Source organism: Chelonia mydas, chromosome 6 (genome assembly GCF_015237465.2).
Source record: "Chelonia mydas isolate rCheMyd1 chromosome 6, rCheMyd1.pri.v2, whole genome shotgun sequence".
In the NCBI taxonomy this organism is placed as follows: domain Eukaryota; kingdom Metazoa; phylum Chordata; order Testudines; family Cheloniidae; genus Chelonia; species Chelonia mydas.
In genome coordinates, this window is record NC_051246.2 from 123,136,713 (window position 1) to 123,425,070 (window position 288,358).

The following is a 288,358-nucleotide window of genomic DNA, read 5'->3' on the forward strand; positions in this document are numbered from 1 at the left end:
GGAAGGGGTCCTCTGGGAAAAATAGTATGTGATTATGTAAAGACAGTATCACAATACATTTGTATAAGGGAGTGAATTAAGGTTGCACTGGCAACCTTAATTCTGGCACTTCCTAAGTTTTGAGGGTTTGACTTTTCAATCTTAACAGGTTATTGTGTGATTTCCTATTTTAAAACAAACAACATGAAAAAAACAGAATGTCAATTTCAGAGAGTTAAGGCCAAAAGGGACCATCAGATCATCTAATATGACCTCCTGTATACAAGTCATTAGGCCATACCCAGATACCCCTATATTAAGCCCAGATACTTAAATAGCCCAAATTTCTATCTTCCGGTGGCTACTGAAACCAGTCTGAGAGATTTTAATAGGCTCTAAAAGTCCGGTCAGCAGAGCAGCAGGGCTAAGGCAGGCTCCCTACCTGCCTTGGATCTGTGCAGCTCCCGGAAACAACCAGCATAACCAGCTCCTAGGCACAGCAGCAGCCAGGGGGTCTCTGCATGCTGCCCCACCCTGAGCGCTGACTCCACAGCTCCCATTGGCCAGAAACCATGGCCAATGGAAGCTGCAGGGGTGGTGTATGCAGGCAGACGCAGCGCACAGAGCCACCTGGCCGCCCCTGAGCCTAGGAGCTGGACATGTCGGTTGCTTCCAGGAGCTGCCCACGGTAAGCACTGCCCGGCCGGAGCCCACACCCCTCACTCGCTCCTGCACCCCAACCCCCTGCCCCAGTCCTGAGTCCCCTCTCGCACCCAAACACCCTACACCCCCCTCCTACACTCCAACCCCCTGCCCCAGGATCAGCCCGGAGCCCCCTCCCACACTCTGAACCCCTCGACCCCACCCCCCAGCCCAGAGCCTGCACCCCCTCCTGCATCCCAACCCCCTGCCCCAGCCCGGTGAAAGTGAGGGAGGGTGGGGGAGAGCGAGCGACGGAGGGAGGGGAGATGGAGTGAGGAGGGGGGCAGGGCCTCAGAGAAGGGACGGGGTAGGGGCATGGCCTCAGGGAAGTGGCTGGGCAGGGGGTGGGAAGGGTGTTTGGATTTGTGCGATTAGACAGTTGGGAACCCTAATTCCCTTGCAGAAGCCACAGTGCATGTATAGTTGTGAGTGAGACATTAGATAGAAGAAACACAACATGGGTGTCATGATCTAGAATGATAGACCCCCTACTAGACATCCCCATCACAGGGGTAGCTATGGTGCAAGTGGTGTAATCATGCTGAGGCCCATGGGGTTCTAGGGGCCCAACCAGCAGTGGGTCCCTCCAAACCTCTGCTAATGCTACGCCCCTCCAAACCTCTGCTAATGCTCCCTGCTGCAGCCATGGGGCCAGGCTGTGGTGGGGGTCAGAGCTCCTCCGGGTGGCCCAGGCTCAGGGCTCCTTTGGGCTCCAGCTGGGGCTCGGGGCTGCTCCGGGTGCTGGCAGGCCGGCCAGTGAGAGCGGGGGCGGGGGGGGGGGGCAGAAGGGGTGGAGCAGGGGGCTAGCCTCCCTGAATGGGGAGTGCACGTGCGGCCCATGGATGTCCATGTAAAATCTACAGGAGCCTTTTATGAACCCATCTACACAGTTATCTAATAGGTTCTCATTAGCTGACAACAATATCAGAAAAACTGTGAAAGAAACCTTTTAAAATGTATTTAACATTAGTGCACAAATAGCTTGGAAACATTAGCCCTTCAGTTCTGGGGGATAGGGGATTGCTATTATCCCCATTTTGCAGATGGGGAACAGAGAGCCAAAGTGACTTGCACAGGGTCACGAAGGAAGTCTGTGGCAAAGGAAAGAATTGAACCTAGATTCCCCTAGCTCCCAAATCACAGGATCATCTTTCCTCACTGATCTCAAAGCACTTTATAAAGATGACAAATATAATGATCCCATTTCACAGATGAGGAAACAGAGAGGTGCAGAGACTTTCCCAAGGCTACTCAGCACACCAGTGGCAGAGTTGAATACAACCCAGGTCTCCGGAGACCAAGACCAGTGCTCACTCCACTAGGCTGCACTGACTCCAGGCAAGCATCTATTGACTCTAATTTGCCCCATGGGAGTGAAGAGCACAGCCTTATGCAGATCAGGCTCACAGTTACCTGTTCTCCAGTTAAAACTGGACAAACATCAACAGGCCTATAGCGCCAGAGGGAATGGGGAACATTAATTCTCCTAGAACATAATTTTTAAAAAAATGAGAAACAACTGGAGCAAAAACTTTACTATTTCCCAATAGGAGACCTTTTAAATTTAGAGCAGAGAATTCCAGATTAATTCCTCAGTTACCAGATCGATTTCTTATGAGCTGAAGCAGAGCACCGGGACAGCAGTACAGCCTTATGGCTATCAGAGATTCTTCTGTTGGTCATCTGATCACAGAAAAAAACAGTGCCAGAAAGTCCATGGGGCCTGATTCTCCTCTGAGACCACTGCACCGCAGCAGTGATGCCACTGAAGTTACACAGGTGTAAAAGCTTGCAGAGGCGAGAGGAGCATCAGACCCCCATGTCTCTAGCTGCAAGCCGCCTCTTTAATCCTTTGCCTCTATAATCAGTTTTCAAATGGCCATCAAATCTTTCCTTTGCCTCTAATTGAAAAAGTGATGTCAGCAATAATCTGCTGCCCCTGTTTATCTCCATATATTTGGACAGTTTCTGCTAATGCCGTGTTTCATAAACATATGTTCTAACACACATACAAAAAGAGAAAGTCCCCAACCCCCTGTACCAGTTATGGAGCCTAAATGCTTTAAATATTACTTTTAATACTAATGTCAGATTATTAAAAACATAATCCAGTCTACTGATTGGACCTCATGTAAGCAGGAGGATAAGAGGGTTTCTAGCCATGCATTAACACATTTCATGTAGAGCAAAGCCACTTTCTTCCCACTAAAACATAAGGTCATGAACTAATAGGAGCTGTACCTCAAGTGAGGCTTTTTTACTATTATTATTATTATATATAAATAGTTTAGCGAAAGTTAATCTGTCAAATGGACGAATATTTGTTGTGCTGTAGCAGAGCAAACAAGAAATAACTGTAATTTATGTAAAATTTTGCTCTTTTGCTCTTAAAGACTCACCCGGGCTCTTAAAAACATGTATGTTTAAATAGAACAGAGACCAACACTAAGAAGCACTCAGCCCAAAGCAGCTTTATTTAAATATGTTGTAAGAGACTAAAATAAAGTAAGCTACCTAAATCTCTCAAAGATGGACTGATAAAGGGAGAAGGGCTCTGACCCCAGATGCTTTTCTCCCTCCTGAAAGGGAGTTGTTGCCCTTTTTCTTTTTAATTCTCTTCCACCTCTTTCGTTTTCCCTGACTTTCTCTCTCTCCCTAGGGACTAGCCCATACATCTGTTTCTGCCCAAGCAAATGCCCGCTCTCCTGGACTGTTTGGCAGAGAAGGCTGGGGGGGGGGGGGGGTGGCAGCGTTATTGGCATCCTTGTCCTAGTGACTGAGCTTGTCACCTCTCCATTCTGCTCGGCGTCTGCCAGCCTAGCGCCTGGCAACCTGAGCATGCCCTCGGACCTGGTTGTTTTCCTAATTCCCAGGGCAGTGGGCTGCGGTGGTTTCAAAGACTAGCTCACTGCTCCCATGTCCTTCAAATTGAAACGGGAGAGTGATTTGGAGAACTGGAGCAGCTGGTAATACTGTATGTACCCAGAAAGGGTCTATTTTGTATGGGAAACTCCATTTTAAAACAGACAAACTGCACAACTTTCTGAAGTTCGCTAAGGCCAGCTGATTGGCCCAATTGCAGCTCATTTAGTTGCTTAACGAGGGCTTCAGAGACTGGCAGAGGTTTCTGAAGCTGAGGCCTTGGCTCATGGAAGCAAAGCTGTCTCGCTCTCTCTCTGCTTAAAGGACTTGCTTCTAACTGGTCTACTGAATGGCTCCAGCACCCAGGTCCATTCGGCTCTCCTGAGTCAGTTGCTGGGGGAGAAGGGGGGCACTGGGTGGAAGGAACACCTGGGGTCAAGGTGAGCAAAGAGGGATTTAGCTGCTCATGTCGGTGCCCTGCAGGAGCTGGCCCTGCAGTTTCCAGCCACTGCCAGTGCTTTAAGCTTCATAAACAGGCACCTGCAACCAAAACGAGATTTACAGCAAATAAATTTTGTACATTCAGAAAGGGGGGGAAGAAGTCTCCATAGATGCACAGAAGCAGCATAATGCACATATGCTCATTACAGTTTGAGTTCAGATTGAAAGATAGGTTACTTGCATGCAGGATAGGAGGGGAAAAACTAGACCACCCCCATTCCCTCCCCTGTAACGTCCCTCATTACAAAGGCCCTTTTTAGCTTAGATGCATCAGAGATCATTTTTATTATCAGCTTTTCCCTATGGACCTTTTCTATGTTAAGGCTCATACTAACAGTAAGGCAGGATGGCCCAGTGGTTAGGCACTAGCGTAGTACTTGGGAGACCTGCATTCAAGTCCCTGCTCTGCCACAGCCTCTCTGTGTGACCCTGGGCAAGTCACTTAGCCTCACCGTGCCTCAGTTTCCCATCTGCACTATGGAGATTAATCTCCCAATATCTATGTGAAGTTAAGATTTTGAGGCACTCAGATACGATGGTAACATGGACAGTATAAGTAGACTTAGATAGAGACTTAAGGAGGGCTCATTTTCAGTCTAAGGTAAAATGCTGCTTTGTAAAGAAAGGCAGGACTTTATAAATAATAAGATGCTCCTGTGTTTAAGCACCGGACTAGGACTCAGGAGAGCTGGGTTCTATTCCTGGCTCCTCTACAGGTTCCCCCTGAAACCTTGGCACAGTCACTTTTGTTCTCTGTGCCCCATTTGCACCCTGGCTACGTCTACATTGCAGCTGGGAGCGAGCCTCCCAGCCCGGGAAGACAGCCTCGTGCTAGCTTCCCATGAGCTAGAGTGCGAAAAAGAGCAGGGTGGACCCCGCGGCCCGGAGGGCAGCTCAGGCTAGCCACCCGAGCGTGGACCCAGGGGATCGGCCAGGGTTGGACTTGGGCGGCGAGGCCCCAAGCGCCTCCCATGCTGCAACATCCACACTACTATTTTTAGCACGCTAGCTCAAGGGGAGCTAGTGTGAGTCCGTCCTCCCAGGCTCCTAGGCACTGTAGATCTACCCTGACTGTACACACGGTGCTAATACCAACTGTATCGGTCTGTACAGAGTGCGTTCAGACCCTTGCACGGAACATGCCACGAACAGCATTCTTACAGGTTTTGATTTAGTAGCATTTCATTTGCCAGTCGTGACATGTCCTGGAATGGACAAACAGCAACTCCCCGCCTCCACCAATCACAGAGTTCTCTCATCTCAAGGCGGCAGCAGGAAAGGGATAAAAGTTGGGCAAAATGCAGCCACTGCACGTTTCCATCTTCGTTGCTCAACGGGACGAAGGCATTTCACTCAAGGTTGCCAGGTCTCCTGGCCTTGTTGTCACTGGTTGGTGTTCGATGGCCTACTGCCAGCTCACACAAGGAAGAGCACAGAGTCTGGGCAAAGCAAAACTTGTCTCTTGTCACCACTATGGACAGGCAGAGACAGACGCAGGAGTGGCGAAAAGCTTCCTAAAACTGGCGGGGGGGAGCCACTGGCGCCCGAACTGTGGCCCTGCCCCCTGCTCTGCCCCTGCTTCCCAAGCCTCTGCCCTCGCACCACCCCTACCCCTGAGTCCCCGCACCATCCCCTTCTCCCCAAGGCCCCGTCTCCACACCACCTCTTCCCCCCAAGAGCCCTCCTCCTGCTCGCTCCTCTCCGCCCCCCGTTGCTTGCCCTTACAGCCCCCCATTCTGGTGCCCTTGGGCAGACTCACTCAACAAGAAACATAATTTGAATTTTCAGCAGATGCCCAGCTCCAGAGAGCCATGCTACCGATAACTTTACAGAAGAGCCATTCAGAATACAGAAAAAAAGCTTAAAGCGATTCATTCCCTACAACAGGGCCAGATGCTGCCACTTGCACGCATACTGACACCAAAGGCACTACTCACAGATTATGTACTACTCACTGGGAGTAAAGGCTGCTTGCCATACAGTTCAATTTACAGGCCATAGAGTACAGTAGATTTTTTGTTGTTGAGATAAGAATCAGAAACAGCAATATAGATAAGTGCCTTGAAATATCTTCTTAGAGGCCCAAATCCTGAATTCTTTACTTTGTTTTTACTTAGTCCTTATTTTATTTTTAAAATTAATCACGTTTATTGGAATCCTGCCTATAGACAGCCCAAGAATGGGGCCCCATTGTTCTAGGCACTGCACAGACAGAGAGACAGTCCGGGCTCCTTACAATCTAAATAGGCAAGACAGACACAGGTTAGGAGAGAGGGGTATAACATACAATTTAACTCAGGCAAAACTCCTATTGACCAGTTAAGGATTCAATCCAGAGATTTTAGCACATTTTCCCTGAAGAGTAGTTTATAATGCACGTACCCATGCACAGTGCTAAAGTTTTGAGTATTTTTTTCTCTTTTTTCGGAGGGAGAAGGGGACTTTGGGATAGGTACAGAATTCATGAAGTTCCAGCAAACAATTACTTTTTTTTAATCATTGTACATTTTTCCAAGCAACTTTTAAAATGTAGCTCAATAAGTTTAGCTGCGGGTATCCCTAGCTGAGTGAATGGCTGAACTTACCATTTATATACCATCCTTTAGGAGCTATGAATTGTACTTTGGCCTTGGTCCAAGCCAATTCCTTTTGAACGCAGTGGAAGGATTCATTGTTTTCAATGAGGGTTGGGTCAGGCCCTAAGGTCCAGTTCCTCAAAGGCATTTAAGACACCTAATTACCATTGGACTCAATTGAGTTAGGAGTTAGGCACCAAAACCCCTTTGAGGAACTAGGCCTAAGTTAATACCACAAACTGGCCGCCATGTATGCTACACTCAGGATCTGACTGATTCTTGGGAGAGCCAACTCCACACTCCAGCCTCTTTTTGTAGTGCTAGGTATCCATCCGTCCATTGTACCAATGGATCCACCTCCACAAATGTTCATTGAGGGTTACCTTCTATAGAAAGTTCCCAGGGCAAGGAAAGAGAGCTAAGGACAAATGCACAAGCCAAACACAACTGCCACCCAAGCGCTGAGGTAGCAACAAGTTGGGATACGAAGTGGGAGATGGTGGATTCCAATCACCAGGCCATGGAAGGTTGAGCATCTAGTGCAAAATATGCTATGATGATCCGAGGGCAGCGATTCATACACTTGTGAGCTCCAGGCTGGGCTACTGAAATGCACTGGCCCAGATTCAGTGCTACTTCTCCTGAGAGATGGGGCCCGGATCGTGCAGCCTGGGAGATAGTGGGGAGAAAGAGGTCTTTATGCCGTGTTTGCACTGGGTGGATCGAAGCTGCTGCAGAGGCCCAGATGGTTCCTAGAATAAGTTACAGCAGTCCCTGGGGTTATTTTATAGACACCTGTCCCTGTCTGGCCATGGGCTGCTTTGCAGCCCGGAATCTCCATATCACCAAGCACTCCCTTCTGTGCACGGCCCCACCGTCTGTTTGACGGGAGAGCAGAGTAGAGTGTCAACCCCGTGCTGCACCGGCACGGGTGGAATTCTCCCTGACCCCTTGCAATGAAATTAGAGCCCCTATCTGGCTGGAAGAGTGTGTGGGACCCAAGTCATCTCTTTTGCATATGAGAATGATAATGCTTGTTCTCAAAAAGCTCCAGCTAGTGGGAAGTGCAGCAGCCCACCTGCTAAACAACACGTGTGCACATCTCGCTTCTCACCAGTGCTCCAGTCACGGCGCTCGCTACCTACTGAACACCAGAGCTGGTGCGAAGTTCTGGCCCCTTCCTTCAGAGTCCCCGGTGGGATGGGGCTAGGCCACCTACCCAGCCATCTCTTTCCATGACCTCCCACAGCTCCTACATTCTGCAGGAACGAGGGAGTTATCGGCTGTACCGCTGGGGCAGGACACAGAGCTCTCTCCATGGCTCGCCTTCCACAGGCATCAGAACTCCCAGTGCTTTCAGCACTTACCTCTGTGGCTTAGCTTTCCCACTGGAATAATCCTACCCAATTGCCCCTCACAGGTAAGGCAAGAGGAGAGACCCAAATACAGAATGATTGGGAGTATAGTATATGTTGGCTAAGGTATTTTTAAGGTAAGGCACTCGGATGGAATGGTGATAAGCACAGTATGGATGGACACATGGCATGGGTCCAGGCACTGCAACTGCACGGCAAATTGATACCCATTCATTTCCATAGTGCACAGTGGTAGAGCCAATCCCAAACTCATTCAGCCCAAAGAGAAGTGTCACCAGGAATGGAAGGACAGAAAACACCAGGGGAAAAGGAACAATAACAATCACATGAAAACACAAGCTGTTAAGTTTAAAACATTAACAAATTTGGAAATGTATCCTATTCAGCAGATCAGTGAATATTGAAATGAAATGGGGCCAGAAGCTAATTATATGGAAATATGTCTATTTGCACATTGCACTGGAAGGCAAAGCAGAGAGCGCATCAAATATAGCTTCACAACTGACAAGAATATTAAGTTTCCTGTCATTTTCCCAGCTCAGCTACCTTTCTCAGCATGCATTCTGGACTAGTTCCTATTAAGGTGAGAACAGAATCAAACTCATTAATTGTCTGCATTTTAGATATGATAAGAATTTAGTAGCTGGTGTTAATTAAACTACAAAACAACTCTTCTTGCTGTGGTGTGCATTCCAAGTTGGAGCAATTAATTCACTCACTTACACTGATCAAGATTTAATTACCATCACTTTGTGCAATTACTCCATAATTAAAGTAATTTGGTTCATTCCACTTGCTGACAGTGTCATTGAACAGCCATTCATACTACCAAAAGAAGTGATAATTAACTTATAGAACAGCTCAAGGCAGTTTTACGCAGTGCAGTTCACTTTTTGTTATCCCTAAATGTACCTGTGCCGGAGAAAGAAACACCACAGAATACAGACGGGAGACCTATTAAAGGATCTGGTGGTTTTATTTAAAATAAGACTCATGTACTCTAACAGATCCATAGCCACATAGGGCTTCCTGATTGTCGCTATACAGCAAGTTGTATAATTTAGAATTCCACTGTGACAGTGGGAATAGAACCGACCTTTCTGCTCCATAAATACAGACTTGTCCCGCTGGAGCTAAAGGAGACTCTTTGTTAGGTATGGGATACATGTACAGATGTCACCTTGGCTACAACCTCTAAGAAAAACCAGGCTTTGCGCACAAAGAGCTGTCCAACCATCCAAGGAAGACAGACAATCCTTGCTGGAGATTCAATACTTAGAAGACTTGAAAGAGCATTTTACAAGGGACAGGTAGACAACAGGATGCTGTTCTGCCTTCCTGGAACCAAGACATGAGACATCACTCTAAGATTGTACAGGCTTCTGAAGTTGACTGCCAAGGATCCACTGGTGATGGTTCACATTGGCACTAACGACACTGCATCATGGGATATCTCACAGATAGTAGATGACTTCAGGGAACTTGGAAGAATGCTGAAGAAGTCCAAGCTATCTTCTCAGAGATCCTTCCTGTCTCCTGAGCAAAGGAAGGCAGAAGAGACTGGAAGTGAATGACTGGTTAGGTAAAGGATGGAAGGGGGAGGGTTTGGGTTTTGTAGAACATTGATTCACCTTCTATGATGAGAGGGGGCTGCGTAGTTTGGACGGCCTCCATCTCAGGAGAAGGGGGCCAATCCCCTGGGGACAGGCTGGTTAGAGTACTCAGGAGGGTGTTAAACTAATATCAAGAAGGGAGGGTAAAAAGAGGGAAAATATGAGCCCTCAGCATGAAATTCAGATGTTGAGAACAAAATTAATCAAGGAATCAAAAGACATGAAGAGAAGAAATTCTGGAAAACGTGTTTCAGCTAACATGGGAGAATTCTTTATTAGACCTTGTCTGAATAGGAAAAAAAAGAGCTGATCACAGAACTAAAAATTAAGGGTAGTTTAGGGAAAGTGATCATGATTTGATTACATTTACAGTGTGCAAACAGAATAAAGTCCAGACCAGTAATCGTGTGCGTGCACACACACACAGAGCTTTAATAGGGCCAGTTTCACAAAGTCAAAAACAATTATGAGCCAAACTAGCTGGCAGGAAAGATTTAATCAGAAAAATGTGAATGATAATTAGGAAACTTAAGAATACCTTACTAGATGCCCCACAAGCCATAATCCAGCAATCAAGAAAGAAGGCTGTAATGGTTAAAAAGAAACCAAATGTGTGCAATTTACAGCCGTTATAACCCTATTACGTCTACACAAGTGTGAGTGCTTCACAAGTTGCCAATAGGTCTAATTGTTATTAAAATATCACTGACTGTCTCAAGGTTTAAAGAGTTTACTCAGACCATTTATACTAGGAAATACAATGATAGGTAGTAAAGATATCACATATGTGCTGTGCTTAAAATAGATGACGATAACATAGACAATGAGATATGGCACACAAGTATTTCCACATGTACCAATGAGTATTTTAAATAAAGAACAAATTCTAGTTTGTTAGTGTTACTGGGAAATTTCTTTCAGATCCAATTTTGTGCTTGAAAATTCTGGACAATGTGTTTGCTTGCAGGAATATTCCCTGAGACACAGAATTTTGAGTAACTTCTGTAGAATACTTTCAGAAAAATTAAGCTCATGCTCACATAAATTGGTTAGTCTCTAAGGTGCCACAAGTCCTCCTTTTCTTTTTGCTTATTCAATCGAGGAACAGAAAAATACCATGTGACGTGTGCATCCAGCCAAAACTGCTCCAATTTTAAATATCAAATATTCACTACAAACAGCTCTTGAACAAGCTACAGACCAGAAATTATGCAGAGATAATAAGAACATAAGAATGGCCGTATTGGGTCACATCAAAGTCCATCTAGCCCAGGATCCTGTCTTCCGACAGTGGCCAATGCCAGGTGCCCCAGAGGGAATGAGCAGAACAGGGAATCATCAAGTGATCCGTCCCCTGTCGCCCATTCCCAGCTTCTGGCAAACAGGCTAGGGACACCATCCCTGCCCATCCTGGCTAATAGCCATTGATGGACCTATCCTCCATGAACTTATCTAATTCTTATTTGAACTGTGTTATAGTCTTGATTTTGTACAACAAATAAGTTCAAGAAAATGGCAAACTATTCATGGAGAATTCACAAGTGTCAAGTAAATTATTCATTACAATTTATTTTCCTAGCTCCAGTATACTGTGCATATCATTGTACCCAAGCAGGATCCTGGAGGATCAGAGCTCATGTTATGCACCAACAAAACTTGCAGATATCAAGAAATCTGTGACACAATGGTCCATGTGAGCCTATTTCAGATTCGAAATAGCCAGACAACCTAGCTTCGGTCTCACTAAGTGTCTGTCTACACTATCGCACTTAATGGTATTTAGAGCTATTTTCAAACATCCAAATAGATTTCTAACTAGAGCTCTGTATAAGCTTAAACTCTTGTCTCTCACCAACAGAATTTGGTCCAATAAAAGATATTATCTCATCCATCTTCTCTCTCTGGTATCCATATCTAACACAACTACAAACCACATTCAGAAACTGTGCCATACCATAGATTACTGGGTGCCTGTAGCTTTATGAACTGTGACAATTTCTTCAGTGCTTTGCACATATTAGTTTTGGAGCTTGCTTTCTCAGTGGCAGAATTCAAAATGGGGCAGTTGGAAGTGACCTCTGACCCTTGGCATGGTCTGCATGGCGGCTAGAACACACACAAAAAGAAAAGGAGGACTTGTGGCACCTTAGAGACTAAGCAATTTATTTGAGCATAAGCTTTCGTGAGCTACAGCTCACTTCATCGGATGCTCAAATAAATTGGTTAGTCTCTAAGGTGCCACAAGTACTCCTTTTCTTTTTGCGAATACAGACTAAGACGGCTGTTACTCCAGAACACACACAGCCTCCCAGTCTGCCCATTTTGAGTCATGTGTTGATGTTATTGTCTTGTGACCTCATTTTTCTGTTATATAGTTAGCCATTTTGTTTTCTGGTCAGGCGTGATGGCTTCGTAGGTGTGTGGTGACCATGTGGAGTAGCTGCTAGTGTTGGGCTAAGGTGCTGGGTGTGGCTGAAGAGTTCAAAGGGTCACTCCTCACGTAGCAATGCAGGGTGCTGAATGCTGACCAGAACCCAGAGCTGCGTGCAGCAGCCGGGAGCAGGTTTCTGGTTTGCATGCTGTGAAGGGTTTGCTTAGCACAAGTTCTTCTTGCCTGAATGTGAAGATCATCACAGAAACACAACTACTCACAGAAGGGCAAACAGTCTGACTTCACTGAGACCGGCTGCTCAGTAAAACACCTGTTCACAATGGGCAGGGAAACCAAGCTATAATTATAACAAGTGCATTGGCAGAGAAGTGCAGAAACATGTTTAGAACATGCTTGTTGCTAGCATAACACGGCTCAAGCTGTCATGTGGTCAGGGCATAAATAACAGCCAAAAGGACAATCTCCTTTTATTTCAACAGGCAATGCAAAATTTTCTGAGAGAGCCTAGTTATAGAGAAAATTATTCTCAGACTTTTACCATTTATACAGTATGAGGGGAAAAAGCTGGTATTTTAGCAGGGCTCACAAAACAATTATTTGTTAGCCTTCTGTTGGCTGAGCACTAGCCATGTTAGTATTATCTCTACACAGAGGCAAAAAAAATGAGTTTCCCTTCAATGAAAAAAGACATTTATTTTTAAGCTTCTAAAAGGGTATTACAAAAGAATGAAAAGCAAAAAAACCAACCCCAAAATAAAAACTGATTAGCAGCATCGTTTAAAAATAGTCAGCAACATAATGCAACATGTAGCCATTAATTCATGCTAACCTTGCACACCTGAATACCATTAATTCATCAAAACTAATAACATTAATTCTTTCAAAAATGAGATTAAAGACAGGCACCCCTTGCAGTCATAATCTGTGACTGATGGCACTAAAATGAAACCTACAGTATACAGGGCTACCAACAGAGCTTTCAGAATCTAATAAATCGCAGCTAGCAACCAATACATGAATCCTCCAGACAATGTACATTATCTTTAAGGAAGCGTGTACTTGCATACCAAAGAAAGCAAAACAAAACAAAAGACTCTTATGATTTATCCAACTAATTATTTGTTTTCATAAGAAAATTCCTCCATTCAGACTTAACTAAATCAGTAAGAACAGTACAATGTTTAGGACACACTGAAATCACTAATCTGACCTCTCAGTCCTCATCCTCAAAGGACATCTGCACAACCCCTTCAAAAGAGGCAAACTTAAATTCATACCTACTCTAGACACCAAAAGTCAAGGACTTAAAGACCCTGGATTTTTGGCTCATTACAACACCCACTAACTCTCCTTTGTCCTGCAACTGTAAAGATATTAACTGTCCAATTCACCATGAATGATCTCTGGCAACATGTGTTTAAACTCCTTATCTGTTCTACCTTGTATTTAGCGGTGACGTTCAAGAACCTTTCCCAGACCTGAAGGAGACCTCTATGTGTGAGCTCAAAAGCTTGTCTCTCTCACCATCAGATGTTGGTCCAATAGAAGATATTACCTCACCAGCTGGGTTGGAGCTTAATGGAAGTCTTTAAGCCATGGAAAAGGTGCAGAACAGGTAGTGATAGTATAAACTATGCAGTGCAGTTTTCATCTCTAGGGAGTGAGAATGTAGTTTAGTATCCCAGCCCATTCATTTATTTGAACTTTATTTTTATATAAAATATAAACACATACACAAGATGGAAACAGCATATAAATAACAAAATTCAACATTCATTATTTGCAAAACTGGGGGGGGGGGGAACTGAACCCGTAGAGGTCATGCAGGACATCAATTATTAAAGTGACTAAATAGATAAATAAGTGAGAACATAACCTTTGAGTATTGGACACTGATACTGTATATACTAACTGCAAAAGCGTGAATAGTTTCATGTGTGACCAGACAGCCTCATTTTTTCCCAAGTGTTTCTATTCAACAGTCATTCTTACCATTAAGGTGGTAGGAGAAAGCTCATTAAGCCAGTCTGTGTATGAGGGAGGAACTGCAACTTTCCATTTTTCTCAAAACAGTTCTTTTGGCCACTAATCCATTTCTTAATGTTAACTGGTAATAACAAAAATACACAAGGTTGGAGGAGGAGAAATAGCAACACAAAGTTTTTGAGAGAGCTCCAGAAGACATGCATTTTTTGCCAGGCATAGAGGATGTGTGAAAGGTTGGCATGTGGCTGTTTGCATCTCCAGTATTTGCTGCGTGTTGCCAATCTAGCTGTAAACAAATGTTCTGGAGTCCAGTAGTACCTATTTAATATCTTGTTCTGGAAGAATCTTTCACATTAAGCCAGATATCCTCCTAGATTTCTATTGTGATAATAAAGCTAAGTTCTTTTCCCCATTTTTCTTTAAGGTAGAGACTGAGAGGGAAATGCAAAGCATTAAGCCATCTATAAGTAATGCCTACAAAGTGATTTTTGTTTCCATATTTCTTAACATATTCTTCTAGAGACGAGAGAGTTGAAACAGATCAATTATCCCCTACCTTGAATGAATCCTTGAGCATAGCCACTGAAAGAAGGAAGTGAGAGACAGTGGTAGCTGATATTTGTTACACGTGTAATCAAAGGATGCCAGTCTATCATCTTGTATTATATCTTTAATTTTTGATAATCCTTTTTTCCATCCAAATTGTCTTAAGCGTGCAATTGGCCTTGTTCCTGAGGCATGGGTTATGCCATAGTGGCATGAGCAAAGAGTTAGTAAGACTGGATGCTGTAATCATGTTAATGGGTTACAGGATGCCCCATGTAGATGCAAAGACTGGATATTTCCTTAAAGGTGTAGGTAGCCACTTAGGGTATATAAAAGAAGAGAGGAACCAAACGGCATAGTTAAGCTTTTTCTGGTCTCAAACCAGGCCGGTGTGTATACAGAGAGCTACTGGAGGGGAACCACCTTACAACAGGACACATTTGGAATGCTAGATAATATAGATACAAATTGAGCAACCCCCTACCTCCAGTTGCCCAAGATTTTTTTAAGGCTCTTGTGTGACAAGGGAGGCTGTTTTTTATCCCATATAAATTGCATGATAAGCCTATTTGAGCGAAAAACGAGAGAGCAACGTTGAAAGGCAATAGGCTAATGATATAGAATCAGTCTTGGGCAGATATTTATTTTGGCTATTTCTATTCTCCCCAGGAAGGATAGAGGGACGAGACACTACCTCTCTACGTCCTTGGAAATGTCTTTTAATATATAGTCCCTATTCATAGAAACAATTTTGGGAAGATTAGGACAAATCTGAACACCTAATAAGTTATTTCCGTGCATATTTGACATGGAAAATACTGAAACTGAGAAGGATCTGATCTTTTGGATATATCCTTTGCTTGTGATTAATTCCAGTTAATGCAAAAACCAGAGATCTTTCCAAAAGTATCAGATACATTTAATAATGATTGGATTGATGAGGATGGATTAGTCAATAGTACAAAAATGTCATCAGCATATAAACTGATTTTGTACTGTTTATAGTCACACTTTCAATGGCTGAGTGCTGACATATATACATTGCCATCAGTTCAAGAAAGAGATTAAAAAGGAGGGTCGAGAAGGGACAGCCCTATTATATCCATCTTTCTAGTTGAAAAGTGGGAGAAATAATTCCATTAGTTGATAGTGAAGGGAGGAGAGAGTTGTATAATACACTAGCCCAATTCACGAATATTGGCCCAAATCCTTTTTTTTTGTTTTTAGGTAAGGCCATTCAACCCTATCAAAGGCTTTCTCTGCATCTAGAGATAAGACTATGGAGGGAACATCTGACATCTGAGCTTGCTGGATCCAGTGAGTGATTTTTTTAGTATTATCAACAGCCAATCTGCCTGTAACGAAACTAGTCCTATCTGCACGTATAACTGATGGGATGATGGTGTTCAGTCATGTTACTAAAATTTTTGCAATTATTTTGCAATCTGTGTTCAACAGAGATATGGGGTGGAAGCTGTCACAGTTCTGACAATCTTTGTTCTTCTTTAATATGAAAGTAATTCAAATAGTTCTCATGTCACGAGACATTGTTCTTTTTTAGGATGTTTCAGTGAAGACCTTTGAAAGAATAGAAGATAGGGCCTTGTCAGAATTCTTCCTCCCCACCCCCTCACCCCCCTTGCCTGTTTGATCTTGTTTTGAAAGTGTTGTGCATAAACAACACTTGTTCTGAAGTTAAAGGTAGGCCTTCAATGAAATGATCAGACGTATTAGAGTCAAAGTGGTTGTCTGATCTAATAAAGCTTGACGGAATGGCTTAAATTATTTGTATCTATTTGTTCAAGAATGGCACTCCTGTCTTCTTGTAATATTGAAGAAATGTTATTGTTGTCTAGTTCCATCTTAAGTCTCCTGGAAAGAAGTTTACCTGCTTTATCTACCCATTCATAATATCTTTGATCCTGTTGAGTGTAAATTTGACTTGGCTGGATAAGCATTCATTATATATATATTTGACACTGATTAGAGAACATAGCTTTTTCATTATTTGGGTCATTATCTTGTGTGTTCTTTGTAACTCATCTATTTCTTTGGCCAGAGAGTCTAGTAACTTGAGTCTCTCCTTTTGGGAGGCACGCTTTACGCATTCACCCTCTACAGTAGCTTTCAGTGCTTCCCAAAAGATGGTATCTGAGGTATCTGAGTGCTTATTTTCTTGTATGAAGTTAGAAATGTCTGAATCAACTGTGGAACAAAAGTTTGCATCTTTTAGTAGCAGAGTGTTCAGCTTCCACCTAGAAGATTTTAATGATGTGTAACTAGTGTCTATGGTAAGTATAATTGGAGCATGATCTGAAATCATCAATAGTTGCTCCGAGGCATGCTGGAATCAGGTCTGAACAAACAAGAAAAAAGTCAATACTGTAGTAAGATGTATAAATATAGTAAGATGTAAAAATATGTATAGTCGCACTCCTTGTGATGTCAGTCTCCACATATCTTTTAAATCAAGTTCATTCATTAATAATGAGGGATAGGCTATTGTGTTTTGAGATCTGGGTCTCATGTGATTGGATTTCTCCAAATATCTGTCTAGCGCTGTATTCCAATCATCTACCAGTATTACATGAATGTCTTTCTTATTAGAAAGAATGTCTGTAATGTCTTTGAAAAACTCAGAATTACCTCCACTTGGGTGGTAAATGCTTCCCAGCCCATTTAGTCCTTTGCCTCTGCTGAAACTGTCAAGATTAAGATGCCAAATAGCGCCTAACTGGGGCTGTGGATGTGAATACATGTCTGTTGGGAACTGGTTGAAGCTCCCAAACTCATTTGACATAGATCACCACACTGCCATCAGGTGGCAACAACTTTCAGTCATTACCAACCTGGGCTGGATCTTTAACTGGCAAAATAGAAAGGAAGGTCTCCAGTGGTGCAATCCAAAACCCAAGTCAATTGAAAGATTCCCACTGACTTCAATGGGCTTTGGGTCAGGCCCTGTGTCCCTTTACCAGGTTCTCCACATTCATAGACTCGCTAGATTTGAAGCCCAGAAAGGCCCACTGTGATGATCTGTTCTGACCTTCTGCACAGTACAGGCCACGGAATGTCCAATTCAAAGTGTATTTTCCTTTTAATGCTAAAGTCTAAATTCCAGTAGGCAGTTGGCAGTTACTACGGCATGAAGAAAACATGCCATACATAATTTTATACACATTTGTATCAGATATTTTCAGATATAGCTCTATGCTGAACTACCCAAACTTACCCTGTACACTTCAGCTCTCCCTCTTTGCCCCTTAGCTGCTATCTCCTCTAATGTCCTGCCTTGTGAGTCAGAGGTGATGTGTGGTGGTGGGACATGTGGCATTACGTGACCTCCCACAGTTGCTGTTTGGTTTGTACTGAGCATGCTCACACGGACTGAGCTTGCTAAGTAACATCTGCTGCCCTCACTCTGCCTTCCCCCCTGCCCCTCATTATTGGCAGGTATGCCATCTCTGCTTGCGATTAGTTAAGGCCTTGATCCTGCAAACATTTAACACAAGTGCGTTACTTTATTCACATGAATAATCCCATTGCAGTCAAGGAGCGTGTTTGTGCGCTTGAGTACAGGACGTCCCCTCAGCCTGTTTTGCAAACTGGAGTGACTGCAAGGGCGTAGCTTGGACTTCCCATCTACTGTATCTGAGCGCCTCATCTGCTCCATCATAGAGCAGAGCAGGCTCTCTCCAATTCTCATTACTTGTACTTCAGGCCCCAGGTCTACATGAGTGATGACAGGATGCTATTTTGCTAGATATTTATAGTAATTGCTGTAGTAGATTAGTGGCTCACAATATTTAATGTATTTATCCTCAGCATTCCTGTGTGGTAGGTACGTGTAGATACGAACCTAAGAACGGCCATTCTGGGTCAGACCAGTGGTCCATCTAGCCCAGTGTCCTGTCTCTGACAGTGGCCAATGCCAGGTGCTTCAGAGGGAATGAACAGAACAGTGCAATTTCAAGTGATCCATCCCCTGTCGTCCAGTCTCAGCTTCTGACAGTTGGAGGTTTAGGGTCACCCAGGGTATGGGGTTGCCTCCCGAAGCGACACCTGACTGCGGATAGTGTGTGTGTGGGGGTGCAATTGAAAGGCTCTGTGGGGGCACATGTCCGCCTCACTCGTGGCCTCTGCTTCTCCCCCTGAAACTTGATACGTATGTTGACAACATACACTAGCAACAACCTGTTCCTCCTCCTGCTCTCTGTCCTGTGGCTGCCCAGCCCCTTGCTGTGCTTGCAGGCATCCCTCCCAGCCTGGACTAGCCCCAATCAATTTAGCAAGTGTTCAAAACAAGACCAACACAAGGGGCAACACAGTTGGGCTGCACCGTCCCCCATTCGCCCTCAGGGTGGGTGGTGCCAGGGTGGGATGGAGCTTGGCGCTGGATCATCTCCGTTAATGAGAAGTTGGAGAATTATCAGTCACTTTTTTTTGGAGGGAGGAATATGACACCCCAATTTGCCATCTCCTTAATAGGCACATTGGGGGCTGCTGTTGGGGGTGCATTTGAGCAACAGCAGCAGGGTCCGCCCACCCTTTCTCACTTCCTCCCCCCTCCACCTGCTCCCATCAGTCACCCCCAGGGCTCTCGGGCTGGATGGGGCTCCACCTGGGTGGCCTGGCACTGAGCACCACATCACAGTTCCTCTTCCCGATCCCTAAGATGCCCCCCGACTCCCCACAGTGAGTGGTCTGCAAAGCAGGCCACGGGAAGCGCTGGGGCTTCCGCAGCAGGGAAGGAGAAGCTGCCCCATGTAGCAGGGCAGGCAGGGGGAGCTCAGCCCACAGCCAATCACCCTGCTGCTTCCCCCCTCCCCACTCTGAAGGTCAAACAGTGCGTGACGCTGCCAGGGGGAGCCGCTACCTCCTCGCTGCTGAGTGTCCTGGCAAGAGGCATCCTGAGAAATCAGGGAGGGGGCATGACCCTGCATGCTCCTGCATGCATCGCCTCCTGTTGCCTCCCTGACCATCTCAGCTAATAGCCATTGATGGACCTATCATCCATGAATTTATCTAATTATTTTTTTAACCCAGTTATATTTTTGGCCTTCACAACATCCCCTGGCAAGGAGTTCCACAGGTTGACTGTCCATTGTGTGACGAAGTGCAAGCAGTTCACGGCCCTCAGGGTCTGTCAACACTGCATTAAAACCCCTGCAGCTGGCCCATGTCAGCTGATTCAGGCCTGCGGGGTCCCAGAGTCCAGCCTGAGCATCTACACTGCAATTTTACAGCCCTGCAGCCTGAGCCCAAGCCTGCTGCAGGTGTTTTATTGCAGTGTAGACATACCCACAGAGACACAGTACAGCCTCTTGAGGTCAGAGAGGCTGAAGGGGCGGAGCGAAGGGAGCTAGAGAAGACTTTCAGGGGGGTACAATAGAGCAGTCCCACCCAGAGTCTGACAGTCTGTGTACAGTTAAGGAGGAGGAAAGTCTCAGGGAAGGAAAGCATCAAGATGGAGCAGAGGGAAACAATCCCTTAGTTAGGACCCTCCTTCCAGCTGATGTGATGGTGTCCCCTCGCACTAAGGATGCCCCTGCTGGGGAGGAAACGCCAGTTACTAGGAAGACCCAGGTAACAGCAGAAGCTGGTGGTTGAGGTACACGTAGATACCAATGACATAGGGAAAGGTAGGGGAGAGGTCCTGGATGCCAAATTTAGCCTGCTAGGTAAGAGATTAAAGGCCAGATAGGAAACTGAGGCACAGCCACTTGCCCTAGTGCACACATGAAGCCTTTGGGCAGCACGGAATTGAACCCAACTCTCACAAGAACAAGGCTAGTGTCCCAGCTATTGGACTATCCTTCCTCTCTGTACCAGTCTCCTGTACGAACTGGTCTTTAGTACAGGACCTTTTCCTTTCTACTCCCCTCCACTGAAAAATAAATAGCTGGTTCTTACCGAGCTTTTAGCTCCTTTCTGGAGGACGTAGCATCAGACAAACATCCTCGCCCAAGGTTCTGTTTTATTGTGACAAGAACTTGGCTAAACTTGCCTGCGATAGTCTGCTGATTGTCCCAAGACAGTGTAGTGTGGCACTCAGAACAATGAAGCAACAGCTATTCAAGAAGTAAACGAGGCACAAGTAGAAACTGTGAGAAGAGCAGGAGTACAGGGGGGCTGAAGTTAGACCCCAGAACGGCTCTTCCTTTTCAGGTAAGTTAGTATTTAAATATGACTTTTTCATCCAGCGCATGTTGTTGCAGGAGACGGATTTCCTTAACAATGGTGGCTTTTATTAAATGAAGTAAGTGTGAGCGCATTGCAAATATTCAATACGTAGCTACTTTCATCAATGCAGGTGTCGTTTTCAGGCCCTAAAATAACTCAGGCCATGATCCTGGATATGGATTTGTGTGCACAGATCTAGTCTCCCAGGCTGAGTCTCGTTGACTTCAATGGGACGCTGCTCAGCAGTAAGAATGCTCACATGGAGATCTGTTCACACAATCAGGGGCCATGGCCCAGCTCCTCAGAGGTAATTAGGTACCTAACTCCCATTAAAATCAATTATTTCAAAGGCAGTTAGGTACCTCATTACCTTTGAGGATCTGGGCCTATATGATCATCTCCACAAAATGAGGTCTATTTATATGCATAATTCACTAACAGTACTTAACATCATACAATATCAGGACTAGAAGGGACCGCAGGAGGTCATCTAGTCCAACCCGCTGCTCAAAGCAAGACCAATCCCCAATTTTTGCCCCAATCCCTAAATGGTCCCCTCAAGGATTGAACTCACAACCTTGGGTTTAGCAGGCCAATGCTCAAAGCACGGAGCTCTCCCTCATCAATGTGCCTTATATCAATCCTCTCCATGCTATGGGTGGTGGTTTGGGAAAATGTATTTGCAGTGAATCTGTGACAGTAAAACCTCAGATTAAGCCTACTGATTAGGTCCTGGGCTAGTTTCCAGTCAAGCCAGGAAGATCTTCTTTATGGAGGGCGAACCAGAGGATGGACCTTATTAGAATAATGTAGTTGATTCAGAGATTCTGAGGGCAGATGGGATCATTGTGATCGTCTGGTCTAACCTCCTATACAACACAGGCCAGAGAACTCCCCCAAGAATAATTCCTGTTTGACCTAGAGCCGATCTTTTAGAAAAACATCCCAGCTTGGCTTTAAAAGTTGCCTGTGATGGAGAATCTACCATGACCGCTGGGAAATTGTTCCAATGAGTTAACTCCCCTCACAGTTAAAAAATTGCAGCTTATTTCCAGTCTGAATTTGTCTAGCTTCAACTTCCAGCCACTGCCTCTTTTCATACCTTTTTCTGCTAGATTGAAGAATGCATTACCAAATATTTGTTCACCATGTAAGTACTTAAAAACTGAAATCATGTGACATCCCCCCCCCCCGAAACCCCCCCAATCTTCCTTTTGTTAAACTCAAGGAGCTCAGTCTATTTAGTTTATCAGTATAAGGCATGTTTTCCAATCATTCTCATGGCTTTTCTCTGAACCTTTTATCAACATCCTTCTTGAATTGTGGACACCAGAACTGGTTACACAGTTGAGAGATCACATGCAAGGGAGGGGAAAAGCAAGTGACACACTTACGGCACATCCAGGCAAATTGCCGTTATCCATTCTCATACATAAACAGTTTTAAAATATTCAGCTACTAAATATGACTTATTATCAAGATACAGTAAGTTCAGTATACAGGCTCAAGTTGCTTTTTGGATCCAGGATCATTTCTTTGTTTGGGTAAATTTCTTCTGTTATTACCTCCTGTGTAACCCAACATGGATTAGGGTGAAAAATTGCTCATAATAACTGAACAGTAGAACTGAGGCAAAGTTGTCTAAAAACCAGCACTTAACAGATTGTGGTCTATTACATGGGTTCCCAGTAAAATGCCACATATTGCCAACAGAAGTACCCAGAAGGCTTATAAATATAGCCAAAGGAGAGTATGGATTATTAGCTCCTCCACTCAAATTATTTCAGAAGCTTAACAAACTGTCAGGATATGCATTAGTGCTAGTATGACATTTCGCCAAGACTCCTACACTAATGGACATGGTTCAGAAAGGAGACAAGAACATAGTCACCCAGCAGATGTTTTTTAAAATCCTGTGTTATTAATGGAGAAGTGATAGAATGATTTTTAAGCCATTTTAATCAACTGCATTTTCACTTGTAAGCCTGTCGAACGGTCTACGAATAGCTATCAGGGGAGTCTCCGTCCACTCAACACATGGAAAATTCAATCCGTTACACTGAACCTTTACATAAGAGAGTCAAAACAGAACTTTTCTGCACCTGCTTCCATCCTCTTGCAGTACCTACTATCTCTGGGCCAAATGAATTCTGCCCTCAGGTGTGTATGCACAGGTTCTGCCAAAGTCAATCGGAGTTGCAAGAATATGTGAGCTTTAAGTCATTGCTTTGTTTTAATCCGTGAAAAAAATGGAAGTGCAATTGTGTGTGTGCACATGCATGTATACATAAATGTATCCAAGCATTTTACATAAATGTATCCATGCATTCACTGTTAGAAATATATATCCCACACACGCAGCAGTATGTAAATATTTAAGTCAGTAGAGTTTTTTCTGCCCTATAAGAAAACTCTTGTTCTCATTGCCTTTTAAAGACCGACTGATTTTAGTGAAATTTAGAAAAAGTCTTTGGATCCCATTAGAATGGATGGTAAACCAATAGAGGAAAGAACAATGTCAGTTACAATAATTCAGGGGATTTATAGTTTCATGTGTAGAATTCTGTCCAGGATTAGATAGAGCATTGAAATTGGCACAGAATTCAATGTCTTCTACGTATTTTTTCCTTCTAATGTATTAGCAGTTCAATGCCTCCTCTACTGCTATCCTTGGTTTTCTGTTTGATAGATTTTGGAGTAGCTCTCATTGTAACTTCACCAACCCACTCTTCATGCATAACCCTATGGTGGGCTGTGATATTACTTGACTGCGTGGCATGTTTTCACTTCCTATTGACTGGTTGTGTACTTCCCTTGCGTTAATCCCTTGTTAATGGACACTTTCTTTGAGCCAGCTGAGATCTGAGTTACGTTGGCTTTGTGGTTCTGGCAGATTTTATTACTTTGATATCTTTGTTTTCATTATTTTGAGATGTGGGGATTTTGTTTGTTTCATTTAGATTGATTCTCCCAGTCAGAGACAGGCTAGCCTCCCACTGTTTGTGTTTGTATTTGATCTAGGAATAGTAGGAGGGAATCCTCTGGCTGCAAATATTTTAGTTCTACACGTAATCTGGGAAAGCCAGAATGAGAGACATCATCCACTGCTTTTGCCACTGAAAATAGATGGAAGTTGCTTTAAATATTAGCCAACAGGCCAGCTCCTTGTCATTTAAGCAGAGTCTTAATGTTAGCTTGCATGGCCACAAGACAAAGCGACTCTCCAAGGAGCTAACCCTATTGTGATCTATGTTAGAGCCACTAAAATTTCCCCTCACGAGTACTTGCAGGTGAAACTATTTTAAACAAACAAAAAATAAGTTTTGTCCAATCTTTTAAAAAGCGTGAATTCAATGAAAATGGGGATATTCTCTTTTTTGTGAATTAGGCCAAATTAGAAATTCTCCCCTTTCTCAGTAAAGTGATTGTTTTTCCCTTTGCAAACTCCACCTCTCGTTTTCACTGAATAATGTCCAGCTCTTGCCAAAAACAAATGATTATCCCCCCATAGGTTGCAATTTCTATGTTTGGGGTAGGAAGGGTGCTCATGGTTGATGATTCATAGCTCATACGACAATTTATAAAATGGCTGGAGATCTACTGAAGTAATTGATGTGGCAACACAGTGATTTGGGAGCACAGAAAGGTACCAGTAGTGACTGATATCCTCCCTGGACCAATATTTTCCACTCTGTCAGGTGGAAGTTTATATTTACCTGGCCCAGAATCAAATTACATCTGCTGGTACCATCTAGTGGCGAAAGTTAGGTATTATACCAGCTGGCTACATAAAAGTGTTCAGGTGAAATAATGGGTCAGATATTCTGGGAGTATAAACTGGCATAGCGCAAAGGAGTTACTGATCTGCACCCACTGAAGAGCTGGCCCATTGTATTGAAGTATATCTTTACGAGTACTCTCCCTCTCCTCCAAGTGAAAGAAGAATGAATTTGGGAATAAGACACTTGATGGTGCAAGGAGCCCTTGATTCTAGTCTCCTTGTGTGGTCTTGGTCAAGCTACTTAAACATTTGATACCTCAGGTTATTTAGTTGTAAGATAGTGTTAATTCTGCTTCCCTGTCTCACAGGGCTGCTGAGTCGCTGGAGTAATTGATCATGCCAAGGCTAGCTGAGATTCTGAGATGGAAGGTATTTATTATTATAGCTATCTGGTCAGATTCTCCACTGCACTCAGTTTCTGCTGAACACAGCAGAGTGAGGGGACATTGGGATAAGTGTTAGGCCTTCTTGATTCTCTGCTCCAACTGGGGCACTGGTGCAGATTAAAATTGAATCCTTCCAAGCCTGCCTAATCAATGTCACTTTTACCATACACAAACAAGTGCATTAAAAAATATTTCCATCAATATTCAACTTTTACAGATGATAGGCACCACAAGAAAAATGCTGACTGAGAATTTAGGGTTTGATTTAAGGGTATTTACTTTGTATATTTTGACATCCGAGGTTGACAATTTACAGGTTATAAAGCTTTAACTTTTTGAATTTCAATGTTGGTCATTAAATAATTAAGGTGATGCCAGTGCGGGGTCTGGAATGCAGCACACAGGGCCAGGCAGTGACTCCTCCTGAATATTAAGAAAAAGCATGCATGAAAGAAGAATTTGCTTGTTAATTCTCGTGTATCTCCTGGGGATGCTGGCAAGTGGATTTTGCCTTCAGGCTGCTACAGTTCAACTGGAGACCAATTTCTGTGAGAGGGTGTTACTTATGGAGTGTGGTTTTGTTTGTTTGTTTGTTGCGACCATTGATTTCTGCATTTAAAGCCAATTAACAAAAAAAGTCCAAAATTTGTGCCCCCAGTTTTGTACCTGCAAAACCCCCACATTGACATATGCAAATCAGGTGAGAGGTTTCATGACCTGAAGTGTCTTCTATCTGGGCAACAATGTGAACCCAAATCTTGATGCCAAGTCATGTGCCCATGGAACTTTGGCCCACTATTGCTGTTTGTTATGGTTAGTTTTGATTGTCCCTGGGTTTAAGTTTTCATATGGAACAGTAACTGATTTTTCTCTTAAAGGGGATATAGGAAAATTTTTCTGACTTATTAAATATATCTGCACTTCACGGTCTCACCTTCCCCTCCTGTTAAGTCTGTTGTTGTGAGCTGATGACACCTTATTTTTCCCATCCACCCTTCAATGTTACATGCCCCATTCCCATCAATACTTGTCAATTGCAGATTTGCTGGGGCTCAGGCATGTTATGAGGCTTCAGAAACACAAAACTCCAGTTTAGCAAAGGCATTAGCAGCCCAGGAGGGGGGAAAGATGTTCGTTGGGAACACACCAATGTGGCTAGTGATTTGCACAATTCCTGGTATTTACATACATTTTGAATTCGACACTACAGGCTGGCTTTATGCCTTCAACTCCACTGAAGCCAGCATCTGAGCTATTTGTTCTGCACAGCTATGTTTGTTAAAGTCTAGAGGAAGGATCCCCTTTAAAGCCTCAGTTTTCCTGGTCGGGTGGAAGACTGTGTGTCAGAGAGAGACTAGAATGAGAGCATTTGTTACACTAAGTGAAATATGCTGCATTCAAACTTTGTAGCATAATCTGGTGATGCACAGCCATAGCAGGTGATCAGTGGCCCAAACCCAGATGGTACTGAGTGGAACGGCCACTGGCGCTTTCGCCAATCAACAGGAAGCAGAGAGCGAACGTGTTCCTAGTGCATTGTGAAGCTGCTGTCATGAAGGATGAGCATGCCAAAGCAAGCCAGCAGATTCAAAGAGTTTGTTACACTCCTGATGTGCCCCAGGGAGCAGCGTCCAACAGAGAGAACCCCTAGTGGAAAGAAGATCCCACAAGAGAGTTCAGCAAGGAGGGAGGTCTCCCACAGGGTCCATAGCCCAGGGGTGGTAGAGAAAGGCAGCAGTATGAGGAGGCAGAACTGTTGCCTGATCTATGGATTGTGTATTAATTACTTAAGAATTCCCAGTTACCACTGAGGTTTGATAGGTTCTTGTCCCAGGATCAGGCCCAGTATTATTGTTCAGGTGGGAACTCCTGTGTGCATGGCTGCAAACACCCACGCTTAGGAAAACCCTTCTGAAGTTGTAATAGTTTTATTAATACAGGTAGCAAAGTCACAAACACTCTAACCTAGCAAGGTAGGTAGAGAGAATACAGAATACCTGAACATCCATACACTCACACCATCCCTTGACTAATATTTCAGGTTGTTCTGCATCACCTTCCTCATCACCACCCCCAGTGGTTGTTATTCTGGCACCTCCCAACGGCTACATCTCTCCCTCTCCAACCACACAGGCTGGGATGCAACTTTTATAATGTTTACACTGATGCCACTGTGCCTAATGCATATTTAGTAAGGGTTTCGCCCCTCTTACTTGCATTTTCTAACCCTACTAATGTTGGGATGTCTTTCACCTATAGGTTAGTATATTAATGATCTCAGTTTATTATTATATGTCCATTTGTTGCCAAGGCAAGTTTGTGGTTATGCATCTGTGGATGTTCTTCCTATCCTAAAAATATCCAAAAGCTGGTATCTTCCCATTGTGGAGAAGCTTCACTGCAGAGGATGTGAGGGAGATTCCCACACTAATGCATACGATAAAGTGAGCTGTAGCTCACGAAAGCTTATGCTCAAATAAATTGGTTAGTCTCTAAGGTGCCACAAGTCCTCCTTTTCTTTTTGCGAATACAGGCTAACACGGCTGCTACTCTGAAACCTCTTTTTAGGTGACAAATCTGAGGAACTGTCTCAGATTGAAGTGTCAACGGAGGAAGTTTTGAAACAAATTGATAAATTCAACAGTAATAAGTCACCAGGACAGATGGTATTCACCCTAGAGTTCTAAAGGAACCCAAATATGAAAATTGCAGAACTTCTAACTATGGTATGTAACCTATCACTTAAATCAGGTTCTGTACCAGATGACTGGAAGATAGCTAATGTGATTAAGATTTTTAAAAAAAGGTTTCAGAGGGGATCCTGGCACTTACAGGCCAGTGAGCCTGACTTCAGTATTAGGCAAAATTGGTTGAAAGCTAAGTAAAAAAAGACAGAATCGTCAGACACAGATGAACATGATTTATTGGGGAAGAGGCAACCAGGCTTTTGTAAAGGGAAATCATACCTCACAAGTCCAACAGAATTCTCTGAGGGAGTCAACAAACATGTGGAAAAGGATATAGTATACTTGGACTTTCAGAAAGCCTTTGACAAGGTCCCTCACCGAAGGCTCTTATGCAAAATAAGCAGTCATGGGATAAAAGAAAAGGTCCTGTCATGGATCAGTAACTGGTTAAAAAGACAGGAAACAAAGGGTAGGAATAAATGGTCAGTTTTCAGAATGGAGAGAGGTAAATAGTGGTGTCCCCCAGGGATCTGTACTGGGACCAGTGCTGTTCAGATTAATAAATGATCTGGAAAAAAAGGAAAACAGTAAGGTTGCAGATGATACAAAATTACTCAAGATAGTTAAATCCAAAGCATACTGCAAAGAGTTACAAAGGGATCCTACAAAACTGAGTGACTGGGCAATGAAATGGAGGATGAAATTCAATGTTGTGTGATACAGCATGGCCAGAAGGCAGCAGGAGAGTGATATAGTAGAGATATGTAAGTCTCAGGATGAGGAGAAGCCTTATTCCCTGTAGAGGGAAGAAAGGTTTCTATAGATTAATTAAAAGCACCTGAAGCCAATTAGCGCACCTGAAGCTAGTCACCTGATAAAAAACCCCTGCTTCAATCAGCCAGGGGAATGAGTTGGAGCAGAGAGGTTTGGAGTTGGAGCAGAGAGCAGTTTGGAGGAGTTGAAGTAGAGGAGAGTTTGGAGAAGTGCCATGGCTGGATAGAAGATCAAGACCCTAGGTAAAGAGCCACCCGGCTTGTGCAGAGAAAGAGGGCAGGGAGCCCCACAAGCTGAAGGGCAGGAGAGGGAAGTAGCTCAGGGGAAGGAAACACTAGTTCAAGTGGTTTACCACTATCCCTGGGCTGGGACCTGGAGTAGAGGGCGGGCCTGGGTCTCTCCCTCTCCACTACCCTTCTCTGGGTTACTATTGGGACAGTAGATACCCTAGTTCAGGGGCAGGAAACCGCACCCTGAACCCACCCCCCAAGAAGAGGAAGCGTGGGACCCATCACAATCGTAACAACAATTTGCCACAGTTGATAAATGCAAAGTAATGCACATTAGAAAACATAACCCCAACTGTACATACCAAATGATGGGGTCTAAATTAGCTGTGACCACTCAAGAGAGATTTTGGAGTCAATGTGGCTAGTTTTCTGAAAACACCCACTCAATGTGCAGCAGCAGTCAAAAAAACTAACCGAATGCTAGGAACAATTGGGATAGATAATAAGACTGAAAATATCATAATGCCACTATATAAATCCATGGTAAACCCACCCCTTCAATACTGCATGCAGTTCTGGCTGCCCAGTCTCAAAAGAGATATTAGAAATGGAAAAGTTACAGACAAGGGTAACAAAAATCATTAAGGGCATGGCACAGCTTCCATACAAGGAGAGCTTAATAAGACTGGGACTGTTCAGATTAGAGAAGAGCTGACTAAAGGGGATATGATAGAGGCCTGTAAAGTCATTAATGGAGTGGAGAAAGCCAATAAGAAAGTGCTACCCCTTTGTATAACACAAGTACCAGGGGTCACCCAATGAAATTAATAGGCAGTTGGTTTAAAAAAATACAAACAAACAAAAGGAAGTACTTTTTCACACAACGCAGTCAACCAGTGGAACTCACTGCTAGGGGGTGTTGTGAATGCCAAAAGTATAACTAGGTTCAAAAAAGACTTAGTTACCTTCAGGGAGGATAGCTCCATCAATGGCTGTTAGCCAAGATGATCAGGGATGCAACCCCATGCCCTGGGGTCCCTAAGCCTCTGACTCCCAGATGCTTGGACTGGATGAATCACTTGATAATTGCCCTGTTCTGTTCATTCCATTTGAAGCACCTGGCATTGGCTGCTGTTGGAAGACAGGAAATTGGGCTAAATGGACCAATTTCTGACCCAGTACGGCCGTTCTTATGTTAATATTCTATGGTTACCTGGCATTATTTTCTCCAAAAATCCCCTAAAACTAATATTCCCAGTTCCCCAGTAACTCAGCCACTGTTGGGTAACTCACTCATACATACGAAGGCCTCAGTCTAACTGCTCAAGCTAATGTCTTACAGGATGTAGGCCTGTAGGTTTCTTGCATTACTGCTACATAAGATACCATTTAGCTAGCTCCATGGGCTACAGACTAGGGCTGTTGATTAATTGCAGTTAACTCACATGCTTAACCCAAAAAAATTAATAGTGATTAATCGCAATATTAATCACACTATTGAACAATAGAATACCAATTGAAATTTATTAAATATTTTGGATGTTTTTCTACATTTTCATATAGTATTGTGTTATAATTGAAATCAAAGTGTATATTTTTTATTACAAATATTTGCACTGTAAAAATGATAAACAAAAGAAATAGTATTTTTCAGTTCACCTCATACAAGTACTGTAGTGCAATCTCTTTGTCGTCAAAGTGCAATTTACAAATGTAGATTTTTTTTGTTACATAGCTACACTCAGAAACAAAACAGTGTAAAACTTCAGAGCCTACAAGTCCACTCAGTCCTACTTCTTCTTCAGCCAATCGCTAAAACAAACAAGTTTGTTTACATTTACAGGAGATAATGCTGCCCTCTTCTTGTTTACAATGTCAACAGAAAGTGAGAACAGGCATTTGCATGGCAGTTTTGTAGCTGGCATTGCAAGGTATTTATGTGCCAAATATGCTAAACATTCGGACGTCCCTTCATGCTTCAGACACCTTTGCAGAGGACATGCTTCCATGCTGATGATGCTCGTTTAAAAAAAATGTGTTAATTAAATTTGTGACTGAACTCCTTGGGAGAGAATTGTACGTCCCCTTGCTCTGTTTTACCTGCATTCTGCCATATAGTTCACGTTCTAGCAGTCTCGGATGATAACTCAGCAGCACATGTTCATTTTAAGAACACTTTCACTGCAGATCTCACAAAACGCAAAGAAGGTACCATTGTGAGATTTCTAAAGATAGCTACAGCTCTTGACCCAAGATTTAAGAATCTGAAGTGCCTTCGAAAATCTGAGAGGGACGAGGTATGGAGCATGCTTTCAGAAGTCTTAAAAAAGTAACACTCTGATGTGGAAACTACAGAACCCGAACCACCAAAAAAGAAAATCAGCCTTCTGCTGGTGGCATCTGACTCAGATAATGAAAGTGAACCTGCGTTGCTCTGCACTGCTTTGGATCGTTATTGAGCAGAACCCATGCTCAGCGGGGACGCATGTCCTCTGGAATGGTGGCTGAAGATGAAGGGATATATGAATCTTTAGCGCATCTGGCACGTAAATATCTTGTGACACCGGCTACAACAGTGCCATGCAAACCTTGTTCTCACTTTCAGGTGACATTGTAAACAAGAAGCGGCAGCGTTATCTCCTGCAAATGTCAACAAACTTGTTTGCCTGAGTGATTGGCTGAACAAGAAGTAGGACTGAGTAGACTTGCAGGCTCTAAAATTTTACATTGTTTTATTTTTGAACGCAGTTTTTCATACATAATTCTACATTTTTAAGTTCAACCTCATGATTGCACCACAGTACTTATATTAGATGAACCGAAAAATACTATTTCTTTTGTTTTTTACAGCGCAAATACTTGTAATAAAAAATCAATATGAAGTGAGCACTGTACACGTTGTATTCTGTGTTGTAATTGAAATCAGTATATTTGAAAATGTAGAAAACATCAAAAATATTTAAATAAATGCTATTCTATTATTAACAGTGCAATTAATGGCGATTAATTTTTTTAATTGCTTGACAGCCCTACTACAGACCCAGCAGTAGTAAGGAAAGCTATCAGATATGTAGGAACTCCAGGTGATAGCTCTTAAGGGTTCGGTGCACAGCAAGGGTGTACCCACCAAGCTGGTAGCCTTCAGACAGAAAATGTGATCTCAAAGGTGGGTTGTGAAGGTCAAGCAAAGGCCTCAGAGGGAAGAGAAAGGTCTGGATAAGGGGTCAGATCTTCCAGACCAGACCTTCTCCTGGCAGATCTCAGAGGAGTGGGGGGGAAGAGAGCAGGCTGTATACCTTTGATCTAGCTCTGTGATCCTCAGGCCACTGGGCACTAGTCCAGTCTCAAGGGACCACCTAGAGCAGTTGCAGGTCTGCTTTAAATTACGCCAGCTGCAGCAGTCTCCAGAGGGTAACTACAGCAATCAAGGAATTGCCAGAGTTCAGTGGCATTCTGGCTATGTTCCTTATGCCCAGGATCAGGGGGGAGAGATGGTGTAGAGTCCCCTGAAGATTCCACTGATAGGTGGAGAGGAGAGGAGAAATGTAGGTGTGATCAGAGTGGCGCAGGATTTTGACAGCAAGGAGGAAGAACACTAATCTGATGTGGCACTGGAGAGGAATCCAGTGAAGGAATTCTGCGAGAAGAGCAGAATCGACTAGCGACGAGAGCGAAGATTTAGGATGTCATTTGGGGCAAAGGGAGGCTGCGGAATTCAGTTGCTGTTGCTCTCGCCAGGAGAATTACAAAGGAGATGAGATTGTCTAGTCAGCAGTGGCGTGTGAAGCTCTGCTCTACCTGTTGCGTGAAGCCGTGTATTAGGTCCCACAAGGATTTGCTTTCACTTACTGAAGGTCTTCTGTACTGATTGAGCATAACATGAACCCTGACTAATAAAATGTTCTATTCCATGCACATTGCTATCTTAGCATACAGGGCCTGATATGCCACCCTTTCTCACCTTGAGGAGCAGTATTTTACTTCTACACGGAGTCCCATGGAAATCCAATGGACTCCTTCAAGTCAATACTACTGAGAGCGCTGGCGGTAGACACTGGTCCACAGTTAAGAATATTTGGAAAGAAGATCTTCTAAGAATTCAGACCTGATGATCAGAGATGATGGACCGATTCGTTCGCTGGTGCAACCTGACATAACTGTATCAACTTCAATGGAGCGACACTGATTTACGCCAGCTGAGAATCTGGCCCTCTTTCTGTCAGAATGTAATGCAAGACAGCATATGAGATAACCACCCCCAAGTGCAATATGTTGCTTTAGTACTGAGCACTTTACCTTTGCTCCATCTTGCTCTCTGCACCCACGCCTCAAACTATAGAGAAAAAACATCTGATATTTTGATGCTTAATGATAAAAGTTACATCTGTCACAGTGACCTTTCGGTTAAACAGCAATAGCCAATTTTAATAAAAACAGCCATGAAATAATAGGATTAATCTAATGCAGCTGCCATTTCATCTTCCTCTAAGTGAATTGAAGTTCTCAGCTGGGGCACCCCACACTCTTACATGTGTGAAACACTGATACCCACAGCATCAATCACCGCTCCCTTTCTCCTCCTGAGACTGTGAGTGACAGGAAAAGGCAGCTCACTGTCAGGAAGATAATCCCACTCCAAGTCATGGATACAGGTGATGGAGTTCAGGAGGGTTTGGGTCTTTGCATTTCTTTAAAAAAAATAAGCTTTCTACACTTCCTGCAAGCCTGTGGTTGAGAGAAGGAAGTTTGGCCTCTGTGAATGCAGAAATCCACTGTAATTGTCAAGGCTGACATTTTTATCTTTAAAATTTAACAGGGTGCTATTCTCGGACTAGCATCCCACAATAGACGGAGGCTAGGTGCAAACCATCTCAGCCTTGATCGAGCAAAGCACACAGATCTCCATCCTTAGAGGTTTTTAAGGCCCGGCTTGACAAAGCCCTGGCTGGGATGATTTAGTCTGGGGTTGATCCTGCTTTGAGCAGGGGGTTGGACTAGGTGACCTTCCACCCCTAATCTTCTATGATTCTATGAGCACATGCTTAACTTTAAGCAAAAGGGGTTATCCCACTGAAACCAATGGGATTACTTAAGTGCTTTGCTGACCAAGGCCTTAGGCATAATTGGGAAGTATAATATCTCACTCTTCTCTTGCTACCTCTGTTGGTTAGAAGTACAACTAAGGCCATGTCTACATTTAAGCTTGCAATGGCACAGCTGTAAGATCACTCGTGTAGCCACACTGTGCTGATGGGAAAGAGCTTTCCCATCAATATAATAAAACCAGCTCAACGAGCAGCGGTCTAGCATTTATGTCAGCAAAACTTTGGTCACTCAAAGGTGTGAAAAAAACCCACCCTCCCAAGTGACATAAGTTTTGCCGGTATTAGTGCTAGCGTAGACGTGGCCTAAGTTATAGTGGGTGGTTAGAAACTCCAAGGGCGACTTGTCTGTTCCTTCTGGCCAAAGGTTGTAGCTGCCACATGACGCATGTTTGACAGAGGGAGAAGTGAGAGGACTCAAAGAAGTAAACCAATGGCATTCCTTTCCACCCCCGAACTCGTTAATTACTCAGAAAAAGGAGGAAAATGAACTGTCTTAAGCTAACTTTGGAGTTTCTTGATGTTTTGAAACTTCATAAAACCCAGCTGTCATACCTATATGGCAGAGCGCCTTTGGAAACCCTTTCCAAGTTACAGCCAGGCACTGCTATTGTCCAGCTTGTGCAGTTCTACAGAGGAGTGACCCAGTTTAGAAGATTGGTTTCCTTCCACAGCTCCCACTGCTTTCGCCAGAGCCCCTTTTTAAAAGAGTCAAATACATGCGTCTCCCCTTTCACTCTAGACACCTGATCTCTAAGGCTGGGTATCTCTCTTCAACACAGAAGAGTCTAAGGTACCACTAAAAGAAAAGGAGGACTTGTGGCACCTTAGAAACTAACAAATTTATTTGAGCATAAGCTTTCGTGAGCTACAAGCTACAGCTCTGTAGCTCACGAAAGCTTATGCTCAAATAAATTTGTTAGTCTCTAAGGTGCCACAAGTCCTCCTTTTCTTTTTGTGGATACAGACTAACACGGCTGCTACTCTGAAACCTAAGGTACCATTGTCCAGTTCTACTGCTGTCCTCCAGGACTGTGTCTACTTCTTCAACTCATTTGTCCTTTACAAGGTGCTGTGATTTAAGAACGGGTGTTAAATCTTCTGCAACAATCAATTCAAATGTACAAGTTTGGCTATTCAAATTACTTTCCCAAAAGTACTTTAAAATGCATTAAGTTATTAATTGCCTGCTGGCACTTTAATCAAATGGGGAAATTGACATAGCCAGAGGCATGTATTTTTGTGGAAAGGAAATTTATTTAAGAAGAAACAGCAGCTCTTACTGCTTAATTTAAACTGAGAAAACTGTGGAAAATCAACTGCTATGGAAAATTAATAAAACATTTCCAGCTGCAAACAGTGACTAATTGTACAAGATGAAGACTGCCTGGAATTAATAACTTGCAATCTTCTGTATGAAGAACCCCCCACTAGTTCAATTTACTGGGAGATTAAATTACTTCTAAGTTTGCCATATTAAAACAGAACATGAATAAAATGTTAGTGAAAGTGCATCTATTATTTACTGTCTGTGATATGGATATAATTATTTCCAAACAACCACAATGTGACGTGACCAGCAATATTTAAATTACTCTCTAGCAAATGTAGTCATACGACCTCGGTTCCTATAAAAACAGCCCAAACGGGCTTCTACAGATGGCACTTCCCTGCCACAGTGGATTATTTGCTGCCTTCTGAAGTGTGATGCTCAGCGTCCACGTCTCACTTGTTCTTTTAGCACCAAGTCTGATCTTACAGCACTTTCCCAAAGCCTTTACCTTATGTGAACTTACAAGCTCATTTGCTTGGACTGATTTTAAAACAGTAGCTAGTGGATTCCATGGAACAGAGGGGAAAAAATAATGCAAATATAAGCATTAAAGGCTTCAGATACTGTATGGAATAATCAGAAAAATGTTTTTCCTACCTGAATGGGTTCATTGCTGAAAGAGCCCCAGAAAGCTCACCCACAGAGACAGCAAGCTCGCACTGTCTCTTGAAAAGCTTGCCAAGTTCAAGGGGTGCATAAGCCTATTTTGTAGGAGCAGAACATCATGAGGGAAAGGGCAAATAAAGCAAGGCACGAGGATTTAAAAAAATATATAGGATTTTAAAATAGTCTAGGAAATCCAGGAGACATAAGGGCCATTTCATTCAAGAGATCTCAGGTGCTACATGTAAACCACAAAGTACCCTAGGATATAGAGGGGTAGGGAGAGTGACTCCCCGAATTGTTCATCCTTTCAAAGGTAAGTGTTGAACTCATATTTAGTCACTTGCTCTTGGATATTGAATGCAAAGGAACTTGTCTAATACATAGTCCAAGTGTAGGAGTTTTAAGTGCATAGTTTGGGGATTGCCATAAAGTTACAAACAGTTAATCTGGGTTTTCTATTAGCTTCGAGCAGTGCCAACTCTGTAGCGCTAGGCCAGGGGTGGGCAAACTTTTTGGCCCGCAGGCCACATCGGGGTTGCAAAACTGTGTGGAGGGCCGGGTAGGGAAGGCTGTGCCTCCCCAAATAGCCTGGCCCCCGCAACTCCCCCTCCCCATTCCACTTCCTGCCCCCTGACTGCCCCCCTCAGAACCTCTGCCCCACCCAACCCCACTGCTCCTTGTCCCCTAACTGCCCCCCTGGAACCCCACCCCCATCCAAACCCCACTTCTCCCTGCCCCCTGACTGCCCTGACCCCTATCCACGTCCCCGTCCCCCAACTGGCCCCCTGACAGGCCCCCCGGGACTCCCACCCCTATCCAACTCCCCGTTTCCCATCCACTGATCGCCCCCCTCCGAACCTCCACCCCATCCAATCGCCGCCTGCTCCCTGTCCCCTGACTGCCCCCCGGACCCCCTGCCCTTTATCCAACACCCCGCTCCTTACCCCCTTACCAGGCCACTCAGAGCAGCAGGAGCTTGCAGCCCCGCCCCCGGCCGGAGCTGGCGGCGCGGCAAGCTGGGGTTGCGGGGGAGGGGGGACAGCTGGGGAGGGGCCAGGAGCTCAAGGGCCGGGCAGAATGGTCGCACGGGCCATAGTTTGCCCACCTTTGTGCTAGGTGCTGCATAGACTCTCATTAAGAGTCAATTCCTGCCCCAAAGAGCTTCCATTCTAAGAGCACAAAGGGAGGGAGACAGTGAGTATTACTTCCCCCTTTGTATACATGGAAAACTGAGGCTCAAAAAGAAAAGGAGGACTTGTGGCACCTTAGAGACTAACAAATTTATTAGACCATAAGCTTTCATGAGCTACAGCTCACTTCAGCAGATGCATGCAGTGGAAAATACCATACACACTGTAACGAGAGTGATCAGGTAAGGTGAGCTATTACCAGCAGGAGAGAGAGAGAGAGACAAAAAACCTTTTGTAGTGATAATCAAGGTGGGCCATTTCCAGCAGTTGACAAGAAAGTGTGAGGAACAGTGGTGGGGGCGGGGGGGGGGAAATAATAGTTTTACTTTGTGAAATGACACATCCACTCCCAGTCTTTATTCAAGCCTAATATAATGGTGTCCAGTTTGCAAATTAATTCCAATTCAGCAGTCTCTCGTTGGAGTCTGTTTTTGAAGTTTTTTTGTTGAAGAATTGCCACTTTCATGTCTGTAATCGAGTGACCAGAGAGATTGAAGTGTTTTCCAACTGGTTTTTGAATGTTATAATTCTTGATGTCTGATTTGTGTCCATTTATTCTTTTACATAGAGACTGTCCGGTTTGGCCAATGTACAGGGCAGAGGGGCATTGCTGGCACATGATGGCATACATCACATTGGTAGATGTGCAAGTGAATGAGCCTCTGATAGTGTGGCTGATGTGATTAGGTCCTATGATGGTGTCCCCTGAATAGATATGTGGACACAGTTGGCAACGGGCTTTGTTGCAAGGATAGGTTCCTGGGTTAGTGGTTCTGTTGTGTGGTGTGTGGTTGCTGGTGAGTATTTGCTTCAGGTTGGGGGGCTGTGTGTAAGCAAGGATTGGCCTGTCTCCCAAGATCTGTGAGAGTGATGGGTCGTCCTTCAGGATAGGTTGTAGATCCTTGATGATGCACTGGAGAGGTTTTAGTTGGGGGCTGAAGGTGATGGCTAGTGGCGTTCTGTTATTTTCTTTGTTGGGCCTGTCCTGTAGTAGCTGACTTCTGGGTACTCCTCTGGTTCTGTCAATCTGTTTCTTCACTTCAGCAGGTGGGTATTGTAGTTGTAAGAATGCTTGATAGAGATCTTGTACGTGTTTGTCTCTGTCTGAGGGCATTGCAGCCTGGCTCACCATTACTTGAACACAACAGCTGTAAGTGTTACGTTTGCAGCAGATGCACAATGTGTTAGAAACGAAACACATAGACTCTTCCTGCAAGGTTGCAATGTAGCACTACTTTATTTCTTAGAATCCAGAAATCTAACAACCCAATACAGAGGGAGATGAAGCAGGCTGCTCCCTAAGACAAAGAGCCACAACTCCCCTACTTTGCTCCAGACTGGCTGTTCGATAGCTGAAGATCTGGACTGCACATTTCCCTAGCAGCCTGCAAGCAGGACCAGGAAATCCCTTACAAGCTTAAACTCATAGCTTATAATTTTAAGCATTATTTATAATACGCCACAGAAAGCTGGTGAATAAGTCACCATGTAGACTTTACTGATTCTCCTGGTTTTGTTTTTTGGCCAGCAGAAGTGGAAGGACAGTGAGTGTCCACATTGCCAAGGAGCTGGGGACCCCTCTGGATTATTTAATGATTAAAAAGCACCCATTGCATGGCCTGCCATTTATTATGAAAAAATAAACAATTGCGGACTGTCACTTAAGACCAATGGGCCAGACCCTCCACTGGTGTAAATAGACATTTCTATTGAAGTTAATGGAGCTACGGCAGTTTACATCAGTGAGGGGACTGGCCCATGCGCTCAGGGGAGGGGGCAGAAGTGGGGCAGAGTGGAGCAGGGGCGGGGCCTTGGAAGGGGTGGAGCTAGGGATTGAGCACCCCCAGGGCAAGGAGGAATCAGCACCTGTGCCGGCTAGCCCTCAAGTGCCTTTGGCCACAGTGCAGCACCCTATCCCACCCAACCCTAACCCCTCTGGCCCTAGCCAGGAACTGATCTGCTTTGGCCCTGCAGCTCTTTTTATCTGAGCCTGCTGGGCTCCGATTGGTGCTTCCATGAGACCTCTCTAGGCAGACCTGGAGGATCCACCTTTGCCGCTCCTTTCCTGGGGTGAGGTGTAGTAGGACCATGGGGCCTCTTGTAGGGAGCCACCAAGGCCAGATACACCCCATCACAGGCCCCAGTTCCAGAGAACACTTAAGCTCATGCCTATCCCTATTTATCAATGCATGTAAGCACTGTGCTTAAGCCCCATTGACCTTAGTGGGACATAAAGACCTATGTAAGTGCTCTGCTGAATAAGCATGCTTTCCTGAATTGGGGCCTACCAGAAGGAATGGGAAGGAGGGAGATACTACAGTGATATGCAGTATACAATAGCTAAGGTAGTTAGAGAGAATTCAAAGTCACTTATATAGCGCTTTGTCTTCAAAGCACTGTGCAAACATCAATCAATCTTAATCAACTAGTAGTGTGGGGTTACATTAGTGCAATTAACCAAAGCTGTCTGGGCAACAGCTTTGACTCTCTGCAACCAAATGGGAACTATTTCTTCTCTTGTTTAAAAGTTTCTGAGTAGCACCTGCACAAGAATATCCAGGGGTCACTGATCTCATTTCTGAAGAGGATATATATTCTATCTATATCTACACATCCTCGTTATATAGGGCTAATCCTTTTAAAATCCTGCCAAAGCTTTTGAGGTCCAGTGTCTCTTGTGGCGGTGAGTTCCCCAGGTGAAGTTTGCATTGCATTAATAAGTTATTTCTTGTTAGTTTTAAGTCTGTTGCCTTTTGATTTCATTGCATGTCCCTTTGCCCTTTACTAGAAAGGGTCAGAAGGGTTTACCTGGCCATGTCCCCACTTATTCATCTCGTCAAACGCAAGTCCCAACCTTTGCAGTCGTCTCCTTCTAAGGAACGTGGTCCATGCAGCTCATCATTTTCAACCACCAATCTCTGGACCTTTAAGCTGGAGCTGTGAGCTTCCCGCTTTATGGAATGTTTACAGCTTTACAAAAGGGTGAAACTCTTTGCCATGTTTGGTAGCTGGTTTTCATTTTGTGAAGCATCGTGATGAACAATGCTATGAGCACATTAGAACTCCTGATTTACTGAGCATGCAAAAGTCGTTTCACACAGAGGTGTAATAGCAACTGCCCATTTTCGGTTTGGAACTACTCAGGATCTCAGGTGTATGAATAAGTAGAAGATTTGCTCAAATACCCAGAGCCGCATATAAGTTTCATGATCTGCCAAAAAGCATCCACTGTGTATGCTTAGCAATAATATATTAACACCTTGGGGCCCTGAAAACAATCAGGGCCTCATAGTATGAGACAGCCCAGCCCCAAAGATCTTATGGTCTCAATAGACAAGATAGAGAGGGCAGGAGAAGATATAGAGGCGGGAAGTGATTTGCTCCAGGTCATAGAGCAGTTCAGTAACAGAGCTGGGAAAAGAACCCAGGTCCCAAACCAGTGCCCTAGCCCCTGCTGCCTCACAAATGATCAAGGTTATTGCTGCCACAGAATATCAAGAATTATTGACAGGTTTCAGAGTAGCAGCCATGTTCGTCTGTATCCGCAAAAAGAACAGGAGGACATGTGGCACCGTAGAGACTAACAAATTTATTTGAGCATAAGCATCCGATGAAGTGGGCTGTAGCTCACGAAAGCTGATGCTCAAATAACTTTGTTAGTCTCTATGGTGCCATTTTTGGTGACACAGCAATACAAAATCTTCAAGAATTATGTAGAAAATGGCCAAATAAGTGGTTTATACAGGGGTCTCCTGGGTCCCCATGTGGACCAAGGGCACCAGCCACTGCATTTCTAATATGCAATTAAAAATACATCTTATTTTAGTGATGAAAGATCTAATTATTTCCTGACTCCTAATCTTGTGTCCATATAAAATGGAAATCAATCATGGTGAGAACCAGGCTTTTGCAGTGTGGTACCAAGCCTTGTGTACTATAACCAGAGTAATTATCATCATTGGTCATTATATAATAATCCATTCTACTCTGCCCACAAATAAATTAGTCATAGCTAAGATCAGTGAGGTTAATATACAGTACGTGCATGGATGGGAAAGTTTCCCAAAGACATTTTCACATTTCAGTAATTGAGTGTGTCACATTTAATTGCAACAGCCCTTTCACTATGCAGAACTGGAAACCTTTCCTCTTGATGTCAGATTAGAGCTGATTGCATAATTACATTACCTGGATAATTAAATAGAAATTTAGTAGCCTCAGAATCGTACAATATTGTGGTTTCATTTTCTAATAGAATTAGTCTGCCTTTGGTGTCGAATGCTCTCAAAGAAACAGATCTAATTACTTAGTGACACCACGTTAAATTCTCAGGCCCTTTCTCACAAAGCAATGGCATAGGTAGGTCCACGTTTTTAAAAAATAGCATTCAAAACACCTCCTTTGCCTCATTCTGGCAGTTTGGGTTACAGAACGGAGAGTTGGCCACGATTCCTGGGTTATCTCCATCTCCCTGCCGGTGCAGGGTTGTTCCCTGTGGTAGATTCTCAGGAGTTTGGTCTGGTCGCCTTTTAAATGGCTCAGGCCCCAATTCAGCAAGCTACTTAAGTATGTGCTTAACTGAAAGCACCTGAGTTCCTCCTTAGACGCATCCTGCTGAATCAGGGCCTCAGATGGTAGGGGTTCCACGACAGACGGTAGAGGTTACTCATAACAACACTACTCACTACCCGGTTCAAAACAGCCGACCAATAGCATCTGCAGATATTGCCAGGTTCCTGGGTTGCAGCCACATCAAAACGCAACGCTGCCTGGCGTCACATTGTCCTATTTCACGCAGGGATGGTCATTAACTCACGCAAGTGGCGAGTTCAGAAAGCAATGAAATACCAGCACCAATCCCAACAACAGGGTTTAATTCGAGTGAGTCCAGGGCACTACCATGTGCAACTGAGTTCTAAGGCTATGTCCGCGCTTCGATCTGGGGTGTGATTCCCAGCTGATCGGAAGCCTGCTAGCTTGTTGTGAGCTCGCGGGAGTATGTCTCTCGGGCTGGGAGTCACACCTTCAGCTCGAAGCACAGAGAGGGTCTTGCTCGATTCCCCTATGGTCACCGGCCAGGGTTTTTTTTTTTCTTTTTAATACACTTTTGATTTTTGACATGAAGTTCAATTTAATTGACCAAAACAGCCCCTGGAGATTGGGATTATCCTAACCTAGACTGCTTGCCAGCTGACAGATGCTTCACCCCTGTGGACAGGTGGCGAGTGCTCTGTCCAACCCAAGACCCATAGCACAGGGGTTTGCATTTCCATTTACTTTCTGATGAGCTGCCATATATTGCAGGGTGTGGCACGAGCAGCCAGGAGAAGGGAAGCTTTGGGTCTGAGCAGGTTCCCACCACTTTTTGGCCTCGGTTGGCTTAAAAAGAGCAGCAGCTTTTTAAGAAAAGGAGGAGGGCTGCAAGCGACTGGCTTCCTACGGGTGATATCCGTGACTGATCCTGATCCAGCCTCCTCACACCCCACACTCTGCTGTTCACAGGTGGCTCAGGCAGCTGGCTCATTTGGCTTCCATGAGCATCTCTCAGCTCCATCAAGTACCCCCATTCCTCCTTTCCTCTCAGTACAGAACTCACACCCTCCCTATCTCACCTCTACCCAGCCCAGTACCCACACTTCCCCTCCCCCCAACCCCAGCAGGCCCAGCCCTCTGCATCACCCTCAGCCAGCCAGCACCTACCCCCTTTCTCCCCATCCCTCCCCCAAGCCCACACTGGCTCCCCAGCGCTCAGCCTCAGCCAGCGCACACGCACCACCAATAAGAAACATTCTGCTGGCTAAATGCATCCTCAGTTGCATCCAAGCAGCAGCTTTGCACGGGTGTAATGGATTGACACTTGGTTAACAGCTCTTTTGGGGTTGCAGGAGAAGGACCAGGCTCCGGCCTACTCTTCCAAAGCTGGTGTGACGGCCCCACCTTGGCTGACAGACCGGGGGTTGAACCAGAGACCTCAAAGTATGAATGGCTACAGAAGGAGCTGCTATAGCTTGAGCTAAACCTTCAGAGCTAGTGCTGTAACAGACTCCTGTCCTCTATAGACCAGGCACAGGGGGGCCTCAATCACACTGACCTGTGGGTTACTCTGGCTCTGCACATTGACAGCTGAATCTGGCTCACTAAAGACAGCAAAGCTGACTCACGGGAGCAGAACAGTGGAGCAAGCAAGTGCCCTTTGGTCTTTCCGCTCAGGAAAGCTCAGCTCCGAACATTCACCCTTGAACCCGAAAGCAAAGCAGAACCGCACCGCCCTCCCCCACAGCACTTCCTGTCGCCATACGTGGGTGACGAAAGGCTGGAAGGCGGCAGAGCGTCGTGGGACGAGATGCCATGTGCATCTTCCTGGGGAAAAAAAAAAAAGAGAGACTGGGAAAAAGCAGTGGACCCCCTAAACCGCAAGCTCTTGCCCTGCGGAGGACTGTTGGAGCCCAGAACCCCTCCACGGCACACTCGTCCTGCCTCTTCGTACCAAGTCAAGCAAATTGAAAGCCACAGAGGGGTGTATCCCAAGGCATGTTGTAAATCCACTTCCTTTGTCAGAACAAGAACAAATCCCAGCTTTGAAGTTTTCCCATCTTGTTACAAAGGGAATGTCTTTTGTTTAATCCATTTTAGCCTTTAATGCCTGACCTGGACCAATCCTGTTGGGTAGATTACACAGTGCTCACACCGACGTTCCAGTAGCCTCCAGGGAATCTTTTCCCGGCCTCACTGGTGTGAGAATCTCAGCAATAATCAGCGTCTCGACTTTAGCCCACGATTTACTTTGAACTAACAAACCGTCCTGTTATGGGAGGGGGCGGGGCGACAGCAAACAGGTTTAATCACCTCGGCGCTCTTTTCACCTGGCATTTATAACAGACCATTGTCCAGTGTTCAAAGAATTAAAAAATGTAACTCTGTTTGTGCTGGCCTGGTTATGCCACGTCTCTCGTCAGCCGCGTGAGGCTCCATGGAGGGATAGATCCTGCCGGCCTTGCTCACTCTACGGTGTAACTCGAGCCATTGAAATCGATGCAAGGGGCAGGAGCTGGGGGGGGGGGGCACGGGGAGAACGAGGGTGGGCATGTGGGTGTGAAGTCGATGGGGCTGCTCACAGAGCAACACACTACGCAGTGTGAATGGGTCGGGGAGTCAGGCACAGCGTGGTGAGTGCAGCAGAAAAACCCTGGGGCACATAAAGGGACATTAAAGTGGTCACCTGCTCACCCTTCACTGAGCTTTTCAGGCCTCTAGGCACTCTCTGATACACAGGTTGCTGACCATCTAGGCAGCCGTGGCCACATTACTCCGTTTCCTAGGGTATATCTGCACTACGAGAACTAGACTGGCATTGCTGCGTCACCAGAGCTATGCCACCATAACCCTGTAGCGTAGACACAGCCTACACCGACAGGTTTCAGGACAGGAACGCCACCTCCCACAGCCACGGTAGCGAGGCTGACGGACGTATTCTTCCGCCAGCAAAGCTGCGTCTACACTGGGAGTTAGGCTGGCATACCGACGTCACTCAGGGATGTGTGGATTGTTCCCACCCCTGGCCAATGTAGCTGTACGAGTTGTAAGAGGAGAGCAGGCAACAGTCAAAGGGAGAAGGAGATAAATAGCACCTCTTTTTGTCCTTCAGCAAGATGACTCAGCATTTCTCACTGATCCGGGCTCCCACCCTCACCTTTTCTCCCCAACGCTAGTGACAAGCAAAGAGCTACGTGTCCATCTGGCCATAGGCACAGCCTGTCCTTCCATTTCAGGGGCACGGACTCTCCAAGCTGCTCCCTAGATCAGGGCAGTTTGCGTCATTCTCACACGGCATAACTGATCAATAAGATGTGGCTGAAGAGATCGTTGTCAGGGAGAGGTGGGTAAGAAAGGCTGCAGTTAATAGAAGGACTTTCGCTCCCACCGATCTCCTTGTTTAATCCTTGTTGCCGGCATTCATTCCCATCAAAGAGCCAAGAATTTATGAACAGCTGGAAGCTGGCAAAGACATGGGCAGCGACACTCGGAATGTGATCGCCACGTAGACACGTGCCGTAGCGTGACAAAGGGAAAAGCTGCACATGGTTAGCTCCCCCCCACTCCTTTAACTATGACCCACTCCACTTTAAAGTTGAGTTCTAAGTGGCTACAGAAAAGGTGTGCCCTCAGGTCCACTCAGATGGAGGCGAAAACCCCATTCAGAAAGCAGCGCTGTATATCTGAAATTTATTTTTCTCTCTAATAATTAGTTAAAGGGATTTACGCCACAGTATTTAAGGATCTATTGTATACTGGGCATTGCTGGCAGATTAAACTATCCATGCTGACTTATATTTATGTTTAAAGGCTGTTACTTTGCCTCATTCTCTAAAAGCAACAATGCAGGGAAGCAGTGAAATGAGGCAACAGGCCACTGGGCACATGGAAAAGGACTTGACCCCTGAAAAGGAAGAGAGGGTTTCAAGAGAAAATCCTGAGTTTCTGATGAAGATTGAAGTAAGAATTAAAGACATCAAAACTAGAATCTCTAATGCCCTTGGAAATTAAGTGATAATTTCCATACCTACAGTTTCAAGAATAGAGCCTGTTAGGAAATTGTACTTTTTTCCCAGAAAAAAATTGGGGGTTCCCCACACCATCTCCATGGGGGATTTGCCTCTGCCAGGGATCCCCAACCTTAGCTTAACCCAGCAGAAGTGTCAGAACCCCTGAATCTAGATGGGTCAGCTGACAGCAGCTTCCTTCTCCGTTCAGACACGCCATTTGGAAATCCCCCGCAGGAGGGCATTATGGCAGTAAGGGGCGAGTGTTTAAACAAACAACGGCTAGAACATTTTGGCATTACTAACACGACTTTCACGTGTCCAGATGGACCTCATTTAGCCTCATTACTGGTACCTTCCATCAAAGAGGCAAAGATTTATTGACTATGGGAAGCTGGCACAGCTATGTAGCCTCCCTCAGCATCAAGGCCCAATGGGTGGCATTTGCAGCCCCGCAGGCTTCTGTAGCACTAAGAATCTGTTCACAGCCCAGATGGGAAGAATTCCTCCCTGTGCTGGAGCAGGTGTCCAGGAGAGGCAGCTTGCCCCTTCCCTGCCCTGAGGTTTCTGGGGTTAATCCAACCCTCCGGGCACCCCTCACTTGTGTCCAGGTTCCAGGTTTTGCAGTAGCTGGAACACAACCAGGGAGCAGGAACATCCCAGCCACTGAGCTAGAGTGTCTTGCAGGGATGTCAGTGCAGAGCTTACTGAAAGGAATGCAGGGGGTAAATTGACATAGTGCCACGTTCAGCAGCGCGTCAGCTACAGCCCAGTCGAACTACTCAAGTAGCCCACCCCGTGCCAGCTGAGAGTTGGGGAGGTAGGAGGACCCCTCTCAATGCAGGTGAAGGTCATGGCATTCACATTTATCCCCGAAAGTGTCACAAGGTGCTTCAATGGCCACAAGCGCTCAGGACCTTGGGTTCACATCTCATCGGGACGACAGCACCTCTAGCGGCATGGAAACCCTTAACAGCGTGTTCAGAGGAGAACTCACAAGCACCTTGGACTGGAAACACCTGGCTTCTTCCATGATTGCTTTCCAGGCCACACAAGGACTCCGCCAGGTCCGACTGAGTATGGGCTCTGACGGCTCACAGCAGATGGCGGTATGGATGAAGGCTATTATTATTACTGAGACCAAGAGTAGAACGGAGTAGTGGGACAAGCAGTGATGCCACAACCCTAAGGTTCTACGGTGCTCATATGGCCCCCTGATCACTGCAGCGTCTGAGCACCTTAATGTATCTATCCGCACAACACCCTTTGAGGCAGGGCAGTGCTATTATCCCCATTGTACAGATCGGGAACTGAGGCATAGAGAGGGTAAGAGGCTTACCCAGGATCACACAGGAAGACTGTGGTAGAGCAAGGACTTGAATCCAGGTGCTAGGCTAGTACCCTAACCACTGGACCTTCCATCCCAGCCTTGAGAGGAATGATTGGCTGGACGTCATCAATGATGAATCCTGGTCATGTGCCACCTGAAGTACATTGCACACACACTAAGAAGATTAAGGTTTTTACCAGTGTTGTTTAATTTGGCCCCGTAGTACATTCCAGACGGCTAGTGGACTTCACGTGCCAGCTATCCTGCATGGCTGGCCCACTAATACCATCGCTGATCAAGCAGGAATTGACTCTTAGTAAAATTAAACAACTAAGCGTTTGAGTGCGACTTGGACCATGGCCATTGAAATGCATTGCCTGAGAGCTGCCTGGCCACCCAACGCGATCTACTGAGCACCAGGCACACCGCAGCACGCTGTACCTGCTCCAGTCACACCTCACGATTTCAAGTGATAGCGTAGGACAAAACGCCGCAGCAGGATTTATGACCACGCTTTGCTTAGTGTAGCACTTTCTGCAAGGGGCTGCATTTGATCATTTCCATGCTAGAGCACCAAATAAATAATGAAATATCAGGTTTCAAAATTCTGTGTGTTGAAGTATTTATGTTGGGTGAGAAGTCTAGTGTGAAAAATATTTTTATGGTGAAAATAATTAGTTCTACAGTAGATTAGCAGGTGGCCATATTTGGCATATTACCTGTCCTCTCTGCTGTATGGGATAGTCCCCAACAGATCCACCAGCTTCTATTTACTTATTTTTTTAAAAAAGGACGTATCTTCAGTGTCAATGCAACAAAGCTGATCTTTACCAGCTGAAGCGCGAGATCGGTATTTCTGAAGATACAATTTGACATCAATGCCCCTTTCCTAAACCACTGTATTAGCCATAAGGTGACAATTCTAGACATCCTCTGGGACAGTGTAAAGAAGAAAATGTCTTCTGTTGCCTTGTATGAGATTGATATGGTTTGAAATGAGTAAACCTCCATTCGCCCTAGAAATAACTCTACAAATCGTTAGGGTCAATGCTTCTGCATTTATCAAAATGAGCTTTTATCTGAATTTGCATCTCAAAAAGACAGAAGTCAGTTTATCAATTTTAATTCTGGCATTGCTCTAGATACTGGAATAAATGTAGTAGCCAATCAAAGGCCTGCATTCAAAATACATCCATTGTAACCTGCTGGCTTGTTTAAAAATGCTCTCCCCCCACCTAGTTCCTACCTAAATGCCTATTAGATTAATGTTTAAAATCCATTTCAATTCATCATGGGTGGTTTTGTGAAAGGACACTGGTTTCATCATTGTAATTAGATGATTTATTGCCCCCTAGTGGTGACACATGCAGGATAGAGATGTTGTATGAAGCTGTGATTTAAATTGGATGATCCTTTCAAGAGTGTGTGAATGTGAAATAAAAGGTGGAATTATTAATACTATTAGAGAACAGTGCTATATACAAGCTACATATAGACTGTGCTAGGGATGGGATTAACTAAGTCTTCCTGTCAGCAGGTGTGATTGCAGATTTCTGTGGTGTCTGTCCCTATATACCTCTGTGGAAAAACAACATAGCCAAAGAGACATCAGCAGAGGTGGGGAGTTGGCCCAGCATGCACTAAAATGGGACTACATGCCTGTCTGGGTAGGCAGAGCCCTTTCTCAAGGTGCTGGGAGACCTTCCTGTGAATCTTTGAATAGGATCCTGTGATAAAAGAGACAACAGAAACAAAGCACCTTTCGTACTTGGAATGCATTTGAGGGAGCGAGCTCAGATAGGTGGAGCTTGGCCGAGCTAAGAGGTGCTTACCTAGCACAGCGATAAGCACTTCATAAAACCCTAATATTAGATTATCGGATTGTCTATGTTACAGTGGACATCGATGCAGGAAATTACTACAAGTGTTTGATCAGTTGAATTCCAGCCACGCAACTGCTCATGCTCACCACTGCAAAGAAGTGTGGTATTGCTAAGTAATTTCCATTTTCCAGGAAATGTGGTGAAATATTTCTGAAAAAGTTAGATTTTTTTTTTTTTTTTTTTACAACTGGAGGCAATAAAATGAATGATTTCTAGATTTTCCACACACACTTTTCTCCTTTTCCATTCCGTAGCTTTTCAAAACATCTCCAGCTTTGGAAATGTTACAGAGCAGTAAAAGGAAAGTGAAGCGGTGAGGAAAACCTCCACTCCAGACAGCATGTGTTCCAGTGTAGTCCATGACATTAAAAGGAAAAGGAGGAGAAAAGAGGATGGAAGTTCCATTTCACCAAAGATGTCAAGATTTCCAAATGTGGCTTCTAAATTCTCAGTGAAGGAATTTTTTTGTTGTTGTTGTTTCGGGTCAAAAGGTTTCATTCAGACTTTTTATAATTTTGCACTACATTAATAAATAATATAATACAATGTTTAAAAAATGAAACAAAAATTCATTTCACAATGAAAAAAACATTTCATTCTAAAAATGTCCATGTCAGAATTTCCCTCCCGGGTTTTCTTCCAGAATGAATATCCAGCAACATAAAGCTGATTTTGCAAAGCATTTCAGTTTCGACAGACTCACTTATTATGACAGGATATTATTCCATAGAAATTGCTCTGAAAATATCCCCCAAAAATGAAAATTCTAATTTTAAAAAATTTGGAGTTTGATGAAAAACTAGAAAATTTTTAAATAGCTTTTTCATTTGGAAAAAAAGTCATTTTCCCACAAAAAAAGTTTTGAATGGAAAATTGTGACCATCTCTACTTTCCTGCCTAAACCACTATAGCAAAGGCAGGGGCAATCCTGTAAACAGGAGCTCAGTTCCAACTTGCCTTCTCCCTTGCCTTGCTTAGGTTCACAGGGGAACATTTTGTCACAGTTCAGGACAACTGGACCTGTATTTTCCCTGGGTGGTCTAACAAGGACATCCATTTCTAGGCTCCTGGCTCCTTAGGCCTCCCCTCTTTTGGGTAGAGACCCACATCTCTCTCCCTCCTGACTGGCATTTTCAAGGCTGTACAGCTCCCTGCCTACATTGTGAATTCCCCAGCAAGTCAGACTGCCTAAGCAGGCCTGCTTTGCTTTCTCCTCAGAGGCTATAAACAGAATAATTGCCCACAGCTATAAATTATCCCACAGCTTTCTAAGCAAGCACATTTATTTTTAAGGCAAAAGTGTTACAGAGAAAACATATTAAAAACAATAAAAGAACCAACCCACAGGCTAATAAGCTTACAAGAGATCATTCCAGGTTCAACCAGGGCTCTGGCAGGTGTCAGTCCTTCAAACCCTTCCGCAAGTATTCCCCCTTGGACAGAAGGTCCTGTCCATTTGCTGGATCAGAAAGCCAGCTGAGAGTCCATTTAAACTTTATCCAAAATACTTTTCTTTGGCTCTTCAAAACCCAATTTGAACCAGCCCATGCAAGGCTCTCCAGATGAGGGTACCTTCCTGGAGGTGTTACAACCTGAGACAATTTGCCTAATCACCCCCTCTGGTCATTTCTCAGAAGACTGTGGTCAACCTCTCCCTGTGGAATCACAGACAAGCTCTCTATAATACATAAACATTTGCATTTTTAATACAAGGAACTCCTAAGAGTCTTAAACCTAATTCAGTAGGGTTTAACTTAATTCAATAAGGTTTGTCCAGGATATTGCAAGAAATTGTGGTATCTGTCAAACACATAAGTACCTATGACCCTCTGGTGAGTGTATGTTACAGGTCCACTTTGTGCCTGATCCACAGAGAATACGAGTCTATTACAGCCCCAGCTAGAGTATCTTGGCTTGTCAGTTCAAGTTGGAGCAATTTATGCTTTTAGCCCTGGAGGTTGCCAGTTCAGTCCTTAGGGTGTCGGCCAAGATGGCAGCTGTCTCACACAGACAAACTTGCACCAGCTTAATTGAAGGGCTCGTATATAAACAGTTTTTGTAACACTTCAACTACACCAACTAGAAACCAGTACAGTTATATCTGTACAACTCTTTGCAATGGGCACAGTTATACCTATCTAAAAAGGTGCTTATGCTCACATATTTCAGAGTAACAGCCGTGTTAGTCTGTATTCGCAAAAAGAAAAGGAGTACTTGTGGCACCTTAGAGACTAACCAATTTATTTGAGCATAAGCTTTCATGAGCTACAGCTCACTTCATCGGATGCAGCTCACGAAAGCTTATGCTCAAATAAATTGGTTAGTCTCTAAGGTGCCACAAGTCCTCCTTTTCTTTATGCTCACATAGTATCTAACTACTGTATCTTGTATCTAGCTATTATATAGATCTAACTATTTTGGTGATCATCCTGCTAACTGAAGGATGGGGGAAGGGCCCTGGGGTGGCACCAAGCATCCTTTCAGTCAGGTGCTTGGCTGGTTGGTTGTGGCTCACATGCTCCAGTTCTAACGGCGCACCTTATGTGGGGTCAGGAAGGAATTTCCCCCCAGGTCAGATCGGCAGTGACCTGGGGGTTTTTTGCCTTCCTCTGCAGCATGTGGGTGCAGGTCACTTGCCAGGATTATCTGGGTGTCTCACACTTAATCATTTCCCAGCCATTGCAGAGGCGTCAGGTGCACTTCGGTCCCTCCTAGTCTCTGCCTGGGGCTCATAATAGTCTAGTCTCCTGTGGGCTGTTAGTCTCATTTTGGTTGCTGGGCTGAGCGTGCAGGTGCTGGGTGGCCTGGATACGCAGGAGGTCAGACCAGAAGAGCTCGCACTCTCCCAGTCTTGTTTCCACTAGGGCCCACGTGCCCTCTCTTGAGCCTAACCGGGGGTCAGCTGACCCATCACAGGTTTACTGGCCTCTTCGGGTTTGTCGACACTGCAATTAAAAACCCGCGGCTGGCCCATGCCAGCTGATTTGGACTTGGGCTGCAGGGCTGTTTAACTGTGATGTACACATTTAGGCTGGGCTGGAGCCCGGGCTCTAGGATTCTGCGAGGTGGAAGGGTCCCAGAGCTCAGGCTGCTGCCAGAGCCCAGACGTCTACATCGCTATTAAACAGCCCCACAGCCCGAGCCCTGTGAGCCTGAGTCAGCTGGCACAGGCCAGCTCCAGGTGTCTAGTCTCAGATAGACCCTTCAAGGACGAGTGTTGCCCCATGGCAGTGTTTCTGCATTTGGGGGGTGTGTGAGAATCGATCCTATGAACATTTTGGAAATCTTGAAAAAAATTCCTAGTCTGCGAAGGGACGCAACCTGGAACCTTTTGACATTTTGTGCAAAATAATAGAGAGACGGACGCCCCCCCCACCCCCACTCTGGAATAGCCAGGGCACTCCTCTGGCATGTGGGTTCAATCCCTGCTCCAAATCAGGGACTTGAAAAAGTCCCATTAGGCCTGAGGGTGAAAGTAAAAGCTAAACTTGACTAGGTGGTAAAATTAGACCTTCTTAAGCAACTGCACTCACCAGCTAAAGGGTCCAGGATGTCATTGTAATAAAACCACAAGAAGGTATAGGCACCCAACAGCTGAGGGGTCAGGTAAGCTTCAAAATGTCAGAGTTTCAGCTATGCCCAGAAGCCCCGAGGATTTTGCCTGGTCTGACTAATGTACAAAGTGCAAAACTCTGCTCCTTGAGCTCCCCGTTTGATAGATGAAAATGTAAGTGACTTCCCTTCAGGGCAGCCTTACCCCCAGAGGTGCAACAAAGCATCATGCCCCAGACCTCTGAGGCTGTTGATGGGGTGGAATTGTCAGTGGCCAGTTGTTCTACAGTGTGCCAGAGGAAAGAACCTTGAATCACCCCAGAACAAGTGCCCGATCAGGCTGAGTGAGCCTAGTTATGCAGGACACTTACTTGGGGTCAAAGGTGTTCAATCTGACCCAATAAAAGTGGAACCAATTGCACGAATGGAAAGATCCCCAAAGCAAGGAGAACTTATGTCATAAATATAAAGGGAAGGGTAAACCCCTTTAAAATCCCTCCTGGCCAGAGGAAAACTCCTCTCACCTGTAAAGGGTTAAGAAGCTAAAGGTAACCTCGCTGGTACCTAACCAAAATGACCAATGAGGAGACAAGATACTTTCAAAAGCTGGGAGGAGGGAGAGAAACAAAGGATCTCTGTCTGTCTATATGCTGCTTTTGCATAGACCAGGAATGGAGTCTTAGAACTTTTAGTAAGTAATCTAGCTAGGTATGTGTTAGATTATGATTTCTTTAAATGGCTGAGAAAAGAATTGGGCTGAATAGAATAACTATTTCTGTCTGTGTATCTTTTTTGTAACTTAAGGTTTTGCCTAGAGGGATTCTCTATGTTTTGAATCTAATTACGCTGTAAGGTATCTACCATCCTGATTTTACAGAGGGGATTTCTTTACTTCTATTTACTCCAATTTCTATTAAAAGTCTTCTTGTAAGAAAACTGAATGCTTTTTCATTGTTCTCAGATCCAAGGGTTTGGGTCTGTGGTCACCTATGCAAATTGGTGAGGCTTTTTATCCAACATTTCCCAGGAAAGGGGGGGTGCAAGTGTTGGGAGGATTGTTCATTGTTCTTAAGATCCAAGGGTCTGGGTCTGTAGTCACCTAGCAAATTGGTGAGGCTTTTTACCAAACCTTGTCCAGGAAGTGGGGTGCAAGGTTTTGGGAAGTATTTTGGGGGGAAAGACGTTTCCAAACAGCTCTTCCCCAGTAACCAGTATTTGTTTGGTGGTGGTAGCGGCCAATCCAAGGACAAAGTGTGGAATATTTTGTACCTTGTGGAAGTTTTTGACCTAAGCTGGTAAAGATAAGCTTAGGAGGTTTTCATGCAGGTCCCCACATCTGTACCCTAGCGTTCAGAGTGGGGAAGGAACCTTGACAACTTACATAAATTCATGGCCGTGTCACAGATGCAAAGATTTTAAGGCCAGAAGGGGACCACAATGATCATAGAATCATAGATTAGGGTTGGAAGAGCCCTTAGGAGATCATCTAGCCCAAACCCCTGCTCAAATGATCATCAGGTCTAAGCTCCTACATAACGCAGGCCAGAGTATTTCCCCAAGAAGTTCCTGCATCCGGCCCATAGATTCTGGCTGAGCTAGAGCATAGCTTTTAAAAAGACAGCCCATCTTGATTTAAAGACTTCAAGTGATGCAGAACCAATCACGTCCCTATATAAATTGTTCCAGTGGTTAAACGGCCCTCACAGTAAAAAAAAAAAAAAAAAAAAAGTTTCTTATTTCTAGCCTAAATTTGTCTAGCTTCAGCTTCCAGCCACTGGAGCTTATTATGCCTTTGTCTGAAACTTAAAGAACCTTCTACTATCAGAAATCTTCTCCCCATGTATATACTTATACAGGGTGATCCAGACACCTCTTACGTTTTTCTTTGATAAGCTAAGTAACTCAGCCTCTCACTGTAAGGCAGGTTTTCTAGACCTCAGATCATTCCTGTAGCTCTTTGCTGAACCCTTTCTGATTTGTCAACAGCCTCACTAAAGTGTGGACATCAGAATGGACACAGTGTTCCAGAAGTGGGCTCATTAAGGCCGTATACAGTGGTAATACCTCCTCCCTGCCGCCACTCGCTATTCCCCTACTTAGACATCCAAGGATTGCATTTGCTTTCTTAGCCACCGCATCGCACCGCATGCTCATGTTCAGCTGGTTTTCACCATGACCCTGTAGTTATTTTCTGAGTCACGGTCTTTCTAAACAGTCCCCACCTTAAACAAGCCCCACCTATTTGGGTCCTAGTTGTACAATCTTGCACTTAGCTGTATTATTCAAGTGGGCCCAGTTTACCACACACTCCAGATCATTCTGTAGCTCTGACTTGTCATAGAAATACAGGGCTGGAAAGGAGTTTGAGAGGTCATCTCGTCCAGCCCCCTACACTGAGGCAGGACCAAACAAACCTAGACCATCCCTGACAGGTTTTTGTCCAACCTGTTCTTAAAAACTTCTGCAGCCTCCCTTGGAAGCCTATTCCAGATCTTAACCACCCTGATAGTTAAATCTCCCTTTCTGCAGATTAAGCCCATTATCTCTTGTCCTATCTCCAGTGGACAGGGAGAACAACTGATCACTGTCCTCTTTCGAACAGCCCTTAGCATATTTGGAGACTGTTATCAGGTCCCCCCTCAGTCTTCTTCTCTCAAGACTAAACATGCCCAGTTTTTTTAACCTTTCCTCATAGACTTTCTAAACTTATCATTTTTGTTACTCGCCTCTGGACTCTCTCCAATTTGTCCACATCTTTCTTAAAGCGCGGCACCTAGAATCAGACACGGTACTCCAGCTGAGGCCTCACGAGTGCCAAGTAGAGAGGGACAGTTACCGCTCATATCTTACATACAATACTCCTATTAATACAGCCAAGAATGATATTAGCCTTTTTCACAACTGCTTCATGTTGCCTCATATTCAATTTGTGATCCACTACAAACCCCAGATTCTTTTCACTATTTACTGCTCCCTCAATTTGTGTCATTGTCAAACTTTATCGACAAGCTGGAAAAAACAAACTCATTGCTGGTAAAGATATTGCATCACATTGAGCCAAGAACAGATCCTGTCAGGGCCCCACTATAAATGCCCCAGTTGAATGATGAGTCCCCATTACAACATACGTTTTGAGATCCATAAGTTAGCCAGTTTTTAATCTCATTCAGAATGCTGTTGAGGACAGTACTGAATAGCTTTGGGATGATTAGAGGAAGAAAAGCTTCTGAGAATTAAAGTTGTCACAGAAGCACTAGCAATGAAATACTTTAAGATCTCAGTCAATGTAAACTCACGTGGGACCGTCCTTTTGCAATGCCCTAATCAAAACACAGTGGAGCTAAGCCCTGACTGAAGAAAGAAATACAGTGTTGACAACTGTATCTGGTTGGAAGCTGTTCCAGTAAGATGTTTATGGGAGGAGATTGGTCAAAGTAAAAACAAGCTCTGTTGTAAGCCTTAAACATTACAGAAACCATTGTGCAACCATCACCCAGACTTCAGATAATGGTTGTGAAACGGTAAGGGCCCTTTTTAAATGCGGGATACAGGCCCGGAAAGAGTCTCCTTATCACGGATATGCTTTCAAGAGCACTAATAAATAATGAAAGCTTAAACCCTGTGGCCTGGAGCGCCAGAGGGGAAAGAGCTCTCTACTCCCTCTATTGGTGAAAAGGGAAACATGCAGCCATAGAAAGCTCATTTGCATAAGCTGTCTACCCACAATTCTTCTAGTGATACTTGGGCAGTCTTGTAACTATGCATAATCTTGGATGTTTGGGGGGGTGATGGAGTAGATTCATGGGCTCCCAGAGAGGGAAGAGAGTTCTTACTTTGTGGCAAAGAGCTAACTTGCAAGCATTCAGGACTTTGCCAAAGGTCCACTCCTAAGTACTCTTTTCTCTCCTCCTGTGAGGAACTGCACAGTGAGAGACAATGCAGACTGAGGACAGCAGCAGAGGTGACTGGATGCTGGGGAGGCCCCGACTACTCAGTGTCCGAATAAAACTGGGTTTAAACCCTAAACTGGGTTAGGTGGCGACCTCTACAGGCAGGGCCAGTAAGCAGCTCCCTTGGGACTGGAAACAGAGACAGTGGGCCACGCCTATTCTCCAGTACCAATTGTGAGTGGGGTTAAGCGGTGACAGGGTGCGGCCAAAGGGCTATTATCTGTGGGGTATTGTCACCCTCAGGTGAGAAGAGAGTTTAGATGTACTACTGCCATGTTACTGTGTGTGTGTGTGCAGGGGGGGTATTTTACTCTTTATTTGCATATACAGTAACTCCTCACTTAATATTGTAGTTATGTTCCTGAAAAATGCAACTTTAAGCGAAACGATGTTAAGCAAATCCAATTTCCCCATAAGAATGAATGTAAATGGGGGGTTAGGTTCCAGGGAAATTTTTTTTTTGCCATATAGTACAGCACTATAGTTGGGAGGTGCCCCCGCCTTACCCCACACAGGCACAGCCCACTGGCCCTGGAGACACTGAGGCAGGCAGAAGGTGCTGTAGGCTAGGAGAAACACGTTGCACAGCAGCAGCGGCAGCTTCCCCTACTCTGCAAGTACCAGGGGGCTCAACCCTCCGCCCGCCCACTCCCACCCTTAACCCACCTCTTCTTCCCCACCCCCCTCCCCCTTTACTCCACGCACCGAGTCCTCGCTCCTTCCCCCTCCCTCCTGAACACCGCAAGCCAGCTGATTGCCATGGGCAGAAGGCGGGGGGAGGAGGTGGAAGGCGCTGATCCGCGGTGTCTGCCGGCGGGTGGGAGGTGCTGGGGGGGGCATAGGGGAGCTGATAGGGGGGCTGCCAGCTGTGGACAAAGCAGGCAGCCAAAAGAAGTTATAGCGAAGCATTGCACAACTTTAAATGGAGCATGTTCTGTAATTGAGGAGGGACGTAAGATCGATACAACGTTAAGCAAGAGGAGTTAAGTGGGGAGTTACTGTATATTCTAGTCCTGAGTTTTCCCAAGTCTGCCAGTGTTCCTTTCGCCTAATAAAGCTTCCCCTGTCTGTGCACACTCCTGGAGTGCTTGCAACTGGGGAAGAGCTGCTACCTAGGGCTCCCAGGGAGGGGGTGTTTAATTTTCCCAGGTGTCTGGGCGAAGGCCAGAGCAAGTTTAGCCATTAGTGGAGAGGGACTGTAGATATATTGAGCCTGGCCCTTTTCACTGCTGTTACCCATCTGGCAGAAGGGTTACAAAAGCCAGGGGCATTCATGGGCATGCACCTGTTCGGATGCAGTTTCCCCACTGCACAGTTTCCCCATTATTGTTGGTTTTCAGCACTAAAGCCGGGTGTCACTAATTAGGTTTAAATATGGTGCGGTTTAAACAGAGAATGAGTAGACTGCAAATGTGACTGCTAACCTGGTGGCCAATGCTGGGGACCTGCAGCCCATGAGTCCCTATACCTGGAGGTACAGAGACAGCTCCATAGCTGGGGCAGTAACAGATCCATATCCTGCATGGGTCAAGAACAGCAGGGGCTGCCCAGCATACACTATCAACAGGTTACAGAAAAGCTCATTGCATGAATCTCAGGCTGACGGCAGGTCACATGCTAGACAAGCCCCAGGGCTTCCTAAGCTGAAAGCATGAGTGTCCAGAGCTTGATCTAAAAAGCAAGCTTCTGTTTCTAGGGGCTGTAATAGACTCTTGTGGATCAAGCACAGAGGGGGACACCAAACATACATTGACCAGTGGGTTACACAAACAGTGCTCCAGGCTCTAGCTGGTGAGTTGTCTCTGGTCAGCCTCTTCAATTTGCTTTTGTAGGCTGTGCCTATAGGTGAGGTGCAATCTACAGGATGCCAGGACATTTACTACAGTGCTTTGGGAAATTATCCTTATTTACCTGGGGGAAAAAATCCCCTTTTCCCTGCTTTTAGCATAAAATCATATTCTGTTGCAGTCTTTAGCTTGGTCATTAGATGGTAGCAGTGCCTAGATATTTCTTTGCCAGTTATTGGCTTCAAAGTAACACTGGAAAGAGCAGGGTCTTCCATCAACCTAATTTAATTACAGGGATAAGCACACATATCTGCAGTTGTAACTCTAAGTATATGGTAGCGCTGATTTTCCTAAATATCTGTCTATTACAGAGACACCAAAGGTCACAGATTTCATGAGTCAGACCCGTGACATCTGCTGTGTTATGGGAGTGCATGAGGGTTAAAGGCTACAGCAGGCCCCCAAACGTCAAACAGTACTTACTACATTAGTTCTGATCTGGTATTTAGACTGTCACATGGGAAGCCTTTCCTATCTAACAGTGCCACACTGTGGAAGGGCCTCAGAGTTCACTCAGATGGTCTCATTGAGATTGCTCAAGCAGCAATTTTACTTCTTTGTTGGTTGAGGGCCTGAATACAATTGCACACAGACCATCAGGGTCCAGGAAACGGTAGACGCCCACAGACAGCACCGACAGGAGGGGGAGGAGAAGAACCGGTCAGGAATTTTGACGGAGCGTGTTTTGCATCGGAAACGCAGACTTGTCAACACCGCAACTTTTTGTAGAAATGTGTCGGGTTCGACGGCACTATGGTTGGGAAGGTTTCTAAGGTCCAGGATGGAACTTCTGGTAAAAATACAGGGAGGGAGAGAGAGAGAAGGGCTAGCACATGCATGTCTATGCGTGCTGGGAATCACACCTCCAGGTGCTGTATGGACAACTGTAACCTCGTCCTTTGGTATTTTTCAAGGTCTCAGTTTTGTCTCAATGTGGCATTAAACCAAATGCTGAAACCTTGAAATTTTCCATGAAACAGAATTCTCATTTTCTGGCCAGCACTAGTGATGGGACACGTCACCTTAATCCTTCATCCCTCCTCCCCAGCCCGCCGAAATGATGACGCACCAAAAAGAAAGACACTGCGTTGAACAGCATAGTTCAGAGCTAAAATTCACCTCTCATCAAAATAGGGTTGCCAACCCTCCACGGTTGGCCTGGAGTCTCCCGGAATCAGCATCAATCTCTCGATGACTGTTGAAAACAATCCAGGAGATTTTAATAGGATATTTTAAGAAAACGCCATTACGTCATGTTGGAAAAAGAAATCTCCCAGAATAGCTTCAGTCAGAGTTGGCCACCCCATGGGCTCATATCAAACCCCATATCAAAGCCAGGTGATGTTCCCGTTTGCGGGGATTCCACCAGCTAGGAAGAGATGAATGGAGGCGGTAGTGGTTTAGGCTAAGACTCAGGCTGGGTTTGAGGCTGAACCAGGGCCAGGATTTTGGATTTAGATTCAATGGTACAGGAGTCTCACGAACGGTTCACGTGAGATTCCAGTCCCAAAAGACGGAAATTTCAGAAGATTAACAGTCATGAGCTTTCCGGTATCTGCTGGGCATATTACCGGGAGAACCTTAGAACAGCAGAGCCAATGGAGTGAACATGCTTTGCCTTTGAAGCAGATGCAGCAAATAGCCCTCTTCCAGTTTGAGCTCAGCCCCGGAACCACGGAACAAAAACCAGGTGAGGCAGGTCTGGATCTGGAGAACTAAAAAGTCAGGAACTTGGGGTAGGCAGAACAGGGTTTGCAGTTCTGGAGCGTCTTCAAATATTATTGAAAAAGGGGGATGAACTGGAGACAGACATTTGTGGGTGCCCCTAACTCCTCTCCCTGATGAAAGGCAGCATTTCATGGGTCCCAGATTAGCACATGTTGGGGCGGCCTATTCATTCAATAAAATTGTGTAACTGATCACTTAAGTTCTGCAGTGCTTTACAAAGGAATGGGCATTCAGGGCGCCTGCACAGATGTCGTGGAACCCATGAATTGCTCCCAGAAGGGCTGTTTCTGTGCCATCTGAAAGCCAAAAAATAGACTGAAAATGCTCATTAAGAAAGCGAATGGCCAGATGCGCCGGAGTTCAAAAGTCACAACATGTTGCATGACCTTAAAGCAGCTAGATAGGAACTTGACCACAATTTGATGAAAGATTAAGAGGTAAGAGCTTAATCAGTAGCAAACAAGAGGTCCTAATAAGGCTCATAAAGGGAGGTTGGTGGGAACTGGGGAAGATGCCCTACTCAGAAGAGATTTTAGATCATGTGGCTTAGTAACATAAATTGGTGCAATACCAAGTAATTCCAAGAGAGGGCACTGCAAGACATTCTTATGTGAGTAAGATATTTTTAAGCCTATGGGGGACATTGTAAGCACGGGGATAAAACGCTCGACTTTTCTGTATGATTCCCAGAGACTGCCAGGGCAAGATGCTGGAAGAGAAAACACTGGAAACCAGAAAGGTCACAAATTCCATTAACAACACACTGGTTGTACAGTAGAAAGGACTGAATTCCGGCTTGCGGGTCCAGCTTGCTTCGGTGACGGAGGTGACAAACTGTTTCATCTGCCAACCTGGCCCAGAAAGCGTAATGGACACACGCTGGCGGAGACGGTGGAAGGCCCTGGCTTTAAGAGGAGTCAAAATAATATGGAGGGCACATAATAATCCACACTTACGTTTCCAGAAAGCTTCACAAATACCCTGTGTCTACTTCCCCACTGGTGACGACTGGCAGTCTCTTTAATTGAACAATCAACAAGTGATACCCTTAGCCCTTTGGAGCACGGGCACTTAGGGCTTGATTTCTGAGCTCACTGACAGCGGTGGCTGTCAGACGTCACTAAAATCAATGGTGTCACACCAGGGTAAAAACATGTAATTCTGCCTAGGAGGAACCGCTCCGAGGTGAATGCTACACTGCTGTGTATTTCTGCAGTCACAAGGGAACGATATGCTCAGTGCTGACCTGGCAATCAAAGAAAGAGTCAAGCTGAACTGTAGCTAAGTTGTTTATTCCCCCCTCAAAGTTGGCAAAACTTGGCAGGGGCCAGCCTAGAAAAACTAAAGAGGGGTACTGTGCCAAGCCCCGCCCATAAGCCAAGCTCCGCCTACTCGTGCAGAAATTAGATGCCACTCGCTGTAGGTTGTGCCGGTCTTAAGATAGTTGCCTCCCTTTCTGGTGCTCTTTGATCTGCAGGGAACAAGTCAGCAGTGTTGATATTTAAACTTGTCATTGGGCGTCAGAGTTTGCACCCATTAACGCATGTCAGTCACTTCAGGCTGTCGAGTCACACATCGCTGTATTGGATCACACTGGGAAGGTTTTCTTTACTCAGCAGTTTTTTTACAATTATAACTGATGTGACAAGCCCAGAGGTGCCGGGGCTGTGAACTGCCGGGCCCAGAGGTGCCGGGGCTGTGAACTGCTGGGCCCAGAGGTGCCGGGGCTGTGAACTGCCAGGTCCAGAGGTGCTGGAGCTCAGCCCTGGCACAAATTAAGCACTGATGCTAGGCTCTTAATGAAAGCTTAGCTCCTGGAGCACCAGATGGCAGCCACGAGGGCAAAATGCTGGCTCATCTGCCCACCAATACCCCTCCCAGCCTGCCCACAGCCCTTTGGTACTTCACTGAGAGCGAGCACGCATCTTGATACAGCTGGAGGGTCACTTTGACTTCAATAGTCTTGTGTCAGTTTACACCAGGGCTGTGTTTGGCCCAGCCCGAATAGGCCGTGCTGAAGCTAGGCCATGAAGCCAGATGGAAACTCAACCTCCTCAAGGAGGAAGCTGGTTACAAACCACGTCGTTTTTAAGGAGGTGAGGCGAACCCACTAGTGAGTGTGGCGGGGAGCAAACACCCCCCCAAAACGGCACCTTCAGAGGCTTTGTTTCTCTAAAAGCATTGGAGAGGAGGGACTCGCCCCTGCAGAACAATGGCTCTGCGTGCTCCCTTGCTGTGGTTTTGAAAGGTTTTAGGAAAAGAAGCAAAGGGGAGTACGAAGTCAGCCGTCACATTTACTACACAAACCCTGCATATTGCACCAGAGGGGAAAAAAACCACCTCCATCGCCAACAGCATCTTCTGGTGACGTGAGCACCCAGCACCTGCTAGAGCAACAGCTGGAGACGTGGGAACCATCTCCTAACGCCCAGTGGGTCAGCATCACCAGAAAGCCGTGTGGTCTAGAGCAGTGGTTCTCAACCAGGGGCACACAGAGGGCTTCTGGGGGGGGTGAGTGGGGGTATGCCAATTCATCTAGATTAGTGTTTCTGAACCTGGGGGTCATGAGCTCCAGGGGGGTCGTGGGATGGCTTTAGGGGGGGTCACAAGCACAGCGCTGGCATTAGGGGGTGGCAAGTAGGGTAATTGCTTGGGGTGCTACACCACAGGGGGCCCCATGAAGTTAAGTTACATGCTTCAGCCCCGGGCGGCAGGGTTCAGGCCTCAGCCCCGGGAGGCAGGGCTCGTGAAAGGGGTACAGTAATCTGGAGAGGTTGAGACCCACTGGTCTAGAGGATCGGGCACTTATCTTGGACTCAGGAGAGCGGTGCCCTAATCCAGAGTCGGCCACCAACCTGCTGCATGACCTTGGCCAATTGTTTTGCCTTTGTGTAAGCTCTCCAGGGCTCATTATGTGTGTATAGGGCCTAGCCCAATGGGCCCCTGGAGTTTAGTTTGGGTATCCAGGTGCTTCCATACTATAACTAATTAATAATCACTGTGCCTTCAGAGACATGGCAAGGGGAGTTATTCCATCAGCTTTTCAGAGCAAACACTAAAGGAGGAGGGGAGAGAGAGATAACCTAGGAGTTGGGAGAGGGCTGCTAGTGAACAGGAAAGCTATTTTGGGTGGGAGATTCTCTTTCCTTGTATTGTCCCTTTCTCCCCTCCCACATCCCTCTTGTTGTATCTCTCTTCCAGCACCTAGTTAGTTTCCTTCCTCTCCTGCACTTGCTGCATGCTAGCCCGAGCAGAGTCAGTGCAATTACTGTCCTGGTCTCTGAAAGGCTCCAAGAGTCCCTGCTTCAGGGATGGGGCTGCCAGTTTTACTGCTGTGTCGTAAGCTGGACAAACCGGTTCTGATCAAATAAATTCTGACCCAAATCTCTGCCCCACACTCAACCCAACCCTTGGGTGCTCCGCCAGGCAGTCTGATCCTTCCTCCCCCGTCTGGGGCTGGAAGCAGAAGGGCTGAGAGAGGTGATCTTGCTGGTATTTCCAGCCTTGCCTGAAAGGGGGGGGGGGGGGGCGTGTGCATGAGCTTCCCAGCCCCATTCTCCAGCAGCAGCAGACAGGGGCAAGCTCCTGAACTTTAGGGGGCACCGAGGAAAAACTTTTCAAGTGTTGCCGTGGTGCCGCTGGGAATCTCTCCTCTGGCTCCCACGGAGAGATCCAGGGGATCAGGGGCTCGGTGCCCAGGGCGGGGCACACTGGGAGTAGAGAGGTGGATAGCAGAGAGGCTTAGCTTCCCCGTTGCCATGGCACAGCAGGGCCTCGCTAAGTGCCTAGCGCTGTGTCTCCTTGATTCCTAGCTTTCCCGTCCTCGAAACGGTGGAGCAGTTCCCATTTGTCCAGCGGTTTTCTCAGCGGATTCAGCTCCCAAGCCTGCCATGTGGGGCAATGGGACAAGACAAACAGAGCCACAAATTGTTCCCTTTGAATGGGTCAACTCATGGAGTAAGGCCCCATGCAACGTGAGGAAATCAGCTGGATTTTTGCCCTGAGACAGAATATTGGGAACCCTTTCTGCTAGGGAGACATGGGGGACTATGTTCTGCACTGGGGTGGGATGCTCTCGTCAGCAGTACAGATGTTTTTCACCTCTACGTTGACAAAAGGCCTTTGGGCCGGAGAAGTAGGTAGCTCTGTGCATCTAGGATGGCTTTAATAAGCACAGACAATAAAAGCAGCTGGAGCCAAAACAATACATTGTCTACTGTGCAAATATGTGTTTAGGGCATTTCCAATGTGAATGATCCTAGTTGCCCCGGGGAAGCAGGTGGGTGCCTCACGCTATACATGTAATTCAATATTTTTAAAGGTGCATTATTCACATAAAAGACCAGGACAGTGAGCCCTGTCTTTCGTTTCAATGAATGTTCGTGCACCCTCAGAAAGTGTGCAAATGTGGCTCGACAGAACGCAACAGGACCTTTGAAGTCATTGGTCCAAGAGATATTTCTCAGTGATTGTTTCATTTGTATCGTCGGGTCTTCCTGTTCTCAAAGAGAATAGACATACAGGGGCAGATTCTGATCTCAGTGACACTGCTGTAAATCCGGAGTGATTTCTATCTGGGTTCTTTGGGGACGTTCTGTAAAATCAGCATCTGTCTCCTTATGTCTCTCAGAGTGCTAGACAGACAAACTAAGCCAACTCATTGAAAAATGAAAGACACAGGACAATTAAATCACAAAAGTCTCCAGGCATAGCATGCCAATTTCAAACCCGGATTAATGGTGAATTATTTATAAGGTACTTACATTTAAAAAACAACAACAACAACAGAGGTCTAATCAAATCTTGTAACATATGCAGAGTATACAGAAAAACCCTAATCCTACAAAAACTTACGCTCACATGACTAAAGTTATGCATAGGCATAAATATGCAGAATAAAAAAATCTTCATGAAGTTTTCTTTGACAGGCGGCTATTTCACATTTTCCAGAGCCAAGGCCAATAAGCCACACTATGGCCCAACATTTCACTTACAGTCAAAATATTTTCTGTTCTAAAAGATGAGAAAAAAAAAACATTTTCTGCTTTCTCAGTTATGCAGATTTTATACGGGCCCAGTCTTTGTACCACACTCAAACTTTGGCAAAGATCTCACCTGGACAGCTCAGACAGTGTTTTAAGTTATATTCGTCATGGACGTGTTCCGAAACTTATTTGTGCCTGAGAGCTGAGACTAGAAATGGCTCCTTTCACTTAGGAGCAAGTTGTAACAGCTGAGTTCTGAATGCCTGACAATAGGCCTTTCACTCTAGCAGCTCCACCGGCATGAAACGCTGTAATATGTAACACGTGGACGTTACAGTGCACCGTATGTTTGATGTATAGCCAGGGGGGTTTCTGCTCAGCTCCCCAGATGCCTGTAATTTACCTCATTCTAAATTTTTAACAAAACCAGATATTTGTCACAAAAATTCCATTTTGTAAAACAACCCTGCCACCACCATTTTCTGTCAAAAAAGATGAAAAGTCTTTGACCAGCTTCAGTGCTGACCCTTCCTGCTACCCCCGAGCCCCATGCAGGAGGGTGGCCATGTGGGAAAGGGATGAAGCTACAATTCACCTCAGTTGGGTCAGGATGAGTGGGAATGATGCATGAGCAGGAAACAAGCCAGCTTGACTTTCAGATCCTGGGGTGTAGATACGACTGTGAACTAGAAAAGTCATCTTTGTACGTGTAAACTGAGCTAGTTCAGCCTGAAAGCCATTGGCACTTACCAGAGCAGGGGCTCGGGTACCTTACGCCTGTGAAGCAAAGAACACTTCTGGGATGGGATGGCTCAGGATGTGATACAGAGCTGTTAACTACTGTGAATAGGATTTAGGTCAACACTGACCAAATATTGTTACCATTCAACAGCTGGTCAGTGGGCTACATGAAATGAGTTGTCCATCTTGACCTACCCAGACGGCTGCATCCAAAAATCACACCAGGTCGGGCACTAATTTGTTTGCAGCCTGAGCAGAAGGGGAAAGGATTAAACACTTATAGAGACTGACCAGTCCTCGCCCCCTAGAAAACAGATGTTCCCTCATGATGGAGGCCCATGGCAGACTGATGCTGTAGAAGTTTTCATGCCCATTGTCCATGCTAAGCAGAGCATTTCAGGACTGTCATCTGGTTACCTTAAACAAACAAAAATGGTGCATTTCTTGGCCCAGATCTTCAGTGGAGTACATCACTGTAGCTCTTTTGAAGAACACAGAATTATGCCAGTTTACACCATCTGAGGATCTATCCCCTATATAAATATTTTGCAGACAATACCAGTCTCTCCCTTTAAGTTTCTGCTGGAAATTCAGGCTGGCATCCAAATTTAGACAAAATTAGCTCCTCTTCATAATCCGAGCCACTTTATCAATTTTGTGACTTTGCAGTCAGATGGTGCGTTTGCTTGGAAATGCTTAGGAGAGGCATTTTAAAAGAAAAACAAGCTACAGTAAGAAGCAAAATTGCTGGCATATTTCTGACACAATGATCTTCTGTTTGAACAGCTCCTTCTACCCCTGAAGTACCACTGAAAGAAAAAGAAGAGCGTAGGCCACTTGTTCGCATGGGTTTAAGTCAAACAAACAAATATGAAAAACATCTACCAAATATTCTGCGAGTAGGAGAGGTGACATAGTTGAGGGTGTAGGGCATTATTGGGGGTGGCAAAAGGTAAATATTTCCCATGACAAATTTTTGTTGTTTTCTAAATGTTTTGGGACTTTTGTTTTTCAAAACCTATCAATATTTTGGGGGTTTCAAAGCCAAAAAATGGCCAGATTTTCCAATTGCAGAACCCGAATGTTTCATTTCTGGAAAAAAAGACCATTTTTTTAACAATGGAAAATGTTGACCAGCTCTACAAAGTACGATGCCAAGTGGGCAGGTCATTCAGGAGAGAAACTGATGCCTGCTGAGTATAGGACAACACTGAGGTGGTGATGTATGGATTCTTAAGCCGGGCAGCGTGGGACAAAGTTGTCCTTTAGTAGCATTGTTTCTTTACTCCTTTTCCCCACTTCTCCCCAACCCATCCCATCCTCCCCTCACAGTTTGGCCTTCAGAAAAACATTGGCAGGTGTGTCTGAGCTGGGCTGGGTGTGTCTTTCGCCCAGAGGAGCGATGCTACAGCTGTGTTGGCAGGGATGGGTGGGAGTCAGGGAAGCCAGGATAGATGCAGGGCCTTGGAGGCATGGACCTCACACAGTTGCAGGACTCTTAGTGTGTGGTAGGCAACTGCCATAGGGAACAGCCAGTGCTGGTATGGAGACAGACAACCTGCAGCTGACAGCCAGATGAAACTGGGATGGGAAGATAAAAGGAATAAAAATATAGCCAATAAAACACTTTAAAAATGCAGTTGAGTCAGAACAAATTCTTTTCATAGAGAGATTCAGGAATGAACCACTAATAAGGAAAAAACCCAGAGGTATTAAAAGCAAGCAGGCAACCAGCTTGTTCTCACAATAGATACAATAACAATACTTCGCATTCAGATATTACATAATCCCCACAGCATCCCTATAAAGAAAGAAAACATTATCCTCATTGTACAGGTTGGGAAACTGAGGCAGATGGGTGACATGACATGCTCAAGGCCACCCAATGAGTCAGTGTTACACCCAGGTTTACATCATCACATCCCGGTGCTCTGCTCAAACCACTAAACCTTAGCTCCATCTAGTATGTCACAATGCAATTTATTTTCCCCCAACTAAAAGGCTGTAAGGAGTTTCATTTTCTTTCCTATTCCTCCATTAGTCTAACCAATCTCCCTTCTTACTTCTATCTATTCTACAGTCCAATGAAGCGGTGTTCACCAATGTTAAAGACAACCCAATAAATGCATTCTGCAGCTTGATTCTCAGCCAAACAGTAGGAAGGAGTCGAGTTTTTCATGTAAAGAGCAGAACCTAACCTTAGATTTTTTCCGAGGAGGACCAACAAAAACAAGACAGGCTATAAAGACAAGAAGGGCCCAGCAGAGCCATCAAAGTTATCCTAACATCAGTCCCCCTGCTTCACAAAATGCTGATAGAGAGCCAGGGAGCAGGATCAAAGATGTGAGCAGCCCAGCCCCATTCAGTTTAGAGAAGAGAGAGGAAGGCAAACAAGCCGAAATCAACACCTGATAGAACAAACACATAGAAGAATCCATGTCCCCCAATGAGACAGGATAGATCTCAAGCCAGAGATGTTCCTAATCCCAGCCTGACAATATGGAGTTAAATTCCTATTGGCATATGCATTTACAACGTTTGCACATAGATCATTCCCACTGATACCTTTGCTCTGTGCTCATGGAGAGCGGCTAAAGCCAAAAACCTCACAGTGCAAACATCCCAGCACTTCGGGGTGCTGAAATCCTCACAGAGCCACATTTTGCAGACAGCCTTTACCTTGCCAGTGCTAATCCCTATGAAATCCCAGGGAACAACAGGCCCAAACTGGGGGACCTAGTTTGGTTGCTCAAGTCCTAATCTAGTTCTAAATGAAACACAAAGCCATGGGCAGCGTGTATAATAGGCTGGGGAAGGTTGAGCCTCCCCAAATAGCCCTGCATGGCCACGCCCAGGCTTCGCCCCGAGGCCCCCTCCTGCTGCTGTTAGTTGGCCCCGGACCAGGCAGACTGCTCCTCTTCCGGGAGGCCTGCTGGGTCTGGGGCTAGGGTGGCTGGGACATGAGGTGGCTTCCCCACCCTCCCCCCCCGGTGCTGGGGCCGTGCCAGGCGCTAGCCTCCCCGAGCCCGTGGCTCACCCACCATGCACAAAACCGTTCAACGATTCTAATATTTCTCTACATCAGTGCTGTGGGCAAAATTGCAACTTTCCCTGAGGATTATCAGAACAGATCCCTTACTTGTAGGCACATGTGTGCCCTCGGTGAGAAAATCAGAACCCCTTAGAAAACTAACAGTTGGGGCCACATACACGTTCCCTCATAGGGCCATGGTTTGATGTAACCTGTTATGAAGAGCTACAGCCCTGAGACAATCTTCAGGTCTTTCCCACTCCGAAATCAAGGAGACAAAACTCATAGAATCATAGAATATCAGGGTTGGAAGAGACCTCAGGAGGTCATCTAGTCCAACCCCCTGCTCAAAGCAGGACCAATCCCCAATTTTTGCCCCAGTTCCCTAAACGGCCCCCTCAAGGATTGAACTCACAACCCTTGGTTTAGAAGGCCAGTGCTCAAACCACTGAGCTATCCGTGTCCCCCCCGGCCATCTAGTCTTAATATTAAGGATAAATCACTCACACGAATAGTTTTCTAGTTCTTGAATGAGTTCTCACAGTTAGGCCTGCCCTGGTTTGTCAGTGGCAAGTTGTGTGGGTGCCCAGGACTTCAGACGCAGCAGAATCCAGCCAGGAAGTCAGCTTCATCGAGCGCCTGTCTTTCACTGGCAAGCTATCCGTCACCAGCCCACACCCCCAGTACCTGGGAGAAAGTCATTTGCAAGGGAGGTGCTTGGTTGGTTCCAGCTTCATGAGGACCATGGATCACCTCTCTGGTCCTGCTGCTGGGGAAGAGTCAGGCTATGTAGCTAAGTCAGCACTTCCTTACCCCAAGTCAAAGTCCAGATGCATGAAGATCTTGGATCTGGAGGGACTACGAACGCCAAAAGGGCAAATAACCAAGTTCTCACAGGTCCATTTATTTTCCCCTGGGCGCGAGGAAACGGGGGGAGGGATGGGGATGGGTAATAGTCACCACCATTCCCCCCTCCCTCAATTCCTACCTGGGCGCACGACAGACTCTCAGAGGCTCGGGTCCAAGAGGGAGGCTGCTCTGACAGGACTCTTGGAAGTGGGAGAGGCAGGTGCAAATGAACTGTCAGGGCTGAACCCTTTGTGACGAATTAGCTAGCTCTTTGGTAAGATTTGCATCTTTGGACAGAGGGGCCAGGACAAATCTCACATCGATCACTGAGTACCACCCTGAAGATCGCACATGACCCCAACGTCACAGTTTCTAGAAAGTTCTGATTTAGTTGCCAAAGGCACATGTATCTTTCAGCATTCGTCCAGGGGGGTCCTGGGTCCTGGAGATCTGTACAGCAGATAAGGGGTCCACACAGGGGATCTTAGAGCAGAATTTCATTCTACAGTTTCTCCCCTTCCCCCCCGACGAGGGTTGCCAACTTTCTGATTGCAGAAAACTGAATGCCCTTGCCCTGCCCCCAGCCCCCGCCCCATCCCTTCTCCAAGGCCCCGCCCCCACTCACTCCATTTCCCCCCCCCCCCGTCGCTCGCTCTCCCTCACCCTCACTCACTCGCTCATTTTCACTGAGCTGGAGCAGGGGGTTGGGGTGCAAGGGGGGTGTGAGGGCTCCGACTGGGGGTGCGGGCTTCGGGGTGGGGCCAGGGATGAGAGGTTTGGGATGCAGGAAGGGGCTCCGGGCTGAGTCTGAGGGGTTCGGCGTGTGGGAGGGGGCTCTGGGCTGGGGCAGAGGTATGGGGAGGTGAGGGCAACAGCTTGGATTGCAGGCTCTGGGGCAGGGCTGGGGATGAGGGAGTTGGGGTGCAGAAGGGGGCTCTGGGATGGGGCCGAGGGGTTTGGAGTGCAGGAGGGGGTGCAGACTCCAGGTGTCGCTTACCTCCCGGAAGTGGCCAGCATGTCCCTTGGGCTCCTAGGAGCAGGGGTGGCCAGGGAGCTCTGAACACTGCCCCCTTCCACAGGTGCCACCCCTGCAGCTCCCATGGGCCGTGGTTCCTGGCCAACGGGAGCTGCGGAGCTGGTGCTCGAGGCAGGGCCTGAGCCATGGGCAGGGGCAGTGTGCAGAGCCCCCCAGCCACGCCTGTGCCTTGGAGCTGGAGGGACATGCCAGCTGCTTCCGGGAGCTTCATGGAGCCAGCTGCTGCAGCCAACCAGACTTTTAGTGGCCCGGTCAGCTGTGCCGACCGGAGCCACCAGGGTCCCTTTTTGACTGGGCATTCTGGTCGAAAACTGGATGCCTGGCAACCTTACCCCACACCATAGTTCATAAGAACATAAGAATGGGCCATACTGGGTCAGACCAATGGTCCATCTAGCCCAGTATCTTTTCTTCTGACAGTGGCCCATGCCAGATGCTTCAGAGGGAACAAACAGAACAGGTGATCAATCCCTGGGTGGTCGCCTATTCCCAGCTTCTGGCAAACAAAAGCTAGGGACACTTCAGAGCATGGTTTTGCAACCCTGCCCATCCTGGCAAATAGCCATTGATGGACCTGTCCTCCATGAACCTTTCTAGTTCTTTTTTGGACCCTGTTATAGCCTTGGCCTTCACAACATCCTGTGGCAAAGAGTTCCACAGGTTGACTGTGCGTTGTTTGAAGAAATACTGCCTTTTGTTTGTTTTAAACCTGTTGCCTATTAATTTCATTTGGTGACCCCTAGTTCTTGTGTTATAGATCCCTAATTCATGTGTTATTTCACATTTGCAAACCTCAAGCCAAAACTACAGGGCATTTTCCACTGAACAGGAGGAGTCTGCTCCTTGAACAATACTAGATGTAAAAACATCGTGGTTGTTTACATGGGCCTCTTGTCTTGTTTTGCATGAGCAGGGCTACATATGGTATAAAACATCTAAATATATAAGCTGCATGTCTCAAATGGATTATTCCCAGGCTATGCTGATTTATAGCAGCTAGGAATCTGGCCCCAAGTCAGTGTTGTTAATGAACATTGGAAAAAAACAGCCCTCTATATATAGGAGACAAATTGTCCATAAATTGTACGAGTCACAGAGGTTGTTACAGTTACTAAATGATTAAAGCATCTAATCTCCAGAGCGGCACGGAAGAACATGGTAAAAGGGATTTTTGATGGGGGGGGGGGGGGGAAGGGCATGTCTCTGGGGACCGTGCCATAGAAAGCCCTATAAACGAGGCACAGATAAGTAAGACATCATTAATAAACCAGTGACAGGAAAATGAAAATGGAAGCAGACGAATCAGCCAGCTGATCGGGTCACAGATGAAAAATAGCACATCTACTCTTGCTTTCAGGGCATTAAGAAATAGGCCGCTGGATCGGATGCGCTAATGCTTGGAATAACGAAGCTTCGAGACCCATTAAAGCACAAAATAATTTTTAAAATGCATCTGGTCCCACCCAAAACACAAGGAGACGTATTTGCTTTATTCCGCATCCTCGCCAGCAGCTGCAGTGAGTAAAACCGTCCCTTTTTTTTTTTTTTGGCTCTAAAGAAAAGTACACACACACACACACAGCTAATTTAGGGTTTAGCCCAGTGCTTTGATTCCTACCAGCTTAGTGCACTGAACTGTGCTTAATCGATATGTTAAACCCAAGCCAGTGAACGTCTGCCGGAGCCGTACCAACCAGCTCCCCAGCTGGAGAGAATCCAAGTCTTTCCCCATTTCCCTCTACCATGCAAGCTGCTGTTGCTGGTTTGTTTTGATTGAAGAGCGCCACAGAGTTCACAGCTGCAAAAATGCTCCGTTTCCCCAGAGTCCTGTTTGTTTGCTTGGCTACAAAAGATTAGCTATTGGCTAGTGTTAGAGGTTCAGCTGCCTGTCAGGCAAACAGAAGAGTAGCCTCCAAAAAGCTTGCTCCCGGTGGGTCTCCCAAGCACTCTGCAATAGGAGACAGAAGCCCAGATAACCTCTGGCCCTGGAAAGAGGGCATCTGCTCATGTTCTGTAGCTACAGATGCTGTTCTCCACTCCCATCCAAGAACCAAAATGAAGCACGGGTTTATTATAGCAAGCCCCATATAAGTTCCTTGTCTGGCAGGCTTTTCTGCATGAGCCTATCTTCTTAGGGACTTATGCTATTATTATTTGAATGACAGGAACATTTAGAGGCCCCAAATGAGAACAGCCCGATTTCACTGGGTGCTGTACATATATATAGTGAGAGACAGCCCTGGGCCTGGAGATCTTACAGGGAAAACAGTCAAGACAGAAAAAGGGTGTGAGAGAAAACAGAGGCACCGAAAGGGGAAGCAACTTGCCTGAGGGCACGCAGACAGAACCCAGGTTTCTTGCCTCCCTGGCTGAAATCCCGGCGCTGACCAAGTCAGCCAGTGAGAGTTCTGCCCTTGGTTTCAATGAGGCTGAAATCCTCGTCCCAGTCCAGTAAGACAGGCTGCCTCCCAGGGCTTTGCAAGAAGCTTGCGGAGTAGAGTCTGTGCTGATTTGTTGCCTCAAGTGATAAGAATATTAACCAAAGAAACCCCAATGCCAAAACACAACTGTGCTTCACTGCTAGCTATCTGGGCCTTTGCGCTCCGATGACTCGGACATGGCAGCGTGTTCCACGCTGGTGTTTTACAGCTACAACACAGACTACATCGCTCTTTTGAAAAAAAATGATTCTCACGATTAGTCTCTCATCTCCCCGCTAGGGCCCAGCATGACACAGGAGCGTGCATGGCCCCCCACTACTCCATCCATTCTTTTGTCAGTGGCTCAATCACCTCCAGGCAGGGTTTGAACTCCCTAAAACCCTCTGTGGAGCTGTCAAGGTTCCTTCCCCACTCTGAACTCTAGGGTACAGATGTGGGGACCTGCATGAAAACCTCCTAAGCTTACTTTTATACCAGCTTAGGTTAAAACTTCCCCAAGGTACAAACTATTTTACCCTTTGCCCTTGGACTTCCACTGCCACCACCAAACATTTATCTGGGTTTATTTTTATTAGGAAACATCGTTTGGAAACGTCTTTCCCCCTAAAATCCTCCCAGCCCTTGCACCTCACTTCCTGGGGAAGGTATGGTAAAAATCCTCACCAATTTGCATAGGTGACCACAGACCCAAACCCTTGGATCTTAAGAACAATGAAAAAGCATTCAGTTTCTGAAAAGAAGGGTTTTAATAGAAGTAAAAAGTAAAAAAGAATCACCTCTGTAAAATCAGGATGGTAAATACCTTACAAGGTAATTAGATTCAAAACATAGAGAATCCCTCTAGGCAAAACCTTAAGTTACAAAAAAAACACACAGACATGAATATTCGTTCTATTCAGCACAGCTATTTTCTCAGCCATTTAAAGAAATCATAATCTAACGCATATCTAGCTAGATTACTTACTAAATTCTAAGACTCCATTCCTGTTCTGTCCCTGGCAAAAGCATCACACAGACAGACCCAGACCCTTTGTTTTTCTCCCTCCTCCCAGCTTTTGAAAGTATCTTGTCTCCTCTTTGGTCATTTTGGTCAGGTGCCAGCGAGGTTATCCTAGCTTCTTAACCCTTTACAGGAGAAAGGATTTTTCCTCTGGCCAGGAGGGATTTTAAAGGTGATTACCCTTCCCTTTATATTTATGACAGGAGCCCCTACCGTTTGCCTTGAAACGGCTCTTTAAACCCTACTTCTGCCAGGCTGCCTATACACAATCCCTTCCGTTGTTTGTTGCCTTTCCCCAACTTCTGTCTCGCCGTGCCAAGGATGAGGGATTATCCCACCGTGTACGTCTGGAAAGCACTTAACACATCAGAGGCGTTGCTACAGACGTGGCATGAACGACAGCTGCCTCCTCAAAACCCATCGAAGTAAAGACTTATGGGACAGAGCACTAGCAGGACTGCAAACAGTACTGGTTAAGTGCGGCTACATTTGGTCGCAGTGGGGTAATCTAGGGACAGATTCTGAGTCTTACCTCTGAATTTCTTTCATGCTGAGGGTTAAAAATCAGACCCGTTGATGTATGTTTTAGTGGCAAACTACTGCCAGGTGCTTTGGCAGCGGGTGCTGCTGTGAACGAACGGCTGAGCGGGGACATCACAGCGCCCCAAATTCAGAACCTGAACCGCAACATCTGCCGCTTTACGTCAAACGTAGAGAGCATCATCTCCCGGCCCCCTCACTGCCTGGCTAACGTCAGCACCTGCTACAGCCAAACAGAGGCGAGGCTCCTCCCGCAACACTGCTAGGAAGAGGGAAGTGCTTCTAAAGACTTGCCTTCTTCTCAACATTCCCTTACTGAGGGCACGTGCCATCTGAGGGCTAGGCTGGTCTGCAGCCATCAGAGACTGGGGGATAGGCGGTCACGCCCAATGATTGGAGCAGGAGTCAGGCCTAGTGGTGGGAGCAAGAGTCGGACCCGAGGGTCAGAACCAGAGTCAGCGGCCAGATGCCAGAGCAAAGGTCAGAGGTAAAGTCAGGAATCAGAGCCAAGGTTCAGAGCTGGATTGCCTGGAGTGAAGCAAGGCAGAACCAGGGCAGGAGCATGTCTGGGAACAAGCAGGCACAGGAGCTGTCACAGCCAGGGGTAAATGCTTTGAGCAGCCCCCTGGCCTGCTGACCCTTCCCACCAGCCAGGCAGCTGCTCCAGGCCAGCTATGCTCGTTAGGTTGCTAGAGCATTGTCTCTGCTGCAGACCCTGCTTCCTGACAGCCATCTCGGGGCACCTTAGAGTCCTGAATGCTATTGGATGCCCAAATACCCATTGATGAACTCCAGGCTGATTGGACAGACAGTGGCCTCCTCTCCCCAGGCCATGGTGAGCCACACACATCGATGAGCTTGGCTCGATGAGCAACACTCACAATATATCGCAATGGAGCCGCACGCCCTGATAAAACACCGATCGGTACAAAGCACAGCTGCCCCTCTGCTTAGCTCCCCAGGCCACTGTGAACACATCCCCCTGGCGATTCTGTGCTCTGCACTGGCTTCCCATTGGGCAAAGCGTCCAATTCAAGGTCTCTGCCCTGATACGCAAAACCCTCCATTGAACTGGTCCGAGAGATCACCTGTCCTTTCCTGAGCAGGACAGCTACCTTCCACGGGGAAAAGGAAGCCGTCAGCCAGAAGGGGATGCTTGTGAGCATGGAAAGAACTTTCACATGAACTGGATCTATGGAATCCCCTGCCACAAGAAAGAAGGATGGCCACAGGTCTCTTTTGCTTCAGCTTGGCTTTCCCTCAGTAACTTCTTCATAGATGCAACACAGCCTCCCTCCCCTCCACACACAACACAGCCACTCACACACAAACAAGATCCATAAACTAATCAAACTATTTCCCTTCCAGGCTAGGGAGAGAGAGAGACACACACACACACTATTATTATTTCTATTTTTAAATACTTGGGAATCACTCAGACAGCATGGTGATGGGGCCCTATATGTACCTCGCTCGATAAAACACCATGAACTGACAAGATAATTTCTGTGGTGAGTAAAAAATGTGCAATATATGTATAAAAATTCAGCCTACTAAAGATATTCATATGAAGAGACTGATTTTGGTAAATGCATGTGCATGATTAAGTCATCAAATATGTAGGCACAAGGGTGCACCTGATTTGTGTATGCAATCACCATGATTGCACATGTAAATTGGGTATTTGTATAGAGATAATTATACGTCTGCTTGCCCTTGTAAATATCTGATTTGCACACACACTTGTGGCAAGCGCACAGGCAAGTTAGGTACTCAACTGCTCTGCACTGGTGTTTTCCACTTTGAAAAACAGGTCCTACTTGTCCCCATGTTTAGAAATACCCAAGAGTCAGAGTTCTGTCAACCTCTGGAACTCCTTGCCAGAAGGTGTTCTGAAGGCCAATACTATAACGGGGTTCAAAAGGGAGCTAGATAGATTCATGGAAGATAGGTCCATCAATGGCTATTAGCCAGGATGGGCAGGAATGGTGTCCCTTGCCTCTGTTTGCCAGAAGCTGGGATTGGGTGACAGGGCATGGATCACTTGATGATAACCTGTCTGTTCATTCCCTTTGGGGCACCTGCCATTGGCCACTGTCAGAGGACAGGGCTTGATGGACCTTTGGTCTGACCCAGTATGGCCGTTCTTATGTTCTCGTAGGGCAAAGAAATGATACTTCATCAAATGAGATTCTTTTCCTCTGATCTCATTGTAACTAACTCCACAGGAACAGAAACAAATTGGATCACCCAGTCTGTGATGGACCAGTCCCCCTCCCCACATCCCTCAGCCCACGCCGCTTCCCGCAGCCCCCATTGTACAGTACAGTACAGTACAGTACAATACTGATCAGAAAATTGAGTTTTCAAATGATACCTTACCAGGCATACTTCGTACAAAGATTATTACCATAGCATGTAGGTGTGAATACAGGGGTGTATTCTGTCACAATCACCCTGATGGCTGCTTGAATGTTATATCTGTTTTCTCCAGACGGTTGGTCTACCTTGTCTATTTCGATTGTAAGACCTTTGGAGCAGGGATGGTTTTGTGTGGATGTTCAGCAGCTGGTATAAGGGCTCCAATCTTGACTGGGTTCTTTAGGCATTACTAGACATTACAAATAGCTCAGTAATAATATTGAAGTTTAATGAAGTGGACAGAATTGTATCTCATTCACACACTGATATAAAAAACTTCCTAACTGTCAGGGTGGTTAAGCACTGGACTAAATTGCCCAGGGAGGCTGTGAACTCTCCATCATTGGAGATTTTTAAGAACAGGTCAAACACCTGTCAGGGATGGTCTAGATAATATGGGCTCTGCCGTGAGTGCAGGGAACTAGACTAGATGATCTCTCGAGGTCCCTTCCAGTCCTACGATTCTGTGAGTCTAGAACACAGTCCAACCCACCTAACTCTCTCCTCCAGTGGTCTCACAGCTGTAGATCAAGAAGGATGACCAGATAGACCTCTGCAGGAGACAGATGTTGGAGAAGACCAGCGATCAGCCAAACTGCTTCTTCGGGATCCTTCTGAGAGGAAGGACCAGACCCACGTCAATGCAATCTACACTATCCCTACTCGGGTCTGCAGTAAATCAACAAGGCCTTGTGCTGGCAGCGTTAGTGGCATTTGCATTAAAAGCCAATTTAGAAAAGAAAAAGCTTATTTCATTATATGCAGCCCAGGTAGCACCGCGTATAGGTTACAGTTGCCCAGCACTTTGCATTATAAGACCTTGTTTTCAGTTGCTGATTACTTTGCCAAACTTTAATAGTTGGGGGCGAAGTTTTCCATGCCTGGTGTCTGCCAAAGGCTCGGTTTTGGGGGGAATGGGAAGGGTGGCCTTCCAAGAATTCATTTCCAAGAATGAGATAAGGGGAAATACAAACTGTGGGGAAAATAATATGTGCTCATGTAATTAAATACAGCACCACCATGTATATGCACAAGGGACTGAATTAAGGTTGCATGGGCAGCCTTAATTCTGGCATTGCCCAGGTTTTGAGCACTTGATTTTGCAACAGCAACATTCTTTTAACATATTTCCTTTTGGGTAACAGCATATAAAATACGACTGCGTGACACATGGCTCAGAATTGTCTGGTCATTGCCTTCTGTTTCCCTCCTGCACTGTGTGCTGCATCCCCCTGATTGTTCAATCTTGTCCTCAAATGGTAACTGCTCCAGGGCAGGTACTGTCTTTGTGTATGTATGTACAGCACCATGCACAGTGATGCCCCTCTAAACACTACCCCAATACAAATGAATAATCACCCATTCTAAGGAAGCAAGGACATCATTTTCTCTTAAAAGTGATTCATGCGAGATGATGGCAAGGTTCTGTCTGGAATACAGGAACAGCAGCAGATCTCAAGCATGCCAAGGATTATTGTATGGCAAGATTACAGACCCATTAAGATTTCATATTCGAATGCGATCCAATTACTTAACTACAAACGTCTCTCTCGCTTGCCCTGGTGGATAGAAAGCCAATAAAATTCCTTAAGCTTATTGCCGAGTGCTGAAAGCAAATTGGACGGATCCGCTGGTGAAGAAAGCAAGAAGGGCCGGTGTTGCCCCTGCGTGTCAGAGGCAATGGGCAATGGTTGGGCTGTATCTTTGTAAACATACTGGAATTACCAGGAGGAGGTTTAAGATCATGTGACATCCAACAGCTCCCAGCAGTAAAACAGCGTTTCAACTTCCCAAACTGAGAGGCGTTCTTTCCACGGAAGGGGCCTCATTTATCCCAGAGGCAGCGGTGTACACTTATACTAATATTAAAAGGGAACGAGCAGCCTGCCACATTCATTCCCTAGACGTGCTGCAAAGAAGCCTGTTCCGGCAGAGATTACCTGTTTGTGAGTTATAGTAATCACTGAACCAAAAACTAATTATGTGGTTGACTTGCTGTGTCTCTCCCAGAGACAATTACACCCTGAAATCCAAGGACCCAATGTACGCAGAGAGAGAGGCTTGTTCCACTGCAGCGATAGTGTTAAATGCTTCTGAAGGGCCTGCTGTTTTTTATAGCCAGCAGAGTAAAGGAGAACCTGAAGCCGCAAAAGCAGTGGCCCGACATTGCTGCTGAAAATCCATTGTATTTGATGCAATCATGGAAGAGAGAAACTTGTGTGATAAATAATGGCAAGCCCTTAGTCCAATAAAGAAACATCGCTATGCACAGTACGGGGGCGTAGGAGAATTGGAACAAGTTTTCATAAGCAGATGGAGAAAATTAGGCTCCTACATCCATATTCAGACATTGAGAGGAAGGGTGATCCAGTGGTTAGGGCGGTTGCCGATAACTTGAGAAAGCTGGGGTCAAGTCCCTGCTCGACCACAGGCTTCCTGGGGTACTTTGGGCAAGTCATTTTGCCTCCTCTGATAATAGAGCTGGAGGGGCGTTGTGAGGATAAATACATTGAAGCTTGTAAGGAGTTCAGGTACCACGGGAATGGGAACCAGAGAAGTATTGTAGAGAGATAAACAAGTGGCCTGATTTTCAAAAGCTTTTTGCACCCTCTGGGGTGCTCACCGCTTGTGTAAACGAACCAACCAGCCTGATTTAGGATGAAATCCCAGAGTGAAAACGACAGTGGAAGTTACAAAGAGAGAGGTTTGTATGTGGTGCCTTCTGTGATCCCAGGGATGGAAGGCAAGCCACGTGAGCAAAGGCTGAAGGAACTGGGTATGCTTAGTTTGGAAAAGAGGAGATTAAGGGGCGATATGATAGCGGTCTTCAAATACTTGAAAGGCTGCCATAAAAAGATGGAGAAAAGTTGTTCTCTTTTGCCACAGAGTGCAGGACAAAAGGCAATGGGTTCAAACTACACCATAGCAGATTTAGATTAAATCTCAGGAAAAACTTCCTAGCTGTAAGAACAATAGGACAATGGCACAGATGCCTCGGGAAGTTGTGGAATCTCCTTCACTCCTTCACTTGTCAAAAGGAGGCTGGAGCCATCTGTCTTGGATGGTTTAGACACAACAAATTCTGCATTGTGGCAGGGGGTTAGACTAGATAACCTTTGTGGTCCCTTCTAGCCCTGCGGTTCTGTGATTCTAGAGAAGAATGTGGTGCAAATATGCCAGGCCCTCAGAACGAGAAATTAGCTGATCTGAACCAGCAGATTATTTGTCAAAGAAAATCAGAGGAAGAACATGACATCTGAGCACGGTATCTCTGATATTATTACCGAGGGCAGAAAATACCGGCCAGGCTAGAGGCAGTGTGAACCAGGGGCTAGGACAGTGGACTGAGATCCAGGAGACTTGGGCTCTGTTCCTGGCTCTGCCAATGACCTGTCTGACCTTGGAGTTCTGTTCTCTGCATCAGTTCACCCTCCCATCCTTAGTCTGTCTTGTGTATTTGGACTGCAACCAGGAGCTTTGTTTGGAACAGGGCAAGGGAGAGTTTTTTCATACGTCTAGATGCTCCATTATGTCTTCCACTGTTGGCCCCCTCCAGGTTATGCAGGATATTATACAATCACGTAAAACGGGTCTATCTGCCGACACAACTTTGCTCTCCCCTGCCCCCAACTTTTCTGAATTGATGACCTTGATCATAAGCTCTTCAGTGCAAGAAGAAACTCTCACTTGCTGCCCAGGACAATGGGGTTCTAATGTCAGCTGGGTCCTCAGGGAGATCATAGGAAAAAATGAAAAGAAAAAAAAGGTGGTTTCATAAAGAAAAAGTGGGGGAAAGGGACAGATGGAAGAGAAAAAAATAATCACTGCCAGCCGTCGGCTTGGCTCAAAGGGATGCAACTGTACTGAGCTGGCAGAGCCAATCAAAACGAAAGCATCATTAGAGCAGCCAATAGCTACAAAAACGTCCGCGAGGGGAAATTCCCCTGAGGCCGAAGAGCCTGGGAGGCCTGCCAGCGAGCTGGAGACGGTGCTGCCAGTTTGGGAGCTGGAGTTAAAAACCTCCGAGAGAGTTAAAGGCCCTGGGAGTCAGTAGGATGAGACTCAGCAAAGAGTCTCCACCAACCACTGGGGAAACTCACTTTTGGAGCAACGACCCCCGTGGCAGTCAGTCAGTCCGGGCCATTGATTCTCATCATCATCCCGTGTGGAAGATAAACACGGCTGACATTTGCAAGGGTTGTTAAAGAGGAATCAGTGCTCAAATGGGCGAGAAACATGGAGGAGAGTCCCGATGCTGCAATGCAGGGCTGTTTTGGGAAACGAAGCGCTCAGGGCAGTGGCGCAAAGTAGGTGCACATATTGTAGATTAGGGCTGCCCAGAACCATGAACTCCTCTTTGCTTCCTGCTCCTTGTTCACAAGCTCCTCCTCACTCAAGTTTCATTTTGTTTTTTAAAATCAAGGTTTCAGTTTCCTGCTCTGGCATTTACATTGCCAGAATAAATGCTGCTGATGCTGTACGGTTATCGAAGTCGACAGATCAAAAGGCTGAGGGACATTTTTCTACCCCAGTTTCACCCAGTAGGGGTCACATTAAACCAAGCCTGGTGATCACTTCTGGGATTCCCAACCCAATAAAAGGGGAACAAGAGGTAAAGTCTATCAATCATAACTTGTGTTTGGCGTTGACCTTTGAACACCCTCCATCTGAACTAGTGCGTCTGCCCCGACCCTCTGTTCTGAAAGGCAATTGCTTTTTTGAAATATGAACTGCCACTAATGAATGAATTCAGGTGATAAGATAAAATGAAATGAAAGGACCAGGATGAAAATAAAAGCAAGGAGACTGGCTGCTGATTTCTGGGCTGGTCAGCGAGGATAGCGTGTGCTGCTTTCAGCAAAGTTTGCTAGAATGTAAATGCTGGCATACGTCCACTGGATAAACAGACTTCCAATTCTCCTGTGCTCTGTGCTCACTTATTAGGCATTTTGCAGATCTAGCTATCCTGGTATGATAGTTTTTCGGTTTTAAACCTGCCTAGCTGTACCATTAACTATTGAACTGCTCATTTACTGTGGTGCACAACAAGACTTCGATGGACGCTTGCCCAGAAAGTCAATAATTTATCAGATACTGTGATCGACAAGACTAAAGTCTCATCATTTGCAAGTTCACATCCATTGCCTTTCAGATTCATGCCTGACTATACGCTCTGTGCACCTTTTATTAAGGGCAGTCAATCTCCCCTTCCAAATTATTTAGTTCGTTATTTTCTCTTAGTACTGTTGACTACTTAGTTTTCAGTGGTTATCCAGATATGCCAATAAAATGAAGAGGTGAATCACTGCCCAGTTGCCTGTTTCTGGGGTTAATTCAGAGGCTGCTTGCTTTGTTCAAACCCAGCATCAATACCTCCTTCCTACTACCAGCTGTTAAATTGCACAGTGCTTTGTTAAGGGAAAGCATGGAAACGTTCAAGCAAGCTGGAAAAGTCACAAGGTTTAAAACCCCTGACTCATCTGGACAGAGCCATAGAACAGAAGATAAAGTTTCCTCCGAGCTATTTTTGTAGTGCTGTTGTTAAAAGGAGCAAAGTTTGGGGGGTGGTGGGGGGAACTATCCCCTTCCCCACCCCACCGCGTCCCACATGATCAAGACATTTGAAGACACTCCCACAAAGATATTATCTTCTTAAGCTTGATTCCTAGGGGAAATGGCTGATATTCCTCCCTCTCAAAATGCATCCGATGAAGGGACTTGTAGCTCACGAAAGTTTATGCTCAAATAAATTTGTTAGTCTCTAAGGTGCCACAAGTCCTCCTTTTCTTTTTGCGAATACAGACTAACACGGCTGCTACTCTGAAACCTGTCAAAAGATACAGTATTATTCATCTGTATTACAGGGGCACAGTACGAGTGCAATGGGGTGCAAGGATTGCATTGATAGAACTGCAACTCTTGGACCTATATTCGTTTGATGTAGCTGTTTTGGCCAATCTACTTTAGTTTTCCATGTCAGAGTAAAATTAGAGATAGTTGAATAGATTTGGCAAAGTTCAAATAGCCAAAATCATGGCATCACTTGCCTGGCTAAATGCTGGCATCTAGCCCGAGGGTTACTAAATACACATCAGCTAAGGTATTGATCCTACAAGTCTTACTTACATGCTTACCTCCCATTGGCTTCAATGGGGCTACTCACATAATCAAAGTTAAACACATGCTTAAGTCTTTGCAGGATCAGGGCCTAAATCTATTTAAAGATTGCCAAAAGCGGCATTCTAGAGGACCATTTTGCAGAGAGGCAATCATGCTTCTAAATACTTTTCACTTCCCCAGCTGAATTTCTTTTTACTTCCCCCTGGTAAAGAGTTCATTATGGATATTTTGAATGTAAAAAGGGGCAGCGGTCAGACCTCTCAACTGCACGGTGTTCTCCAGGATGTCACTCATTCTAGTCCCAAAGTTACCTACAGCCCACACACCTCTCTCCCCTCTCCCACTTTCCGTGGTAAAAACTATTTACTGCAGCAACCAACATTTATAAAGGTACAGACAGGTGTTGGGGCTGCAGGAATGAAGCCCACTGCTTTGGAGTTTCCTTTTTTGGGTCTTTGTCACAGACATCATCATCCTCCTCCTCCTTAGCTCTTATAGAACGCTTTTCATCTGCGGATCTCAAAGCGCTGCACACATTTTAATGTATGTATCTGCCTGAGAGGCACCGGGAAAGAGACCACAAAATCAAACAGCAGGAGAAACGGGTTTGGGAAATTTCATTTCTGAAATTTGAGTGAAAAGCCGTTTTTAACCTAAACATTTTCCTTGCACAGCTGGAAACGAGCCACGGCACGGCACTAGGGCACGCTGAACTGGCACGGGAGTGAATGTGATCGAACTAGTCACGGTCTGAGCTGAGCGAAATGCAAGAAGCAAAAGGAGAGCATCAGCCATGAAGTGAATTGTGCTGGTTACAGTCACATTTGGAGGCCCCCGTCAAAGATCAGAATCCTATTCCACTAGGCAGTGGACCAACCCTGTAGTCCAGAAGCAGGCCCTCCCCTACAGAATGTACACTCTAGGTTGAATTCAGTTGTTCAATATTCAGTACTCTAAGGTGCTATTAGTGACATATTTAAGGTTTTCTTTTTGCTCCAGTCCATTACTTTGACATTGACGGCGATGTTTAAAAATAAGAAAGATATCCAGCGTTGCTGGGTTCTCAAACTCAGAACAACAATCTGTCCTGTTAATATAGGAAATACGTTTCAAGAGGCGCTGTTCAGCATTGTGCCACACGGCTGTGCTTTTACGGCTGCTCAGGACAAAACCCCAGAGTTTTCTTCATGCCTCAACTGCTTATTTGGAGTGTGGATTGATTTTTTTTCCCCCAGATGCCAATAAGGAAATCCTGCTGAAGGTTTAATTGATATAACATAGGGCCAACTTTACTTTGTTTCTTTTAAAAGTTATGCGGATACATTACAAAGCAATTGGCAGTGAGCTGTATTGTCCCATCCACTTTTAAGCAGAAGTTCGCATTAAATCCAAGGGGGCCGTCTGCTTTAAACCTAAAAATCAATGGCATGGTAGGGCCTAATATTAGATGCCTTATTACTTACAGCATCATGGGAGCAGACTGATTGCGTGCGTTGCTACAGAATTGAGCCAGGCTCGGGGATTGAAATCGATAGTGGACTCCTGCTGAGGCACCAGCTCTATTAGGATGTGTGTGTTACTGTTTAACTATTGGGGTAACAGACTCCCTAGGGGATTGCTGCACACCTTGCAGAGGAAGCTGTCCTCCCCTTTGCTCTAGCCTTGGCGCTTCATGGCACATTTTAAACATACAGCGATGCTGATGAACGATCCCGTGATGGTTGCCCAGTAATGAACAGAGGTCAGGACCCGGCAGCTGAAGTTCTGCTGGAGATGGTTATGATCTGCCGCCATGGCCGGGAAAACAAATGGGCTTTATTGACCCCCAGGGCTGTAAATTAGGGCTATTTCAGATCAGGACAGGGAGGGGAAGCACGATCCAAAGCCGAGGAGCCCCTGTGGAGAAGGCCCTGCCAGCTGCTCTCTCCAGTCTCCGGTGGGGACCACACAGGTTTTATTGCAGCCCCCAAAGCAAAGTCATTACTCACCCTACACGTCCTTGCAGGGGCGTGACTGGGCTGCACCCTTACTCCTGGCCTGCATCGCTGGCCTGGCAGCAGACTCCCTTCCCAGGGCAGGAATGGGAAATTAGCAGAGTCTTGTCTCCACCCCCACGACACCCCACCCTGTGCAACTGAACCAGCGCCAGGGGGCCATCATCTGCTACTGGGGCAGGCCTACAGCAGGCTGGTTCTGCCCTTGCTTGGGGAGGGGAGGGCAGTGGCTTGAAATCTCTTCCCCTTGCTAGAAGGCCCGGTTCAGCTCCCCTGAGGGGAGATCAGTGACTAGCCCAGAGCGACTAATGCATCTCAGCAGGCTAGCAAGTTCCTGACAGACAGACTGAAAGTGTTACTTTTTTGGGGGGTGGGTGGAGGACGACAATCTTGTGTGCTGGGCCTCCGGGAGCCAGGAAAACGGCACAGCCAAAGAGACCCGTTTTCCCTGCCATGGCCCAACCCAGCGCCTGCTGAAGTCACTGGCAGCTTAGCCGTCAACGTCGGTGGAAGAGGGGTCAGAGTCTTGGCTTCGTTCTGGGAGGAGAGGGGGGTTTTTTTGCTCCAAGGGTTGGGTCTCTCTGAAGTGCTCCCTGATGTGTCAGGCAGAGAAGAGAGACTCACCCCATCAAGGGGCAAGCCCAGAGGCAAACGGGTCCGGGTGGGTACATCAGTCAGTGGGGAGGGATTCCTTCGGTCAGTTCCCAGAGGGAACAGCACAATGCCCACCAGGGCAGAGAGAAGGATGCAATAATAAGAGGGCAGTAGCAGGGCTGAGGAGAGAACTCAGGTCTCCTTACCCCCCGCCCAGTGCCCTGTCCACTAGGCCATACTACCTCTCAGAGAAGGCCTCTAAAATTAGAGACGCTCACCACAAGCACTAGCCAAACAAGCTTCCCCCAGGCTTCCTGCTGAAATGTGCTCTCTGGGGGCTAGGTTAAGCTGCATCACCCCAGGGAACCATGGCGACTCTGAGCCACTCAGCCGAGTCCCCGGTTTCCTCATTGCTGAGGAGGTTGCATATATGCATGGCAGGGTAGGATATCACCACTGCCCTGTACCACCAGGAGGTTATGGCTCCTTCCAAGTGGACCAGCAAGTGGAGGGGGCATCCACTTCATGTATACCCGCGTGCCCCCCCACCCACCAGCCAAGACCCTGGGTCAAGGAAGCCCATGTGAGGGGTTCTCACACCCTTATTACTAGACCAAGTCACTTGGCACTCACTCAGCACATGCCACTTTTCCTTGCATCCAAACCTTCCCTGACTGGAACCTGAAAAACGTAACAAGCCCATGGAATACGGCACATTTCTGACCGGCCGTCGACCGAACGACCTTCGAGCCCTTTCCCAGCGAGCGTCTGTCTGCAGCGGTCAATCCCACTTGTTCATTTGAGGATTAAAATGGGATTCCCTTGGCCTGCTGGGGTGTCCTTCATGATGGAGCAGGACTTGTGCACCCGAATCTCATCAGCTCACTCCAGTCAAGAGACTGGGACAGCACCTGGGGCTATAAAAGGTCAGAGAGCAGCCCAGCGAGACAGGGACCTGGTGGGGTAGGAGAAGGGCAGGAAACGAGAGCCAGGAGACTGATCCTGGGTCCTGGGAGAAGTCGGAAGAGCAGCAAGAGGGGCCTGCAGGTTGGTGTCCCTGAGCCTGGGCCAGAGGGAGGGACCTGCTGGCTCTACGCTGGAGCCAAGGAGGGCTGAAGGCCGGGAAGCAATGGAAAGGCTACACCCTGACATCTCCAGGGCTGGAGTCAGAGGAACCAGGAGAGGGTGGGGGAGTGAGAGATGTTCCCAGCAGATCTGTGGGGTCTTCCACGAGGAAGAGCAGGGCTGCACTCCCGTACAAAGAGCTGGGGTGAATGTCCGGGGGCAAGAAAGGACTGAATGAGTCTGGGTGAGGTCGAAGGTGCTGGTGGGTGGGATGTCGAACGACTGCTTGCACTGGGAGCAGAAATGGACTGTATGTTAGTAGCTTTTGTTATGGACTATATGGCGCATGTCGTAATAAACCAGCCCCAAGGAGGGGTAGTATGGAGACAAGGAAGCCTGAAGTGAAGTTATTGGGCCACTGGAGAGGGGAGACTGAGGCAGGCATGTCTGTCATGCAGTGGCTTGCCGCAGTGGGTGCTCCAGGCAGGGCTGTGCTATGACAGAAATCTGCACTGAGGAACATACAAGCTAAAGGAGCCTAGGAGCTATGCAGCTTCTCAGACTGCCTGCTAGGGCAGAGGTGGGGGGTTTCCAAGCTTATCTACTTACCACAGTCTTCATCCTGCTGAGGATGTTTTACACCAGCCTCCTATTGACTTCACTGGGAGTTCTGCACCAGAGAGCAGGAAGAAGCCCCCTCCTTGCTGCCCAGCTTTCTGGTTTCCTCACCTCATGGGAACTCCTGGCCTTGCGGCCAAGAGAACCCAAAGTCAAGTCAGGCAAACAGAGGAGGATTTTCCCCATAGTCTAGCTGTTGCAAGATCTAAATCCATGGACAGCATGGAGAATGCGATCTACACTGTCTGATGTCCGAGTGCCACGGGACCTCAGTTTCCCCACTGGTCAGTGTCTCCCCTGTGGCTGGTTCAGGCTTTTGGCTCTCCAGCTAAACCCAGGAAGTTCTTCCTCTGCCAAGGAAACAAAAATTCAAAACTTGGTGCCAGGGCTTCATATGTAGCCATTGGCCCTCCCTGGGCCACAGCTTCCTCTCTGAACCTTTCCTGTGGATGGTTGGGCTTTCCACCATAACTCAAGGTGGCACCATAGGGAAGCCCATGCCCTCCCTGGACCAGGGGCTCCAGGCCTGGACCAGGGGCTCCAGGCCTGGACCAGGGGCTCCAGGCCTGGACCAGGGGCTCCAGGCCTGGACCAGGGGCTCCAGGCCTGGACCAGGGGCTCCAGGCCTGGACCAGGGGCTCCAGGCCTGGACCAGGGGCTCCAGGCCTGGACCATTATCCATGAAGTGCCCTTTTATTCCACTCAAAACCAGCGTTGTTTTCCCTCAAAGCCACTTTCTGTGTCTGCCTCACTCCCCCTCTCAGGCCTTCTCCTACCCGTCTATTTGCTGTGGCAGGATGTAGCACTCCAAGCTGATTGTCCTGGGATGTGCACTAGATCTGATGGGCAGCTGGGGGCCAGCCATTCCATTATTCTCTCTGGCTTCTGTTTGAGGCTTTCTAGTTCCATAGGGTGAGACTCTGAGGCACACTTGCTGAATAAGAGACATCCTGTGGAGGGGGCTGGGATTCACTATTGAGTCACGGCCTCCCTCACTTCTAGGGCACAATAAGAAGATGCAGCATCCCTACTTCAAACCTTCCCATTTCCCCAGGAGCCAGGCTATAAAGAGAAAGAACTGAGGAAACCTTACTGCGTGAACTATTTCATACCCACGGAGCACAACTAACAGCAGCCAACATGAACTGCGGAAAAAGGAGCGGCAAATCATTGCTCCTCATATCCTAGGGCGATGGTTTTCAGCTTGTGGTCTGCAGACCGCTGGGGGTCCACAGACTATGTCTGAGGGGTCTGCAAAAGACTGTCCTTACCATAGAACAGTGGTTTGCAACCTGTGACCGGCAGACTATGTCTAAGATTTTCAAAGGGGTCCGCACCTCCATTTGAAAATTTTTTAGGGGTCTGCAAATGAAGAGAGATTGAAAACCACTCTTCTCGGGTCACCGTAGAAACCCCACAGTTAAAATGCCAGAGCTACTTCCTTCTTATACCCCCGTTTTCCACTCTTTTTATAAATCACTCGATAAAAGCTAAGGGGCTGAAAATCCTTATGCTTCGTCTCATCCCCAAAATGAGTTAATTTTGGAAAGTCCCAATGCAATTGGTTATGAGTTATTCTTAGTTTCACAGAGGTGACATACAGGCTGGCTGCGGGTCTGCTTTTCACCGTGGCTTGCTATTTTTTACCACTTTTGTACTTAAATCACTGGAACCCAATTTGCTTGCTTTCAGATCGGGCACAGACTTTGAAGGAAGGCAAGTGCCTTTGCCACGTCTAAAACAGTTTTTGCTTAGACATGAGAATTTGTTTGAATTAAAATCCCTTCATCTTTTTTCCAGCGTCAGCACAGTGGAGTTCTCCCAAACTCCACGCTTGAGATAAGGAACGATTCCTGTGCGTTCAAACGCAGTGGCTTTGTTAAAACTCTCAATGTTAACGTTACTTCAACACAGGCTTTTGCAGGGGTGGAGATTAGCTATACTGTGGGAGAGCTGGAAACCCAGTATTTACAGTTACCACAATCCTGCAGTCGAGCAAATATTGTACAAATGGTATATACAGCCAGCACAAGGCCTCAGCATCAATTAAGTCCTCAAAAATCAGCTTTAAGTGGAACTGAGGCAGTGTGCAGGTATGATCAGGTGCCTGGATGGGTCATACAAAGAATGCAATACTCAGGGCAGACTTCAAGGAATTGGGCACATGACCCCCAAAACTGATGGGTTATTCTATAATTAGATTCACCAAGCTGTAACAAACCAGCTTCTATAATACCGCACTGGTTACCAAGGAGGCAAATACAGTCCCCTTTAAGCATTTCAGCTCTTGACTTCCATCTAGCCAGCCAAGTCTAATAGAGTGATGGGTAACTGAAAACCAGATTCATCATACATGAGGTTCGCCAAACACAAAGGGCCAGACACTGATTCTCAGGTTAACGAGAGTCTCGAATCTTACCAATAATCATGCAGATGCCAATCCTTTAGTAACTAAAAGACTAAAAGGATTCACAGTAAAGGGAAAAAGACAAAAGACAGGTGCAATAGTTAAAAGATCAATATACATACCAATACGTGTAAAGTCCTTAGGTCAGTTTCATAGCAGCCGTGGTGAGGCTGCTGATTTGTAAGAGTCTGTCTGGAATCGGTTTAAAAGGTTATAGTCCAATAGGCAGTCCAGGTGTAGAGGGTGTTCAAGTTCTTCCCTGCGAATTGCAGGGCAATCCAGGGCACACTTGGAGACCTCAGTCTTATGGCTTAGACCTTCCTAGTCGAAATTTAAACAGATCTGAGATGAAAAGGACCAGGCCCGAAGCTTCATTTATAGTTCTCTAGCAAGCTGATATGCCTCCTCACAGCAGGACCTTTCCCTGATGAAGAACAGGCACGGCAGGTTTTTGCTTTGAAGCTAATCATAGAATCTCAGGGTTGGAAGGGACCTCAGGAGGTCATCTAGTCCAACCCCCTGCTCAAAGCAGGACCAATCCCCAACTAAATCATCCCAGCCAGGGCTAATCTTCTCAAAGAGCTTGGCTTGTTTAGCCTAACCAAAAGAAGGTTGAGGGGAAGATATGATTGCTCTCTATAAATATATCAGAGGGATAAATACCAGAGGGAGAAGAATTATTTAAGCTCAGTACCAATGTGGACACAAGAACAAATGGATATAAACTGGCCATCAGGAAGTTTAAACTTGAAATTAGACGAAGGTTTCTAACCATCAGAGGAGTGAAGTTCTGGAACAGCCTTCCAAGGGAAGCAGTGGGGGCAAAAGACATATCTGGCTTCAAGACTAAGCTTGATAAGTCTATGGAAGGGATAATATGATGGGATAGCCTAATTTTGGCAATTAATTGATCTTCAACTATTAGCGGTAGGTATGCCCAATGGCCTGTGATGGGATATTAGATGGGGTGGGATCTGAGTTACTACAGAGAATTCTTTCCTGGGCTGCTGGCTGGTGAGTCTTACCCACGTGCTCAGGGTTTAGCTGATCGCCATATTTGGGGTCGGGAAAGAATTTTCCTCCAGGGCAGATTGCAGAGGCCCTGGGGGGTTTTTGCCTTCCTCTGTAGCTTGGGGCATGGGTCACTTGCTGGAGGATTCTCTGCACCTCAAAGTCTTTAAACCACGATTTGAGGACTTCAATAGCTTAGACATAGGTTAGAGGTTTGTTACAGGAGAGTGTGGGTGAGATTCTGTGGCCTGCGTTGTGCAGGAGGTCAGACTAGACGATCATAATGGTCCCTTCTGACCTTAAAGTCTATGATTCTATGATTCAATAATTTCTGAAGCATACACAGGTAAACTAGCTGCTTTCATTCACATAAGGCAATTAGCCAGTAGTTCATTCTAGCACAGATAGTTTAGCTGAAGACAACATAGATAATATTATTAATTTCCTGCATAACCTTAAGATCAAAGATGTAAGATAAACTGAACCATTCACCTGCATAATATAATGCAATTAAGACATGAAACGGGACTTAGTATCTACAAGCTAATGAGAGCACATTGTTAAATTTCTAACAAGATACAGGTAAACACAGACAAATACACTTAGCATCTACCCTTGATTTCTATTACTAGAAATAAGTGGGTTAATGATTGCTGGTCTAGTACATCTCTTTGAAATTCCCATACAAGTAGAGTGTCTTGATTACATTTCAGTGCCTCTTGTTAAGTTGTTGTGGGTCCCACACAAGCTGGCCCATATGTCAGTGTCACTGCAGGCATGGCATGAACATCACCCAAGTAGCCTAGTTCAGACACTGGACTTCAGACATCCAAATCCACCATCTAAACGAAGGTGTCTGAGCCATTTTGCATCCTTTGCCCCAACCTAGACTAAGCTGCCATCTCTTAGAACAAGTAGAAGATCCACCTTTGGAGTTGGACGGGACTGTGAGTCCCTGCACTGGGCTATTCCAGCAATGGTTCTGAGTAAAGCCAGAGGCAGCAGCTATCTATGAGAGAAGCCATTTGTCTTATTTGCCTTCCTGAGGGCTTCTTGTGAAATTCGTAGGGCCAGAGTCTCTCCTTTGTGCAGCGGGGAGGCAGCATGCTGCCCCATTGCCCTTGAAGGAGCTCAGGGAGCTGCCTCTGTAGACACCATCCCTCCCTTCCCAGCATGCATCCTTTTGGGTGGTGCAGCCTGCCCCCCCACAGCTTAGCTCCTGCTCCCAGTGGGGCAAGTCCCACCTCAGGGAGCATGAGGGAGGAGCAGCCCCAGGCCTGCAGAGGAGCGCTCGCTGCAGTGCTCTTCACCATGGACGTGACCACAAGAAGCGCTGTAGAGCGAGAGGCCCGCTCCCAGGGAGGGAGGGGAAGGAAACTTTCCCCTCCAAGAAGATATACACAGGAGGGAAATGCACCCCCTTTGGTTGTAAGCCGCCATGGCACACAGATCAGAAAAGCGGTGTAGACCTCCACCAGCCACAGTCTGAGCTAACCGGGTACGTACACGGGAGGCCTATCAGCTGACTGAGCACCTCACACATTAATAGATGGAGTATCATACCCATTCTGTGGAGGAGGAACTAAGGCGCCGGAGAGTTTAAGTGATGAGCCTGTGGTCAGACCAGGAATTGAAGCCAGGACTCTCAAAACCCAGTGCAGTGTCCTCTCCCCTTGACCATCTTCACTATCCCGCACTGGGGTTTAACCATGTCTGCGGCCAGCCCAGCAGCCGCCCTCGCACCCAACAAGGGCCCATGTGTTTTATCACGGTTGCAAAAGCCCAGATATCCAGGCTTTTCATAGCAAATCAACCCCAGGCCGATCGAGTGCGTGTTAGGCGCTACCTGCCCAGAAGAACGTACGTCTTGTTTTCATCCTTTTGATTTATAGAGCTGATAAGCTAAGCCATGGTCTCCTCTGTGAATTGAGGAAATACTGACAGCTCCACCGATCACACAGGCTGTCAGGGACCCAGTGCTTTAAATGAGCCATTCAACCGAGATCTAGCCGGTTCACAGTCAGAACAAATGAGAAACTCCTGCTGTACTGCTCTCGCGCACCTTCTTAAAGGCCTCCAGCTGTATCGCGCCTGGTATTGTGGGCGGCCCAGCGGTACTGGCCGTTGACTGGGTTGATGCGCAGCACACTCCACTGCCTGATGCAGGGCAGCATTTGTTTGTGAGGCCATTAGACTTTAACAGCAGCGACGAAGATGGATTCAGGCTGCAGCATGACCGTACATGGGCGATTATTTATAAACGATACTTAGAACAGCTCCAGGATCAGAGTGATCTTTCGTTTTCCCAGACAGTACTGATCTTTCCATCTACTTCCAACCCACTGAAGGGAAATTCATTTCACAGGGCACTGAGGTTTGGAAACTCTGATTTTACCTAACTGGGATAGTGGCGGGGCGGATGATTGTCCAGAAATGCATTTAAGGATTGGAAGGGACACCCACAAGGTCTGGCTGGACTGACATGCTCACAGAGTGGGTTTTTAGAGCGGTCAGATTTTATTCCTTGCTCCCACTAAGCGAGTATGTTCAGTCACTTTGCTTCTATTTTTCTGATGCTAACGCCGCACGTGCATCCCGACCTCCCTTCATCAGCTGATTATGCACGTACCTCATTGTTGGGGCGTACAATCCATCAATCACCTTCCAACTCCCCACCCTAGCCCAACACACTGGGCTCTTCTGCCTTCAATAGATTTGCAATGAAGACGTTTCACTTTGTAAGTGATGTTATTTATTAAGGGCTTTACGCGGAGTTCAGTTACATGAGACGCTCCAGCAATTAATCGTGCGATATTGGTGGCTGCATTTGCACAGTTGGTATAATTGACTTGTGTGCGGAGGATCAGCACAAACCCTATGGACCACTTACGTCTCATTGCATTGGAGACCTCAGAATGGGGCGCAGGCCTTGTCCCAGTGGGAAATTTCATCCAGTCAGAGCAGTCAATGAAAGAAACACAAGCGTGGGCGTTGTTCTCAATACATAAGGCAATTTCAGCTCGTCAAGTATCCTGCATCACTGCACTGCATCCTCACCCCACCCCGAGAAACCTCCATCATGTTTAAATGGCGACTGACACCGACGACAGGGAGGCGTGTTCTTCCGCATTTAGTCCTGCTCTGAACTCCCCTGAGGAAGCCGCGGCAGCATGTAACACGTCATGTCATTTACTCAGCTCGGTGTCCTTGTCATCTTTTCCCTTTCGATTTTCACTGCCCCGTTTTGCCCATCCCAAGTGGGTCATCCATCTCGTCCACCCTTTTCTTTAATCCAATTTCACTTCTCAGGTCACATTTCACCTAGTCTGGTGTTGATTTCTTTCGAACAGCAGACATTGCACGGTGGGCATGTGAAATATATCTAGTTGCTTTTCCTACCTATCAAACGTTCAGGATACCAAGAAATTGCTCAGATTTGATCTTGCAGCATGTCAATGGCACAATTTGTTTCTGTGGAGGGCCCCGATCTGTTCAGCTGAAATAGCCCCCTTTGACCTGTCCTGGAATTCAATACACTTGGGTGGGACTAAGAGCTTTGGTACTAATAAATGGCATCATGGCTTGTACAGAATCGTTTGCCTTATGGAGGTTGTTGAGTGATATTTCACTGGGGCTCTGGACTAGTCTCATGAAACAAACCAGGCTCAGTGAAGAGGATAAAAATGGGTCAACAAATGGAGCTAGCGATCATAATTTAGACCAGGTCCTATACTATGGGTATTACTGATTTGTAGGGTTGCCAACCCTCCCGATTTCACCAGGAGTCTCCTGGAATCAGGCTCTATCTCCCAGAGGCTACTGAAGCCAAACTGGGAGATTTTAGGCTGCTAAAAGGCACCTGCAGGCACCAACCCTGCAGTTCCCAGCAGAGTCGGTGCTCAGGGCGGGGCAGTGTGTAGAGACCCTCTGACCCTCCTGCCCAGGGACACGCCGGCCACTTCCAGGAGCAGCGCAAGGCCAGGGCAGGCAGAGAGCTTGCCTTAGCCCCGCTGCGCCACAGACTGGGAGCCACCCGAGGTAAGCACTGCCTGGCCGGAGCCTGCACTCCTCACCCCAACCCCCTGCCCCAGCCCTGAGCCCTTTCCCGGAGCCAGCACCCCAAACCCTCTCTCGCACCTCAACCCCCCGCCCCAGTCCTGAGCCTTCTCCAGCACACAAACTCCCTCCCAGAGCTTGCACCCTGCACCCTGCACCCCCTCCTGTACCCCAACCCCCTGCCCCAGGCTCAGCGTGGAGCCCCCTCCCACACTCTGAACCCCTCAGCCCCAGCCCAGAACTCACACCCCCTCCCACACCCCAACCCCAGTGATGAAAGTGAGTGAGGGTGGGGGAGAGTGAGTGATGGATGGGGGGGATGGAGTGAGTGGGGGTGGGTGCTCAGAGAAGGGGCGGGGCAAAGGTATTTGGGTTTGTATTAGACAGTTGGCAACCCTACTAATTTGTGCCTCTAGGGCACCTGTATCTCAGAATTATGACCCCTTGTGTAGAAAATACCAGAGGGGCTGCCAAGTGCCTGGAAAACAATTCTGTTTGGCAAGGTTTCGAACTTTGTGTTCTGATGTGTAATGGCAACAAGACATTTCAAAATCTGTCATGGAAAAGCACGCAAGAGAGACACCCTTGAATAACCAGGTGGTCTAGGATAGGAGACTCCCATTCAGGTCCCTTCTCCACCTGATTCAGAGTAGGAACTTGAACCTGAATCTCCCAGGAGAGTGCCCTAATCCCCAGGCTACTGGGGAGGGGGGAGAGTCTTGTTCTCCTATCACAAACCTTCCCAATGAAACGTTCATCAGAGCTGATGCATCTCTGAACAGCTTGTCCCATAGTAAGCACTATGCCAGTGAAGCAGACGGCACCGATTCACCACCTCTTTGCACCTTGTGTTGTCCATTCCGAGCTGGTACTAGTTTGCATGGGTGTAAGTGATTAGTCAAGGTAGCGATGACTCAGACCCCGCATCACAAGTCATTGCAGTAGCACTTGTGGGTAGGGTCAACGGGAGGCTTTCTGGGGGCATGGATTAGCCAGGATAGAAGGATTGTAGGATCTATTGAGGTATTGGTACAGCCCCTGTGGCCAGAGTATCTGAGCATCGCACAGTCCAAAGTATCAGGGGGGAGCTGTGTTAGTCTGTATCCACAAAAACAACAAGGAGTCCAGTGGCATCTTAAAGACGGTCCATGCATCTGAAGAAGTGGGTTTTTTACCCACGAAAGCTTATGCCCAAATAAATTTGTTAGTCTTTAAGGTGCCACAGTCTGAAGTGTTGTCCATCCCCACAACAGGGAAGTACTATGACTGTTATTTTGGAGACAGGAAAGCAAGGCACAGAGCCGCTTGCTCCAGGTGGCAAAGGAAGGCTGTGTGGTGGAGCAAGAATTCAAAACTGGATCTCCCACGTCCCAGTACAGCCTCCTAACCATCGGACCATCCTTCTTCCCTTCTCAGAGCCCAGACGTGTCTTTATAACACCACATAAATATCTGGCTCATGATCCTCCAAACCCATAGCCCGCACCTTCTGGTAGGTATCCTGCATGGAAAGAAATGCCCTGCTCGCTTGCCCTTGGGACTACATGTGAGGGAGGTAACCCTTCTCCTGACAGACCGCCCAAGCTGATTTAGTAGTTTCTGAACATCCCATGACTGTGGAAGCAGGGCGCAGAACACAATTTATTACGCTCCAAAGAGGTTATTTTAGGAAACCTATTCCAAAGCTGCATTATCTCCCGGTCCCCACATTTGCATTGTCATTATGATGCATCCGCCCGCCTGCGGTTTTTCAATTTGCATACGCTGCTTAACGGGCTGGAACAACAAAGGGGCCATAACTGTGACGCATCAGAACAGTGACAGGAAAAGCCAGGGCGTTTGAAACGATTCACCAAAGGCTGCGGTGACAGGGCTCTCTGCCTGCAGTGTTTGCCACTGCGCTGTTTGAGGCAAGAAGGGCCAAATGGAATAAAATGATTAAAAACATGTAGAGCTGTTATAAACCCCACCTGTGAACCCCCTGTAACTCATAGCTCCAGTCTGCTCTAGGGGTGGGATTTCCAAATGTTGGCCTAACTCTGATAATAGTACCTAGCTCTTAGCACTTTTCATCAGTAGATCTCAAAGCACTTTACAAAGGGGACCATTTTACTCCCCCATCTGCCTGTATCTATCTTCTGTCTCTTGTCTCATACATGGATTGTAAGCTCCTTGGGGCAGGGGCTGTATGTTGGTTCTGTGTTTGTACAGCACCAAACGCAACAGGGTCCTGGTCCATGACTAGGCGCTACGGTAATACAAATAATGATTTTATAGATGGGGAAACTGAGGCACAGAGCGATGAAGTAACTTTGTCCAAGGTCACCCATGAGGCCAGGGGCAGAACTAGGAACAGACACCAGCTCTCGAGTCTCATTCCCATGCTCTATCCACTAGTCCATACTGCCTTCCCATTTGGAAGTTTTACCATTGACTTCAGGGGAAGCACAATTAGTCCAGCTCTGAGCACTTTTAAAATTCCCACCCGTAATGATATTCGCTATCTGACACAGTAGCAGTTTACATTTTTAAGAAAAGAGTGATAAAAAATAATTCCTTCTTGATAGTTTATGCAGCACCTAGCCAGGATCAGCCTGGGAGTTAGGGCTACAGAAATCCCTGTTATATATACAAGGTGAAGTATGCTAATCCACACCAAAAATAAATTTTTAAAAAAGAGAGAGAGAAAGCCAGATTAAAGAGAACACTAAAGCTGTGCAGTGAAGAACATATTTTAGGAAATGGCCATGCTAAGGTTGGCTGGATAACCTTAACTGTGTCCCTTTAACATGCATTCTGATACAAATCATACTGACACCAATGGAAAGATTGCCTCTGACTAAAATGTGCTTTGGATCAAGCTGTTAGTGTTTTATTAATCAGTCATGTTTCTCAAAATGAGACAAAGTAATATCATGCTTTACAAAAACCAACCCCTTATATAACACATTTGGACATCTTGTAGTGATGGATAGCTTTGGATCCAAAAGCAAGCTAGTAAGCATGAGACCACATGCTACTCAAACTAGGCAATTTAGTATCAGACCCTTTCATTTGCAAAGCCAGGCAGCCATTTTGTGTTAATTACAATGCAGGCTATTATGTGCTCTTTTGAGACTTTATTTTTGTTCCTTCTTGCTTTGCCGTTTTCCAAAGCTAAAATAAAGGTGACAGAACATATGGAAAAGCACTACCAGGAGTAGACAGAATGGCTAGCTGCTGTAGCCAACCAGAGGAGAAGCTGGATTTGAAGATGATTAATGGGCAGCGCAAGAACAAGATAGTAATATATATTATCCTCTATCACTTACGGCAGGAGAACATTAATAATACGAATCAATATTAATAATCAATATTTATTCATTGGAGATTTTATCCATTTTTAGCAACTTGCCAGAGCACAGTAGAGTGGCTTCCTATGGGCTGTTTCTTGCCACTGTAGGCAAGATCTGATCAGATCTGAGCTCCTCTGTCTACCCTGCAATAGACTGGCACACCTTTATTGGACTTTCAGAAATCCAATTTTACGGTGTCCAATATGGTGAGCTGATTAAACCTGATTTGAATCGACAAGTGTCCAGGAAAAAAGTCTACTGCAGGGAAAAAAGAGCGAGAGTTTAATAAACAGACCTGAGAGATAAATATCTACTTTCATTCCAATAACATTCACGTGTCAAAAAGCTGACAGTAGCGCTAAGGGTAAAAGAGAGAACTATCTCCAGTGTAGTAACAGTCTCAGATAAAAAGGCCAAGCCACTAACTACAATAGAAAAGGAACCCTGAAGCCAGTGTCCGAGCACTGCTCATCTAAGCAATATTTTATTAAGTCTATGTGGAGAGCAGGTCATTAATATTAAAGGAAAAGTTTGACCCTGTTAAAACACCACAGCACACCGTTGTGATGCTGCACAGCCAGGCGAGAGGAGCTCTTCCTGACCCCTGTTGCAATCACTGAACACCAGGCAAGTTTAACCCTTTGTTCTCTTTGAAAATCTCCATTTAGGGGACTTGTGATTTTCAGCTGTGCTGTAAAACCAGATGCATTGCGGTTTCACTTCCTGGGTCACTGCACTCAGTACACTGAGGCCAGAATGCAGGAGACACAGACCACGGGATGAAATGTAAGTACCAGGAACCTGCATGGGATTCATTCCTTTTGGATCCATAGAGCCAAAGTGCAGCTATGAAGCCAGCAGCCGTCAGGGGCCAGTGGGAGGCATCCTGCCTGGTGAAGGCACTGACTAGGGGGGCAAGTATATTGCTTCTGGCAGTGCAGCCGATGTTCTACCCTTTCAAAGGCTGCTCCACCAGGTGCCAGGTCTGCCAGCTGGTGCCAGGAGAAGGGGGCATGGTCCATCCATTCCCTGAGCAATGGACTTATGAGACCTATTGCCCTGAGCCTGGGGGCTCTCTGGCCAATGGCATTTTCTATGGCCCTATCTTAGGGCTCAGGTTTGTGGGAAATACCCGGGTGCGCATCGGGCGGATCCACAGCAGGGCCTGGGAGAGGTCTGCCCTCATTCCTGGACCAGAGGATGATATCTCATCCCCTGCACTCGTATGATGCTCCAGTCCTGCTTCTCCACTGCCCCGCCCAGAGAGCTACAGCTCAGCACCATTCTGCTCCTCTATGAAGGCATCCCTCCTGGCTCCCTAGACGGTATCCCTGTCCCTATTCGCTCTCCCAGATGCCACTTCCCTGCCAGGCCCTTGGCTCAAACTCCCACCCTGCCCCACCTGCTGCTGCCCTTCTGACCCCACAGAACCATGATCTCCTCCACCCTGCTGGCGCAACCCTGCATAATCCCCTGGAGGATCAGATCCTGGCCTGGAAAAGCTTCCTCCCACCAATGCAGTTTCAGAGGAGCCAAGAAATCTTTCAGCTCTTGACAGGTTTCAGAGTAGCAGCTGTGTTAGTCTGCATTTGCAAAAAGAAAAGGAGTACTTGTGGCACCTTAGAAACTAACAAATTTATTTGAGCATAAGCTTTCATGAGCTACAGCTCACTTCATCGGATGCATTCCGATGAAGTGAGCTGTAGCTCACGAAAGCTTATGCTCAAATAAATTTGTTAGTCTCTAAGGTGCCACAAGTACTCCTTTTCTTTCAGCTCTTGGTGTCTCTCTTGCATATTCATTGAGAACAGCATGAGAGCAGACGTGCACTATAAATTCCCTCCATCTTTCTCCCGCACAGCAATTCTGCATTGTCAGAGCCATACATAAAACATTTCCCTATCTCCCTTATTACCAGCCGCGAAGATTTATCCCCAGGCCCCATGTTAAATACAAAACAGAAGCACTCGGGAATATAGTCCACTTCAATCCCTGTCTGAAAGCTGGAGGGTCCACACACAAACCTTGGTCATTCATCAGGCACTTCTCAAACACTCTGCGCCTATCACGCACTATGCTAAAACAAATACATAAAATAATAATAATAATAAAAGAATAACCTACCCAGAGAGGAATTTTCTTCCTATCCCCTGTCAGTTAGCAGTTGCTTAATAGCCTGAAGCATGAGGGTTTTATATCCCTTTAAAAATATCTCATCTAATGTACGAATGGATATCCTTATTATCCGATGTTACATCTGTGTTGATGACAATTCTTCCAAGTCAGATAAAGGTCATGACAGTCACAGGACAATTCCAGATGGAGGCTGGCTCCGCCCCTCCAGCTGGTCACATGCGTGAGGTAGTATTTGGGTTGGAACTGGCGGTGGGGCACTTAGATATTTTACTCGTGTGTAATATTGTTCTGTGTAAGTTGAGAAATGGTATGTGACTAAGTCTCGCCTAGGTACAGTAGTAGCCTTAAGTACAGGATGCCACAAATATCTGTCTAAGGCTCTATTGTTCGAAATCTCTGACTAACAGAGAGTATGTGACCATGTTATAATATTCAGCACTTCCCCATGTCCGGGCTCTTCACTTCGCAATTTTAGCTTTCTTGTCATGTAAAGTGAATGGTGGCTGCTGAATGCCTTTGGACTCTACTTTAATTTACCTTATCCTGCTGATAAACGGAACTCTTATGTAATTGTTGTAATAGACAAACGGACTTTCAGGGCCCTAAGAGGTGCAAAGGGCCATAATGTCTAGGAGACGATCTGTGTGTGCACAAGTGCACGCTTACTTTGCATTTGCACAAACATGCATGCATGCAACTGTCCAGTTTGCATGTGCCCGTGAGTAAATAGACATGTATGCATGCCAGTTCAGGACGTGTGTACATGCTTACAGTTTTGCATACACAAAATAGATGTGGCCTTAGTAGGGCACTGAAAATTGGATCCTGGAAATGCTTAAGATGTACTGTATAGAACCACACACTAAACTCCTCAGGCTCTGCAATCCTGTGACATACACAGAACTCCCATGAATGATACCAGGAGTTCTGTGGCAAGGGACCAGAAGCCAGCAGTGCTGACTAGAATTTATTAGAAGATGTCATCCTCAAAGATCATGCAGTCAGTACAAAACAGTATATACGGGGCAGCTTAGACACGTGCCAGTGCTGCGTAAGATATGGTGGCTAAGGATCACTGGCAAATGCAGTGTTTGACTGTAAGAAGCTGGGTACCTTCTGGGAAAAGGGGTTGTAATACGTCAGGCTGTCCTGTGCAACAATGGGGATTGTTTACACAAACAGAGCGGGGTGAGTCTCTCTCAACAATAGATGGAGTTTCATTGAAAATATTTGTATTTTCATTGAAAAACTGAACACCCCCAAACAGAACAATCCAATTCAATTTAAAATCCGAAAGTTTTTAGTTGCCAAAAGCAGGAAGTTTCTCGTGGAAAATTTTTGACAAAAACTTTTTGGTTCGTTGGGAATTCGGGGGGGAGAACCTGGAGGGGAGGAAAAAGGGGCAATATAAAATGTCTTAACTAGCTTTAATCCCAAGATTTTTGTTATTCGTTTTATTTTTTATGGTCACACACGGTCTCAGTTTTACATCTGATCTGAAAGACAGCACATCCCCAGACATGCAGATTTCTCCTGGGAAAAAACTGTATGTTGTTAGACATTAGAAAGTCAATCTCACAAGTTACAAACCCAAATCCCCACTGTCCCGTTTCACCCACACTCTCTCTTTAAATTAATCTACAATGCTACTAAAACCGACAATTTCTATTTATAATGTTCACTGCTGCATTATCACAGGACTGATAAGAAACTGTATATACCCAAAAGAAAAAAAAAAAGGGAAACCACACAACTAATAAGTCTTCAAGACATCCCAGACACCATAAACACAGATATTTAAGAAATGAAAACAGGGACTACGAAGCACCAACGGCTCAACATATAAGCCAAACACGGCCCATAATAAATATGTTCATATTTACATAATATTGAATCAGCTATTTAGTCTCAGTCTGAGCCATTCGAGATTTCACAGATCAGATTATCCAGTTCATCTAGTGTATAATTCCTTTGTCCCATTTTCCTATCCAAAAACCCGTTAGCATCTTCATATCCATTTTTTTTTAAAATTAGCATTAGCTACGCAAATCTAGTCAGGGAAACCCACAGAAACAGTTATTCTTTCACAGACAGGAATTTCAGCTACGAATTTCCTCTTAGAATCATAGAATATCAGGGTTGGAAGGACCTCAGGAGATCATCTAGTCCAACCCCCTGCTCAAACCAGGACCAATCCCCAACTAAATCATCCCAGCCAGGGCTTTGTCAAGCCTCACCTTAAAAACCTCAAAGGAAGGAGATTCCACCACCTCGCTAGGTAACGCATTCCAGTGTTTCACCACCCTCCCAGTGAAAAAGTTTTTCCTAATATCCAACCTAAACCTCCCCCATTGCAACTTGAGACCATTACTCCTCGTTCTGTCATCTGCTACCACTGAGAACAGTCTAGATCCATCCTCTTTAGAACTCCCTTTCGGGTAGTTGAAAGCAGCTATCAAATCCCCCCTCGTTCTTCTCTTCTGCAGACTAAACAACTCCAGTTCCCTCAGCCTCTCCTCATAAGTCATGTGTTCCAGTCCCCTAATCATTTTTATTGCCCTCCGCTGGAGTCTTTCCAATTTTTCCACTTCCTTCTTGTAGTGTGGGGCCCAAAACTGGACACAGTACTCCAGATGAGGCCTCATCAATGTCAAATAGAGGGGAACGATCACGTCCCTCGATCTGCTGGCAATGCCCCTACTTATACATCCCAAAATGCCATTGGCCTTCTTGGCAACAAGGGCACACTGTTCACTCATATCCAGCTTCTCGTCCACTGTAACCCGTAGGTCCTTTTCTGCAAAACTGCTGCCTAGCCATTCAGTCCCTAGTCTGTAGAGGTGCATAGGATTCTTCCGTCCTAAGTGCAGGACTCTGCTCTTGTCCTTGTTGAACTTCATCAGATTTCTTTTGGCCCAATCCTCTAATTTGTCTAGGTCCCTCTGTATCCTATCCCTACCCTCCAGCGTATCTACCTCTCCTCCCAGTTTAGTGTCATCTGCAAACTTGCTGAGGGTGCAATCCACACCATCCTCCAGATCATTTATGAAGATATTGAACAAAACCGGCCCCAGAACCGACCCTTGGGGCACTCCACTTGACACCGGCTGCCAACTAGACCTGGAGCCATTGATCACCACCTGTTGAGCCTGACAATCTAGCCAACTTTCTATCCACCTTATAGTCCATTCATCCAGCCCATACTTCTTTAACTTGCTGGCAAGAATACTGTAGAAGACCGTGTGAAAAGCTTTGCTAAAGTCAAGGAACAACACGTCCACTGCTTTCCTCTCATCCACAGAGCCAGTCATCTCGTCATAGAAGGCAATTAGATTAGTCAGGCATGACTTGCCCTTGGTGAATCCATGCTGACTGTTCCTGATCACTTTCCTCTCCTCTAAGTGCTTCAGAATTGATTCCTTGAGGACCTGCTCCATGATTTTTCCAGGGACTGAGGTGAGGCTGACTGGCCTGTAGTTCCCAGGATCCTCCTCCTTCTCTTTTTTAAAGATGGGCACTACATTAGCCTTTTTCCAGTCATCCAGGACCTCCCCCGATCGCCATGAGTTTTCAAAGATAATGGCCAATGGCTCTGCAATCACATCCGCCAACTCCTTTAGCACTCTCGGATGCAGCGCATCCGGCCCCATGGACTTGTGCTCGTCCAGCTTTTCTAAATAGTCCCGAACCACTTCTTTCTCCACAGAGGGCTGGTCACCTCCTCCCCATGCTGTGCTGCCCAGTGCAGCAGTCTGGGAGCTGACCTTGCTCTTGAAGACAGAGGCAAAAAAAAGCATTGAGCACATTAGCTTTTTCCACATCCTCTGTCACTAGGTTGCCTCCCTCATTCAGTAAGGGGCCCACACTTTCCTTGACTTTCTTCTTGTTGCTAACATACCTGAAGAAACCCTTCTTGTTACTCTTAACATCTCTTGCTAGCTGCAACTCCAGGTGTGATTTGGCCTTCCTGATTTCACTCCTGCATGCCCAAGCAATATTTTTATACTCTTCCCTGGTCATTTGTCCAATCTTCCACTTCTTGTAAGCTTCTTTTTTGTATTTAAGATCAGCAAGGATTTCACTGTTAAGCCAAGCTGGTCGCTTGCCATATTTACTATTCTTTCTACACATCGGGATGGTTTGTCCCTGTAACCTCAATAAGGATTCTTTAAAATACAGCCAGCTCTCCTGGACTCCTTTCCCCCTCATGTTATTCTCCCAGGGGATCCTGCCCATCAGTTCCCGGAGGGAGTCAAAGACTGCTTTTCTGAAGTCCAGCGTCCGATTTCTGCTGCTCTCCTTTCTTCCCTGTGTCAGGATCCTGAACTCGACCATCTCATGGTCACTGCCTCCCAGGTTCCCATCCACTTTTGCTTCCCCTACTAATTTTTCCCGGTTTGTGAGCAGCAGGTCAAGAAGAGTTCTGCCCCTAGTTGGTTCCTCCAGCACTTGCACTAGAAAATTGTCCCCTACACTTTCCAAAAACTTCCTGGATTGTCTGTGCACCGCTGTATTGCTCTCCCAGCAGATATCAGAGTGACTGAAGTCTCCCATGAGAACCAGGGCCTGCGATCTAGTAACTTCCGTGAGTTGCCAGAAGAAAGCCTCGTCCACCTCATCTCCCTGGTCCGGTGGTCTATAGCAGACTTCCACCATGACATCACCCTTGTTTCTCACACTTCTAAACTTAATCCAGAGACTCAGGTTTTTCTGCAGTTTCATACTTGAGCTCTGAGCAGTCATACTGCTCCCTTACATACAATGCAACTCCCCCACCTTTTCTGCCCTGCCTGTCCTTCCTGAACAGTTTATATCCATCCATGACCATACTCCAGTCATGTGAGTTATCCCACCAAGTCTCTGTTATTCCAATCATGTCATAATTCCTTGACTGTGCCAGGACTTCCAGTTCTCCCTGCTTATTTCCCAGGCTTCTTGCATTTGTGTATTGGCACTTGAGGTAACTCGCTGATTGTCCCTCTTTCTCAGTATGAGGCAGGAGCCCTCCCCTCTCGCGCACTCCTGCTCATGCTTCCTCCTGGTACCCCACTTCCCCACTTACCTCAGGGCTTTGGTCTCCTTCCCCCGGTGAACCTAGTCTAAAGCCCTCCTCAGTAGGTTAGCCAGTCTGCTTGCGAAGATGCTCTTCCCTCTCTTCGTTAGGTGGAGACCGTCTCTGCCTAGCACTCCTCCTTCTTGGAACTCCATCCCATGGTCAAAGAAACCAAAGCCTTCTCTCCGACACCACCTGGGTAGCCATTCGTTGACTTCCACGATTCGACGGTCTCTACCCCGGCCTTTTCCTTCCACGGGGAGGATGGACGAGAACACCACTTGCGCCTCAAACTCCTTCTTCCCAGAGCCACGTAGTCCGCAGTGATCTGCTCAAGGTCATTCTTGGCAGTATCATTGGTGCCCACGTGGAGAAGCAGGAAGGGGTAGCGATCTGAGGGCTTGATGATTCTCGGCAGTCTCTCCGTCACATCGTGAATCCTAGCTCCTGGCAAGCAGTAGACTTCTCGGTTTTCCCGGTCGGGGCGGCGGACCGTATCCCCTGCCTGTGCCTGCCCCTAGATGTAGGGGGTAACATCACTCCCTCAAACACACAAAGCCACTACATACACACTTGCTTTCTGCTCGCTTTGCGTTGGTTTTGTTCTATGGCTTATGGCGTCACATCCTCTTTTCCCTGCTTCACTTGCGACAGGCATTCCTTCGCCTTCTCATGCTGGGACTCGGCCAGCCACGCCATTTCCTCCTTATTTGAGATAAAGAATTGAATTTGTGTGCACACAACTGAAGAGGACCTGGATCTGCACCAGACAACTGGCATATCCAGCTTTTGTGAAACTGCGGCCCGCTAGCGAGAGATGGGAACAGCAGAGCAGGAAGGAAATGAATTACCCCATCTAAATCTGTCTGAGTTCACCAGTCAATTAAGGATTTAATCAGCTGAGGGCATCACGGATTCCTCTCTCTTAGCGATGGGCTGGCACTCAGCTCTCATTTCTTAGGAGCTGGCTCTTCTTATAGACAAATGGCCAATGAGGCTATGTCTACACTGCAATTAAAAACCCACAGATGCCCCATGCCAGCTGACTCAAGCTCGCAGCATGGACATTCAGGCTGCAGCCTGAGTTCTGGGAACCTGCCACCTGACAGGGTCCTAGAGTCCGGGCTCCAGCCCAAGCCCACCCCAAACGGCTAGACTGCAATTAAAGGGACCCTTAGGTCGAGCCCCATACAGGCCAGCTATGGGTTTTTAATCACAGTGTAGACATACCCTGATTACCCCTCGGTGCTGCCCTAACCCTACTCCTATTGAAGTCAACAGTGAGCCCTCTTGCAAACCTTACCCCGGATAGCTAAACCCCTGTTTGTACAGTCAGGGAGGGAAGCTGAGCAACTAATCAGTGGCAAACCATCCTTCTGATGGATTTCCATCTCTGTTCCGATTTGGCTTTAACTGAAATCATTCACCAGGTAATTTCTTCACGCAGTCCCTGCACTGTAGGTGGTTCTATCACAATTCCTTGTGAACCTTTCACACCCAAAACACTGAGTGAGGTGGGTGGGTTTGGGCTGTACACCCAGCTCATGCAGCATTGTCTCCATCCCAGGAATAGAAAACCATAACTTTTCGAATCAGGTTTCTGGTGACACTAAATTATCTGCTGGTCCCTTCTGGCCTTAAACTCTCGGAGTCTAGGAGAAACCTCAAGTTCAGACTTCACATTCCATCACCATCTCTAATAACTCACAGGGCATGCTGCATCCCCTGTAGCAACTGGGTCACACGAAGGTTCAGTCTGCTGCAGCCTTTGAGCTGACAGAGCAGGGTATTTTAGCTCAGGCAGTAGAGTTTCAGAGATGTAGCTGCAGAGGTCCCATGTTTCCTCTCAGCTCCTGAGGACCCAGTCAGGGCACGGCCTTACAGGGGCTTAAAAATGGGCTTCCATGACTATGGAAGTGAACTGGAATCAGTCAAGCGTAGTGAAAGAATTCAGATTTTTGTTCAAATGAGTATTCACGGGACTATTGCTGAGGTATTTTCCCCAACTACAGTAGTTTCAACATATAGACTAGAGCTGGGCAGAAAATAAGGGTTTTTTCCCCGAGTAAAATTTTGTTGATGAAAAAAATCAAAAAGAGTTTTCCATGAGAAATGTTGATGTTTCATCAAAAACAAAAAACAAATAACCCGCCTCCCCCCAAAACGCTATGATTTTATGGCCAAAATTTTTCGGTATCCAGGCAAAAAGTTTTCAACTGAAACTTTATTTGTTTTCTGCAGAAAGCAAATTTGTGAAAAATTTAGTTTTTGTCAACAACAACTTTTTATCTGAAGATAGTTTGGATGGCAAATGTTTGAGCAGCTCAATTCTCAGATATGCTGTCGCTCAACCAGCAGTTGTTGGGCCTAAGGCATATTTGAAAATGGGATTTAGGCACTGAAGTCTCTTAGGCGCATCGGAAAAGTTTACCTGGTACGATCACAATGCAGACTTCATGCCTTGAGGTCCATCTATACAGCCAGAACGTGTTCCCTGACTATCAAAGTTGTGCTAACCCTGAAACCACCTTTTCAGCAGCTCTAAAAAGCAGTTTCCCCATTTAGTCTGTTTGTTAAATTCATTTGTTTCTTAAATTCATTTTGTAACATCTTGAAAAATACTGGGAAGGATTCCAGCCAACTGCTGCGACTTCAGTCGCTCTTTGATGGGGCTTCTGAAATTAAAATGACTATGAAAATAATTATATCACCTCTGGCCGATTTCTGTTTGACCTCTTTGTAGCGTATTAAATGCCTTGTGTAATCCAATTAATAAAATTGATATGGAACTTGAAACAGCAAGAGGTCACTAGCATCAAGAATCTAGGACCGGTATTTAAATCTCAACCCTCCACTGAGATTCATGGGGGCAATTCACACCTCCCAGAGCTGCAGCTGTCTGAAGACTTGAGAACACCCCTGTGTCACATTGTGTTTGGAAGAATATCTTTGCAAACACAAGGGCTGAAAACTGTTGTTTAAACCACTGTACAGTCTGCAGGAACTGGGGATGACCAGAGAAGTGTGGTAGTAGAAACACTGACCAGTACTGCCTCACTTAGCCCAGGACTATGGCATCAATCCACTCTCTTCGTTTTCAGCTCAATTTGTTTGCTTTAGAGCAGTGGTTCTAAAACGTATTTGATTGCGCGCCCACACCCTGCTGTGTGTCTGTAGTAGGTTACGCCCCTCCCACCTGCCACACAAGTACATATACGATATATGCGGTGGCAGTCCTTCACGTGAACCAGTTTCAACTTCTTTGCTTTTCACTTGAGTTGGTTTTTTTCCTGTTGCATGAACGAACCAGTGATCCACTGTCCTAAAAGCAAAAGCAAAACTGCAATTGTGGTCCATGCTTACAAGTAAATGTGCACACCGTGTTGTAGCAAATGGATTAACATATAGAGGGCAAGGACTTTGTATGGAAGATTACCAGAAATCCGCCAAAATTCACAGCACTACTTAGAGTCAAATGCACAGCGCCATCGTGGGACCTGACATGTCAGGAGGAATCCGCTTTGCTAGTTATTCATCGCTGTGGGTAAAATGTGCGCAGTGTTTTTCCCCCCTAAAGCTTCTCACGCCCCGAAAAGACATTCCGCACCCCGCACAGGGGCCCACCCCCAGTTTGTGAACCACCGCTTAGACACACATGCCTTTCAATAAAATTGTCATCAGGCAGGTACATAGTCTGAAATATAGAAGGGAAAGGGCCTATTTGCTGTGTGTATGTACAGCGCCCAGGGCTGTCCCTAGGGGGGTGCGGGGCCTAGGACATAGGCGCCAAGTTTCTATCTGCCGGGGGTGCTCCCCCCGGCTCCACCCACCTCCACTCCACCCCTTCCCCAAAGGCCACAACCCCACTCCGCCTCTTCCCTGCCCAGTTCCACCCCCTCCCCCGAGCACAGTGCGCCCTCGCTCTTCCCCCTCTCCCCAGCGCCTCCAGACGAAACAGCTGATCGGTGGTAGGCGCTGGGAGGGAGGGGGAGGCGCTGATCCGCGGGGCCCACCAGCGTGCAGGAGGCGCTGGGGGGAAGGGTTGGTAGGGGGTCTCAGCCTCACCCCCCCACCCCGCCTCCCACCTCACTTCCCTGCCCGCCTCCTTCGGAAGTGTGGGGCCCGGGGCAGTCGCCCTGATTGGCCGTATCCTAGGGACGGCTCTGACAGCACCTAGCACGATAGGGTCCTGGTCCATGACTGCCGCTCTTGGAGGTGCTACCGCAGTACAAATAATAACTAAACCACTAATTTCTCATTCTCCTCAGTCAGACTTCTAGGAGTTGTTTCTTAAAGCTAAACAGAGCTGGCGTAATTGCCCTGGATTCAATGAAGCTGCACTGATGTGCACCAGCTGAAAATCTGTCCCTTGAACTATTTCATGACGTGTGTTCTTCATTTAATAATTGGAATGTTATATATTCTAGGTTTACAAAGGCATTCAAATGCACACACATCATCTATATTTAGTTCCTAGCTGGTTTCCATTTGGCATCATTAAGCTTTTGTCAATAACACGAGCCCTTAGTAGAAATTCCCAGCGTGATTTGCTGGTGACAAGTGCAGTATCTCCATGGCATCATCAGTTTCAAAGAGCTTGAACTGACCTATCATGGAATCACGTTTCTTGAATCTTTGACAATTCTACAGTTGGTTGGAAAACAGAAATTCTGATATTTTTCTCCCCGCTTGGGACAAAAATGTTGAAATATCCAAAGCGTTCATTGAATGAAAAAATTCCAAACATTTTGGCTTTGGAAATGTCAAAACAAAAATCAGGTTTCAGAGTAACAGCCGTGTTAGTCTGTATTCGTAAAAAGAAAAGGAGTACTTGTGGCACCTTAGAGACTAACCAGTTTATTTGATGAAGTGAGCTGTAGCTCACGAAAGCTCATGCTCAAATAAACTGGTTAGTCTCTAAGGTGCCACAAGTACTCCTTTTCTTTTTACAAAACAAAAATGTCACTAAGTTGAAATGTTGATTCAAAAGAAAAACGTTTTGAATTTTCCCATAGGCATTTATCAAATTTGGACATTTCCCCACAAAAATGTTGAATTCCATGAAACTGTATTTTGTCAGGGAAAAAAAAAAAAGGGTGGCTCGAAAATTTCAACCAGCTCTACACCCTACGACGAGTGCGTAAGCAGCACAAATACGGCCTGTCTGCAGAGCTCAGACGTTTTACCCCCTGCGACCTGCCTAAGCGCAATGACAAGTGTCCTCCTTAAGATTTCATCTTTTCGTCAGTTCATGAATCTGTTACAGCTAGTGGCAAGACACCAAAATAAACAGGAAACAAATGCAATGGAGGACTAAAGTAATTATGACAGTCTTAGGCCTGTATGCATCAAAGCACTGAAACACATGCTGAAGTTCCACTCAATTCAAATAAGCTGCATTGGGAAATTGCCTAACTCCCATTGATTTTTTTTTTATACTGCCAATATTTGCAATAAAAAATAAAGTTGAAGCGCACACAAGAAGATAAAAGCCATGCCTCTCACTCAGATACCATGGTGAGGGGCACAATATAAAAACCCAGGTAGAGAGAGATCCATCCATCCATGACAGGTTTCAGAGTAACCGCCGTGTTAGTCTGTATTCGCAAAAAGAAAAGGAGGACTTCTGGCACCTTAGAGACTAACCAATTTATTTGAGCATAAGCTTTTGTGAGCTACAGCTCACTTCAAGTGAGCTGTAGCTCACGAAAGCTTATGCTCAAATAAATTGGTTAGTCTCTAAGGTGCCACAAGTACTCCTTTCCATCCATCCATGGTATTTCTAGAGCTCCAAACCCTGTAATATCGAGGTGCTGTGTCTTGGCAGCTAGAGGTGGACACAGCAGAGACCTTCAGATCATGAAGGTCTCCAGGAGGGGTAGAGCCATTGCAAACAGGGATTTGTTAAATGAAGAGAACCCTTCACTGGACATTTCTTTCCTAGGGTTTGTCTACACTGGCGCTTTGTCGGCAACACTTTTGTCATTCAAGGGTGTTTAAAAAAAACACACACACACACACACCCCCGAATGACAAAAACGTTACCGACGAAAAGCGCCAGTGTGAACAGCGCTTGGTCGGCAGGAGCACTCACCTGCCGACAAAGCTGCTGCCGCTCATGGGGGGTGGAAGTTTTTTGCTGGCAGGGGAGCTCTCTCCTGCCGACAGACAGCAGCTACACGGCTGTAGGGGCACAGGTGTGTCGCTAAAAGCCTCGTAGTGTAGCCGTTACCTTCCTGAATCCTGAAGTCCAACAGCAGCGACTGTTTTACCTCAGCTAATACTTGGTCACACACTGCTCCACCTGCATGGCTGACGGAGAAGCGCGCAGGCGAGCTGTTGAGCAGGTGAAGCTTATTTCTCCCCTAGGTCTAATCATGCATCCAACATTTTGGATGCGAGTTTTGCCATTGGCTTCCCTGGACGCGGGATTGGACCCTCCTGGAGATTAAAGGAAGCAGGTCTGCCAGCTTGTCTGGCGAATGTGGTGTTTCCAACCTTGCTCTGAGATTGCTTCCCCCCATCCCGACGGGATCATGCAGAAAGGCACAGTCAGAATGAAGGCAGAGTTAGAACATCTGGATTACACTTGTCTGGGGGTGGGAAGACATTTTTCAAGTACAGAAGGCAATTCCTGTAAATTTTGCAGTCCTTGCCCTCTGGAGGCTCCTGGCTCTCTGGATCTCTTCAGATCCATGTACTCAAAACCCCAGCTGCTACTAATCCAACACTTAATGCCCTTCCCCCCACTTCCCTCTCAATGGACAGCACAACCCCTATCCACTCCACAATGAGCTTCCTCAACCAAGGAACACTAGACCAGGAGTGATGCTCCTAACCTGGCCAAAGGACAGCACAAAGCATTGCCTCCTTCCACAATGCTCTGCTGGCCTGAGGAATGAGAAATCAAACCCAAGTCACCACACAGAGCGCTACCCTGCAGCCCAGCCTGTTAGCCATTGGTGAAAATTGGCAGAGCAAAGCAGCGAGATCACCAGATCTCAGAGCCAGATCACCGTGCATATGGAATAAACAAACTACCGAACAATGAGGGGGCACTGGAGTTTAACCCTTCGCACCGCATATGATCCAAGCACCATGTTGTAGTCATTGATTAATAAACCGCAAAACAATCCAGGGAGATATAGGTATTAATATAGAGCTAGCTGGAAAATGGGAACCCCCTCGGAACATTGCAATGAAAATAGAAAAAATACGTTTTTTGTCCAAACGTGGAAAGCTCACGCTTGGTGCGAAAGTGTTAGTTGAAAAGCCAATTTTCCATCAAACAGAAAGTTTCTGCCAGCCACAGGTAAATATTATCCCCATTACACAGATGGGGAAACAGACAGAAAGGGGAAATACTTGCCTATGTCTAGGTCAGCAGCATTCAAACTCACATCCTCTTTTCTCTCATGCTTGTGGCACTTTCCTTCAGACTTCTCTCTCGTTTAGCTTTATGGCTTATATTGCGTTTACACCATAGGGCAGCTGTATCATTTCAATACAAAGCCACCAGCTACATCACGTTCTTACTATTACTTTTACGTCCTGGGGCTGCGAGCGCCAACAGAGATCAAGGTCCTATTGTGCTAGGCACCATAAGAGACAGTCCCTGCTCTGAAGAGTTTACAACCCAAATAAACAAGACAGACAAATGGTAAGAGGGAACAGAGGAGTGAGTTGCGCACGATCACACAGCAGGTCAGTGGGGGAGCAAGGAGCAGAACGCGGGTCTGTATTTGTCAAGAGAGATGAGATTCAGAAGCAGGTTGGGATCCTGGCAGATTTCATTAAATAGTCGTCGCTCACAAAGCACCAGCAGATTTCAGTTTGCGTTCGATTAACTCAGCCCAGCACCCCACCCTCTGGATTCCCTCGTTAGAAAAAATGTAACCATTTGATCCTTTCCCTTTCTGCTTAGTGGAGGGGTGTGGCTGGAGGGGGGCATAAGGGAGAGGAGGGGGGAAATGAGCTACAGAGCTAGCTCAGAGGTGGCAGATGTTATCTGTAGCTTTGACCATCCAGCTGAGCTGGATCTGTAACTTTAGTTTCATAATTTGGCCCAAATCCTTCTCCAGTCTCAGAGCATGAACCCTTCCCACTGCCCCACCATGCACACACCTGGCTGGGCTGCTGCTCGGCAGCCCTTAAACCTCAGGAGCTAAGTAATCTCTCTGCTGCTCATGTCACACCCGGGTGGGATGATGATCGTAAGGGGGAGCAGCACACGAGGGCATCCCAGGGCCTGCAATTCCCCCAGCAATCCCGCTTGTGAGTCGCTGTACAAGGAGCCCCGTTAGCAGAGCTGCGCTCCTTGCCCAAACTCTGCAACAGGCTCTTCACATCCCCTCGCACAGACGTTCTTATTGGCACGAGGGACCTTCACAGCTCTGGAGCAGAGGGCTGGGTTTGGCCTTCAGTGCCAAGTGCTCTGGTGAAAGGACAGCCATGGCCAGCCCACGTGCTCAGGTTTCCAGCTGCCTGCTCCTGTCGACCCGCTGCACCCCCCGAGAAGAACAGAGGCTAATACAAGGGGCATTTTAAACAACTTGCCTTCAGAACGAAGTTGGGTGCTGCCCCATCTCATTGCAAGAACTATTAGCCCTGGCGCCCTAGCGAAATTCCCATTGGATAATTGCATCTTATCTATCTCCCCCCGGACTCGCAATCCAACACAGCGTTTACTCTTAGCTCTTACGCAGCTGCCAAGGTATACTCCAGGGGCAGCTGCGTGTCTCTAGAGGGCAATTTTTGCCTGGAGATTGCAAATTCTCTCTCATTTGCTTCAGAGGAAAGGGGAACGGCGGGCGGGGGCGGGGGGCAAGAGAGGAAGATGCATGTGCTGTCAGAGGTATTAGGACATAATCTGGGTTGGTCAGTGGGCACTTCTCCCACAGTGAGGGATCCCAGTGCTATACCCATAACATGAAACACAATGGTAAAAACAGATGGCAACATACCGTAGAGGTGACTTCCCCACCCCACTCTGAGTTCCATCCAGCCCAGGGCTGCTGTCTAGATCACACTTTGAGTGCGGCTGCACCCAGTGCTTTCCCCAGAGGAAGGTGCCGCTCCTGCCCCAAACATTTGTTCACCCCACCTCCACTTTTGAAGTTCCCTCCCTTCCCTTTAAAGGGCTGTAGATTTACAGCCACTGGGGGATTTCATGCTGTGAAGCAAAGACAACTAGAAAAGAGCCACTGTCATAAGGGCAATTTCACACCAAATGAAGTGATCGTTGGTCAGCTGGAGGGCAGGGCTGGGGGACACCAGCTGTTTGCTGCACCATCATTGAACAGCTGCATTCCTGCTACCCTAAAGAATTGCCGTTAGTTTCACCCCATGAACTAAGGGCAACGTGCTTCTATAGATTTTCTTCCCTCAATGTTGAGCAGTACAACCATTGCAGAGCCATTGAGCAGTACAACCCCACCTAGCACTGGTGTCCAGGCCACCCATTAGTCAAATAGCACCCTGGGGAAGCCAGAATTTGCACCGTCCCAAAGTAAGGAGGTGGGAACACACACCTATTGCACACCGCTAGCGTGACTCACCTTTTTTGGAAGCTTGAAGGGTTGTCCAGGTTGCCCGCCTGTGTACAAAATGCATATTCTCAGCTTGACCAATGACACACATCACACATGGGTACCACAATGCTGTCACACCGGCACAGCCAGCGTCATCACTGCAGGTCTGTTTACTAGGCTTACTTCTGCTGTCTGCTTCCCCATCTTGGGCCTGACCTTGCCATCGGGGTATCTGGGGCGGGTGAGGAATGCAGGATTAGAGCCTCACATCACACTTATCTACCGTGGAAACCTCTTCATGATATTGCTCTAAAATGCTTAGCATGCAGGGGATAGTCTCTCCTCCTAAAGAACTTCAGCACTCTTCAAGATTACAATGCCACAAAAACATGACACAAAGTGCATATAAATAAGAGAGAACCGGATCTGTGGAGATTGAGAACAACAAAAGCAATGCGACAGGTTTCAGAGTAGCAGCCGTGTTAGTCTGTATTCGCAAAAAGAACAGGAGGACTTGTGGCACCTTAGAGACTAACCAATTTATTTGAGCATAAGCTTTCATGAGCATCAGCTTTCCTTCCACCAGAGCACCAGGGAGAGCTGTGGTTTAACGCCACTCAACTCTGGAGAGAGGGGTTCAATGGTGGGACTTCAGTTTGAGAGGAACCAACATCTTATATTAGCACAGCGATACCCTTAGGGGATTTCAAGTAATCGTTGTTCTCAACGCACTGTAGAAACTATGTGCAGAGAGAAATAATTTAATCACTGTTGAAATGCAGCCACCTACCCCAGGTGAAATACTACAGCTGTATAACTCGATGGCAGGAACGAGAGTTTACGACCAGAAGTGAAGAATACTGTTTGCAAATCAAGACGGGGGATGCAAGGAGCAGGAAGACTATAACTGCCCACACTGAGATTTGGGCAGGACAGTACTAAGCACTGAGCACAACCGTCTCTGTCCCTCTAAGTGAGTTAGGTAGCAAGATGGATGAGGCAATAGCTTTTACTGGACCAACTTCTGTTGGTGAAACGAGCTGCTGAGCTCTACAGAGCTGTTCTTCAGATCAGTATTGTTAATCACATTCCATTATACAGCCACGAGTGAATTCACATTGCATTTGCAAACAAGCTCATTTCCATCTGAAATTTCTCACATATGCTCTCTAGGCAGAAAGGAACTTTGTATAAGTGTGAGATTAATTGGAGGGTTTTTTTAAAATATTCAATTTTGGAAAAAAAGTGTGTTCTCTTAAGAAGTGTGACGTTTTGTAAAGCCCCTCTCAAAATGTTAAGTCTGGACTGGAAGACTTTTCGAAATAGTAAGCAACACAGTGTATGCATCTTCCTGCACCTAAGCACATCCGTCTCCTCTCTACTGCAAACAACAGCTGTGGTGCTGTTTTATACCAAATGAAACTTGAGGATAAAGCATTCACCTCTGCACCAGTACCTCTTCGATTTTATAAAAAAAAAAATAAAATCAAACAATCTTACGATGCCTCAGAATTTGAATTAAGAACCATATAATTTTCACCCCTCCCCCCAAAGTTACCCACATGGTGAAGTATGCTTCCATCAGAGGCCAACAGAGGCCGTCAGCGTGGTCCTAAAAATGCACAGCAGGATCTGCAAGACAACTAAGTATCCAATTCACATGCAACTCTTCAGAGGCCTGCAGTAGCAGATGTTTTCTGTTAGTTTTATTTTGCCCTAGAGCTTTCCTTTTCTCCTTCCCCACCTCAGTCCTGGCTCCGAGCATCACCTCTCCCTGCTTCCTCCTCCGCAGCACAGAAGAACAAAAAAATTCCTCCTCACCCAGTACCAGGATTGTAAACAGACTGACAACACCACAACTCCTCCATCAATCAGGCCCAGCAGAGCTATTTTTCACCTTTTGTGGATTCGTTTCTCCTGCAGTTTTAAGGCAAGTAGTGCTAATATTGGTTTGAGCTACTGACTGACCAGGCTCGGGCTGCTAATGTTTAATGTATGTTGCAGAGTTATATTTTTCAAGACACTTTATAATTAGAGGTCCCAATTCAGGAAAGTATCATTATTTGGACCAGCAATTAAGCATGTACTTAACTTTAGGCCTGTGCTTAAATTCCACTCAAGTCAATCAGACTTACACACATGTGTAACTTTGAACATAATCCTACGTGTTATCCGGAAAACTACTAGAGCTAAGCATGTGCCTAAGTGCTTTCCTGAATCCTGGCCTAAGAAGCCCCAAACTTTTTGAAGGCCACAATCCTTCCTATTCTTATACACATAAGTAACTTTAAGCACACAAGTATGTGACTATGCATGTACTTAAGGTTACTCACACATGCAGAAATATCTGCAAGATCAGGGCTTAAGAAGAAAAGTCACAGGGCAGATCAGGCCTGGCTGTGGAGAAGAAAAATGCCTAGGAGTGGTTTTTTAAGGAAGCATTTGAAAGAGGAAAGTACAAATGAAGCAGCTACCTACACATGACTAGTTTAAAGGCAGAAGACTGAGAAAGCTATTTTCCCACGTGTACTGGTGTTAGCCATAATTTACAGATGGAGCCATTTATATACAGATAATCTAAATTTCTGGTTTTCCAAGAGGATCAGACTCCCTGGAAAATTATTTAAAATAATTCTCCATTAAAAAAACCTAGTAGAAAACGTCATACTGCCATGCTGAGAAAAAGCTGCAGGTTTTCTTATTTCCCCTTTCCATGCTTGTGCCAATATTGTCTTTAACACCCTCACTCCCCCTCAAACACAAACAAAAAACACACACAGAAAACCATTCTTAGGACATTTTTTTAAAAAATGAAGCTTATGTATTCTGTTTGTGCATACAAAAAAAGGGACAAATACAGAGATGCAAACAAAACATCAAAGTTGTCATTACGGGAATTAATTTTAAAAGTCACAAAGCATGTTATTCCTGGAAATTGCTTTTATTTAGCAATGATGTTAACACCACAAGAAGACAGCTGGCATTGAAAGCACAAGAAAAGTTCAATTTAAACAAGGGGAAAAAAGAAGATTAACAAATTTTAGAGCATTCACACGGAATACACCCCATTAACTTGTCTGCACAGAAGTTCTCAGCCAGGGTGTTTTGGTTTCTTATGTTGACTTTAGTAACTTTTTTTTGCAACGAAAAGTTACATTCCACTGACAACCTGGAGGAAGAAATAATTAAAGGACTCAAAGTCAATATTGAGATAACATTTTAATAGTTTTGAAGTTTTTCCTGTAAAATGGCTTGTACTTCCACAGGTACAACAGTGAAGAAATAATTTTTGAATCCATTTCACATGGCATATAAAAGATTGGTTTTACAAATATATTCTGAAAATTTAACAACTGGTAACACTGTATAAGGTAAACATAGCCACTTCCCCTTGATACTGGGCTTGCTGTTCAAATGAGAGACTCTTCCTACAGCTGTGTTACAAGACAAGAGCCCGTGTAAAGATACCTATTTAGTAATGTGTCTGATGAAAGTGGAACACAATGCACATCTTTATCCATCAGTTACCCATGATGCAAAGGAACACAAGGTACTTGGTGAAGGTTAACTGCCCATCTGGAAAGTATAAATATGCCCCATTAAAAATAAAGTGATTTGAGAGCTATTGCTTTCTTCAAAGTAACTTCTGTTTGATGTCCCAGCAATTTATACTTTTGCTCTGCTGCTAGCAAAAACAAAGATGGCATGTCTTTCTCTAACTAGCGCTAAAAGTATACACCCCAGCCTGCATCTATAGGAACAAAAGGCCAGATACTGTGGTCTTTTCAAGAACAAAACTAATGCTGAAGTCTATGCGAATTTGCTTGCATAAGGACTACAGAATCTGGGTAGGAGTTTTGTTTGTGTAAGGAAGACAGAAATTGATCCTGAATGAATAGGGTTATCCTTCACTTTTCCTAGCACCAGCTTTAGGGACTACTTACAATGCAAATCATTATAAATTGGAATTAAAAATAAATCGCCAAAAGAGAGAAGTCCATGCCCCTCTTTGCTTCTTCGAGATCAAGCAATCCTGAAAGGGTTTGTTTTTTTAAAAACCACCCCTCTACAAAACACACACATTTTCTTGCACTGTCTACCCTATAACTATATAAATGGAGAACAAGACGAATTAAAATACCAACAAGAAGCTGTAAACTGAGCATCAGAGAGGAAGAGATTTTTAGCCAGAATATTTCAAACTACTTGGCTTTTTTAACGTCTCTAACTCAAGTGGTTAACAACAACTTTCTTTCCCTTAAGTGTTTTAGGTTCAACACCTCTGTACTTCAGTTAATGGGTGAGAGCTCCCACCTGGCATCTGAGTCATTCACAAAACTGGGGAAGACCTGACCTTGCTCATATGGAGTAAATCCTCTCAATCTTTTGTAATGATCAGAGAGAATCAAAAAGGGGCACAAATCTTGTTTTAAAATGCCATTTGCAGCTCTTGCCTTTAATAGAAGTCAGAGACACAGCAAAGCAGTTCTGTACCAGAGACAGCTTTGTTACCAAGCCGGAATGCATTTCAGTGCCTTCCATTGGCAATGATGATGGCCAGATGAAGAATTCTTTTTGGTTGCTCTTCTGCACTAGAATTTAATGTCAAGGCTTATCAACATCGGAGATAAAAATGGATTTCTCTTTTAGGGCTCTATTTTGAGGGAAGTTCCATTTCCCATAGTATGCTTAAGCCTTTAAAAAATAGTGGGCAAGGAATTAACTTAGCCACTGCGGCAGCCCCAAACAGAGAGCTATCAAAGATCAAACCAGTAGCCATGTTTTGGCTGTGTCTGTGTGTGTAAATATATAAAATAATTCTATAAAGACACTATGTAGTCTCTCAAAAATAGTGAGTTATTTAAGTATGAAGATTAGGCAGCATCCCACTCCCACTCCCACCCCCTCTGCTTTCTGGCCATATTCTAAAACAGGATTCTCAAATTCCAGAGTCAGGAATAAAGAGTACAAAAAATCCCTCCCCCAACCCATAAAGCAGCAACAAAAGTGGCAAGGTTTTTTTCTTAATGAAGTGAAATTAAACCTTTGTTGAACTTGTTTATAAAAAGGATTCTCTTCAGTTTTTGACTATGTAATAAATTAAACAAGTTTGGAAAATCAACCAAGAGATACATGAAAATCAAAACGGCTACAAACATGTTTATGTGCTGTTTTGCATCAGAATTGGTTTGCTGCTCTTAACAGAGCCAGTCTTTTCTTAATGGCTTTCTCCTTCTTTCCACCCATGTCCCAAAGCATTTCTTCTCTAACCATCTATGCCAGGCTACTCTGAGGCACAAAGGTACCATACTTCATAATTAAATACTGAGTCATGATTAATATGAATTACTGTACTAAAAGATTTTGCTTAATTTGGACCACAATTCAAGAACAGACAACTTAATACTGAGTCTTCAGTGTAGACTTTAGCCCTCCTTCCAAAAAACTGCCTGAAAAAAGGAGAATGTGAGAGCTGCAGCATACAAGAACTGACAAGCAGAGACTAAAAAAAAAAAAAAGACTAGAAAAATACTTTGAGTAGAGTTGTGCTTCAAACAGCTTCGACTCATTCAAATGAAACTGATGGAGTAACTGGTAAAAATATTACTTATGGAATGCATTATTGCTGACTTTTGTTCAGGGATATGCAAAAGCACTGACAGGTCTGATGGAATGGTCATTTAAATCATGAAATAAAAGAACGTTTGTTTTCTGTCTAAAGATGACCCTTCTGCAAATTCCTTTGTATGTATGTATGTATAAGAGAGACAGAACAAATTTCATTAATTCATGAAACCTGATTTTCCCCCAAATTCATTCCAGAGCAATGAAAGGGGATTGGGGAGTAGGGGGTGCGGGAGAGAAAAAGACTCCCTCTGATTCTAACTACTGGTCAGTGGGAGAGTACCGGGATTCATACAAATGAACTTCTAGAAGTTGGTTTCACTGGTAAGACACTATTTCCCTTCTTGCAGCATTTCTTGTGCTAATCCAAGCCTGATGGGAATACAAGAGTTTGGACATAGTCTTTCAAGTGATACCTCTGCAACTGAAAATCACAGGCCTGAAACTCCACAGTCTTGCATTCTAAGTAGTCATTTACACCATGGCAAGGTGAGTGTGCAAAACTGTAGCATTTTACACCCACTTTGTACAGGTGTCCGTGAGTGGGCAAGATGGGGGGACATCAGCTCCCACATCTAGATTATAATGGCGAAGGAGGAACATAAAGAGGCTTGGTATGGAGGTGCCTTAGAGCTTTTATGACTACAGGCCATTAACTCTCATGGGGAAACTACACTTGCAGTTTGCCAAAATAGTTACTATATCAGGGATGTGAAGCATATTATAGTCCTGTGAGTGCAAAAGGTCTCAAAATCTAGGGCTCTGACTACCACTTTTAATGCCTACTGCCAAGCGTTAAATCTTGTGACCTTGAGACAACAATGTACATTTCCCGAAAGTTTGATTTCGTGGCCTCTCTCATGACAAAAGCTCTCTAGCTAACAGACACAGTTCAACAGAACAGGGTGGAGTCTGCCTCTCACAGATGAGGTATATGCTAAGTAGAACAAATGCTGCAGAATGCATGTGGAACCTGAGGAATTTATACTGAAGACAGCTAGAGAAGAGACAGGGACACCCTTATGTTTATGCCACAAACCCTGGCAGAGAAATGAACGCTAACAGCATCTTTTTCTGTCTGGTTGGGCTGTCCTTCTTGGTGGAACAGTAACCACAAGGCTGCCTTGTGGAAGGACTTGGAACATGGAACCACAAAAGGATCTCACTGAAAAGGCACTAGGAAGAAGTGTATAGTTCTAGACTAACAAGATTTGTCCCCTTTCCAACCAGTGAGTGGGACAAGCAAACTGTACAATTTGGGATTTGTACAGGGAATGCTGCAGAATGAACACTACCTTTTACGGCAAAACGAAAATAAAGTTTAAAAACAGAAGTAAAGCTATTTTCAAATTATTAAAATGCTAAACCTTTTTACACAGCAAAATTATATTAAACAGCAGCAGATGAAATAATATGTCCCACCACCATAGGCAAGGGACATTTTAAATGTTTATAAGGTTAACTATAAAACAATTTGACAATCAAAATATGAACAGGCCAATTCAAGTATATACACAATATATTAAAATCATATAAATTATATATTTATACAAAGGGCACAAATATAGCAAATTTCAAGTGATATAGTAATCACTTTAACAGAACTGAGTTTTGAATAATCAGTTTCACCTTTTAATGATTTTCTCCCAAAGTCTTTCAACCTGGATAGAATGACACCTCAGATACCTAGATTACAGAAAGCAAGGATCAAGAATTATTATTATTCTCAACCAAATGAAGCTGGCAGAGCGGGATGGTAGATCTCTCATGAAATTCTGATTTATTTAGCTAGTAAACACCTATTTGTTCTCTTAAAACTCAGGAATTTCATTTTATCTACTGCAGATGAATATACTCTGTTGCGTGTATTTAATGATTACATTTGAATTCTGTTTGATTTGCAAACATTTTAAAGAAAAATAGATTCCAGCACTTCTCAAAAATGCAAGAAAAGATGGCAGTAAGTGTAACAAAAACTACAGTTAAATTATGGAAGGATGCTCTCCTCACAGCATTTTGGCTTGTATCATATAAGTGAGCTGAAAAAAACCCAGTAGCTTATTTTTAATCACTTTTTGATTTCAAAAGAAGACAGCATGGCCCCAATCCAGTCAAGCACTTAAGTCCCACTGAAGTCAGAAGAGCTACGGATGTGCTTAAAGTTAAGCATGTGCTTAGAATGCCTTGCTGGATTTAGGTTTATGTGCATACATTCTGTATAACAGCACCTAAACCTATTTTCTATTGCTGCAGTGCTATCCCTTCATTAATGCAATTCTTAAAAGGGTTGCTACATCTTAATTAACCCAGTAGTTCCAGGCATGCAAGGTGAGCAGCAAGGGCAAGCCACATTAAGCAGAAAGAAAGCAAAGGCAGGACTACAAATATACAGAAATTCTCTCTTTAAAAAGGTACAAACAACTTTACATGTGTAAAAGTAATTCAATTTCACAAAATGCAGGTTAAAAAAAAATCAACCATATACTGTATTTCATGAACACTGGATACCCACCTCACTGAAAGGAAATCAAAGCAAACAGGAACTCTCCAGTTTCAAGTAATCCTTGATGCCTTTTTGGCCAACTGCATTATACCGTGACAGGTGATTTAATAGCATTTATATGCTACAATTTATGCAGCTAACCTTTCACGTATGATCCAAATTGACAGTTGTGTCTAGTTAACATTCACCTATGTTTGCCCACACATTCCATATTAGCTCTTTGAGAAACTATTCAAGTTAATTATATTGCAAATTAAAGAAATTACATTCTGTATGTTCCTTCTAGATTTGAAAAAAATAGGTTTTTAAAGGCTTGTCGAAGTTTTGAAGGAAAAAATTTTCCATTAAAAAATCCAAGATTAAAAAAAATCATTGACTTTTTTTTCCCCCCTGATCAAGGGTGCTAATAGAAAGATCATTACAAACATTCTACAATTTGATCAAGAAGACTTCATGAATATGCCGCTGATGAGCATGCAACACCACTGATATCTGTCAAGTTCCAGGTATCAATGTATCCCCATTTCATCCCCCATCAGGCCCCTCCCCCCTCCCCCGCACCTCCCCAGTAATAACAGTATTATAAAAAGGAAAAATCTAGAGTTAGTGGCAAAATCTTCACAGTAAATTGTTAAAGAAAATGTTATTGTGGTCATTTGTAAAATGGCATCAGTCAATTGGACCCTGAAAAATTAGTTTGACGCAGTTGTGTTCCCCAGTCAGCTGTGCTGCACAAAAAGGGCAGGAAGCATGAAATGCATGAGTACCATGAGGCAGTGGGATTTGAGACCAGTATTTTGCAGATTTCTCAGAGCACACATGTCCACAAGGGGTGAAAGCATAAGTTGGAGGACCAGCATCCACATAAAACCCTGCCTCGCAACCAAGCCAAAGAGGCACATAGGGACCAACGGTTCTGCACATAGGACACTCGCGCTCATTGGCTTCTGTGTCACTGCGATGTCCCCAATTGTGATAGCCATGAACGTGACCACAGCTAAGGTAAGCCCAAGGCTGTTTCTCTTCTACCACATCTTTACGGTTAATGCTGGGAAACGCTAAAGTATTCAGCCCAACAGGACACTGTGGCCTAGCGGCATTTATCTCCTGTCGCAAAGCTTCAATGTGTTTCTGAGTCGGTGTGTGAAACAGACCATCTGCTGTTCTCCACAGAAGAGTGGCTCCACACAGGTCAATGAGAGAGCCATCTTGTAGGATGTTGGTCTCATTTTCTACCTAGAGGTAGAACACAAACATAAATTTGAGATGGATCTTTACAGACAATTTAGCTAATTCTGTGAATGACTCCTCTTCCTCAACACATACCACTCACTCCCATAATTCTCTAGTAAAATTCTCAGAATGTTTACAAATAACCTCTCTGGAATTTATTCTCCCCTTCCCCCTCACCCTTTTGATGTGGGGGTCTCTCTCCTACCTGCCATGTCTCTTTCTCTCTGATCTTCTAGTATGGATCTTCCCTGGGTCTCTCTCACCTTCCTAGCATGGATTTTCTCTATGGTTGTCTGTTTTACTTACAGACAGTTTTGACAGGATTTAGAGAGTTCCCACTCCTTCATTCTGAGATGTGTACCAGATAGTGAGCTGTATCACTCCTTTGGAGCTTTCTGTTGCATTTTGCTTCCTTTGTTTGGGCGGGCAAGTGACATGTTATATTGCAGATACCATGCTAGCCAAATTCACAAATATTTTTGTAAGTTTAATGCTAAAGCATAAAAGTAACTGACAGCTAAATCTTAGTCCCCAATTTTCAGAAGTGATGAGCACCTATTACTCATATTGACAGGTTTCAGAGTATCAGCCCTGTCAGTCTGTATTCTCAAAAAGAAAAGGAGTACTTGTGGCACCTTAGAGACTAACAAATTTATTTGAGCATAAGCTTTAGTGAGCTACAGCTCACTTCATCGGATGGAAGCTGAAGGGACTCAGCTCTTCTGAAAAATCAGGCTCAGTGTATAAACAGGCATTGTGTACAAACTACAGCATAATATTTACTGTCTAAAAATTCTCATTTTCTCTTCTGAATGAAAGCAGGTGATTATGCAACATATTGAGAGACTATCCTAAACAAAACAACAGCTTCAGTGCAGCTTTCTCTAATTTGTTTTAATGTCACAAACATATAGGCAACTTGCGCTGTTGGTACCACCATTGAAATGATGAATGCACGTTAAAATGTGTGTGGGACATGATCTGAGAACAGACTTCTCAGGAGTGAGAAGTGTATAATTAACCAGCATCAGCTTTACACGTTGCTAAGGGGTGGAACATTCAGTACTGTCATATCAAATAAATATCCTGGATATTAAACAGAGCACTTCAATAAGTGTGGCTGGCAGGAGGAACGACCACACTTGATATATTAATTTAGCCCAAATTTGTGGATTAAGAAGAGTAAATCATCCCTATAAAAAAAACCTAGATAATGATACAATAATCTATTGATAAAAGGTAATTTACAGCAAGTGCTACAGGTACGAAGTTCAGTGATCAGAACAGAAGCTCATCAAATGAAGAGTCAGAAAATTCTTTACAAACAGAAAAGGGAAAGGTTTCTTGGTATCATGAACTGAACACATTGCAAACTTTGTGGATTCATTTTTATGAACCCACTCAAAGAACATTGCTCACAGCTGTACTAACCAGTATGCCATGTCATTTTATTTACATTAAGAAGGCAAGTTGTTCTGGCTGTGGGAGAGGAGACTTTCTTATTCTAGAGCTGCTTTTTCTCAGCAGCACTAAAGGTGTTTGACTAGGATTGTACACTGTTAGCAAGTCATTGTATTTTTGAATATAGCAAAGGCACCTACAACCCAGGATATGGTGCTCTCTCTTTTTATATCAGTTACAAACCAAACTAGAATTAAATAAGTCAAGAGGTGGGAATACCTGGGGGAACAAGTGCCTACTGAGAAGGGAAGGACTCCTGCTTCTAAAAGCTGCAGTCCTAAGCAACCCAGACAGGGAGCATCAGTCCTCTCCCGCAGATATCAACAGTCAGGGATGGAGGGAAGGGAGGGAAAGGGTGCAGAAAAGGACCCTCTTGAGCCCTAGAGTTGGGAGGCGCATGAGGAGTGTGGCCACAGAGTGGGGAGGAGGGGAAGAATGGGTTGCCCAGTAAGAAAAAATGCGAGGCTGAACATGGATGAGTGGGGGCTGGAAAATTATTACCTACACTTCCCTCAAGCCTCAGAGTCTAACAGCTTGACGGTTGAACAGTTACATCTCACCGCTAATTAGAAAAAAGGAAGGAAGAGATGGATGAGGAGCAGGGAAGGAGAGCATTGTAGCAAAAAAAACAGAATATAGAGGTTGAGATGTGCAAAGCTCTTCCCTGCATAGGCCTGGTGGTAGCACGGGGACCCTGCTTTCTTTCCCTCTCCCTGCTAGTGGCAGATCAAAGGGCAGCCACGCCTCTTTAGGCAGCTGCAGGAGGAGCAGTGGAGCTCACTTCTCAGGACTGACGCAGTAACCTGCTCAGATCTCCCATAAGGGACCCTCCCCGGCTCTTCTATCTTTGAGTGGGGTGTTTGTGTATGTTCTCTCCATGATCCCCTGCCCCAGTGCTAGGTGTGACAATGCTGAGACACAATACTGTACTTCCTGTACCCCACACCTCTAATATCACAGTTCTCAGTGCCAGGAAAAAGAGGTTTTCCTATGTTAGTAGTACATTGGTTTTGAATAACTTGCACTTTCAACTTACTAGCTTCCCCCTTTGTTGAGCAGATCTGGTTTCTCGTAGAGTATATACATCACCACAAACTGAAATTTCCCGCCACACTCCGGGTTTAGACTCCTCGGTAAACCCTCCTTTTGGATGCATGACCAGAACTCCATTGGTTGTTAATCCGTCCATGTGCCCATCGGGATTTTTCCATTTTGCTGCTTTTTCCTAGATGTAACACCATAACAATGGGAAAGAAGGCAGCCTTTTACTTTCAAAGCCTCAAGTAGGATCAGCACTCCAGTATATTTCACCAGCACAGTTAGTGTTTATAAGGGTAAAGAACACTGTTGGTGAATGCAAGGCTCGTGGGTGATATTTTCAAAGCAGCAAGAGATTTAGCTGCACATTTTTAACCAGTATTTAAACTTTTGCAGAAAATTGTTACTTCTAACTCAATAAACCAAATGTCACACATGAGATGCTTGTGCAATCCCTGTGTTGGCCTTACAGACACATCGGCTAACACTTAAATCATGAAGATGCTGTTAACCATTGCAGTTTATATAGTCTTTACTGTGGCTTGTACTGGGTGGTGGTTATATCTTTCCTTGGAAGCTAGTACTCATCTAGCTAAAACAATCCCACTGTAAGTTTAATTAATGGTGAATGCCTAGTCAGAACTCATGTCGTGCCCTGAAGAGCCAATCTTTTCAACAACAAAAAAGAGGCCACATAATTTAGACTCTGATATTAAAGATAGGTAGAAGCCACTGTGAAGAGTTCACAAAATGGCAATATATTTCACTAATAAATTTGAAGTTCCCATAAATTTTCGAATCATAGAATTTCTGAGGTTTTAATAAACCTAGGCACCAAAGTCAATGGCAATATACAGAATTTGTAATGAGCAAATTCTTATGACTCATTTTTTTTAAAAAAGCACATGGCATACAGGCGATTTTTGCTTGTGCATAACATAGCTATCAATAGTACTTACTCCAAGAAATATGTTTTTAGAAGAGTCAAATCCTGCTGCAAAAATCCTTGCTGTATACGGTGCATTCCTATCGCAGACAATCCTGCATGCAAACCTGGATATGGTGCTTTGTGTGATCTGAGTTTCATCATTGTTTTGACTGCCAGAAATTGTATCTGTTACTACAAAGTCTATAGGGCTTTCCGTTGATCTCCCAACCTGCAAAAATTCAAAATGCACTTGATATACAGCTCTCTAAATATACCTCACAGAAACATCAATGCTACCATCTTGACAAAGTTAATTTTGATCATATCAATTATCTACACTCTGCCAACCACCTGTCTGGAAGGTGAAATTCCTGCTCTGGACTGTCATATTTTCACATATTTGCCCTTGGCAAATATTCACCATTTTCATAGCAAGACAGCTTTTCATTTGATAAAACTGCTGTGGCTGCGTATGTAACAGCAAATCTGGAGCATATTAATTTTATTTAAAGGGGGGGCGTATTTTAGTTAGAAGTGTGAAAATGTTGGTTACTGCTGTATTTCATACCCCCTTCTCTGCAAATAAATACTATACTCCTACATTCAGAGAAATAAAAGTTAAAGAACTTTCTACTGTCATTTTAAAATTGCCATGAAATTAAAGCATGTTTTTAAACCAAAACAGCAGCTTTTAAAACCTATTCTTAACAGAAAATGAGAGAGTCTAATTCATATTTTAGACATTATTGCATTTTGTAATTCTTATATATAAGATTCTCAGGACAGGATACTCATTTGGCCAGATGTTCTGGAGCCACCCATGTATTTATAAGAGACATTTTAAACAACACTTTTTGTATTAAGCACTTACTCTGAGAAAAATAAAGAAGCTGAGACAAGGAAACTCTCTCATAAAAAGTCCTAAGCATTTAAACCTTTCCCCCCACATCTATAAAACAATTCTAAAACAAGGAACAACTGTCCATTTGGAATCGCAAATTATAAAATGGACAAATGGATCTGACTATCTAACAAAGGTGCAGACACAACACTGAGCTGGTACTAGTACTTCTCTATGCAAGTAATGTTGTTACATCATGCTGGACAGTAATCAGGCAGTTATAGGTTAGAAACAAAACATGTAATTTAAAGTACTTCTGAACAGATGCCTTTTGACCTGCTGCTAATCAAAAGGAAATGATAAATATTTTGTATGCCAATGTAGTTTAATTCCAAGAATCCTCATTTATATGTAAACTAATAACTTCTCAATGAAGATCCTTAAAAAGTTTAGTGAGGAGGTTACAATCTGTGTAGCTTACTTGCACTTCAAAGGCCAGCAATGGGAACACACATATGGATCCATCATGTGCAGAAACATCTCTGCAGGTAAACCAGAGCCAATCTCTAAAACTTCCCCCCTATAAATACACTCTGTCTATACAAAGAAGAAAAACTCTCCAAGAAATAAGCAAATATATGACACTGTTAATATTCACCCTATCAAATGAATCTGTAGCAATGATACAAAAAGCAAGCTCATTTGTAAAAAAACTCTGCTTATTGCAGAACAGGGGTGGCCAACCTGAGCCTGAGAAGGAGCCAGAATTTACCAATGTACATTGCCAAAGAGCCACGGTAATATGTCAGCAGCCCCCCATCAGCTCCCCCACCCCACTCCCAGCGCTTCCCACATACCAGCAGCTCTGCCGATCAGCAGCTCCCCCCTGCCCCGCACCTCTCGATCAGCTGTTTTGTGGCGAGCAGGAGCGTGGGCATTGCAGGCTTAGGGGAGGCGGTGGGGGCAGGGCCTGGGGCAGAGCCAGAGGTTGAGCTGTGAGCAACCCCCCCCCCCCCCCCGGCACATTGGAAAGTTGGCGCCTGTAGCTCCAGCCCTGGAGTTGGTGCCTAGACAAGCAGCCGCATATTAACTTCTGAAGAGCCGCATGTGGCTCCAGAGCCACAGGTCGGCCACCCCTGCTCTAGAACATCAAACTATGCAGCAAACCAACAAATACATGCTGAACCTGACATTTTAACACATTAATATAAAAGCAAGCAAGGATTTTCCCTGCCCCCGTTCCAGATTGCTTTTAGAATTTAGTAAATTTTTTAAAGCAAAAACACACAGAAATAATGAAAGTACTAATCAGTCTAACCAAAACTATTCACTTCAACTTTTCAGAGAACGTAAGATTTTTCATAGAATGCACAAAACAGATACAGTTAAAATTAGGTACACAAAGTTGGATGTGTCACGGTTTGTGCTGCTTAAAAAAACATCAAACTAAAAATATTATAGAATGCTCCATTAACTAACTGTACCTCCTTGAAATCCTATTTCCAATGGACTTGTATTTATCTCCCTATGGAATTCCTGTTAAAAGGTACCATGGTTGCACAGCAGCAACAGCTCAGTCAAATTCCTGCCTGACTTTAGAAAGTGTTACACACAGCACTGTTTACCTTGTGGTTATTTGATTCTGTGGCAGGTTGATATGGTTTTTTTTATTGACATCAAAGCATTACTTATACACTGGTCAGAATACGCAGTTGGCTTCCAGCTGTTGTACAGATTGCCTCTAATAGTAAAGGCGTGTTAGGGAATCCTTAACTGCTGTGCGTTTCAGAATCTGTTCCACCTTAATTCAAACCATAACAATGTGAGGGTCACCTCAGCCATGCTGAAGATAATTAGCTTTATTTTGCTTTAATATGAAGAAATTCAGTCTCAGTAATCTGCATATAAAGGTTAAACTTGGTCCTGATTCGATGGTAGCCTTTGACAGATTTCCCAACAAACTTTTAGCACATGTTGAAGGCTCAGAAGTTCTTAGATTGTGCCTTTTCTTATCAATGGCATGAGTATTGTAGTCATCATGACACTCTAGTCTATGATTTTGCACAGTGATGCAGAGATCAGTCAAACGCTATACAATGTAACACACTTATAGATCTTCTTAAAGGGACATCAGACACTACTGTCTAAGTTGTGTGCTTACTACAAGTGTTCCCCACTGTATTTATTCCAGCTCTTAAACTTCTAACTCTGGATTGCTATTAGAACTTTTAAGGTGGTTACAACAAAAACAACAACAGAAGAATTGTCCTATTGGCCTTGAAAGCATGACATAACTCTTGGTTTTCTGCATAGCCATATCAAATGACCTGGCAACAGGGAATCTCAACTGTTTTAGACACTAGCATTAAGATCTATAGGCTTGAAGCTTTTATTTCTTGTGCCCGTTGGGCTTAGACATTTCTGAAATGAGAGGAAATATTTAGGTTTTATTTTAAAAAAGTGGCACAAGATAAAGATAATCCTGAGATTAATACATTTTCATTGATAAACATATACTTGTACTAAACTTATATTTTGATATTCCATTCTCTTTGTAAAAAGACTTATGTAGAATTACTTCTGTGTAACATAATACCACATATTAAATGCAGTAAAGCCATTTAAAAAAATCTCTCAACATTTAAAAAAGTAAATTTAGCATTTGCTAGAGACACTAAATTCACACAGGACTATGATAATTTAAAACAGCAGTATACTATCCCTATGGATGTGGCAGGAACTACTTTCACGAGAGAAAGCTATCCGGTTTCCATGCCAATTCAAATCTTTTGCCTTTGAGACCATCAAAAAAAAAACAAAAAACCATTAATCAGTATCAATTGTAATGATTTTGGCCACATGGGCACTTATCCATTAGGAGGTAAATTGACCATTAAGTCATTTGACATTAGAGTCAGAGGACAATTACTCTGAACCTACACTAGATTTGAACTACCAATTTAGAGGTGAACGGTTCTGGATTTCATTACCATTTCTCTGAAAGATTTAGTTCCCCCACGCAGTGTCTTTCTTTTGGAAGGTCATGCTACTCAGTATCAGTTTGCAGATTGTTGCTTAGATTTTGTTTTAATACTTTATGAGCTCTTATTTAGAGAGCTATAGGATGTAGTTTGGGACACATACATCAAACATGCTAGGGGCTACAAACACTGATGTACAGTAATGCTGAAGTACTCCTGAAAGTCAATCATAACTTTTCCAATCATAATCTGTCAGACAGCCTCACTGCCCACGACTTGTTATTAAAAGCTATAAGTAGTCACCCACTTATTGATCACTCATGTCTATTGTCAAAGAACACTATTTAAGATCACTCTTTGAAGATGGTGGGCCAAATTTTCTGATGATGTAAACAAGTGTAGACCCATTGACTTTAATGGAATTTCACTCCATGACAACGGAAGAGAATTTGACCCTACTACTTTAAACAGAACATCAGAAGTATTGCTCTACTCTAAAAAATAAAGCCTTCATTCTCAATAAATACATTCAGGGTCATCATTCCTTTATAGTACGTGTGACGTTATTGACATGAACTGTGACCGTATAGATCATTGTTGCAACCAGGGTCCTATGGCTGCACCAGGTCTTGTACAGAGGAGGCCAAGTGGGGTGTCTATGGAAAGGTTGTAATTTGCTGGGTTTGATTATGCTGTATGTATGTATGTATCATTTTTGTATTTGAAGTTATGAATATTGGCTACGTACTTGTATCTCGATGTGTTTGATTCTAAGTAGCATCAGTGAAGCATTTGGTCAGCTTCTTGAGAAAGGACTATTCTCAGTAAGTGCCCAATCAAGAAACACTTAACTGACAATGGACTGTGGGAGACGCCAATCCACATCTGAGCTTTCCTGGGAACGTTCAAACTAACATGTGAACAATGGCGTCAGCCTGCAAAAAGCTTAATCATTCGTGGACATGTGACTTGCCCAGGTGCCTACAAACTCCATCATGTTGCATGTTGTGCCACCCACAAGAGAATATAAAAGGCCCTGGAAGCCTCTCCATTTTGTCTTCACCTGGCTCAAGAGATGGCCTCTCCACCCCCAAGAGATGCCTGAAAGAAACTGGAACAAAGGACAGTAACTACAGGGGTGTGAGTGATTGCTGGACCCAGAGTAGGAGGGAGTCCAGTCTGTGAAAGAAGCTTACTGGAACATCTCTGGGGGTGAGATTTCATCCGTAATCAGTTTCTTAATACATTAGGCTTATACTTGCATGTTTTGTTTTATTTTGCTTGGTAACTTACTTTGTTCGGTCTGTTATTACTTGGAACCACTTAAATCCTACTTTTTATACTTAATAAAAATCACTTTTTGGTTATTAATTAACCCAGAGTAAGTAATTAATACCTGGGGGAGCAAACAGTTGTGTATCTCTGTCAGTGTTACAGAGGGCAGACAATTTATGAGTTTATCCTGTATAAGCTTTATACAGAGTAAAACAGATTTATTTGGGGTTTGGATCCCATTGGGAGTTGGGTGTCTGGGTGCCGGAGACAGGAGCACTTAAGCTGTTTTCAGTTAAGTCTGCAGCTTTGGGGCGCATGGTTCAACCATGGGTCTGTGTTGGAGCAGACACGTGTGTCTGGCTCAACAAGGCAGGGTTCTGGAGGCCCAAACTGGCAGAGAAAACAGGCTCAGAGGTAGTCTCAGCACATCAGGTGATAGTCCCAAGGGGATCTCTGTGACTGAACTCGTCACAGAGGGGACAGCAGGCTCTGCGCAAGGTTGCCCCTGTGAGGCAAATCCTCAGCCAAAGCAGGGCTGCTCACTCAGCTGCCTCTCCAATGGATCCGGACCTCAACATTGGGCCCCTGACCCGCGAGCCTCCCTAGCTGCACCCTCCACACCAGCTGAGTCAGCTGCATGACCTGCAGCTGGCCTGTCTCTGAATTGTGCCTAGCAAATAGCTGTGCATGCTCGTGCTCCATACCCTTCACTTCCTCACCCCCGTGTCCTGCCCCGACACCAAGTAGCAGCACCTCTTATCACCCGTGGAGGGTGATAAAAACACACCTATTCAGTGATGATTCCTCATTTGGAGATGTTAGGATATAGATAGTCAGGCCTGTCTGTAAAGGCCTGTACTCTAAGAATTTAGGTGTATTCTTATCACTTGGCTAGTTATAGAGGTATAAAAGAAAGAATCAAAATGACTGTCTGCCAGTGTAAGGTCCTTCTCTTACTGTGACAGTCTGAGGCCCTGTTCTTAGGCTAAGCCCTTTGGCTAAGCAGCAGAGGCAGCCATAAGCTGGGAAGCGACCGGTCATCTCCTCACATTCCAAACTAGTCACATTGAAATAAGGTGCTATTGGGCTGTTAGGATACAATCCTGTCCTGATAGTGCCTATCACCTCCAGAGAAAGGGAAGTGCCTAGAAAATGGAAAAGGAAACTTTGTTTGATAGCATCCTGTCTGGCAAGAACTCACTTATCAATAGCTGGGATGTGAAATCCTCATTTCTCTGTTTGTTCTATCACTGTAGTCCCCATTGTTTGTCTGTATAATCTCTGTCTGGTTCTGTGATTGTTTCTGTCTGCTGTATAATTAATTTTGCTGGGTGTAAACTAATTAAGGTGGTGGGATATAATTGGTTAAATAATCATGTTACAATGTGTTCGGATTGGTTAGTTAAATTTTAGGAAAATGATTGGTTAAGGTATAGCTAAGCAGAACTCAAGTTTTACTATATAGTCTGCAGTCAATCAGGAAGTGAGTGAGTGGGTGGGTGGGGGGAAATGGGAACAGGGAATGGGGGTGGGGAAACTGGAATCATGTTTAGCTAAAGGGGGAAATGGGAACAGGGACACAGGTAAGCCTCTGTGGTGTCAGAGCTGGGAAGGGGGACACTAAGGAAGGAAACTGGAATCATGCTTGCTGGAAGTTCACCCCAATAAACATCGAATTGTTTGCACCTTTGGACTTCGGGTATTGTTGCTCTCTGTTCATGCGAGAAGGACCAGGGAAGTAAGTGGGTGAAGGAATAAGCCCCCTAACAGGAGACTGATCAGTTAGCCAGCATTTAATCCATTTAATGAATTCCAGGTTAATTTTTTCTCTCTCTAGTTTTTTGATCAAAATGTTGCGTGGTACCAAGTCAGATGCTCTACAGAAGACTAAGTATATTATGTCAACACTATTACATTTATCAAACAAACTTGTAATTTCATCAAAAAAAGATAACAGGTTCGTTTGACAGATTCCCCTGGGAGAACTTTACATGGAGCAAGAATAGAAAATGATTGGAGCAGAAGGTATTTACATTTGGATAGTTAGGCCATTTCCTCTCCTCTTCTGTCAACCGAAAGAAAACCAAGTGCTGGACGCTTTTAAGTGCTACAGACTGAAGAAAGGCGTTTAATAACTCAAAGTAGGATGATTTAATTACTGTTAAGATGAACGTGTGTGGCCTTGACAAGAAAAGATTGTGCAAGTTTTTTTCCTCAGCCTAGTGACCCTAACTATGTACAGAAATTGTGTCAAGCAATTAAAAATAGTAATTAATCACACTGTTAAGAATGGAATACTACTTACATAAATATTTGTGGATGTTTTCCACATTTTCAAATACGTTGATTTCAATTACAACACAGAATACAAAGTGTACAGTGCTCACTGTACATTTATTTTTTATTATAAATATTTGCATTGTAAAAAACAGAAGAAACGGTATTTTTCAATTCACCTCATACAAGTATGGTAGTGCAATCTCTATCATGAAAGTTGAACTTACAAATATAGAATTATGTACAAAAAATAACTACATTCAAAAATAAAACAATGTAAAAGTTTAGAGCCTATAAGTCCACTCATTCCTACTTCTTGTTCAGCCAATCGCTCAGATAAACAAGTTTGTTTACATTTGCAGGAGATAATGCTGCCTGCTTCTTGTTTATGTCACTTGAAAGCGACAGCAGGCATCCACATGACACTGTTATAGCTGGCGTTGCAAGATATTTACGTGCCAGACGCACTAAAGATTCATATGTCCCTTCATGCTTCAACCACCATTCTAGAGGACGAGTCCATGCTGATGATGGGTTCTGCCTGATAACGATCTAAAGCAGTGCAGACCAACGCATGTTCATTTTCATCATCTGAGTCAGATGCCACCAGCAGAAGGTTGATTTTCTTTTTTGGTGGTACGGGTTCTGTAGTTTCCGCATTGGAGTGTTGCTCTTTTAAGACTTCTGAAAGCATGCTCCGCACCTCATCCCAATCAGATTTTGGAAGGCACTTCAGATGCTTAAATCTTGGGTCGAGTGCTGTAGCTATCTTTAGAAATCTCACATTGGTACCTTCTTTGCGTTTTGTCAAATCTGCAGTGAAAGTGTTCTTAAAATGAACAACATGTGCTGGGTCATCATCCGAGACTGCTATAACATGAAATATATGGCAGAATGCAGGTAAAACACAGAGCAGGAGATACACAATTCTCCCCCAAGGAGTTCAGTCACAAATTTAATTAACACATTTTTTTTTTAAAACGAGCATCATCAGCATGGAAGCATATCCTCTGGAATGGTGGCAAACGCATAAAAGGATATAGGAATGTTTAGCAGATCTGGCATGTAAATACCAGGCAACGCCGGCTACTAAAGTGCCATCAGAACGTCTGTTCTCACTTTCAGGTGACATTGTAAATAAGAAGCGGGCAGCATTATCTCCCGTAAATGTAAACAAACTTGTTTCTCTTAGTAATTGGTTGAACGAGAAGTAGGACTGAGTGGACTTGTAGGCTCTAAAGTTTTACATTGTTTTGTTTTTGAGTGCAGTTATCTACATTTGTAAGTTGCACTTTCATGATAAAGAGATTGCACTATGGTACTTGTATGAGGTGAACTGAAAAATACTATTTCTTTTGTTTATCATTTTTACAGGGCAAATATTTGTAATAAAAATAATACAAAGTGAGCAGTGTAAACTCTGTATTCTGTGTTGTAACTGAAATCAATATATTTGAAAATGTAGAAACACATCCAAAATATTTAATACATTTCAACTGGAATTCTATTGTTTAACAGTGCGATGAAATCTGCGCTTAAATCATGATTAAAAAAATTAATCGCAATATTCATGTGAGTTAACTGCGATTAATCAACAGCCCTAATAATGACATTAAAAAATAACCTACGTTAAGAGAATGTTACTGTTGCAAAGTCAAGCACTCAAAAGTTACACAATGCCAGAAATAAGGCTTCCTGTGCATCCTCAATTCAGTGTCCTTGTTTATATGCATTATGATGCAATCTGTAATTACAAGATCACATATCATTTTTTCCATAGGACCCCTGCCTCCTTGAAGGCATAGTTCTCATCCCTGGCTCCCATCCATGTTCCTATTCCTTGCCCCACCGTCTTCTGCCCCCATTTTGCTCCTGCCTCTCCCTTCCTTCTCCCATCTCCTGCTCCCAACTACTCCCTTTCTACTCCAACCCCTCTAACTCTAGTTGTATTCTGGGCCTTAGTGTTTCTTAATGCTCCCAAATACATTGCATGTGCCATTTTTACAGCTGCTATGATACCCGTATTGAAAACAAACAGTGGTGGAAGGGGGTAAGGAAGTTACTGGCTCTGGTTAAAAAAGATTTCCTGTTCAATAGGAAGAGCAACTCTAAATATGGCCATGAGAATTCTATAGCACAAAGGTAACACTTAAGAAAGAGTACAAGTGGGACTGGTTGCAGAGGCTGTATACCAAGTATACTATTTTAATAAGCAGAGTCTTACCTGAAACATATCTGTATCTTTATCATGTGTATACTCCACTACAACTGTCTGGTTTCTGGATAACGTATAAGAGATACTGTGCTGACCTTTACAGCTGATGGCCTGTTGAATAAGAGAACAAAAAGATATTTCCATTTCACGTAAGTTTACTGTTAAACATTATAATCAGACTCAATTCACTAAATAAACACCTGACAATAATCCAGAAAAAAGAACAGTGTACTACAACATTCTATTACAAAGCTGAGTAAATCGACACACAAACAAAACCCCTTAGTTCTTACAATGGCTTTTCGGATTCAAGAACTGTATCTGTTTGCTCCCTATGTATTTTAGGACTACAAGCGTAACTAATATTTGAGAAATTTAGATCCCCAGTCTACCAGGTTTGTTTTTGAAATTTCATCATGGGCCTAAAATTACTACCCCTCAGAATCCTGGCATCCATATACCCCATCTTCCTTTGCACAAAAACAAAAAAGAAAAGAAGACACCACACTTACACTAGACTTATTTTTTTATTAAAAAATTAATTTTATTCAATTTTTAGCAAGCGTTATCTAAAGCTTAAATAGCATCAGTGATTCACTGTTTTTATATATATAAAGTTTAAAGTAGTAACTCATTTGAAACAAAATGATTTTTAAACTTTCTGAATTTACCAGAATAGCATTACATTGAATATACAATGTAACCATTATAAAAAAATATGAAAAAACCAAGTCTGGCAGATAACGGGATAATACATTAACTGCATATAAGTTCATAATCATTTCTAAAGAATATCCAGTGCAAATAATACTCGACTTTTTCATAACACTTTTCAGCCTCATATCAAAGGACAAAGTACTAAGAAATTATTTTTTCTCAAATTTTCAGAAGGGGGTACTAACGCAACTAGTTGAAACACCAACTAACTTATCATCAGTGACACAAGACCATTAGAATCTAATAATTACATCTTCCAAAACAAAACAACCAGCCAACATTAACTCATTCCAGATGAATTCTAGTTTTTTATTTGTAAAGACTGAACAGTTTGGCTCAAGTTATTGAGATCAGCATAGTCTGCAGAATTAATAGTTATTCAGCACGCAGATGCATCTATATAAATAGAATTTCTGCAGCACAGAGTACATGTAACAATAGAATGGAAATTTAAGTCTGTTAAAAATGCCCAAGTTCAACACTGTCACAACTCTACAAGATGATGCCATAATTAATTAGATCAAACGATGTTTAAAGAGATCATCTATCACACTGGTGATTTATTCATATTTCTCTTGATTTACAAAATGACAAGTATCCAATACAGAAATGGATAGTTAAATTGAGCCGCTTGGTATACTTTTCTTTATTGCTTCAGATACTGAAATAAAGTCCCTGAAAATTGTTTTGAGACTTTCTAACTGATCCCAAAGCAATAGAGTTGATTTCTTAAATGAACCACAAAAAGCTTTTTGGAGTACCATTAAAGGCCTGAGAAAGCCACAGAAAACACGGAAACAGCAAAGTCTAACATTCCAGACTGAATTTTTTTTTTTTTTTTTTAAATCACACTATTCTAAGAAAGAAGAAATGTTTCCCATTGTTCCAGGTGAAGATGTTTAGCCATATTTCAGTTTCATGGAATACATTTTACAACATTAAAGAGGTTACAAGATTTCAGGCTATGATGTTTTGTTTTATGAATGGACAAAAACTGGACCATTTTTAATTATGAATTTATACATGCACAGTAATCACTGATGAGCTAATTTCTCCATAGATTTATGCAATCTATCCCACGTAATTATAACTGCTATAATGTATAAATAAATTACAGAAGTTCCATGCATTTATAACTTTACATTGATCATAACTGTCTCACCATTTGTTGTAGTCACCTGTTATCTATTTAGGTCTCATCTTGCCACTGAAGTCATTGGGCTCTATACAAGTCAGCAGTCTGCCAGCATATCAAAAACTGCAGGATTGGGCCTTAGACTGTAAACTGTTTAGGGCAGGGACAATCTTTTACATTTTGTACATACAACACTTAGCACAATAGGGTCCTGAGCCCTGACTATGGTCTGTGGGTGCTATTGCAGTATAAATAATATAGTGAAAGCAACATATGTAACATAAATCATACAACTTTTAAACACAGAAAGCAGCAAAGTTTAATATACATAACCACATTTACAAACGTGAAGACAAATTTAGTATATAAATACATGACAAACATTAATAGGGGTTGGAAAGATTAATGACCAATTCTGGAAACACAAGTCCTATCTGTCTCAGAGCTAATGGGCACTTTATATAGTGCTGTCTCTAACTGAAAGAGCAAATCAAGTGAACTTTTAGCCTAGACCGCTAAACTAGTCTGATTTTTTTTTTTCAGCATACCATTCTACTGCTGTCAACGTAAAGAATGTTTTTTACTTCTGTAACATACTATGGACCTTTACAGGTACTAATTATGTGGCATAGATTGCATAAATCTAATCAGAATTTTGGCTCCTTTAGCATGTCCAATCGTTATTAGACTGACCCTGACCAATACTTTCTCCGAAAAAAACTAGGCCAGGACATGCCTATAAGTTATTTTTATCTCCATTCCTCCAGCCATTAGATTAGAATCCAGCCCTCACTAGTCACAAAGCAGTCTAACGCAATCTGAAAAACAAATCCTTTTGATGTATGAGCTGTAATATTAGGCCCTTCATAAATGTCACTGTATTCCAATGAATCCTATACCACACGCTCACTAATGCATTACGGCTTTAATTCCAGAACTCTCATTTGGTTCCTATTAGCAATTTACTAGGTGACCTAAGCTGTAGATGCCTTATTTTAGACCCATATACTAGCTACTTTAGAAGCTGGTTTACCTGAAATGACTTTTAGACTAACTCATAACCTAGGCTTTAGAAAAATTCATTAATATTGCCAAAGGCTGTCATTTTCTTCAGATTTGAGAAATGAAAATCACATTTGAAGTAATGTATCTAGCAATGGATGCACCTTTTCAATCTGTTATATCAGCAGGGTTTTTCTCCCCCTTCCATGGAAAAACTGGGTTTAAATAATATGAATTTAGCAGTGTATTTCCTGGTATTGTATAACTCCTTTTCAAAATGCTCAGAAATTGTTCGAAGTGTACAAGAAGACATACTTTCCACAGTGAATACAGCCCAGGCAGTTGCTCCAGTTCACAGAAATTTCATATGTATTTTTACTACTTGCCTTAGAAAGCAATTGGCCACTAAAGTAAAACTGCTGTTTGTTTCTAGTAGCACCCAGTGCATCGGGCACTGTACAAGCACAGAAAGGTACAGAACCTACCTAACAACTTGCACTAAGGGCCTTTGCGGTTTGTGCTTTTAAGCTTTCCACCACAACCACGAAGGACAGTTTATTTCATTTAAAAAAAATAAACACAGTGGAGATTGTGACATAATTGTACTGCTCCAGGAGTTGGCGTTTTGAGAAAACACACTAAATATCACAAGATCTGTGATAGATTTGCAAAAGTTGGCATCTGATTTAATTCACTACCCAAAAACTTCATTAATGCAGCGCCTCAATACTTCCTAGAACATCAACCACACCTATAGCTAAACCTCTGAAAACCAGGAAATAGCGAGACTTAAAGGTGCAAATGAGCCCTGCAACCTTAATTCTGCCCCTTGGAGCTGGCAAGAGTTACTTTGGAGGGGAGAGGGGGGATGTAGGATACGTTTGTTTCTGCCAGGGCTGCCCTATAATAAGCAGACATCAGGAGTAATTAAGTAATGTGCCATTTTATGTTCTGTGGTGTGTCCCACAACTGTATTCTCTCATTTGTCTGCATCCACTCCAACTGCCCTACATTGTGTTAAGGACAGCTATATTGACTGGTGCAGGGATTACTTGCAGCAGGTTGCCATAGTGCATGCTGAAACATGAAGAAAGGTGCATCTGCCCCCCCCCCCCGCAGATGCCAGAGATCATGGACGGCTCATTTCCGTGGGGAGATGCATTGGTTGTGCAAGAAGAACACAAAAGCCTGTTTGCCATGAAGATTTGCAGTAGTTAGTGCACTACAGGTCAGAGGCAAGGGCACGTGATGTTCCAGAGGGAAACCTTAGGACAAGGGGTGCTAACATCGGGCAATTCTGGTTTGTGAAGTGGTTGAGCAAAGGCTCGGTGTAGCCCTTAGGGTATGTCTCCACTGCAGTTGGAAGCAATCTTCCCAACCTGAGCAGACAGACGTGTGTTAGCAGGGCTCACACAGGTGAACTAAAAATAGCTGTGTAGACATTACAGGTTGGTCTCTGAAGTCACAACATCTACATATCTATTTTTAGCATGCTAGAGGGAGCCACGCCTGCAAAAGTTTATCTATCCAGGCTGCGAGGCTTGCTCTCAGCTACAGTGTAAACATACCATGCAGTACGTGTGGCACCTTAGAGACTAACCAATTTATTTGAGCATAAGCTTTCGTGAGCTACAGCTCACTTCATCGGCTGCATGCATCCAATGAAGTGAGCTGTAGCTCACGAAAGCTTATGCTCAAATTTGTTAGTCTCTAAGGTGCCACAAGTACTCCTTTTCTTTTGCAAATACAGACTAACACGGCTGCTACTCTAATACCATGCGGAGTTCACAGAGCCTGCTCTAAATACAACCTTTGCTTTAGTGAGGACACAGTTTGACAGGCTTTTCCTACACTATACCGTGTGCTACATCCTGCAGTGCTCCGTATCATCTGGAAGGACAGAGTGCTGTGTTGTCTGTCAGGGCAAGATGGGACATCGCTCAGAAGGAAGAATTCAGGTTGTGGGGTGGGGCTGATGTATACCTTCTGGAGAGGTACAAGGCAGTGCCGATCAACCTTACCTTAACACAGAGTTCTGAGGTAGTGAATTTCCTCTTTTTGATGAAATGGTGATAGTGCAGGAGGTAAAACTGGCCCACACCTCTGGGTACGGAGGCTAAAGGGACACACCACTGCTACTCAACTACCAACTCTGCCCTCTTTCTGGCCCTTCCGTGACTCCCGTACTGCTCCAGGAGGCAAGTGGAGGAAAGAAGGTGGAAACTAACAGGCTCTGAGGAGCACATCTACCAAATAGAATGCAGCAAGGGGGAGTGGAGTGGAGCCCCAGACGCTGTATTCCACTTTGAGGATTAGAGGGAAGGGGTTCTGCAAAACCTTCTGGATCATGGGAGAACTGAAGAGATATGAACGGATCCAGTCACCCCTATAGGTTCTCTTCTCCTAGAGTCTTAGCCCCTATTATGGGATATCCATTTTCAAGACCATCTTGCTATCCATGTTTTTTAAAGCAATTTGACTATGAGCTGCTTGTACTGTATCTGAGGAATTCCTTGACCAAATGACCCCAAGTTTACACCCAAGTAGTATTCCCCTACCCCTACTCCTCCTGTGACATACTAATATTTGAGACTCTCACTATGCATGCATGTGGATTTTAGAATACTTTATTAAAATCAGCTCCTTATTAAGAGTGCGTTAACTGAGTTCCCCTTGACTAAATAACCCCACCGACACTATGAACTCTACCCTTGCCCCTAACATTGGTAGCACAACCACTGGTATGGTTGCATCAGTATTTCCATTTTTAATACAGGTGAAAAAAAGTTGTACAAAAATTCTGTTTTGGGTTAGAGTATTATTTTCAAATGCATATTACTCTCCGTATTAGTGCATGGGGGAGCAATATCAATTGAAGTTTGATATGACTTTCAAAGAGGGGCACATGACTTAAGTTTTATTTCTTTCAGACCCTTTTTCATATGAACCACACCAACTTGAAGGATGAAATTGGTAAGCGTGAATCCTTCGTTTGCATAGAGTTAAAGAGAAATAGGGAAAGGAGATTTTAGCTAGTGAACAAGGGATGGTGAAAAAGGTAAAATTAACATATTCCCAATGGCCATGAATCCAAAAGTCAAAGCTAGTGGAGATTTTGGTACTGGAAAAGCAAATTATAGCAAATGAAATTTTGTCCAAGTCAGAACAGAATCTCCTGACCATTTTATACCGAAATATTTTTTTCATGCAACACACTGTCAACCTCTGGAACTCCTTGCGAGAGGGTGTTGTGAAGGCCAATACTATAACGGGGTTCAAAAGGGAGCTAGATAGATTCGTGGAGGATAGGTCTATCAATGGCTATTTGCCAGGATGAGCAGGAATGGTGTCCCTCGCCTCTGTTTGCCAGAAGCTGGGATTGGGTGACAGGGCATGGATCACTTGATGATAACCTGTCTGTTCATTCCCTTTGGGGCACCTGCCATTGGCCACTGTCAGAGGACAGGATACTGGGCTTGATGGACGTTTGGTCTGACCCAGCATGGTCGTTCTTATGTTCCTATTTAAAACTAGGAATTTCTCTTTTTACAAATACAGACTAACACGGCTGCTACTCTGAAATCTACCAATTATGACATGGTTTAAAATAAAATTCCTTTCAATTAATATAATCATACTATTTGTACCTAAAGAGTGATGGTTTGCAGGTTTTTTATTCCATAGTAATGTAAAAACTAAACATCAATTACCCAGAATTATTGCTTCTATAGTACTAGACTACAATAAAGCTGGAAATGTATACTGACTTATGATAGCAGACAAAAAATTATACTTAATAGCTGTAACCTTTGGCAAGAGAACATTGTCATGGAAACTTCATGGGCTTTGTATGCATAGAGAGGGAGGGGAAAAGTGCCCGTATCAACCAGAATCTGAGTCACAGCTGTTTAAAAAAAGTCTCTCCATCTGCTTCCTATTCAGCCACATACCAGTTCTTCTTTTCATGTTATTGCTTTCCTTATAAACAGAACGAGTGAGTGTTTACATTAGCATTACAACGAGGTCTTTAAGCTTAAGGAATTTCAGCCTACTGTGCACATGTTATCTGGGTATCCACACTAACACCTCCTGAGCCTTTAACCTCTCAGCTGTCAAAATTTTCCCACCAACAGCTAAATGAATATCTTGGAACATTCATGAGATTGACCTCAGTCAAAGGGTTAGCAAATCCACACAGAAAAAAAGGAAAGGAGATGCCACTAACATGAATATGAACAAAAACCAGGTTTTTAAAACAGTTGCATTTATTGAACATTTTCCTCACAAGAAATATTTGCAGAACTAGGCAAATCTGTATTAAAATTAAATGGGCAAAAAAACCCTGTGCACAAATTTGTTAACTCCAACATTTACTGAAGAGATTTCAATGTAGCTCATGGTCATTTTCTAAAACCAAATGATAATCAGCCTAATAGCTAAAATGCTTCAATAAATCCCTAAATTTGAAACACTGTAAAAGGAAGATTTTTTGCCGTTTCTGGGCCATGTACAGTCCGGGTGTAACTTGCACCAGGGCTAAATTTGACTCCCTGTCAACATGGTACAAACTATACGTGGGACAAATGTGGCTAAAAGGGACTTTGAACTAGTTGTGTATGAATGTAATTCTGGCAATGTTGTATTTCCTTAAAGAAGAGTATTCATATTGAATTTACAGATACTACTGTTATAGGGTACTACACAAAGCTGCTGAACTAAATATTCCTTTGGAGTCATCATCAGGTGATTTCTCATGTAACAGAATTCACTTAAGAAGAACAGCGATAAACCCCATACGATTCAATGGGGCAAGCTCACCACATCTGGAGCCTGGCAATGTATTGTCGTGATTAAGTAATGGATTCTCAGTTCCTTTAAAAGTCATACCTGACATAGCTACTGTGACTGAGTTTGCAGGCAAATGGATTTATAGCCCTACAAACCACCTAAGTGTGGTGACTGAAAAACAATCCTTCAGTGAAACCTATGGTACGTGGAAGTAGTTGGTATTCGCTAGAATTAGGGTTGCTAGGCACCCAGTTTTTGACCAGACCGTCTGGTCAAAAAGGGACCCTTGCAACTCTGGTCAGCACTGCTGACCGGGCCTCTAAAAGTCCAGTCTGCGGCACAGTAGGGCTAAGGCAGGCTCCCTGCCTGCGCTGGCTCCGCATGGTTCCCGGAAAAACTCAGACTGACTTTTCTCTAAATACACAGCTCTCTTCAGTGATTCACCAGCAGAATGAATTATAAGATATCACACCAAAGAAGAGCATATGATCCACAATAGAACTAGTTGGAATGCCCCTAGAGGGAGGAGAGAAATCGTTACAAACTGAGCGTACAAGAGATAGGAGATGTGGGTTTAAGAACTGCAGGTCACTGCTGAAGTTTACAAAATCATTTAATAAAAACTAATGACCACCAGCCTAACACACTAGGGTTTAACTGTGTCAGAAGATCTGTCTCTCCTTCCAAGTATTTCAAATATAGAGAGAAAATTTTAAGGGCATTAGTCTCTTCCCCCTTTTCTCACTACCAAACCATTTTTTCCTCTCCTTCCATCTCCTACCAAATGACCTTCTCTCTCCTGTGATGCTGGCAGACCAATTGCCAGCTCATGCCAAGCCCCTTAGACCTCACTGAACACTGACAAATGCATAGCTGGAAACCAATCTGTTTCACTGTGTGTTAGCATTGTTGAGAGATATTAGATTTATAAAAATGTGTCTAGTGTTTAAACTTTATGAAATGCTTGTAAGTGGCTGTATGCATTAATCTTACTTATAATATCTGTATCCCACGTTATAAGGTAATGTTTAAGTGTTTGCTCAGTAACTAAGGGCTTGGCTTCACTTGCGAGCTATAGTGCAATAAAGGAGCCCCAGGCACACTAGTTCACTACCTGTCCACATTGTCAAGGCACGTAGAGCGCTCTGACTCTGCAGCTACAGCGCTGCTGGTACTCCACCTCGGCGAGTGGAGCGCTGCAGCACCAGTGTGAACTAGGTGTTGCATTACTGTGCTCTGATCAGCCTCCGGAAACTTCCCATAATCCCCTTAAGTCAAGTGGCCACTCTTCTCATTGTTTCTGAATCACTGCAGGAATACGGATATGCCCTTTGAAAGCTCCGTTTCTGACAGCCAGCTGCTTATCTGCTCCGAGACAAAGAAAGCCATTAGTGTGGAATGCTTTGGGGGGGGGGGCAGAAGGGGGTCTGCTGCTATCTGAACTTACAAGACAGCATGCTGACATGCTCTCGGCCCCCCCCAAAAACCCACACTCTCTCCCCACACATACACACAACAAACGTTCCACCCCACCCCACCTCATTTGAAAAGCACATTGCAGTCACTTGCATGCTGGGATAGCTGCCCACAATGCACCACTCCCAACGCCGCTACTGGAGCCTTTGGCCTAGCAGTACCTATACAGGTGCCTCATAACTAAGTGACTATTTGTCCTAAAGAGCATCTCCTAAATGAACATTTGTTTTCTCCCTTTTCTCGAAATAAGCGAGATGGCCACAGATAGCCACAGAATTTAAGAGGCAACAAAGCAGTTTTCCTTAAAGAAACTTATTTTTTAGAAGTTATTTTTGGGAGTCATATTTTACAGAAAAGGAGTACTTGTGGCACCTTAGAGACTAACCAATTTATTTGAGCATAAGCCTTCGTGAACTACAGCTCACTCAGCTTATGCTCAAATAAATTGGTTAGTCTCTAAAGTGCCACAAGTACCCCTTTTCTTTTTGCGAATACAGACTAACACGGCTGCTACTCTGAAACCTGTCATATTTTACAGAGTGATTCCCTAACATTACATGGTAAAGGTTTGCTGGACAAATTCTGCCTTATCCGTGGTCTCCTGAAGGGACAGTGTTATTCTTAGAATAATCCTGTTACTCATCCAGGAGGGGCAGGATCTTCTCCTTGAAGGATACACACCTAGAAACTCAATACCATGGCATACGAAGCTGTACTTTGACGATATGGCCCAAAACTTTGCACCACTACAAGAGTTACTACAATAACTGCAGTATAAGTAGGGTACACTAACCATCAGAAAGTTTTTCCAGCTACCTGTAGAGAAGACAGAAAGCTATTAATGCATAGTATACATCAAGAACAAAGCAGTGAATACATCATGAGGGTATGACTGTCCTTGAGAAACATGGATGGTCTCCTCTCAGAGTGTACCAGGCACACACTTACATGAAGTCACCAGTCAGAATCCTCAAAAAAGGGAAGAAAAATGAAGTGACAATGTAAGTTCCTCAAGTGACTTTTACTGACAAAGTACATTGGAGGTTTTGTACAAACTGTGCATGAGCAATGTGTGTTCCAGTGAATCAGCAGCATCTAGGAGCACTGATAAACCCACCACTACTGGCACGCAGTCTTAGTATACTAATGAGATGAGACGTTTCAGATCATTCTGCAGCTTCCAGACACTATATATTGAATCTGACAGAGTGATTTTATATTAAGACAGCCAAAGACTCTCTGGATAGTTACCTTAACACTGAGAAGTGTTAAGCAGCTGCTCAAAAATCTCTCATGAGAAATAAAAATAGATATGAACCTACCCTTGCCAACAATACTGATTGTTTACAGAAATAGTTTAATAAAACAGAACTGTTACATACCAAGTGTGAAGGAACTTTTCCTCACACACTCCCAGCAACTCAACCAGATTGTTAAGACTTTTATCTTAGGAATAAGGAATTTTATGTTGCTACCTACTACTGAAGAAAATTCTCTTCATAAAACAAAGTCAGTTTCAACAGATTCATTCAATGAAACTTAAATGCTATTGAAACTGGTCCTGTCATTAAATAACTGCCAAATTTGACAGTATTTCTTAGTTTATATTTAGACTTGCAAGGATTAATTCTTATTCGTCAAAGTCCATAAATGTTGATTTCACCATACATACACAAATTGACAACTGAAATCTACAAATAGGCAAGATAAAAACACTGCTTGAGAACTTTTGATTTGAGTTTGTTTTAAGGATATTTAATTTGTATATTTTGACATGTGAAGTTGACAATTTATATTTTAATGGTTATAAAGCTTTAACTTTTTGAATGTCAACATCTGTCATTAAAGACATTGTCTGCCCCAACAATTGTGAACATTTAAAACAAATCAAAAAGATTTCAAAATGCTTGTTAACAAACATCAATACTATCAGTCAAAATTAGAGGGGAAAAATAAAGATCAAATTCTGCCAAGCCTATTCATATTACACACTGGGTTAAAAGAGAACTCTCTCAAAACAGACCAGACTGATACAACAGTTGTTGAATTAAATTTGCGGTGAAAAAGGTCAGAGATGATGTAACATGCATCAATATAGCTAAGCAAGACTTGTGTGGGACTTTTCAGTTTTCTTACAGAAAGACACAAAAAGGTTGTCTATTAGTTTTAAGGGGCAGAGATAATGAGACTATAAGAAAGAAACCGCTACTGTGCTATTTTTCTTTGGGGAAGAAGGGCATCCCCATCCATATTTTATCTGCCCTCCTCCTTGGTTCTGTATTGCTGTGACTTTTCCCCTGAAACACAAATAAAGTTGGATGGATCTTCTGTACCCAGTCAAGAAGACTTTACATACAAGCAAGGAGATCACTACTGGATCACTTAGGGAGGGAACAAATTAACTTGGGGTAGATTCTGGAGCAAACTCTTTATACAAAAGACCACAATGACTTCAAAGTGAATTCCAAGCAGATGGTTTCCAGCATCAGCATTTGTTTCCAACTATGCCTTGTAAGACAGTATCACACTGCCAGTCAGCTACTGCACTTCTAAGTATCTCCTTGCTCCATAACAGGATAGTACCTTCTGACCTTTCTGAAAGAGTCACCCCAAATCATACCCCTAGAGGCATTTAACCAATTTTAAAAAGTCATTGGAAAAATGGTCTAAAATCAATGTTAGAGAATCAGGCTCACAATCTCAGTATCTCTATACAGAAAACAGAGCACGCACACCCCAAGTGATTACTCAAAATTTTCATATCTTATTAAAGAACTTCTGCTACACATTTAACTTTGACCAATCACACAAGTATCCATACATTTTCACATGAACTCATAAAAAGAAAAGGAGTACTAGTGGCACCTTAGAGACTAACCAATTTATTTGAGCATAAGCTTTCAAACCTGATTGAAGATAAGGTTGTGTATTACAGTGTAATTTTTCATTGTGTTTAGTGTGGTAGCACTGTTTTAATGACAGCGAGCACAGTAGAAAGGAATTGGTGTGAATAATTACTGCTACAGTATAGTGGATGAATGGTTGGAAACTGGTAATGGTTTTTTGGGGGTGGAGGGAGGGAGAATTGCACTTGTCCTTGCTTTCCAGAGAGTTTTTTTTTAACAATACAAACACCCACATCAAAAGGTAGAATTAAGGTAGCTGAAGAATGTAGAAAGGTATATGGCCCAAGGTCCTCGCCTCAATTTTTTGTTTTTTGGCTAAGTTGTTAACTGCTAGCTTCATAATGAGAGAGACAAAAGGTGGGCGAGTTGATATCTTTTATTGGACCAACTTCTGTTGGTGAAAGGGACAAGCTTTCAGGACACACACACACACCCCCCTTCTTCAGAACTGGGAAAGGAACTCCCAGCATCCCTGCTAAATGCAAGACAGAACAGACTGTTTAGCACAAGTAGCTAGCACATATTCAAGGTAGAGTGGCCCACTAACACCTCTGCAATCTTAGGACAAAAAGAGGGTATTCGTTCGCTATAGATTGTTGGAATAAGCCATAAATCCAGTGTCTCTGCTCAGTCTATGATTTTTGGTGTCTAGCAGAGTAATTAAATTTAAGCTCCCAGATTCGTCTTTTGAAAGCTTGCCTCTCTCACCAACAGAAGTTGGTCTAATACAAGATATTACCTCACCCACCTCGTCACTCTAATATCCTGGGACCGACATGGCTACAACCACACTGCATATAGCTTCATAAGATATTAAATACTATGCTACTAGTACAAGACTCAATAACATTAAGTCTAGGAATTTAACGCACATAAAATACCTAAATTAAAGCGAACAGTCTTATTCAAAAGTCTTTTGTTAACATTTGGAGCAAAAAAATATTATTTCCTTAAAAATCCAGTTTCTTAAAAAACTCTAGCTTTAAAAAAAAATGTAATATTCAAACCACGCAGATTTGCTGTAAACTAAAATTCTAGGTTTTCACTTTCTACCACACGACACTAGATGAAGCATATCCAAAAGCCACCATACTGCTTCTCTCTCCTATACAGTTAGAGCTCTGAATATAGTTAAAAAAAATCAGTTCATCTTTAGACATCGTCTAAAGTGGGATTTCCAAGCACCTTCCACTCAAAGTAACAGAGATTAACAAACTACTATCAAAGTTATACATTTCACATAAATATATGAAATAAAATACAAATAGCAATAAGCTAGTCAATTTATTACTATAAGCTAGTCAGTTTAGCCCTTTCTTGGGTCAGCAGAAAGCACAAAGGGGAACCTGCTGCAGGAAAGTATTCTGATATTTTCTTCAAAATCTCCTTTTAACATAGAGCTCAAGTTCTTCTATATTCTAGCACAGTAAAATAAACTCCTAAACTTGGAAGCCCCGTTACAAAAAACCTTACAGCACAAGACAAAAATAATCCGAATGCAAAATGGTTTAGTGACTATTTTTGGATGTCTTCTAGTTTCTCCTAAAACCATGTATCCATTAGGTTTTCGCTTTAATGTTGCACCAAACATCAGCAGTTAACAAAGAAGAATATTAACACGCCGAGTACAGAGTGTGCTTTTGCAGAACACAAAGAAACTGTTCTAAATAAGATCATTTACAAGCACAGGGTACCTATTATATATAATTATGAAGTAAAGGCAATCTTGATCTTTGTAGGAGGAAGAATGTTTAAAAAAAAGACTCGGCAAGATGTAATTTGAACAATAGAATACGTTTATTCAGAACTGCTGTTTCCATGTGCAAGTCCCTTAGGCAGGCATTGGCCAGTAGAGTCTACAGAGTTTGCTCCCCAGGTTGAAGCGATTTAAATCATTGAATTAAATATGATTTAAGTCACTTGATATTTCTAAGGCATCAAATCTAAATCAGGTTGAGGCTTTGTAATTTAAAAATTTGTACTACTGCAACTTTACACCTTAATTTGTTATAAATTTTAAACTACTTTTTTAAAATGCCTCTAGTGGGTCTTTCGACTTTTTCAAAATTGCTATAACTAACTACTCCCCCCAAAGTATTGAATATCAAGATCCTGATCCTGCAAATACTCTAACAGGTACTTAACCTTATTCACACAAATAGCCCCACTGAAGTCAAGTACTCATGTGCTTAAAGTTAAACATGTGCATAAGTCTGACATTAAAAATATAAAACTTTGTTGCGAAACAAAATCTTTGCAATTGCAGAACAAAAATTGCTTCACTGTTAACAATAGCTAATGTACCGAAAGTATAAACTTCAGAATTATTGTGAACTTTTTAATGCACAGACTAAAATTTTCAAAAATAGCTGCCTACAGTAAACACTCGGAAATCCATATTTAGGCACTTAAGGGTGGAATTCAAGAGCACCAAAGCCCCATCAATGCCAAACTGCAATGGTGGAGTATAGTCTGATCAAAGCATTTCAGCTTTCTTGACTTGTGCAAGTTAAATATTTATGAGATGGTGATGTTGGGCAACTAGAACACGGGTTATTTGCTCATCAATTATGCACTGGATTCGTCTTTCAACACTGAAAAATATTTTAAGCAACAAACGTCCCAGTAGGAAAAACGTCTGTAAAAACGGAAGTTTTACTAACCATTAAAAAACTAGATTGTAAACTTTGGGGGCAGGAACTGTCTTTTGTCCTGTGTTCACACCGTGATTAGCACAGTTGGTCCTGGTCCATGACTTGTGCTAATGCAATACAAATAACAGAACTACTAACCATTCACTTTAGTAATTTAAAACTATAGGATGGAAAGAATAGAAATGTCAGATTTTATTTGCACATTAAAAAGGGATTTTAAGTTAAAAAGAAACCAAAACAAAAAAACGGATTGTCTACCCTGATGTCCCCACCTCCTTAATTCAATTTCATGGATTCAAAATGGACGATTCCACTTCATCGGAGCAAACGAAGTACAAATATTTGTACCAGTTTTCCATCACAGGCACGAGCAGCAGTACAGGGACTAATGTATACTGAGCGCAAGTATTTTCAGCACCATGTCATGCAGCCTAAAGTGTAATTAGCACTTACACCGTTGCAAGCACCTCTGCTGCGGCATCAACAGATCTTAATGTAAGCAAAAGACGGGAGTTTCCATGTAGCAAAGCTGAGCCACAAGCTTCCCACCCACCCCACCCCAAATTAAAGCCAAGACCCTAACTCAGGGGATGCACTACTGGAAGCTCTGCTACTGATTTACTGACACACACCGGGCAAGTTGCTTAGAGCTTGTCTACAGAACGAGTTAGCATGCAGCAAGTCATGGTGCAAGTCTATAGAGCACTATCCTGCCATGCACTAGCTGGCCACGTGGATCCTGCTACCATGCACTAAAAATCAGGTAGTGCACCTTGAAGTACTTCCACTTCAAACGCTAAGATTCGCACCGTGACTTGCCACACACTAGCTCTCCATACAGACAAGCGCTTAGTTGTTTATGCCAGTTTAACTGTACAATGAATTTACTACTTACCTGTCTCAGGAGTGATACAGGTTATTGTTATTTATTATTTATATTATAAATAGTAGTGCATAGGAGCCCCAATCAATGCCCTCAGCAGGCAATGCTTAGGGATGACTGATTAAACCAGATGGAGCAGCTAAAAAAGAAAGGATGATGCACAGAATATAGACAGGTTTCAGAGTAACAGCCGTGTTAGTCTGTATTCGCAAAAAGAAAAGGAGTACTTGTGGCACCTTAGAGACTAACCAATTTATCTGAGCATAAGCTTTCGTGAGCTACAGCTCACTTCATCGGATGCATACTGTGGAAAGTATAGAAGATCTTATTATATACATCTTCTATACTTTCAAGATCTTCTATACTTTCCACAGTATGCATCCGATGAAGTGAGCTGTAGCTCACGAAAGCTTATGCTCAAATAAATTGGTTAGTCTCTAAGGTGCCACAAGTACTCCTTTTCTTTTTGCGAATACAGACCAACACGGCTGTTACTCTGAAACCTCTCCTTACAATGTGTATGATAATCAAGGTGGGCCATTTCCAACACAAATCCAGGGTTTAACAAGAACGTCTGGGGGGGGCGGGGTAGGAAAAAACAAGGGGAAATAGGCTACCTTGCATAATGACTAAGCCACTCCCAGTCTCTATTCAAGCCTAAGTTAATTGTATCCAGTTTGGAAATTAATTCCAATTCAGCAGTTTCTCACTGGAGTCTGGATTTGAAGTTTTTTTGTTGTAAAACAGCGACTTTCATGTCTGTAATCGCGTGACCAGAGAGATTGAAGTGTTCTCCGACTGGTTTATGAATGTTATAATTCTTGACATCTGATTTGTGTCCATTTATTCTTTTACGTAGAGACTGTCCAGTTTGACCAATGTACATGGCAGAGGGGAATTGCTGGCACATGATGGCATATATCACATTGGTGGATGTGCAGGTGAACGAGCCTCTGATAGTGTGCCTGATGTTATTAGGCCCTGTGATGGTGTCCCCTGAATAGATATGTGGGCACAGTTGGCAACGGGCTTTGTTGCAAGGATAGGTTCCTGGGTTAGTGGTTCTGTTGTGTGGTATGTGGTTGTTGGTGAGTATTTGCTTCAGGTTGGGGGGCTGTCTGTAGGCAAGGACTGGCCTGTCTCCCAAGATTTGTGAGAGTGTTGGGTCATCCTTCAGGATAGGTTGTAGATCCTTAATAATGCGTTGGAGGGGTTTGGGGGGCTGAAGGTGACGGCTAGTGGCAGGAGAGTGAGTTTGTGTGGGGAGGAGGGTGAGAAAACATGGATTTGTGCTGGAAATGGCCCAACTTGATTATCATACACATTGTAAGGAGAGTGATCACTTTAGATAAGCTATTACCAGCAGGAGAGTGGGGTGGGAGGAGGTATTTTTTCATGCTTTGTGTGTATATAATAAGATCTTCTAAACTTTCCACAGTATGCATCCGATGAAGTGAGCTGTAGCTCACGAAAGCTTATGCTCAAATAAATTGGTTAGTCTCTAAGGTGCCACAAGTACTCCTTTTCTTTTTAGAATATATACAATTCATTGACCTCAGGTTACTTAGCCTGTTCAATATTGTTTAACTTCTGATTTCATTAATTTACTCTAAAATTTAATTTAGGGTTGTCACCTTTCTAAATACTGGTAACCGGACTCCCGAGGCCCACCCTTTCCCCGCCTCTTCCCCCAACAGCCCTGCCACTGCTCCGCCTCTTCCCCCAAGCCCCACCCCCTTCTCCATCTCTTTCCCCCCAAGGCCCTGTCCCAATCGCTTGCTCCTCTCACTCTCTGTGTTGCTCGTTGTATCGTCTCAAGGAGCCTGCCTGCAGGCAGAGGGCGGCCCCGGTTGAGCAAGGGCTGGCATGGGTTAGTGACCAGACACCACCTTCCACCCCACAGTAACTGGACTTTTGGTTCGGGTGCCATTTAGGGTTGCCGGGTCCCAAAAAACCCCAAACACCTGACAACCCTAAATGGCACACGGACACAGAAGCCAAAAACCAGACTGTTTGGGTAAAACTGGATGGGTGGCAACCCTACCCTATTCCCTTCTCTTCCCCCGCCCCATCCTCCATCCGCTTCCTCTCCCCACCCTATCCCCTTTCCTCTCCACACTGCCCCCTGTCCCTATCCCACTCCCCTGCGCTATCCCATCCCCCTTCGTTCCCCACTGCCTCTTCCCCCACCGTAACGATGCTGGTTCTGGCAGGACCCAACTGAGAGTGCCAATTCAGGATAAATTGCTTAAAGCAGGGCAGTTACAGCCCAAGGCTGGGGTTTTTCCACCTCTAAGGCAAACCAAACCAGCCAAACAGAGCAGACTTTGGTCTCACCCCACTGGCTAGCCACAAGTCACACAAGCAATTCCCTCAGACACTCCAGTTTCCCAGTATCTCCACCAGTGCCATTCGTTATGGGGACAAATGGTTATGAAAACCAATACCCCAGTAAAAGAAAAAAGGTTCTCTCAATCCCCAAGGATCAAGCCCCAGACCCAGGTCAATATACAAATCAGATCTTACCCACAAATCACACTGTTGCCAGTCCTTTAGAATCTGAAATCTAAAGGTTTATTCATAAAAGGAAAGAAATATAGATGAGAGCTAGAACTGATTAAATGGAATCAATTCCATACAGTAATGGCAAAGTTCTTGGTTCAGGCTTGCAGCAGTGATGGAATAAACTGCAGGTTCAATTCAAGTTTCTGGAGTACATCCATAGCTGGGATGGGTCATCAGTCCTTCGTTCACAGCTTCAGTGTAGCAAAGTTCCTCCAGAGGTATGAAGCAGGATTGAAGATAAGATCGAGGAGCTGCAGCAGCTTTTCATATTCTCTTGCCATGTGGTCTTTCTTTCTTTCTTTGTCCCAAAGACAAGCTGTCCATCACATGGCCTGGAAAAACCTCAGAGTTCTCTCCATAGGCATGTCCCTGCATACCTTGCTGAGTCATAAGGCGAGCCTGCCTTCTCTCAGTGGGTCAATTGTATAGCTGATGGTCCTTAATGGGCCATCAAGCAGGCTAGGCAGAGCTGACACCAACTTGTCTGGAGTGTTCCCCAGAAGCATAGCACAGGTTTGAAATACAGACAGTATAGAGCCAATATTCATAACTTTAACTATAAAAATGATACACATATAGACAGCATAATCATAACCAGCAAACCATAACCTTGTCTTAGACACCTCATTTGATCCCCTTTATACAAGATTTGGTGCCACTACAGGACTTTGGTTGCAACAATGATCTATACGGTCCCAGCTTATGTCAAGAACGCCACACCCCCCCATACAGAACGGGACCCAGCACACACAGAAAATGACAGAGATGGGCACTAGAACTCAGGAGGCAGAGTCCCGAAGCAGCCACCCTCAGCTGGAAAGAGGGGCCAAGCGAGCTGGCGCAGCATGGGAAGGACAGAGCCCCCCTCCCCCTGGACAGATTGAGCAGAGAAAGCCCTGCTCAGCACTCACTGAAATCAATGGTGGTGGAGGCAGTGGGGCGGCAATGCTCCCCCAAACTATGCCCATGGTTGGCACGGGTTGACAGCCTGATACTCCCCCTCCACCCAGAGTGAACTGACTTTTGGCATCCGGTCAGCAACGCTGACCAGACATTGCCAGGTTGCCTTTTTGACTGGACTTTCCAGTTGAAAACTGGGCACCTGGCAACCCTAACCTAATCAGATACCTTGAAAATGGTATTTCAAAAGTTCTCTCTACAAGTAGATAATTTACAACAGCTTTTATAAACAAAGGTTTCATCCCGATTGCTTTGCTTCCGTGTAAGGCAATTGGTTTAAACTTTTTTCACTCAAGATGTCCCACAGTAATTGCTAAATTAGGTCTGCTAGTACAGATAACACAGGAATTTAAAGTGACGCCAGCTGGTATAACCACATTTACATTAGGGTATTAGCCATTATTTTACATACAGTAACTTTCCAACTTTTATTTTGTCTGCCTATGAAATTTTAAACTGCAACTGTCTTGGTCTTTTGGTGGGGAATAGCTCAGGACTCTTAATTTTGCTTTGCTAAGGGGGAGCATTTAAATTAATTTCGCCAACCTCCTCACTGTCAAAAAGATAGACGAGAATTCAAAGGGCCAGAAACAATTGTGGTGTCCTGTACTCTTACAGTCCAGTTGCAGTCATTTCAAACCCATAAACAGATATATTTTTTACTTTCTTGCTCTGAACATGATACCTCTACAAATGCAACCCAGAATGGTCAAACTGCATAGCAAATGTCTAACTTACTGTCCTGTCTTGCTTAGGTCTGTCTTTTGGTACTACTGTGTCCCAGATTTCTCATTTATACTTGGAACATGTGTGTGTTGGATTACTTTCTCCATAGATATCAGCTTGCAGTTTCTCTGGTATGTATGGCACACATAAAACTCACCTTTAATATTCCTCCAAGAATATCCATTTTTCATTCTGTACTAGTGCTCTAGTTTCATTTCTTCCCAATCTCAAGTCTCACATGTATGCGCTAGACGCTGTAATGGTGAAAATCAAGGCTTGCCTCAAGACGGTATTGAATTAGCATACTAATAAGGCTCCCCCTGCTGACCCCTCCACTCCAGCAACTTCTCAGCAGTAACAAGTTACCCAACTTTATTTCACCAAAAGTAGAATTAAGACAGGTAAAGATATTTGGTAAGTCTGAGAACTGAATTAGTGTATTAGAGTTTAAGGCCGGAAGGGACTATTGGATCATCTAGTCCAGTGGTTTTCAGACTTTTTTCCTGGGGACCCAGTTGAAGAAAATTGTTGATGCCCACGACCCAGTGGAGCTGGGGATGAGGGGTTTGGGGTGTGGGAGGGGCTCAGGGCTGGGGCAGAGGGTTGTGGTGTGGGGGTGAGGGCTGAGGGGTGGGGCTGGGAATGAGGGGTTCAGGGTGCAGGTGGGGGCTCTGGGCTGGGGCAGGGGGTTGGGGTGCAGGAGGGGGTCAGGGCTCTTGGTTGGGGGTGCAGGTTCTGGGGTAGGGCTGGGAATGAGGGGTTTGGGGTGCAGGAAGGGGTTCCGGGTTTGGGGGAGGCTCAGGGCTGGGGCAGGGGATTGTGGTGCTGGGTTACCTCCGGTGGCTCCTGGTCAGTGGTGCAGCCAGGATGCAGAGGCAGGCTTCCCGTCTGTCCTGGCACCGTGGACCGCGCTGTGCCTGAAGTGGCCAGCAGCAGGTCCAGCTGCTAGGCAGAGGCACGCAAGCGGCTCCATGCGGCTCTCGTCCATAGACACCCACCCCCCAGTTCCCGTTGGCCGGTAAACGGCCAATCGGAGTGCGGAGCCAGTGCTTTGGCAGTGCGCAGAGCCCCGTGGCCCCCCTGCCTAGAAGCCAGACCCGTTGCTGGCTGCTTCTGGGGCGCAGCGCGGTGTCGGAACAGGCAGGCACTAGCCTGCCTTAGCTGGGCAGCACCGCCGACGGGACTTTCAACATGCCTTACATGCCGCGACCCAGTACTGAGTCATTACTCGAACTTTGAAAAACACTGATCTAGTCTGACCTGCTGTATATCTCAGGCCATTAAATTACACCCAGTTACCCCTGTATTGAGCTCAATACTTGGGTCTCTGACTAAAGCGTACCTTAAAGGCATCCAATCTAGATTTGGAGACACAGAGATTGAGAATCCACCCCTTCCCCTTGGCAATTTGTTTCAATGGTTAAATCACCTTCACTGTTAAAATTTTTTGCCTAATTCCTAATTTGAATTTGTCTGGCTTCAGCTTTCAGCAATCAGTTCTTGTTATGTCTTTTGCTGCTGAACTGAAGAGCTCTTTAGTATCTGGTATTTTCTTCCTATGACATAGTTACACACAATAATCAACTTACTTCTCAGTCTTCTTTCTGATAAATTCAACAGATTAAACTCTTTCAGTCTCTCACTGCAAGGCATTTTCTCTAGCCCTCAAGTCATTTTTTGTGGCCCTTTTCTGCACCCCCTCCAATTTTTTGACATCTTTTTCAAAATATTGACACAAGAATGTGTCATATTCCAGTATTTTTTTCACCAATGCCATGCACACAGGTTAAAAAAAAAAAAAAAAAAAAAATCACCTTTCCACTCTTATTCTGTGTATATAACCAAGGATTCCATCAGCGCTTTTTGCCACAGCATTGCATTGGGAACTCATGGTATGGTGTGGGTTCTTGTATGGTAGATACATACATACGTACTTTCAATAAAGGTTTTTGGCTAATCACAACAAACCTGTAGTACCGACTTGACAACTGGTGATTCAGTCAAACAAAGAAAAGAAAATGGCCTTGATATGAAAAACAAAGTTCTAAAGCATTATGTGTGGCCTGAGAAGGATAGAATTCTACACACACAAAAATTACTTGTTAAAATGCTTTGAAGTATGAAAAAAACTCCTAGTTACCTTCAAGAGTAGTTGCAGATTAAGAAGTCTAAAAATGCAAAGAAACCTGCTTAAAAAGAGCACACAAGAGTAATCCCATGAACAGAATATACTTTCACTTTGTGTAAAATTGCAACATACTGTACAGTATTATTAATTGCCTTCAATAAAAGTATCAGCTAAATGACTGGGTAACAATAATAAAAATAATAAATAATAGTAATAATAATAATAATAATAATAATAATAATAATAGCGTGTTGCTCAGTTAGAATATCGGTATGGTTTTGTTCCATGTTGAATATCTTTAAAGACTACAAAATTTAGTTACGGTAAAAGAGACATTTGTCAATTGAATAAAAAAGAAAGCTGTTTAAAACATAACGGTCGATTTCATCCATTCTTTGCAATTCTGCTTGTAAGAATTAACCACTTATATGAATCAAATATCTGGGACGGATGCGATTCTTATAAAAGGAGTGCAGTGTATTAAGTAACATGTTTTAAAAGCCCCAAGATGAGGAGTTGGGAACATTTGATCTTAAGAGCTTCTGTGGTACAGCTGATAAGAACTCGTCTTCTCTCCCCTACCCACAACAGTAATGGCAGCACTGCAATCCCTTGACAGATCTCTAGCTAGATGAGCCTTGTCTCTACATTACAAGCCTGATTTGCTTTTGTTTTTTTTTTTAATTCTCATAGTTGATAACAATGGTTGGAGCAGTGAAGCATTAGTGCAGCCAGGCAACTATCGTTTTAATCACCTTGCCATCCAGACCTGTTAAGAGCAACGTTAGACTACACTGTGGTTAACATGCCAGCAGACAGCCCACATTAATGCTCCTGTACACTATTCACCCCCATCCCCAAGCCCTCCCTTGTGGCTGGGAGCTTTTATGCCAGGGTTCCCATACCGCTTCCCCACTCATGCTCCTAAAGATTCTACGACAGGCTCTCTTACCTCAATACCCCCACTCCTTCCTCCTTGAAGCCAGTTTATTACAAAAACATAGTGCAAATAATCTGTAACAAAAGTTCAAAACATAGGCCATTTATCACACCTAGAGCATACAGTCCTTAAAATCCCACATTTAGTCCACTGACACTGTAGATATCACACTCCACATCTTCCACCACACCCAAGCTCTTCAGTCCTCTCCTGTCCTTTTGCCCAGACAGCCACCCCAGTCCTTCCAGCCAAAGTGCAATCCTGCTCTTCCCGGCAGAACCACCAGCACCCATCTCTGCCAGGGACTTATTTTCACCAGGGGATCATCCGTCACTTCCCGTTACATTAATCTTACATCTTGTACAGGCCAGCAGGCAGGCTCTGCCACTGTTCCCCTAGCCCCCTAGCCTCCAAATCTCCAGCACAGGAAAGTCAGCAAGCTAGCCCTTCTGCTGGTCTCCTGCCTTCAACCTCTCCACAAGAACCTCCTGCCACTCCCCCCTTCTGTTTGATCTTTTATAGTCCCAAGTGCTGTCCTAATTGGCCAGACTGTGAACATCAGGAAGGTGGGCCCCCTAATTTAAAAGGGGCCGGCCACCCTGTGACAAATCCCCATTGTTGCTACCACCGATGGGGCAGCACCAGCAGGAGCACAAGCGGGAAATTAAGAAATGTCTAGTACAGCTATATAATCACACTGACTATTAATGGTTATACTAGGATAGCACAAAGCTATCCAGAACAGCATCGATATTACTAAAGCACATTACTTGTACTATTTTCTATTTGTCCTATGCAATATCTTATGATGGCAAATTAGTCACAGACTACCTGATCCCATACTTTACTGTGTGGGAAAACAGAGATACATCTGGGAGGAGCAACACTGACTTCAGTGGGGCTGTGAGGGTGCAGTGGCAGGCTCACATGCAATGCATTGCAGGACTGGGGCCAGCTATAACTGGTGTTGAAGAAAAGTACAGTTTTGCAATTCAATGCGAGAGATTTCCTTTTATATACACATTATGCTTTCCAGTGAATGTTCGTAGAGTGGCTTCTTATTTTTATCTTCTGAAGACCCAGACTAAGAATAAAAGCAGCTCTAAGCATATGTCTACACTGCAATTAAATACAGACGGCTGGCTCCTGTCAGCTGACTCAGGCTCAGGCTCCAGGGCTGTTTAACTGCAAAACAGATGTTCAGGCTCCAACCGAAGCCCAGGTTCTGGAACCCTGGGAAGGGGGAAGGTTCCAGAGCCCAGGCTCCAACCCAAGCCCGAACATCTACACTGCAACTAAACTGCCCTAGAGCCTGAGCCCAACTCAACTGACATGGGCCAACCAATGGCGTTTAACTGTCGCGTAGACATACCCTAGAGGATCAATTAGGCTGGAGTAGCGACAGTGCGTAGTTCCAGTGCAAACGAAACATGCAACCAACATGAATAATAATTTAAATTCTGTCCAGCTCTAGAAACAGATTAATTTTATTGGTGGCGGTGTGGATCAGCAGTACAGTATTCCGCCATTTGATGCACAGATGACTGACTATCTGGCTGGAAGCTAGTATTAGGAGAAATATGACAAATAAAATGATCGTTTTGAGAAATAATAGCTATAAGGCACAGCATGCATCCTACACTTTTCTCCTTAATGGAAGAAAAGTCAAAGCCCCACAACCTGGAAAAATATATAGAATAGTTCAAAAATTTAAAGTCAGCAATCACCTCCTATATGTAATTTATATTTTGTTAGTAAGGTACATATACACCCAGAGTGTGTGTAAACTGCCAATTTTCTTCATTTTACTGGTTCACAGATAGGCATTAAAAAGAGTTTCAAAGTCGTGAATTACAATTTTATCAGAAGTGTCTAAAAATGGTTAAAAAGCCAACATGTTCCCCAAAACAATGTTGAAGACAGTTTTCTTTTAAAGAGATCTTTAACTCTACAACCCACTTGCAACTTGAACTGCACATCATTTAAAAAAATTCAAAGTGAAGCCATCTAGGATTAAAACTAAAAGCCAAATGGAGATTATCATTTGTGCAAATATTGGCAATACTTTAAAGTGGTGATCCTGTCACAGATATTTGAAAATGGATTGAGAAGTACCAAAAAAGCAAAATCTGTAGTTTAAAATAGATTTTTGTTTTGTGAAATAAAGTGTCATTGTTGTCCCAAAAATTTTAACTCATCCTTTTCATATCTGAATCATTGCTGTTATATCCAGAGTGGTCCATACACTCATTGATCCAAATATCCATAATAAAAAAAAGACAACTTTCCGCTGCCAGTCGTTCTGCATTAGGTTCTACATTAGCTTCTGCTAATGTAGAAACCGAAGTTAACTGGGCCTATAGGTCTGCCAATTACAGTGCACGGCAAACTTAATCAAACTGCAAGAAGTCATAACACAAGTCTGGTCTACACTGCACAGTGAGGTTGACATAAGCTGCCTTCTATCAACCTAGCAATGGGAGTGTCTTCACTTAAATTTGGCTCCCGCCAATGTAAGTGTCTCCATATATTTGAAGTGATGAGGGATGGTCCAGGACTGGACTCTACGGAGCCTGCATATGAGGTGGAGTCAAGGATGCTGCACTTGGAGCAGAGGCAAAGGAGTGGTCAAAATCAGGTCGTACTCCACTGCGCATCCCATGCTTGGCTCTCTTTAATGTCCTGTCTCAGCCAGCTGCTTCTTTCGGTTTTTTCCCCAGTACCAGTAAAGGAGAACAGTGCTGAGAGACTCTCACAGTGGAAGGAGCCCTCTGCACCAACATGGAGGTACTGGGTGCTGAGTTAGACAAGCTTGGCTCCAATGAGGGACGGCGTGCTGCCTCTATCAGGAGGGACTTGAACCTGACCTCCCTGTCCTTCATATGGGGCTTGAAGTCCCAACAATCGGGCAGCACTCCCTGATCTGAGTCTCTCCCAGGCACTTCAGACAACTGGAGTGCGGGTCACTCACAGCCATGGGCTTGCTGCAGGAGGCACAAGGCTCGAAACCCAGGACTGAGGCATCTCCCGGCACTGGGAGCAGACGAAACTCCTATAACAGAGCAAGAAGTGCCAACCAACTACATACAACTAATCTACAACAGTCCAAGTTAAGAAAAATAAAGTACTGGGTATACAGAAACAAGGGAAAAGAACTAAGATCCCTGAATAGGAGTATGCCGAAGCAAGAGGAGCTGTTCCAGTGACAGTCACAGGCAGCAAGAAGGAACTGAGAGGGTGCAGAGCTGGCTGGGGCCCTTATACCAGTGCATGAGTGCGCATGAGCGCATATGAGCAGACTGAAGGTATGCTGGCATTGCTTACTCACAAGACTGGATTTCAGTCCAAAAAAAAAAAAAAAAACCAACCCAAACCCAAAGGTTATAGCTGCCTGATGTATCCTGCATAATATCTGTGAAGCAAACAGGGAAAAGTTGTCACCAGGGTGGAGGTGGAAGAGGAGCATCTGTCTGCTGAGTTTGAGCAGCCAGACACAAGGGCTATTAGAGGAGCTCAGCATGGAGCTATGCAGCTCAGGGAGGCTCTGAAACGGTAGTTTAACAGTGAGCCACAGTAAATTCATTGTGTACTGTACTCTACCTGACCCTGCTGTCTTGGGACCTATTAGGAATTGTGTGGTGCTTGGTGTACATCTACGAATATAGCACTGTCAATGAACCCATTAGTTTTGTGGTGCTTCTTGTACATTTGATTATTACACTTTTTTTCCCCACTGATCCTTTTTAGTTGTGTCACTGTACAACAAGAATTGAGTGGGTACATTCAGCATTACTAGGTATTCTGCAGCAAATGTTGGGAATTATTAAATATGAATTATTTTCCAAAACAATAGAAATTTATTGAGTAACAAAATCTTTGCAGAAAAAATTCCATGCATGTTAAAAGCAAATACATCAAAAACTTAATAAATTTATGGCAGAGAGTGTATGAAAGGGAAAGAACATTCATGTCCATTTTAGCTACACATACAGCAACTGTGGCTCTCACATATCAGTGTACTTGACGCTATGGCTGTCCTTAATGTCCTCCCGTGTGGACTGGTAGGGGTAGGGATGCAGTCCCAGATGCCAGGTGGAATAGTTGGAGGAGGGGGGAAGGGAGGTGGAGGGAGATGTTATAATGGCATTTTCCATTAACTGCAAAGGGAGGTGAGCTTTTGACTGTTGAACCTCTGGGTCCACAAGAGTCTGCAGCATCTGTGTTTGTTGCCAAAAGCCATTATGTTCTGGTGCATCTCTCTCTCCTTTTTCTGCTGGGACTCCTGAGCCTGTCTGTGCTTTCATACAATTCAAACTTCTCCGTATAGTTTGTAATATTCACCCTCCAGGCCCTCTGCTCATGGTGTGACACAGCACTTGCTTGCAGGATCTTGCTAAACATGACGATCTTCCTTATTTGGCTCAAATCTATGAAGGGGGAACTCTCAAGGCTGCAACGGCAGCAGTTACAGATAAAATATACAATGGTATCATTATCAGTATAAAGAAAAGGAGGACTTGTGGCACCTTACAGACTAACAAATTTATTTGAGCATAAGCTTTCGTGAGCTTATGCTCAAATAAATTTGTTAGTCTTTAAGGTGCCACAAGTCCTCCTTTTCTTTTTGCAAATACAGACTAACACAGTTGCTACTCTGAAACCTAACATTATCAGTAAAGTCACATAGAAAGGGAAAGTTAACTTTCAGACATAGGCGATGGGTATTGAAAGCCAAGGCAGGCTAAGCCTCCCCTGAGCCAGGCCGTAGCCCCGCCCACTCTCCACCCTGAGGCCCCACTCTCCCTCCCCCCCTACCCTTAAGCCAGCAGGGGTGCTCAGCTCCAGCCGGTGGCCTGTAGCTCCGGCCTGCCAGCAGCCAAGGGTGGCCTGGGGCGGCAACCCGGCGCTTGGGAAGTGGGAGGGCTTACTGACACTTCTGCTTCACAGTGCTGGTGCACGGTTCCACTCACAGCACCAGGGAAATGAAGAGGGAATTCCTTGGCAACATGAAATTATGAGCATAGGGCGGTGGCACTGAATACTCGCACCATTTTCCACAGGTAGTGGTGATTTTAGCAGATATTTCACTCTTGAGGATGACAAAGGCACAGAGAGCACAGCAGCTGCTGCCATCCTAAAGCGATCTAGGTCTGTATGCCACTACCCTTTTACTGCAATGGCTCCTGCTGAAGTCACCACTGACTGGCGTGGGAAAGTGTCCTATCACAGAGGAAGGAATAAGGCTCTTGCCATCCCTAGGAACCTTCTGGAGAGGACTGCGGAGTATCTCTGTGAACGTTTAATCAAGATCACTCAGAAGAATTCAAGTGACATCCCGCATACATAAACAAATTGCTTCACATGCCTCTCTCTCTCACACCCACCCACCCCCCCAACTCTACAGGGGTAGAATAAATAAAATAATAAATCTACCTCTCTGTTATGCAACTACCTCTTCTACTTCAAGTAAATTTATGAAAAGTCAATAGCTGTGCCCTCTTAAATTGGGGGTGCTATTAGTACACCATTGTAAAGGGAAACAGATTTACATACTTACCCTTAGTTCCTTCCACTGCTTCAGGCTCATCCATGATCAACTGTCAGGACTGACTGGACTATGATGGAGTCTCAAACAGGTCCTAGCTCGTGACATAGCTGGACACCTCAGTTGCATGTCCTCCATCCTCCTTTTTCTTGTTCTCACTGGTCATGGGCTCTGGCTCCTCAGAGGTATCAACAGTGGAATGTGAGGGGGAGGGGGGGTTGTCTCGTCTCCGCCAAGTATTGCGTGAAGCTCGTTTTAAATGCAGTAGGTCTGCAGCTCAGCACCAGATCGACTGTTGACCTCCCTAGCCTTCTGATATACCCGACACCGTTCCTTTGCTTTCATGCAGCACTGCTACAGATCCCAGTCATACGCCTTCTCTTGCATTCCGCATGCAATCGGCTTACAGATGTCCACATTTCTACAGCTGGTTCATAGCTGTGCCTGCACAGCCTCTTCTCTCCACAGGCCTGGGAGATCCAATATCTCCTGTCTACTCCAGGCCAGAGCGTGTCTGGAGAGTGGAATCAGCATAGTCAGCTGGGCAGTTGCACACAACAATCAAGAGCTGCTAGGTTTGCTCACCAAGCTGGACCATCAGGAAAAGGCATATAAAAAAATTTGTAGGGTTATAAAGTGTGTGGAGGGCTTTCTGTAAACCCGTGGGCAGTGGAGTTCACAATTGTGACCAGAGCGGTCAACGTCAGGCTTTGTGGGACAGGTGCTGAAGGACTGTTACGGTCAGCAAAGGCAATGCGGTGTCTGTACTCGCACTGCATCAACCATACCATATCGACCATGGTTCAATGCCACTTGGAGAGGTAGTGTTAAAGGAGGCACTTGCATTGATGGGAGACAAATTTAAGTGTAGACACACGCACAGCTAAATTGACACAGGCAGCTTACATTGATCTAACTTTGTACTTAGGCGTGGTCTGAACTATAAACACTGAAAACAGAATGGAAAGATCAGGTAATTTAAATATAGGCGGTGCTACTAGTTTACCTATAATTTTAGAGGCACAATACAGTAGGGGGCCAGACTGATTCAGAAGACTTGGGTTCTATTCCCAACCCTGCCACTGACCTACTCTATGACACTGAGAAATTCAGTTCACCCTGTGGTGGTTGTTTCCTCTCCCACCTTTGTCTATCTAGATTGTCAACAGAGCAGAAACGGTCTCTTACTATGTATTTGTACAGTGCCTGGTTGAGGTCTCTAGGCACTGCTATAAAATTTTTGAAAAAAAGTCAATCAATTGCTGAATTTGGTTTAGCTAAACAATTAGCAGCGTACAGAACTGTGTTCACGTAAAGTTCCCATTTCTATTTTTAGAAGTATGTTCTAGTTAAGCCTGTACATTTTATGTACACCTTTACATCCCTTCAAAGCAGCCTTTTCTTAAAGACATGCAACATGCAACAAGTCAGATCCCTCTCAATATTGCAAAAACATTCGACAACAATCTGTTTTTCTCATTTGATCTCATTATCTATATTACAAAGAAAGGCTACTGCACAGAAACAATCTGTGAGTAATTGAATCCAAGTGTAAATTATACTAATATTTTGAAGCCAAGGACAGAAGACCAAGAAAATCCATTTGTGATGCTGGCAGCAGATTCATGTTTTGCTTACCCTATTAATAAAGCCAAACATTCAGAAACACAATAAGTTAATAGTGTAGCAGTTAGCAACACACCATTCAATTTGACCAAATTTCAAGCAAATAAATTAGCTACTGGAGGACTTTAAAGCCTTAAGGAAAAAAAAGGCAGAAAAATAATGTGTTTCTAGAACTATAAAAGGTGCATATAATCATGACTGGGGAATAAGGAAGTGTTATTTATCCCTTCTCATAACACAAAAACTAGGGGTCATCAAATAAAATGAACAGGCAGCAGGTTTAAAACTAACAAAAGGCAGTATTTCTTCACACAATGCACAGTCAACATGTGGAATTCTTTGCCAGAGGATGTTGTGAAGACAAAGACCAACAGGGTTAAAAAAAGAACTAGATAAATTCATGGAGGATCAGTCCATCAATGGCTATTAGCCAGAATGGGCAGGGAAGGTGTCCCTCGCTTTTGTTTGCCAGAAGCTGGGAATGGGTGACAACTTGGATCACTTGATGGTTACCTATTCCGTTCATTCCCTCTGAAGCACTTGGCATTGGCCACTGTTGGAAGACAGGATACTGGGCTAGATGGACCTTCGGTCTGACCCAGTATGGCCATTCTTACGTTATATTTTATGTTGTTCTTAACGAAGCAAAAAGTGACACTCACTTTGGATACCACTGTTTCACCTCGCCTACAGGCTTACAGCACCACATTATACCTCATCTAAACATACATACAAGCTTTCTAATGATATACTATATGGGTGTGTAGGGTGGCTATATTAAACTAAAAAAATAGTGTGCAACAGTTCTCCAAAAACAGCCATAATGTGACCTAAGAGCCCTTCAATGACAACTGATGGAAGCCCACTATACTGCAACTCTTACCAGGCTTGACACATTCATGACCACTAACACATTGCTGTCACTGTATTTATCTGTAAAGCGTGCGATGTGAAGTATCAAATGAAAGCTGGTGACACCAGTCATTGTGTAAAGACTTATGTATGTCCGCTGGAAATATGTTCTGGAAATATGTCGGGGGGGGGGGGGGTGGAGATATGATAAACAAGTTTGTCCTAGACAAAGGAATGTCTATTCACCTGCATCTCTAATGTAACAAACAATGGGCAGTTCATTTGCATCTGAGGTAAACACCAGTTATCAAGAAGATGATAGAAAGCATAGTGTCAGCACTATGGACACCCCACAGTCTGAACTCCAGGAGGTCATCCTGACTCTTGAGGCAAAGACAATGAACTTTGGGAAATATAAGAACCAAAAGGGCATCTTGTTCCCTTAGTAATGGATAACGAAGAGGTCTGTGCTCTTTGCATTCCATTAACAGTGGATCCTCAACCATGTGGGGTTAGTGACACTAAGTGGCTGTGGGTGAAAAAACTGCTGTAGACAAGGATTGTAACCTGTTCAGTTTTACTAGAAAGTGTGATTATATTTGTTTTATTTGTAACTATTTTCTGTTCCTATTATCTCTGCTTGGTATTACTTTAATCTCAGTTCTTTACTAATAAATTTCTTCTTGTTTTATTATAAATTAATCCCAGTGCTGTTATATTAAAGTGAGGTGTGCATCCTCAACTGAGCCAACAGGTTGGTGTGTATTCGGTCTCTGTAGAGACAGACTTGGTATTACTGTGGCCATACAGTGACATGGGCTGCATGGAGATGCTACTGGAGAGCTCGGGAACTGAAGTACACCAAGAGTTACCCTGCAAGGCAAAGTTAGGAATGGCAAAGTTTTGAAGAGTTTGTTGGGCTGGCTAACAGACTGGCGTGTCATGGAGCTGACACACAATTTAGTAGCAGGAAATCTCTCTCTCCTAAGGCAAAGGGGTATTATGGTGTCTCTCAGTTCTGGCCACACCAAGAACACATCACAGCCTATACTGTGAAGGTTTCAGAAGGAAGACCTGGAGATTAACAGTCTAGCCCAGGTAAAACTCAGACACTGCTCTTCGTAGAAAATTTGGATAACAGTGCAGGACAACTTTGACTGCTGATTCTCCTATCACCTCATTCCACAGGAATGAAGTCTCCAACTCACCTTTTCTTGAAGATATAGCAAAGATTATGAATGGTGTTAGCAACAGGTAGAAGGCGGTGTGCTCCCCAGAACTTCATTCATTAACTTTGTTAGCACTAAGCAGAGACCCCATGTCAAGACAGTTAGAAAGACACTATCCAGCCCTTTGAGGAATCTTGTGACATTGGCACAACTGAAGCTTTTGCCCTTATCAGTATAACAGTTGCCTCTAGAGAGGAGCATCTTGACTCATGGACTAGGCAAGAGGCAGAGACATTTTAGATATAATAAAAATAGCCCAAAATATATTAAATGGGGTAGAACAGAGTTTGTCATCTACTGCCTATAGCAAAAAAATTTTTCATATTCCTGGCATTTCAGTGTGGAAACTTTCTTGGACTTCAGCAAAATACTTCACACGCTTGCCAAAATCAGACATTAGTGTCATGGGAGATGAGGTAATTAAAAGTTGTGAAGCGGAACAAGTGTGTTCCTGAGACAGGAGATCTAGAAAGACTGGTAGCTTACATGGAGACACCCTTGAGAGATCCAGGAGAGCCATCTGTCCATACTGATTGGCCCCAAGTTGGAGTCATCTCAGGGACCATGTCCCATGTGATCTTCCTGATTGCCAGCAGAAATAATGGAATTCCTGGAAATGCAGAGAGATCTCTGCACCAGTCCAACAAGAACACACCTGTTACTGCATTTGTGCTCTAGGACAGGGAAGCTCAACTGAGTACATTTTGCATTGCTGCTTAAGGCAGAGACCTAGAGAAGATCAGCACCATCTTCTGAGGAGCAGTCCACTTCTGACTGCTTCAGAGACCATTCATGCTCACCTTATGGTCCGCAACTCAAATTCCCTTGCCATCACACTGTTTGCCAGATATAGTCTATTAACCAGCCACTAGTTCAAAGAGGGCTAACACTTCCTCACAAAGTGGCTAGGAGAGAGTGACTTCTGCTTGCAGAAGTAAAACATTGCCATGAGGTGTCCCAGAACAGGCACAGTGCAGCTATTTTTGTGGAGATAAAAAGGTGCATGTGTTATATTCTAATACCATGTGTTCTTTAAGACTGCTTAAAAAGGAGTCAAACCTTTTTGCCTGGGGGAAAGGCTTTGTACGCTTTTGCTTTCAGCATGAGTCTAAATAGCAAAGGAGGAGGTGCACAATTTGTTACATTCTAATGTTACATGTTATATTCACATGCACCTGGATGCAAAAGTAGAAAATCACAGATCTAAAATGGTAGCCACATTCATGCTGATTTGGTACAATTTTTTATTTTAATTTATGCCATTTTTATATTTATTTCTACTAGTACTCAACTACCATAGAGTCTATGGGCACTTAACACAGAATTCCACAACAAATTCTCAATTCAAGAGCCATGCAGTAAGAGAAAACCAGAGACACTCATTTTATAGCTTGTTAAGCACATCTTGATTCAGAACAGGCAAAGTGATTTCAGGAAGGGAAAATCCTCACTTAAAATGATGGAATCCTCAGATGACATCAATGCCAGTTACAGCAGCCACTGTTATGCAATCTTAGATTTTACAAAGCATTTTGAAAAGTTCCACATCAAAGGTTAACGTCTAGGGTGCAGAACCATGAAATGAGGGGAAAACTGGAATGAGACTGATAACAGGCAAAACAGCAGGAAACAGATATAAATGGAAAATCTTCAAAGAGAGATAGATAAACTAGGGATTAGCAATGTATTCCATCTCTCTTTTTTATAATAAACTTGAGAGGGCAGCCTTCTCTAAATTTGCAAAGAAATGTGAATCAAGAGCTACAGTGAACAGGAACAAAGGCAATCGGATATAAAACGTTTTCTATCAAAGGAACTGTACTACTAGATGGCAATGGGGAAATTCTTGTCTGTTTCCTTCAGCAAATTTTCTATGCCAGTTTAGACATTACTTACTGGTATATTTTTGCTCAGGTCAGACTGTTTAGCTGCTGCTAGTGCACTATTTATACTACAAACGACTCTGCAGCCAAGCTCCACAAGTGCAATTTTTGATCTGTGCATTAAAATTCTCTCTCCAAGTGCCACCAATAACTGTTTTTAGATCCCATTTTGCCCAAAACTCAAGCGAATTACCAGAGTAACTACAAAAATATACTTTACTTAACATTTTTGTTAATCTGAAGACATTCATTTCCATCACTTGATATGCAAGTCAAACAAGCACTTGCTGAGATACAGTATGCATCTGGAAGGATGGTATTATGGTTAAAGCACTGGAGTAGGGTTTGGGGTATATGGGTTCAATTCTCAGCTCTGCCACAGACTACCTGAGGGGCTGGTCTACACAACAAATGTAGGTCGACATAAGCCGCGTTAAGTCAATCTAATAATGTATGTGTCTACGCTACCAAGTCCCTTTCAACCGAACTAAGTGGCCTGTGAAGTCGACTTCTGTACTCCACCTCCACAAGAGGGGTGGTGCTTGATTCGACATCTATGGGTCGACATGGGGACAGCGTAGACACTGCATTGTGTAATTTGAATGAATTCGCCTGCGGGAGGTGTCCCACACTGCTCTGCTGTGACCGCTCTGGAGACCACTTTCAACTCCACAGCACATCAACCAGGTACACAGGAAACAGCTGCTCCCCTGTTAAAGCCCCAGGAACTATTGAATTTTCGTTTCCTGTTTGATCAGTGTGGAGAGCTCACCAGTACAGCTGATCATAGCGACTCAAGGCAGCAAATGCAATCCAGCATGGAGTACCCAGAATAAGGATCTTACTGCTGTGTGGAGAGAAGATTCTGTGCAGGCAGAGCTCCGATCCAGCAGAATAAACCTGACATCTATGCCAAGATTGCATGGAGCATGAGGGAGAAGGGCTAAACCAGGGACACGTAGCAGTGCCGCATGAAAATAAAGGAGCTTCAGCAAGCATACCAGAAGACAAGGGACAGGAACAGTCGTTCCGCTTCTGCCCCACAGACATGCTGCTTTTATGAGGAGCTGCATGAGATTCTCAGTGGTGATCCCATCACTAACCCAAAATGCTCCGTGGATAGCGCCCAGGAGCCCTGGGCAACCTCGAGCAACAATGAAGAGGACATTGTTGAGGAGGAGGAAAATGTGAGGCAGGAAAGCAGAGGATCCATTCTCCCTGACATCCAAGAACTGTTTTTAACCCTAGAGCCCATTCCTCGACAGAACTAGTTGGTAGCGGAGCGTGATGCTGAGGAAGGTACCTCCGGTGAGTACACATTTCCAATCAAACTGTAAGGATTACATACTATGATTTTTTTGTTTAATCTGAACAAAAAACTAGGTGTAGTGGGTATCAATGGCCATCTCCAGCTACGCAGAAGGTGCTCTCCAAAAAAGACTGTTTACGTGCATGGGGATGGCCTGGAAATCCTCCATGAAGATCTCTAGAAAACTTTCATAGAGGTACTCTGCAATCCTTTGCAGAAGGTTTCTGGGAAGGGCTGCCTTATTTCATCCACCACAGTAGGACACTTTACCACCCCACTCCAGCATTAATGCTGTTGGCATCATTGCAGCACATAGTATTGCAGCGTAAGAACCAGGTTTGTACCCAGATGCTTGCAGCATCGGCTCCCTTGCTGCCTCTGTTACCCTCAGGAGAGTGATATCACATAGGGTCACCTAGGGGAAACGGGGAGTTTTCAACGCTAATCCTTAAACTGCAAACAATTCAACAAGTAATGCACCTCCCATTTGATGAAATCTGAATCACACAACCATGCTTTCCCAAATGTGCTGTGGTTTTGGTTGGAAGGGATCATTGTGTGTTGCAACCAGCACTGAAAAACAAGGGGGTGGCTGCTTATTTGTCTCCCTTCCCCCCATAACCCAGTGCCACTTTTGTAAAAAACAAAACTATTTGGGGGGCTTTACACTGGTGCCTCTCCTCAAGCACCATCCAGGTTACTAAGGGAAAAGGGGCTTTTCTCAAGTTCCAACCTATGATCCCAAGAATGTCTTCACAAAAGCATCAGCACAAGATCTCATGCCTCATGGCCTTACTCACCATGGCTGAAGCAGCAAACTGACACTTGCAATTGCCAACGGTTCTGATTACGTTGTGGTTTGCAGTGAAGTGTATTGAGAGGTGGGTTTTTTTATTTTAAAAAATTAACCTTGCACCAGAAACAATGTATGCATGGTCAATGTTACCCTAGTGCTTTGCATTCCTTGTAGCTGAAACCTTGACAGTCAGCGCATCCTCCACGCTGGGACAGAGACTTTCCCAGATTAGAAGGCGGAAAAAGACAACTTGGGAGGATATGTTCAATGAGTTTCTGCGCGCCTCTGAGAGTGAGAAGATGGAACTCAGAGCATGGAGGATTATACCGTCTGAGAACCTGGACATGGACAGGGAGGATAGGAGAGCATGCCATGCAGAAAAAAATGCTGCAAATTATGAAAGAGCAATCTGACATGTTGAGACGTCTGAGGTTCAAGAAAAGCAGCTGGATGCTAGAGTCCCTCTGCAGCTTATGCTGAACCTGCTGCCATCATCGCCTAGTTCTACATCCTGCTCCCTATGAGGCGGGGGGGGGGAGGGGGGGGGGGGAGGGGAGAGAGGGTTCAGTATGCCTTGCACTGAACACCATGGGAAGGTACAAGGACCAGAAGGTGCCCATTCCCACATCTTTGATTGTTATTGTGGTGCATCTGTAAGCAAGCTTTCCTGGTTTCTCCCCCCACGGTGTTATCTTACTTTTCTTTGCTGTCTCTGTGTGTTTCTGTAAAACTTACAACATAAAACTTAATGGATTGAGGAGAAAAGGCTCTTTATTCATTCAACACGGCGGTTGGTGGTGGTGGAGTTTACAGAGGAGAAAATGCAATAGAGGAGACAGTTAAGGAACAACACAGATAAGTGTCACATTACTCAGGATCATTGGTGAAACTGGCTTTCAAAGCCTCACGGAGATGCAGATCCCCTCAATGTGCTTTTATTGCCTGGTGTCTGGCTGCTCAAAATTGGCTGCCAGGCAATCTGCCTCAACCTCCCACCCCGGCGGAAACTTTTCTCCCTTTGTTTCACAGATATTATGCAGCACGCAGCAGGCAGCAATAACAATGAGGATATTGCTTTAACTGAGATCTACCCTAGTAAGCAAACACCACCAGCAACCTTTTAAACATTCAAAGGCACATTCCACCACCATTCTGCACTTGCTCAACCTATGGTTGAACTAGTCTTTACTACTGTCCAGTCTGTCGGTTTATGGCTCCATGACTCATGAGAGCAAGGGGTAGGCTGGGTCTCCCAGAATCACAATTGGCATTTCAACATCACCAATGGTTATTTTACTGTCTGAAAAGGAAGTCCATGCTTGCAGCTTTCTGAACAGACCTGTGTTCCTAAAGATGCGTGTGTCATGCACCTTTCCCAACCATCCCATGTTTATGTCGGTGAAACAGCCTTGTGATCCACCAGTGTGCTTGCAAAGCTATTGAGAAGTATACCTTTCAATTTATGTACTCTTTGGCAAGGTGGTCTGGTGCTAAGATAGGGATATGCATTCCATCTTTCGCCCCACCACAGTTAGAGAATCCCATCGTGGCAAAACCATCCACTATGCCCTGCGCATTGCCCAGAGTCACTACCCTTCTTAGCAGAAGTCTGCTAATGGCCCTGCAAACTTGGATCACAACAGATCCCACAGTAGATTTACTCACTCCAAATTGATGCCCCACTGACTGGTAGCAGTCTGGTGTTGCAAGCTTCCACAGAGCTATTGCCACTCATTTCTCCACTGTCAGAGCTGCTCTCATTTTAGTATTGCTGCACTTCAGGGCCAGGGAAAGCGCTTCACACAGTTCCTGGAAAGTGGCCTTATGGATTCAAAAGTTCTGCAGCCACTGCTCATCATCCCATAGCTGCATAATGACGCAGTCCCACCAGTCAGTGCTTGTTTCCTGGGCCCAGAAATGGCGCTCAACCGTGTAAAGGTGATGCGTGACTGTCGCCAGCATCTGTGAATTTCCCTGCACTATGTCTTCCAGCAGGGCTGTTTGCGTGGAATCACATTGTTCCGCACAGCGGCTCCTGTATCGGCTGTGTAAATACTGCAGGATAAGGCGCAAGGTGTTTGTAATGCTCACAACAACAGCATACAGCTAAGTGGGGTCCATGCTTTTCATGCTATGGCGTCCACATGGGTAACCCAAGCTTGCGAAAAAGGCTTGATTTGTTTGCCATTGATTTGAGGGAGGGAGGGAGGTAAGTGCATCGTGGGAGGTTAACGCCATGTTCCCATAACCACCCACGCCAATGTTTTTTTGTCCCATAAGGCATTGCAAGCCCAACCCAAAATTCCACTCTGCTACGTGCACTGTGGGATAGCTACCCACAGTGCAGTGCTCCATGCGTTGATGCAAGCCCTGCTAGTGAAGATGCACTCCACCAACACAATGAGCATAGTGTGGAGACACAAGATCGACTTGCTTAAATCGGAGGCCTGATGTCAATTTACACAAAGTCGACTTAACTTCGTAGTGTAGGTATAGTCTGAATAACCTGAGACAATTCACTGAATTCCTCTGTGCCAATCAAGATATGACTTCTTCCTTTTGCTCGCCATTTGACACTCTTATCTAGACAGATATGAACCTCTTTTAGGCAACGACTGTCTGTGTATGTATGGTACCAAGTACAACAGGGCATTCATCTCAATACAAAGTGATAAGGTACTAAAACTTGAGAGCCAAAGAAGTTTTAAACAAGAGCACAGTAACCAATTATTATAATTGGACTTCCCTGATAACACCAGAGCACACAATTGTTAGAATTTCTCTAACTTGCAGTTTTTCATTTATAACTACTCAAGAAACATTACAGTTGTTTTTTATGATAAAGCTCCTGAGAACAAAATGTTCCTTCAGAATACCTCCAAGAGTTCGTAAAGTACTGAGTGTTCAAAAATCTAGCCTTCCGAGGCCAAAGTTTTTCATTTGGAACAAAATAGGGGAAAATATCCATGCCTGAGGTTGGGTCAGCTTTGTGCCTGTCCATCTCCCATCTGGACCACCAAGATACTTCCTTATTACTCTGACCTCCAGTGCTAGAAGATCTCTAGGTGGGTTCAGGCATGCAAAGGAGGAAAGAGCTTGAAAATATCTTTTTAAACAAAACCAAACAATACGGTAGCCTGAGGAACAGGGCGGGGAAGGGCAGAATTTCTATAGTACTGACAGACATACCTTGGACTGTAATAAACAGACTGCAGCAGAGACTTTTAAAAGAATTCTTAATTTATACCACAAGGGACACAAACACACACACCCCACCCATGAAATCTAGTCAATTATTAAAAAACTTGCCCCCTCAACCCCTTTGCCAATTTCCGTGCCATCATCCTATTTAATGTCTGTCTATCTCCTCTTGCTATGCAGAAGACTCACAAACAAAAGGAGGGGGAGGGACTTACCACTTGAGTATTCAGTAAGAGAAAATATAGGGAAAGTGACATGGGCAGCAGATGAAGCTTCCCCTGAGGGAGGCTTTCTACCCATGGCCCTACCCACTCTCCACCCCAACTTGCCTCATTCCTCCTCCCCCCCACGTGGCCCCCACCACCCACGCTCTCCATGTCTCTCCTCTCCTCCACCCTCCTTCCCCGCGAGGTCCCCCACCACTCACCACGTCCCTCCTCTCCGACACTCCCCCTTCCCAACGAGGCCCCTGCTGCTCGCTCTCCACTCCTCTCCTCTGCTCCACACCCTCTCCCGCAGGGGCGCAGCGAGTGCCTCGTGAGGGAGAGAGGGTGGAGGAGAGGAGGACATGGCGGGCAGGGGGGCCATGCAGGGGAGGGGTGGAGAGGAGGGATGAGGCGGGCAGCGGAGACCTCTAGAGCGGGAGGGTGGAGTGGAGAAGAGGAGGGACTCAACCAGGTAGCAGAGGGCACCTCGGGAAAGAGGCAGAGCAGGGACAGGAAGAGACGGAACACAGGTGGGGCCACCGTGGCCTAGGGGTCTGGTGGCAGGTCGGTGCCAGGGGCTTATTATACCCACCGCCTATGGAAACTGACCATACACAGCTATTTTCTCTGATCTTTCTTACAGTAACTTTAATTTGTGTTACAATTAACACCTAAAGTCATGGGGGCCATAACTGTGACTTAAAAGGTATCCTTTTAATGAAGTATTCATAAACATTTACTCAGCTACCCACGGTTAACATGAGTACCACAGACATGAATTTGCCTAATTGGTCCCCCTCTGCCTTAAAACCTTCATGCTTCATTTTTTTTAGTTGACTCTACAGTTCTAAGGCCTGATCCTGCAACAAGATCCATGCAGATTGTTAAGCCTGTCCACCCGTACAGATCTCATTGTACCACCGGAGCTCCAGTACATTTCTGGGGGTTGTAAAGCATCGTCCAGGGGTCCACCACAGCTCTCATTGCAGGATGGGGGCTCCAAAGCACCATTTTAATATTCCCAACTTAGACAAGATACACATTGCAACTATTGCAGCTGCTGTTCTGTGTCACCACTTTCTAGATACGACAAAGGTCTACTATTTGTATAAACCATCAGAAAAATATTACTCCAATTTGTTTACTTTCTATTCAAAGTGCTATCAAATGTAGTCATTTTTACTGTTGACCTGTATAGGCAGTTTCTCCCTTGCAGAAAACATCCCTATAGCTATCAGCAGGTGAGCAGAAAAATCCTTGCCCCTCCACTTCTCCCAGAAAATGTTTCAACAAAATCCAGACAATAATACTTAAAGAGCTCTACTGGACATTCAATTTGTAAAACCGCCAATTAAAAAATATAAAAACTTCAAGTTGACCATCTCCCTTTATGGCTTTTACCACCAAGGTCACTACATTTAGGATTCCTCGAAGTTCTTAGGCATTTCCTTTCTACATATAATTAGTGGATTTTCTTCATCTTCACTCTCACATTCATGGTTTTGTTCCAATTCTTAGAATTTAAATCCATGTATTTCATTCAGTAGATTTTTAATCAAACTAAAACTAGGAACATGTTGAGTCTCTACATGTTTAACAGTGTAGCCATCTCACCCTAATAAATGGTTGTCATGTTGCAACGTATGAGCCCTCCAAAGCACAGGATTCCAATGACGGTATTGCCTCTCTGCCTTCTATACCAAACTGCAGGTCACGACCCAGTACTGGGTCGCAGCAGCTCTGGTCACCACCACGGACCGGGCCATTAAAAGTCCTGTCAGCGGTGCTGCTCGGCTAAGGCAGGTTAGTCCCTACCTATTCTGACACCATGCTGCACCCCGGAAGGGGCAAGCAGGAGGTCTATCTCCTAGGCAGGGGTGGGTGGGGGGAGCGCCACGGAGCTCCACACGCAGCCCCCACCCCAAGCACCGGCTCCGCACTCCTATTGGTCGGGAATGCGGGGGGGGGCAGTGCCTGCGGGCAAGAGCTGCTTGCGCACCTCCGCCTAGGAGCCAGACCTGGCCACTTCCAGGGCGCAGTGTGGTCCGCAGTGCCAGGACAGGCAGGAAGCCTGCCTTAGCACCCCCGCTGCTCCGCTGACTGGGAACCGCCTGATGTAAGCCTGCACCCCAATCCAGCCCTGAGCCCCCCCAAACCCAGAGCCCCTTCCTGCACCCCAAAACCCTCATCCCCGCCCCCACCCCAGAACCTGTACCTTCAGCCCAGACCCCCTCCAACACCCCAACCTCCTGTCCCAGCCCTGAGCCCCTCCCACATCGCAAACCCTTCATCCCCAGCTCCGTTGGGTCCCAGGCATCAACAGTTTTCTTCAACTGGGTCACCACAAAGAAGTTTGAAAACCACTGTTCTATCCTTATTACAATTCCAACCAGATTTTACTACTGCTATCTCAAGAGCTACTATACCTAAAAGTGGCTGGATTTTTCACTTTCAAATGGTATACAGCATTAATATGTAACTCTGGAGGTCTGTGATGTTAACTTATAAAATGATGCTATAATTTGAGGGAGGGGGAAAAGCAAGGTGAGGTGATTCTAATCACTTGTACAGTGCAAAGCACTTCAGTACTTTTAGGACTAACTGCAATAAGTTACCTGGTTTTACAGAATGATTACTGCCTGATTTGTTGTTACTGAAGGCACAAGAAAAAGTATCAGTTTGGCACAATCCAACTTAATCACAAGAATAACCTGACAAACGAGGTATCGGAGGAAGGCGTACATCAGCACTGATCCCCAGATTAAAACAGAAGGCATCAGTTAAAGAGCCTGGATGACACCCAACTCAGGAGTCCTTTCTTGCAAACAGGTTGATCAGCAGAATACCCCATTCTCTGGAGATGGAGCTCAGAACACTGCTTTTCGTAGGCCACTCATGATTCTGGGAGAAATTCCTGCTGAGGTGATCAGCCAAACGATTCAGAACACCTAATAAATGCGTAGTTGTGGGAATGGTATCTTCCTTGATGCAAGTTAAAAAAAACAAAAACCTTTATTGCTTCCTGGAGCACTCTTCTTCCTGCTTGTTCACAAAATACATTGCTCTGGTATTGTTCAGTAAGTATGAGGCCAACAAGCCCAGCATGCGTTTTAAACAGTTCAGAGCTCCAGGACATTGATGTGAAGGGAAGCTTGTGTTCTATCCACAAATATGGAACTTTCGATGTCCCTAGCTGTGCTCCCCAACCTATAGTGGAGGCATTGGTAACTATAGCCCTGGTTGGTGGAGGACCAACAAGGGAACACCTTAACATACATGGATCTGATCCGTCTACCACTCTAGGAACCCTAGAATGGCCGACGGCACTTGTAGTAGGCTAACCAATGACTAACAATTCAGAAGACTTACCAACTTCAAACAGCTTTGAAGAGGATGAAGGTGCAATCTTCATGCTGGACTACTTAAGTGCATGAAACCATATGACCTGGCAACTTCAGGCACACATGGAACACAGCTGAAGGGTGATACTGGAAGGACAGACATAGGTGATGAATTGTTTGAAATTGCATGTTTGGCAGAAAAGCCATCAAAACTTGTAAAATCTAGTTGGGCCCCAATGAACTCTAATTTTCTGCTGAGATCAATGTTTATTTTCCTTTGTTCAATATCAGACCCAGTCAATCAGAGAAACGGTGTGAACTGGACATGACAGACTTTGTCTTTGGACTTGCTATTCACTAACCAATCATCTACATAAGGAATGACATGAATTTCCTTTTTTTCCTGAACTATATGCTGCTGCTACAGTCATGGCACTTAGTAAATATGCATGGGGCCAAAGGGGAGCACTGTGTTGATAATGTTGAGCTGCCACTACAATCTCAAACTTTCTGTGTCTTGGGAAGAACACCACCGGAAATAGGCATTCTGAAGATCAAGAGTAGCAAACCAGTCGCCATGATCCAAAGCAGGAAGAATCATAGGTAGGGTTACCATGCAGAATCTCATGTATTTTATGTATTTGAGACTGTGGGGATGGAGATTAGGTCTCAACCTCCCTTGGACTTGGGGATCAGGAAGTACCATGAGTAGAATCCCTTTCCCCGATGTTGAAGGGGAAACCTCCTCTATGGCTCCAGAAGCATGCAGTCTGCACCTGCTCTAAGAGCACTGACTCGCGAGGGTGGTACCTGAGAAGGGTCTGGGGCAGGTGTGGGAAGGGGGAAATGGACAATATAATCCGATCCTACAGTGCTTAGGACCCATTTGTCCATGGTTATTGACTCCCAAGAACTGCAGAAGTGAGAGAGCCTGTCCCCAATGGAAGGGATTATTGTCGGGAAATTAATTATTGGAACGTTGCTCTCGATAGCGGAGTCAAATTGACTGCTTGCCCAAAGCTGTTGGAGGATGGGCTGGCTGGATGAAATTGGAACCAGAAGGCCTTCTTCTCTGTGATTTGTGTCCCTTCCTGTAGAAGTCTTTCCGCCTAGCAGGATAAGTTGAATGCTAGAAATACCAGAGCGAGCAGTATTGCTGCTGCTGTCGCTGACTTCCATAATGCTCTCTCTCATCACTGAAGTACAAACCCACAATGGACGTAAAATAGCATGAGTCCTTCAAAGAACGTCATAACTCCTCTTTTTTTCAGAAAACAAAACCAAAAAAAAAAAAAAAAAAAAAAAAATCAACCATCAAAGGTAAGCCCTCTATGCTAATGAAGAATTGTTAAAACTTCAGAGAGAAAAAGTAACAAGCAGCAGCAAACAGCTGGGGAGGAGGGGAACTATCTGAAGGCGTACAAAGGTTTGCTCTCGTATATTTGGGGGACAAAGAGGACACCCGCTCATCCTTCCCTTAAGTAGCAAACCAACAGCCAGTTTTCTTCTTGAAAGAGGGGTCTCAGCCAGGCTTGGTTGAAAACGGTGGAGAGAATTTTGGGTGAGATAAGTTTCTTTCGGCAGAGGATAACTTGTTAATTAAGTTTAGGTTCTAGAAAGTGGTTGTGATTTTATTTTGTATCTAACCAGTTGTTTCCAATATTCTTATTCACTAATCATTTGAATTTCTGTTCCTTAATAACGAACTTATTCTTTTGTTTCACAATAAATATATCTAAGTGCTGTGGCATTGAGCAAAGTGGTGATGCGAAGTTGAAACTTCCAAGCTGGCGCGTGCTGCTCCTTTAGGAACAGCAGGCCCGGCAATTCCACGAGTGTTCAGTGGATAATGGGCTGGACGCTGCAGGGCAATGCTCCAAGGACTCGGGGGCTGATGTGTGCCTTTTGCTCACCAATACAAGAGAGCAAGGCTTGCGGAGGCCTGGAAGGCAGTGCCTGTACGCCACAGGCCAGTGGTTTTAGGGAGCTGACCCACAGCAGGCACTGACAAGGGTTCCTTATGCTAAGGAGGTAGTGGTGAGGTGACTCATGGCCCCTGGTACCTCTGGGGAGCATCACAAGTATATCTAGCAGGGTCCCAGAGGGGTCTGCCCTCAGTCCAGTACTATTCAATATTTTCATTAGTGACTTGGATAACAGAGTGAATATTATGCATATAAAATTGCAGGTGCCACATAGCTGGAAGGGGTTGCAAGCATTTTGGAGAACAGGATTAGAATTCAAAGCGACCTTGACAAATTGGAGAATTGGTCAGAATTGAACAAGATGAAATTCAATGAAGACAAATACAAAGTACTACACTTAGGAAGGAAAAAAATCAAACACAAAACTATAAAATGGGGAATAATGGGTAGGCAGTAGCACTGCTAAAGGTCTGGGGATGACAGTGGATCACAGACTGAATGAGTCAATAATGTGATGCAGTGCTAAAAAGGCTATATTCTGGGGAGCATTAACAGGAATGTCATATGTAAGACAGGGGAGATAACTATCCTACTCTACTCAGTGCTGGTGAAGCCTCAGCTGGGAGTACTGTGGCCAGTTCTTGGCGCCATGCGTTAAGGCAGATATGCTCAAACTGGAGGGAATCCAGACGACAGCCATAAAAATGGTAAAAGATTTGGAAAGCCTGACCTATGAGGAAAGAATAAAAACTAAGTATGTTTAATCTTGAGAAAAGATGACTGAGAGGGAACCGGATAACAAGGGCTGTTACAAGGAGGACAGCGATCAATTGTTTTCCATGCCCAGTGATAGAAGGACAAGAAGTAATGGGTTAAATCTGCAGCAAGGGAGATTTAGGTTAGATATTAGGAAAAACTTTCTAACTTCAAGGCTAGTTCAACTTTGGACTAGGCTTCCAAGAGAGGTTGTGGAATCCTCCTCACTGGAGATTTTTAATAAGAGGTTAGACAAACACTTTTCAGAGATGATCTAGATATACTTTGCCCTACCTCAGCATGGGGCGGGGAAGGTGGGGATTAGATGACCTCTTAAGGTCCCTTCCAGCCCTACATTTATGTGATTTTTTGAAAGGAAGGATTGGGTAGTGTTTTGAAATTGTTTCAGAGCCTGACAAGGAAAGGTACAAAACCTGTTATGATGCCAGTTTGAAATCTAAAAGAGGAACATCATGTGGCACACAGGTGTTTTTTTAATAGTTTCTCATCAGCAAAAAAATAACCAAACCAACACCCATTTCTCCAGTTAGATGACTGAAGTTTAGAACTTTGGTGGCAAAGAAACATTCTAAAAGTGTAATGAGCTATACAGCAGATCACAATGCGTTTCTGCATAGAGAAGCTTAAGCTTCCCATCCATCCCCTACCCCACCAACTTGTGTTAGTGGCCATCCCTACACTTCTTAAATACACAAAACTCATTATTCTGTTATTGTTTCTTATATACTACCGTCATCACTGTAATCACCTTCCAGTACACATTAAATGATGGGAGTAACATTTCTCATGTGTTTTACTCTCTCTTCCTTTCTCCCCACAGGGAAAACTGGGTGAAATGTAATGGTTTGTTTTGGTAGCATTTTTTAAAAAAATGTTTCCCCCACTGAAAAGAACTAGTCAGCCTGCTCCTAAATGAGGGAGAGAGTCTAACTGCACAATACTTTCAATTTTAATCCTGTCTGTATATGCTGGATGAAAAATGTTGGCAAAAGAAGTTTAGGCTAAAGATAAAAATACGTATTTTTTCCATATAAGGCATCAATCCTTGCTCAAGTCACAATTACACCTTACAAAATATCTAATTAACAGACATCAAATGGAGATTTAATATATGTCAGCAGACTAAAGTTAGAGAGTCCTGTAAAAGCAGGGAGAAAGAATACTAAACAGACAGAACTAGGAGAAAAAGTAAGCTGCAATATAGATGGGATACATTTTAAAAACAAGAATGTTTTCGTATGTGACCTGCAAATGATTAAGCCCCCTCCTTTCAATAATTCAACTTTAGCCCTGTGTGCGTGCACGGCACAAGTTGCTAATAGAGGCATTCAAAATGTCAACTTAAAACTTGATACAACAAACAGAGTTTTACAACATGCAGAAGTTGAGACAGTTCAGTTTGCCACTGTTAAAGCCACACCCCAAAACCACATCCAGGATAGAACAGCAACTTAAGTAATCAAGCAGGAACTAACTAAAACTTTTACCTCTGTCTCAATGATCCAAAGAGATTCAGTTAAGAGAAACTATCCCCATCTGAAAGAACTGGTTGGAGAGGGGATCCCAAGACATCTCCTCATAATCCTCCAACTGAGCTGTGGTACGCTCCCTTCCCTGAAACGCTCTCTACCTTTATATGTCTCTCAAAATGAGCCAGAGGACTTCTAGCTAATCCTAGAAAGGAGGGTAGCCAAAGAGATTACATGACAGGGAGAGCTTCAAAATTCAACTAGCGTAGATAAATGTTCATACTTTATGAAGGTCCATCCTTTATGGATTCAGCTATATAAAGGGACAAACAGATGGTTAGGACGAACCATAGGTATAATGACAAACGTAAGAGATCACAACCTGGCTCCCTATTTGGGAGATAAGTTATTCCATAAGCTTTACATCCAATTCCCAAAGAGTATGCATGTGACTGTGGGGGATGTCTATCATTAACTCCTGCCTAATTAAAGCCTGCATGGGTAGCTTCATAAGACTATGAAAGTGCTGATGGGGCACAATTCTGGCCAAACAGCCTGAATCTAAAAAAACATTTGGAATGACATTCTTTTTAAAGGTACTTTAGTTTTGCCTTTCTACCCCTATAAACAATATTTTCCATTTTGTTCTCACACCACATATGTAAAGGAAACTGCCTGCTAACTATCTCTTCTCTTGATCTACACAGACACAATGGTTTGCACTGTGCAAGTCAACATGGGGAATCCCACAGTTGTGCAGTTTCCCTAGTCATTGAACGGAAAGAGTCTCACAAAACAATTATATCTATGCATCTGAACTTTGTACTTTTCTGGTAGCAGCATGAAACTTGATTAGGACTGCAGGAACCTAGTCAGTAACGGTACATGCTGCTGTTGTGATGGCAAGAGGCAGAGAGACTGACTGCAGGTAATTGAATGAGCAATCAGAAAGACCCTTTGCACACAGCTTGAAAAAAGTAGTCTGGAGGACAGGGAGAATGTTCTCTTCTCCACCTACCACAAACCAGTAAAAATGAAACTGAAGTGCCTAGAAAACCAGATCACATACCTGTAAGGAGGTATTTACTATTTCTCTTTTCTTCTCCCAAAATTAAAAAAAAAAAGTGTTCAGAGTAATTTGCCTTTTCATAGAATATCAGGGTTGGAAGGGACCTCAGGAGGTCATCTAGTCCAACCCCTGCTCAAAGCAGGACCAATCCCCAACTAATCATCCCAGCCAGGGCTTTGTCAAGCCTCACCTTAAAAACCTCTAAGGAAGGAGATTCCACCACCTCCCTAGGTAACACATTCCAGTGCTTCACCGCCCCCTTAGTGAAAAAGTTTTTCCTAATATCCAACCTAAGCTTCCCTCACTGCAACTTGAGACCATTACTCCTTGTTCTATCATCTGGTACCACTGAGAAAGGTCTAGATCTATCCTCTCTGGAACCCCCTTTTAGGTAGTTGAAAGCAGCTATCAAATCCCCCCTCATTCTTCTCTTCTGCAGACTAAATAATCCCAGTTCCCTCAGCCTCTCCTCATAAGTCATGTGCTCCAGCCCCCTAATCATTTCTATTGCCCTCCGCTGGACTCTAATTTTTCCACAGCCTTCTTGTAGCATGGGGCCCAAAACTGGACACCGTACTCCAGACGAGGCCTCACCAATGCCGAAGAGAGGGGAAATGATCACGCTTTTTTCTACAAGGCAAACATTAATGCCCAACTTGTGACAGAACACTCACCTACTTGCTAGTGCAGTGTCAAAACACAAAATTTGGTCTGTAAAGAATGGGGGAGCCATACTTGCTGTTAGGAGTAGCTCCTTCCCATTAATTCACAGTATACTTTTGGCTTAAATTAGCCTACTTTGCAAGTGATTTGGTTGTGCAGTAACTGCCCGGCTCCAACACAGAACTCACATGCACGCTTCAAGAATGGCCCAGGAGATTAGCACTAATACTGCCAATCCTTTGATTTTATCTTAAGTCTTAGAGAAAAACACTAAATTATAGAAGTCTAGCTCGAGACAGGCAAATATGTCAGAAGCTCAGCTTGCATTTAACATTTCTAGCCCTTATGGTTGCAGAAAAAAAACCCTGAAAATGTGATCTGTAAAGTGTTAAAAACCAGAAAGCAAATAAAAATGAACCCCAAATTAATTTAATAAGATCATGTAATTTTGGAGCCTGACTCATGGTTTTTGAGTGTTTGGGAGTGGAAATAATATAGCTGCTGGCCACGTGTTTTCATCCCTCATATGCAAACTTGACGGATTCCCCACTCCTCCTTAGAAGATTCTGTGGAGGGGTAGAGAAGTCCAGCTACCACAGGAATTAAAATCCTGGACGCTTCTGCAGTAAACGGCACTCCAGGTCCAAATCCCAATTTACCTTCTTTCATTCAGAGTAGGGAATAAAGGTTACAAGCAGCACCAGTAGTAACAGGTGTGAGAACAATCGTAATGACTGAAGACTCGAACTGGACAGTTGTGACCATGAGAACTTGAGAGCCAAATGTGTTAGTGTAAGTCTGCCAAAGCAGCATGTGTGGGAGCTCTGTGCTACATGCAGGTAAAACTATTGCTAGACTGTGGTAAACAGCTCATTGTCACATGATAAGCCACGTAGATCCCTAAGATTAAACACCTGAAAATACTTTGCGTACACAAAAGATGCCCCTTTACAGTTAGATTTTAAGTATTACTTAAGATGTATTTTTGTTTAAGAAGTTATTTACACAAATTCTATTGAGCAAGATAGATTTGGGGGAGGGTGCAAATAGTGTCACCTAGACCAGTGGTTCTTAAAGCCAGTCCACCACTTGTTCAGGGAAAGCCCCTGGCGGGCCGGACCAGTTTGTTTACCTGCCACATCCGCAGGTTCGGCCAATTGCAGCTCCCACTGGCCACGGTTCGCCGCTCCAGGCCAATGGGGGCTGCAGGAAGCGATGCGGGCCAAGGGACGTGCTGGCCGCCCTTCCCGCAGCCCCCATTGGCCTGGAGCAGCGAACCGCGGCCAGTGGGAGCTGCGATCAGCCGAACCTGCAGACGCGGCAGGTAAACAAACTCGTCCAGCCCACCAGGGGCTTTCCCTGAACAAGCGGCAGACCGGCTTTGAGAACCACTGACCTAGACAACAAATCGCAGAGCTCCACTTCACAGTCCCACCACTCTCAGGCAATGCTTTTGAATAGCCATTGAATGCCAAAGTACCATTCAAGTAAAATATTTCAACTACAAACACTTCTGGAAAATTTCTGTGTAAGTAATTTTTGACCGTTCCAGACAGAACCAAGTTTCTGATCTACAGTGAAGATGTGTATGCATATAGTCAATACATAGCAAAAACTCACTGTATGTAGGTTTAAATTTAGAAGCTAATTTTAGTACTGATATTCAAATAAGAGCCTGTAGATCACTAGTTCAAATCCAGCCAAAGACAATAATGGCCTGAATTCAGTTTGGTGGTTTCAGTCCCATTTATAGTAGGAAGGTGCCCAGACACCAGAATTGTCACCTTTGCTTTCTCCTGGGCCTCCCTGCGAAGACTGCCAAGATCACCCTCCCTCACCACCTCCCCCTGAAAACAGAAACAGTCCCCACAAACCATGCTTGACTTTCACTATTAGAGCAATGTAAAGAAAGCATGCACAGCTCTTTCACAAGCCACACAACAGGCCAGAGAAGTCTGGGCTCAGTAGTTGTCGATCCAGCATTTTTAAGGAGCACCAAAAATCACAAGCAGCTGATTTCTGTGCTAAAGAGTAGAGTCCTACACGGATACAAAACTTACAACCATGGATGCGGGTATCCGTGGCGCTGCAGGGCTCTACCAGGAACCGCAGCAGTGAAAACAGCAGCCCGGCAGGCTGCCACCCCCAGGAGCCAGTGCCCTATGCCGGCGGTGCCTCCAGCATGCCTGAACCACCCCGCAACCCTTGGTGGGCAGTGCTGGGGTCAGTACAGCCACACAGAGGAACTGCTGATACACAGTGCTGGCTCCTGGGGGCAGTGGCCCACTGGGGTGCTGCTTTTGCCGCGGTGGTTCCCAGTAGAGCCCTACAGCTCCATAGATACCAATTTATATCCGCGGATATAAATTTTGCATCCACACAGGGCTCTACAGAAGAGCGGGAAACCACCACCAAAGAGTCGGCATAATTTAAAACTTTTCTTGCGTGTTACCATGCAATACTGCCAGCTCAATCCACTCTGTAGTACAATAGTGTTTGGAAGAGCATTACTACATCTGAATAGAAAAGACCTGGAAAAGTGACCCTAGCACAGAAGTGACTGATGCCATTTGACTTGTGCTTTACGCACCTGATGGTGTGGGAAGAACGATAAGTCCCTGTAAGAAAAGCCTCTCTCAAACATGCCCTGAGCTCTGTAAAATGTCAAGGTGTAGTAGCAAATTGCCCAGTGGCTCCTCAGCTTCAGGCCCTGATTCAGCAACACATGCGTTTAACTTTGTGTTTGATTTACGCACATATTTAAATGCTTTGCCAAACTGAGGCTTACGAGACCATGAGTCAGTCTATGCAGAGCCCAGGCACTTGGAGCCATTAGGCCTAACTGTTACCTTTAGTTCTGATATTAGTGAAATGAACAACCTCTTCTGTAGGCAGAATGGCCAGAAATGAGCGTTTCAGCAAAAAGAGGTTCAATTTAAGTTACTAGCAGAAAGAGCAAGAGTAAAACGCGTCTTCCCCTCAAATGAAAGGAGATCTTCATAATGTCCATATGGGTGGGTAAACAAAGCAGGAATACAAATTTCATATCCAGGAAACGAAGAGGAAGAAGGCGGCTGCTCATTAATATTCTGTGCAGTGAAAATTTCCATTAGTCTCCCACAAATGAAAAATGCAAATAGGTATGCTGAAGAGCTCAAGCAGAACAAAAATTTTAGTGTCAAATTATAAGTTATCATCAGGAACAAAAAGGGTTTCTCTGCTCTTTATTCGCTCTGAGTTTCTGGAACCGCTCACAATGGGACACACAGAAGCTATTGTTAGGGTACCTGATTTAGTCTCAGGTTTCTTAGATTCCAGAAAAGCCTGTCATCAACAGGGTTTAAAAAAAAAAAAAAATCCTTTTCACATCAGAAGGATCACCAGCTGCAATCCATTGCATCACTGGTCTCTGGCACACATCCACAGACCCTGCCTCACACAGCAATATAAATACACAAAAGCTCTTTTATAAGGGTTCGAAGGAAGTAGCAAAGGAATAGGTTCAACCTGATGTATCTACCTGAATCCAAGTACTCAGAACAGTAAAAGGTTTTAATTACCAACTCATACTTACCTTTTATTGTCTCTGTAAAAAGCAATAACTGGTATATTCTACACCTATTGTAGTGCATATAAAATGTAAGATGGATGAGAGCTGTTCTATTAGCTAACTAGATGCCTTACAGAAGGGGGAGCTTGGCAGGTGGCTAACTATTGTGGTTAATATGAACCCAGATGTTCAAAAGATACTAAAAAGAAAGGGAGTACTTGTGGCACCTTAGAGACTAACCAATTTATCTGAGCATAAGCTTTCGTGAGCTACAGCTCACTTCATCGGATGAAGTTAGTCTCTAAGGTTAGTCTTTAAGGTGCCACAAGTACTCCTTTTCTTTTTGCGAATACAGACTAACAGGTTACTCTGAAACCTGTCAGAAGATACTGTATTTGAAATCTGGGTTTTAAGATTACCATGAAAACTTTGTGGAATTGCTGGAGACACACACACAGACATGTTTTCGCTCATCATCTAAGTAGTGTGGACCAGAATTTACCAGTATGCACAAAGAGATACAAGGGCCCTAAATTTTTGAAGAGTGACTTCACTAGCCAGTCTGAACTCAGAAGTGGTTTTGTTAAAAGAAGAAAAAACACAGTTTAAGAGTTTTTGCATACAAACTCCTGTGTTAAATTATCCTATTAATAGGATGTGTCACAGTACAATATGCCTCTTCAATTCTGTGCTATATAGCCACTATAAAGGAAAAACTGTAATCAATCCAAAACACAGCTGGAAGATGTGTAATGGTGTATACTTGGATAGTTAGTATGTGAAACACATACTGTAAAATCAGAAATGTTACATTTCACTTTATTAATTTCTGAAACACAACTACTATGAAAGTCAGTAAGTTGCTATAAATACAGAGTAACGCAAATATGGATCTGTTACTACAAAAGCTAAACAAAATAAATGCATCATGCTTGCATGGTATCCGACAGACATACGAGTGGAACAGATTCTAAAACTAGGGGCACTCAAACTTAGAAAACCCTGCTGCCAGACATCAATAGCCTGAAGACATCAGGCCTCAAACATTTCAGTATTAATGCACTCGATATAGACACTTCCATACAGGTACTGTGTATTCACATCACCCTGTTCCACCGAGGAAGTAACCGGACTGTGAGCTACTTGCAGCGTAGCGTGGAGGTGAAGTCATGACTTGTGAGGTCTGCATCTGAAGAACAGCAGCAGTTCTTAGCCTCTGGATTAGGCAAGTCCTGAGGGCATTACTCAGTCTATTCAAGATGAAGCCTTCTCCCCTTCACCCCAATCCATAAGGTGGGAGCAAAAGGCACAGGTGTGACCTATATTCCTCGAGTCTGTAGCTGCATCTTACCCATTTATTCATTCTCCCCGCTACTTTTTCCCTTTTTTCTACGTACTTCAGAATTGGACACAAACTGCAATATTATCTCCATACTGCCTTTCATGGCTCCCTCCTTGCTTCCTCTGCCTCTTTACATGCCCCTTATTTCTCCACTTCTCTTCCCCAGATCCTACACCTCCTTTCTTCCAGATCCCTTTGTCTTTAGAAGGGACATACTGCTGTCCTGCCTGCTCAGTGAGCATCTTGTTCTTTGTGTTGTACACCCCTGCAGGAGAATAGGTACTCTGGATAGGAAGTTGCTCAAAAAACATGCAAAAAAGCCAGGTACAGGGCCTTGACAGGGGGGAAAAAAAAAAAGCCACCTGCTACGTTCTACTTTCCACCATTAGCCCTCAAGTCAAGGAGCATTAATCTAGCCCCTTCCTCCACCCCTTTCACCATTCACTGACCCCAAAAAACCCAAAACAACGCTTTGTTAACAGAGTTAAGGTTGAGTAGCACTGCCTCATGCCCTTCCAGAGTGTGGATGAACTTAAACCTCAGAGCCAACAAAAAGAATTAAGGTAATGCGTATATGCAGTAGAACATGAGAGTTACAAACCGACCACACACACCTCATTTGGAAGTGGGAAGTACGCAATCAGGCGGCAGCAGAGACAACAACAAAAAAGCAAACAGCACAGAACAGTGTTAAACATAAACTACTAAAAAATAAAGGGAAAGTTTAAAAAAAGATTTGACGTGGTAAGGAAACTGTTTGTGCTTGTTTCATTTAAATTAAGATGGTTAAAAGCAGCAGTTTTCTTCTGCAAAGTAAAGTTTCAAAGCTGTATAAGTCAATGTTCAATTGCAAGCTTTTGAAAGAACCATAATGTTTTGTTCAGAGTTACGAACATTTCAGAGCTACAAACAACCTTCCATTCCTGAGGTGTTCAGAACTCTGAGATTCTCCTGTACATATACACCCCCTCAAACCTGTATCCACTACAGCTCCTTCACAGTTCAGAGGACTATCCAATCTGAGCATGTGTTTTGGTCCCTGTGCCTAATTCCAGGGGACAGAGTTGAAGTTGGGGGGGTAAACAGTTATGTAAGTTTAGCCACCCTCTACCTTCTGGAAGGGTATGAGATCGAGCAAGGCAAACTCAGTTTTCATTAATATAGAGTTGACAGAGCATCTCCCCTGCTTAAGGAAATAGTGGTAGAGAGACTGAGGGGTTTACCTCTCTGAGCTCCAACCTCCTCCTGGAGCTTTTATGTCCTTGTTAAGCTTGGAAGGGCCCTGGGGACCGGGAATGGTGGCATGGCTACGAGGACATGCACCAGCTGGACATGAAAAGGGAGAGGAAACAGTGGTGCTTGAGTCTCCTACCCCAAATCCGGGGTTAGTATATGGGGAAGGGGTTCTGCCCACATTTCTGCAGTATGAGGCTCACAGAAGTATGAAGTGGCCCATTCATTGTAATAAAGATGTTCTCAGTTGGATGAAAATGAATGTCTTCCCTTCCACAGTAGCCCCACATCAACATACCAGCTTCATATTCCAGACACAAAACTGCACTGGATACATTGGACTGTCCCGAGGGGACTTGGCCAGAGGGCATAGGGGCAGGATTTGTTCCCTTAAGTCAACACGAGTACATTTTTCAGTTTGTGTCAAAGGACTTCACATCTCTACAAGCTGTTTCCTCAGGAACTGTCTGTTAAAAGAAAAAGGTACTAGAGATGTTATAGTATAATAATTTGAAATATTTCTGAAGTGGTCCTTGGTAAAGCTGAATAGCTGAGCTCAGGGACAGTCCCACTATAAGTTTTATGAGGGGTCACAGCCTTAGTTTTGTCCTAGCTTTGCGCCAAAAGTTTTAAGAATCTGAAAACATTAAAAAGGAGCATACTTTGTGGGGATTGTATCTTGGAAATCCTCTGACCAAATGACGACAAAATTTACAAAACTTTCAGAAGGACCTGCTATTCAAAGAAGAAAGCAGGCATAGAGTAGGAGCATTGTCCACAGCGGACATTCTGAGGACAAAATTTAAACTTGCTCCTTGGGTGGTGATCAGGTTCAATGGCTGTTTGTTGCACTGATCTACCCAGTGACTAATGTCAAGCATGCCTCTATACACTCTTGCTTGCAACACAGCAAGAATCTTGCAGCACATGCACAAGTCACACTCACTTTGGTGTGGAACTTCAGTGTCAGCAGCCTACAGAACCAGAGAAAACCCCTAATATTTTAAAACAGGGTTTGCCCAGTATGTCAGTGGGTGCCAGACAAAAGCCAAGATCAAACCCATTTGGGCGATCACTTTTCAGTGGGGATAGTATCCGGGCAGAGAGATACTATAGCGAGAGCCACCTCTGGACTATGAACTTATACTAATGGGAATATTCTAAGCAAAGGACTGAAGACCTTCTAACGATTTGGAAGCAACCAGAGACTTAACAAGCCAGCAGTTTATTCCATCACTGATCCAAGAACTTTGCAATTATTGTATGGATTTGATTCCTTTAGCCAATTTTAACTCTCGCCTTTCTTTCTTTTTATAAATAAACCTTTAAATATTAGATACTAAAGGACTTGCAATAGCATGATTATTGGGTAAGATCTGAGTTGTATATTGATCTGGGTATGTGGCTGGTCTTTTTGGATCAGAAGAACCCTTTTGTTTGATAAAATTGGTTTTAAATAACCACTCATCATTAAGTCTAGTGTCTGGCTGTTGAATCCAGGACTGGAATACCTAAGGGGGCTGAATTTCTGACTTCTTGTCAGCCAGTGTGGTGGGACAGAAGTTCACTTTTGTTGCTGGTTTGGTATCTCTCATGGAAGAATAACCACCAGTTTTGGTGTGTGTCTGCCCTTTTTCCCAGCAGCTTGTCCTGAATTTGGTATGGTCAGTTGTGACCCACGGAGGCACGGTGACAGTTGGTAAACAGGGGTACTGTAACCTGGAGATCCAGTCCAAAAGTGGGTTGAATCATGGGATTTCACTCAGAAGTGCAGGTGATGGACCTGTACAAGGTGTTACTTGTAAAAGGGCTTCAATAGGACAGGAGGAGAGAGGCAGGTCAAAGATATAGTCCATCTTGAACCATGACGGAGAATCTTAGCTTTCATTTCTCTTTATTTCTATTACTCATAGTTGTGAAACATAGGTTGTGACCCAAGCACATACTAAAGGCTTAAAAACCAAGAAGGCAGGTAAAAGGCACTCCATTTTTTCTTCTTAAATCTCAATTCTGTTCATCTACTGACTAAACCAAATATGAATACTTAAGACTTTTTAAACATACTGAATATATTTTAGGTAACTGGACAGCTCATCTTCAATCTTTGTGTTCTTCCACATGCTAGAAGCCTTTTCTGCACTGATTGTTTTTCTTAAGGCAAGTCCACCTCAGCCCTGCAAGACTGACTGTTCACTATTCAGGATTACCTGTCCCCATTAAGTTCCCCCCACTTGTATTAATCATCTCTTCAGGTGTGTTTGTAGTACACATTAAGCACAATGGCAAGTTTTGTCCTGTTCTCCGGAATTTGGTCTACCAATGTTCTCTTCACATTTCCTCATCATACATGGATTCCTGTTCTACCCCTCCAATCTTTAAGTCAGGGGTAGCTTTTAAGTCCCCTTCGATGCCTCATTATTTTGATGTTAAGAATTTTATTAACTCCCTTAAACTGAATAACTGCATTTTCCTTACATCTAGCAAAAATAACTATATTTGCACCAGTCATCTTCACCTTTGCCACAAATTTTATTTTGTGTGGCCACAGAACCTTTGATTAGCAAGAGTTCTGACCATCCTTCATCTCTCTATTTAAGTCTGTTGTCTTTTCAAGATAGGCTTCTTGTTCACACCTTGGAATTCTATTTATAGCCACCAATACACCTACCCACTTTCTTTTCAGTCTGGAGACTTTGTATTTTGTGTATGCTCTTGTATATTTCTTCACTGCTTGACTTTATCATTTAGCCTCAATTTATTCAAGAAAGCTGGGAAAGCTTCCATATTTTCTTCCAAAGTGCTTAAACAGAAATTACACATTCAAAACCAATCACAGAATAGCCATGGATGACCTCTGAACAAAGGGTAATAAGCAGCTGAATGTCTACAATATTGAAATTTCCTGAATTAAACACGTCCAAGTTCAAAATTCATGGAGCACAGCTTTGTCTTTGATTCTAGTCTAGACAACAAGATTTGTCACTTAGAATAAAATTTATATAATCTGCCATTCATTACAAAGAACAAAAACTAGTCACAGTTCACTGTGGGATGTATTTGCCCATTTTTTAGGATTTCTCAACCATCATTTGAAATAATGCAAGAAAAGAGGCTCTTTAAAAAATAAATCTTACCCACATTATACAAGAAATTATATCTCCCTAACTCGTACAAAACTTTCCACCAAGGAGAGTCAATTTTGTTTGACCAGGAAGCTTATGCTACCCGTGCTTCCCTCCATAATCTATGATGGACTTGAAGAAAAAAATCCCATATCACTGGGTGCACATGCACTCATATGCAGAGCCATTACTACATCAAGAGAGATTAGAGGCCTAGAAAGAACAATAATTTCTGAATAATAAAATGGCAACTCTTTCTGAAGAGGTGTCAAACTGTTTTTTTACATCCTAGTGTTAATTATATTATTACAGGTTACTAAAATAAGGGAAATATTTGTGTGCATCACAGGTAATTACAGTCTCTCTTATTCTGTGCTTTATATAGCAAAAATGAAGATTTATCATGGATGATAAAGTACACCTTTTGTACGGAAACAACAGGGTCAGATATGAATTAATCTGTTGTGAAAACAATTACTCAGCTCAAAATTAGTGTTCACGTTTAAATTACAACTAAAAGTATCACTAGAAGCCACTGTAGGACTTTTAATCAGGCTAGTTCATTTCAAGTCTAAACACTAACAAAACCAAAATGATGGCAGCAAGGCAAAAAAAAAGAAAACAAGCATACCACCCAAAAAAGTAAGTTTTATCTTCAGCCAAGATTATCAGGAAGCAGAGACTCTCTCTCCAACTGCCACATACCTTGGATGCTTGGGGCGTTGATATCACATGAACAGTGCTGGGTTTGACTCCATTAGCCTTAGGTCGCTTATAGAGGGCAAACCTGCTTTTCCTACGTCCTCTGTCACCATTAGGGAGGGAGCCATTGTACCTAAGAACAGACAAGAAGTTCATGTTTATTCCGGACTCTTTGGCATGCAGCAGTGAAGGGAAGCAGAGTTGGAAGTGAAACTATCAGAACACGTGCCATAAAGAGTGCAAAGCAGGAGGCAGCACACCCTGGAGCAAGAAAGTTTACGAGATAGAACCAATAAGTACAGCTTTCATTTTCTAAACAGTGTGAACAAGTTGGTGAATCTGAACTTAACACTTTCACTTATCTTAAGAGATCCTGTTACATGCTATGAAAGGCTGACAATTGAGTGCAGCAACTTTGGGCTTATTTACACTGGCAATTTACAGCGCTGCAACTTTCTCGCTCAGGAGTATGAAAAAGCACTGGAAGCTACGCCTCTCGTGAAAGTGGGGTTTTTTTAGAGCGCTGCTTTACCGTTGCCAGTGTAGACTAGCCCTTTGAGAATGCTGGTTTTACAAGGTATGGAAACATTCTGCACTCAATATTGGAACACCAGTCTAGCCTTATGACTCCCAAAATTTCTGTACTTTGAATGCAATTATAACTTTTCTGCACATTTTAGAGTACTGGAAGGTTTTGCAACCTTTGTTTCTCCATTCCCTTCTCCAAAAACCACTGGGGGAAAGGGAAATGGTTTCTAGAAGTTCTTAAGTCCGTAGAGGCACATCCCATTGAAAGAATGGGATTTATGCTCCTAAATCACTTAGGATCTTCTTAAAAATCTACCAGAGGTCTAATGAGGTTTGATTTATTATTTTGGAAATTTAAAACCTCACCTCCTTGTCTGTGAAATGAGACACTTGAATGAAATCATTAATGAGCCTTCCTCATGAATATGATATGTATTAATATTCTCTACCTCCTTCCTCTCTCTCTACAGAGAGCAGCCCCAAAGTATTAGTTATTTAGAGGAAGGTGATCCAGTGTCAGCAAGAATACAGCTTTCTCCAAGGAACGGATTCTTTGGGGGTGCACAAGCCTCAAAATGCCTAGCTTTCCCAAATCCTTTGGTGAGGAAGATTCTTACTACAGTCCTTGTGCACAATGCAATATACTTGTGAGCTCTCTGAACAGACTAGGATCAGCTTTATAAATATGCCCCCCAGGTTTCTCTTTCCTCAGTGCAATTAACAGAGATGTCTCTCCATAAATCAGTTCCTGCCCATTAAATGAGAAGAGTGTCCTGTAGAAAAATATAGTATGATCAGGTAATTAAACTATACCATAATGCATATGTACAAGGTGGCCAAATAACCGGTTGTACAGGCAACCGTAATTCTGGCATTTCCAAACTTGAGTGCTCACTTTTGCAATCTGAATGTTTTTAGCATTTTTTATATATATATACATATACACACACACACAGTCATCTACACAAGACAGCAATACCTGTGAAATATGCTGGCGGGTTTTAGCTTGCCTCAAGACAATACTCTTTCTACTCAAGTTTTCAAACAGGAAATAGCTACATGTGTAGAAGTAACTCCTTAAGAGATCACACAAAGAATAATTAGCGTCATTTTACGTTCTCTTGTATTTTTAAATTAAAGTTTTGCTGTGTAAACACCTGAATATTTAGTACCAGATCTTAGTAGGGCTACTTGATAACTGAGAAAGATATGCAACACTGCAGTTTCCACGTAAGAACAGTCTCAGTATTTTAAGTATACTACAGGGTTATGCTGGAAAAGGTTATTTTGTCTGAACTTCCTATCTTGCACGACTTTTCTGCATTTAGTTAAATAACTCCTATCTCTGAATGACAGAGGTTTTAATGGAGATTTTTAGCTAGTATTTTCCATCCACGAAGCTGCAGAGACACTTCTTTTGCTCTTGTAATTCACTTGCATTCTCCTGATCACAGATGGCATGTTTTCATGAAGATCCAAATCATGTCTTTTTTTAATATACAAAAATTAAATTAGTGGCAAGATATAAGGTATATCTATACAGATCGTTCACTGTCATAAGACTGCAACATTTTATAACGATTCCCTTCCCAAAATGCAACAGCAGCTTACAAAGTATGTGTGGTAGAGTCTTATAAATATACGGAGGTATACAAGTAGAAGAAAATCTATTATTTAAGCTTTGACATTTATAGTGAAGCCAAAGGGCTAGAAAAATGTTTCCATTTAGCACCTAAAGGCAGAAAGTTGCACCAGGAATAGGGACAAATATTTATGTTATGCTTCAAATTTTAGTGCAGCTGCTTTTATTTTGCCTCCAGGACTGGCAATCTAGAATATCAAATACAGTTATTAAGTGTGCATGAATGTTATATCAATGCTTAATGTCATGGAATCTCCCTCGCTCCTCACCACAAGTAACAGTTTACATATAATGTGTATATCATATCTCTAGACACATTAACACTTAAATGTGAAAGATACAAACATACCATTAAACTCCATGAAAAGCCAACCTATAAAGTCTAAATCCTCTCAACTCCAGCAAAAGACTGCAGCAGATGTGATTTGCAGCAAACCTAGTCTTTGGAACTTAGAAGAAGCAAATTCCAGAGTTAAAGGACCTTTAATGAGAACACCCTGGCTCATGTGCACGCCTCAGGGGATGTTGCCTGGAGTATCCTAAATCAGTCGTTTTCAAACTTTTTTCCTGGGGACTCAGTTGAAGAAAATTGTTGAGGCCCACAACCCAATGGAGCTGGAGATGAGGGGTTTGGGGTGTGGGAGAGACTCAGGGCTGGGGCAGAGAGTTAGGGTGAGGGCTGGGGATGAAGGAGTTGGGGCGCAGGAGGGGGCTCTGGGTTTGGAGGGGGCTCTGGGCTCGGGCAGGGGATTGGGGCACAGATATAGCTCCAGCGGCTCCCAGTCAGCAGCGCAGCCGAGGTGCAGAGACAAGCTTCCCGCCTATCCTGGCACTGCGGACCGCGCTGTGCCCAAAGTGGCCAGCAGCAGGTCCAGCTCCTAGGCGGAGGCGACAAGTAGCTCCGCATGGCTCCCGCCCACAGGCACTGCACCCCCCAGCTCCAATTGGCCGGAGCACCATGCCCTCCCCCCCCTCCTAGAAGTCGGACCCGCTGCTGGCCACTTCCGGAGCACAGTGCGGTGTCAGAACAGGTAGGCACTAGCCTGCCTTAGCTGGACAGCACCGCTGACAGGACTTTTCACATGCCTTGCATGCCGCGACCCACTACCGGGTCGCAACCTAAACTTTGAAAAACTCTGTCCTAGATGTCCTAAAGTGTCAGGATAAAGCATGCAGAAAAGATGGCCTTGGGGTGCACCTACACTATTTTTCCCCTTAAAAGTTTCTTGGTGGTAATAATGGTGGGAAAGCTGATTTAGACCTGGCACTGGCTTTTTAAACAGCACCATATAACCCTATGGGGTAAGAACTCTGCTGGCAGCCTGTCAGCACTCACACCATTGTAAACACAAGTGGCAACGAGCTTCAGAAGGAGAAAATGTAGACAAAGCCACAGATGTACAGGACCAAATACAAGAAGGCTTTAGAGACCTTGAATTGTACCTAGAAACAAACTGAAAGCCTTTGGAGCTCCTTGCTCTAACTGTGTGCACTTGGGTGTATCACTTGTATCTCCTTTCCACCCTGTGAAATAGGAAATATACTGCTGTAGTTATCCCTCACAAGGGCATTGTGATAGTCAATACTTGTATAAGATTTTGAAATGCAGAGTGCCATGGCAGTGTTACATATCATTACTACTACAGTATTACATGACTAAGCAATTTAGGGCCTCAAAAGGCATTTTAGAAAGGTAGGCCAACAGGCAATTAGGTTTTCCATTGAGAAACAGCAGCAGTTTTGCTTTCCATCATTTGCATCAATCTAGTGACACAAATGTCAGTCACCATGTACAGAGACATTTCTTAGTACAAGCCTCTGTCACTCAAACTTAAATCAAAATGCCTCACCCAGTTTAATTTGGAAAGGACTATAGACAGATTATAGACCAAGTAGTTACAGTTTTCTCCCCACCTCAATGAATCATATGAAATCTCTACAGTGAGGAAGTACTTGACATAGCTTTCAAAGTAAAGTCAGAGGCAAAAGACAGACTTTAGTGTCAGTGGTGATCCTCTTCAACATGACAACTTATTCCATTTCAACTTCATATATTATTGTGCTATACAGTCTGGACACAATAATTAGCATTTAGAGTTAGAAACTTGCTTGAGATCTATTATGCAGCATGACGGTCAACTTCATTGCTTTGTACAGGTGTGGTTGAAAGAGGCCCTTCAAGTTCTGGTTGATTGGGAGGCCCTCTTACTAGAGCACCTCTATTTGCTTTTTTGGGAATGGATTAATAAAAGACTCCCACAAGAAGTACCTTATTTGGTGGTTATATTAATAAATACTGGAACTTCCAGTTTACATTTTAAAATACCGACAAGGAAATATTTTACTTCATTATACAAGACTGAGGATTTTTTCCCCCATTTCGGATTATATTCAGTGATATTTACCTTTGTAGATAGGGAAGCCAACGCTTACTGTTTCAGAAAATTTAACCTCAAGTTGTTTCAGCACTGCATTTTTTACCTATCCCTCCCTCTAAAATAGATTTTACTGCATCATACATTTATTGACCATGTCTTATTTCATTGATATTTTGAGGTAAGTAGCAGATAGAAGAATATTTTGTTTGTTTTTTTTAATTTGTTTTTGTACATTTAGTCTAATTTGAGAGCGTTGTCAAGTAGTGGAAGAAAGGGTCGCTCAGTACTTCTGTATTCTATTAGCAGGATGGCATCCAAATGAATGTATATTGTCAATAAGGATACCACCCTAACTCCCCAGGAAAGCCCACTTGAACTGACAGATTTGAATCCTGCCTAATCTTCAGCCATTTGTAGCCATGAAAACTACTAAAAATACCAGTTTCAGAAGTCGCCTGGGTCACCAGCAGAAGTCTTGCCACAGAACAATTTGGAAATAATCTTAAAAGAACAAACAAAAAAACTCAATAATCCTGCCCCTGTAGTGACAGACAGTCAATCTATTCTAGAAAGCTATTTGAATGCTCCTCCAACTAAGAGCTCTGCCTGGCGGAATACCATTCAGTGCTTTATGGCAAACTGTAGAGGGCTGCACAAAAGCCACTAGCATAGATAGTTTTTAGGGATGGGGGGAGGAGAGGTTGGTTTGTTTTTAAAAGGCTAGTTCTATTAACACCTCAAACAGCTGCCTTGCAAGCCTGAACAGAGCACACAGCTCCCTTTCATCCTAAAGAGCAAGTCTGTCCCATGATATTGCACGTGCTTTTTGCAATGTACAATGCTGGTCACTAATGAAAGAATCCATTTAAGAGATATTACAGCAGAGTACAGATTTAAATTTTTTATTAAAGCTTATGTTAAAAAAATTATGTAATGCATAGGTTGAGAAAAGAGTGTCTGTACATCTGGGTATAGTGCTTAGATTATCCACAAATACAAAGTTAGTTTTTAAAGTCATAAGACACATAGTGCATAATCAGAAATAACCCAATTTTAGGTGAATAGATTTAACAATACAGTTTAGATATTAGAATCCGTACTATAGAAAGAAGCAAAAGTACAGCTTAAATCTATTTTTAAAAGGAAATTTGACACCTTAAAATTGTGACATTCCCAGGATGTACAGAGTAGCCCCTGAACTTAAAGTAGAATCCCATAAGGATTTTTGAGACCCAGAATCTTTCACAGCAACTTGCAGGTTACTTGACACTAGAGAATGAAATCTTTGCTCCACTTTTCAAGTAGTTATTCTGATGATACAGGCAAGTGAAGCAAGCATTTTCTGATCATTCAGAAGTTCAAGCTGTACTTTGAACTGTCAAGAGCAACCAACTGTAATATGGGTAAAGAGGAAAGAGTCCAGTACATATATGCACTGTAGCACCCTTCTTCCTAGGAAAGAGACAGGCCTGTGTTACCTTGACTGAATTCTTTGGGGCAGGGTCAATCTTAGTTCTGTGTTTGTACTGCACTAGCACAATAGGGTCCTAGTCCATGACTAAGGCCTGGTCTACACTATGCGTTTAGGTTGAATTTAACAGCGTTATCTCGATTTAACCATGCACCTGTCCACATGATGAAGGCCTTTTTTTCCCCCCTGACTTAAAGGGCTCTTAAAATTGATTTCTTTACTCCACCCCCGACGAGAGGATTAGCGTTGAAATCGGCCTTGCCGGGTCGAATTTGGGGTACTGTGGACGCAATTCGACGATATTGGCCTCTGGGAGCTATCCCAGAGTGCTCAGTTGTGACCACTCCAGACAGCGCTCTCAACTCAGATGCACTGGCCAGGTATACAGGAAAAGGCCCGCGAACTTTTGAATCTCATTTCCTGTTTGGCCAGCATGGCAAGCTCACCTGCACAGGTCACCATGCAGAGCCCATCATCACAGGAGACCATGCAGTCCCAGAATCACCGAAGAGCTCCAGCATGGACTGAACGGGAGGTACAGGATCTGATCGCTCTATGGGGAGACGAATCTGTCCTGGCAGAACTCCATTCAGAAAGATGAAATGCCAAAATATTTGAAAAAAATCTCGAATGGCATGAAGGACAGAGGCTATAACAGGGACCTGCAGCAGTGCCGCGTGAAAATTAAGGAGCTCAGGCAAGCCTACCAAAAAAACAGAGAGGCAAACGGCCGCTCCAGTTCAGAGCCCCAGACATGCTGCTTCTATGATGAGCTGCATGCCATTCTAGGGGGTGCAGCCACCCCTACCCCAACCCTGTCTTTTGACTCCGTCCAAGGAGTGGGAGGCAACATGGAAATGGGTTTTGGGGGCAAGGAAGATGATGATCATAGAATATCAGGGTTGAAAGGGATCTCAGGAGGTCATCTAGTCCAACCCCCTGCTCAAAGCAGGACCAATCCCCAACTAAATCATCCCAGCCAGGGCTTTGTCAAGCCTGACCTTAAAAACCTCAAAGGAAGGAGAGTCCACCACCTCCCTAGGTAACACATTCCAGTGCTTCACCGCCCTCCTAGTGAAAAAGTTTTTCCTGATAGCCAACCTAAACCTCCCCCACTGCAGCTTGAGACCATTACTCCTTGTTCTGTCATCTGCTACCACTGAGAACAGTCTAGAGCCATCCTCTCTGGAACCCCCTTTCGGGTAGTTGAAAGCAGCTATCAAATCCCCCCTCATTCTTCTCTTCTGCAGACTAAACAATCCCAGTTCCTTCAGCCTCTCCTCATAAGTCATGTGTTCCAGTCCCCTAATCATTTTTGTTGCCCTCCGCTGGATGCTTTCCAATTTTTCCACATCCTCCTTGTAGTGTGGGCCCAAAACTGGACACAGTACTCCAAATGAGGCCTCACCAATGTCGAATAGAGCCGAACGATCACATCCCTCGATCTGCTGGCAATATCCCTACTTATGCACCCCAAAAATGTCATTGGCCTTCTTGGTAACAAGGGCAGACTGTTCACTCATATCCAGCTTCTAGTCCACTGTAACCCCTTGGTCCTTTTCTGCAAAACTGCTGCCTAGCCATTCGGTCCCTAGTCTGTAGTGGTGCATGGGATTCTTCCGTCCTAAGTGCAGGACTCTGCACTTTCCTTGTTGAACCTCATCAGATTTCTTTTGGCCCAGTCCTCTAATTTGTCTAGGGCCCTCTGTATCCTATCCCTACCCTCCAGCGTATCTACCTCTCCTCCCAGTTTAGCGTCATCTGCAAACTTGCTGACGCTGCAATCCACACCATCCTCCAGATCATTTATAAAGATATTGAACAAAACTGGCCTGAGGACTGACCCTTGGGGCACTCCACTTGATACCGGCTGCCAACTAGACATGGGAGCCATTGATCACTACCCATTGAGCCAGATAATCTAGCCAGCTTTCTATCCACCTTATAGTCCATTCCTCCAGCCCATACTACTTTAACTTACTGGCAAGAATACAGTGGGAGACCGTGTCAAAAGCTTTGCTAAAATCAAGGAACAACACGTCCACTGCTTTCCCCTCATCCACAGAGCCAGTTGATAAAGAGGAGGTTGTAGACAGCTCACAACAAGGAAGCAGAGAAACCGGTTTCCCCAACTGCCAGGATCTGTTTATCACCCTGGACCTGGACCCAGTACCCCCCGAACCCACCCAAAGCAGGCTCCCGGACCCTGAAGGCGGAGAAGGGACCTTTGGTGAGTGTACCTTTGTAAATATTACACATGGTTTAAAAGCAAGCGTGTTTAATGATTAATTTGCCCTGGCATTCACGGCCAGTACAGCTACTGGAAAAGTCTGTTAACATGTCTGGAGATGGAGCAGAAATCCTCCAGGTATGTCTCCATAAAGCTCTCCTGGATGTACTCCTAAAGCCTTTGCAAAAGGTTTCTGGGGAGGGCAGCATTATTCCTTCCTCCATGGTAGGACACTTTACCATGCCAGGACAGTAGCACATAGTCGGGAATCATTGCAGAAAAAGAGCATTGCAGCTTATGGTCCTGGTGTTTGCTGGCATTCAAACAACATCCATTCTTTATGTCTCTGTTACCCTCAGGAGAGTGATATTCATGGTCACCTGGTTCAAACAGGGTGGCTTTAGTAAGCGGACATTCAGAGGTGCCCGTTCCTGCTGGGCTGTTGGCCTGTGGCTGAACAGAAATCTTCCCCACTGTTAGCCACGCGGTGGGGGGAGGGGGTAAGCCATCATCCCAGAGAATTGGGTGTGGGGGCCTTAGTTGGGTTTCTGCTGCACATGAACCTGGAAACCGCAGCACCTTCTTTTAAATTGCCAACCCATTTTTAATGGCCAACCCAATGGCTACTTCATATGGGAAACGAGGGTGCTGCTGTTTGAAACCATTCCCATGTTATGAAGGTTAAAGAAGCCAAAAGACTGTGGCTTACCATGGATGCCTGCAAGCCGAATTCTGTTGCCCAGCCCTGCATGAGTGATCTCTCACACCAAACTGGCATACCCTCAATAAGAGGCAAAATGCGACCTTGTAATGAAAGCACATGTGCTATGTAATGTTAACAGCAAGGTTTACCGTGAAAGAGTGTACCCACTGTTCTATAAAATGTGTCTTTTTAATTACCACTCTCCCTTTTTTTTCCTTCACCAGCTGCATATGCTTCTCCTTCCCAGAGGCTAGCGAAGATTAGAAGGCGAAAAAAACCGCACTCACGATGAAATGTTCTCTGACCTCATGCTGTCCTCCCACACTGACAGAGCACAGCAAAATACATGGAGACAGACAATCTCAGAGTGCAGGAAAACACAATATGACCTCGAGGAGAGGTGGCGGGCTGAAGATGGTAGGTGGCGTCAGCTTGCTGAAAGAAGGCAGGAATCAATGCTCAGGCTGCTGGAGGATCAACTCATATGCTCCAGCGGATGGCTGAGCTGCAGGAAAGGCAGCAGGAGCACAGACTGCCGCTATAGCCCCTGTGTAACTAACCACCCTCCTCCCCAAGTTCCACAGCCTCCTCACCCAGACGCCCAAGAACGCGGTGAGGGGGAGGCCCTCCAGCCACCCAGCCACTCCACCCCAGAGGACTGCCCAGGCAACAGAAGGCTGGCATTCAATAAGTTTTAAAGTGCTCTGTGGCCTTGTCCTTCCCTCCTCCACCATCCCTCTTAGGCTACCTTGGTGGTTATCCCCATATTTGTGTGATGAACAAATAAAGAATGCATGAATGTAAAGCAACAATGACTTTATTGTCTCTGCAAGCGGAGATCGAAGGGGGGACGGGAGGGTGCTTAGCTTACAGGAAAGTAGAGTGAAGGGGGGGTGGGGGGGTTCCACCAAGGAGAAACAAAGAACTTTCACACCGTAGCCTGGCCATTCCTGAAACTGGTTTTCAAACCTTCTCTGATGCGCACCGTGCCCTCCTGTACTCTTCTAACCACCCTGGTGTCTGGCTGCATGTAATCAGCAGCCAGGCCATTTGCCTCAACCTCCCACCCCGCCATAAACGTCTCCCCCTTACTCTCACAGATATTGTGGAGTGCACAGCAAGCAGTAATAACAATGGGAATATTGGTTTTGCAGAGGTCTAAATGACTCAGTAAACTGCGCCAGCACGCTTTTAAACGCCCAAATGCACATTCTACCACCATTCTGCACTTGCTCAGCCTTTAGTTGAACAGCTCCTGACTACTGTCCAGGCTGCCTGTGTATGGCTTCATACGCAATGGCATTAAGGGGTAGCAGGGTCCCCAAGATAACCATAGGCATTTCAACATCCCCATTTTCTGGTCTGAAAAGTAAGTCCCTTGCTGCAGCTGTTGAAACAGACCAGAGTTCCTGAAGATGCGAGCGTCATGTACCTTTCCCGGCCATCCCACGTTGATGTTGGTGAAACGTCCCTTGTGATCCACCAGTGCTTGCAGCACCATTGAAAAGTATCCCTTGCAATTTATGTACTCGCTGCCTTGGTGCTCCAGTGCCAAGATAGGGATATGGGTTCAGTCTATGGCCCCACCACAGTTAGGGAATCCCATTGCAGCAAAGCCATCCACTATGACCTGCACACTTCCCAGAGTCACCACCCTTGACATCAGCAGCTCAGTGACTGCGCTGGCTACTTGCATCACAGCAGCCCCCCCAGTAGATTTGCCCACTCCAAATTGATTCCCGACTGACCGGTAGCTGTCTGGCATTGCAAGCTTCCACAGGGCTATCGCCACTCGCTTCTCAACTGTGAGGGCTGCTCTCATCTTGGTATTCTTGCGCTTCAGGGCACGGGAAAGCAAGTCACAAAGTTCCATGAAAGTGCCCTTACGCATGCGAAAATTTTGCAACCACCGAGAATCGTCCCAGACCTGCAACACTATGCAGTCCCACCAGTCTGTGCTTGTTTCCCAGGCCCAGAATCAGCATTCCACACCATGAACCTGCCCAACTGACACCATGATGTGCACATTGCAGGGGCCCATACTTTGTGAGAAGTCTATGTCCATGTCCTCATCACTCTTGTCACCATGCTGCAGTCCCCTCCTCCTCGCCTGGTTTAGCTTTTCTTGGAGGTTAGGGTTCTACATATCTTGCTGGATAATTCGCGTGGTGTTTATAGTGCTCATAATTGCCGTGGTGATCTGAGCGGGCTCCATGTTCCCAGCGCTGTGGATCTGCACTGAAAAAAGGCGCAAAACGATCCTCTGTCAGAGCAACGGCAGACAGAGGGGCGACTGACAACATGGCTTACAGGGTTGGCTTACAGGAAATTAAAATCAACGAAGGGGGTGGCTTTGCACCAAGGAGAAACAGAATGGCCCCCTCAAGAATAGAACTCAAAACCCTGGGTTTAGCAGGCCATTGATTTCACGGAGGGAGGTAGGGAGGGGGGAGAAAATGAATAAAAAACAAATCTGGTCTATTTCTTGTTTTGATCCACTTCATCTATCTTTATACATCTTGCTGGCAGCAGATGGTGCAGTACGACTGCTAGCCATCGTCATCTCCTGGGTGCTCAGTAGAAGACAGTGCAGTATGACTGCTGGCCATCGTCGTCTCCTGGCTGCTCATTAGAAGCCGGTGCAGTACGACTGCCAGCAGGACTGAATCGCCATGAGGGTGTTCTTGTTCCCTTGTTCTTAAAAGGGAAATGACCTGGCTGAGTCACTCCCATGTTTGCCCAGGCACCCCTGACCAACCTCACCGAGGTCGGCTAAAAGAGCACCCTGGAGTACAGCGACGATGGCTACCAGTCATACTGCACTGTCTGCTACCAAAAGGCAATGAGCAGCTGCTGTGTAGCAATGCAGGACCGCATCTGCCAGCACCCAGGAGACATACGGTGACTGTGAGCCGAGCAGCTCCATGCTTGCCGTGGTATGGCATCTGCACGAGTAACCCAGGAAAAAAGGCGCGAAACGATTGTCTGCCATTGCTTTCATGGAGGAAGGGAGGGCCTGATGATATGTACCCAGAACCACCCGCAACAATGTTTTTGCCCCATCAGGCATTGGGATTTCTACCCAGAATTCAAATGGGTGGCGGAGACTACAGGATAGCTACCCACAGTGCAATGCTCCGGAAGTCGACAGTTGCCTCGGTACTGTGGACGCACTCCACCGACTAAATGCACTTTTAGGGGACACAATCTGTATAAATCACAATCAACTGTATAAAAACGCTTTCTACAAAACCGACTTCTATAAATTCGATCTAATTTCGTAGTGTAGACACACCCTAAGACTCTGAGGTCCTACAGGATAATACTTAGTGAACACAAAAGGTAATTAATTCACTGACATCTCCCTTCTACCCAATAAATCACTACCAACCAAAAACGAAACAAATCTAAAAACCCTGCCTTAAAAAAAAAAAAAAAAAAAAAGAGGCCAGAAACCCATGAATCCACTGTGGACTTTGCTACTGCCAAGGAGGGAAAGATGCTCTAGATATAGTACTATGGTGACGAGCAGCTGTAAAAAATGAAGATTAGACACAGGCAGACTCTGCCGTTCATTTCATGGCGGATAATCAGCAGAAAGTGAGTTTCCAGAGCAAAGCTGTGGCCAAAAGGACTAATGCAATCCTTGGATGCATAAACAGGGGAATCTCAAGTAGGAGCGGAGAGGTTATTTTACTTCTATCTAGCACTGGTGCAACCACTGCAGGCATACTGTGTCACTTCTAGTGTTCACAATTCAAGAAGGATGTTGATAAATTGGACGAGGTTCAGAGAAGAGCCATGAGAATGATAAAAGTATTAGAAAACGTAGCTTACAGGGATAGATAAGGAGCTCAAGCTATTTAGTTTAACAAAAAGAAGATTAAGGGGTGACTTGATTGAAGTCTATGCATACCTACCTGGGGAATAAATACTTGATAATGAATTCTTCAGTCTAGCACAGAAAGGTACAACATGATCCAACGGTGAGACAAATTCAGACTGGAAATAGACATAGCCACTGGAACAAATTACCAATTCTCCATCACTGGCAATTTTTAAATCAAGATTGGATTTTATTTATTTATTAAAGATGATATGTTCTAGATAAAAAGGAATTTTGGGGAAGTTACCTGGTCTATGCCATATAGGAGGTCAGACTAGATGATCACAATGGTACCTTCTGGCCTTGGAATCTATGAAACCTCCGGGTTTATCTAAATCCTTGATTGGCCTAAGAAGTCATGGGAGGCACTGCTGACTACACAACTCCCTATGTAAAATTTTTCAGTCACCTTTGCTGCTATTCTTCTAGTAGCTTCACTGCAGTTTCAATAACAGTTACATCTTTTCTAATTTGGGGAATTACGCTGTAGTGAAAAAAAATCTAATTTAATTTCGTTCCAGTATAGTAGTGTTGTAGCTGTATTGGCCCCAGGATATTACAGAGACAAGGTGGGTGAAGGAATATCTTTTACTGGACCAAAAGTTTGTCTCTCTCACCAACAGAAGTTGGTCCAATAAAAGATTAGTTCACCCACCTTGTGTCTCAGTTGACTATCGGCTACTAAAGAGAGTGTAGGATATGAATTCAAGGTATTTAATGCATGTAGCCACACAGAATTTCAGAGATATACAGTAGCGTTTGTGTACAAGTCACATCTTCCCCTTGAGGATTTATTCAGTTTCCTCCCACGATTCCTCTTTCCCTTTGTTTTCAGGCAAATGAGGTTTTTTACTGCACCCACCTGGTGAAGTGAAGAAACAGACTGAAAGAGCCAGAAGGGTACTGAGAAGTCACCTACTACAAGATAGGCCCAAAGAAAGTAACAGAACGCCACAGCTGTCACCTACAGCCCCTAACTAAAACCTCTCCAGAGCATCATCAAGGATCAACAACCTATTCTGAAGGACAACCCCTCACTCACAGACCTTGGGAGACAGGCCAGTCCTTGCTTATAGACAGCCCCCAACCTGAAGCAAATAGACACCAGCAACTGCACACCACACAACAAGAACACCAACGCAGGGACCAAACCCTGCTACAAACCCCGGTGCCAACTCTGTCCACATATCTATTCAAGGGACACCATCATAGGACCTAACCATATCAGCCACACCATCCGCGGCTCATTCATCTGCACATCTATCATGTGCCAGCAATGCCCCTCTGCCATGTACATGGGCCAAACCGGACAGTCTCTATGCAAAAGAATAAGTGAACACAAATCTGACATCAGGAATCATAACATTCAAAAACCAGTAGGAGAACACTTCAGTGTCTCTGGTCACTCAATAACAGACTTCAAAGTGGCCATTCTTCAACAAAAAAACTTCAAAAACAGACTCCAATGTGAAGCTGCAGAACTGGAATTAATTTGCAAACTGGATACCATCAGATTAGGCTTGAAGAGAGACTGGGAGTGGTTGGGTCATTACAAAACCTAAACTTAATTTCCCCAATACTAATTTCTCCCCACTGTTACTCACACCTTCTTGTCAACTGTCTGTAATGGGCCACTCTCTTACCACTTCAAAAGTTATTTCTCCTCCCTTGGTATCCTGCTGTTAATTGATTTATCTCGTTAAACTGATCTAACACTTGGTAAAGCAACCCCCATCCTTTCATGTATTTATACCTGCTCCTGTATCTTTTACTTCATAAATTTGATGAAGTGGGTTCTAGCCCACGAAAGCTTATGCCCAAATAAATTTGTGAGTCTCTAAGGTTCCACAAGGACTCTTTTTCTTTTAATTTTTTTTTCTTTTTCCCACTGTGGCTCATCTTTAATGCTAATGGATATGTATCCAATCGGGGAGGTGGATATTGGCTAATAGAGGATATTGCTCAAATGGGGGGGGGGGGTCAGGGTGTGTACATGTAAATATATATTTACGTATATATGGAGATTGTATATATATATGTATATATATATATATATACACATACACATACACACACACATATACACACACACACACACACACACACATATACTATATATATATGTGGGTAGTACGTAGCCTCGTGTTCCAGGCAAGGTTATATGAGGCTATGCGAGTCAATGTCCTTTCAGTGACCCTCCTACTGCTGCAAAGTGCTGTCCACAGCAGAGGGGACGGAGAGTGGGTACTAGAATACAAACAGGAACCACACATCTCGAAGAATCTCCAGTTACAGGTAAGTAACTTCTTCATCATCATCATCATCATCTTATCAAGTGGTGGCCCCTATATGTATTCCAAATGTGGGTGAGTAGGAAGCAGTTATCAGCATGGAGGTGGAAGCGAGGATGCAAGAGACGGCACAACCCAGGGCAGCATCTTCTGACACCCCCGGGTGATGGCATAATGGGCAGCGAAAGAATGTACGGAACACTCCATCACTGGTCGGCAGATTTTATGCCGGGAGATGTCCACCATCGAGTGTAGTGGATGTCCATCACTAGAGCTGTCAAGGTTGCAAAGCAGTCCACCGGAAGGTATTTTCCACCACAGAATTGAGGCGCACTCCTATGAAGTTGATCTGCATCTGTACAAGCACCGATTTCTCATCTCTGATAAGACGCTGAAAACTGCGAGGAAAGTGTGAATGGCAAACATAAGCTCAGTGTGTGAGGGAGTGACCAGAAGCCAGTCATCCAGGTAACGGTACACAGAGTAACCTAGACACCACATTTATGCTGCCACAACCACAAAGACTTTTCTGAAGACCCTTGGGGCGACTGCGATGCCAAAGGGGAGAACTCTGAATTAGCACTGGCTGCTGCCCACACAAAAGCAAAGAAATTTGCAGTGGGCCAGGTGAATGTAAATGTGAAAGTACAAATATCTTTCATGTCGACAGCTGAAAACCAGATTCCCTAGAGGAGGGAGGGAATGATAGATGAACTCATCACCATACGGAATCTGGATTTTCTGATGAAGGTGTTGAGGAGGTGGAGACTGAGTATAGGGTGGTGCCCCTCACCCTTTTTGAGGATGAGAAAGTATGGAATAAAACCCCATTGATGAAATGGCAGGACACTGGTTCTATGACACCCTTCAAGAGAAGCACATACGCCTCTCATCACAGGAGGGTATGATGGAAAAAAATCCCCCAGTGAGTGCCCAAAGGGGCCCCCAGTGCGTGTGTGGGGGGGTGAGAATGAGAAATTCTATATAGAGTATCCATGCATACGATATCCAATACGCAATGATCCATGGTAATCTTGTGAGCGAATAGGGCAAGATGGCCCAAATGTGACCAGGGGGAGGCTCACAGTTCTCGACTTGCATGTCAAAACTGGGTCTTGGGTTGCTGATGGATCAAGGTGGAGGAGGTGGCCATGGCAGGGGGCTACAAGTCGGTAGCTCTGGGAACAATGACATTTTCTCTAAGAGTTCTGGTTAGCGTTGATAGGGGGCCGGATATGGTGCATACGACCAGGAACGGAAGGACTGCCGCTGCTGTTTACAATTGGGCATCAGGGCATATACCCCAAGAGATCAAAGTGTCACCCTTGCGTCCTTCAGGGACTCATCCATCTGTGCCAATAGGAGCTGGTCTTTATCAAAGAGGTGGTCATGGATAGTGGTCTGAACCCCTTGTGGGAAGCCAGAGGACTGCAGCCACAATTCTCAGCATACGACTATGCCTGTGGCAAGGGATCAGAAGGACTTATCCACTGCATCAATACAGTGGCTTGGAGACTCATCTTGGCTGCCAGGTGGCCTTCCTCCACATGGGCTTGGAAACATTGCTTTTTGTCCTGTGGCAGGTCATCCAGGAACGCTGTAAGGTTGGCATAGTTACTGAAGTCATAATTTGCTAGCAGAGCCTGGTAGTTGGCAATACCAAAATGCAATGCTACTGAGGAGTAGACCCTCCAGCCCAGAAGGTTGAGGAGTTTGGCTGCGAAGTCCAGAGGGATAGGTCAGTGTGCGTGTGTGCTGTTGTGCCTGTTCAGTCGACAGGTGCGGCACCGAAGAAGTTGGGGGAAGGTGAGAAAAGAGGAAGTCCCCCCCCCTCAGAGGGGACAAAGTACCTGTATTATGCTGGTTTGGGCGTTGGGGCACAGGAAGCCGGTGTGTGTCAGACTGCCCACGCAGACTGCAGGATACCATCGTTAACAGGCAGCATGACACGTGTTGGCCTTCGGGGTTTGAGAATACCTAACAATTAGCGTTGGTCCTGTACCTCCTCCATACATATGCACAGGTCAGAGCAACTCTCTGCAGCAGATCTTGGTATTACTTGTGACCACCAGGAGGCAAGAGGATGGGAGAGGGAAATCAGGGTTTCATCTGGAGAGGAGGAAGCGGCCATAGGGACCTGCGGTACAGTCTCCAATTCTGCTTCTGCCTCTGAGCCTGACAGTTCTGCTGCAGGAGCCTGGGCAGAGGGGTATGAGGCCTGAGAAGGCAGGTAGGGTTGGTGGTAAGGGTCCCTACTTCTCTATTGTTTATCTGTATGGTTTCTGTCTGATTCTTTCATTGTTTCTCTGTTGCATGCCTAATTTTGCAAGATTTAAATCAACTAAGGTGGTGGGGTATAATTGATTAAAGAATCATTACGAAATGGGCGAGGATTGGTGAAAAATACTGTTTTGTAGTATTTTAGTTTAAAATGATTGGTTAAGATAGAGCTAAGCAGGACTCAACTTTGACTATAAAAACTGGGGTCCAAAAGGAAGTTCTTTGGAACCTAACTCCAGGACACAGGCCTAGATCAGAGTTGCCAGATCTCAACACCCTGCCAACCGCACCATGCAGGAAGCTGGAGCTCTGGACGATCTGATCCTGACTGGCCAACAAGAAGTTTGTCTGCCTCACTGGGAGTGGTGAGTGTTCGATGCATAGCGTATGTATTCTGTTTTGGTGACTGTTAATAGAGGTTAAGGATATTACTGTGTAAGGCTCTTTCACTGGTAAAAGGCCCCCCAAACCTGCAGAAAATTATGCCCTGAGCCCTAGGAACTGGGCTAGGGTGCCTAAATTAACCAGGGTACGCCTTGAGCCCATGGAAGGGTAAAGGTGGGGTGTCCTAGAGTGCACGGGTAACACTGTGACTTAGGGCTGGGTAGGGCCCATGCAGGAGAAGCGGTTCATCTACTGGAGTGGGGGGGTTCCCATCACTGCGAGCAGCGGAGAAGGCGGGCAAGGGAAATCCAGCTGTGTTGTCGGAAGAAAAGATTAAAAACATTCAGGAGCCTGGGGGAAAACTGGAGGATTGCTGGAGGAGCACAGTGGTGTCCACAGTGCCAATAGGACCCGCGGGCACAGAGACGCTGGTTGCATGGGTGGCATGTGCCCTGGAGACTGGTCTTTGCGGGCAGCCAGTGGCATCTCTCTTCTTTGCATTGTCCTCAGAATGGGGAAGCTTAGGCAGTGGTGCAGCATGGTCCACACACAACTTCTTGCGCAACCTGGCACGGCTCAAGGAGGGAATGCTGTGCTTGGAGGCAGTCCATGAGGAGGACTTGCTCTGATGCTCATGAGCATGTTTGCAGCTCTAATGCTTGGGTTTGTCCTGCACCAGCTATACGGGACATGCTAGGTGGAGCGCTCACTGCTGGTGAAGGACACTGCACTGCTCAGTCCACCAGTCTCAGATTGCACCGTGCACACGACTGAAGAGCCACCTCCATGGGGAACTTATGGAGGCAAAGCAGACAAGCCTCTCAAGTCCATGGTGGGAAGGATCTACAGATCTCACAGTGAGATGGGTTTCCCTAAAGCTGTAATGGCAGCGTTGGTGTTCGTTGCTCACGAAAAATGAGCGAGGGCACGAAGCACAGTTTTTGAACCTCGAAATGCAAGGCATAGTCCCCGGGCAAGTAGGGAGGGGGGAAATGGGCAGCGATTGGGGCAACTGAAGACTAACCATGCTACCTAATGCTAACTATACAAGAAAACAAGAAAAAACTATATACAACAGACAAGAATTCTCTCCCAGTCCAAACCACAATCACAGAAGAACAGGAATTCCAACTCCATCCATGTGTTGGAACTGAAGGGGCATTGACCTGCACAGCCTCATATAATCTTGCCTGGAACACGAATGTACAACACATGTGCGGATCAAGGGACACTGCTACAAAAATCGTATGGCCCTGGTGCGTGTCATGCATGCATTCCCACATTTGGAACACATATAGGAACCATCATTCAAAGAAGAATTCATGTTTAAGAACTTATTTTGGCACTTCACAGAAGACTATTTTACATTTACAGGATTGTTGAGATGGGACTCAGGTAATTGAGTATCCCTGTTTTATATATGGGGATACCTAGAGACCGAGAGGTCAAGTCAACTGTCCAAGGTCACACAGATTAAGACATTCATTGTTTTGGCATAAAAGAAACCCAGGTACAGAAGACATCCTCTCCCGCAACTCCATTTCTCCTTCTTGAGCACAAAAGCAAACCCAGGAACAAGATAAGCATGTGATAAAAATGAAAGCCATTATACATTGCTCTGCCAATCCTAAAAGTTAAATTATCGATCCTTTAAGCAAAGAGCCTTTACAAAAACATTAAAAGCCCAGTACTTTAAACCCTGAAAAGTCTGCTGTTCACCAACTACTGCACAAGCTGTTGAGTCTTAACCTTACTGTGCAGCCAACTTTAGTAATTGGAGATTATTATGCAGTGTTAGCACAAAGTAGTCACTTTGCTTGAAAACTCACAACTCTTCTCTTTCCTTGAAAGTCAGTTCTCTACAGTTTATGAACCTGTCTTCCCCTAATCTTTTCCTTCCTCCTGCTGTAGTTGAAGTAGTCTTGGAGATTTAATGGTGGCTGTCTACAGCATAGTCCAATAAGAGGCTATTGTGTGCAAATAGCTCAACATAAATCAACATACTAATCCTGAGTTATCTGAGGTTTATCTTTTAAAAAGTGAATTTATATAGAAACAGAATGAGTTACTGGAGAATTGGAGCAGGAGTTTCTTTGATATTAAAGAGTAACATTTGTTCATACCCATATACAACTACTTGTAATCATAATGTTGATGACTGAGTGTAGAATTAACCCAACTGTGACACTGCCCATTTCAAATAGTTATGCTAATATAAATCCAGAGAAACACTCAAGTAGTAAATTTGGCCTTAAATAACTTCATGAAATAACATTAGCAATGCCTAGAAAAAGAAGCAGACTCAGACTTATTTCTCCCTTTGAGCTCATTTCATTTTGTCCTCTTCGGACAGATACAGAATTTGAGATATGATGTCTACAAGGCCTGGTCTACAATGGGGGGGGAAGGGGCAGCGTCAATCTAAGTTACACAACTTCAGCTACGTACTTAGATCTACTCACCATGGTGTCTTCACTGCGGAGAGTCGACAGCTGACGCCCCCCTATCGACTCCGCCTGCGCCTCTTGCTCCGGTGGAGTACCGGAGTTGACAGAAGAGCGCTCAGCGGTCAATTTATCACGTCTAGACTAGACGCGATAATCCACCCCCACTGGATCATTCGCTGCCCATCGATCCTGCGGGTAATGTAGACAAGCCCCAAGTGAGTCAGCCGAGGAGGAATAACACCCCAGCTTGCTCTTGAATTGTGGGTGGGAAACACTCATCCTTTTCCTTAGACCTCTTCAGGTCTCTGAGATAATAGATAGAGGTGGACTGTGCCCCTCACCCCACTTCTTGAAATCAAGAGAGGAGAAGAGGGACTATTAGAGATCAAGAACCAAGGCTCATCAGCCCCTTCAGCAAAGGTGAACCCATCATGTTAGATGACTTATGCTGGCAAGAGAAGAAGAATAGGTGGATAAGACCCCAAAGAATATGCTGTAAGGGAAAGAACGCTCAGAGGAAAGGTTCACTCTAGCACATCTTTAGATCAGTTTCTTAAAGTATATCTGTGTGTGGTTGTGGGGTCCCCGTGTTCTCTAAATAACTCGTAATAGCTAATCTTTGCTCCACTGCTGTTTCAGCAGATCCAAGGTCCTCACTTTAAGAATCACATTTAACAATTTTGAGAGATTTTTATGACAAAATGTTGATTACACTAAGCTAATTCTCAGTTTCTAGGCTACATTTATGAAAATACTATCAACTGTTATGAGCACAGACCAATAAAATCTGAATGGCCCCTTCAATAGTATTTCCCCCTCTCATAACAATGGAAGACCAGGTATGTAAATGCCTTACCATTTAGGGTTTCTGAGATGTAGAACAGATAGAGTTAGATAATTAAGGACTCTGCCGCTTATCCAATAAATCCATATCCACCCAGCTGTCTCTGCAACCGTGCTTCTCTTACTCTGGAAATCTGAACAGCTCGCTGTATACCAGACCAGCTTGAACTGTATGTAATCCCCTTTCTTTCCTACTCCCTCTCCACATGTTCATCAAGTTTATTGTCAGCAGAATTGAGCTGAAAGACAGACTAGGAAAAAGACACCAGAGAAAACAAAAACCAGCAAGGGAAGAATGACCGAGTCAGTCCCCAACTATATGCAGTTATTTATGCTGTTTATTGGACAAAACACTGAACCTATATTTTCTGAACAGAGTTACGCCAAAAAATTTGGGATAATACAGCTGACGATCCCTACTGCAAGACTACACACTGCCATAGGATAACACTGACTCAAGTCATTTATGAATTCTCTTAAATACACGTTTAAGACGACCAAATTTGAAAAGAATTAAAGGAGGTAGTCAACTTGTAATCTAAAAGATTAAAGAAAAATCAGTTTAAGTTTAAAAATATTTTCAGATCCTACACTGGCCCCACCAAGTCACGCTACCACTTTTTATTATTTCCCTCCTCCCCAATGTTAGTTTTGTGGGTGTTTTTTCTCCTTCATTGCTGGAAGTCTATATACGCAGGGAAACTGTTACCATTTTAGAGTAGCAGCCGTGTTAGTCAGTATCCGCAAAAAGAAAAGGAGTACTTGTGGCACCTTAGAGACTAACAAATTTATTTGAGCATAAGCTTTTGTGAGCTTTTTAGGTTTGCCTAACAGTTGCATTGCCACGGCTTACCTGCTCAAGACTTCAATCTTCTGGATGCTAATTTGTCACTTTTGCTCTTGTGAAACCAAAGAACAAAACTTTGCTGAATCTTTTGCACAATTAAGATAAAATATCAATTCTGGAACCATTTCATCTGGACCTACAATACTATAATATTACAAGAGCAATGAAGATGCGCAATTGCGCATACAAAGGGGAATATAAAAATATTTACTTCAAGAGGCAGTAATTAAAAGATACTCTTGCATAGGATTCTCATGGAAAATATTTTATACAAAAGACCGCAATTCTATGAGAAATCGAATTTCTTAACACTAATGCTCGAGTCTAGAAAATGCAAAAAGGATGCTGCTTTATGCAGAGAGCTACAGCAATAGGATCTTCTCCAATGGAAGCATAGTCATGTGACCTGGCTGTTCCAAACCATATATATGAAAAACACACAATGCAAGGTCACCAAGCCCGTATATCGCTACAGCTAGAGGAGACAAGAACAGAACTCCATCATATGCATTTCTTAGAGACCATCCATGGCCATATGATGGGAGGAATATGAGAGATTACCTTCAGTAGGAATCAGTGCCTATTACACCCACTGATTAAAGATAAATGGTCTTTTGTAAAGCCATGAAACCTTTGTAGTTTCTTGTAGTTCATCTCTTTTCAATTGCAAATGTGGGATCTGTGACAATACAATGAAGCATTCTGTTCAAGCAATGTGTGACACCCACCTTCTCTTCTCCCACCAAAAAGAAACAAAAAAAATCTAAGGGTAATATGATGCTAGTTTTATTCAGTGTTTTCAGTCAACCACCAACTAAGACGCTCACCGCAATGCACACAGCAGCCAGCAATGTTAGTGGATGGTGATGTGTGTATTAAGGCAAGGCCTTTGTTCTACCTGGGACAGCTGGCTGGCCATTCCCTGTGCTGGAGTGGTGTGTAGAGAATCCATCCATCCACCTATTTTATCTCTCTCTCACACACTCACACTTGCTATAGGAGAAAGCCTATTCATCTGAGCGTTAGACACCAAGTACCTATTTAAATACAACTAAAATTGTTTGATCCAGCATTTGGACAACTAAGTACTGATATAGTTTAGGAAAAAAATAAAGATATGGAACTTTTGCCATTACTGATCATTCAAAACATAGCAGATAAGCAAAATCCCTCTAAAAATGAAAGTACAATAAATACACGCATAGAGAGGACAAGAGAAGATTAGTTTGCTCAAGGCAATAGATTTTGAACCTGCATGCTTTTAATTAATGATTGTATGCAGCGTAGTTGTAGCCCGGTTGGTCCCACGATATTAGAAAGACAAGGTGGGTGCAGTAGTATCTTTTATTGAACCAACTTCTGTTGGTAAGAGAGACCAGCTTCTGAGTCACACAGAGCTCTTCTGTGGCTCGAAAGCTGGACTCTCTCACCAACAGAAGTTGGTCCAATAAAAGATACTACCCCACCCACCTTGTCTCTTTAGTTAATGATTGACTTTCAAAACAAATGTATGTAATACGCTGCTACACTAAAAAAGGGGGTTCCAAAATCTTGTAATATTTTAATTATGCTTCTAACTTAAAAAAAAAACAAAAAACTTTGATTAGAAGCATTAACATCCACTTATGTAAGTCTGACTATATAGAGTACCCAGCATAGCTGTGATTCCACTTTGCTCAAATGGGAAATGGAAGGGCTGAGTGCTTTGGGATGTAAGATTAAGAAACATCTGAGTCCTAGCCTGATGGGTAAAGGAGGAAGGACGACAGATGGAAAGTGTGGAGAAGGGCAAGAAGTGGATAGGACTGATATGAAGTTAGGTCATAACACAACTAGACAATACATTTAACTCAAAGTTCAGTCCAGGTTACTTAATTTAAGTACTCGCCTATTCACCAGCAAGCAAGATGCTTTCCCTGACAAATAGTGTTTAAGCAGTCAACTTTGACCATTTAAAACTTTCAGTGAAGAGTGTTATTTTTCTAGTCCTTATGGTTGCAGTTATCTTCTAAATGCAAACAGCTATAGTCCATCTTTGTGATTCTGCACACAAACAGCTCCAGCACTTCTACTCCTGGCTCATAGCTTTTTCAAGCAACAGACCAGCAAAGTCAGACTCTGGACACTTTCACTCTGATGTTATTTGGGAAAACAGAGCAGGAGAAGAGGCAGAGACCTGGAACTACTTTGTGGAGGTAGCTGATATAGTGGCTACTAGGGCACTGGACAGTAAATCAGCAAAGCTGAATTCTAATCCTGACTGAGCCACTGATCCACATAACCTTTGGAAAGCCACTTCAATTCTCTGTATCTGGTTTCCCTTTCCACTCTTTGTAGTCTCTATGTAGACTGCAATCTCTTCAGAGCAGGGACAATCTCTTACTACCTGTGTTGGTATCTAGTACAGGGTTCCAATCACAGTTTGGACCTTTGCGCTCTACTGAGATACAAAATTTACAAGGGAGGCAGAGTAGATGGATTTAAATAGAAGTTATATAAATAAGTTTTAAATCAGCAACCAGGAAACCTTGATTTAAATAAATTTTAATCTAATTTTGCTTTTGTTTTCATTTTCCTAAAGAGAAGTTGACCATGATTGGTTGGTAACCATTAAAACATGTGGATCTGCAACTAAGATGGTCTTTACACTAATTTTGTTACTTTTTGCTAACTAGGAAGTACAATCTATACACAATTATTTAAGAAATTGTATAATTTTACATATATTTATTCAGATTCTTAATTTTTTTACTTTAGAAAGTGGTGATTCATTTGAGATTTTTCTTTTTTTTTTTTTTACTCATGATTGTATTAAGCTGCATTTGTATGGAAATTGGAATTCAATTAAAAATGCACAAAAAATGGCATTTTAAAATTGTTACTAGTTAAATAGTTTAGTGTGTAGGATATGAGTATGAAAACAGGTTCTGCATTTAAAAGCCACCAATATATTAATCAAGAACGTAGCATCCCTAAGGAGATCCTGACAGACCAAGGAACCCCTTTCATGTCAAAATTAAAGAAAGACTTATGTACCCTACTCTGCATCCAGGCCATACAGACCTCAGTTTACCATCCATAAACAGATGGACTGGTCGAGCGGTTTAACCGTACCCTTAAAAGTATGACCTGGAAGGTGGTAACTCAGGACGGAAGAGACTGGGATACCCTTCTACCATATCTAATGTTTGCTATACGGGAAGTCCCCCAGGTGTCCACTGGTTTCTCTCCCTTTGAACTACTATATGGACGCCACCCACACGGAACATTAGATATTGCCAAGGAAGATTGGGAAGAACAATCCAACCCAGGAAAGAGTGTCACTGAGCACGTGACACAGATGAGAGAGCGAATAACTCGAGTAGCCCCTATAGTACGAGAACATTTGGAAAAAGCACAAGAAGCCCAGCGGACATATTACAACCGTCAGGTGAAAGTACGGAGATTGCAGCCAGGGGAACAGGTGATGGTGCTAGTGCCGACAGCAGAAAGTTGGCATGGACCATATGAGATAGTGGAAGCCATAGGGGAGGTGGACTATAAGGTCAGACAACCAGACCGCCGAAGGCCAGAGCAAATCTACCACATCAACTTACTGAAGCCCTGGCGTGACCGAGAGACGTGCCTGGTCATTCAGGGAGCTCCACCGCAGAGAGACGACTCACAGGAGCAGGTGAAGATATCTCCTGAGTTAACTCCAAAACAATGAACAGAGGTCATTGATGTGATCCAACGGAACCAGGACATGTTCTGTACTCAGCTGGGCCGTACGACAGTGGTCCAACATCATACTGTCACCAGGCCCGGAGTAAGGGTGACAATAAGACCGTACCGGATACCAGAAGCTAAAAAGGGAAGAAATTAGGACAGAAGTGAAGAAGATGCTGGAACTCGAGGTTACTGAAGAATCCCAAAGCCAGTGGTCCAGCTCTATCGTCCTAGTTCCCAAGCCTGACGGCACCCTGAGGTTTTGCAACGACTTCCGGAAGTTGAATGAAATATCCCAATTCGATGCCTCTCTGATGCCACACATTGATGAGCTAGTTGATCATTAGGCAAGGCCCGATAACCTAACTGCCCTGGACCTGACCAAAGGATATAGGCAAATTCCCCTGGCCAAGAATGCCAAGGAAAACACTGCCTTCTCTACATCCGATGGCCTGTTCCAATACACTGTCCTCCCTTTCAGACTCCATGGGGCCCCTGCAACATTCCAAGGACTTATGGACAAATTGCTATGACCCCATGCCAAGTATGCCGCCACCTATCTAGATGACAGTCATCCATAGCCCTGACTGGGAAACGCACCTAGGAAAAATAGAAGCGGTGCAAGACACCCTGCGAAAGCTGACCTCACTGCCAACCCTCTCAAGTGCATGATAGGACTAGCTGACGCCAGATACCTTGGGTATGTAGTAGGGAGAGGTTTGGTGAAACCCCAACGGAATAAAGTGAAGGCAATACAAGGTTGGCCTCGACTAGTCCACAAAAAGCAGGTCAGAGCATTTCTAGGGATAGTAGGATACTATCAGAGATTCATCCCTCATTTCGCCACAAGAGCTGGGCCATTGATGGATTTGATAAAGGCTCGGGGCCCCAAGATAGTAAAGTGGTCTGATGCGGCAGAAGGAGCATTTGCAGATTTAAGGACAGCCCTTTGCTGCCATCCAGTACTCATAGCCCCAGACTTCAAGAAGGAATTCATCCTACAAACAGATGCCTCGGAGGTAGGGCTAGGAGCCATCCTTTCACAGATGGCAGGGGAGGAGAAACACCCGATCTTGTACCTCAGCCGGAAACTCCTCCCCAGGGAACAAAAGTACGCCGTCGTTGAAAAGGAATGTCTGGTGGTAAAATGGGCTATGGAGACTCTCCGCTACTACCTACTGGGGCGGCGGTTTACCCTCGTGGCAGTCCACGCCCACTCCAGTAGATGCAGAGAAACAAGGAGAAGAACGCAAGAGTGACTAGGTGGTTCCTATCCCTGCAGCCCTTCCATTTCCAGGTACAGCATAGGGCCGGAAGCCAACACGGCAACGCTGATGGCCTATCACGACAGCATTGCCTCTCGTCCCAAGTAGCCCAACCCCATGGTGTTGAGCAAGTGGGCGGATGGGGGGTGGGAGGGGGAGAATGTGTGATACAGCATGGCTAGAGGGCAGCAGGAGAGTGTTAGAAGGGAGCCTTATTTCCTATAGAGGGAAGAAAGTTTTCTATAAATTAAAGCACCTGAAGCCCATTAAAGCACCTGAAGCCAGTCACATGATAAAAAACCCCTGCTTCAATCAGACAAAGGGAGGAGTTGAAGCAGAGTGGATTGGTGTTGGAGCAGAGAGCAGTTTGGAGGGAAGCAGAGGAGAGTTTGGAGAAGTGCTGCGATGGGCTAAGAAGACCAAGACCCTAGGTAAAGGGACACCTGGTTTGTGCAGAGGGAGGGCAGGAAGCCCCACAAGCTGAAGGGCAGGAGAAGGAAGTAGCCCAGGGGAAGGAACCGCTAGTTCTAGTGGTTTACCGCTATCCCTAGGGCCCCTGGGCTGGGACCCGGAGTAGAGGGAGGGCCCGGGTCCCTCCCTCTCCACTCCCCTCCTCTAGGACACTAGTGGGGCAGGTGATACCCCGTTCAGGGGCAAAAAAATGGTGCCCTGAACCCCCACCCAAGAAGAGAAAGCGCGAGACCCATCATAATAGTGCCAGCAATTTGCCACACCAGATGTCAAAAGGACCTTGAAGCATTAAGGCCATACAGCCTAACTTCCCCAAGGAAACCAGAGGTGGGGAAGAGGGAAAAGGAGATTATATTGTTTTCTTTGGGTGGAAGTCTGACACCACTTTGATCAAGAACAAAATGGAGACACAGCACAACCTTATCTTTACAAAGCAAAGTACAGGGGGGATTTGCCCCATGCTTGCCACTCTCTTGGCAAAGATTACTCGTCAAAGCTAGTTTGAGAGAATGAAGAACAGCAGAAGTTCTCAATCTGAGAGGCTCATTAAGCCTAGTTAGATCATCAAAAGGGGAACAGACTGATTAAATATTAAAAATATACATAGCCCCTTCAAGTAGCAATTCATACCTGGGGGATAACGAAAGCAGAATCCTCAGGAAGACAGTAGGTCCAAAATGGCAGCCAAATTTGAATAGGGACCAAATCTTTTTATTCTAAGAAATAAAAACATGACCTTTTTATGATTCGATGCTACACCCTGACTTGTTCCTGAACCTCCATACTTTTAGAAGGATTAACAGAAGAGCCATATTCAAACGGCAGAACTGAAGTCTACCTACATTGTTCACCCCCAACATCTGTTCTCTCATATAGCCAGAACAGAAAAGTCAGATTCTTAATCATCAACACACACTCCTCCCAATACATACTCTTCAAATGGTTCTACAACCCCCAAGCAGGTTATATGAATCTTAAAGTAGAGACCTTCAGAGGCAATTTCACTGAAACCTCCACAAGCCTTTTCCAGACCTAAAACATGATTATATTTCAAGAAAAATAAATCAGAAAGGCAATATACATTTCTACAAAAAAGATGTGCTGGCTTAATAACAGCTTCATTTTAAGTGCCCCACCACAAGAGATAGCAAAATGGTAGAACTCACTAATTGCCTCTTTTGTATTAATTGGCTAGGGTGTGGAGAGGGGTCCAGGGTGGGGAAATAAGCTACTCCTGCAGTTATAATGATTCAAACTGAACTTTTACCATACTTAGTATCTAGACGGATCGCTGGAGCAAATTAAAGGAGGAAACCAAAGATAAAGGACAATTTCAGTTTTACACTATTCAAGCAAAACATGTTATGCCACACAGTATACTTATGTCCAACAGCTGTGACCAGGGAGACAGTTGCTCCTTCCTTTATTTGCAGGCTCTACCACCATATTTTAGTAAGGTTCCATGAAAAAAGGGCCGCAAGAACAGAACACTGCATAAAAACTCATAGGCAAGAGGGGAAATGATGAACAGAGAGGACATTAAATCTAGTATGACACTGAAGTGGCGCAGCAACAAACATTTAAGGGGGGGAGACTGCATTTAAAAAAAAAAATCTACATAAAACATGCTTATCATTTAGACGGGTTTTGTTTAGCACAGTGTGTTAGGAGTTATGACATGCGTAGAGGGAAACAGAAAGACAACGATCACTTCATTAATACATAGAACTGAAAATCCTATGGAAAGGAAGACATGAGAAAGGCAAAACAAGGACACGACTTCAGAAACTTGGATTTCAACAAACTCAGAAAAATAGTAGGCAAGGTCTCATGGAAAGACCAACTAGGAAGAAAAGGAGTTGAAGGGGGCTGGCAGTTCTTAAAAGATGTAGTACTAGAGGCTCAACACCAAGCTATGCTGATGCAGAGGAAAGATAAGAAGAGCCACAGGAGGCCAATGTAGAAGGAGGGGCATGTAGCCAGGGAGTATACATGGGAATAGCACAAGTCTGTAGGGACAAAAATCACAAAAGCCAAGGCAAAGAATGACTTAATATGTCAGACAAACCAAAAAGATCAAAGACAGTGCAGGTCCACTGCTCAATGGAGAAGATGAGCTAATCATGGAAGACAATAGGAAAGCAGAGCTGCTCAGTGCCTACTTTGCTTGTCTTCTCACAAAAAAACAGGTGACCTGACGACTAGCAAAGTTACCATAGACAATAAAGGGGAGGGTGTACAAATCAGGGTAAGTAAAGAACGTGTTAGAGATCTTCTGACTAATTTGAATATATTCAAATCAGTGGGGCCGGATGCTATTCACCCGAGGGTACTGCAGGAATTACCTGAAAAAAAATCTCGATGCCACTGGCAAGAATATTTACAAACTCATGAATGACAGAAGAAGGGCTAATGTACTGACATCTTTAAAAAGGGGCGAAAGGAGGGGCCATGAAATTATAGACCAGTCAGCCTGACTTCAATTCCTGGAAAGCTACTAGAGCAATGTATAAAACATTCAATTTGTGAATACCTGGAGGATGAAGGGGTACTCACTAGCAGCCAGCATGGATTTACCATGAACAAATCATGCCAAACGAGCTTTATTTCCTTCTTGGACAGGATAACTGATTTGGTGGATGGGGGAATGCAATGGACATAATATACCTGGACCTCAGCAAGGCTTTTGACACAGTCCCACATGACATTCTGATAAGCCAGCTGGAGACATGCAGGCTTGACAGAAGTACCATTAAGTGGATACATAACTGGTTAAACAACTGCAAACAAAGAATAACTATGAATGGAATGATGTCAGATTGGAGGGAGGACTCAAGTGGGGTTCCATAGGGATCTGTTCTGGGTCAGGTGTGGTTTAATACCTTTATTAATAACCTGGATATAGGTATAGAGAGCATACTGATCAACTATGCAGATGAGACAAAGATGGGGGGGGGGTTGCCAATACTTTTGAGGCTAGAGCTAAAATTTGGAGGGATCTTGATACATTGGAGAACTAGGCTATAGACAACAAAATGAAATTCAACAAAGACAAATGAAAGGTGCTCCACTTCAGGAAGAAAACCCAAATGCACAAATACAGAATGGGGTGTGGGGGGGGGACGGGGACTGGATTGGCAACAGCACTGCTGAAAAGGATCTGGGAGTTGCGGTGGATCACAACCTCAAGATGAGTCAGCAAATGTGAGGCTGTTGCAAAAAAAAAAAAAAAAGGCAAATGTAATTTCAGGTTGCATTAACAAAGGCATAGCATGCAAGTCATGGAAGGTAAGAGTACTGCTCTACTCGGTACTGGTTAGGCCTCAGCTGGAGTACTGTGTCCTATTTTGGTAACCAATGTATAGAAAGGATGTAGAGAAACTGGAAAATATCCAGAGGGGAGCGTCAAGGATGATCAAAGGGATGGAATGCAAGACATATGAGCAAAGGCTTAAGGACCTGGGTATGTTTCGTTTGGAAAAGAGATTAAGGGGGAGGATATGATAGCGGTCTATGAAAGACTGCCATAAAAAAAAAAAAATGGAAAAAAGTTGTTCTCTTTTGCCACAGAAGACAAGAGGCAATGGGTTCAAACTATACTACAGCATAGCAGATTTAGATTAAATCTCAAAAAAACCTTCCTAACTGTAAGAACAGTAGGTCAATGGAACAGACTGCCTCAGGAGGTTTTGGAAGCTTCTTCACTGGAGGTTTTCAAAAGGAGGCTGAATAGCCATTTGTCTTGGATGGTTTAGACACAACAAATCCAGCATGTTGGCAGGGGGGGTAGACTAAATGATCCTTGTGGTCCCTTCTAACCTTATGATTGAGCTCAGGCTTTCCAATGGATGAATGGCTATTACCACCAATACATTATATTTAATGTCTAAGAGTTAACACAACACAGGATTATATGTAAGTATCCTCCAAATGATTGGTAACTACATTTTTTTTTTTTTTTTTTTTTACTACTAACTGAACCCAAATTGAGTTTCATAAAATACAGTTCTGCGCCTATAGTATTCCATCACTGGGTGCCATGTTCACTGGCTCAGCTACTTTCATATCAGATATGCTCAGTTTACAAGTAACTGAGACGGCCTTTTTTTTTCTTTTTCTTTTTTTTTTGCGCGCAACTGCCAACCCTGCAAACTCTGCTTGAAACTTGGAAGCTAGACTATGTTCTTTCTGGCCTGGGGCTGAATAAAGATTCTGCAAATGGAATTTGGCTAACACTAGAATCCAGCTTCCTTCTCCCTGCCTGTGCTCACTCTGCAATGCCAACAGGAGTAGTGAAAGCTTATTTTTGCCAGGACTCCCTGAATATATACAGGGACCAGACTGTAAAAATAACACTCTGTTAAAGCAAACCAGTCACTTCCGACCATGATGGCTTTAAATAATTTCTAGTACAGTAAGGCCATGTGTAATTGTCCTCCTGCCCTAGAAGAAGTTTTATATTCTAAGCAGCAATACACTGACAGAGACCCATTACACAATTTTAATTCTATGGAGGAGAGTTCTGATGCATATAAGTTACTCAAGCTTTGCCCTCCTACTTTATGGAGTCAGAAACCTGATTACATTACACCCCTGAAATGGTTTACAGCCTGTGTTTTCTTATGGAGGAGTGGTGTTTGACCTTTTGTGACTTTCCTGGTATGTGCCTTGAGATCCTTGCATGGAAAGACATTTAAAACATTATACTGGGTCCTATGTGCAGCCAGTTCACAAAACCGGTAGGAGAGTAGATACATGCTTGAGTGCCTAAGCAGCTGGAGGTTTGATTATGCAACTGTAGAGGGAGATAAGGCAGGGCTGGGTCAGCAGTCTAATTGCAGAATTTTGTGCTAGCATATTAGAGGTGATGCCGGAAGCAGAATCAGAAGTCCCTTTTTCTCCCATAACCAATAAGGGATGAAAATGCTGCAAAGATAGCATATTCAGCGCCTCAGAGTAAGGGAAAGGAGTATATCACATCTTTCAAGTGCTTCTAAGAAAGGGGTGTTTAGCCCTCCTTAGATCATAGGAGCATTAACTACTATGTAGGCCAAGTGAGGAAGATTTCAGAATTTCAGTGGCAATTAGGGCTGGCTGACATCAATGGGAGTTGTATGTCTTAGTTCCCCTAAAAAAGTGAATCAGGCCAAGGGCACAGAACTTTTAAGTTGTCCAACAAGACTGTGAAAACAGACTGTAGATTTGCCTGTGAGAAGAGGACACTGCATCCACAGCCAGTATCAGAGGATGCTGAAGATCAAAAACCTGTAACTTTTTTTCCTTAAATTTTTAGTTCTCTAAATGCAAGGTCACAGTTCCAAAATAACTGGCTTGTTAGTGATGGTTAAGAGCCCCTTTCAAGATTCAGATTTACTGTTCTCATTAACCCAGACAGGATTAAGGATAAAATCTGTACATTCTTCTTAAAAGCAGGATGAAAAACACAAAGCAAAGACTAACCCGGGAATATTCCCAGAAACTGAAAACCAACTGCCTTATACTACCCACACACACACGTTAAGAGAAAGGAGGACAGAAGCTAGAGACAGAGCTCTCACTTCATAGTGACCAGAGAAACCATTCTACCTTCCTATTCAGAACAGCAAGTTTTAGATGTGAGAACTAGCAGGGGAATGAAGACGTAATTGCCACAAGGATTCCCAAATCCTGTCTGAAAGATTCCCTCACATTCAGTCTTCTCAAGAAGAGTAGGAGCGCACCTTTTTTACAGTACCCTGAAAGTTGCAGCTACTTTCTGTTGGAGGTAGAACAAACTGGAAAGGAGGACAATGTGGTTTGAGGCACAACAGTACCTTATTGGCCAATCTGCCCATGAGGTTTAAACATAAAAATATCCATCTATTCCAAAGTGATGGATTCGTGGTATAAGACATGCAAAGAGGAAAGAGTTTTTCAGTTGCTAACATCCTTTTCAATAACACAATCTCATCTATGAAAGGAGAATTCCCATTGAGACAGGAGATTAATTACTGTATATTTATGATTTCAATGAGTCAATGCTTAAGCCAGTGAGTCAAAATAAAGTCAAGCTGCTCTATGTAAAAGAATGCAGCTGTGCTTAAATGAAAGTTTCAGCCCATTAACTTCTGTGCCCAAACTAAACAGAACATATAGAAAAGAATCTGCACACTTGGTCTCTAGTTTATTTATAATATGTAACAAGAGATTTCAACCTTTATTAATGCACTTCAGTTTGTTTAGTTTCTTACAGTAACTAATGGTCTTCACAGTCAGTACCTCTGTCATCTGTGGTGACATTTATATGCCCTAAAGGGAAGCAATTCATCTGTTAAATGTACCTGCTCATTAGCCAGCACTGAAAGTATGCCCAGTTGAAAGAACGGTTTATTTCAAAATCTAGTAAGTTGGTACATTCTGTCATGAAATAAGTTTGAGTATAAGCCTATCAGACTGGAAGTTAAATTTCAAGCCTTCTAAACACACATCACTGCCATTTTAATATGAACAATAGTCTTGTAAAATTGTCATGAAGTTTATCAACTAAGGGACAGCGTTCTACTTGATTCTTTGTTTCATAGGGGGTGGGGGAAAGAGGATGGATATGATGGCAAAAAATTTCCTGCCTTTAGCAAATAGAATTTTCCAAGAGTGGTTTAAATACAACAGTGATTAAACAGTTGAAATCACAGCACTGAGGTACCAGACCACATTATTTCTTGGCCTTCTTCCCTCTAACACATATTGTACATCAGTCACTACTTAACTTCTCACTTGCCTCTCCCACATTATCTTTGAGGAGGCGGTGCACCATATTTCAGCTTCATACTTGTCTCATGGTAATATGAGGACACCGAAGCAGCCAGTTGTACAGATAGATGACTGCTACAGCTGAGGTATAACTGTTGTATAGAATGCTGCACATAACAGAAGACCATTCCTACTGCAATGCCACGTACTTATAGGAGCACATGTTGCCCTCAGGCCATGCGTTAGCCATCACCAGTGTAATGTATCAGAACCTTTCCCATGCCAAATGAATACATGTGACCAGTTCACTCTTCATAAAGCATATTAATCGTTATCTAAAGTCAGTCAAGACATGTGATGTGCCCAAGTGCCACAACAGTCAGGATTGTGAAAACGGAAGTCAGCAATAAACCACTTCTATCAGTACAAATAAACAGGAGGATTTCCTCACTGCTTTCCCCCAGGAAAAAAAAAAAAAAAAAACGTAGCCATTGCTACCAAGAAACAGTCACATTTACAAAAGTTTCAGAGTAGCAGCCGTGTTAGTCTGTATCTGCAAAAAGAAAAGGAGGACTTGTGGAAGCTTAGAGACTAACCAATTTATCTGAGCATAAGCTTTCGTGAGCAACATAAACTGGTTAGTCTCTAAGGTGCCACAAGTACTCCTTTTCTATTTACAAAAGTGTGACATGATTAGTTCATGCCTAACCAAGAGCCAACTTACCTCAAACAGCCATTTTATTAACACAAATCCCTCAGTGTGCTGAGGTACTTCAACATCCATTTTGACCGTGAAATGTATTTCAAAAAAGTTGACATTGAGTCTGCACTGGGCAATTTTAAAAAATTTCTTTTAGCTGAATGATGCATATCTCCCATCACAGTCTAACAATTGTGGATCATTTAGTAAAAGTTGCAAGTGTGCTTCCATGACAAATAGCAGAGCCCCAGATTCCCCCACCCCATCCAGATTATCAAGAAACAACCAAAAACATGGCCTGGGTCAACAGACTTGGGTTAGCTGGGCTCACACTAGTGACCTAATATAACAGTGTAGCCAGTCCTTTGAAGTTACAGCTAAGGCTCAAGCTTGGGCTCTGAAGCCAGGAGGAGGGCTTCAGAGCCCAAGCCTTAACTTCAAAGTGCTGTCTACATAGTTTTCGTATGCATTAGCTGACGTGTTAACTAACAAAGTGTTAAAACCCTAAAGTAAACTATAGGTTTAACTCGTTAGCTGGTAAAGGTAAATCCTAAGGGTTGTTAGGTCTATAAGCTAATGTTTAAACCTCCAACTTGCCTTGTCTACACCAGGAAAAAAAATTAGTTTAAAACCTGTCTAAAATCCTAGCAGAGACATAGCTATAGAGAATGTGTCATTGTGTCAAGACATATTTAAATAAGGCTTTTTAGAATATCTTAAGACACCACAGCCAAAAACTGGTCCTCAACTGCCATTAAGGCTCCAGGGGAAGGGTGTTTATTCTGAAGAGGTCAGCACAGATGAGAGATGGATTTGCTTGCCTCTCACCCATCTGACAAATACCAGTCATTGTATACTAGTCTACTATTTAGGGAGGTCTGCTACTAATTAAGGGCACAATGCTTTTGATCTAGTTTTGTTTGAGGGTTGAAGGAGGGAGCAAGTGTTTGACCACATGTACATACCGTAAGACCACTCTGATCCCTACATTAAGGCTTTCCGAATCCCTGCTGCAGCCTTCTTCTAACAGGCCACTGTAGGGATGACAATGTCAACAAACTTGAGCTTTCTCTACAATGCAAGAGAGATTTGCCTCCCTTCTCCCAACCAATCAAGATTTCCTACAAGACAAGACCTCCAAGAGAAGCCTCTGCCTCTCTCCACTAGGTCTACCACATGGCAGTCTCCAGACAAGAAATGGGAAGCCAAGCCTTTCCAGAGTAATGAACTCTGCACAAGCCTGCCAGTGGGAAGATATCAAAATGCACCTTCCCCACCATCTTAGCTAAGTATCACTTCCATAACACTCCCTATGCTCATAGGAATTGGGAGCAAAGGATCACTGGGACGTCAAAAGTTTTGTGCTTTGCTTCAAGACTTAATGGACACTAGGATTCCGACAGTATGCCTGTTCTCATCACTTTTCAGTGGAGCCCAGTGGATTCCTACAGTATCCATACAGTTATGAAGTCCAGTTGAATGCAGAAGGCTGTGCACCACTGATCTTACCGACAAAAAGATAAGCACTTTGGCTCTTTACCTAGAGTGCAATAAATAGGAAGGCAAGGAACCCGGAAAATAAGTTTGTCAGACTTGTTTTCTTCTGAGTGAATGCAGACTATGTCTTCCTTTTTCTTTCCAAATACAGAATTTATTCTGCTTCCCTATGTGTGATGGGCTTGCCGGCTGTACATTCCCCTGGACGGGGAGGGGGAAGGAGGCGCAGAATTAGAGTTTACTTTTGGAGTGCATCCAACTTCATTTTCTAGCAAGTATTAAATATGCAAGGTGTTTGACGTTTTGCTGGAAGTTAAAATCCACATATATTCTTGTAACAAGTAAATCAGTCTGAAGTGATTGATGTTATTTTATGTCACTAGCTGGGATTTTATACTGATGTGGCAATGTAATTAATAAGGTCAGCTGTTAGGCACAGACCAAGGTTCTAAGAGAGCCAAAAAACAAGGCATACAGCAAAATTCTGTCCTATTCCTATGACACCTACAAGAACCAAGTTAAAACTATATTTTGTTTATACTAAGTTTAAAAAAAAATAAACTTTTGCTCTATCATGCTGCATGCTAGCTTTTGCTAAGTAACCATGGAGTCTTATTGCTGCAACTGTCATCCTTCCTTTAGCCCCTCCCTACTGTTTTACGACACACTTTGTTGCATCATGTCTAGAGTTCTATTTAGGTATCATGCCCACCACTATGGTATCTGAGTGTAATTCCACTGAAAGCTTTTGAGAGGACAAGGACCATGTCTTCTTAATCTGTATAGTTTATGGAACATGCCTCCACATAATAAACTATTTCCACGAAGTGCCCACCCACAAAGATCTCAATGACCCTACTGCTAGTAACAAATAAAAGAAAAGCAGCTTCTGCAGAACTGAGTCCTTCCAGCTGTGACTTTTGAACAAACCAACTATGTACACTCTTCTCTTCACCAATATAGTAAGCAATAAGTAAAACACGTTGAAGCCATTGACCACCATGACATTTGCCAGAGAACGGTTCTTATGTGAGACCTAGGGTGATCTATTAAATGAGACCTGATAGCAGAACCTGAGCTGCTCGAATACTAAGTTTCAGGAAAGGCATCTATTGCCATATATTCTGTTCTACAGAGGTAAAAAGTGTATAGAAAAAGTCAAGCGATGAGGCAAAAAAGCATCACACAACACACAATGAGGCTGAAGTTTTAACTAATAACAAGGTCCCACGCAGTCCGTGGTCACAACATTTGCTGCAGAATCCACCGCTTGCCACAGAATTATGCTCAAAACCATTTTTTATTAAGTACCCAGCTCTCCTGGTTGTAAAGAAGAGTCTGGAGGCTGTGTAGTCTAGTGGATAGCATGTTGACTGGGACTCAGGAGACCTGGGTTCTATTCCTGAAAATGACATAAGAACATAAGGCCAGCCATACTTGGTCAAACCAATGGTCCATCTAACCTAGTATACTGTCTTCCGACAGTAGCCAATGCCAGGTGCTTTGGAGGGAATGAACAGAACAGGCAATCGAGTGATCCATACCTTGTCATCCATTCCTAGCTTCTGGCAATCAGAGACTAGGGGCACCTAGAGCAGTGTTTCTCAATCTTTTCAAACTACGGTACCCCCTTCAGAATTTGTCGGATTTGTCTTGTATTCCCCAAGTTTCACCTTACTTAAAAATACTTGCTTACAAAATCAGACAAACACACAAAAATGTCACAGCACACTATTACTGAAAAATTGCTTTCTTTCTCATTTTTGCCATATAATTATAAAATAAATCGACTGGAATATTGTACTTACATTCCATTGCGATAGTTGTCTGAAGCCCAAGCCCTGCCACCCAGGGCTGAAACATGTAACTTAGCTTCGCGAGACCTCCTGTGGCATAGGGCCCTGGACAATTGCCCTGCTTCCTACCCCCTAGCGCTGCCCTGCACTTGCGGCCCCTCTAAACCCATTCCACAATCCCCAGGTTGATAAACACTGATCTAAATGAGTAGAGTAGTCCCCGGAAGACCTCTGTGTACCCTCAGATACATGGTTGAGAATCACTGACCTAGAGATAGGGATGTAAAAGGTTAACCGGTAAGCATTAGGCTTACCGGTTAACCCGCCTTAACCGTTAACCCCCATGCCACCCAGAATGGCCCCAGCCGGCCCTGCACCACCCAAAGAGGCCCCAGCCATTGGAACAGCACCGCCCCAGCCGCACCGCCGGGGGACCAGCCCTTTAATCGGTTTACCATTTAAATGAAATATTTTTAATCATTTAAACAGTAAACTTTTTAAACAATCTTTACATCCCTACCTAGAGCATGGGGCTGCAGACCTGACTATCCTGGCTAATAGCCATTCATGGACCTATTCTCCATGAACTTACTTAGCTCTTTTTTGAACCCTGCTATAGTTTTGGCCTTCACAAAAGCCCCTGGTAACGAGTTCCATAGGTTGACTGTGCATTGTGTGAAGAAGTACTTCCTTTTGTTTGTTTTAAACCTCCTGCCTATTCCTGGTTTTACCAGTCACCTTGAACAAGTCACGTCTTCTCTCTGCCTCAGTTTCCACAACTGTAAAATGGGGATAATGATACTTAGCTTCTCTATAAAGTTCTTTGAGAACTACTGATGGAAAGCACTATTAAGACACGAAAGAAGTGTAGGTCAATACCTGAAACAACAGCTGTAATGAGTTTTTTATAAATAAATAAAATAAGTAGTTAACTTAGGTCTATGAACAAAAAAACTGGCCCTACTTACAGGATGGGGGGCTCTATCCTGAAAAACATGACTCTGAAAAAAAGATATGGGGATCATGGTGAATAACCAGTTGAACATGAGCTCCCAGTGCGATGCTGTGGACAAAGGGGCTAATGTGAACCTTGGATATATAAACAGGAGAATATCAAGTAGGAGTTGGGAGATTATATTACTTGTATCTGGCACTGGCTCTGGCATCCACAATTCAACAAGGATGTTAATAAATTGGGGAGGGTTCAGAGAAGAGCGATGAGAATGATTAAAGGATTACAAAACATGCCTTATAGTGAGACTCCAGGAGCTGAATCTATTTAGTTTACCAAAGAGAAGGTAAAGGGGTGACTTGATCCAAGTGACTTAGAATCATAGAATATCAGGGTTGGAAGGGACCTCAGGGGATCATCTAGTCCAACCCTCTGCTCAAAGCAGGACCAATCCCCAATTTTTTGCTTAGATCCCTAAATGGCCCCCTCAAGGATTGAACTCACAACCCTGGGTTTAGCAGGCCAATGCTCAAACCACTCAGCTATCCCTCCCCCGCAAAGGCTTACCCCATGATCACATTAACAGGCTGACAAGGAAACACAGATATCGGTAGGTACAGTCTCCAATAACGTTCAACTTTTGGCGTTACGTATAGTTTTCCCAGTGGAATATTTGTCTTTGATTGATAGTTTTAATTCATATGTAGAACACAACCTAGTTCATAACACTATTAAACGTAAGGTGAGCAGAGGTGGGGGTAGGGGAAATTTATTTTCTTAACATAAGGATTATATGCAATGGTTTGCGGAGCAAGTTAGCTTCACTACACAATATCAGTTTATGGTCACCTAATTTAAACCAGTCTTAGAGCACTCATGAATGAAGAAAGTTAACCAGCCTGCGGAACTCATTGCCAGGTGATGCGGTCAAGGCCAAAAATATAACTGAGTTCAAAAAAGTATTAGATAAGTTAATGGAAGATAAGTCCATCAATGGCTACTAGCCAAGATGGTCAGGGACGTGCAACTCCACGTTCTGGATGTCCCTAAACCTCTGAAACCGCAACAGGATAACAACTGATGGATCACATGAAATTGCCCTGTTTTTTTTCCATTCCCTCTGAAACATCTGGCACTGACCACTGTCAGACACAGGATACTGAGCTAGATGGCCCATAGGTCTGACCCAATATGCATAACATCAATTTTTTCTATTTAAACTGTTTAAATAGCATTGTAACCATTAAAACCGAAAGAATATTTAAGATTTTACCTGTTAAACAGGTCATTTTATTACTCTTAATTAAGCAATTGCCACAAGGAGAGAGTTACACTTCTGATACTTCACTTTTTTATCATTTGGAGGTGTTAAACCTAATCCTCCAAAAATGAGATTATCTCATTCAAAACCTTGTTACCTGGAATTCTTCCGTTCCATACAAAGGGAATAGGAAAATTCAAAGGTTATTCTGCCTACTTTTTCAGAATGCTGAACAGATGTTCAAACTGTTCTGAGAGTTCCCAGCAGTGATTCAGCACTGTGATTGGAAAAAAAGAAAATACACCTTTATGCTATTTATGGCACTACTTATAGTGAGCAAGTGTTCTCAATTTGAGGTGGGGTGAGATGGGTATGCAGCATATTATATATTCATAATTTAGTGCCTTAAACTCTGACAAAATGGAACATGTACACAATGGAGTAATTTTGTTTCCTAGCTTTGTCCCATCCCCACACCATTAGTCTACTAAATAACATTGATGTGTTTTAACATGGTTTGAAGTAGTCAACAAAGGCAAATCTAAACATGCCAAGACACAGCTGAGGCACTACCACATTAGAAGAGTTACACACCTGAGTAAATTCTGTTGTGTGGACAGGCCCTTGTTACATTAGAATAAATGTAGTGCATAGATGTGAGCATCTTGTAAAAAGGGCATAAGAATGTTCAGTTTGTACAGAAACACCTCAGAACATTTGGAAAGCAGAAAACAGGATGTGTCCTAACCTATTCAAACCAATTTTATGTTTACTGAAAATCTCATTACTATAAGTTTCATATTAAATATAAATGCATGGCACTAAAGAAGGAGACATTTGCTTATATCAATCAATAAGATCATCACATTTTATTATTTAAAAAGCAGAACAGAATCTACCGAATTAAGTTCAGAGCCAAATGTTTTACACTTATGCACTCCTCAAATACTGCTAAATATAGCAAAGCAGCAGAAAGGGGAATGTGTTTCCAGCTGAACACAAAAGCATCTGTAGCACATCATCAATTTATACAATATAATTTAATTAAAGATTTAACATTGCACTATGGTTCTACAGTGAGAGACACGAACTGTTTCACAGCTAAAGTTATCCTCCATTCTCACCACACCACCACTACCAGTACACCTTTTCCTGCTCTTAACAGCTAGACAAGGATTTTTCCAACTGAAACTGCTGAAATAAACAGCTTTTCTACAATTTACACTTTTCAAAGATTAGTAATTGCATTTACAGCAGTAAGAAAAGGAATACTTGTGGCACCTTAGAGACTAACCAATTTATTTGAGCATAAGCTTTCGTGAGCTATAGCTCACTTCTGAACTCCACTCCATAGTAACTATGTCTTGCTATATTATTCTTGTCGCCATACACGCATTTCGTGTCACTTTAAAAACCACCCCATAGGACATACAGACACTTACAAGAGCAAGATTAAAAGGCTTTTCCTTTCTGTTGGATTTTAAAATCCAATTAATTGCTTTTCATAAGCGATAGTCTAAAAACGATTAAGGCTTTCTACTTCATTCTAGTAAGCACTTAACATATTTGTAGTGGGGGAGGCAAGTTATTAATACTGTAATTGTTCAGGAACTCTGCCTCATGGTCAGTTTTAAAACTTTATGTATTTATTTGCTAAAAATGTTCCCCCTTTGCTGAACATGCATTTAATTTTTATAACTGTAAACTTATGCATCTTAGAGGGTTCTCTGGGGCACCCAGTGAATAAGGCTTACATGCCTTATGTTCATCAGTAGCTTCTATGATGTTCAACAGAAAAGCTTCAAGCTCTAACAGCAGGGCAGGAACATTAATACCAAGCGGATTACTTTAAGATCCATATCAAGCTGAAAAAAATAAACATTTCCACTACGAATCTGAATGTAAGTAAATGCCTCTTCCTCCTCCCCTAATTTCATCATCTCCCCTGCAATCTGGAAGAGAGGGACAATGTCTATCATATGAACAAAGATGGCACTAGAAAATCTAAGCAGCTGAAGGGAAGCTTTTAATTGTTGAAGTGTAATGATTACATGCAATCTCCACCTACAAACTGCAGATTGCACAGAGAAAGGTAAGCAAGATCTCTTCGCACACTCCATAATCAGTGTTTAGGAACTTTGGCGTGGGGGTGGGGAGGTGTCTATCTTTGCACTCGTCATGCTGCATGCTTAGGAACTTTGCGTGTTTGCTGAGGGAGAGCTAGCTTTGCTCGGGTGCCATCTACAGCAGCTCCAGTGCCATGGGGACACAAACATGCTGCTACCTTCCCAGCAGTGCAGGCCCCACAGCTCAGCACACCGTGGCCAGCTCCCCTGAGAAACAGGGTCCATGGAACCAGCTCAGTCACGATCCCCAACCATCCATAGCAGGCCCTTGCCTGAGCCAAGCTGGACGTGTAAATCCGTCCCACAAATCCGCATTAGGCTAATAGGAGACAGACCGACAGACTGAGAGGCTGCCAGCTCCTGGGGAACTGCATGCGCTTTAGTTACGCGGGGGCACGGATCACTTACACACACACACACTCCAATGGAAGTTGTGCCTCGGATCTGGAGCAGGAAGAGGCAATGCACCAGCCCAGCAGCAACACCAGGGCAACACCAGAGCCAGCCCTGCCCGTAGAGATCATCCCCCAGGCGAGCCGGGAAGCGTTCCCCTCACCCGCACATCCAGCTCCCCCCGCCGCCAGGGGAAGAGGGATGCTCCCCCCGTCCCCCCACGAGCAGCCCAGAGCTGGGGCACGGAGTGGGGGAAGCTTCCTGCCCCCTAGAGTTTCACCTTCACAGCCCAACAGGAGACAAAGATCCCTGCGCCATCCCCCGGAGGGCGGGGGGCGAAGGGGGAATCCCCCCCCGGCGTCTCCCCCTCAGCCCCTCCCCCCTCAGCATCGCGATCCCCCTCAGCGTCCTCACGGGGACCTGATCCTCATCCCCCCCCTCACAGATTCCCTCCCTGAGGCGTTTAACCCCCCCCCGGCCCCGACTCTTCCTCCCCCCCCCCCCCCCGCCGCGCGCGCGTTCAGGAACCCGCTCCCCCACTCCGCGATTCCCCCCTCAGCTCGCCCACCGAGCTGCCCCTCAGGATCCCGCCCCCGCCCTTCTCCCCTCAGGATCCCACTCACTGCCCCGCCCCCTCGGATGTCCCCCCCCCTCGGCCGCCCCCTCGGGGGCCGACCCCCCCCTCACTCACCCCAGCACCACCAGCTCCCCGTACTTGACGGGCTCCTTGTTGGGGGCGCAGTGCTCCTCCTGGCTGGGGGAAAACATGGGGCCGCCGCCGCTGCTGCTGCCGCCGCCACCGCTGCTCGCTGCTACAATCCCATCGGGAGGCGAAGGGGGGAAACCGGAGCCGGCTCCGCGCTGCGCCCCGCACTGAGCCCGCGAGCGCCCGACAACAGCCACTAATGCCGAAGGGGAGGGGGGAGATACCAACTCGCATCAGGCGGCGGGGGAGGGGGGAGGTGCAGCGTTGTGGCTGGCCCAGCTCCCCGTCGCCTCCCCCCCAACCCACGCGCTGCCCGCGGGCGGGGGGAGGGAGTCACCCTTTAGCCGCCCGTCTCGGCTTTCCCTCCCCCCCCCCTCCGGGGACCGCAGTGGTACAGCCCGCTGTGTTATGTAAACATAGAGTAAGGAGACGGGGCAGCTCTTAAAGGGGCCGCTGGCTTTAGCCGACGCTCCCCCGCCTGCCCGCCGCGTCCCACTGCCGCTCGCAGGGGGGGCGAACGGGGCTCGAGCACCGGCCTCCGGAGCATGGGGTTCTAGGTCGGCCCCGCGTACCAGCGAGGGTCTAGAGCCTCGCCAGCCAGGGAGAGGGGCAGGTTGGCGGGGTTCTAGATCGGCGGCGGGTTCTAGCTCGGCAGTCGGTCCACTTGACGCTGGAGTTGTGTTCTAGATCAACCCCCCCCCCCCCACCGCCCCACACCAGGGCATGGGTTTGAGACTGGCAGGCGCTGTGCTCCACGCCGGGGTGACCGGGGTCATTATGCCCTCCCCCCGTGCCAGAGGCTGGCATCGCTCCCAAGCCCCAGCCTGTCGGAGCAGGGTTCTCGCTCGGCATTCTAGTCACAAGGCACCCCAGCGGGTGTTCCAGACCAGCGTCCTCTTCACCCACACCGGAACAGCTGTTCTCCATCTGCATTCCCTTTCCAGCCGCACACCGCAGCAGGAGTTTGAGGTCAGCGTCCTCTCCATCCCCCACCAGAGCTGAGGTTCTAGGTCCCCAGCAACTACATGGCAACTAGCAGTGGGTTACAGATCACTGACACCTTCCTGTCCAGTCAGAGTGGTGGCTTCTAGCCCAGCCAGAGCTCTGCTTCCAGATGGCCAGCACCACCAGTCTGGGCAGGATTCCATATGAGCAACAGCCCATCCATGTCAGGGGTTGTAGATTGATGGTGCAACTATCCAGAGAAGGGGAATCTATATTGCCAGCGTAACTACACAGAACAGGGAATTCTACGTTTCAGGTGCAAAAGTGATCTGGAGCAGGAATTCTGATTGCTGGCAGAGCCAACCAGAGCAAGAGGTTTTAGATTATTCTTTCAAAGCAGGGATTCCAGTTTACCATCATCACAACCCAGCGTGGGGAATTCAGGTGACCAGCACAGCCACCCAGCTAGATCACTAGCTGCATGTTATATGCAAGTGCTGGAGAACAGAAGCGCTCCCCTCTTCTGATGAAGTGAGCTGTAGCTCACGAAAGCTTATGCTCAAATAAATTGGTTAGTCTCTAAGGTGCCACAAGTCCTCCTTCCTTCTTCTGAAACTAGACAGCCAGCATTAGCACTAGGGGGTATAACTAGTTCTGTCCATTTTTTATTTATTCCTGTTTTCTAACAGAGAAGGGTCTGAGCCACTACATTCAGATTCTGAATCTCAGTCCCTCCCAACCCTGCAAGCACGGCCTGGAGCTGTTTAAAGGTGGGAGCTCCCAGCTAGAAGCATTCAAGACCAACAACGGAATCCTCCAAAATTGTCAAGGACAAATCCATTACATTAGGGGGCCATCCATGAACAGAAGCACATTCAACATTTTCATTCTGTTTCATGAGTAGTAACAACTTTCTTTTAAAGCTTCCCTCTTTACTACCCCCTCCCCCTGCTTCCCAAGAAGTGTATACATTAAGAGCAGCAGTAATGATGATATTACGGCAGGGAGACATGGTCACACTGACCATATTCACTGCACCATATTCACTGCACTGCACAGGACATTACTCAGTAGCACACAATTGGCTGGACACTCACTGGGTGGATAAATTAATGAATAAGCCAATGTTCATTGCCTTTAATTTTCTAAATGTTAGCACTGGCAGCTATGAGATTTTTCCCAAAGAGTCTTTTTATTGTTGTGTTTGATGGTGGGATGAAGGAAACACTATTCAGGATTTTATTTATCGGCAACTTTAAAGTCCACATTTCCAGCCACTTATGCTTGGTTTCATCTTCTAAAGGCTTAAAAAGCATCCCATGCTTTTGTTCTTCAAGCAGCTCTTGTTTTATGCTTTAAAAAAATTAAAGGGCAGTTTAAAGAAAAACTGTCTAAAAGTCCATGTTTCCACTTTGCAGACATTTATGCTCCATTTGATCTGTGCAGATGTTACAACGATCCTGAGCTTCTGAGTTTTTTCTCTTTAGAGAGTTGGGTTTTGGGGTGTTTTTTTAATACCTTCAAACTTTCCTTTTTTTAAAAAATGTCTTCCATAAAAGCCAGTGATCAGATTATGAATGAGTCCCACTGCAGGCAATAGGAATGGATGCTGTCCATTTCTTCTGCCTTTCCGGGAAAGGAGCATAGCAACTATTCTATAGTCTGCAGGAGGCCTCTCCAAAGACAATGGTGAAATCCTGGGGAGGGAACTTAAGGTTGGATGGTGGGGAACTTTGAAAATCATGGTTAAAGAGTAGCCACATTACTCAAAACTAGAGGGGTTATAGCACAGTAGGTCATTAGTATAAATAAGTGAACCTTACTACACCAGATCATGGCTCCTGCTATGACTCTTTTGCATATCCCTAGTGGTGCAAAAGGAATGCCAAGCTGCCTTAAACAACCCACTGAGGTTCCCACCACGTAGAGAGTGCCTGGGCAGAAGAGGGCATAGCTAAAGCACTGCAGCGCTCCTGCAATCCCTGGCTGCTGTAATAAGCCCTTAAGGAGCCACCACCAGCCAGTGGACGTTAGACCAACTCTGACGCTGCTCTGATGAGTGTTGGGTGGCCCGGTCAGCTGCAGGATCTGGGGAGCATAAAGGTGGTATAAGGTCATACTTGTCCCATCCCCACCTTGGGTCCTGCACCAATCAGAGCTTGGCCATACTTGAGAAATAAGCCCAGTGAGTCAGATTTTTCAGCCAGTCTCATGATGGCTTCCATTTTATTTTATTTTACTCACTCCTTTTTCACCTACAAAGGCCATGCACCTATAGTTTTGGGTGAGCAACTATATGATGTGCATGAACAAACACAGGTTGTGTGTGTGCAAAATGAGTTCAGAGCTAATATCATAGGCAATTAGCTGCACTCACACAAGAATGGAAACTGAGGCAGAAAAATAAGCCAATACTTTTTACAGTTATTTCTAAAGACTTTTATTTCCTGCTGCATAAGTACACAGTACCTTAGTCTGTTACAGTATGGTGTTTGCCTGACAAATCCAGTTAGATTTCAGCTTAATTTTATTTTTTCTTTGTTTGATACCTAACAAAAGCACAAAATCAACCAAGGCTAGATAGAAATCAATGCAATGGAGTTGGAAAGTCTCATGTACACAATATTTGACTCCTACACCACTGTGAACGTACTAAGAATATGAAGAAAAGTCACCGAAACTGTCCACTGATAGTTATGGCCTTGATTCCACAATGAGCTTCACATGGGCTTGCAAATAGCTCATTCCAGCATCAAGCCTCAGAATGGCTTAAACTCCATTGAAATAGTAGTTAATTAAATTCTGGTTCTCTTACTGAAAGATCTGGTTTTCCTTCACTGAAATTGTACCTGACTATTAATTTCCCTGGCAATGATATTCTTCTGTTGCTTCTGATGATAAGGTAAAATGGAAATTCAGCCAATTTTGAAATGCTACAGAATTTCTTAGAGGCTTTGAGGAAACGCCAAGATTTTATTAAAGACAGAGAGCTGAATTATTACAGATATATTTATCTTCTATATCGCTTGACACAAACAGCAAGGAAGGCTGGGCACTAAGTCACTGTCAGAGAAAACAAAATACAAATCAAAAACCAATGTGAAAAATTCCAACATACTAGCTGCATCCTCTTCAAGCCTTCCTACATTTCCTGTCTTTACCTCCAGTGTGAACAGGAGTTTGCATTAACTCCTCCTCTTTTATATAATCTAAACAAAATTAGCTTAACTCTCAAGAACTGCTCCAAAACAATTCAACCCAGTCCTACTCCCACTAAGACAATAACAAAATTCCCCTGCACTTCACTAGGAACAGGACTGTCTTTCCAACGAAGAAAAGGAGGACTTGTGGCACCTTACAGACTAACATTTATTTGAGCATAAGCTTTCGTGAGCTACAGCTCACTTCGAAGTGAGCTGTAGCTCACGAAAGCTTATGCTCAAATAAATTTGTTAGTCTGTAAGGTGCCACAAGTCCTCCTTTTCTTTTTGCGGATACAGACTAACACGGCTGCTACTCTGAAACCTTTCCAACTAAGAGTTCTTTTGGCACCCAAATGTGTACGAGCATTTTGCGTTCTCCCCCTACAGCCCCTTTTAAAATATGTAATCATACAGGAGCACGGATCTAGGGATGAGAGGATGGGTAGAAGAGCAAGGAGAAATACACTTCCCTTATGATATTTCTGATAAAGGTTCAGAGAGTTTAGGTACCTGTGAGGTCTCTACAGTTGTGGCCCCTAGAGAGCTGGTTAGTGGAAAGAAGGAAGCCTTTTGCCATCTTGTATCTGCTGGGGTCAAATATGGGTGCTGTAAGTCAGGCAAGTGGCCCTCCTGCCTCTCACAGCTTCATTTTATGGGCTAGATGCCACCATGAGAAGAGTACTCAGGCACATTGGGAGTTAGGGGTGCAGGGAGCTGATCAGACAACAACAATTCCATTTCATGGCCACTTTCAAGGTGTTGCAATTTTGTTTTCGTTCTGCATTGCAACAAATGTTCAAATGTTTTTGCAAAACATAATTGTGTCGAAATGGCCGGTTTCACATAGAAAACCCAAAGCTTTCGATTCATGTTTCCAGCTCCTCAGAAGTGACCAGAAAGCTTCAGGATCAAACAATTCTTCCCGATGAAAACTTCGTGGCACCCTGTACATCTCCACAAAATGCTTTGGCTCCCACAAAACTGCAGATCTTGTCAAAATTGTTCCTAAGAGTGCAGAGGGGTTGTGGAGCAGCCAGAGATCCAAGGAGGAATTCTGGTGGATTTGAGCTAGAATCCGCCCATGCGCCCCCAGGCAGCACACAGGTGCTGGAACTAGGGTGCTGGGGGTGCCGCAGCACCCCTTGGTTTGATGTGGTTTCCATCATATACGCAGTTTACAGGTTGATTCAGTGGCACCCCCACTATGCAAATTGTTCCAGCATCCCTGTACTACACTGCTGTTGAAGAGAATACAGCATACTCTGCCCATGCCCTGCCAGATCTGCTGGCTGACAGAGGGCCCTGCTCCTCCCCACCCCATTTCAGGCACCTTCATCCCAGCACCTGTAGCTTTTCTTCCCCATGGTTTGGAAGCTTTGTTTGAGGATGCCAGTAAAACAGTTTGGAAAGACAGACTCTTCCAAGCGCACTGGAGCAGCATGCCTACCTGTGGGGGGCCTGTGGTGTAAGGGGATAGTACTGACAGACTTTTCAAGCATTCTCCAGCCAAGCACTCTTATCAACAGCCAAGACCACTGCTTTGTTGACTCTGATTACATGTGTTTGCATGGGGCACCAGACTGGGAGTCAGGAGACCTGGCTTGGCTGCTGAACTATTGTGTGACCTTGGAGAAATCACTCCATTACTTATGCCTCTGTTTACCCTCCCTCCCTTTGTCTGTCTTATCTGCTAGGACTGGAAACTTTTTGGGAAGGTCTCTGTGTGTTTGTATAGTGCCTAGCACCCAGAGATTTTGGTCGGGGCTTCTAGATACTATTGTAATACAATTAATAAATAATATATAGCAGCCTACATAGCCGTGTTAAATTACAGCCCTGGAAAGAGTCCAAAGTGAAGCATGGGGCTGTCTTTGGGTTTGAAGCATTAGCAGCAGAAGAGGGACATATTTGCAGGGTTCTGAGCTAGATTAGCCAAGAAGAGGACATAAAGGCATCCACTTTCATACCTGTGGTAGAAGACTATGAGCTAACCTGAGGGGCATGTGTGCTTAGAATTGGACTGATCCATTTTTTTTTTTTCTTTTTAAATGTGTTTGTTGTTTTGACAGTGACTTATGTGATGCTGTCTCTGCTGCTGAGCTGGAGCTGTGAAAAGGGTGAGCAGGAATAATAGTCTCTTAATCTTGAAATTCCATTTCCTCTCTCTCAGGTTAGGAAGCAGAGAGGGAGAGAGAGGTGAGGTGTGTGTGACAGCCACAAGTCGTTTCTGGGGCTGATGGGCCTTTTCTCTAAAAGTGCCGATTTCCCCATGGAAATTTCTAAGGAAATTCTGCTTCTGACATTTTTAATCTTCTTTTCTGTGGCGAAGCTGTGTTGTTATGTACTCCATGTCTAAATGGCCTACGTGGGTTCCAGCATCAAACCACAGTACAATTATTTTCTACAGCTATAGAAATTCCTCCTTGTAACTGGAGCAAGCAACACGTCTCTGGTGTTTCTATGCAACTCCACCGTTGAAATAATGTAGTAATGGTCTCACAGCTGCATTCAATTATTGTTAAGAACTTTAAATATCTCATGGTCTCAACTTCAGGATTGTGAGTGACTTTTCAAAGTAGGGAAAGGAATCTGTTGAAGAGTGTTCCTTGTTACTGAAAATTACAACTCATCTTGGCAGTGGTCCTTTGCTGTCGGTATTGCTGGGACGATGGAGAGTTTGCTTCTAGGTTTATAACAAGCAGCTGTTTATACCAACATTGCAGATTGGAAGGAAGGGATGGAGATACCAGACATCTTCAGAAAAGTGCTAAAAATCAATGTTCCCAAATAAAAACTCCCACACCCTAAGATGAAGTGCATTTAATTTTAAATCACGATAAGAAGTTATTTTAAATTGAGGAAGATCAACAGGGCTATGTTTCAGGAAAGGACTTAAGCATGTGCTTAACTTTAATCACATACTTAGGTGGTTGCATGAATCGGGCCCTCAAACTGATTTAAAATGGAAAGACTATTGAGTAATTCAAATGCCATCCATGGTCTAACACCCTAAGAAGAAAGAGAAATGGACAATTGATTCATTATATATCTTTATGTGTGAATATATAGTGCGGTATAGTAGTCACAGCACACATATAAAACAGCTGCCACCATTTTATTTGCTTCAACCAGTAACTTCCTTGAAGGATGAATAGAAATTACTTAGGAGTTTGCATTCATCAGCCATAAAAGCTAGGAGTTGATCACTTTGTCCTCACCTGCTCATTAGGGAAGAGAGGACAAAGCAGCACTGGGTCTTATTTGAATACTTTGCAATCTGCATTCGGCCTTCAAAAGACACTTTTAACAGTCAGGTCTTGTGTCAGTTTTGTGTCAAGTTACATTCGTATTAGTTATTTGTATTACCATAGCACCTAGGAGCCCCGATCAGGGACCAGACCCCCTTGTGCTATGCGCTGCGCAAACACAGAATAAAAAAGACTGTCAGCTCTTTGGGACAGTGACTTCGTGTATGACAAGAGATGTCAGATGGGTACAGACAAATGGGCAGGGGAGTACCAAGAAACCAAACATTTACTCCACTGGGGCTGCAACTCCCAAAACAGTGACCCCGTTGTCTTGTCACTACTTATCTTAGTTTCCTTCAGGGCTGGGAGCTTTTGGAATTATTTATGGTCAATTTCCCTATACATAGTCTGTTTGGTCAATTATTAAATCATTAGTCTGGTAAACAGAAAGGAGCGCTCATATCAAATCTTGACTCCGGCTGAGTTTTCATTATTTCACTGTCTAAGCAGATGTATGGTCAAAACAGTATTTCATAGCAATAAGGTAATGATTTAATTCAATTCTGGTTGACTCTGTGACATGCAGCATGCTCTCAGCTTCCACGGAAATAATTAGGAGGTGCAGGTGCTCAGTACCTCATTGGATCACACCCCTAATTAGCAAAACAATGGAGTTCTACTGCAAGAGTAAGGGAAACGCTTACCTTTTGGACAGAAGAAAAATTTGCATAAAATTCATTTTTGAGAATTACTAGTTACATTAAATTAATGAGGGTTCTATATGAAAATAGTAGACGCTGTGAAAAGATTAGGAGGCAAACTTTTATATTGGAGAACGTGTACATCTCTGTTACTACCATGAGGAGAGATGAGATGGATGAAAAGCCTTCCGTGCTTAAAGGAAATCATGGGTTCGTTGCAAAGGGAAGGCTTAATGACCATATATAGCACACATCTAACTGAAAAATAGAAAGCCCCTTTCTCGGGTTATGGAAAGGAAGGAAAATCATTTGTTAATGAAAATAGCCAGCTGCTTTTTAGCATTAAGAATAACCCCAGCTCAGATCCTGATGTCAAACCAGAGCTTCTGGTAATTTTCCATGAAAGCTAAACAACCTTATAAATCCACATTTGGACCATAAGGAACTGAGCCCGTGCCAATTAAAGTCAGAGACAAAACTCCCGTAGACTTCCATGGTGCAGGGTAGGGTCCTAAGTAATGATTAATAGTGAAGACTCCTCAAAAGCAGAACAGATGAGAGAAAGCCCATGCATCTAGCTGAAGTTACATTCACCTGCAAATTTTATTATAAGCTAAAATTATTTTCAATTAATTGTGTGTTACGTGCTACGTACAAAAAATTTTCAGAGTCAGAGTGACATGCAATAGTTAGCCTTAGTCTCTCACATTCCCAGCTTACAATTGTTACCAAGAGAAAAATACAGAAGGACGACTGTTTTTTCATGTATTCTTTTAAACACTTATTCCCAGGCACACAATATAGTTAGTGATAAGGATGTGCTGAAACCTTTACTAAGAAGTACAGGATGTGACGGTCCTGTGTAAGAAATAAGTTATTTTATATCTGGTTAGCCTTATTTTTGAAACAGATGGGGACAAAGCCTCTGCAAGCTTCCTCATTCAAACCAACCAAACTTGCTACTAATTAGCAATGCACTGCAGTTCAACTGCTTTCTTATTCCATCTGCAGCCAGCCAAAACCTTGATGACCTGCTCCACCACCACCACCTGGGACCTCCGCCAAGCAAGTGCTGCTTATAAATCTTCAAATTTGAAATATGCACCCACTCAATAATTGGTGGGGCGGAAGGGGGAGTAAGCATGTGGAGACTGTAACAAACAAAATCAAGACATCAGCCATGCGTAATTTTCACCACACAGAAACAGTCTCCAATTCTGCAAAAGGCATTGACTAAAAACGGAGCTATATTTAAATATTTGTGTGTGTTTTTGTCTTGCTCCGCCCCACCAGAAATATAGCTGTATAACATTCTTTCCTGAGTCTCAGCAGCCCTTCTGGTAAGATAAGGAAACTGGGAACAGGTTCTTATATCTTTGTTTCACACTGCATAAAAACTTTAAAGCAGATTCAAGCGTTGTTGTTGGTTTTTTTTGGTTATTTATTCATATTTTAACTCCAGGTTTCTCTGCACAGTTTGCAGCAGAGGACTTCAGATAAATCCTTCCCCCTGGCAAAATTCAAGTCCACTCTTTGCAGCAGCTGTCAGTGCATTCCCCCTGTGTCTCCTGCTGCTCCTGCTGATGAATGGATCAATAGGAACTTGGTGCTTAAGGGTTTCATTTCAGCCACAGTTCCCCCCCGCCCCGTCCCCTCCTTTTTGCCCACAGGGCATGACTGGCACTGTCAAGGCCACTCAGACAAAGCTTTTTCTTTTCCCCTCCTGTTTTCAAATGCTCTACTGTTCGAAGGAACATTGTCAGCAAGTGGGTGGGAAGTACAATGCGACAGCTGTACTGGACTCCAAATGACAAGTCCGCTCCATTCACATTTTTTCAGATGATTTTGGTGTTTGCACACTTTTCTCTTTGTTACCCCCAAAACACTGGCTGCTGTGAATTTAACCAATCAGACAATAGTCTATCCTGCGAGAATTGTGAAGTGAGCACAGCAAGCCACACACAAGCCACATTCAAGATAGGCCTGGGGTATGTGTCCATCCAGCCTTTCACATAGCGTCCCCCTTTTCCTTCCCACTTCTGATTTTTTTCCTTCCATTCTTTTACTTTAAAAATCAAGGGTGGAATTTTCAAAATCATTCAGTGTTGGCCTCTCTGCTCCCATTGCAATCAGTGGGGGTTTTGACTTAACAAGAACAGAATTAGACCATCACTGAGAGCTTATGAAAATTCCACTCCAAAGACCCCCGATTTTCAGAAATGGTGAATGTCCAGAACTTCTGTGGAACTCAGTTTGAGCTGCAGGCATTCAGCATAGCTGAAAATCAAGCCCTTTCAGACTTTAAACTGTTTTTTCATTTATATGAAGATGGTAAATGGTGGAATTCTGGCTATTTAAGAATCTTATTGTAGCTTTGTAATTTGGGGTCCGACATTAGATCAATTCCACCCAACCACTGAGATCCCTGGTTGGAATCTGCTATGTATTGTTAGAATTGGCCAAGAGTTTCAAAAGTGTTTAATGATTTTGGTTGCCTGACTGCAGAGGCCTTTAAAAGGGCCTGATTTTCAGAGGCTGGGTGCTCAGCACTTTGTGAAAAGTAGGCCCCTTAGAGTAACTCAAGCAGGGCACAAAATAAGGTATGCAAAACTCACTAGTCACTTCTGAAAATCTTGGGCTTTATGCTAATTTAGGCATTTCGTATAACTGATGTAGATAAAAAAAGTTTCTAAAAGTGGGGGAATTAAATATTAGATTCACCGTGAATGGCCTATTTCGGCATAGGAATGGAAATAAAGTGGAAAGTTAAAAAACAGACAAATGAACCTTCAGGCACAAGTGTGCTTGGGACTCGGGTAGTGAAGCGAGAACGTATTTTCTATCTCACCTCTCTCCTTCGTCAAGATACTTTTGGGCTAGTCAGTCATCTTTAGCATCAGCTGCAGTCAACTATGAGAGCAGTAAAGAAGAAGACTAGATGCAACCTTTCCCTGCAGTCAGAGCCCTCCCTGACCTATTCCCCAGTGCTATTAGCAGTGGGGAAACCCATAACTTGACTAACTCTAGCTGAGTTGTTTAAACAGATGTGATTTTTCTACAAGAAACATGAGGGTGAAATTATCCTATTGCATCTCTTCTACAAATTCTCTTTGGTTATTTTTCTGACCCACAATCCCTGCCTGCTAGCCAGTGTGGGGGAAGTCTTTCCTAACTTTAGCACTTCAAATCCCTTCTCTTTTGCTTTGCTATTTTCAGCCTTTTCACTCACGCATTTAAATGCCGGGCTCAGCACAGGTATAAACAAATTTTAAGGAACCATCCGTTTAACAACCTGACAGCTTAAACAAATCTCCTCAGAGCAAAGCTTCCATTATGAGAATCAGTGCCCATCAGTCTCACAAGGGAATTCATATTCATGGGAGAGCATAATCTCATGTGAAAACCTGTCAGGTTGGCTGTTCATCCTCCACAGTTAAACTGTTTAAAGGGGAAGGAGTGGGTCCCTGCCCAAAATGAGTGGTTCTAAATTACCATATTTATGCAGCATCAGCCCATCCTATTCATCTCAGAAAATCTAGGGTTTTAACGACACGCAGGAGCAATCGCTTATGCAAATTCTATTAGTAAATATGGACCAGTCAGTGGCTATGTTTTTAATTTGCCACAAGCAGAATTAAGGCCAGAGAACTCCTGCCTGCCAAAAAAACTGGAGAGTAATCCTGTCATGAACTATTAATACAGAGCACAGTCTTGGCACTTGGCAGCAAACCACCAAACCCACAAAGTTGTGTTTAATTTGCTATTAGAGGATAGACTGAGTCTTCTTCCCTCAATTGTTCTGAGGTGATATTTCAGCACTGAGCCCTGGAGAACAGCCACTGCTAAGATTGCAACAAGTATCGAGTTTTCCCACAGAGTTCACCAGCTCTCCTAATCCTCTGGAGATGGGGGAGCGCCAACCAGAGCAATATGACTCTTCCTCTTGGACGGACTGCGAGTTGTCCTGCAGATTTCATTCTATTCTGTGGAATGTAAGTTGTTGTTCCAAAGGAAGTTTCAAGAGATTCTCTTTGCAGAGCCAGCCCCTGTGCTGTAAATCAGTGCATCTCTGTCTTGTTTGCTATGCAATCAGACACATGCACTAGGGCCCAATCCGGCTCCAATTGAAACCAGTAGGCATTTCACCACTGACTTCGGCAGGCTTTGGATAGGAATGCACACAGCAGTGGCAAAAGGGCCAGTGGATCCTGGCCTTTTTCAATCGTGCATTAACTTTGAATCTTTTTAGCTTTTTAAGCATCCTGTAAAAGAATCCCCATCAGTTTTTCTCCCAGATGGTGGGAGTCCCTGGCCACACCCAGTTATTTCCACTGGGTGGCATGTACACACACCTCAATTTCTTATTTCTTTCAAGGGGGACTCTGCCTTTTCCAGACTTTCTTAAGTCTCTTCTGACGGAGGATCAAAAGGAAAGTTAAATGTCCCAGCGCACCCAAGAATAACTTCTTCCTGGAGCCAGCTCAGAGGGAAAGCGGCTAACAGGAACTTCTTACTTAAGGGCCATCTGTATAGCAGTTTTCAAGGAAACCTGGCTGGGCTGCTGAATCGGGCTCACTCTGTCTGGCTTACCCTGAGGGTTCCCGGCACTCCCCGTAGGGTGTGGGTCGAGATCTCCTGGATGGGAGTTCCCCATGTGGCTTCAGGAGTCACTCCAGCAGTTCCCTGCTGGGGGGGATCCTCTCTACCATACATGATTGAAAGGGCTGGAGGAGCAGAGCCGAGCTCGCCCTGCACACAGGATATCTCTGGCACCTTCCTCATCAGTGCGGGGTGTATACACCCTGTCCTACACCCCATTGGCATACGCTCTGGAGCAGTGTTTGAAAACTGTTTCTGAAAACTGTTCTAGCACAGTTTGACCCATGACCAGTGAAATCACATTAGAAAATGGTTCAGGACTACCCTCCCCGCAGCAGTAACCACCAGCACGTACCGTGAAAGCGAAAGGAAAAGAACCGCAGAGAAGACACTCTGTGGGCAAAGCGAAGTTTTCATAATACTGCCTCTTGTCCCTCTCTCCCCAAACAGAGGCAGACCTGAGCATTCTGAATCCTGCAGAAATTCTCTCATCTCTTTGTGCTTGCCACCATGCTCATTGAGTCCAGGTTTCCTCTACCCCTTCGTGTTGGTGCCAAGCCCTGTCCTCTGCAGCACCTGCTGCTACCAGAGCCTTCCTTTGTCTCTCTGCCTCATTGACTTCCCATCTTTTCCCAGATTTCAGCGGACAGCAAATCCTTCCTCCTTTTCCTGGACGTAAGTCCGCTCTCTGCCACTGTTACTTAACTCTCTTTAACTCCTTTAAGTTTTCAGGGCTGCAGCTTGAATGAAATATATTGTACTAAAGATTGTTTCATGCTGCGTTATTCTATAGAAGAAAAATTCCAGCTAGGGCTGTCGATTAATCGCAGTTAATTCATGCAATTAACTCAAACAAATTAATCACGATTAATCGCAGTTTTAATCACACTTTTAAACAACAGAATACCAATTGAAATTTATTAAATATTTTGGATGTTTTTCTACATTTTCATATATATTGTATTCTGTGATGTAAATTAAATCAAAGTGCATATTATTTTTAATTACAAATATTTGCACTGTAAAAATGTTAAACAAAAAATAGTATTTTTCAATTCACCTCATACAAGTACTGTAGTGCAATCTCTTTATCGTGAAACTGCAACTTACAAATATAGATTTTTTTTTGTTACATAACTTAATTCAAAAACAAAACAATGTAAACTTCAGATCCTACAATCCACTCAGTCCTACTTCTTGGTCAGCCAATTGCTCAAACAAGTTTGTTTACATTTACAAGAGATAATGCTGCCTTCATCTTATTTACAATGTCACCAGAAAGTGAGAACAGGCATTTGCATGGCACTTTTGTAGCTGGCATTGCAAGGTATTTCCATGCCAGATGTGCTAAACATTCATATGCCCCTTCATGATTCAGCCGCCACTCCAGAGGACATGCTTCAATACTGATGATGCTTGTTAAAAAAATAATGCATTAATTAAATTTGTGACTGAATGGACCAATGTGAGATTTCTAAAGATAGCTACAGCATCCAACCCAAGGTTTAAGAATCTGAAGTGCCTTCCAAAATCTGAGAGGGACTGGGTGTGGAGCATGCTTTCAGAAGTCTTAAAAGAGCAACACTCAGATGCAGAAACTACAGAACCCGAACCACCAAAAAAGGAAATCAACCTTCTGCTGTTGGCATCTGACTCAGATAATGAAAATGAACATGCGTCGGTCTGCAGTGCTTTGGACTGTTATTCAACAGAACCAGTTATCAGCATGGACTCATGTCCTTTGGAATGGTGGTTGAAGCATGAAGGGACATATGAATCTTTAGTGCATCTGGCACGTAAATATCTTGTGATGCTGGCTACAACAGTGCCATGAGAACGCCTGTTCTCACTTTCAGGTGGCATTGTAAACAAGAAGCGGGCAGCATTATCTCCTGCAAATGTAAACAAACTTGTTTGAGCGATTGGCTGAACAAGAAGTAGGACTGAGTGGACTTGCAGGCTCTAAAATTTTACATTGGTTTATTTTTGAATGAAGTTATTTATTTATTTTTTACACAATTCTACATTAGTAAGTTCAACTTTCATGATAAAGAGATTGCACTGCAGTACTTTTATTAGGTGAATTGAAAAAAAAATATTTCTTTTGGTTTTTTACAGTGCAAATACTTGTAAACAAAAATAAATATAAAGTGAGCACCATAGACTTTGTATTCGGTGTTATGATTGAAATCAATATATTTGAAAATGTAGAAAAACATCCAAAAATATTTAAATAAATGGTATTCTATTATTGTTTTAACAGTGCGATTAATCACAATTAATTTTTTTAATCGTGTGATGAATCGTGATTAATTTTGACAGCCCTAATTAAAATACAACATATTTTTTCAAGTCTCAGAAAACCCCAGCCGTTCTATTGGATTTTATGAAATTAATGGACAAAGGAGAAAATATTTTCCACAGCCTTCTGCTAGGTAAAACTTCGGTTAATCACCTCCCTAAGGGATTAAGGAGTAAAGTAGATAACATGACCCCTCTTGGGCTAACATACTGCATAAGGTTTAATATAGATGAGTTTGGCAGACGTGTCCTTTTCTCTGATTTTATTGGAAACACCTTTGCTTGCTGCAATCACATTAGAGCTAGGAAACAGGTTACATATTCCAACAAATGGGCTGCACTACAAAGCAGCTATAAAAGTGAGACATGTGAATGCACAGGCTTGTGTACAAAACTGTGGCACATGGAACAAGGGCTGTGCTGCTGGCATTAATTTTGTGCTCTGCCAGCTATGAAGACTATAGGTTTGATATTTCCTGCTATTTGTTCTTCCGCTTACGGGGCCAAATCCTGAGTTCCATGTTCCATCAAAAAAAAAAAGTCTCCTATTGATTTTAGGATCAGGCTTTTCCTTTGTTTCAAACACACGGGTAGGCGCAGAACGAATATCATTTGGGGAGTTTTTTAAATGCAGCAATAAGAAAGACTCCAAAACTAACTCATGGGAGAATGCTTCCACGTTCTTGAGATTCCTCTGGGAATGCTCCATGGACAGATATAGAATTTTTATTTCCCCAAAACTGGGCAAGCTTCCAAATTCAAGCTTGTAAAAACTTTCCATGTAAAAAAAATGTTTTTTTTTCATAAGAGAGCCTCCTAATAAACAGAACCTCTGCAGACACATTCCTGTATAACACGACACAATGCTAGTGTTCCCTGCTAAAACACCCCTTCCCAGTAAGAGCAAGAGTTCAGTTTATAATCATGGGTACGGCCTGTCTCTCTAATGGAAGTGTGCTCTTCCTATGCAGGGGGATTAAAGAGGGGCACAAATTGTGGATGGCTCTAAAGAAGCAGAGATCCTAGGCCAGGGGTGGCCGACCTGTGGCTCTGGAGCCCCATGCGGTTCTTCAGAAGTTAACATGCGGCTCCTTGTCTAGGCACCGACTCTGGGGCTGGAGCTACAGGCGCCAGCTTTCCAATGTGCCAGGGGGTGCTCACGGCTCAACCCCTGGCTCTGCCACAGGCCCTGCCCCCACTCCACCCCTTCCTGCCCCCTCCCGTCAGCCTGCAGTGTCCTCACTCCTCCCCCGCACCCTCCCCCCCGAGCCTCCTGCACGCCACGAAACAGCTGATCGGGAGGTGCGGGGAGGGAGGGGGAGGTGCTGATCGGCAGGGCTGCTGGTGGGTGTGAGGCATTGGGAGCAGGGTTGGGGAGCTGATGGGGGGCTGCTGACGTATCACTGTGGGTCTTTGGCAACGTACATTGGTAAATTCTGGCTCCTTCTCAGGCTCAGGTTGGCCACCCCTGTCCTAGGCCATAAATTGGCACCCCTTCTGCCTGCTCCGTGCTGTTCCTGCCCTCTGGAATGGGTGAATACCCAGGTGGGAGCGGCTCCTGGCGTGGCAGAATGTCTGGAGCCCCACTGCAGCCACTGGAACGCACCTTGAGACTGCGCTAAATCGTGCTGGAGGAGGGAAGCCGCCCCGGCTTGTCCCCATGTTGCAGGATGTCCTACAGCCACCGTTGATTCTCTTCCCTCAGGTCCTGTGCTGAGTCAGGCCCAGAGCCAAGGATAGAAGAACCCAGGTCTCCCAAGTTCCAACCCAGTGGCCTGTCTGCTGGACTGTGCTGCTTCCCTGTATTTGCGCGGAGAGGTTTAGAAGGGCACGTTTTGCTGGTGCTGATTACTGATGCGCCAGCCCATTTTGTGGCAGAGGTGTGGCTTCCACTACTGAAGGACGAAAAACTATCCCACTCAATTCGCTGGTGCCGTGGAAGGGGCAGAGATTATCTATTGCTATGCTTGTAAAAGGTTTCGAACAGCCGCTCTGTGCAGGGCACCAAAGCCTATGCTGTTAGCTAGAGTGACACTAAACCTTTCAATCCATTTATCAATGTGCCTCTGGTCCTGTTTTGAAGCAAATGAGAAAACAGTGAATGTTAGCAGTGGACTGCGGAGACAGGGCTCAGCCCTGGTTTAGGATGACGGTTAGCCTTGATTTTGGCGTCAAATTCTCAACCGCACCAAACTCTTAAGAGGTGTTTCTGAGACATTTCAGCCCCAAATGGTGAAAACTTGAGAAGATCACTTGATTAATGATTTTCTGCTAACTCAGATGCTGGAGACAAATTAAGTGTAAATTTTGCAACGGGCTAAGTCAATTTCTAGGATCCAAATAACCTCTCCCCACTCTGTTGACCCCAAATCTTGCATCTAAGGCTCTTCTCTACTAAGAACTGAAATGCTACACTCACCTGTTGGCTGTGACCATTGTTTGTTCTAAGTGTATAGTATGGAGAAGATCTTTAAAGACCCCAGGCAGATGGGTACCCAAATCCCACCAAAAGTTCTTTGTGCCTTTGAAAATCTCTTCCTACATGTGCATCTTACATTTCATTTGACTTGGGCTGGATGAAGAATAACTCACTGTGCTTCCTCCCATACCTGCAGTGTGAAATCTTTGCTGGTTTGCTTGCATGTTGCATTGAAATCCTCCTGTCAATGTTACCAGGGAAAGAGAATTACCTGTTACTGGAGAATGTATTCCTGCCTTGCAGCTACTGTATTGCACAACTATGTAAAAAGTTGTTGATAACTCACCGGGGGAAGTTTAGTAAAAAAGATTCTGCAGAGAGATATTTTTGCATATAGAGCATGTGTATTTATGTATTTCTGTTCCCTTCTTTACCCCCTGCTTGTTCCATTTGCAAAAAACGGAAACTTTGTTTTTCTGCAGTCAACATTTGTTATCACTTGTTCCTCAATTCAAGCTTGTTTGTGACAGTTTCTAAAGCTATTAGATACAGGCCTGAGCAAAACTCCAGACCTAGGTGTGCACTGGGGCTTAATCCCCATCAGCAGGGCAAGAGAGGAAACCTAAATAGGGATGCTCTGCACCTGGGAGTTGATTAACTGATTGCCTCCTGGCCAGAGGAGGCAGGGCTAGCTGGTACTTGGTTCTGAGAGAGAGCGAGAACAAGCTCAGTTGAGGAGGAAACAGGAGCTAGGGAGAGTTCTCTCCTCTTGGGAAAGAGCCTGGTGGAAGGTTTGACAGTTTGGGACTGGCTGGGGCTGAGGCTAGGGGTAGAGCCACAGGAGTAGGGTTAACTCCTGTGGTGATCCTAGGGTGGGGAGGAGCCTTGAGCTAAGGGTTGTGAAACCCAGGGAATGAGGTAGGAGTCTATGGGGGAAGCGGGTTGGAAAGTTGGGGTAGAGAGTTCTTAGACTCCCCGCAGGGAAAAGCCTGACTGGCCAGCACCCTGATAAAGGGGGAAGAATTGGAGTCAAGCTGAGGAGGGGTAAAGGACTTATTGTTTGGAGGTGAGCCCAGGAGGGACAAAGGACTTTGTTCATGTGAAGCTGAGCCCAGGAGGGGCAAAGGACTTTTGGGCTTAAGTCTCAATCCCAGAAGGGGACTGAACCATGTGTGACTTGGCCAGAGGGCTGAGCCACAGACAGTCTAGAGAAAGCCCAGAGAACAGATCAGCTGGGGTTTATCTTTGAGGCCAAGGAAGCAGCTGCCAGAGGGAGTGTAAAAGGCAAAGTCCTCTGCAATGCTGTGTCCGGGAACGAGAGGTGCCCCAAAGGTAAGGGTGAGCATTTGCAAGGTGCATTTGACCTTTGGGGCTATTTAAATTCCAAAGCGGGAGCTGAATTTTGCAGAAGGCTCCTATCTTTATAAGGAGTGGAGCCAAAATGCCATATCTAAAGCATCCAGCACCAGCACTCTACATTCAAACGTGCAGGATAGTTAGGGGTGTGGACTGAATTTTGAAAACTTAGCCCATGTCTAATAGTAACCTGTGAGGAAAAAACTGAACTCTCAGGGCTTGTCTACACTTACAGCACTGTAGCACTTAGTGAAGGTGCTACCTACATTGACAGGAGCGCTTCTTCCCTCAGCATAGGTACTCCACCTCCCCAAGAAATGGTAGCTATGTTGACAGGAGAAGCCTTCCCATTGACAGAACTGTCTACACTGGGGAGTAGGTTGGTATAACCACGTCGCTTGGGGCTCAGATTTTTCACATCCCGGAGCGATGTAGTTATCCCAACATGAGTGTAGTGTCGACCAAGCCTCAGGAAGAAAGACATACAAATAAGAGTTCTTATGAACTAGAGATCCTGTTTTCAATTAGGTGTTTTCACATTGTGTGTTATATTGTACAGAACAGGAAGAGATGTTAATTAACAGACTGATTTCCACTGAGGTATCAGCAACTCTTTAGCCAACTGCTGGATGTGGAGGGGGCTTAGTTTCTGCAACTTTGCTTTACAGTAATTCTATCTGAGGCCTATATCCCAAGCAAGGGGAAAGGGAATGGTTGCAGACCAAGCTGGATGAGCAAGCATCTCAAACAGGTGATTAAGAGAAAGCAGAAAGCCTACAAGGAATGGAAGATGAGATGGATCAGTGAGGAAAGCTACCCCCTGGAGGTCAGAAAATGAAGGGATAAAGTGAGAACTGCCAAAAGCCAAGCAGAGTTGGACCTTGCAAAAGGAATTAAAACCAATAATAAAAGTTTCTGTAACCACATAAATAAAAAGAAAAGAAGAAGTGGGACAGCTAGCCACTGAGGATGGGGTGGAGATTAAAGATAATCTGGGCATGGCCCAACACCTAAACAAATACTTTGCCTACATTTTTAATAAGGTTAATGAAGAGCTTAGAGGTAGTGGCAGGACAGCTAATGGGAATGAGGATATGGAGGTAGAATTTACCACATTTGAAGTGGAAGTCAAACTAAAACAGTTTAATGGGACTAAATCAGGGGGCCCGGAAAAATCTCTATTCAAGAATATTAAAGGAACTGGCACATGGAATTGCAAACCCAATAGCAAGGATTTTTAATGAATCTGTAAACTCAGGCGGTTGTACCCTATGACTGGAGAACTGCTAATATAGTTCCTATTTTTAAGAAAGGGAAAAGGTGATCTAGGAAACTACAGACCTGTTAGTTTGACCTCAATTGTGTGAAAAGTCTTGGAACAATTTTCAAAAGAGAAAATATTTAAGGACACAGAGGTGAACGGTAATTGGGACAAAATACAACATGGTTTTACAAAAGGTAGATTGTGCTCAACCAACCTGATCTCCTTTTTTGAGACGATAACTGGTTTGTTGTAGACAAAGGAAATGCAGTAGATCTAATCTACCTGGTTTTTAGTAAGGCATTTGATATAGTTCCACATGGCAAAATATTAGTTAAATTGGAGAGGATAGGGCTTAATATGAGAATTGAAAGGTGGATAAGGAACTGGGGAGACTACAGTGGATCATAGTGAAATGTGAACTGCAGGCCGGTGGGAGGTTACTAGTGGAGTTCCTCAGGGATCAGTTTTGGGACCAATCTTTAACATTTTTATTACTGACCTTGGCACAAAAAGTGGGAGTGTGCTAATAAAATTTGAGGGTGACACAAAGTTGGGAAGTATAGAGGAGGAGTACCAGAATATGGAGGAGGACCGGAATATCCTACAAGAAGATCTGGATGACCTCGTAAACTGAAGAAATAGAAATGCAATAAAATTTAACAGTGCAAAGTGCAAGGTCATGCATTTAAGGACTAAGAACAAGAATTTCTGCTATAAGCTGGGGACGTACCATTTGGAAATGACAGAGGAGGAGAAACACCTGGGTGTATTGGTTGATCACAGGATGACTGAGTCACCATTGTGATGTGGTTGTGAAAAAGGCTAATACAGTCCTAGGATGCATCAAGCAAGGTATTTCCAGTAGAGATAAGGAGGTGTTAGTGCCGTTATACAAGGCACTGGTGAGACCTCATCTGGAATCCTGTGTGAAATTCTGGTCTCCCATGTTTAAAAAAGATGAATTCAAACTGGAACAGGTGCAGAGAAGGGCTACTAGGATGATCCAAGGAATGGAAAACCTACCTTATAAGAGAAGACTCAAAGAGCTTGGCTTGTTTAGCGTAACCAAAAGAAGGCTGAGGGGAAACATGATTGCTTTCTATAAATACATCAGAGGGATCAATACCATGGAGAGAGAGGAGTTATTTAAGTTAAACAGCGACAATGTGAACACAAGAATAAATGGACATAAACTTGCCAACAAATTTAGTCTTGAAATTAAGTGAAGGTTTCTAACCATCAGCGGAGTGAAGTTCTGGAACAGCCTCCCAAGGGGAGCAGTGGGGACAAAAAACCTACCTGGCTTCAGGACTGAGCTTGATAAGTTTATGAAGGGGGTGGTATGATGAGACTGCCTACAATGGCATGTAGCCGATCTGTGACTGCTAGCAGCAAATATCTCCAATGGCTGGTAATGGGACACTAGATGGGGAGGCTCTGACCTACTTCAGAGAATTCTTTCCCAGGTGTCTGGCTGGTGGGTCTTGCCCACATGCTTTGGGTCTAACTGATCACCATATTTGGCGTCAGGAAGGAATTTTCTCTGCGTCAGATTGGCAGAGACCCTTTTTGTCTTTTTGTCTTCTGCAGCGTGGGGCATGGGTCACTTGCAGGTTTAAACTGTTGTAAATGGTGGATTCTCTGTAACCTGAAGTCTTTAGATCATGATTTGAGGACTTCAGTAACTCAGCCAGAGGTTATGGGTCTATGACAGGAGTGGGTGGGTGAGGTTCTGTGGCCTGCAATGTGCAGGTCAGACTAGATGATCATGATAGTCCCTTTTGACCTTAAAGTCTAGGTGTCGATGTTAGACCAACAAAAGACACTTATTTGCAAGTCTGCCACTCTAAAGATCACTACTTTTCTGTGGCTCTGCAGTATAGCTGTGGTTACAGATGCGTGCTGCAGGGCTGGTCTATCTGATAACGTTGCACTGGTTTACATTAGGGCTGGCCTGCATACTGAAGTTGATATAACTATATATTGGTTGCAAGTATCAGAGGGATAACCATGTTAGTCTGGATCTGTAAAAGCGCAAAGAGCCCTGTGGCACCAATGCTTCACCAAGCATCCTCAAAACTACGATACCCACACGAGGAAATAAGGAAACGGATCAACAGAGCCAGCCGTGTACCCAGAAGCCTCCTGCTGCAAGACAAGCCCAAGAAAGAAACCAACAGAACTCCACTGACCATCACATACAGTCCTCAGCTAAAACCTCTCCAACGCATCATCAGTGATCTACAACCCATCCTGGACAATGATCCCGCACTTTCACAGGCCTTGGGATGCAGGCCAGTCCTCACCCACAGATAACCCGCCAAACTGAAGCATATTCTCACCAGCAACTACACACCGCACCATAGTAACTCTAACTCAGGACCAATCCATGCAACAAACCTCGATGCCAGCTCTGCCCATACCAACACCACCATCACAGGACCTAACCAGATCAGCCACACCATCACCAGTTCATTCACCTGCACGTCCACCAATGTAATCTACGCCATCATGTTCCAGCAATGCCCCTCTGCTATGTACATTGGCCAAACTGGACAGTCCCTACGTAACAGGATAAATGGACACAAATCCAATATTAGGAACGGCAATATACAAAAACCTGTAGGAGAACACTTCAACCTCCCTGGACGCACAATAGCAGATTTAAAGATAGCCATCCTGCAGCAAAAAAACATCAGGACCAGACTTCAAAGAGAAACTGCTGAGCTTCAGTTCATTTGCAAATCTGACCCTCTCAGCTCAAGATTAAACAAAGACTGTGACTGGCTCGCCAACTCCAAAAGCAGTTTCTCCTTCCTCGGTGTTCACACCTCAACTGCTAGAAGAGGGCCTCATCCTCCCTGATTGAACTAACCTCGTTATCCCTAGCCTGATTCTTGCTTGCATACTTATACCTGCCTCTGGAAATGTCCACTACATGCATCTGACGAAGTGGGTATTCACCCACAAAATCTCATGCTCCAATAGGTCTGTTAGTCTATAAGGTGCCACAGGACTCTTTGCCGCTATATATTGGTTGTAATTAACAGAGTGCAGGTCTATGAATGGACACTCTTATTGCAGATTAAGAGTGTCTGATTTGGATTTAATTTGAGTATTTACCCCGTTAAATTAAATCCAAATTAGACACTCTTAATCTGCCATAAGAGTGTCCACACACAGACTTGCACTGAAATAATCACAAGTGTGAATTACATCTGATATATAGTTATTTCAGTTTCAGTTTGTGTGAGGACAAGCCCTTTCTGTGACTTTTTTTAAAAACAGTTTAATTAAACTGGTGCTCAAGGCTGTTGATTCGTATTTCCGTTTTAAATCAGGTTTATTGTGGTTTAGCTTGAATCAATTGGGGAAGAGATAGCTCAGCGGTTTGAAGCATTAGCCTGCTAAACCCAGAGTTGTGAGTTCAATCCTTGAGGGGGCCATTTAGGGATCTGGGGCAAAAATTGGGGATTGGTCCTGCTTTGAGCAGGGGGCTGGACTAGATGACCTCCTGAGGTCCCTTCCAACCCTGATATTCTATGAATCGGGAACAGGTTTAAGATCAAATGAAAATGAGCTACCCTTACCCCACAATAACAGTGACTTTTATACGTGTTTAAAAATCTGCAACTTCTGCATAGAAATAAGGGCAAGTCAGTGGCACCCAGCTCAGCGGTATGTGTCCCCAGTATTGGTATCGCTGGGCTGGGGAAATGGTACCCTATGCTTCCCCTGCTTAACTTAATGATAAGGTTTCATGCAGAGTCTCCATGCACTACCCGAGTTTATCTCCCATTCAGATGTGCTCACTTTAACCAGTAGCAAAGCTGGTCTGAAGCCTCATCCTGGGATCACAGAATCAGCCCCAAAGCTGGTTCTTTATTAGAGCAGGCACAGTTGAGTAGGATGCACTAGGTCATTTACTACAGGACAGGCCCAACAAAGAAAGTAACAGAAGGCCACTAGCCGTCACCCACAGCCCGCAACTAAAACCTCTCCAGCGCATCATCAAGGATCTACAACGTAACCTGAAGGACGACCCTTCACTCTCTCAGACCTTGGGAGACAGGCCAGTCCTCGCTTACAGACAGCCCCCCAACCTGAAGCAAATAGTCACCAGCAACTGCACACCACACAACAAAAACACCAACCCAGGAACCAAACCCTGCTACAAACCCCGGTGCCAACTCTGTTCACATATCTATTCAAGGGACACCATCATAGGACCTAACCATATCAGCCACACCATCAAGGGCTCATTCAGCTGCCCATCTACCAATGTGATATGTGCCAGCAATGCCCCTCTGCCATGTACATGGGCCAAACCGGACAGTCTCTATGCAAAAGAATAAGTGGACACAAATCTGACATCAGGAATCATAACATTCAAAAACCAGTAGGAGAACACTTCAATGTCTCTGGTCACTCAATACAGACTTCAAAGTGGCCATTTTTCAACAAAAAAAAACTTCAAAAACAGACTCCAATGTGAAGCTGCAGAACTGGAATTAATTTGCAAACTGGATACCATCAGATTAGGCCTGAAGAGAGACTGGGAGTGGTTGGGTCATTACAAAACCTAAACTTAATTTCCCCAATACTAATTTCTCCCTACTGTTACTCACACCTTCTTGTCAACTGTCTGTAATAGGCCACTCTCTTACCACTTCAAAAGTTATTTCTCCTCCCTTGGTATCCTGCTGTTAATTGATTTATCTCATTAGACTGACCTCATACTTTGTAAAGCAACCCCCATCCTTTCATGTATTTATACCAGCTCCTGTATTTTCACTCCATGCATCTGATGAAGGTGGGTTCTAACCCACGAAAGCTTATGCCCAAATAAATTTGTTAGTATCTAAGGTGTCATGAGGACTCCTCGTTATTTTTAGGTGGTTACTGGCTCTTCTAGCCGACATCTTAGAGATTGTGTGTTACTGTAGCACCTAGGAGCCCAGTCACGGACCAGAACCCCGTAGTGCCAGATGCTGTACAAAGCAGAGCAAACAGACGGAGCCTGCCCCCCAAAGAGCTTACAATCTAAGAACAGGACAAGAGACAACAGACCTATATTGGGGATGGGGGAGGTTACAAGGAAACAATATGGGTCTGCTGATTGGCAGTGGTCTCAGCACACGAGTGGCTGAACTAGGGTCATGGTTTTGTGTAGGCAACACAAGAGAGTTTTGAGGAGGGATTTGACGGAGGAGTTAATCTTGCAGCGGAGTGAGGGGCAGCATGGTACAAAGCACGAAGGAGCTTGTTTGAAAATGTAATGAGCACGTGGAGGAGGTTGGCATCCTGGGCCAGCCAAAGGCATTTCTGTCATGAGAAAGAGAGGTAAGCAGGGCGGGGACAGGCCTTGAAAAGGTTGTCAAGTAGCTTATGCTTGCGTTAGAGGGGGGAGCCAGTGGAGGGATTCAAAGAGAGGGGTGATGTGATCAGAGTGCTGGCCTAAGGAAACAATCGCAGCAGCAGCAGTCTGAATGGAGATGGCTTTTTTCAAGGCCAGACCAAACGAGGTGGCAGTAATCGAGATGACGAGAGCCTGGATCGGCGTTTTAACAGTTGGATGGATAGGAAAGGCCGTATCTGAGAGATGTTCTGCCGTAGGAATTGGCATGATTCAGACATTGCCTGGATGTGAGGACTGAGAGTGGTCTGAGTCAAAGATGACGCCCAGGTTAGGGGCCCAAGTGAGCAGCCGGATGATGGTGGCATTCCTTTCTCAATCTTTGGGAGGGGCAGGAGGGAGAGGTGTAGGGAAGATCTTGGAGGGAGAGATTATGAGCTCTGTTTTAGCCATGTTTAACTTGAACTGACAGCTAGACTGGAGATGTCAGACAGACAGGCTGAGATTTTTAGTTTGGACGGAAAGAGACAGGTCAGGAGGAGAGAGAGAGAGATCTGTGAGTCATCCACATGGAGATGGTAGTTTAATTTGTGTTTGCTGATGAGATTACCCAGATATAAGGGGGGATGGGGAGGGGGAGAGAGAGAGAGAGGAATCAAGGACACAGCCCTGTGTCACTCACACAGAAAGTTGGAGGGAAGAGGAGGAAGAAGATCCTCTGAAGGACACGCTGAAGGAGCAATTAGAGAGGTGGGAGGAGAAACAGGAAAGGAAAGAGTCACGGAAGCTACAGGAGGACAAGATTGCAAGAAAAACACAGTCAATTGTGTTGAAGGAAGCTGACCGTTTCCTGCAGAGGTCAGAAACTTCTGATTTAGAGTTTTGTTTTGTTTTTTCCTCCTGCATTTGAATTCAGTCATTTTCCCTAAGCAAGAGTTCCACTCTGCCTATGGAGTCAGTTTCAGGGTTAGATTTTCTTCTGTTCGGCACCTGCAACCAGACCCAGACTGTCAGAAGAGCTCCGCTCCCATTTGGGCACCTACCAAAAGAGCCAGATTTTTAAATGTGCTCAACACCCAACATGCCAAGCACCCAGTTGTGGTTACCACACCCTTCTGAACATTCAGGCTGAGGTCTGATTAGGGGGGTGGGAGGAGGGGACAGTCACACTGCCCTAGCAGAGTCCCAGGAGACCATGTACAACATGCCAGCTGCTACACCCCTTAACGCTCCACCGTGGCTGGCCAGGTTTTCCACATACCATCTGGGGTTGTTACCATCACTACAGGCACTACCCAGGAGCAGTCTTTGCACAGAGTCTAGGACAAGGAACGACTCCTTCAAAATGAGACATGTCTTCATTTGGTGGCCTTTCGTGCCTGTAACTAATGGAGGATAGGTCTATCAATAGCTATTAGCCAGGATGGGCAGGGAGACAACCCCATGCTCTGAGTTTTCCTAGCCTCTGACTGCCAGAAGCTGGGAGTGGACGACAGGGGATGGATCACTTGATTGCCTGGTCTGTTCATTCCCTCTGAAGCGCCTGGCATTGGCCGCTGTCGGAAGACAGGATACTGGGCTAGATGGACCATTGGTCTGACCCAGTATGGCCGTCCTTATGTTCTTTTGAACAAACAATCAGTCAAAAGCGAGGAAGAGAGGACTGATGTCTGACGACACTGAGGACCCACCTAAATCTACTAAGCTGGAATCTGTAGTTGGTACAGATCCATGTAGATCCATTGACTTCCATAGAGCTGTGCTGAGGATTTGGCCCTATATATTTTTAAAACTCTGGCTAGGATAACTTGAACCTAATTAAACACAATATAAAAACTTCAGGTAGATGCTTAGCTCAGAAGCCCTTCAATCTCCTAAACCTTCTAGCACAGGGGGGGTCGATCTTGCAGCAGGCTTCAATGTCAGACTTCGGCCTGCTGTTTCGAAAAACATCCAGAGATTGACTTATATAACAATATTGTTTAAGCGCTACCAAATGCACAATTTGATTAATCCCAGCAATGCACGGACGTGAGATCTAAAAAGACAGCCAGGCGCATTTTAACACAGTTAAAACCCAAAGCTTTTCATTCCAACCTAATGGATAGCAAAGGTCACTCTTGCTTTAGTTGACAAATGACAACCACACGGCTACATTTGTCTTCTAGCTGGCAGGGCTGGGTTCCTCTCAAGTTAGTGTTAATGAGATTCCTCCTACCGCATAAACAAAATATTCCAGTGAGACAGTAGAAGGATCTCTCCCTGAAAGACCTATTTCACATGTGTGCACCAGAAGTGTAACAGAACTTCATGTCTCACTGGCTAAGTGCCCCAGCAGAGTACTGATATAATGATGTTCTCAGTGACCTCAATCCCAGAGTGATGGTAACAAACATGCAACTTGCAATATTTCTTTCTTTTCCCTGACTCAACTGAGTAACACATTTCACAAGGACCACGGATCAGCAAAGAATTAAATGACATGTTCAACAGTTTTTTCCCCTGGGTGGGGAAAAATGCTTCAAATACAGCTCTGTTAGGAATCCAGGCGATGTGATGCTTGTCTTGCTGGCAAAGCCACTTAGCAGCATCCAGAAACCATGGAGCTCTCAAGCTGGTATGTTCATAGAACATCAGGGTTAGACGGGACCTCAGGAGGTCATCTGGTCTAACCCCCTGCTCAAAGCAGGACCAATCCCCAATTTTTGCCCCAGATCCCAAATGGCCCCCTCAAGGATTGAACTCTCAACTCTGGGTTTAGCAGGCCAATGCTCAAACCACTGAGCTATCTATCCCTCACCCCTTATGTAAATAAGCACAGACCCATGCACTTGGTTAACAGTGCTTTGGTGCCATTCATGGAGAGGGCTATATAAACTAATACCCCCAGGGATGTAGAACACTTTTTGCAAGAGCAAGGTGAGAGACACAGAGGGAGAGAGAGAACCAGGTGGGAGAATGGAAGATGAGAGGAAGAGTTTATGGCAGGAAACTCCAGGAGAATACATGCAACTACAGGCCTTGTAACCCAGCCTCAAGGTAAAAGTAGCCAAGTAACCATTGTGCAGGAAATAGATGGTGCATATAGATAAAGAACAAATTGGATGTGGAACGTGTACTGTGAAAGTTGTATGTTAGCAATGAAAGAATAATACTTTGCATTTGTGAATGTCTTCCATGAATTTCAAATGCTTTAAATACTTTAATTCGTTACATAGAACATAGAATGACCACACTGGGGCAGCTCAATGGTCCATCTAACCCAGTATCCTGCCTTGTGGCCAGTGCCAGATGTTTCAGAGGGAATGAACAGAACATGGCAGTTTATAGAGTGGTCCATTCCCTGTCATTCAGTCCCAGATTCTGGCAGTCAGAGGTTTAAGACACCCAGAGCATGGGATTGCATCCCTGAACATCTTGGCTAATAGCCACTGATGGACATATCCTCTGTGAACTTATCTAATTCTTTTTTGAACCCACAAGCCACACAGTATGCACCTGAGGTTACATTCAGTGATCTCCTTTTTAACTGCTGTGTAAAATGAGGCAGAAAGAAGTTAAGACAAAATCATTAATAGCCAGCCTGGAGGGGCAATAGGCAGATTTCTTTCCTTCTTTCATACGATGACATTTGGATTTCAGGATCCTAACTTGCAGATAAGTCCTCTGAATCCAGTACTGCCAGACCAAAGTGTTCCAAAAGTACAAGTCAGGCTCTCCAAAAGCATGAAATTGACTTTTAAATGGTAAGAAAGTCCTTTTATTTACCTTCTGGTTTCTGAGCCTGAAGGGTTCATGTTTTCACACTGCCCAGCAGCCATGGGTAAAAATGTACTTTAAAAAAAAATAGAAAAGGAAAAAGAGACTCCTGTAATCAAGTGAGAATCAGGAAGGCGGGCAGCATTCTGCACGTGAATTCTATCCCAGTCCAAGTACCAGCTGCTTTCCTCTGACTCTTAGGGTATGTCTACACTATGAAATTAAGTCGAATTTATAGAAGTCGGTTTTTTAGAAATCGGTTTTATATATTCGAGTGTGTGTGTCCCCACAGAAAATGCTCTAAGTGCATTAAGTGCATTAACTCGGCGGAGTGCTTCCACAGTACCGAGGCTAGAGTCGACTTCCGGAGCGTTGCACTGTGGGTAGCTATCCCACAGTTCCCGCAGTCTCCGCTGCCCATTGGAATTCTGGGTTGAGATCCCACTGCCTGATGGGGCTAAAACATTGTCGCGGGTGGTTCTGGGTACATATCGTCAGGCACCCGTTCCCTCCCTCCCTCTGTGAAAGCAAGGGCAGACAATCGTTTTGTGCCTTTTTTCCTGAGTTACCTGTGCAGACGCCATACCACGGCAAGCATGGAGCCCGCTCAGCTCACTGTCACCGTATGTCTCCTGGGTGCAGGCAAACACGGTCCTGCATTGCTACACGGTAGCAGCAACCCATTGCCTTGTGGCAGCAGACAGTGCAGTAGGACTGGTAGCCGTCATCGTCATGTCCAAGGTGCTCCTGGTCGTCTGTGTGAAGTCGATCAGGAGCGCCTGGGCAGACCTGGGCGTAGGGACTAAATTTGGAGTGAACTTGATCAAGTCATTCTCTTTAGTCCTGCAGTCAGTCCTATTGAACCATCTTATGGTGAGCAGGCAGGCGATATGGATTGCTAGCAGTCCTATTGCATCATCTTCTGCCGGGCAGGCAAGAGATGAGGATGGCTAGCAGTCGTACTGTACCATCTTCTGCCGAGCAGCCCTGAGATGTGGATGGCATGCAGTCCTTCTGCACCGTCTGCTGCCAGCCAAAGATGTAAAAGATAGATGGAGTGTATCAAAACAAGAAATAGACCAGATTTGTTTTGTACTCATTTGCAAACCCGCCCCCCGTCTAGGGGACTCATTCCTCTAGGTCACACTGCAGTCACTCACAGAGAAGGTGCAGCGAGGTAAATCTAGCCCTGTATCAATCAGAGGCCAGACTAACCTCCTTGTTCCAATAAGAACAATAACTTCGGTGCACCATTTCTTATTGGAACCCTCCGTGAAGTCCTGCCTGAAATACTCCTTGATGTAAAGCCACCCCCTTTGTTGATTTTAGCTCCCTGAAGCCAACCCTGTAAGCCGTGTCGTCAGTCGCCCCTCCCTGCGTCAGAGCAACGGCAAACAATCATGCATCTGAGTTGAGAGTGCTGTCCAGAGCGGTCACAATGGAGCACTCTGGGATAGCTCCCGGAGGCCAATACCGTCGAATTGTGTCCACAGTACCCCAAATTCGAGCCGGCAAGGCCGATTTAAGCGCTAATCCACTTGTCGGGGTGGAGTAAGGAAATTGATTTTAAGAGCCCTTTAAGTCGAAATAAAGGGCTTCAGCGTGTGGACGGGTGCAGGTTTACATCGATTTAACGCTGCTAAATTCGACCTAAAGTCCTAGTGTAGACCAGGGCTTAGTCCTCTCCCGAATAGGGTTAGGCCAGCCCAGGCCCTTCCCCATCACCTTAAGATTTTTTTCTGGTTGTGGTGACTCAGTGTTTTAACCCCTTGCCCCACATTCCTAACCTGCTCCCTGGTTCCTCTGTACCAACCAGAGAGCTGCTTGGAGCAGATCTAATGCATTCTTAGCTCAGCGCTGCTGCTGTTCGATGCAGCTGAGACAGACGAGTACTGCCAGGCATTCAGGCAATGTTTGGCTGGCCAAATACCACTGGGCTCCTCTGCAAAGGCCCTAGTCATAGTATGCGAGACAAAGCACCACCAGAGTTAGTGGCTGGTTGCTGAAGTTAGACAGATTCAGATGAGAAATAAGGCTCCTGTTTTTTTACAGCGAGGGCAATTAGCCGTTGGAACAACTTTCCCGGGGATGTGGTGAATTCACCATTGCTTGACGTCTTCAGACCAAGATTCCTAATGGTCTAGCTTAACCAGAAATTACAGACTGGATGCAGGAACCACATGGGGATATTCTCTGGCCTGTGTTACACAGGCGACCAGATGAAATGATCTAACGGTCCCTTCTGACCTTGAAATCTATGAGTCTAGTATCTAGGGTCTGGCAAAGGCAGAAGAAATGAGAACTGGCCCCAAACCTCTGAGCCAGCTGGAACTAAACCCAATCTTTGTTGGGGTACAAGTGACTACACTGGCAGTCCCGCTGTCCCTGTTTGGCCAGCACACAGAGGGATTTCATACCACAATGAGCTCTATGCTGTAGGCTCCAGAGAGCCTGTTACATCTTAAAGTGGCAGACGGCTGCTGCTTTAAGATCTCTGGGAGGGGCAGTGAGAAGACTTCTTGCTCAGCGTAAGCCCAAATGACTCATGACTTGTTTTGAGGGCCATATCCTGCCACCAGGGTGAGTGGTCCCATTGAAACCAACAGGGTTAACAGAGAAGTTCGGCATTATTCAATATGAGGGAGACCAGCAGAATTTGGCCCAAAATAAAGGCAGGTGCTTGGTGCTGCACAGACAATCCCTGCCCCTCAAGAGCTTCCAATCTAAATAGATGAGAGACAAAGGTTGGGAAGGGAAACAGAGGTCTAGAGACGTCAAGTGACTTGCCCACGGTCATACAACAGGTCATTGGCCAAGCCAGGAATAGAATCCACTCTCCTGATTCCCAGTCCAGTGCCCTAAACACCAGTACATATAGTCCCTTTAGCACATGTGTCTTTTACTGCAATGAGCAGTTCCATTGATTTGCAATGGGATTACTCACATGAGTAAAGCTACCCACATGCTTATGTTCCTATAGGAGCAGGGCTTGTGTCAGAATTCCCTCCTTGGGCAGCTGCCACTCTACCGCTCTCGTCACACACCCTATTCGATCAGTTTATAACACCACCCTCTTTAAAGCCATCCTCAGGGTTGTCTTTCACATTTTAGTCCTAGGTACTCGATCCCAACCTGGGCTGGACAACAGACCACAGTGGACGGTTTGCACTGATCTTAGGAGCACTGCGACTGTTGAGAACATAGATGAATAAAAAAATAAGGATATAAAGCAGCACTTTGTGTCTAAATAATTGTCAATGGAAAGAAAAGCATTAACCTAGAGAGTCAAAGCACAGTGTCATTTCAGCCCCAAGGATCAGAGCGTGTGATTAAAGTGGACACTTCATGGCGTTAAGCTCTGCTAACCACTGAGTCTAGAATCGCACTACACACGTCTCTCCAGTGACTATGCTGCACAACTCCTCCCTTCATCCTGAGCTACAAGGACAAGAATGCACGGCGGTTTGACCATACATCCAGCCCTCAATCTAACCCTGCCACATGACTTAGCATATTGCTGTTGTCTTTGGATGGCAAAGAGAAACATTAAATTGCCCAGAATTGAGTCCCCACAATAAGTTTAAAGAGCTAACTGCATCTAAGGTTCCTATTTATTTGATACTCATAATTCTATAATGACAATTTAGCACATTGTAATTTGAAGGAGGCGGGGGGAGGGGGGAAATATCATCAGCCCATACGTTATTTTTCTTCACGATTCATCGGCCTCCCCTAGCCTGCATGCAATTACTGGAACATCAGTTATGGAGAGATTTTACATGCACGTCTAAGAAGAGCAATGCCTGGTATAAATTTACTCTGCCTATTCTGGAGGAAGGAATTTGTGTGTTTCCTTAGAGAATTCTAATATCCATCTACTGATTCAGCATTGTCTTGCTTTGTCTTACCATAGCACCAAAGAACCCCAGTGATAGACCAAGACCCCATTGTGCTAGGTGCTGTACCAACACAGAACAAAAGGATGGTACCTGCTCCAAAAAGCTTATGATCTACATAGATCTAGAGACATATCTTGGATGTGCGAGAGTGCATTTTGGTGCAGACTACATGAATGAAATCTCCTGGGCAATAACCATATGTCCAGTTTGCATGGGCGGGGAGGGGGTGGGGGGGGGAAATTGCTGCTGCAGCCAAAGTTCCAGTTCAAGGGCATACTCTTAAGGCATCTTGAGACACCCGAAGACAGGATAGTGAATTAGATGGACCACCCGCCTGGTCCAGTCTGGCAATTCCTATCTGCTGGTTCGCAAATGCATGAAAACAGCTAACGCTTGTGTTTCTGCAGATGTGCCACTATATGAAGGGCCCGCACGGGTGCTAGAATTTTAGCAGGTGTTTGCAAAGTGCAGTCCTGTGCTCATGCCCAAGTGTAGGTTGAGAGCTGAAAATTCACCCCTGGAGGTTCATTTATAAGCTGGAACTTGTGTGGGAGGGAAGCCAGTCTTCTCTGTGGGATAACTTGTGGCAATGCGGAGGGTGATGTGGGTGCAGCTGGACTGTGAAAAGAGAGACACGCGTGAAAAGTAATTGGAACAAGGTCCGTGTCCGAGACCTGCCGTGGGAGGCTTTTTCAGTAGGATGACCAAATCGGGTCGGACCCAGAATTTCTCCCAGAGACTAATCCAAAGCCAGTGTTTTCTAACGTTGAGTCAACATTTCCTCCCTCAGCCCACCCCCCTGTTCCAGGGGAAATAATGTAGTCTAGGCCATTACAACATGCCACTTACATCTTCTCTCCCATCTCTGCTGGATGGAGAGTAAAGGGGTTGGAACCAACACTGTGCCCAATTGCAAGATGGGAGAAGGGAGTGGCTGCCAAAAGCTGCCTCTCGGTAGTCAGGCCTAGTGGCTGGAGCAGAGGTCCAAGCCGGACATAGTGTTGGGACTGGGCCAAGAGTGGTGCTGGACTCGAGACCAGAGTCCGTAAACAAGCCAGAATCAGCACCGTAGCCGCAGTCCAGGTGCAAGCCAGGGATCGAAGCCGGGTGGTCAGAAACCAGGGGCAAGCCACATCAGTACCATTGGCAGGGTCTGGATAGAGGCCAAAGATCAAAGCTGGGTAGTCAGAGTGCGAGGGTCAGGAAGCAGAGGCCAGGCTGGAGCGGGCCAGTAACAGGGCCAGAGCAAGATAGAGCAGGGCAAGGCCAAAACTGGAGCACGGCTCGGGCAAGGCTGTGGCAGACGTGGGAACAGGATTGAGAGCAGGCTGGGAGTCTCGAGAGTCTGATGCGCTGCAAGGCAGCAGGAGGGTTCTCAGCTGGGTAGGGCTGTTGCACAGACCATTAACATTAGGGAAATATCCGAGTCCAGGGTTCTGACCCAGACTCAGGTATAGGATGCTGCTGCATGCCCAAGGGCTGAATCACGGCAGGCCTGTTGGAAGGGTAAGTCAGTGCAGCTGAGTTGTTGCTGCATGCCTGAATGGTGACTTGCCTCCGCTCCATGGGAGGGGCACCTACTGAGTCTCTGGGGGATGGGTGGGCACAAGCCCACCCACATCTAAAGGCCCCTCCCCCCCAGACTAAGGGGCAGAACTACTGGATTCAGGTCTCAAGAAAGTTTCAGGAGACAACAAATGAGAAAACAGGGACAGGAGAGAGGGTCAACAGCAGGGAGGGACACTGAGCAGAGAACCCCGGACAGAGCCCACGGCTCCTCGAAGGCATCCAGGGAATCAGTGGACGTGGTCCAGAGGACCTCTGCCGAGAGATGTGACTTCAGGGAGGAGCAGAAATAGGCCACACAGTTGCAGAGCACCTCCCCGTCCTGCATCCTCCTCCTGGTATAGAGGATGGCTACCTTGGCCAGTGCCAGGAGGAGGTTGATGAGGAGGTCTCGCGACTTTGTAGGGCCATGGATGGGGTGTGTGTAGATCAGGTGGTTGTGGGGAGAAGTGCTGCCAGAACCTGTGGAGAAAGTTCTGGAGGAGCCAGAAGAAAGTTTTCAACCTGGTGCACTTGAGGTAGATGTGTGCCATGGTCTCCCTTAGGCCACAGAAGGGGCGAGTGTCGGGGAGGGGGATGAACTGTGCCAGGTACATGCCCATGCTCACGGCTCCATGAAGGAGCTGCCAACTAATATCCCCAGGGGACCAGGGTGGAATACAGGCTGGCCCACTAGGGCTTATCACCCTCCACAAGTGGTAAGAGGTCCTGCTACTTGGTGTCGGGGCAGGACACAGGGGTGAGGAAGTGAAGGGTATGGAGCATGCACAGCTATTTCCTAGGCACAGTTCGGCGGCAGGCTGGCTGCAGGTCACGCAGCTGACTCAGCTGGTGTGGAGGAGGCAGCTGGAGAGGCTCATGGAGCAGGGGCCCGATGTTGAGGTCCAGATCCATTGGAGAGGCAGCTGAGCGAGCAGCCCTGCTTTGGCTGAGGATTTGCCTCACAGTGGCAACCTTGCAGAGCCTGCTGTCCCCTCTGTGCCCAGACTTGCCGTCCAGGGAGACTACACAGCGGAGGCTTACTCCCTTGCCCAGTCATGTGGGGCTGACCTACAACCCCACTCTACAGGAGGGATAGAGCAGAAACAGCAGAGGGGGGATTCCTGGCAGGATGTGGGATTTCCGTCTTTCCAAGCCAGAGAGTTTCCCTCTCACCTCAGCTTCATGACTCAGGACCTCTCGTACCCCTAAACAATGTTAACAAGCAGAGAAATAGCAGCAGGCTTACATGGAACAGCGCCTAAAATAAGGCAGGCACCTCGCAGTCAGACTCAGGCGAGAGGCAGGCAGCTATTCTGTAAAAATTCTATGCAGCTAGTCAGCATTCATTTCAAACTCGTTAAAATACAAACAGCGAACTCATTCTGAGCTCAGCGAGGCAGAATGAATAAACACCTTACAGGGATTTGCATAACACAGGCCACCTGCTATAGGAATGCAGATGTTGTTAAATGGATTTTTTTGGGTTTCATTCCATTTCCCACCTAAACCCTCAAAATCTCCTATATTAATAATTTATCTCCTCTTGGTCTCTGGATATAAAACCGGGTGTTTAAATGTGAAGTTGTGACACAAGCTGACAAACTTATTCAAGGTTGTTATGGATGAATCACTAGCCTCGGAGGGGAAAAACTGCAATGGTAGCGTGGTCTAGTAGATAGGGCAGGAGGCTAGGAATCAGGAGACCTGGGTTCTATTTCCTTTCTCGGCCATTGATGTACCGTGTGACAAATCACTTCACCTCTGTGTCTCTTTTTAGCCTCACACCATTTGTCTGTCTTGTCTATTTAGACTGTAAGGTCTTGCGGGCAAGGACTGTCTCTCACTGTGTGTTTGTACAGAGCCTGGCAAAATGGCGCCCTGTTCTTAGATGGGACTTATAGGTAGTGCTGTAATACAAATAATAAATGAAGGGGAGAAAGGGAGTTACTAAAAGCCAGATTCTGCAACTCGTATTCACACTGAGTAACACTTCACTCTGGAAGTAGTCCCATTGAAGAAATGGGGACTACTCGAAGGGTAACATATTTAACATGAATAAGGGATGCTGGATCTGGCCCAGCTGATCTCACAACCACAGCTTCAATGGGAATTTTTTGTAGTAATCCACCTTTCACCGACATATGCAAGATGCACGCAATTTGCTTGATGGAGACTAGATGCCCTTACAAAGACATTTGGGGAAAGAGAGGAGAGCAGCCGCTCGCGTCAGTGTTATTGTTAAAAATATCCATTGCCTGCAGTACCTGAGCTATTTCAGACATCTTTGTTTTTAAATAGGATATGTTGACATCAGCCGTGGCTCTCCTGGCAGAATTCTTCATTAACATTACCTCCTGCAAAATATATGGATTAAAGGCCTGTTCCAAAGTCCACAGAAGCCATTGGAAAGACTCCAACGTAAATGGGTTTTCAATCAGGAACAAAGTAACCAATTAGGTCGGGTACACGATAGGTTTATGAATGCAGAGGATGTCAGACTGAACAAAAATGATTCTACCGACTGCAAGGGATTTCACAGTTAAAAGGCATTTAGCTAAAAGGCCCCTTCTACATCTGTACGGACCAGTCCTCATGCTAGAACAAATGACATTCATCACAAAAGACTATAAATAGACCCAAAGCACAATATTTGTAACAGGAGCTGAACTCCAAGTTTAGATATGGAACTTTGGTTCCTAAGCAGGGACTATCATTTTGGTCTCTGTTTGTAGAGTGCCTATGTAATATTGACAGACCCTGGTCGTCAGCAGGCAGGATTGTCTCTACCCCTAAGGCTGTACAGTAGACTCATTTTATCTCTCTCTTAACGTGGTCTTGGTGCCACTAGATGGGACAGAACACCACACCCAGAAGGTGTGTGGGTTACACCTAGCACAAAATGGGGCCTGGCTGGGGACTCTAGGCACTATGGCAACACAAATGAATAATAATAAATAATGCCCTTATAAAGATGGATCTAGCCATGAAACTCAGCTCTAAAACCAGATGTGAACTTCTCCAAAGCTCAGAGGTCCTTGGATCTGAGGTTAGGGGCTGGGTTCATCGCTACAAGAAAAAGAGGAACTACCATACTGGTTCAGACTAGAAGAACCAGTCTCAACAATGGCACCTTTAAAAGAAGAAACCCTGCAGCAGGCAATTGGAGGAAACTGAGTGGATGAGTTATTCCTAAAGCCCCACTAGTTAGAGATTGGCTTATACCCCAAAGATGGAAGGGAAGAAGCAACACAGAGGAAGAATCAACAAATTCTCCTAAGAGCCTTCTGTAAAGGCAAAAGTATGAAGCACATGATTCAGGAAAGTACTGAAAGCAAAGTTTGTTTATTATATCAAGGCCACAATTAGATCAACATTATTTTCATACAGCTGTAACTGCATAGATTATATGGTTGGCTGCTCAGACGGAAGGTGAAGTAAAACAAGGATCCAATTGCTGCCACATCACCGTATTGCTTTAAAGTAAAAAAAGCCATTTATTTCTTCCCCCTTAAGATAGGGCATAGAACAGAACCTCTTTGTATTGTAATCTAGGAATCCAATCATCTGTTCACAGCCACCCCATATGGAGAATTTTACGAAAACCACATTTATACAAATTACATCCTGCAAATAGTCTTTTTGGTGCCTCATTACAATATTTCCCCTGCTTAGTGACAACGCTTACTTGTTTGTATTTACTATAGGACATTTTCAAACCTGCAAATATTTTGCAGGAACACTAGCGTCCTGTTGGCAGGGAGGACTTGCCCTCGTCAATGAATCAGGCCTTTCTTTTTGCTTCTGACAGCATCGTTTTTTTCCTGCTAACGTAATCACATAGTAAGAGCCTGGAGACTAACCACAAGGAGCGCAAAAATATTTAAACAAGATGGTTTAAATCAGGGCTTTGACTTACTTTTGTAATAGTCTCTTTGGTCAAAACTTTGAAAGTGTTGTTGTCTAAATCAAGTGGCAGGGCTGAGGAGTGATTTCTTGCCTTTGCTTCTTGTGTGATCTGATTGGCTGTGATACAAGCTGCAGTCTCTTTGGTCCCTACAACATACCAGGAACGTGAAGTCTCTTTTCAATCCATTTTTTAAAAAAAGCATTGAGGGGAAATAATCCCCAAGAAAGTAGTTTGTTTCTGCTAAATCAGCAACACTGCCATGTGCATACAAAAATCGGAGCCTCTTCTTGGTAGGGACACAACATTAATTTCTGCAAAATTCTGCATTGCTCAGTGGCGCAGAATTCCCCGAAGAGTAGCTGGTGTGTCTCAGTGCAGTCCCTAGTGGACAGGTTTCCACCCCACAAAACAAGCAATGCATCCACGAGGAACTGATCTCCCTGCTGGCAGAAGAGACAAAGCCAGGGTGGACTGTCGAGACTGAACTACCCCTGCCTCAGCAGAGAGTTGTTAAGGGCAGAGTTAAGGCACTTAAGGGTAGAGTGACTCGGGGGAAGTGGCTGGGTTGAGTGACTGCTGCAACCCATGTAGCTATACAGAGTGCTTAAGGGTACGTCTACACAGGGGGAAAAGACCAGCTGCAGCAAGTCTCGGAGCCTGGATCACCTTCCTCGGGCTTGCACTGTGGGGTTTAACGGCAGTGTAAATGTTCAGTCTCAGGCTGGAGACCCAGCCAAGAGGGAAGGTCTCGGAGTTCAGGCTCAAGCCTGAGCCTGACTGTCTGCTCTGCTGTTTTTCAGTCCCTCAGCGCAAACCCTGTGAGCCTGCATCAGTTGACCTGGGCTCTGAAACTTGCTGCTTGCAGGAGTTTTGTTTGTTTTCAGTGAAGACATACCCTAAGTCTCTAATGATGCCCATCGCTACAATTCACTGGCAAAAGCAGAAGCCCCACCTTCATCCATTGGCACCAGCACAAAGCTGACCGTCAATAAGAGAAATAATGCAATTCAACTGACATCACGCGAAGGTGGTGACTAAAGCAAACACCAAGCAAGGAATTCAGGGTCTCTCTGGGCCTCAGTCACCCATCCCAAAATGTCACAGCTGGCGCCATCTCATTGGGGACTGCTTGGGAACCTGTGCATCAGCTAAGCATAATGCTGCAGATTACAGATAAAGCCTCAGCATTACCGGTGAAATGCCCCCTGCACAGGGGTCTAGCACAAGGCTTATGCATCTCTTAAATCCCTCATGAAGGTAATTATAAACTAATGATAAACACTTCAGGGCTTTCTCAGGGCTTAAGTGGGACTTAAATGATGCATCAGCCTCTTGATTGCCTTCTATACAGGGGATGTTTTCATGAATGTTAAAACCAGACTGGACCATTATGCTCAATTAGTCTGACTTCCCATATCACACAGGCTATAGAGCCTCAACCAGTAATTCCTGCATCAAGCCCATAGCTTGTGGCTGAGCTAGAGTATCTTTTAGAAAGACATTTAATCTTTAAATAAAGACTGCAAATGATAGAGAATCCACCACATCGCTAGGTAAGTTGTTCCAATGGTTAATTATTCTCACTTAATGTGCACCTTATTTCTAGGCTGATTTGTCTATCTTCAGTTTCCAGCCATTGGATCTTGATGTGCCTACTTTATGAGAGGAGACTCAAAGAGCTTGGCTTGTTTAGCCGAACCAAAAGAAGGCTGTGGGGGAAAATATGATTGCTCTCTATAAATACATGAGAGGGATAAATACTGGGGAGGGAGAGGAATTATTTCAGTTAAGCGCCAATGTGCACACAAGAACAAATGGATATAAACTAACCATCAACAAATTTAGGCTTGAAATTAGATGAGGGTTTCTAACCATCAGAGGAGTCAAGTTCTGGAACAGCCTTCCAAGGGGAGCAGTGGGGGCAAAAGACTTAACTGGCTTCAGGACTGAGTGTAACCGTGTCTTAGTGGGTCACAACTGAGGATGCCAAATTCAGGACGAACTGCTGAGAAATAGAGAAAACACACCCAAAACTGGTGGTTATTCTTTTATAAGATATACCAAACCAGCCACAAAAGTAAATTCCTGTTTCACCACACTGGCTAAAAAGAAAACAAAGGCAGTTTCCTCAGGCATTCCAGTTCTTATATCATCACTGAAAACACTGGATTCAGAGATGAGTGGTTCTTTACAACCAGTCTCATCAAATAATAGGTTATTCTGATACCAAAGGACCAGCCACACACCCAGGTCCGTATATAACTTAGATCTTACCCAAAAATCACGCTGATGCTAATCCCTTAGTATCTGAAATCTAAAGGTTTATTGAAAGAAAGACAGAAAGAAAGTTAAAATTGGTTAAAGGAATCAATTACATACAGCATGCCAAGTTCTTGGTTCAGACTTGTAGCAGTGATGGAATAAATTGCTGGCTCAAGTCAAGTCCCTGGTGTACATCCACAGTTTGGATGGGTCATTCAGTCCTTTGTTCAGAGCTTCAGATTGTAGCAAGAGGTACAAAAGGTTCAGATTCTCCAGAGGTAAGAAGCAGGATTGAAGACAAAATGGAGGTGTTTCCAGGGCCTTTTATAGGCTTTGCCATGTGGAGGGCATCCCCTTGTTCTTACTCTGGAAAATCACAGCAACAAGATGGAGTTTGGAGTCGCATGGGCAAGTCACATGTTCATGCCCAGTTTCCCTCAGTCATTGCAGGAAGCTATTACCTACACTCCAGACAGCACCTTTACATGACAGTCCACTCAGTGTAGATGGGCGTCTCCCATGGTCCATTGTCAACCAAGTGTTTCTTGATGAGCCACTTAATTTGAATAGTCCTTCCGAGATGTGCTGCGTATTACCTTGTGGGCGTTACCCCAGGAGCAACCATTTGAAATCCAGGTATAGAGCCAATAGTTATAACTTCACATACAAAAATGACACATGCATACAGATAGCATAATCATAACCTTTTCATAGGCACCGCACCCAACTACCTTTGTACAATATTTGCTGCAAATATACAACAGTGGTTGCAACAATGATCTAACTGGTCATATTTTAACCACATAAGTCACACTGAGCTTAATAAGTTTATGGAGGGGATTGTAGGATGGGACTGCCTACAATGGCATGTAGCTAATCTGTGACTGCTAACAGCAAATATCTCCAATGGCTGGTGATGGGATGTTAACCGGAGAGGACTCTGAGTTACTACCAAGAATTCTTTCCCAGGTGTCTGGCTGGTGGGTCTTGCCCACATGCTCAGGGTCTAATTGCTCACCAGACGTGGGATCAGGAAGGAATTTCCCCCCCAATTCAGAATGGCAGAGAGGCTGGGTTTTTTTGTTTTTGCTTTCCTCTGCACCCTGCAGCATGGATCACTTGCAGCTTTAAATCATGTAAATGGTGGATACTCTGTAACTTGAAGTCTTTAAACTATGATTTGCGGACTTCAGTAACTCAGCCAGAGGTTATGGGTCTATTACAGGAGTGGGTGGGTGAGGTTCTCGTGGCCAGCACTATGCAGGAGGTCAGACTAGATGATCATAATGCTCTCTTCTGACCTTAAAGTCTATCGGCTAGATTAAGGAGCCCTCTGTTATCAGAAATCTTATCCTCATTGTCATGGGGTAGGTGCACCCCATCACAGGGTGTCAGGTCACATAGGGTCAAAAGAAAGGGAAAGACTGTACCGCAGCTGGTTAGGCCCTAAGCTGGTGACCCTGACTATAAAGCATGGTAATAAGGCCTAGTGGTTGGAGTCAATAAACTCACCCTTCCTCACGGGACTGCGGGGCCCAATGATCAGAGTCAGTAAAGCTGCCCACCTCCATGGGGTCTATTGGCCCACTGGGATGTGAAGCATCACCTAGAGGTGTATGGCACCCAGGGAAGGGGGACTCAGGCCCTCCCTGCTCCTCCGAGTCCCAGCCCAGGGCCCTGGCAGCGGCAAGGGTGCTCGCCACCGAGTCAGTGGGGATCCTCCCAAAACACTCTGACTTGTTCCCCGGTTCTCCAACCAGGGCAATGTCTAAGTCCCCTGGGATGCTTCCTACATTGTTTTCCACAATGGTGGTCTCGGGTTCCCCAGGGTCCTCGGCCGGTGCAGCTCCTGGCAGCTCAGTCCCCTCTCTGCATTCCACAGGCAGCCTGGAGTCCCTGTGGGGCTTGGTGCGCCTTGGCTCTGTGGTCAAGGCCTGTAGCGGCTCCTAGGAGAGAGCCTGCAATTTGTGTCCTTCCCCTTCAGCAGCCTGCCCAGACTGAGCTGGGCTGCTTCCTTTTATACCTTGCTTCCAGGCTCAGCATGCCCAGCAGAGGCAGAGGGGCCTGGCCTCCTCAGCCAGCAATGCACAGTTAACCCCTGAGGGGCCAGTGCAGGGTTGGTACACCCTGTCACACTCATATAGGTCTATGATCATGTTATCTCTTCACCTTCTTGTCAATAAACTAAAAAGACTGAGCTTCTTAAATCTCTCGCTGTAAGGCAGATTATCCAGAACTCAAATCATTCCGGTACCTCCTCTCTGAACTCTTTGTAATTTGTCAACATCCTTTTTGAAATATGGACAACAGACCTAGGTACAATATTCCAGCATTGGTCTCTCTAATGCCGAATATGCCTCACTCCTCCTTGATATTTCTCTGTTTATATATCCAGGGATCGCATTAGCCCTCCTTGCCACTGAATTGCACTGGGAGATCATGTTCAGTTGATGATTCACCAGGACCCTTAAGCTGTTATCAGAACCACTTATTCCCAGGATTCAGTCCTCCATCCTGTAAGTGTGACCTGCACATTCTTTGTTCTTAGGTTTGTGACCTTGCTTTGGCTGCACTGAAACACATGCTGTTCCAGTGAGCCCATCTTACCAAGCAATCCAGACAACTGACCTATTTGTCATTCAGGCAATTCTGGTATTATCTGCAAACTCTAACAGTAGCCACTATTTTATATTTTTTCCAGATCATTGATAAAGATAATGAATGACACTGGACCATGAACAGATCCTCCCATGACCCAACTAGAAATACCATCAATGGATGATGATCCCCCATTAACAATAACTTTCTGAGATCCATCAGTGAGCCAGTTTTTGATCATGGACTATGCTGGTTTTGTATAGTGCTTGGTTTTTAAATCAGAATGTTGTGTAGTACTAAATATTATGTCAATCCAGTTACCTTTATCAATCAATAATTTCACCCTACATTTTTGGGGGAAATTAAGCTACACTTTTGACCCAGTTGGAAGACAATGATTTGAAGAGAAGGTTTTCAAGGGCACAGTGGGCTGTTTCAAAGAAACATTCAATTAAAACTCAATGGGAGTTGGGTGCATAGGTATCCTTTGTGCCTTTGAAAAACTATCCCTAAAAGTCTTGGAATTTTTTTGCTTTGCACGGATACCAAAAAGGAAAAAAATATATATATTCCCAGTGCTAAATTCTACTCTTTATTACACCAGTCTGAACCCAAAAGAACTCAGCGGAGTCGATCAAGGTATCTGAGGGCACAATATGACTCTTTATGCACTAGTGAGTTTGAGGTTTTTCCTGAACCCGAAGCTAGGTTAGAATTTCATTCTTGAGAAGAGCACACAGCCTGGGTAAACTGGGCATGCCCTCAGCCAGATGAGGAACAGATCTGCACTGGAGGGCCCACAGCCACGTTTTCTCCTTTCTTACCAGAATGTATGGGCAAGAATAGGGTCTTTGTGGACCAGGAGATCAATGCAATTTGCAAACCACTAGTCACACTCCTGCCCAACAATACATCCTCCCCCTTCTGCGGGCTGCTGTAAACCCGCCCCATGGCTTGCAGAAGAAACCCACCATATTTCCTTCCTCTCTGGCTTTTTAGAAACTGCCAGTCACCACAATGCCCAAGTGCAGTACCAAGGTAAGGGGCATAAAAACCCAGAATAAAAAGGCTTGTTGAGCAAGCTAAGGCAGCATTACATCCTTGCTCCCTGTGCAGCAGAACCGTAGTAATGGGTTTTCTGCAGCCCCCAGGGACTTCACCTTTAATGAGTAGATCAGTTTATCCACCTCTTTGAACTCCAGAATATAGTGAAAAGCAGCAGCAACAAAAGCGCTGCTAATTGAAGAGTGACTGAAAAGCCATGACTCCCCACTTTCTAAGGTAAATAATTACTTTAATTAGGGAGCTGCAAGCATGTATAATTAACTACATGGAGTTGATGACTTAGCTGATTGTTTAAAAAAAAAACAACCCACCTCCATGCCTTTTTGGTCTGTTATCTAGTTTTGAAACTCTTGCCCAGTTTCTTCCACCTTGCATGTATTAATACAAATGTACAGATATGCAGAGATAAAGGTTTTCCAAGGAAGGATTATGCCAAATCCTTCAAGTCTTCCCTCAAGCCATTACATCCTTTTGAGAGAGCTGGGGGAAATCCTCATATGGTGTAAGAATCCCAGTCTCCCAGAAATTAGCTTAGTGTTGTCCTTGTTTGAATTTTAGAAAGCAAACAAGCTCTGTTGATTCAGACATTACATTTAAACTCAGTTGTAAATAATGCAGGGTTTGCTCATTTTATTGGCTCACTCAGAAAATCAATCGGGGAATTCTAAAAATGTATCCTCATAATAAACTAATGGATCCACTAATACCCACTGTTTGCTTTTGCTTTTTAATCAAATGCAAAACAAATACATTGAATTGGCGTTTTCTCAGAAAGTATGCACGAGTATGAGACGGGCAAGGGCTCCTTCCGCTTTTTTACTTTGCCTGGAACAAAGAGAAAGAGAAAAATAAGCTGGACTGACTGCAGTACCTCACTGAAGAGGACTCTGGCCTTTGGCCCTTTATTATTGTCACCTCAAACTTTCTGATGCATATCCTGTGTCGGAAGGAAGTCTAGTAACAGGACATTCTATCAGAGACTAAGAATTCCATTCATTTCAAAAAGAAAAGGAGGACTTGTGGCACCTTAGAGACTAACAAATTTATTTGAGCATAAGCTTTGGTGAGCTACAGCTCACTTATTCCTCCTTTTCTTTTTGCGAATACAGACTAACACGGCTGCTACTCTGAAACCATTCATTTCCAAGTGTCTTGTGTGGGGAGGGGAGAGTATAGATTGCTCAATGTCATCTCACTAGTCATCTCTGGTGCCTTTCACCTCTAGGTTGCTCGTTCAAGTACACACCAGGTCAAGAACTACCTAGAGCCATTACCAGTGGAGGGATGCTCAGAGGCCTATGTGGTTTATGCCCAATTCACATTATATGATTGGAAATAGGGTAATATCCCTTTAAATAGCTTTTGAACCCTCTAGTGGCACTCACTCTGTTCTATATTTTAGAAGCCACCAGAAACCATGTTTCTGTATATTTTTTATATTTAGCCAACATGGTTATTTGGGACCCAGCTGTGCCCCTGTGGTTTCTTCATATTATTTTTGATTTGTGAAGGGCAAAAGACACAGCACACCATTGTTGAGACCTTCACTCACTTTTGCAAATAGTCACATTGATGTCAAGAAGAACGTTCATGGAGTAAGATACTATGCAACATGAATAAGGCTATCAACCCATCACACCACTATTTAACACTCACTGGCACTCTTGTGGCATTCTCAGGAGAGGGGCCAAGGAAGCAGTGAACATGGATACTCACTTTCTCATCTGTAGAGGTGATTCCTCCAGCTCAAGGGAGAAGAATGTTGCTGGATAGGATAGGGAATCTGGTACTCCCACTCCCTGTGCTTTGGATAAATAGAGGCTTTCCTTCTCCAGGAAAGTTCATCGGGCACCTTTCAGCTGCACGGAATTCATTTATAACTTTAAAAACATTTATTAGAAAAATTGAGCAGTTTTTTGTCTGGTTTCTACTACATGATTTGGCACACACATGAGGCTCTTTATCTTACAAAATGCAAGACTATGCCATGTAGCAGTGGGTTGTGTTCATAAACGGCTTGAAAAAACCAGATTGGAAGAGTGCATGGGCACTGCAAACACTCCCATTTTGCCCACTGGAGTGAGGATAACCTACAGTGCCACCAAGCTGCTATCAAGCCAGAGCAGCCCTGATCATATGATCAGCGATGACATTTATCGAGATCTCCATTCAATCAATCTTTAAAAATCACTTCCCCCACTATATTGTCAGGACCATCAGCCAGTGAAATAAATAAATGGAGCCACTTTTGAAAGCCACTAGACCCCACTGACTCTTTCATGCACAATACTCTTTGCCCTATAGCTAAGTATTTTTTCCTTTCATGCTATGTAATGCTGAAAATGCCATAAAAGCTGCACACAAAGTTGTCAATGCAGTGACTGCAACCAAAATCAGGCCCCATCACGCTAGGAGCTGTACAAACACATAGTAAGAGAAAGTCCCTGCCCCTGAAAACTTGCAATCTAAATAGATGAGGCAGACAAAGTGTGAGAGGAAGGAAGTTCACACATTCAAGGTTTTCTTTGCAACTGTGAGGGTCAGAAACATTTTTTTAAATGAAAGCTGAGGTTGTGACATCACATGAATCTGGGACCTGTGGTCCTAATCATGGCCCTATTCCTACTCCCACCCTGCCCGAGGGTGTATCCGAACCTTACTGAGGAGCCCGGCGAAGCTCATGTGATTGTAATTTGAACAGTGACACAATCCGCTGTGAATGGTGCCACAGTTTGGCATCACAGTGGGCAGAGCTTGATCTGTGGGTGAGCTTAGAGGAGTGCCACCATTTTTTTCTTGTTCAAACTATAGGATAAACTGAAGGAGGGGGGTGTGGGAGGAGGCAGGGACCCTAGAGGTCCAGAGAGCAAAAGGTTGCAGAAGCCCAGATGAAAGATAGCAGTCACGAAGTGGGATTTTGGAGATGTTGGAGGAGGAGGAATTGGCAGGATTTAGTGACAGCGTAGTCCAGAAGGGAGAAGGACAGAGGCATCAAAGGAGATATCAAAGTTGAGATTTTAGAGGACACGGAGGCTGGTAAAATAGGTGATAAAGAAAAAGGAAGAGGGGAGGGTTGGGAAGAAAGAAATTGGGGCACATAGCTCATCTATCCAGAAACACATTAAGATTGTTGCTTCACCACCCTCTCTCACTTCCGCTTGTTGCGCCCACCTGTCATGATGCCTTAAACTAAGATTATCAATGTATTGAGACAGGAATTTTTTCCTTTATATCTCTGTACAGCATCAAGTGCCATGTTTCAGGGTCTACAGGATTACTGCAACAGAAATAATAAAACTGTAAAGACGAGGAGCTTTGAGCCGTCTACCGTTGGCGGGTTGGGTGAAAATCCCCCAGGTAGGATTACGTCAGCTAAGAGGAGTTTGAACAATCACAGTGGAGACATTTAAGGTGCCCCAACACACAGGATTATGGTGTCAGGTGGGGAAGAAAGCTGTGAGAACAGGTGAACTCTTGAGAAACAAAGATCCTATTGGCATGCAAATACCCTTAATAGCCCAGAAAGGGGAATCCTGAATATGTACCGCATAGAACCGGGATTGTGTTTATAAAGAATTCCTTTAATAAGACAGAAATAGGTCTTTAGGCAAGTTCCACAATATCTGTCATACTCCCTGTTATCTCCAAGATTGAAGCCATCTGAAAATCCATATGACTAGAGCCCCAAAGCGGCAGAAAGATTCTACAGCATTAGTCCAACATAAAAATACCTGACCCGGTGTGTGGCATTATTTGGGATTCAGGAAACATTTTACATAGTGCTCTCAGTTTCAGCTGAGCAAGACTCTTAGGGCACATAGTTTCCACCCACCACTTACTCTGCAGTAGAAGTTATACGCCTCATCTGGAGTACTGTGTTCAGTTTTGGGCCCCACACTACAAGAAGGACGTGGATAAATTGGAGAGAGTCCAGCGAAGGGCAACAAAAATGATTAGGGGTCTGGAACACATGACTTATGAGGAGAGGCTGAGGGAACTGGGATTGTTTAGTCTGCGGAAGAGAAGAATGAGGGGGGATTTGATAGCTGCTTTCAACTACCTGAGAGGTGGTTCCAGAGAGGATGGTTCTAGACTGTTCTCAGTGGTAGAAGAGGACAGGACAAGGAGTAAGGGTCTCAAGTTGCAGTGGGGGAGGTTTAGGCTGGATATTAGGAAAAACTTTTTCACTAAGAGGGTGGTGAAACACTGGAATGCGTTACCTAGGGAGGTGGTAGAATCTCCTTCCTTGGAAGTTTTTAAGGTCAGGCTTGACAAAGCCTTGGCTGGGATGATTTGATTGGGGATTGGTCCTGCTTTGAGCAGGGGGTTGGACTAGATGATCTCCTGAGATCCCTTCCAACCCTGATATTCTATGATTCTATGATTCTATGATAACGTCATCTTGGGTCAAAGTCATCCAATTGTGTGACCCAACTGAAATCAACTGAGTCATCCTAGGGATTAATCTGGTCCCTTATGGTCTCTGCCTCAAACTAAGGCTCCATCAGGAGGTGCGGGGGTGGGGGGGGGGGGGGAAGAAAAAGAAATCACACAGTGATCCAGAACATTTATCTCTAAATATTTACAAAGCACCATTTATCAGAATGAAAGAGCCTTTTTCCACTCATCAAGCTAGGCATATGGTAGCAGTGTGAAATAGGAGATGAATTGTGTGGAGTAATTCCAAACAGATTTAATGC

The 288,358-nt window shown here is 44.4% G+C and overlaps 1 protein-coding gene and 1 long non-coding RNA gene across 4 annotated transcripts; one reads left to right on the top strand and one right to left on the bottom strand.

Moving 5' to 3' along the window:
• Nucleotides 1-117,517: 117,517 nt before the first annotated feature.
• PELI2 (pellino E3 ubiquitin protein ligase family member 2) lies at nucleotides 117,518-239,477 on the bottom strand. Of its 3 annotated transcripts, none has more exons than XM_037901208.2 (6): nucleotides 239,214-239,431; nucleotides 195,698-195,827; nucleotides 136,984-137,085; nucleotides 127,417-127,614; nucleotides 126,456-126,644; nucleotides 117,518-123,961 (listed from the first exon to the last, which is right to left on the bottom strand). In XM_037901208.2, exons 1-6 carry the CDS (start codon nucleotides 239,288-239,290, stop codon nucleotides 123,395-123,397), a joined length of 1,263 nt encoding a protein of 420 aa, XP_037757136.1. In that variant the 5' UTR covers nucleotides 239,291-239,431; the 3' UTR covers nucleotides 117,518-123,394. The 3 variants fall into 3 exon arrangements, with proteins under 3 accessions (XP_037757136.1, XP_037757137.1, XP_043404150.1); XM_037901209.2 differs by lacking the exon at nucleotides 239,214-239,431 and adding an exon at nucleotides 236,161-236,195; XM_043548215.1 differs by lacking the exon at nucleotides 195,698-195,827 and having other exon boundaries at nucleotides 239,214-239,477.
• An 18,461-nt stretch (nucleotides 239,478-257,938) lies between these two features.
• Nucleotides 257,939-271,527, top strand: LOC122466263. The gene is made up of 3 exons (XR_006291638.1): nucleotides 257,939-257,976; nucleotides 268,263-268,366; nucleotides 271,491-271,527. It is a non-coding gene; the product is annotated as an uncharacterized LOC122466263 (long non-coding RNA).
• Nucleotides 271,528-288,358: the final 16,831 nt, after the last annotated feature.

Excerpts from the sequence above, each read along its gene's own strand:
- PELI2 (XM_043548215.1), bottom strand. The coding sequence starts at position 239,462 with ATGCGAGTTGGTATCTCCCCCCTCCCCTTCGGCATTAGTGGCTGTTGT. Across the intron at positions 127,615-136,983 it reads AAGATACAGATATGTTTCAG|GTTGGGAGATCAACGGAAAG; the intron begins GTAAGACTCTGC and ends GAATTTTTGCAG. Across the intron at positions 126,645-127,416 it reads CTAAAAACATATTTCTTGGA|GAAAAAGCAGCAAAATGGAA; the intron begins GTAAGTACTATT and ends TGTTACATCTAG.